The sequence below is a fragment of the Macrotis lagotis genome, chromosome 1, assembly GCF_037893015.1.
Source record: "Macrotis lagotis isolate mMagLag1 chromosome 1, bilby.v1.9.chrom.fasta, whole genome shotgun sequence".
In the NCBI taxonomy this organism is placed as follows: domain Eukaryota; kingdom Metazoa; phylum Chordata; class Mammalia; order Peramelemorphia; family Peramelidae; genus Macrotis; species Macrotis lagotis.
In genome coordinates this window covers 298,434,691-298,679,313 of record NC_133658.1, presented here as the reverse complement: position 1 = coordinate 298,679,313, position 244,623 = coordinate 298,434,691, and the positions used below count along the sequence as shown (strand labels likewise).

The 244,623-nt window shown below is 37.9% G+C and overlaps 3 protein-coding genes, 1 long non-coding RNA gene and 1 other non-coding gene across 10 annotated transcripts; 4 read left to right on the top strand and 1 right to left on the bottom strand.

The window, feature by feature from the left end:
* Positions 1–25,611: 25,611 nt before the first annotated feature.
* On the top strand, positions 25,612–112,636 carry CPNE2 (copine 2). Its single transcript, XM_074211260.1, has 16 exons — positions 25,612–25,705; positions 53,309–53,511; positions 57,268–57,447; positions 61,763–61,837; positions 70,360–70,431; positions 70,916–70,999; positions 75,325–75,414; positions 76,539–76,637; positions 77,373–77,459; positions 82,088–82,147; positions 85,286–85,419; positions 86,243–86,297; positions 90,728–90,779; positions 96,671–96,804; positions 108,400–108,636; positions 110,631–112,636. The coding sequence occupies exons 2-16, from the start codon at positions 53,341–53,343 to the stop codon at positions 110,736–110,738; spliced, it is 1,638 nt and encodes a 545-aa protein (XP_074067361.1). The 5' UTR covers positions 25,612–25,705; positions 53,309–53,340; the 3' UTR covers positions 110,739–112,636.
* A 2,614-nt stretch (positions 112,637–115,250) lies between these two features.
* Positions 115,251–144,266, bottom strand: PSME3IP1 (proteasome activator subunit 3 interacting protein 1). The gene is made up of 6 exons (XM_074211261.1): positions 144,130–144,266; positions 138,839–138,937; positions 138,295–138,416; positions 131,080–131,213; positions 122,977–123,041; positions 115,251–116,016 (listed from the first exon to the last, which is right to left on the bottom strand). The coding sequence occupies exons 1-6, from the start codon at positions 144,254–144,256 to the stop codon at positions 115,799–115,801; spliced, it is 765 nt and encodes a 254-aa protein (XP_074067362.1). The 5' UTR covers positions 144,257–144,266; the 3' UTR covers positions 115,251–115,798.
* On the top strand, positions 139,539–154,449 carry LOC141505429 (uncharacterized). 2 transcript variants are annotated; one of them, XR_012473600.1, is made up of 4 exons: positions 139,539–139,680; positions 150,690–150,754; positions 152,855–152,891; positions 154,299–154,449. It is a non-coding gene; the product is annotated as an uncharacterized LOC141505429 (long non-coding RNA). The 2 variants fall into 2 exon arrangements; XR_012473599.1 differs by lacking the exon at positions 152,855–152,891.
* A 2,753-nt stretch (positions 154,450–157,202) lies between these two features.
* Positions 157,203–225,982, top strand: RSPRY1 (ring finger and SPRY domain containing 1). Of its 5 annotated transcripts, none has more exons than XM_074211258.1 (16): positions 157,227–157,293; positions 174,787–174,920; positions 177,753–178,247; positions 183,582–183,634; positions 186,226–186,338; positions 187,603–187,729; positions 189,290–189,348; positions 190,652–190,718; positions 191,505–191,636; positions 193,006–193,121; positions 193,854–193,997; positions 206,701–206,812; positions 207,944–208,046; positions 210,395–210,547; positions 218,207–218,311; positions 219,306–225,982. In XM_074211258.1, exons 3-16 carry the CDS (start codon positions 177,901–177,903, stop codon positions 219,400–219,402), a joined length of 1,728 nt encoding a protein of 575 aa, XP_074067359.1. In that variant the 5' UTR covers positions 157,227–157,293; positions 174,787–174,920; positions 177,753–177,900; the 3' UTR covers positions 219,403–225,982. The 5 variants fall into 5 exon arrangements, with proteins under 5 accessions (XP_074067360.1, XP_074067359.1, XP_074067357.1 ...); XM_074211256.1 differs by lacking the exon at positions 157,227–157,293 and adding an exon at positions 157,326–157,472; XM_074211257.1 differs by lacking the exon at positions 157,227–157,293 and adding an exon at positions 157,326–157,472 and having other exon boundaries at positions 174,787–174,957.
* A 10,402-nt stretch (positions 225,983–236,384) lies between these two features.
* TRNAM-CAU (transfer RNA methionine (anticodon CAU)) lies at positions 236,385–236,457 on the top strand. Its single transcript has one exon. It is a non-coding gene; the product is annotated as a tRNA-Met (tRNA).
* The last annotated feature ends 8,166 nt before the right edge of the window (positions 236,458–244,623 follow it).

The window sequence follows — 244,623 nt, the reverse complement described above, 5'->3', positions numbered from 1 at the left end:
AGGCTTAGAAAGATAGGGTGGAGTAGGGTTATAAAAGGTTTTAAATGTTTGAGTTGGATGCTGGAAGCAATTGGGAGCTTCTTAAGCAGGTCATTGTCATGATCAGACTTGTGTAGTAGACCAAGTGAAGAATGGATTGAATAGGGGAAAGACAGGAGACAGGGAGGTCAATTAGGAAGCATTGTAATAATGATGAGAATCTAAGCTAGGATGGTGATTTTGCCTGTAGAAAGTAGGGATTAGACTCAAGAGATCTGAAGGCAGAAAGTGCAAGTCTTGGCACTGGATTGGAAATGGGAGTTAAAGAAAAAAGAGTCAAGAATGATTCATAGATTGAGAACCTGGGTGATTAAGCTAACGATCTCCTCAGTAAAAATAGGGAAGTTGGAAAAGAGAAATACTTAGGAGAAAAAACAATGAATTCTATTTTGGATATGTTAAGTTGGAGATATCTATGGATATCTAGTTCAAAGTATTCATTAGACAGTTGGTAATAGGAAAGTGAAACCTTGCTCTTCCATGGCCCCTTTAGATCTCGTTCATCCTAACAATAAGTCAGACTTTTATTACTTTAAAAAATAATTGTGTATCATGACTGGGCTTCTATAACAAGCTTATTTCAGATATTTGCTATCTTTAGCTTGAGGGAGGGTAAATAAAGGTGAGAAGAAGAAAATTTACAAAAATAAATGTTAAAAACTGTAAATGTAACTGGAAAAATAAATTTAAAATTGGAAAGATTTTTTAAAGAATGGAAAAAATTATCTTTTTAAAAATTCTTTTTGGTTTTATATCACACTCAAATTTAAATATATCCTTTCCACTCAAAGATTAAATGATATATAGTAAAAACTAACCAATACTTTAATTGTCTGACAATATATGCAACTTTCCACTCATGTAGTTTTCTACCTTTACAGTAAAGGGAGAGAAGTGCCTTTTCTCAACTCTTTTCCTAGGGCTAAACTTGGTCATTATAATTATGCATTCAGGGTTTTTTCTTTCTTTCTTCAGGGTTGTTTTCTTTCTGTTCACATTATTGTGCACATTAGTATTTATTGTTCTGGTTCTGCTTACTTCATTTTGTACATATATATGTCTTTATATTTCTCTAGATTCTTTTTTTGGCAAGACAATTGTGTTAAGTGACTTGCCCATGGTCATACAGCTAGGTAATTATTAAGTGTCTGAGGTCACATTTGAACTCAGGTCCTCCTGACTTAGAGGTCAGTACTCTAGCTACTGCACCATGTAGCTGTCCACTTCTCTAAATTCTTAATACTAGCCATTTCTTATAGCTATGATAAACAATGGGCACAAAGATAAGGAAAAAGAGAGACAACCCCTTGCCCTCAAGGAGTTAATGGAGGAAGCTATATATAAAAGGAAGAGTCAGGGTGGGAAACTAGCAGAAATGGTGTTCCATGTCAAAACCAAATAGAGCTCAGTGAATAGAGCACCAGCCCTGGAGTCAGGAGGACCTGAGTTTAAATTCAACCTCAGACACTTAATAATTACCTAGCTGTGTGGCCTTGGGCAAGTCACTTAACCCCAGTACCTTGCAAAAACCTAAAAAAAAAAAAAAACCAAATAGCTGCTACCGGAAAATGAAGAGATCCCTGGAAAGTTCTGAACCTTTTATTAAGGAAGGCTTCAGCCCTTCAATCAAAGGGGAGGGGCAAGAAAGGAATAGAGAAGGTGTTAAATTACAAAAACAGTCAATTGTCTTGGTTATGAGACTTCAGGTGGATTAGCAAGGCTAGGCTAGACTTCCTTGGAGTTAAAACCAAGCAGAACTGCTGATGGAAAATGGAGAGTTACCTATAATATGTAATGTATTATATATGTAATACATGCATATATTTTATATAACACATATGCATATGGCTATATATTCAACTGGATTCACATATCATAATTTGTTTAGCAATTTCCCAATCAATGAATACCTACTTTGTTTTACAGCTCTTTGCTACCACAAAAGGTACTGCTATTAATATTTTGGAATTTGTGAAGTTTCCAATTCTTGTTTTTATCTTCAAAAACATTCCCTTTTCTTTCCTTATACAATGACTTCCCCTAATTTAGGCTTTAATTGTGATGAGTGATTAGTTTTCATTCCTACATTAGTTATGGGAAACTGAGGAAAGTAGCCAATAGCTTACAGAGAAACAACTAGGGAAGAGGAAAGAAGCTTTAATGATAGAATCTGAGGAATGTTGACTTACAGGTGTAAATCAAGCTAATTTACATCTTACTGGGAGCTAAAGGAATCTCTATGGAGAGAAAAGGGATGGACTGGCACAGGAAGACAAGAGACCATAGAATTAGCAGGTTAGGTGAATTTGGTGAAGGAAGTAGCACCAGTAGTCAGGTTCATACATCAGTGTTATCCCTTTCAAAAATTATGGGGAAGGAAAATTTTGATAAGGAATCTGAGCCTATATGGGGTGAGAATTGTATACTTCAGAAAGGCCTTTGGCCTTGGCAATACCCAATTGAGGACAAGAGAGGGACTTGAGTTTCTAGACAGGAGATAAGAGGCCCTGATTTCGTGAGACATGTGTGCCCATTTCTATTATGGACACCCGTCATCAAAGATGTTTTAATAAAAGGATTCTCTTTGTTCCACTTATGATGGTTTTGAGTTCTTGGTAAGGTGCTTGTTTCTTACAGCTGGGGGCTCGATCTGGTTCCGGACATCCTGAGGAACATTGACAAAGGCAGGGAATCTCAAGCCATGATTTCCAAGGTTCATTATGTTGCCAGTGGGATTTCCCTGCTTGGGAACTGTTCAAAGATCCTAGGACCATATGGAGTATGGTTCACCATGAGTGAACCAAAGGAATAAGGGGAAAAGAAAAGGGGGGAAAAAGAAATTTTTGTGCACAGAAACCATGGTAAAAACAGTGGGCTGCCTAGTATTGCTTGGTTCCTTAAGAATTCAAGATAGGAAAGGCAAGGTGGACTGGCAAATACTATCTGAATTGATAAGAATCATGCAAGGTTTAGAAACTAATGGTGTGAGTGTCTCAAGGGAAGGTGTTGCAGTGGGTTTGATGTTTTCCGGTAAAGAATTACTATTAGACCCAAGAATGCAGGTGTAAAAAAGAAAATAGAGCAGTGGTAAGAAAGTGATAGAGAAGTTAAAGAGAGATTAAAGAAAACCATTAGTGGATTGCTAATTTAATCCTGACAGTCCAGAAGCAAGATAAAGCAGATGTCTGAAAGTAAAAAGAGGCAGAGCCTCTGCCAAAATCTCCTTAAATCCCCCTCAGGGTCCAAGGGAAGAGGTGGTGACTAGAGGAGTTGTCACATTGGAGAGTTTGCCTTTTGGGGAAGGATAGAGGGTCTCTGATTCTGGCCTAGATGGTTTCAAGATGATATTTCAGTTCTGCTTAGTCTAGCTTGCCTTACCAATGGCCAAGGTCAGACCGAAGTTCAAGATGGAGTGTTTAACAGAGTGATAGAGGAAGAGTGAAGATTTTTTTTTAACAATGCAAACCAAAGATTTACAAAATTTGTTTCCAATTCATTTCAATATTCCCTATGCCCAAGATTCTCTGTATCAAAAGGAACCAAAGGGAAGAGGCCAGGAATTTGGGGATAGTGCTAGATGCACTAAGAAAAAGGATAAAAGCTAAGAGGATACCGGGAGGGTGAAGGAATGACTGGGTTGAGTGTGTGTGTTTAAAATTAGTTTCTGCTCTTCACTAAGTTTAGCTTTCCTAGGTTTTCAGGATTCTAGGACTGGAGGACTATTGGTCCTGATCTTTGCATTCCTTTGTTGGGTAAATTGGTTTGAGCTTTAAATTCTCCTAAGGGAATCAGAGAGAGAGAGAGAGAGACTACTTTGGACCCTTGGGAAGAGAAAATAAGTAAGTTTTGTGCTTTCAGATAAACTGGGTGGGGGAGGGGATTGGGTGTGGGAAGAACTCCATTCCCTTCCACCCTTCTCTCTATTTCTCTCTCACAGCTGATCTGGAGCTGGGCTGCCAGAGATCAGCTTGGTCTCCCCTACCCTAGGACAGAATGTTGCATTTTGGCCTGGACAGCTCCCTGTTCAGGTGTGCTGGAGCTGAGGGGCTTGGGAGTCCCAGCTTCTCAAAGTTAGAATGACTTTTGACTAGGGAAAATGGGCAGTGAAGAATGAAATTCTTGCTATAAAATTTGATAGAATACTTTGAAGAAGTTTGGTTGCTGAGGTGTTAGTCTAAGAGGTTAAGAGGAAGTATTTATTGGTGGATGCTGATATCTTTTTTTTTTTAGGTTTTTGCAGGGCAATGGGGTTAAGTGGCTTGCCCAAGACCATACAGCTAGGTAATTATTAAGTGTCTGAGACCAGATCTGAACCCAGATATTACAGATTCCAAGGCCGGTGCTTTATCCACTATGCCACCTAGCTGCCCTGGTGCTGATATCTTTTTTTTTTTAGGTTTTTTTTTTTGCAAGGCAATGGGGTTAAGTGGCTTGCCCAAGGCCACACAGCTAGGTCATTATTAAGTGTCTGAGACCCGATTTGATCCCAGGTACTCCTGACTCCAGGGCCGGTGCTTTATCCACTGCGCCACCTAGCCGCCCCGTTGATATCTTTTAAAGGGATTATTTTAAGTGTAACAAACTAAGAGAAAGATGAGATGATGTAATTGTGAAAGTATGGGTTTAATATGTTTATTGGATCTAGTCAGAGAACAATATGTACTATAGTCAATAACTCTGAAATATGGTTAAGCAGTATAGTATAATATAAAAGGGAAAGTTGTAGAATAGATTTTAAGAAACTTGAGGAGAAAAAGAAATGCAAAGTGTGAAAAGTTTGGAGTTTTCTCTGAACCCTAAGAAAAACATATTTGGGAGAAAGAGGGTTAGTCTTGGGTATTTGAGGAAGGTATGAGAAAGTTTAAAAAATTATACAAGAAAAAGTTAAACTATATAATCTTTTGGGGATTATGAAATCCAAACTTGAACTGAATTAAAGTAAAATTAATTCTCTAGTAATGAATTATCTGAGAAACAATGAAAACCAGAACTACAGGCTACAGTGGGGAAAAACAGTTTTTGTTCAGTCTATAATCAGTTACGAATTATACTATTGAAGGTATTGCTAACTAGGAGGGATTTTTAAACTGTTCTTGGGAAGAATGGAGAAATAGATTTAAGGGGAGTTAAACATAGTATTTAGATCAAGAATGAAGCAGAGATTCAACTGAAAAGTTTCTCTTGGAAAGAAGTCAATTTTCTCTAGAGGCTTGGGGGGGCAGACAGAAACTTTGATAAGAGAAGGCATATGCAATTATGCAGAGACAATTACCTTATCAGGGATACCTAAGATTTGAGATTTGGGATTAAGGAAATTCATATACTACACAAAGAAAAATTGATTAGCTTTTTATTCTGTATGAAGGAAGCAAAGAGGACATCTGGTGTGTGAGGTGTTTGGTACGAAAGCAATTGAATCATCTCCTAGATTGGATGGCTCTATGTGAACTTGATCCCCTGTGTAATTTGAAAAACATTAGCTTGAGAAGGCTTCAAGTTCATAAAATGCATAGTTTTGATTATGATATAATATTAAGAGATATTGGTAAATATAACAGCTAGAATTAGTAATAAAGAGTAGATTCTCAATTAAACTAAATACTTGGGGATTTAAATTATGGTGTGAATCACAAAAGACTATATCCTGCCCTAAAGGATGATTCTTATTGAGTCTTTTCACAGATCAGTCTTAATTCACTGAAATTCAAAACATCTAGCTTCCCTAATTTGGCAGGAAACTCACTTGTGCATCTCTATAGTACAAGTCACTGCGTGTATCTTAGAAACCCCTCTGAGGAAGCAGGGGACTGGGAGAATTTTTGAAAAGAAAGGTCCTCAAATGTGTTAAATTGGAGAGTAATTTAGTAAAGAAAAAAAAACTGAGACTGACAGGTTTTCCTGCAGACTCACCTTGAGTTCAAGGGAAGTGATATTCAGGAATTTTTGTGGAAATTGAAATTTATTGCATGTGAAGAAACTTGGGAATCTATCTATGATATCGAAGAGTAATAATTATGTTAACAGGAATATTTGTTTATTTCTTTGGGGAAAGAGAAACACTGTCAGGAGTTGTGTAAAAATCATTTATGTGGTGGGCTCATCAGTTCACAAACTGATTTGTTTTAAGGTTAAACTAATCTTGATAATATATTTTCAACAATTTCATAAGGTCTTTTGTTAATGAAAAAAGTTTGTTATAATTTTGTTGTATCACATGTTTATGGAAGGGAATATATCAATTTGAAATTTTATCTAATATAAATGAACCATTGCTTAGCATTTATATCATAAAAAGAATTGCATTGGGGTTTTAAATGTATCATATATATATATATATATATATATATATATATATATATATGAGACTGTATACTTGGAAGATCTAGGTGAAAAAGCCTGGAAGACAAAAAGATGTAAAAGATATTGGGACATTCATTTTGCTTTTGTTCTAAGGGAGTGAGATGTTAGCATAAGAATTTTATGTTTAATGTAAATTAATAATTGTATGTTTAATTTTAAAGAAGTCAAAATTGTGGACTTCTCCCATGGTAACTTCAGACAGCTGAGGTGGAGGATGGCTGAACAATGAGCAATTGGTAAGGTAACTTACTGATGAGTAAGATGTTTATCAGATATGTGATATACTTTTGTAACTGCAGAGAGATTCTATTTACAATTATTTGGTCACCTGTTGTAATGTTAAAGCCTGGAATTAACATGTGATTGCTTTGAAGGGGTAATAAGGGAAATATTAAAAATTATGCCCCCTTCTGGGATCTCTGAAATTTTAAATTATGTAATGAATGGTATAGATCTGTAGGTTCATGTATAATGCAATGATGGAAGGATTGTTTTGTATGTCTAGTAATTCTTGTGGCATTCTTACTGTTGTTATTATGGAATTAATAACACATGTTGGAAAATTCAAAGTCATCTTGTTCTAATCATTTGAAAGAATGCTGAAAGTAATGATTTGTATGTTAAGAAAGGTTAGTAATTAAACAGGTTTATGTATAGAAATTTTCCAGTTATATACACAAATTGGGATTATTGTAGTTATAGATCCTCAAACTGTGGTTGTTTGCTTTGAAGTAAAACATCCATGTAATATGAGGAATATAAATACAAGAAAGATAAATTGAGATTTTTTTTTTAAAAAGAAAGATTTTATTTATTTTGAATTTTACAATTTTTCCCCCACTCCCCACAGAAGGCAGTCTGTTTAGTCTTTATATTGTTTCCATGGTAAACATTGATCTAAGCTGAATATATTTTTGGGTTTTTTTTCTAATAATTTATTTATTTATTTATTTTGAATTTTACATTTTTTCCCCTAATCTTGCTCCCCTCCCAGAAGGCAGTCTGTTAGTCATTGTTTCCATGCTCTACATTGATGTAAGTTGAATGTGATGAGAGAAATCATATCCTTAAGAAAGAAAAATAAAGTATAAGAGATAGCAGAATTACATAGTAAGATAATGTTTTTTTTTTAATTAAAGGCAATAGTCTTGGAGCAGTAGACAGAGCACTGGCCCTGGAGCCAGGAGGACCCAAGTTCAAATCCGACCCCAGACACCCAATAACTACCTATCTGTGTGGCCTTGGGCAAGCCACCCAACCCCATTGCCTTGCAAAAACCTAAAAACAAAAACAAACAACAAACTCCACAATTCTTTCTCTGGATACAGCTGGTATTCTCCATTGCAGATAGCCCCCAAATTGTCCCTGATTGTTGCACTGATGGAATGAGTGAGTCCATTAAGGTTGATCATAACCTCCATGTTGCTATTACAGTGTACAATATTCTTCTAGTTCTGCTCACTGCACTCAGCATCAGTTCATACAGATTTTTAAGTGTTTTTAGTGAGTGTTGTACTTTATCAAAAGTTTTTTTCCTGCATCTATTGAAATAATCATATATTTTTTTACTTTTATTATTGATAGAATCAATTATGATAATAGCTTTCCTTTCCCAGCATTTCTGGTATAAATCCTGCTTGGTCATAATGTACAATCTTTGTAATATGTCATTATAATCTTTTTAAGCCAAATGTATTGAGAGAGAAATATCCTTAAGGAAGAAAAATAAAATATAAGAGATAGCAAAATTACATAATAAGATAATGGGTTTTTTTTAATTAAAGGTAATAGTCTTTGGTCTTTGTTCAAACTCCACAATTCTTTCTCTGGATACAGATGGTATTCTCCATCACAGATACCCCAAAATTTTGCACTGTGGGATGAGTAAGTCCAATTGAGGTTGATCATCACCCCCATGTTGCTGTTAGGATGTACAATGTTCTTCTGGTTCTGCTCATCTTTCAGCATCAGTTCATGCAAATCTTCCCAGGCTTCTCTGAATTCCCATCCTTCCTGGTTTCTAATAGAACAGTGTTTCATCACATACACATACCACAATTTGTTAAGCCATTGCCCAATTGAAGGACATTCACTTAATTTCCAATTCTTTGCCAACACAAACAGGGCTGCTATGAATATTTTTGTACAAGTGATATTTTTACCCTTTTTCATCATCTCTTCAGGGTATAGACCCAGTAGTGGTATGGTTGGATCAAAGGGTATGCACCTTTTTGTTTCCCTTTGGGCATAATTCCAAACTGCTCTCCAGAAACATTGGATGAGTTCACAGCTCCACCAACAATCCATTAGTGTCCCAGATTTCCCACATCCCTTCCTACATTGATTATTGTCCTTTCTGGTCATATTGGCCAGTCTGAGAGGTGTGAGGTGGTACCTCAGAGATGCTTTAATTTGCATTTTTCTAATATAACTTGACATTTTTCTGTGACAATATTTAGTTGATTATTTATGTGAGAATTTAGGAGATGATAGACAATCTCCTAGCAAAAGGAGGTGTTTGTTGTTTAATACAACAGACTAGTCAAGGGGAATTATTTTTTTTAGTCAAGGGTAATTTTATATACCCTCTTTATATAGAGATAGAACAGATATGATTTCAGACAAAGGGAGATCAGAGGCCTCCAGTAAGAGGTAGGAGATGAGATACATAGGGCCAGTCATAGTTAGAATTCCTGGTTTTAGCAAGGACACAGGAAGGACACTCAGAGCTTTAGGTAGGGGATTCATTAATTGGAACTCCATCATGATTAAAATTGATATTTAGTCCTGTAAACTGGACTCACTTGAAGTTTTAATTAAGTAAAATTACTATTTTTAGATCATGAGACTTTTAATTGATTTTCTCTTCTTATGTTGGATACCAGGATGGTCAGCAAACAAAAGATTTACAAAGTTTGTCTCCAACTGATCTCAGGCCCAATTTTCTCTGCTTCATTACTGTGGTTGGCAGAAGCTAAGAGAAAGAAAGTTTAGTAACAACAGAAACAGCCAAAAAAGGATAAACTGTAATACAAGGTATAGGGGAATGAGAATTTATTTGGGGGATAATGCTCCCAAAATATGATTAGCTTCCAAAGGAAAACAAGCAATTCTATAGAGGAGTGAGTGAAGGGCAGGAAGATGAGATAATTAGGTATGCTTTGATGGGGCAGTAACTCAGAGAGCAAACATGAGATAATTAGGGATTTGTAAATGAGGGCTGGTAGCTCAAAGACTTACAGTGTTTGTCCTTCATTTTTGAAGACCACATCAGAAAGATGATGCCATGACAAGCACATGAATTGGATTTGAGTGGGGGGTGCTGTGCTAAGTCACCAGCCTCACTTGCTCCTCCAGAGTCATCTGGGTTCAGTGACCAGATATGAATCAGGGTGACTAGAGAGATGGCCCTGGATGCTAGGCAATCAGGGTTAAGTGACTTGTCCTAGGTCACATAGTTAGTAAGAGTCAAGGGTCTGAGATGGATCTATTGTTTTGTTGCTAGGGGCTTATCTTGTGTCTGAGGGCAGGGATTTATTGAAGTCCTTACCTGGGAAGGGCAAGGTACTTTACTGAAAGCTTATTGACTTGAACAATGGGATGGCAGGGGGAGGGAGTCAAAGTTAACAAGGTCACTGCAGAGGGTCAGATGAATTATAGAACATATTTCCCTTTACAGTTGTTCTATTTCAACAGGATAAACTGAAAGTCTTCTTGTAGAAGGAGAAATTTTGCCAATCTGAAGGAAGCCAGGGCAAAATAGGACTCCAAGATGAGGAGGAAAAGAATTCCAGGCACAGGGGACAGTCAAAGAACATGTAGAGTTGGGAAATGGAGTATCTTGTGAGAGGAACAGCAAAAAAGGTCAATGTGACTTTATATGGATGAGAGTATGGGCTAAGAAGCCTGGAAAGGCAGGAAGGAACTTTATAATTCATGTTGGAATAGGCTGCCACTGGAATTTTATTAAATTGGGGCACGGAGAGAGGTTGACAGTTGTACTTTAGGAAGATCAGTTTGACAGTTGAGTGGATAGTGACTTGGAATAGGGAGGAATGGGATAGGAAGACCAACCAGAATACTATTGTAGTAGTCTATATGTGAGAAGATGAAACCCTGACCCAGGATCATAGTGATGTCAGAGGACAGATGGGGGTGATTATAAGATGCTCTTAAGGTAGAATGGTCAGGTTCTGGCAACTTATTGGAAATGGGGTGAATGAGAAATCCAGGAAGATACAAAATTATAAACTTCAGTCACAGAAGAATGGTGGTGCTCTCCTCAATAATTGGGAAATTAGGAAGAGGACAGTTTGGAGGGAAAGATAATGAGTTCAGTTTAGGAACTAAGTTGAGTTTAAGATGTCTCTAGGATATCTAATTCAAAATGACTAATAGGCAAACATAGCCTAGGGTAGTCTGCTTAGCTTTTGTTAACTGCGTATGGTGATTAAGACTAAAGGGCTATTTGCCAGTCCTTATCAGGGAGAGACTTTAGCCATTATATCTTAGCTAACTGGAGCCTCAGAGATATGGACTGATGAGATAAACCCTAGGAAATTGTAGATTTGAGAAATGCAGACTCTGAGAGTAGAGATCAACAGAGTAACTTGCCTAGTGGAAACAATACATACAAAAGGACCCAATGGAGAACTGCTGAATAGCATAAATGAAGAATGTCACATTTCAGTTTTGTCAAATGCCTTAATTGCCAGTCAATATGAGTGCCCTAGATGGTTTTGTTCCCATTCTGTGACTCCATGAGTGTCCACTCTTTCTATTGATGGTACATGTTTTTGTTAGAGAATGACTTCAGATTGATGGGCAGCAGAAAGGGGGGAAACATGGTCATTTTAGACTTTTCATGCTAAGTTATTTAAATTATTTGATAAAAGGGAGGAAATTATATCAGTGGAGGCTCATGAGCTATGGTGTTTATTAAACATGTACCTTGAGCCTGGGGTAGTTATTCTAGGGAATATATAGAGGAAGATGTTCTAGGCTATACTCATAGATCTTCCTCTGGACATACTCTGGGTTCTTTAGGCAGGAAAACTTTGACCACATTGAAGGAAGGAGGTAGGAAGGAAACTTTACCCAGAATTGTGGCAACTATTCTCTTTAAGGTTCATATGAGAGAATGGCAGAGGCACTCACATTTTTCTTTTCCTTAATGTTTCTTTGCCTAGGGGTTTTTTTGGGTTTTTTTGCCTGGTATTTCATGATTTTTAGAACCTGGAGTGGTATTTTGAAAGCAATGAGGTATAGAGGAGAAATACTAGACAGGGTACCCTTCAGACCCTAGAGAATGCACTGCTCCTATGATGGAGTAACCTAGTTGAAGGGTCTCCAACAGATAAGTTACTCAGGAGAATAATCTCCATCCCACATCAACCCAGAATCACAGATGAATGAGAAAATTCATCCCCCACATTTATAAAAACACATATATCCAATTCCCCTAATCCAAAGAGGGAAAGTTACATGCTCATGGGCTCCCAGTTGATTTGTCTTTGTTTTTTTCTGGGATGTAGGTTCTAGGAAGGAAAGGCTGGGGGAAGAGGCCTTCAGCAGGTACACTAATAAGTTTCTGAATATGCCAACTTTGTGGGAGGCTTCTTGAGCAGCCAAGAAGGAAACAGGGACTACATCTCATCTTGGGTATCAGCCACAGGAGCTATGAGTATGTATCTCAATTTGGCTCTCAGAAACAGTGCCCTAGTGAAACCATTTCCCAAGGCATTCCCCAAACTTTTCAGGATTGGGTGGGGATGTTCATATGAATGAACAGCTTTATTGTCTTTGTGGATAAATATACTTAAATTGCCAGGCCCATCTTTCTGAAAGCATGTTTTAAATAATGACATATGAACCTGTGTATGTAAAAATAAACTTACACATAAAATGATGGCATATTCAAGAATAACTCTCTATTTGGAGAAACCTGGGTCTCTATAAATATATGGACACAAGAAAACACTCAGCTGCCTCGTGGTATCTCACTCTATTTCAGGATACAAAAATATTTCTCTGAAAATCCCAAAATAGTTTCCTATATACAATATATATATATATATATATATATATATATATATATATATATATATGTATGTATGTATACAGAAAAATCTCAATCAGAAGAAAATATATGTAAAGGACTTTATGTAAATATGAGCTATTATTTTAGAATCATGAATGAATGAGGACATCTGTTTTAGTTAAGGACAAAATAGCAAAGGGCAATAAATCAGGCTCAGTTGAAGGATTTACTCCCCCCACTCCCCCCACCAAAAGAAAACCACCTTCCAGGACTGCTTGTAAGGCCTTCCAGGTCTCCAACTTTCTATACCAGGGATTCCTAATCATAACTTCCTATGTCCTCTTTGGCAATCTGGTAAAGTCTATGGTATCAATCTTAAATAATGTTTTTTTGGTTTTGGAGGTAATTAGGGTTAAATGACTTGCCTAGGGTTACACAGCCACTAAGTATTGAGGCTAGAGTTGAACTCTAGTCTTCTTGATTTCACCAGGTTGGTATTCTATCCACTGCAAAATGTTTTTAAATGCATAAAATACAAAGATTTCAAAGGAAAACAACTGTTTTAAAATAATTATTTTAATATTAAATTTGCTATCCCCAGACTCTCCTCAGGAATCCCAGGGTGAGAAGTCCTACTCCACCAACCCTTTCTCTCAGGCCTACCAGACCCTTTAATGTTATACTGGTAAGGCCTTACTGTAGGGAAGAGAGGCACAAGACAAAGTCTTGTACCTCACTGAGATACAGTTTCTTTGTAAAAATGTCTATGCAGGAACATGGTAGCTAACAGTTCTAGCAATTAGGGATCAAGTGACAAATAAGGACTTATAGATAGGACAAAGTAGGAATGTATTAATGTGGTGTGTTGGGGAAAGCAATGGATTGGAGAGAGGTTCTGGGTTTGGGACTTTCAACCACTCTAGGTCTAATCTTGCTAAAATGTCCCTGACCCTTCAGTCAGTCAATAAATATTTATTTAAAAGCATCTACTTTGTTCAAAGCAAAAGGCAGTTCTTGACCTCAGGGGCTCACATTTCAGGAGAAGTAGGAGGATGGAGAAAATGTAAACAGCTATGTACAAACCAGGTATATACAAGATTAAAAAGGAGATACACAGAGGGAAAGCCCCAGAATGAAGGAGTTTAACTGGGATTTGAAAGAAGTCTGGAAAGTTAGGAGGCAGAGATGAGGAAGGAGAGCTTACAGGCATGGGGGGAAGTCAGTGAAAATGCCCCATCAGGAGATGAAATATCTCATTTGATGACTAGAAAACAGATTAGTGTCACTGGATTAGAGAATTAGAGAGAGAGAGAATTAGAAAGAGAAAGAATTTGAGAGAGAGAGAGAGAGAGAGAGAGAGAGAGAGACTGAGACTGGAAAGGGAAGGGACCTATGATGGGGAGCCACTTGAGTTTGAGTGTCTTAGTGTAGCCACTGGCTACATGAGTTCAGTTCTGCCTATTGAGGAATCATTATTCAGACTCAGGAAAGCAAGGGTGGAAATAAAACAAAAATTTATTATAAAGGTTCCAAGACATAGAAAAGGATAGGTAGAGAGAGAAATAAAAGAACAGCCAAGCATCATTGATTGGGCCATGGCCAGAAGACTGTGGTACTGAGCTAGAGTCCAACACAGGTTTTTAATGCCTTTGCTTCTCATCCAGAGGGCAAAAGATGAACTCCCTTTCTCTTACTGGACCAGGTAAAGCCTAAGGAAATCAGGATACAAATTTTACATTAAACTATGAATCAATGGTAATAGGGAATCTCTACCCAATGTGAGATTACAAATTGTTTGTTACAATCATAATTCTCTTATGTCTAAGCCAATTTATATCTCTACCCAATTTCTACATTCACAATTCTCTTCATCTTTCCCCTGCATCATTCCCCCCCTCAAAATTATTCTGGACCCAGATTCCTCTGGGTTTTTCAGAGTCCATTTGGAGATGAATGTATTACAGCAAGGGCTTCTTTGAGGCAGGGTCCAGAGAATGATTGGCTGGCACATCTGGTTGGCATCCTGCAGAGGCTGTCTTGTAGCTATACAGCTAAAAGAAACAAAACTCAAGGGAAAAAACTCAGCAAGGAAAAACTAGAGATATTGTAACAGAAGAGAAGGCTATTTAACAGAGATCCAATAATTAGGGAAAAACTAGAAGGTCCATAAGGAACAAGAATTATACTTTACAATCCTAAACCAGTATCAAATTATCTTTTTATAAGAACAGATTCCAATGCAACACAGAGTCATTGATGAATGCCACATAAGTTGTAAATAAAAGTTCAAAAATAGTATAAACAAATGTACTGGAAAAAAAAATTTAGAACTGCTCATGTCCAAAAGGTAATTTGCAACAAAATTTTCTATTTTAGCTTTGACCATGTTTAGAATGTACAAAAATTCCAGTTGAAGAATGGATCTCTTTTTAAAGTAGTTAAAAGGTATACCAATAGGCATCATCCTGATCCATTGCTCACTCTCATACTTAATGCACCTGGAATGATGGAATGATCATTTTTGCAATGAACCTATTTAGTTATTAACTATATTTAAAATAACTAAACATCTCCTTCTGGCTAGGAGGTCATCCATTATCTCCATACTTCTCATATAACAATTGCCTAGAGATTGCCACAGAGAAATCTCAAATCATCATTTTATTTTCCTCATGTTACACAGGTCCTTTTCCCTCAAAGCAAATATCCAACTTAGTCCCAGTTTACATATAGCTAGAAACTTCTATACATAAACTTTTAACTACTAGCTATCTTCAAAAATACAAATTATTACTTTCAGAATTCCTTAAAAAAAAACCATTATAACATCTTAGATAACCTTAAATTTCTGATGTTGATTCCAGTGCAATTAAACAATGGTAAAAACAACCAGGCATTCAAGTCAATTAACAACATATTATGTATGAATCCACAGATTTATTCTGAAGGGGTCATAATTTGTGATATTTCCCTTACCACCCCTTCAAAGCAATCATTTGTTAATTCCAGGCTTTAACATTACAGTATTCAAAATAGCTTGCACGTTCACAAGAGAACCAAACTCTGTTAATATAATTTCTTTGAAGTTACAAAAGAATCACATACCTGATAAATACATATATATATGACCTTGTGAGATTTCTGACAATCAATACTGATTTAACATCAAAACAAATCAGATTGGGGCAGCTAGGTGGTGTAGTGGATAAAGCACCGGCCTTGGAGTCAGGAGTACCTGGGTTCAAATCCAGTCTCAGACACCTAGCTGTGTGGCCTTGGGCAAGCCACTTAACCCCATTTGCCTTGCAAAAAAAAAAACCCTAAAAAAAAACCCAAATCAGATTACAAAATTTAGTATGATATTTCTCTTTCCCAAAAGAAATCAGTAAATATATGATTCAATATTCCCAAATTCCTTGACATACAATTTATGCCAATTATATTTTTCCTCTTAATACACACAAATTCTCAAGACTTATTACAGAACTTAGGTGACTAAATTACTCTCAATTAGCTCTCAGATAGTTCTGTGTATGTTTTTTTTTTAAACACAAGGTGGTAACCTCTTCCTATCAGGACCTTCCTGCCCTCTTTTCAAAGTCTCCTGAGGGTAGGAAGTCTACATTTACTAAACCTTAAAGTCTCATTAGCCTAAGTTGAATAGTCTTCAATCAATATTAGGTTAACAAAAGCTTAGCTCACAGCTGAAATAATTTCAAACTTTGCCACTTAACAAACTTTCAAATGGTATAAGCTGGGCAGGCTAGGTGTCGAAGTGGATAGAGCACTAGCCCTGGAGTCAGGAGTACCTGGCCCTGGAGTCAGGAGTACCTGAGTTCAAATCCGACCTCAGACACTTAATAATTACCTAGTTTAACTGTGTGACCTTGGGCAAGCCACTTAACCCCATTGCCTAGCAAAAACCAAACCAACGGCATAAGCAGATAGACTCAGATCCCAACTTCATTAATTCCTTAAAATTAGACCCTTTTAAGCAATTAAATTCAAATCCCAAACTAAAAGGAGTTACATTTAACTTGGGTAACTGTAACCATTTCAGATCTGAATTACACACACAGAGACACAGACAGACAGACAACTCTTTTGTACCGAATTTCCCAAGGTGAGATTGATACCGTGGTCATACCAGATCTCAGAATACAGAAACGTTTTCCCACCTCTTCACGCCAGTGGAGAGATGTGAAAATGTCCCATTGATGTTTAAAATATACACATACCTCTAAAATGAGATTAACACTTGTAGTTGGGGCCTGAACACAGTGGAAACTAGCAGAGAAATAGGCAAGAAACCTTGTTTGTCCATCTTCCTCCTAAGAAAAGAAGTCCCATTCCAAATTTTCTATACTGAAGTAATATTCAATTTTCCGCTTAATGTATTCTTTGAGCAACGTTTTACCCACAGAATACATCTGAACCCCTGTACCATCATCATAGTAATACATTGTGCTAGTGTTAAGTTCTTGTTGAAATGATCAGTTCTTTCACCATGTTCTCAATAACCACCTGAATATTCAAAATTTATTCCAGGGTTTCCTCTGCCTCTTCCTCCTCCTCCACCTCTAAAACAACCTATTTCCACCTTCACTTCTCACTGGAAACTTCATCCTGATCATCTCTCTTTTCTCTATCATGTCTCCAACTTTATGAGTCATTTTGTAGGTTGTGCTGACTTAGGCTTTGAAAGACAGTACAGAAGTGTAAATAGTGGACCAGAAGATGAGGAAAAAGGTGGAGCCAGAAAAATGGCTAATTCTGGTCCTCCTCCATGTACTGTGCCACAAACTGACTTCTCTAACTCATCAACTGTCCAGAGTTCATACCAGGCAAAGCCTTTGGCTCACATACTGAGTCTGCCCCAAGTTCTCCAAGAATGGGAAATTCATTGAGTCCAAAGAAAAATATTCAAACAAGTAACCTTCAATGTCTAGAGGGCTGTCTACCAGTTTGCCTGATCTGGACTTGGAATGTTGGATAGAAGTGAAAAAGGGGCATGATCCCTCCCCAGTTCAATTAAAGGACAGTAAAAAAAAGTGAGGAATTTCAAGAATTTAATAAATTTTGGCATATAAATAAGGATTTTACTTTATCACATTCTTGGAAGGTGAAGTCTGAAGAGATAGCTGAACAACAGTTATAGGAAAAAAAAAAGAGTCCTGAATAATAACTATAAAGAAAGACTTATTTACAAGTCTCTTGTGAGAGAGTTTTCAGGCTCATAAACCTAAGGATTTAGATTCACCTAGTTTTATGTAGAGTCCCACTTCCTGGACTCTCTCAATCTTCCCCAGGCAAGTGTTGGAGGGGTGGGAGCAAGGATGACAAAGGAGACAAATACTCCATCAAGATCTCCAATGCTCCATTTATTTACCAGAATAAAAGTGCTTAAATACCTTTCCATGCTCTAATTCACTCCCACCCCCGTGGTACTTCCCCCTTCTTGTTTTCGTTACAAAATTATTACATAATGAATGCTACACAAGTTGTAAATAAAAGTTCAAAAATAGTATACACAAATGTCAATTAAACAATAGTAAAACCAATATTCCCAAGTTCCTTGAAATACCTTTTATCCCCAACTTATAAACAGGTTTTGCCAACAAAAAAAACTTTCAAGGCAATCAAATTCAAAATTCAAACTAAAAGAAGTAACTTTTAACTCAGGTAACATTTAACTGTTTCAGATTTGAATTACACACACACACACACACACACACACACAGAGGATTTTAGACACTAACACAAACACAGAAACAACTCTCTTGTATCATATTTACCAAGCTGAGACTGATACTCTTGATACCATATCTCAGAATATAGAAACATTTTCCCACCTCTCCAGGCCAGTAGAGAGATGTAAAAATGCCTTATAGATATTCAAATACACACAAATACACATAACCAATCAAGACCTGTCAACAGAAATATAAACCATAGGCACAGACTTCATTTGAAAGACAAAATCCAAATTTCTCAATCCCAGAAAGTCTTCTTCCCCTTGAATGCTACACAAGAACCAAAAATTCAAAAAATAGTACAAATGTCAATTAAACAATAGTGAAACCAATATTTCCAAATTCCTTGAAATACATTTTATCCCCAACTTACAAAGATTACAAAAAAAACTTTCAAAGCAATCAAATTCAAAATTCAAACTAAAAGGAGTAACAGTTAACTTAACCTATTTCAGAGTTTAGACACTAACACACTCTCAACACAGAAAACAACTCTTGTATTTCAAACTTATCAAAGTGAGAGTTTTGGATACCCTGGATGCCACCAAAGACTCAGAATATAGAAACATTCTCTCACCTCTCCAGGCCAGTGGAGAGATGTAAAAACGTCTTATTGAGGATTACACATATACACACATAACCAATTAAGACCAGTCAACGGAAATATAAGTCATAGGCACAGACTTCAAAATCTATATTTCCCAGTCCCAGAAAAAAGTCTTCTTCCCCTTTTCTCTTAATTGAACCATACTTCCCAATCAATAATCTATTCAAAAATAGTCATTGCCCAATTCCCCACCTCCTCCCCAAAGCAGGAAGAAGGTGTGGGGGTCCCTTGATTTCTAAAATAAGTTTTTGGAGGAGTCTTGTCCTTGTAGCAAAGCCTGCATTCCATTTGAGACATAAGCTTGAGTTTTGAAGTTCCAACAAGGAAGATTCCCTTCTCCCTCCCTCTGCAGAGGGTGGGAAGGGCAGGGAATGAGAGAGCATTTAAAATTACTTGAGATGTTGACAGTACAATCTGAGTTATTGCATTTTGTAAACAGTAGACACCAAATTTCACTGGCAAGTAGGTTCTCCACATTGAGAACATGGCGCTGATAACAGACTTCTGCAGAGCAAGAAGCTTCATCCCCTGGGGCACTGCTTCAGAGACTCTTCCTGTTGACTCCTTAATGTAAACTACTTAATTTTCTCACTTTTGCTGGTTCCTCCATTTAAAATCAGCCCGCTAAGTAACAAATCAACCTGCTATTTCTCCAGAGTCCTCCACTCTGGGATGTCGCCTGGTTCTCTTGCTGTATCTGCTCTGACCTTGTTCTGGACTTTACTCAGATAACACACATATGTTTAGTCCCTGTTGGACACCAATACATAGAGTACCACTTCCTGGACTCTCTCAATATTCCCCAGGCAAGGGCAGGAGACAAGGATGACAAAGGAGACAAGTACTCCATCAAGATCTCCTAGTAAGGGGCGGCTAGGTGGCACAATGGATAGAGCACCGGCCCTGGAATCAGGAGTACCTGATTTCAAATCTGGCCTCAGACACTTAATTACCTAGCTGTGTGGCCTTGGGCAAGCCACTTAACCCCATTGCCTGAAAAAAAAATCTCCTAGTGCTCCATTTATTTACCGGGGAAAAAAAAGTGCTTCAATACCTTTCCAGTCTCTAATCCACTCCCCAGGTACTTAACCAAACTAGGTTCTGATGTTCAAAGATACCAGGTGAAGATAATATACAATGTTCCTACTGCATAAGGGTCCCAAATAGTTTTGACTTTTGGATTTTAACTTTTAATTATTGGGAAATGTTATGTTTTTTTTCCAAAAAAGATAGTTACTAAATGAAGGGACATATTACCAGTGCCCACTTTCAACCTGGGGAAATTAAAAATAAAAATATTTCTTGGTCTTGTCCTTAAAGCTTTTTTTTTTTTTAGGTTTTTTGCAAGGCAAATGGGACTAAGTGGCTTGCCCAAGACAACACAGCTAGGTAATTATTAAGTGTCTGAGACCAGATTTGAACCCAGGTACTCCTGACTCCAAGGCTGGTGCTTTATCCACTAAGCCACCTAGCTGCCCCCCCCTTAAAGCTTTTTAAATGACATTAGTAACAAAGAGAATGCTTATTAAATTTGTCAATGGAACATAAAGCAGGAGTTGAAAAAATTTGATAGAAAGTGGCCAAAGAAGTGGATAAAGCACTGGCCCTGGAGTCAAATCTGGTCTCAGACACTTAATAATTACCTAGCTGTGTGGCCTTGGGCAAGCCACTTAACCCCATTTGCCTTGCAAAAACCTAAAAAAAAAAAAAGTGCATGGAATACTGAATTGGAAATTTCAGTTGATGAAGTTCAAGAGTTGAGCAATAAATAATAATAAATAAAACACCACACATACACACATAATTATATTCTTTTTTTAATATACCAATCAAGACCAGTCCAAAAATAACTTTTAGAATCAATCCAAATTTCTTGAGGAACCTTAACTATATTAAGATTTGAAATAGCCAATCAATAGTTAAAATTGAGTGCATTCTTAAGTAACTTTATAGAGTTCAAATCCAGTTACTCTATTACAGAGATATTAGTTATTAGCACTGGCTTAATTAAAAGATGAAATCTAAATTTCCTGGTTCCAGAAAAAGTTATCTTCAGGTTTTTATTCTTAACTAATTGACCTCAAGGCTTTTCCATCTATCTGTCCATATCCCCATCCCCCTCCCAAGGAGGTGAGGTTTGTTCAGCCCAGCTAAATGGGGCTTGGAATTGATAAACACCCGTAGCCTAAGAAAAACTGTGGTCATTTTCCCTTCTTCCCAAACTAGGAAAACTAGGAAGAAGGCATGAGAGTCCCTATTTTAAACAATGGGGCCAAAACAAGTTTTGGGGGGATCTTTCCCTTCTAGCAGTGAAGCATGCATTCCCATCTGAGACTTAGGTTTCAGTTTCAAAGTTCTAAAAAGGAAGATATTCCCTCTCCCTCCCCCCTTCCCCCTACATAGGGTGGGGGTGTGAGAGAGGGCATTTCAAAGAGAAAAAGAGAGAATTCCACCCAAAGATAATTTCCAGGAGCTCAGGTGCTTTGCTTTTGTCAAATCTAATTCCTTCCAAGGAGCAAGCATACAACCCAAGACTTTTTGGTACCAAGTCCCCCCATATTTTAATTCTCCATCAATTTACAGGTAGGCAAACATGTCAATTGGACATACACAGAATGTCCTTCCTTAATGGCCCTTACTCCACAATGGTGTATAAACCAAAGACACCTAAGAACTGCCTTCTCCAGTTAGTCTGAACAACAGGGCAGGTCCACACCGGGACTACTGTGCAAAATGCCACATGAGATCAGCTTAGCTGACTCCCCACAAAACTCAACCTTTTTCCATTTCTGGAAAACTGGAAACAGAAGGAGAGCTAAAGGTCCAATAATTTTCCTACTTTTCGAAAAATCTAGGATCTAAAAAAAAGAATGTGCTTCTCATCTATAGAACTTGATCCAGTTTCCTAAGTCTGAGCAGAGAATTTTATCCTAGCTGGATCATCATTATGTAGCTGCTGGCTACTTGAGTTTGGTTTTCTGCCTATGGGGAATCATTATTCAGACTCGAAAATAAAAATGTATTAGAAAGGTTACAAGACTTAGGAAAGAAGAGAAGGAGAGGAGGAGAGGGGGAGAGAGAGAGAGAGAGAGAAGAACAGCCAAGCAGCATTGACTGAGCCATGGCCAGAAGAATGTGGCTCTGAGCTGTAGTCCAACCCAGGTTTTTACGTCTTGCCTCTCATCCAGAGGGCAAAAAGATGAACTCTCTTTCTCTTACTGGACCAGGAATTAGGTGGAGGGTAAAGCCTAGGGATATCAGAATGCAAATTTTACATTAAACAATGAATCAATGGTAATAAGGAATCTCTACCCAATTTGAGGAGATTACAAATTATTTGTTACAATCATAATTCTCTCACTTCTAAGTCAATTTAAATCTCAAGAGTAGGTGGTAGTCAATTTACATCTCCACCCAATTGCTACATTCACAGTTCTCTTCATCTTTTCCCTGCATCATTAAGGGGCAAACTTTAGATTTAAGAAAATCAACTTTATGATAATTTACTGAAGGCTAGACAGAAGAGCAGAGATACTTGTGGCCTGGAGACTGACAAAGTTTAGATGTGAAGAGATGGGGCCTGTAACCAAGGTGATGATAGAATTAGGAGAGAAGAGAGATATTACAAAATAGATTGGATATGCTCTAAAACTTTCAGTGGCACCCCACTCTCTAGGATAAAGTTAAAACTCCTCAGCTTGATATTTAAGGCCCTTCATAGTCTGACTTTAACATACCTTTCCACATTGTGACAATACTTCCTTTTATATATTACATTATAGCCAAACTGAATTTTCCTGCCGCCCTTCTTCCAATTTTGACACATTGTCTCCTTCTTGATTCACATGGGCCTTGCCCTCATACCCCTATTCCTCTCTACTGTACAGAATACTTCAAGGTTCAATTCAAGTGCTAACTCTTTGGAGTAGCTTTAGCTAATCTCCCCAACTGAAAATATTCTATCCCTCAAATTTCCAGAGCACTTGGTGTGGATCTTTTCTTTGCCCCTATCACTCCCTATCTTGCCTTGCACTTTATCTATGTGTTTACATATAAAGTGCTTTGCAGGATGGCTAGGTGGATAAAGCACAGGCCCTGGAATCAGGAGTACCTGGGTTCAAATCCGGTCTCAGACACTTAATAATTACTTAGTGGTGTGGCCTTGGGCAAGCCATTTAACTCCATTTGCCTTGCAAAAAAAAATAAACAACCAAACAATAAAGTGCTTTGCAAATCTTAAAGTGATATATAATCAGTTAGTTTTTAATTGTTTTAGTTGTTAATAGTGATAGTAGTAGTATTAGCAGAATTGTAGCAGTGTAGTAGAGAGATATTAGGCAGAAAATTAATCTGTTCCCTCACTGCTGACTATGCTAAATAATTAACCTATTTCTTTCAGTGCTTATCTTACATTAAAACTTATTCCCCTGGGTGGCTAAGTGGGGCAGTGGATAGAGCACCAGCCCTGGAGTCAGAAGTACCTGAGTTCAAACATGGCTTCAGACACTTAATAATTACCTAGCTGTGTGGCCTTGGGCAAGCTACTTAACCCCACTGCCTTGAAGAAACCTAAAAAAATAAAATAAAATAAAATAAAAAACTTATTCCCATCCCATTGTTCAAAGCTATTCTATAGAAACTACTTCCATTATTACAGAAACTATATGAAGTCCACCCATATCTCCTTCCTTTGTCTAACTTACAGGAACTATTTAAAGACATTACATTCTTAGTAGGACATTCTTGAATAGGACAGCTAAGTGGTACAGTGGATAGAGTACCAATCCTGGACTCAGGAAGATCTGAGTTCAAGTCTAGCTTCAGACACTTCACTCCTACTAGCTATGTGACCTTGGGGAAGTCACTTGACCCTGATTACTTTGAATCCAGAGCCAACTCCTGTCATCCTGATTCTTATCTGGCCACTTGACCCAGATGACCCCCATTGAACCCAGATGACTAGAGAAAAGAAAGTGAGGCTGGTGACTTAACTCAGCACCTCATTCCTCACCCAAATCATTTGCTTGTCATGCCATCACCTCCCTGAGGTCATGGTTTTCTACAAGAATGAAGGACAAACATCAGTCAACATGGCCCAATTCCTCCATTACCCTTTCCCAGCATGTATCTATATAACTCTTGGTCTTTTCCCCTACTAGTTATTGCTTATCTCCTCTCTTTATGCTGCCTTCTTGTTATGCTGCTTATTCTCTTCTGATCAGCTCAGTTGCAACAATCTTGCAATATAGCCTTTACTTACTCTCTTAGCTTTTACTAAATTTCCCTAAGAAACCCAGTCCATATTATTGTTATTGAATTTGATGACTTATTTTAATCAGAGTAATGCCTGAATAAACTCTTTTGTCCCTAAATATCTCTAGCACAAGAATCAATCTTTTATGTGAATTCATCACATCTTCAAAATGCTAGCCTGAACCACCTTAAAACATTTTTCTTGGCCATCAGCAGTAGCATCTTACTGAAGAAAGCCAACATTCATTAGAATGAAAGTTTCTTGGGATCAGGGATTAATTTAGAATTTCTTCAGCCTTTTAATCTCTAACACAATGTCGATTTAGGGATTAGAAATTATTCAGAAAAATCAAAGCATCCTCCCATTTCCAAAGGTCAATTGATGGAAGTTTGTCTGTATGGTAAGTAGTATCCTGCACATATTCATCCTGTGCATGAATGTAAAGACATGGCTACAAGCTTGTATGAAAGATTAAGTAGTTTTTAGTAGGGGTAGCTTTGTAGAAGATTTTGTTTCTTCTTTGAGGAGAAGGTGCTCTTCAGGAGAGGGACGCCTAGACTTGCTTTACTTAACTACCAAAGACAAAGCTAATTGCTGTGACACTAAGGAGGCCCCAGGCAGCAGTTCTGACCGGGTTTTACCCACCTTGAGGTTTTGGGCAGTACGCCACACGGGAAGAATCTGTGTCATCCTCCAAGCCTCTGGCAGCATGAAGATACTGAGATCCTTCCTAATACAAACAGCTACAATAATATGTCCCAAACAACGCCCCTGCCTTTCCTGTTTCTCTAGAGAGCTCAGCTGGGAGGCATTTCCTTAGGGTGCTGAGTGAAGTCAGTACCCAGCGCAAGACCGAATTGCACACAACAGACCAGATCTTGGCGGAGGGTAGCCTCCACCTCACCGTGGGGCAGGGGCGCTGCGTGAGCCGGGCCCAGCCCACTGCTCGGTTCCGCTGCGTCTGACCACGGACCGGCAGCAGGGGTCTTTGGAGATCGGCGGCGCCAGGGCAGGGAGAGCAACCTCGAGAGGACCCGCCGCTTGCCAGCGCCCAAGGAGGGCGCTTGGCTCTGGGTCCGCCAGAGCTGGAGTTGCCCCGACCTCGCGCTCCAGCGCGGAGGTGCCCGGAGCTCCGGCCGCGACCCTTCGGAAGTCGAGCAACCCTACCTCGAAGGTCCGGCGCGCCAGCCGCGGAGGCTTGGAGCCCCCGCCATGGGTCGGTTGCTGGCGCCCGGGTGGGACGGGGGCCCCGCTTCTGCTGGGCTTTGAGTCCCCCTGGCTCCTCCTGGAAGCGTTCCGCCTCGCCCTCCTCACTTCCCTCCTCTCCGACCCCCCCGCCCACAGCTGTGGGAGGAGCCCGAGCCGCCGCCCGGCCCAGGAGAGGAGGACCGGGACCCGGAGCCGGAGCAGGGCTGGGGCCAGAACCGCGAGGCTGAGCGGGCATGGGGGCCGCGGCGTGAGCCCCGTCCCGGGCCAGAGCTGTGTCCGGGAGTCCCGCGGGCTCCTTGGGCCCGGAGGGAGCCAGCCCTCGGGGATGCCCCAGAGGCAGCGGTCCGGGGTTGCGGCGATCGCTCGCTGAGGCGGCAGAGGCGCCCCGGACCCACGGCGTCTGCAGCGCCCGCGGGTGGCTGGGAACCCCGAGCCCAGGAGCGGTAAGTCTAGGCTGGCTCCCTCGGGATTAAGGCGAAGGGAGGACGGAATTGGACGGGACGGCACAGAACGGGGCTGGGTTGGACGGAGCGGCGCTGAGCTGGCTGGAAGTTGGGGCTCGCTATCCGCCCTCTCCAGCCTGAGGTCCGAACCCGAGGGGGCGATCTAGGGGAGTAGAAATTCCTAGTCTGGGTGGGGAGCATCCACAGGAAAAGAAAGAACTCGGGTCCTGGGTGACTTGGTTCCCACATTCACCCGAGAATATTTCCCCCCAGTGCCTGGTGACCCCGCTCCAGCCCGCCCACCGGAGGGCGCCCCACTTCCTCCCAAGCGGCGGCATTTGCGAGGAGACTAGGGAGGTGGCCTCTCTAGCGACTCCGCCGCTTCCGAAGCCCCATTCCTACGACTTACTTTGTTCTGAGCCTCAAGCGGAGTTTGAACATGGCACAGGACTGACCTGCGCAAGGGGGAATCTGGGGAGAGGGAAAAACTAGCACAAAAGAATGAAGCTTGCTTCACCCCGTTTGGTCGGGTTGCCAGAGCCTTGCACTTCTCTCCATCTTCCCACTCCCTCCATCCTTTATCCCCCCTTCCCCCCAGGAGTCCTCAGTAATATCGAAACCCTGGCATCCGAATTCCCAGGTCAGCTTAATTTCGCCCCCCACCCCGTGGTGGCGGGAATGGGTGGAGCCCATGTGGAAGGGACCTGAGTAAGAGAGCGAATTGGAGCTGGGTGTCTTCCCAGAAGTCAGTGTGTTTGCAAACTTGTCTCCCGCCCCCCCACCCCCCACAAAAACTGTCTGGCACCCATTTATTTTAGAAGGGGAAAGAGCAATAGAGGCCTCTTTTCCCTTACCTTCCTCTTCTCATATGATGCGTGTTCTGGAAACAGCTCAAAACATTTCCCCACCCTCTTCATTCCCTCCTCCCTTCTGATTATGGCTGGTAACTTCCCTGTGAAAAGGAAAGGAAGGAGAAGTTGTGATTGGAGATGCCTTCGAGGCTTGGATATTGAAGGGTCCCAGGAAGTCTGAGAAGTTAGAGGATAATAGTATTTAGAAGTGGAGGGATCAGTTTTTTAAATTGACCTAATTGTATGGTTGTAATGCCTTATGAGACTGGTTTGATCCATTTATATTATACTCATATTAAATTACAGATTAGAATGTTTAGAGAAGCCATAAGGTAGAGTAGGGGAAGAGGAGAGCTCTGACTAGGGGGATAGTATTAAAAATCAACAGGCCTTTATTTGCTCATGCTTCAGTTTGCATGGATGAAAGGGGCATCATAGGAGTAAAGAATGAGTTTTTGGCATTGGCCTGGAGACTGAGCTCTTAATGAGGTCTTCTGACCTTTGAGTTTCCATAAAGGTAATAAAGTCCCAACCATCAGTGATCCCCAAACCCTGTGATGCAGAGGAAAAAGCCCTGTGGTCTAAGTTGGGCTACTTGATAAATTACTTATCTGCCATTGGACAAATCACAACTTCTTTAGATCTGTTTCTTCTTCTTAAAAAGGGATAATAATCCTTGTCTTCTTTTCATCATGTAGTGATGTGAGGATGAAACTAAAATTGATATAAGAAAGTGTTTTTCAATACAAATATAAAGAATTATTATTATTATAGTAATTCTCCCTGTCTTGATGCTGGTGGGCCCTGTACTCTTGCTTTCTGTTGATAGACTGTGGGATTGGTACTGTGTCATAATTGGATGAAGGAGGCAAATAGGACACCTTATTGGAATCACTTTCTTAAGGACAGACAATGAAAGGGAGTGACATTTACACTCAAATTCCACTCTTGCATGTTTCTTAGGCTCTTATTCTTGTTGCCCACATTCTCCAGAAATAACTATGAGAGAATTATGGGTACCTGAGTTGTAGAATCCAAATAACTGTTTGGGGACAGAAACAAATGGACCAACCTTGCTGGTGTCAACCCATTTTCCCTTTCTTACTCCCTCCTTTTTAAGATCCTGTTTTATCAGACTGAGAGAAAATGATGATGGGCCTTGGCACCCATTCCATTTGGCAGGTTTGAGGACATGAGAATTCTAACATGGGTCCCAATGAGATTCTTCTACTCTAGGCTCAAAGATCAGTAATTGATGTGAATTTGCACTCATCCCTTTTACACAAATACATATATTCCTATCCCTTTTTACTGTCATTGGAAGTCACTGATAATATATGCAAACTACTTACGTCTACATTCACCTCTCCACTGCCCTTTAGGTAACCCACAATTTATTTTTAAGACACTATGGTATTCTGAGACTTGCAACTTCATGGCATCACCAGAATATTGTTGGTGTTAAAAAGATGGACCTTTGTTTTATGGAGAAATTTGGAATTATTGAAGGCACTGCACAATTTCCAAAATACTAAACAGCTTGCTTTATTTTGTTCAATTCTGGGTCCAGTTCATTGTCCATCTTTGGGATTCTTCCAAATCTGACAGACCAGCTTTGTAGGTTGTATGTCTAGCTGCATATTGTAATCTGGAAAAATAAGCATTTTTTATTCACTTGTTTTTTTTCCCTTCTATACTGCTGTTCTGCCAAATTCTTTTGAGTGATCTCATTTAGTAAACTCTGCCATATTCCAGGGCTTGCCTAATGCAATCAGCATAATGCCATCCTGATATGGAAGTATCAGGAGAACCACATCTTCTATGGGAAATATCTTCTATTTAAACTTTCAGGTAGAAATCTTCTATCACAATGCTATGTACATTTGCCAAACATATCTCCCTGTTTTACACCTCATTTGATGTTAATAATGAGAGGCTCAAACAAAATGATCCCTGTTATTAAAAGAATCTTTTCTTCCATAGTCCACTCAAATATTCAGATGAATCAGTGATCTCAACAATGTAGATACTCTCTCCAGTCATGCAGATTTCAACTCATCCGTGCCTGCAGTAATAGTATGACCTTTGGAAAATAATTTAACCTCTGTGGATTTCTTTTCATAATCTGCAAAATAGTGATCATTTGACAAGCTTGAAAGTGCTATATAAATGTATTATTGTTACTGTCCCAAGTACCTAGTGCAGTATTCTATCCCTTAACCTCATTATGAAACTGAAAGAACATTGAATACAGAGCCAGCTGAGTGTCCCTGTGAAACCAACCTAAGACGACTTTCTGGTAAATGGACCCTTTCTCAAGGCAGATTCCCCTTTCTTTGCCTCCTAAACTTTGAGAGAGGTGAAAACAAGCAAAGGAGGCTTCAGGGGACCATCATCAGGGGTATCATCATTATGGACTCATAAAATGTTAGCACACTGTTACTAATCAGGCTGCTCAGTCAACTGCCTATCCTCTGGTGGTATAAAGGATCCAGCTCCCAAATGATTGGGTGAAAGACACCCCCAAATGAAAGACTAGAATCCTTCAGGCTTTATGGGTTGAGACTGTGTGGCTTAGAGGAAGCAGCACTTGACCTAGGGACATGTGATATAGGTTCACATTCTGTTTCTGCCACTTATATACTTCCATTGTGACTTGGACAAGTTACTTAACCTCTCTGGGGCTCAGTTTCCTTCTCTGCAAAAGGAAGGGGTTTATATATCAAATACCAATCCTGTTCATGATGCCAATTGAAAAACAAATCAAATCGGTTGTGTCTAGTACAAGTCCAAGAGGTTTTTAACCTCAGACAAATCCTGCCAGGAACAACAATTGTAAGGGAGGAACTTGCCAGGTTTTTTCTACATCCATTATTCAGAGAGGAAGAGATTTATACCTTTTTAAAGTACAGCCTTGGTGGTGGAAGTCCACACACATATATTTCAATCTTTATAACTCAAGTTTACTTATCAGTTTCCCCAGTTGCTAGTCCTCTTCTCCTGCTGTCCACTCACAGTCCTGCCATTGTCCACTCCTCTGGGCAAGCTAGCTTCTGTCTGCTATCCTCTAGCAATGCAAGTCTGATAGCCTCACTGTACCACATAGGGGCATAGAACAAAGCCTGCATCGTGTCAGGTCTGAGACTTATATAAGTATCAACACCTATAAACAAGGTGTGTAACTTGTTCCTTACCCAAATAAGGACTGCACATCCAGCCTAATTACATAACCAAATCTATCCTTTACTGATCTCTCTTTCCCCTGACTCTGAGAGGGTCTCATAATACAGTCTTCTTGCAGCAGAGACTGTGATTAGGTTCCATATATCACTCTCTTATTTCCCTAGCTATCCTTTACTTCCTTTGCTCCAGCTTGCCACTTTTGCGTGATCAGCTTTAGGCTTAACTGGCTCCCTGGGAAGGGGAAATAACTTCTGGGAGTAAATGAACTATCTAGTAGTGAGGATTAGTTCCGAATGAGATCTCTATTGCTGATTCCTTTCCTTCTACTTGATTTTCATCCTGGAAATCACAGGTTCAGCTTCTTTTTTCTTAGTAGGGCAAGAGCACAGAATTTGGAGTTGAAGAGACCTGGGTTTGACCTCTGGCTCTAATATTTACTAGTGAGTTGGTTAGCCATGGGCAAGTTATTCAGCCTGTTTGAATTTTAGTTTTCATAGCTATAAAAAAAGAGATGACTCAGTATCTACCTTGGGGGGGAAATAGTTTTGAATGCTTTGTACTTTGTCTTCCTCGTTTTTATTTATTCCCTTTGGAAGACTTCCTCTTAGAGATAGGCTTTCAAGTCTGCAAGATGATAATGAGGATAATAATAATAATAATAATAGCTAGCATTTACATCTTGCTTTAAAGTTTGTAAAGCACTTTATGAATGAATATGATCATATTTTATTCTCTTAATAACTCTGGGAAGTAGGTACTATTATTATGATTGACAGTCATTAGATAAGTGGGTTATCTAGATAGCTAATAAGTATCTGAGATTGGATTTGAATTTAGATCTTAACTAAACTCTGAACTCCTGGTCTAGTATTCTAACCTCTCAGTCACCTAGTTGTAATTCCTTTAACAGAAATAAATGGAACATTAAGTGCCTACTATGTTCAGGGAGTTGAGCTAGACAGTAGGAAAACACAGAGCCTATGCAAGACTTGGTGCCTGACCTCATGGAATTTATACTCTAATAAGAAGTTAGGACAGTGGAGGATTATAATCTACATCATTAGTAACAGCCCCCTCCTCCTAGCCATGGGGGACTTCAGCCTTGCTGAAAGGAAAAAAAAAATCTGTTCTCACTGTAGGAGGTCCTGAGGCCTCTTGACTTAACTCTACTTGGCCTGGAGGGTAGAACTAGAAACACAGTGTGTTAAAGATAAGCAGGTTTGGATGGATATAATCACATTTTTTCTTCATAGTCAGGACTATTGAATAATTGGGATTGATCACCTGAGAAGATGCTGAGATCATTTTCACTAGAAGGCTTTGAACAAAGACTGAGTGACCACTTGATTCTGTATTTCTTTTTTTGTTTTATTTTTTACAAGGCAATGAGGTTAAATGACTTAACCAAAATCACACAGTTGAATTTGAACTCAGGTCTTCCTGACTCCAGGACTCTCTTCATTGTACTACCTAGCTGCCCCTGTCACTTGATTCTGTAGAAGGGATTCCTAGGCAAGAATAAGGTAGATGAAATCACCTCTGAGATTCCAGCCAAATCAGAATTCCTACAATTCTATCACTAAGGGTGAAAACATTTAAAAGGTTATATGGGAAAGCTGACCTTTCTCTCAGCAACCAGACGCAGAATCAAGGCTACCTGCACACAAAGAGAAAGTAGAGTTGGAAAAGTTGAGTCTTTGGAGACCCGGAGTGAGTGGTGGGAGGAAGAATCCCAGAGTGCCTGGTGTCAGACTTGCAGTCAAGAAGCCCCGAGTTAAAATCCTAGCTCATTTAGTAGTTGGACAAGCCATTTTATCTTTCTCAGACTTAACTGTAAAATGGGGAAAATTGCACCTACCTCACAGGGTTGGTGTGAAGACTGAATGAGATAAAATATGTAATAATAGCTAACATTTATCTAACACTTTAAGATTTGCCAAGCAACTTATTTATATTATCTCATTTGAGATTCACAACAATCCTATGAGGTAGGTTCTATTATTATCCTTACTTTACAGATGAGGAAACCGAGTCAAGGAGAGGCTAAATTTGTCCAGGGTAACAAGGCTACTAAGTCTCTAAGGGGAGGACCGAAACTCAGGCTTTTCTTGACTTCAGATAGTAATGACTGCTTCTGTTAATGTGCTAAATAAATGTAATCTATCATACACATCCATTTGGCTTAATATAACATGTTTAAAGACACATTTGCCAGTCTTAGCTCCTTAATCTGTATTCCTAGTTATTAAGGGATAGGGCTGGGTTTTTAACCAGTAGAAGGAAACTGAGCAGTTCTATTATTAAGGTTCATCATATATATAAATATAAATATATATATGTGTGTATATATATATATATATATGTATATATACACATACACACACACACACACACACACACACACACCCTTCTATGTCCTGAGGGATATACATCCTGAAAGTGAAGGCCCTTTGCAATCGGTATGGGTGAATGATGCTAAGGGGTGCCATTGACAACCTAGTCAGAAGGGAAGGGAATTGGAAACTGATCAGTAAATATCCTCCTTGTCTTAGACTAAACCTTTAGATTAAAACTGAACTAAATAGGTGTACCTATCCTTGGAATCTTTTTTTTTTAGGTTTTTGCAAGGGAAATGGGATTAAGTGGCTTGCCCAAGGCCACACAGCTAGGTAATTATTAAGTGTCTGAGACCTGATTTGAACCCAGGTACTCCTGACTCCAGGGCCGGTGCTTTATCCACTGCACTACCTGGCTGCCCCTATCCTTGGAATCTTGATTGCAGTTTTGTGCTTGAGCCAGGGAAAAGTAAGGAGAGTGTATGCATTTCAAGTCAGTGCCCCTTTATTAAACATATACATGGTTTCAGACACAATTGTTAAGTGCTGGGGATACAACGACAAAAACAAGATAGTTATTGTCCTGAAGGAGCTTCTATCCTACTAGGGAGATTAAGAAAGGCCTGTCCTGGGAGGTGGCTCTTGAATCTGAGTTTTGAATGAAAGTAGAACTTCTAGGAGGCAAAGGTGAAAAAGGAGAGTTTCAGATATAGTTCTCAGCCTATGAAGACATAGAATTATACATATATATATATATATATATACGCAGAACAGCATGTAGTTCAGTTTAATTGAAATGGAGTTTGAGATGGAGAATAATGAATAATTATTTTGTTTGGAAAGATAGGCTAGAACTATTTGTCTTTAAATGCCAAATAGAGGAGTTTGTGTTTTAATTTAGAGTAATAGAGATAGCTATGGAGGTTTAATGAGTCCAGGGGATTGATGGGGTCTGGACCTTAAGAAAATCAATATGGCAACTGTGTGGAGGATGGAAGCTTGTGAGAAAGATGGAGGAGAGAAAATGGAAGACTGGCTTGGGGGATACCACTATTAATGCACAGATTAATGTACTATTAATGCACTATTAATGTACAGATAGGAGATGATGAGAGTAGTTGTGGTATAATTGGAGAAAAGGGAGCAGGTACAAGAGATGCTGAGGAAGCAGAATAAGTGAGACTTGACACCTGATTGGGATATGAAGTGAGTGATATTGAAGGTCTGGGGATAACTTCTAGTTGATGAATGTAAGTGATTGGTAGAATGATGGGGCTATCAATGGTAATAGGGCAATTAGTAAAAAGGGGAAAATATGATGAGTTTCCTTTTGGATATGTTGAATTTGATTTGATTATGGGATATCCAGGAGATGAGATGAGAACAAAGATGGAGAGATGAACTGGAGATGAGAGAGATTTTTGAAGAGTCAATGACATCACAGGTATGTCTAGACTTGTGAGTGAATTGGATTTAAGTGAGGCAGAATCATCATGATTTCTAATCATCAAAATCCAGTAGTAGAACAAAAGTCTAGACAATGACCCAGGATACAGTGGTATAACCATTGCATCTTCAATGCCTGACCAAGCTCTAAGAACTCCATAGCACCTGCTTCAGCCACCTTCATGGCCATTAGAACAAAATGTTATCATCCACCCATCTTGTAAGGGGAAGCCTTCATTTGCCTGGGTAGATATCCCCTTAACTCAGGTTGAGACTTGAAATGAGAAAGTAGAATTCAGGGGAATGATGATTTGGGAAGCATAAACATAGTCTACATAGAAATAAAAGTAGTTGGTAGTGCAGTGGACAGAGCTCTGGGCCTAAAGTCAGGAAGACCTGGGATCAAATCTATCCTTAGACAGGAACTATGTAACCCCAGGCAAGTCACAACCTCTGTCTTCTCTTCCCACATAGATATCATCACTGAGATAGAAAGTATAGAAAGAGAAAAGAAGAGATTCCCTTGATTGATTTCTGGGCTATATATCCATGCAGAGAGAGAAGGATATAGATGACATATCCCACACAGCAAGTTGAGAATTGATCAAAGTGATAGAAAGAGAATCATTTCAGAACATTATCACAAAAACCCAGGAATGGTATAAAACCACCATGTCCAGAAAGATGGACCAACAGAAAGGAAGAGGACTCCTTGGGGTGGGGTGAAAGTTGGCTGAGTAAGGTAAGGACTTAAATTTTGAAAATTAGGACTGGGGCAGCTAGGTGGCACAGTGGATAAAGCACTGCCCTTGGAATCAGGAGTACCTGGGTTCAAATCCGGTCTCAGACACTTAATTACCTAGCCATGTGACCTTGGGCAAGCCACTTAACTCCATTTGCCCTGCAAAAACCTAAAAAAAAAATCAGGACTGGCATGGAGGTGGGTGGTCAGAGGGGGAATTTGGACATAATCATCACTAGAACTTTGGTATTCTCTTGAAACTTATAGCAGGCAGTTTTCTAGCAGGAAAAAAATAGACTTGCTTCACAAAGTAAGAAGTAAACTTAGCCGCTCTTTTCCTTAAGATAAGGGTGAGGAGCCTTTTTTTCTGCCAAGGGCCATTTGGATATTTATAATAGCATTTGCAGACTGAATAAAATCATCAACTTAAAAACTTCATTTAATTTACTCATTAAAGCTCTTTGCCTATAGTTGCTATGGCAGTGTCATTTGTGGGGCCATTGAGCCAGACATTTCCCACCCCTGCCCTAAGAGATGAATTTTTGGTCTGGAACCTTCCTTCATTGACAGATTGACAACTTCTCTGCAATTTATAGTCTCAGAGAGTTTCCTGGAGATACTGTGAGAGGTCAAGGGACTTAGTCATATGATCATATATAGTAGCTATCAGGAACAGCACTTGAACCTAGGACTTCCTGATTTCAAGGTCAGCCCTCCATACTGTGCTATGATAGCTATCAGGGAATATAGGCTAAAAACAAATCATAGGTCATAGGCATTTGGAGTCAAAGAGGACCTTAGATATCATCTAAGATAGTGTGACATAATACAAAGAGCCCTGGATTTAGAATGAGAGGATAGATAAGAGTTCAGATCTTGGTTCTACTATTTACTATATTTGTGCCCTTGTGTAAGTCACTCAGCTTCCCTTGACTTCCCTTCCTCATCTATGAAATGAGCAGATTGGGGTAGATGGTATTAAAGATTATCCCTTCCAGCTCTAAATTTGTGATTCCAGATTTAGTTCTTCATTTTATTTTTTCCATTTAAAAATATGCCTTTAAAAAATAAAAGCAACTACTCTCATTTCTTGATATTTTTCCATCTCTTTTGTAACAAGGAAAAACAGATAAACCTGACTCACCAACGAAATAACCAAGTCTAGCAATTTGTGCAATATCCTGCACCTATATGGTCCCTTACCACCCTAACAAATGAAAGATGTGTTTGTTTTGTCCTCAATTCTCCAAATCTAAAATTATTCATTGCAATTAATCTGAATTCAGCTACTTTTTAGTATGAAGAAGCCTGCCCTGAATAATTTGTTAAGGAAAAGGAAACAAGCATTTATTAACCAACTAGCACTGTACTTTGTGCTTTACAAATATTATCTCATTTGATTCTCACAACCGTGGGAGGTATTGGCCGTCATGATCCCCATTTTACAATTGAGGAAAGTGAGGCAGAAGTTAAGTGAATTTCTAGGGTCATGGAATCAGTAAGTTTCTGAGGCCAGATTTCATTGTAGGTCTTTCTCTGACTTCCATTATTGACTCCTTTGGGGGCACATGCCCAATAGCAATATCTATTGTAAATAGTTTAAAGACTTAAATAATTCCAGTTTATTTTCTTTAAATGGTTGTGGATCAATTCTTGCTCACCTAACAGTGCATTACTGTGCCTGTCTCTTATATTCCTTCCAAATATGAAATACTTCCATTTAAAGAATCATTTTTGGCAGTTTAATGACAACTGCTACAGAGGAAAAGACTGGGGGAAAAAAACTGAAAAGAGAGAGGCAGTGATATGGCCAAGATGACAGAGCTAGTTCATAGTAGAACTCGGACATTTTTGACTCCTTTATTGAGGGTAGTTCTGGCCATTAGCCTTTTGATTAATAGTTCAAAAAAGGTTGAAGTAAATAAATTCTAATAGGTTATTCATGGAAGTCTAAGATGTTTCAGTTGTTGCTATCAGGGAGGACCACTTTGGCTTCTGACTGCCAACTGCTCCTGGACCATCCACTTTCATTGTTTGGTTCCCTGGTCACCTGATTAACCCACCTTGGTTCCCTAAATTTAATAAATTAAAAGCCTGTGAAAAGCCAGTGAAGTAGCCAGGTTTAGGCTGATCCTGTGCTAATATGGAACTGACTCCTCCTCCTTCCCTCTGGTTGGACAGTTTTCTTGGCAGCAAAGCCTCTGAGGGCTGTAGTAGGAAACTGACTTGCACACAGTTTTTCCAAGGCGCTAGAGAAATGAACTCTTGTTCTCAGAAGGAGCCTCTTGGAATTTCTCCAAGATTCTCTTATTTTGACTCCATTCACTCAGCAAGCATTTATGTAGCATTCATTATGTGTCAAATCCTGGAATGGCCACAGGGGAAACAAAGAAAAAAAAGGGAACAGTTCCTACCCTCATGGAGATTATATTCTATTTGGAATAAGGCATTATCACCATCCACCTGTAATAATCTTCTTATGGCCTGCTAGGCAGCCCTGGTGGATAGAACTCTTGAGCCAGAACTCTTGAGCCTGGAACCAGGAAGATCTGAGTTCAAATCTGTCACACATACTTAACTAGCCATGTGACTGTGAACAAATCACTTAATCTGTTTGTATCTATTTCCTCAGTTGTAAAATGATGATAGTAATTGTACCTACCTCTTAGGGTTGTGGTGAAGATCAAGTGAGATGATATTTATAAAGCTCCTAACACAAGACTGGGCATATAGTGGTTATAAAATAACTGCTTTTTCCCTTTCCTTCCCTTTTCCTCCTTTTGCTTCCACTTTTACTGCCTTCAATTCAGCTTCCACATGTTTAAAAATCTTCAGTAACTCTCTACCTACCAAGTAAAGCTGAAACTCTTTCACCTCATATTCAAGATCCTTCTTTCTAGCATTATCTCATATTATTTCCTGGAAAATATTTTTAAGTTACAGCAAAATGACTTTTTTGTCTTCTCATCATTCTTGCTAGCATCTCCTTATTCCAAATCTTTGCTCACAACAGTTCTCTCATACCTAGAATTCCCTCCTTCCACATCTCATTGGTTGAACTCCTCTCCAACCTTTATTTAAAGCCCAAATAAAAGCTAGTTCCTTCAGGAAGTCTACCCCCAAAACCTCCAACTCTATTAATAAATTGATAAATTCCCCCCTTCCCTTAACTTTGCACCTCTCTAAAGTATATTTTTATTTTTAATGTATATTTTAAAAATTTCATCCCAATTACATTCAAAGACGATTTTAAGCAGTCATTTTAAAACTATTTGAGTTCCACATTTTCTCCGACCCTAAGACAGTAAGCAACTTGATTTAGTGTGTGTTTATATATGTATGTGTGAGTGTATGTATAGGTTTGCAATTGTGTAAAAAAACATAATTTATTTTAGTCATATTAGGAAAGAAGAAATAGACCAAAGGGAAAAAATCATCAAAAAATAGAGTGAAAATAGTGTGTTTTGATCTGCATTCAGATTCCTATCAGTTCTTTCTCTGGATATGGATAGCCTTTTCTGTCAAGTCCTTTGGAATTATCTTGGATTATTGTACATCTGAGAATAGCTAAATCTTTCACAGTTGATCATTATACAGTAATGCTTTTTTACTGTGCACAGTGTTCTGGTTCTTTTCACTTCATTTTGTATCAGTTCATAAAAGGTTTTCTAGGTTTTTCTGAAAACTGCTCATCATTTCTTATTGCACAATAGTATTTTATTACATCTATTTATACACCATAGTTTGTTCAGCTATTCCCTAATTGATGGTCATCCCCTCAATTTCCAAATTCTTGCCACCAGAAAAAGCTGCTATAAATATTTTTATACATGTGGATTCTTTTCTCTTTTTTTTTTAACTTCTCTTTGGAATACAGACCTAGTAATAGTATTGCTAGATCAAAGGATATGCACAATTTGATTTTTTTCTTTGGGCATAGTTCCAAATTGCTCTCCAGACTGATGAGATCAGTTCACAATTCCACTAACAATGCATTGTGTTCCAATTTTCCCAGAACCTCTCCAAATTCTAATGTATATTTTATGTATGGGATGGCATCATATGTTGGGAGACAGGGTCTCTAAGCTGTTTGACGCAGTCGCAGCAAGAAGACTCAAGGCAGTCACACTGCCTGATGGAACAACATTTCCTTCTTCAATATATATAGGGATTTCATGCATACCAATATTTATAGGTTTATTATTGATTGCAAAATTTACTCACCCTAATAGTAGAATGACTATAAAGTAAGGATTTCAGAAAATTCTTTGAATAAAACAGATTGTAAACTCTGTCCAAATTTAACAGGACTGCCTTTCCCTGAGGCATACAAAAGGCTTCGACATTATGAAATCTCTGGAAAACCCAACACTGGGAATTCTAAGGAGATGTCAGAATATATAGAGGGAAAACAGATACAAGATGGGTCAGATAGAATTCCAGGGAAATTAATAGTTTTGCCCCTCTTACCATACACAGGAATATATGAAAAAGATGGTGAGAAAATAGTACAGGTGACTGATATGTGAACTCCAGCAGCCTTAGTTTCATGAGAAAGAATAAAAAAGTCAAAGAAACTGTGGTTTTTACCAACAAGGCCTGAAAGAAAAATTGGTTATTGTAAGAGTTAAGGGATGGGTGGACAAACATAAAGACCCTCACTATAGATTGTTAAGGAAGTGTATCGGAAAACATTACTTACACAAAAAATATAAAAAACTTTCCATTAAAAGAATTACTTAATTAATAACTTTAAATGAATTAACAATTATACAATGTAGTAATAAATAAGGTAACAGGTTGAGGTCATCATGGTCTAAGTGGGGATAAGAAATCAATTAACTGTATGATTATTCATTAAACTTGTAATCACATGATTAAAACTTGTAACCACATGAATTATATGATTGATGATGAAAATTGTACACTTTTGTAACCAAGGAAATGATCTTAGCTTGCTTACTTGAAACATACATGATTCTGAGACTATAAAAATAAATCCAAGCAGCTGACAGTCAGTCAACCTGCTCCTGCCTTTACCCCTGTGTTGATTCAACTCATTTCACCGACTCTATCGCTCCTGTCAGGTTCCAAGGACCCCGTGGAGGTTGGACCCCCGTAGTCATACTCCTATGACTGAATTTCATGAGAGCAGGAACTGTTTCTTATCTAAGCATTGTCCCCTTTTTTTTGGTATAAAGCTCTGATCACACTCAGCTCTTTATAAATATTTGTTAGATATTAGATATTCTGTGTGCAATCAGACACTAAGAAACTAAAAGAGCTCATTTGGATGGACTGCCATTTGGGGACCAGACAAATGACTAATAAGCCAATAGGAATGGCCAGGAGCAGACATCTAGACCTGGACTCCCCACACTGGGCAGGTAAGAGAACTTGGTCATTCCCTACTTCATACTAACATTTCCATTGTAGGAGGGTCCCCTTTCCTGTTTACTTCAAGTTTCTATTCGGAGGCATCTCCTCCTGGAAGGTTTGAGTGATTAATAATAACTCACATTAACATAGTGCTTTAAGCTTTCAGAGCATTTCATTTGAGGATTAAGAAACTGAAAACTAAGACTCAGAAGGCAGCAAAATGTAGCCAAAAGATCTTGGGTTTGGAGTCAAGAGGAGTTGATTTGATGGATTAGAATTCCATCTCTACTACTTAATACCTGCTGGACAAGTTAGACAGGTTCCTTAACCTCTCTGGGTCTCAGTTTCCTCATCTGTAAAATGAAGAATGTTGGATAGATGAGCTTGAAGCTTACTGACCTTTAACTAACCCTGAATTTATGATCCAGTGAAATGACTTTGACATGATCAAGCAGTAATGTAAGTGCTTCAGGTGTAGCTGTGACTCCTGAGTTCAGTGCCTAGTTTTTTTCATTGTGGTCCTTAACTCTGTTATCTCATCCAGTTAACTTTCAGTGCTTTGAGAGATCTGATACAGAAAATTGTCAGTTCATCCTCACTTCAGTTCTATGTAACCACTTTCATGTCTAGTTGTATGAATTTTTACAATTTTGAGTTGTGCCTTAGGGCCCCAGGGTCAGGGACTACATTTCCTTCTGTCTCCCCAAAGTGCTTTTCTCTGAAAACCATGTACTTGATTGCGTACGGTACAACTTAGTGATTTTGTTAGGCACAACAGGAGAACTAAGTCTCATTTTCAACCCTGTACTTTCTCCTAAATCCAAATTTTCTTTCACCTACATGTCCTTGAAAGACCTGGGTCTTTCTGGGGCACCTAGGACATACTTTCTTTTTTTTTTTTAATTTAATTTAATTTTTTTTAGGTTTTTGCAAGGCAAATGGGGTTAAGTGGCTTGCCCAAGGCCACACAGCTAGTTTATTATTAAGTGTCTGAGGTTGGATTTGAACACAGGTATTCATGATTCCAGGGCCTGTGCTCCATCCATGACACCACCTAGCTGCCCCACCCAGGACATACTTTCAATCCCTCTGATGGAGGGATTGGAATAATTCCTCAGTGAACATCAAAATATGCTTTGAAATCCTCAGAGGTTAGCATTGTAAGGGAAGTAGCAGAATCCAAAGGATGAGGACTCTAGGGGAAAGGAGAAAGCTGGTATTTGCATATTAAGTGGAATTTTTTTTTCAGCTATTATGGAGGGTTCAGAATTCTTCTCATTCCAGCTGTGAGGGAGGGAGGGGCCTAAGAATGAGACTGGTGAGGGAAGAATGTAGTCTGAGCTAATTGTTAATTTTGAGGGAAAAAAATGAAAAAAGGAGGGATGGGAGGCTAGCAGCTATAGGGGAGCAATGGCCACTCACTGGACAGCTAAAGCAATTTGGAGGCCTTTGGCATCTGTCTTAGCTCCCTAACTTTCAGATTGTTTTGCATATGGATGAAGAGATGAGAAGGAGTTGTAAATGGTCCAGTCTCTGGGATTTCCTGAACAGTTGATTACAACATTATCTTCATTTTCCCCATAGAAAAGGTGCTCTGTTAGGTCCAGGTCACAGTAGTACTGTTCTTCCTTCTGGAACAGAGCCAACAGGGTAGAGTCCCCATAATATCCTTCCCATCGCACCCTAACCCCTTCTGCCTGTGCACCTTAAATGCTGTTTCATGTCATCCACACCTCTCCCAATTCCATTAGCATCGATCATTGAAACTGGGCAGCAGCAGTGACCTCTCACATTTCAGCTTGCTTTCCTCCAAAGCTTTTTCACATGCACTATCTCATTAGAGCTTAGCCATAGCTCTGGGAAGAAGTCAAGGAGGAAAGAGTCTGAGATTGGGAGAGGTGCAGTTCCTTGCCACACATACCATGATGAACAAATGTCCCAATCTGCAGTGGAATTCAGGTATTCTGACTGCTGTAGTGTGTTTCCCACTACCTTGTAGTGGCTCCCAGTATGTCCCTGAAAACTTGTTGTAACTAAGCCTTTTATGTGATGGTGGTCTTGTATTCTAAGGCTGGGCATTGACTTTTTCAATAATACCACTAATGAAGTTTTTATATCCAGAAAGTGAGGTTCTCCCCTGCACCAAGAAGAGCAAGTATGATATATGCCTGTCTGAATAGGTGGAGGAAAGATGGGACCCAGGGGGAGAACAGCTCCCCCTCCTCTCATCCACAGCCAAGAGCATTAAGTCTGAGTCTATATTTATCTCTGTAATGGCCTGACTGTAAAAGAGTGAGTGTGTTGGCTTGTGAGTGTAGCAACCAGCTATGGTAGTTAAGTGTTTTCTGCTCCCCTTGATTTTTTCCCTCCCCCTGGCTGCTGGTAGGTAGTACCTGCAAAGTATCTACCTCATTGCTAGAGGAGGAATGGGGGATTCAGCCTGGTTGGCTCACTGAGCCTAGAGAACATGAGTAGAGATCACCCATCCTCTCCCTTCAGGGAGTTGGGCAAGCCAGATGATTGATCCATCTAGAGAGTGGAGACCATGGGTGCCTGAAGGAATTGCCTACCACTATCTGAGCATTGGCAAGATGATGTCAGGAATTTGTTTACTGGGTAAGAGGTAGAATTTGATGACCTGAGGTTTATCCCAGCTTGGAGATTCTAAGACTCTTAACATTGTCTGATTCTTTTTTACTAAGTCTGTGATTCTAAAATTCAAATATTCTTTGATTCCCAATATTCTAATAGCTTTGTGGTTCCCTCCCCCCTCCATAAAAATTGTCTGTCTCTTCCCATCAGCCTTTCCATCCCCTTCTTTATTCTATTCCACATCCTTCACTTCCAATTCTGATTTGTAGAGGGAACTCTAAGGATCCCAGGAACCCCCTGTTCCCCTGAAAGATCAAGCTTCTATATCTAGCCTTTCTCTAGGACTTTGTGAAGCAGCCTACCTTTTCTTTGATCTTTCCCATTAGAAAAATGGGTCTCAATCACATGTTGGTATATTTGGAGACTTAGTTGGGGAGGGAACCCACTTCTGGTTATTTAGCATATTCTCAGACATGGCTAGTAATTAGAACATATATAGACAGCCAGTTGTCAAAGACTTAGAATACTGAAAAGTGTACTTTAGTGAAACTTAATTGAATATAATTTATGATGCTAGCTTTTTAAAATATGTCTTAATTTTTTATTCTAAGTACAAATAATTTTTTTTTAGATTTTTGCAAGGCAAATGGGGTTAAGTGACTTGCCTAAGGCCACACAGCTAGGTAATCATTAAGTGTCTGAGGCAGGGTTTGAACTCAGGTACTCCTGACTCCAGGGCTGGTGCTCTATCCACCGCACCACCTAGCTGCCCTAAATTTTTTATTCTAGAATATAGTTACTGCAAATATCACTTTTCCCATTTTGCAGAGAAGAAAAATTTAATTCTTGAAGAAGTTATGAGGTGTTCATGGATACATAGCTAGCAAGTTAGTGGCAGAACTAGGTCTGGGATGCCTACTTTATTTACTTTAGGTAGCTGCAGGGCACGAGGGTTGTATCTAGGGCTACATCTGGCTGAGTATACCACCAATAAAGTTTCTTATCCAGAAAGTGAGGTTTTTCTGTGTCTTTCATCCCATACTCAGTGATGGGAGAACAAGTACTTTGTGAATTTGACTGAATGAATGGAGGATAAAGAAAAGGGACTGAGGGAAGGGGAATCAAAAATATTTTGTGATCTTTGGTTATTATTAATTAAGATTTGTTAGTGGAATGCCAGATAACCAGGAGTTTGAAGGAGATTTCGACACCTTTGAGCCTTGCCTGCTTGAACTTCCCAAGGCAAATGACTTCCTCACTCAACTCCTTCCCACAATATTGTTAGCTTCTGTCAATGAGAAGAGCAAGTATCTTCCTTTAGTATGAGTGATGACCTAGGGGATGTTGGTGAGGCCCAGATGATCACTATCCTGTATATTGGTCTGAGCTTTATTTCTTTCTCTCTCTCTTTCCCTTCCCCTATTTCTCTCTCCTTATCTCTGTTTCTGTATCTGTCTTAATACTTAGGCATTTCCATTATATCCTGACAAATGGTTCTCAGTTGAATGGGACTTATCATTGTGATGGGTTTATCACATGAGTGAAACCAATTCCTCCCTTGGACGTGGTAGAAAGGTGGATGCCACATTGCACCCTTTGGCTCAGTCTTTGATGGATCCCATCTACTTGCTATAGGAAGCACTGGCAAAGCAGAGGTTGGCTCAATTTTATCTCCCTATAAGGGCTAGATAAGAGGACAGGGAGGGGTGAATATGGCTGTATAGGCTGTGCTTTTTAAATGTATGTTCTTTATCTCTTGAACTCTTTTATTTTCTACTTGTCTATGCACATATTGTATGATGCCAATAGACTATAAGCTTCTCTGAGGAAGGAACTATTTCATTTTGGCCTTTGTATTTTTGCCATGGTATTTTGTATACAGTAGGTATTTAATAGAGATTGTATTGAATTTAATTGAATTGGAATACTGTCTTCCCATACACAAATTTTCCTAACCATCAGTTCTCCCTACCCTGCAAGCTAGATGTTTATCCCATTTTCAGTAATACAGAAACTGAGGCCCAGAGAGATTAAATTTCTCATGTAAAGTTTTCTTGCAAAACTGTGAAAGGAACAAGAATATTATGAACACCTGACAATTCCCTGAGCTAAATTCTCCATTACTTCTTCTATGCAATAGATCACAATTATACAGCACTATTTTAATCTATACCTATTATTTCATTGGTACAGTGAAGTTGAGAGGAAGAAACATGTGTAAATCAGGGCCTTCTTTGTACTTTACAATATTGAAAGTTACTTGGAATGCTGAGAGGTTAAGGCACTTGACCAGGGTCAAGTTGTGTCAGAGACAAGACTTGAATCCAGGTATTTCTGACTCTGAGAACTATTCTTTATCCAGTTTCTTGTTATACATTTTATTATTAAAGTGCTTTCCTCATAACAACCCTCTAAGTTTGCCCTACTTTAATCTGAAGCTTAGAGAGAATTGTCACCTGCAGTCATACAACTAGTGGCAGAATCCGGACTCAGACCTTGGTCTTTTGAATTCAAGTCTAGTTCTTTGTTTACTCTGATCACTGGCTCCCCCCCGCCAAAGGGTAGAGATGAAAAATTGGCAGTTCTTAGAGGTTAATAAATGCAACAGGGAAGTGAAGTGAAGAAGTTGTCTAGGGTCACCCAGCTTACATATTTTGGGAGGCAATTGTTGTTAAATGACTTGTTCGGGGTCACACAGTAAGTGTCTGAGGTTCAATTTGAACTCAGGTCCTTCTGACTCCAGGACCAGTGTTCATCCATTATTCCACCTAGCTGTCCCCAAGTTACATTTCATTAGGTTCTAGGTACTTGCTACTAGAGTAGAGCTTGACACTTCTCTCTCTCTCTCTCTCTCTCTCTCTCTCTCTCTCTCACACACACACACACACACACACACACACACACACACAGGTGCGTATGCTCTCTCACTTTTACTCTCTTCTTCCTTTCTCCCTCTCCCCTCTTCTTTCTTTTCTGTTCTTCTCTTTGCTCCTTAGAAGTTCTCCTGTTCCCTGTCATCTGGAGAAGCATGCCCCCTTCCCTTTACCCAATCTGTCATAAATGGTCCCTGCTTATCCTGTCTCAGGTGTAAAGGTGCCATCCTCCTGACTGGATCAGTAAACCTAAGAAAAGATATATACTCTTTTTCCCGCCGAGGTTCTCCCTCCCCAAGCTGGGATTAGCCAAACCCCAAATTGCCTGCTGGGCTGTTACAGGAGGTGATTATGGGCTTGGGCTACATTAGGCAGAGTTTCCATCTGGGCCAGGAGGTTCTCTGCAAATGACATCTTGTCCAAGTAGGGTGGGAGTTGTTTTTTTTTTCCATTGCGTCAGGTCCTCTCTTCCCTGTGCACAGCCCGCCCTGTTGGCATTCACAGTGGAGGGGCCTCAGGGCCACAGTATATGCTTTGCCCAGCAGCCATCGCTCAGGTCCACCCAGGAGCCATGTGCTCCTTGTTCAGATTTCGGAGAGCAGCTCAGGTGGAGGGTGAGTTGTGGGGTTGGGAGGTATTCTCTAGGCTTTGCTCTTGATGGTGGTGGTGGGGGTGTTGGGGAGGATGGCAGTACTGCTCATTTCTCAAACTGCAGCTGCAGGGTCCTGGCCTTCAGATGGGTTCTCCCTTCTTCCTCCCCTCCCACCATAAGTACTACACTTTGGGGGCATAGGCATTGTGGGGTCTCAAGTCGGAGAGTGGTCATGGTTAGCTTCTTCAGCTATTTTTTTCCTTACTGTAGGTTAGGAGTTGCTGCCTCAGTGAGAGAAAGGTGATAGATTCCTACTTTCCACCCTGCTGGTGCCTACAGCCTATTTGATTACTCAGAAGAGATTCCCATCCCCCTCAGTTCAGAAAGAAATGCTACGCAGGGTAGTATTTAACAAGGAATTCTGAATTGGTTTCCACCTTTCTTTACTGCAAGTCCTCTGGTCTTATCCCTAGTTCTGGGATACCCTTTCTTCATTCCCATCACTGATGAAAGTCCTTCTACTCAGGCACTTTAACCATCATTATTCCGGTCACTTAGCCCAGAATATTTTTTTTAATTTTTAAGAAATTTTAAATGATATTTTTTGTTCTGACATTATCAAAATTCTCTCAGTATTCCTTCCCCTTCCACTCCATAAGAGGTGTCCCACATAACAAATCTTTTTAAAACAATAAAAAGAAGTAGAAAAAAATCAGCAAAAACAATCAGTATATCAAAATCTTTGAAAAACATATGCAATGCTCCATACCTACAGACCCCTCACCTCTAAAAAGGGAGTGGGATGAAAGTATCTGCTCATAACTCTTCCTTGGGACCATGTTGGTTCTTTGCATTTTGCAAAATTCACTTTTGATTATTGTTTTTCTTTTTTGTTTACCTTCTTGTAGTTACATTGTTTTCCTGGCTCTGCTTACTTCCCTCTGTATCAGTTTGTGAAAGTCTTTCCATGCTTCTCTGTATTCTTCATATTTGTTGTTTCATACAGCATAGTAATATCCCCATTACATTTGTAAACTACAATTAATTGAGCCATTTCCAGTTGGTACTGCCACATTTTCAAATCTACCAAATCAGCATTTAAAGCACTGCCTATTACCTTGCTCCTTAGCTATCAAGCTACACCTTTAATTAGGCATAGGTGAGAGGGATAAGATTTGGCAAAGGTCCTATGTATTAGTAGAAACTTAAAGAGAGAAAACAGGGCTCCCTCCAGAGGTTAACATATTAGGGGTTTGGGAGTGGGGGTGGAGATAAGCATTTATATGGTGCCAGGTACCATGCCCAAAACTTTTTACAAATATTTCATTAATAAAACAACCCTGAGATGTAGGTACTATTATCCCTATTTATTGTTGGGGAAATTGAGGCAAACAGAGGTTAAATGACTTGCTCAGGATCATGTAGTTGGATTTCAAGTTAAGCCTTCTTGACTCTAGCCTAGTACTTTATTCAATTGCACCACCTAGCTTTCTAACTGGAGGTAGGGGGGAGCATTGGAAACTGCCCCCCCCCCCAGTCCTTTCTCTTAGGGAATTACACAGTCGAGCCTTGAATTCCTTTTCCCTAGCCGATTTTTGAGGATATTCTTTTTTTTTTTAATCAGGATCATCTGTTCAACTGGGACTACAGGATTTAGAGCTAAAGGGGCAGGGGCTAGGAGACAAGAGTAGTCATATATCTAGAAGAATCGATATTCCTATCCTATTTCATTTCCTAACTTGAATGTTAAACATTCTCTCTCTCTCCCTCTCTCTCTCTCTCTCTCTCTCTCTCTCTCTCTCTCTCTCTCTCTCTCTTCCTCTCTTCCTCTTCTTTCCCCTTCTTTCCCTCTCCTCCTCTCTATCCCCCTCCCTATTTCTCATTCCCTTCTTCCTTGCTCTTTTCTTTTCTCCTCCCTCCCTTCTTTTCTCCTTCTAACTGTCTCCTCTCCCTCCTTTTCCCTCTCATCACCACACCCACCTTTTTTAATAGCATATATTTCGGACGTTTTCCCCTCATGACACTACACTGCTGTTTCATTTTCATCTAGCCAGCTATGATCCCTTAGTTTTTTGGGTGAACATTGTCTTAGCAGTTGTACTTAAATTTATAATCTTTTCTTGGGGGGGGGCAGGGAAAGCACTATTTCAAGACATGTTATACCCTTAAGGGAGAGACAAAACAACATCTCAGTTTGAAAATTGCTGAAGCAGGGTCTGTTTTGACTTTGTTGATTTCATTATCTAGACAGCCTTTATTTTCCTATGTGCAGGGCTCTGTGCTAGGTTCTGGTTAGAACCTGGTTTAGATAAAATGTGGTATCCCTACTTTCAGGGAAATTAGTCCAGTAGGGAAGGAGCTACAGTATACACATAGATGACTCTGATGTGCTTATCCTGTAATATCTATAAAAGAGATGCAAAGTCTGTGTGAAATCTGAGGGGGGGAGGGTGTTCATCAACCTGGAAAGGAACAGAGAAGGCTCCTAGAAAGAGAGACATTTAGATTTAAACTGCCTTTAAAAGGTAGGAAAAAGATGAGCAAGCTAAGCATAGGGAACAGTGTGAGCAAAGACCACACACAGGGGAAGAAGAGAACAGTGCAGCTTGTAGAGATTAATTTGTTGCTCCTGAGAACTGTGTTCTCTACCCAGATTTAGTACCTGGGGAAATCCTAAGAGAGTCCTGTTAATGGGAGGAAAAGATTTGGTAAGTGCCAAGGTGGAAGTAGGAAGGAGTGATTGGCTTTTTGATACATAACTTCTTGCTTTGCATTTTTAAAACAGCCTTGAAATTAAAGTCAAGATATGTATCAGGCCAGTAAAGTAATCTTACACTAGTCCCTTTTTGCAAGCAAAGTTAGTTTTGGGTACTGATGCTTTCTGGAGACTAATGCTGGGGCGGGGGGAGAGGGCTAGAATATTTGGACATCTTTCTGGTCTGAGAATATGTGTGTGTGTGTGTGTGTGTGTGTGTGTGTGTGTGTGGGTGCATGCGCACACACATACATTCACTTGAGATCAGAATAACTTTGTTTATCTTGGCATTGATGAGAAAATAATATTAATGTTGTCTGGCATGTAGAGAATGGAATGGACAGGAAGGGAAATTAAGAATTCCTGCTTTGCTTCTACCATCTGTATGCTTTGCTTTGTTTTTTTTTTTTGTTGTTTTTTTTTTGTTTTTCACAAAAGACAGCAGCATTAAGATTTGCCCAAGTCATATTCAGAACACTAACCATCACTCTGTTAAATCATCATCATCATCCTCATCCTCATCCCCATCATCTCCCACATTTGTACTTTCTAAAACCCTTTCATACTCTATCCCTCATTTGATCCTTGAAGCAGCCTTATGAAATAATCAGGGCAGGAATTATTCTGATGGATCACACAGCTAAATAGTTTTAGAGCCAGGCCTAAGAAGCAGGGCTCCTGGTCCTTTTCTACTGTTCTTTCTAATGTCCTATTCTCATGAGAGATGGAGTAGGTCCTTAATTCCACACAGGAGAGTATATATCCTAATCTTTGTAATCTCTGGAAAAGATCCTTGTTGCAGAAATCACAGACCCATTTTTCTCATCACCCACAGAAAGACTATTAGCTATTCCTGGGATGTTTGTATTTTAGAATGTAATGGTAAAAGGCAATATGGTAAGAAGAACCCACCTCCTACAAAGATCCATGGGTCTTGGCATATCAATTTCAGAATGGTTATCTGATTCTATTACTCATTTTCTTTTAATAAATTAAATTATTAGAAATCTAGCAGAGACTATTAATACAAACAACCAAATTTAGGAATTATTTATCTTCAAATGACTCAATCTCCTTATATAAAGTATCATGACACCTTTTTAATTTTCTCTAAATCCCCAGTTAGGATCCTTTGTCCATTTGTTCTCATTCATTTTTCTTTATATAATTATAGTGTTTCTCTGTTATTCTTCTGGTTCTTCTTTTTTTGTTACTTTAATTATTTCCCAAGAACCTGATTTCTTTGTATTCCTAATCATGCTTGCCTGTCTTAATTGCATTTTAGTATTCTATTGCATTAATGTACCACAATTGATCTAACCATTCTTCTAATGTTGGACATTTATATTGCTTCCTTCCCCCAATTTCATATAAAACTGCTATGAAAGCTCCAAAAGAATAACTTCTAAAGAAAATAACATTAGGGTGGGTTATATTGATTCTTTTCTTCCTTTTTTTTTTTAAGTTTTTGCAAGGCAGTGGGGTTAAGCAACTTACCCAAGGTCACACAGCTAGGTAATTATTAAGTATCTGATGAATTCAAATTTGAACTCAGGTCCTCCTGACTCCAGGGCCAGAGTTCTATCCACTGCACCACCTAGCCGTCCCCCTATTAATTCTTAAAAGGGAAAACCTAGGGATTCAAAGGAAGTGCTTTTTGCCATTATTTGCTCATGATTTTTATCTGTTCACTCTCTAAATTACCTCTGACAAAATGATGAATCCCAGATGAGTTTTGACCCCTAGCATACTTGGCTGATCCTCCAACATTATTATATCTGTTTGGGAAATATAGACTTGTTATGATATTTGCCTAAGTATATGAGAATAAAAAAGAGACGTTCACAAGAAAAATGCATCTGATACTTCCTAGAACTGAAGAACAATGAGATATTTTTTTTAAAAAGAAAAGTTCCTCACTGCCTTGTGTAATCCTTGTCACTACTTTTCTCTGTTAGCTCTTAAGCTTGATTATACTGTGCCTAAGGTGAGTTAACATAGATTTTCAAATCCTAGTATGGAAGTTGTCTTACATGACAGGATAAATCATGCCTGAAAATTGTGTAGTTCTAGAGTTGTGTACTATAAGCATAAAGTCAGAATTGAAATTCTGACTACACTTGGAAGGATAGGTTGGTTACAACTTAACTGAATAGTGCCTAGTATTGGTCTTTGAATAGGAGAAAAACTAGATTTTTGTTGTTCAAACATGTCCAACTATTCATGATCCATTTGTGGTTTTCCTGGCAAAGATACTGGAGTGGTTTGCTACTTTCTTCTCCAGCTCATAAATAAGGAAACTGGGGTAAACGGAATCAAGTGGCATGCCCAAGATTCAAGGTCACAGTGTCTGGGGCTAAATTTGAACTCATATCTTCCTAACTCCAGGCTGAACCCTCTAACCACTGTGCCACCACCCCAAAATTAGACTTTGCATAGAAGTTAGAATGCATTTACATTCTGCTCTTTAAATCATAGAGTGCCCACATTGATTCCTAACTTTCAATTATTGAATATATATACCTATTTTAAGAAATTAATTTCATTGATAACTTTTGTCTTTATATCATCTATAACTTCTCTTTGTATTCCTCCTTTCCTCAACTAGGAAGACACCCCTGTAACAGAGTAAAAGGTGGTTGAAGGGGAAAGGGGGAAGCAGGGAGGGAGGTGGCAGAGACAAGTTTGAAATTTATTAAAACATAAAGTTTGACAATATATGCAATATTCTATACTTGTAGATCTCTACTTCTGGAAAGGAGGTAGTTGGCTCTCATTGATTTTCCAGGGAGTCAAGTCTAATTATTTTCAAGCCTTCAGTTTTGATTATTTTATTATTGTTGTTGTTTTTATTTTACATTGTAGTCATTGAATATATTGTTTTCCTGCTTGTATACTTTGCATCAGCACATGTCTTTGCATGCTTTTCTGAATTCATCATTTTGTTTCTTACAATGTAGTAATATTCCATTTCATTCAGGTACCACAACTTATTTATCCATTTCTCAATTGATAGGTTTGCTAATACAAAAAATGTTGCTATAAATATTTTAGTGTATATGGAACTTTTCTTTTTATCATTGACCCCCTGGGGTTTATAAGTAGCAATGAAATCTCAAGATCAAAGAACACGGACATTTTATTCACTTTCTTACAATTGTTGCAAATTACTTTCCATAATGAACAGCCTATTTCACAACTCCACCAACAGTACATTAGTGTGCCTGCCTTTCCACAATCTCTCCACCATTGACTCTTCCCTTTTTTTTATCTCTGCCAGTTTTTACTGGGTGTAAAATAAAATGTTATTATTTTTTTCTTATTATTATTGATTTAGTGAATTTATAGAATAGTCTGCAATTTCTTTTGAATTCCTACCAATTTCCAACAATCTAACTCAAATGCCAGCTATTCTTATGTCTTATACTTTTGTACACCATTGTATCTCCAGTCCTTAGCAGTGTCTTGAACAATTAAGAGCTTACTAAATGCTTGCTGACTACAGGACCAACTAATTGTACTCCTTGAAGACTCCTTACTCAACTCTGCATCTTCCTATGACTTTTCTGCATATATTAAGGCTTAATAAATATTTGATGTATTTGACCTATTGTTGGTGGGACACGTTCTTTGAATTGTCTCTGGTCTGACCTGGGCTGGTCTGCTCTAAGCCATATTCTTTCACTCTCTGCTACTTGTAACTAGTAGCCTACATTTCTAAGCAATGGTGGGCCATAGTCCATGGCCATCAATAAGGCTAACTAATCCATATGGGAATTGAACCCATGGCCTCAGCCTCTCCTATTTGTTTCTTCAAGCCTCTAAAATCTCCTAACTACCCAATTTGATATTGGTCCATAATGATGATTAAAAGTTCTTGGTTTCAAAGACTGTAGCTAAAATATGCTATACTGGGAAAAGACATATGACTCCCTAGGTTAGCCCTACTATATCATCATCTTTTTCCTTCCCCTTTTCCATCCTCCATCTGTCTTTTAAAATTGAAATACTGGACGGTTCACAGTGCTGGTATGGCACCAGAAGACTTTCAGAGAACCAGCCCCTACTCTCTGTGAGTTTATTATCCTACTTAGATACATATATAGGACATATAGTTAACCAAATCCACATTAAACATAGATATGCATAGAACAACTCTGGGTTGGGGGCTTCTCTAGGCAGCTCCACCTTAACTAGACATTTGTGTTCTCAAAAAAGCACCATGCTATACAAAGTCTAGCAATAAAAGCTACCCAGCTAATGGAAATAATGGAATTAGGGGCACAATGCTCCAGACCTTCATCAGCCACACACACACAAATAAAAGCAGTATATATATTTTTATACATGGTAGATATTAAGATACATATAAATACTATATAAAGAAATCATAGTTGCCCATCCATGGCCTCAAGCTGCTGCTTGCCCTGTGTCTGGTAAGTCTGGGCCTCTGACCAGAGGCCTTGGTTGGTGGAAGGGGGCAGGTTAGTATAGTCCTGTCCTTCTCTGCTGTTAGCTGCTATCATACTAGAAGATAGACAACAAATATGAACATTTTACCTTGATGAAGATCTGAAGTTTGTGGAAATGAACATAGGAAGGCTTGCAACTTGTGAGTTGCTATGAAGCTCTACAGCATTCCTACTGTTTATTGAGGAAAAAATCTCTTAAAAACCTATGTGTAATTTAATTTCATTTGAACAAATTCTCATTTTCAAAGTGTTCTAGCAGAATTGTTTGTAATTGGGATGAGGATTAAGGGGTGATTTGGGGATCCAAGTTCTGGAGAAAGCCAAGGGCCCTGAAAAGGTGGAGTGGTTATTGTCTTTTCAAAGCTTCGCTTTTTCTTCCTAGATTGTCAGGAACCACTGCTGCCCCCAGCAGTCATGGCCTACACAATGGGTGCCAGCTCCCTCGCAGGGCCCATTGGGTCCCAGTACTGTGTGTGCAAGGTGGAACTCTCTATAAGTGGCCAAAACCTGTTGGACCGAGATGTCACCTCCAAGTCTGACCCCTTCTGTGTTTTATTCACTGAGAACAATGGCAAGTGGTATGAGGTGAGTCTCCCATCCTCCCCAGCCCAAGGACCAGTGGAGTCCCACTTGGGTGGGGATAACAAATCATAGCTCATTGGGTCAGGGAGTCCTGGATGGAGCCAATGAAAAAGTGGTGTGCTATAAATTGAAAGAACACTGGATTTGGAGCCAGATGACCTGGCTAATTACCTATTCAAATTTTGAATAAGCTACTTCACTCCCTGGGCCTATTTCCCTATCTGGATAAAGAAGAAATTGTACTAAATGATCACTTAAACTTTCTATTCCTAAATCATAGAATCTTCCAAAGAACCTGAAATGGCTGGTGACAAGAATTGCAAGGCTGGCGTCATTTCTATAAAGAACTGACTTTGTCAGAAGCTCACAGATCTAGCTCTGTCATAGCTTTAGGAAACAAGAAGCAGAATGACTTCACTCCCAACAGCTAAGGATTGCTTTTCTTTTCTGAGCACTGACCTATCTAATCTGCCTGCAATCATCCCCATACCCTTTCCAAGGAGTACAGAACAGGCAGGACAGAGCACTGTTCTCTTCAGAGAGGTTGAGGTGGCCTCCCCGAGTTCACTCAGTGAGAATATTCAGCCTAACAAGATTGGAAATATATAACCCCAAGACTCTGATACTCAGAAGCAGTGGGATACTAGAAGACAGAAGAGCAGGCTCAGCTGGATTAGTACATTGGTTCTGCCTGCCCCTTGCTAGCTACATGAGGAATTGCTTAAATTCATGGGGCCTTATTTTTTCATCTGAAAAATGGGAGTAATTATGTTTGCATCATGTGTGTACTTCACTGGGTTGTCCTGAGAATCATACACTTATAGATTTATAACCTGAAGGTATCTTAATGTCCATTGAATACAATATTCTTCTTAGAGGTGGGGAAACTGAAACAAAGAGGTAAAGATCCCAGGATCACTTCAGGTTTGATTTGAACCCATATCTCCTTGACTTTTAAGGCAGATGTTCCATTTTCTATGTCATTCTGCCTCCTGAGCATCATATATTCAAATACACACATATCAATTAATAAGCCTTGAATCTATAAATATGAATTATTGCCACTCAATTTCAAGTAGAACATTAGACCATTAGAACGTCAATTAATTTTTCTAATTATATGTAAATATAGTGAGTAATGTACTATAAGGTTATACATGTGCAATCCTGATACACATATTTCCATATAGTCACTCAATGAAAGAAGAATCAGAACTAAAGGAAGAAAATCACAAGAAAAAGAAAACAACAAAATTTAATAAGTGAGATTACTATGCTTTGATCTGCATTCAGACCCCAAAGTTCTTTTTTAGGTTTTTGCAAGGCAAATGGGGTTAAGTGGCTTGCCCAAGGCCACACAGCTAGGTGTCTGAGACTGGATTTGAACCCAGGTACTCCTGACTCCAGGGCCAGTGTTTTATCCACTGTGCCACCTAGACACCCCCCAAAGTTCTTTCTAAAGTGTACAGTGTTCTACTGGTTCTGCCCATTTCGCTCAGCATCAGTTCCTGCAAATCTTTCTAGGTTTTTCTGAAATCTGCTTGTTCATCATTTCTTATAGAACAATAATATTCTATTAAATTTATATACCACAACTTATTCAGCTATTTCACAACTAATGGGCACCCCTCAATTTCCAATTCTTTGCCACCACAGAAAGAGCTGCTATAATTATTTTCTATTTTTTTATGGGCCCTTTCTCCTTTTATAATGATTTCTTTGGAAATCAGACCTAAAAATGGTGTTGCTGGATCAAAGGCTATGCACAGTTTTATTGTCCTTTGGGCATAGTTCCAGGAAGAGACTTTGAAATATAGACTCTTTAAACATAAAATGTCAGAATTGAAAAGGATCTTAGAAACCATCCATTCTAGCCCTCATTTTCAAATGTGGAAATTGAGACCCTGAGAAGAGGGGTGCCTTGCTCAGCATTGTATGGTTTGGCTACATTGAGTGTAAGAACTAAAACAAGACCTGGGTGTGCTGACTGCCTATTCCAATGTTCTTTTCATTACATCACACGGCTGCTCAGAAGTCAGGGTTATGGCTGTCTGGGTGAACAAACCAAGTGGGTTTTTCCCATCTAGTTTCCAAGGCCTGGTCTCCCAGCTGGAGATTTTTAGCTTGGCCCTGGGTCTATATTTAGTCATGGTGCCAGTATTAGTGAAAGGAAATATTGTTGGGAAGGGGGAGCCTCTGAGGTCACAGGTGGACCAGTTCCCTGGAGTGAGCTGGGTGTGTTTAATGAGAGCTTTAATTCCTGGAGGCTAGGATTTGGGGAGGTCCTTCTGGAAAGGGCTCAGGTGCCTCGGCTGGCATTTTAGACCAACCTGGATTGGCCTATTCTAAATAGGAACTAGCTGGACCACACATGTGGATGCTGCTAGAGATGAGACAATGACACCTACATATATAGTGGCAAATCTTGGCCTCCAACAGACCCCTAGAGGTCAATATATCTCTGCCTCTGCCTTAAGGCAGAATGATGCCTCAATCATTTCTACCATACAACAACTCTTCATCTGAGACTATTAAATCTGCTTTTTCAAGGGCAAGGCAATCAACATTTTTTTTCTTTGTCATTGGAATAGAAGATAGAACTAGGAGTTATTTAAAATCCTTCTTCTTCCACTGACTTCCTGTGTGATCTTGAACAGACTCCTTGTCTATAAAATGAGGGGTGGTAATGGATTTAAATGGTTTATAATATTTGATTTTAAGAAACCAGGCATACCCAGACTGCCTGGCAGACTCTCATTGGCCATATGGCACCCAGCTTAGGATAGTTTTGTTGTGGTAGTTGTTTTTTTAAAGAGTTTTTTTTTTTTAACAAGAACTGGTTATGCTTTCTCTTTGCCCAGCATCTAGATTTCAGTTATTGAGGGGAATTGGAGGGGTGTGGTGAATGCTATTAGCAGCATTCCCTAGAGGATCACAAGCTCAGGTTACAGGGGCAGACCATGGAGCCAAGCAAAAACTAAACCTGCTGGTATCACACCATAATCTGCCAGGTCCTGGTACTTCTGTGGGCTGTGGTATGAGCAAGAGAGAGAACACTGTGGGAACAGAAGTCAAATGATAGCAGTGGGAATGAGGCACTGAGAGAGGAGAGAGAGAGAAGAAAGGGGAGACTCAGTCCCTATCCTCAGGGAGTTCCCTGGTTGATGAGGGAGATCTGAGACCTACGTGGGGAATAAATGTAAAAATATGGAGTGGCTTCCCATATCACCCGGAGCTGGTAGAGTGACTGTGTTTAACAAAGCAAAGTATCCTGTCATGTATTTCATGCCCCACTCAACTAACAAATTCTACCACCTGTTCCCTTCACCACTAGTGGAGCATAAGAAGGTGTGGATCTAGGGTCAGCTGATCCAAGTTGGGACTGGGTCCTTGTTTTTCTGGTGATGTCAGCATGCCTCTGGGACAAAAGGGACTGCAGTAGGTAGGTCCAGCTTCCTTGCCCTTACTGGGAACCACTGGGTAGAGAATAACATTGGTCAAGGACTCAACCAGGAATGTAGCTCCGCAATAGGATACAGCTGAGTCTGATGGTATGGTTTTTGATGTCTGTGACCAATGGAACTTTGATTTCTGAGGGAGATTTTAGGCTTTGGTTTCTTACGGCTGTTTTGCTTTTTGATTAGAATGATGCCTTTTGACTTTTGATTCCTGATATCTGGTTTGATTGTTCAATTTTTTTTTATGAACAACGTCCCCTTAAACATTCATGTTCCCTTTTCCACTGATGCATTTTTTCAGTTTGATAGGACAGAAACTGCTATCAACAATCTGAACCCGGCGTTTGCCAAGAAGTTTGTCATTGACTATCACTTTGAAGAAGTCCAGAAGCTCAAGTTTGCCCTGTTTGATCAGGACAAGTCAAGTCTGCAGTTGGATGAGCATGACTTCCTGGGCCAGTTCTCCTGTACTCTGGGCATGGTACGTCTGTCTCCATATACCATCACATAAGTCTGGTACAAAACCCACTTTGTACCAGGAAATATATCCAAGTTCTTAATGAAAAGAAATTGGTTTTTTTTTTAGGTTTTTGCAAGGCAAATGGGGTTAAGTGGCTTGCCCAAGGCCACACAGCTAGTTAATTATTAAGTGCCTGAGACCAGATTTGAACCCAGGTACTCCTGACTCCAGGGCTGGTGCTTTATCCACTATGCCACCTAGTCACCCCTAGAAATTGGTTCTTAAGATTTAAAGTTAGAAAGAAACACTCAAGATCATTGCATCTAATCCACTTCCTTATTAAAAGATGAGGAAACAGGGATCCAAGAGGTAAAAGGGTCTCAACTCAAAAGTCCCACAGGTAGTAAGGGCTAAAGCTGGAATTTGAACCTGGGTTCTCTGAGCCAAATACAAAACTTTTTCTGTTGCTGCCTCCCTCAGGTCTGACTAAAGCCAGAGCTCAAGCCACTATGCCATATCCTTGCTTCTTTCTCCCAAAACTCAGGACACTGAGTAACCTCAATATGAATTCTATAAAGTGTACTTCCTTGGCCCTTGAGTTTCAGGCCTCTCTGGATTATTGAGCTATTCAAAATTCCTATTCCTGTTTAGCTAAGAATGAAAATCCCTGTGGTAGAAATAATTTTTTCCCATATTGGGGATTCCAGAAAAAATTCTATCTTCACCTCCTTGTAACCTAGCCAGATCTTCCTCATTTTGCTCCTAGAAACATTTCCCAACTAATTCCTCAAGGGTCTTGGTTAATCACAAAAACCAATCCCTTCACTTTCAGTTCTGTGAAGGCTTCTTTTGCCTCCTTCATTGGAACCTACCAGGGTCAGAATGCCCTTGGGAGATGTGATTAGTAGTATGACTGACCCTTTGGGGGGGTCAGAGGAAGGTTGGGGAACATGTGATATTTTTAGGATTTGATAAATAGGACAGGATGTTATTCCAGATTCTCTCCTAAAAATCTCATTTCCAGTCAGTGAAGGAATAAGCATATATAAGTTCATTTAGTATGTTCCAGGTACTAGTTTAAGTGTTTGGGATACAAAGGAAAACAAAGTCCTTGCCCTCAAGGAACTTACACTCTAATAGGGGAGAAAACGTGCATATAAGTATGTATGTATCTGATAATTTGTATTTTATTTTTCCCCATTTACACGTAAAAAACAATTTTTAATGTTTGGGGTTTTTTTTTTTGTTTTTTTGCAATGCAGTGGAGTTAAGTGACTTGCCCAAGGTTGCACAGAGAGTAAGTATCAGGTATCTAGGCTGGATTTGAACTCAGGTCCTCTTGATTCTAAGGCTGGTACTCTATCCACTTCATCACCTAGCTTCCCCCTTAATGTTTGCTTTTAAAATTACAAATTCTTTTCCTTCCTGTCCCCCTTGTGACCCCCTCCCCATGGAGAAAGCATACAGTTTGATATAGGCTACGAATGTGTAGTCATACAAAACGTTTTCATAATAGTCATGTTGTGAGAGAAAACATAGGACCCTCCAACCCCCCCCCCCAAAAAAAAGGAACCTCAAGAAAAATAAAGTAAAAATGTGTGCTTTAGTCTGTATTCTGAAAACCACTGGCATTCTTCAGGACCTGATATCATTGGTAAAAATGTAAGGTAATCTCAGAGCAAGACCAGAAACTGCCTCATGTGCCACCTTATAGAAGGTAGAATTTTAGCTGAGTCTTGAAGATTATATAGGAAGCAAGAAGATTGAAGTGAGGAGGAAGAACATTGCAGGGATGGGGGACAACTAGTGCAAATGGATGCACAGATCCATTTGGGAGATAGAATGATGTGTGTGAGGACTGATGATGATGATTATGATGATGATGATGATGGCTAGCATTTCTATAGGGCTTTAAAGGTTTACAAAGCACTGACATAGGTTATCTCATTTGATCCTTAACACTAATCCTCTAACTTAAATGCTGTATTATTCTCATTTTACAGTTGAAGAAACAAGGTACAGAAAGGGTAAGGTTAAGTACTTGCCCCGAGTCACATAGTCAGAACCAGAATTTGAACTCAGGTCTTCCTGCCTTCAGGTTCAGCACACTCTTCACTGTTTCCCTCTAAGAAGACTGATATAACTAAACTTTAAAATATGTAAAGGGAGATATACATAGGACCCCATCAGGGATTCATTGTTTGCTCCAATCCAGATCTGGGTGAAGTGCAAGAAATCTAGAAAGGGGCAGAAGGTTCTGTTGGGGAATTCATTCAGTCAAGAGGGACAGGACCTGATGGGAGATGTGTTCCTGTCAGCAGGGATTTTATGCCTAGGGGTGGGGGGTGGGAGTGGGGTGGGGTCAAAGCAAGGAAGTCAGATTGAAAGCTAAGAAATATACTAACCTGCTAAGGAAGGCTTATTCCTTGATAGGATCTTTAGCTTCCCAGACTACAGATTGTGGTTTTTATAACTTTTCAGATCTGCTTATAACCCACAACCAATCGTCAGCATTCAGCCCAATTTAGGCTAGATTAGGAAAGTATTTCTCAGGCGAGAAGTAGAGAAAGGAAACAGTGGTTGGAGGCTTTCCACTATGAGGTCACCAAATAAATGAGAGCTATCCATATGTTATAAAATGATTGTGGTTTTTATTTCCATCCCTCCCCCCAGGCCAGGTTGTGAGGGGTACTAAATGCCAAATAGAGAGTTTTATATTTGATCATTTAAGGTAATAGGGAGCCTCAGGAGTTTAGTGAGTATCTTTATACCACAATCATTTCCCCATAAACCCCAGCTCTTCTATTAAATCCTTCCTAGTAACAATAATTATATATGTCTGTGTATACATGTGTGAAATCTTTAAATACTCTATATATGTGTATGCATTTGCAAAGTCTCTCCCACGCAATCTCTTTCTATATATGCACATAAACACATGTTCACACATATAACCCTGCCATTTCATAGCTTGTGTACATGTGCCATAGACATACAAATACACATATGACCATTTTGTGGGACATGTGTATATGGGGAGGGGGAGAGAGAGACTGAAGAGAACTGTCTTCTGCCAATTACAGTTTATGGGACCTTAAGCACTTTGGGTTTTATTTCCTTTCCATAAAATGAGTAAATTGAAGGTTCCTTTTCTTGTCCTAGTTTTTTTTTTTTTAGCTTTTTTGCAAGGCAATGGGGTTAAGTGGCTTGCCCAAGGCCACACAGCTAGGTAATTATTAAGTGCCTGAGGCCAGATTTGAATTCAGGTGTTCCTGACTCCAGGGCTGTGCTTTATCCACTGTGCCACCTAGCTGCCCTAAGGTTCCTTTTCAATATTAAACCCTATAATCTAAGCTTCTAAAGCTTTTTTTAAATTATTATATTCAATTAACAAGTATTATTTTCTCTCCCAATCAACTCCCTCACATCTCACCAAAAAACAAAACCCTTGTAAAAAATATGCTTAATATTATGGAGAACAATAAAATATGTGAGCAGATAAAAGGACCTTTTTTTGTCAAAGAATCTTCCAATTTTAGAGCTGGAAGGGCCTGAGCTGTTTGTACCAATCCAATTGGTGACTCAAAAAATCCTCATAACAATATATGCCATAAATGGTCAGCCAAAGTCGGCATAAAGACCTTTAGTAAAAAGGAACCCACCACTTGGGCAGGTGCAGAAATTTTTTCCTGATGTTAGCTATCACTGTTGCTTGAGGGATAGAGGAAGAAACTATACACAGACAAATAAAGCAAATACTTTTCATCATCCACACCTAAATATATAGACATCAGTCAGTATTTTGAATTAGTCCTTGGGGGCCAAGCTTCATTTTTGGTCCTCTAATATGGTAGGGTTTTTTTTTAATTGAATGATCTGGAGTTTAATCCTGAATTTACATTAATTCCTGCTGTGATCCTGCACAAGCTATTTCCCTTTTTGGGGCCTTATGTCCTGCTCATAACTGCCTTTCTCAAGATACAGGAACAATGTAAGAATAAAATGATACAATCAGTTCATGCAAACATTTTCCTCTCTCAAAAGACCTTAGTGACCTAACCCCTAAAATGAAGTTAGACTTAGATGGAGTCTTAAGATCCTTTCTTTTTGAAAATTCTGTGATTCTGAGAAGCTGAGGTCCCAGAATGAGCATTCTGTATTGTCAAAGAGAACAAGACAAGGACTTTGTCCTCAAGCAGCTGATAGTCTAATGTGAGAAGACTCAAAACAATACTTTCATGATTCAAAGTTCTAGCTAAATTTAAGGGAATGGGATTATTTTTGACAGTGTTTGAGACCCAAGACTTAAAGAACTTGTTTTTGTTCTTTCCCTCAGATCGTCTCCAGCAAGAAAATCACCCGGCCCCTGGTCTTGATGAATGAGAAGCCAGCAGGGAAGGGTCTGATTACGGTATGATTTCTGGGCTCAGTCCTTTGATTATCTATTCTACCAAAAGTGTCATTCTCCAGTTCTCCCTCCTCTGAGGGCCAGTCCAATATCAATGGTCTGCCTCCCCGGCACATATAATCACTGGCTTTGTTGATAGTAAAAAGGACAGATCTTACAACTTAGCAACAGGTCTCTTAGCAACAGGCACGAGCTCTCACAGATGATGGCATTACCACTGTTGGTATATTTTGCAGGTTTAAAAAAAAAACACCTCTCCAAAGGGATGCAGAGGGAGGAGGGAGCTACTGCTGGTCCCTTCCAGTTCCCCTTGTTAGCCACCATCAGTATCTAGAAGTCTCTCATCTAGGTGAATGCCCTTCTGTGATAACCCAGGCTGGGTACTGTACAAAGAGCTACCTCTAGCCTTTTGAAGCTCACAGTCTGATATTCTTCCTAGTTGAAGATATTACAGGTTGGCATTAGGAATGTTGTGGATCTTGGTTCTCTGAGTCAACTTGGGCTTGAAAGATCAAGGTGGGTGGGAATTGTGATAAAAGGGAAGAAATTTTATATCATTGATCAATAGATTTATTAAGAAGATTGTGAATGAATTTCAAGGGATCCCTGGGTGGTACATAGAAGGCATTTAATAAATGGTTGATGATGGATGGATTCAGAGGATCATTGTTTTCCTTTATGACTTCCTTTGCCATCCACTTCTCATTGCTTTTTGTTTGCTTGCTCAGGTATTTGTGTTAGCTGCAGTTTTGCTCCCTTCTGTTAGTGTAGACAGGTTTGGTTGTGTTTAGAATTGATATCTACTCTCAGTTATCTAGACATTATCAGTTATCTAGCATTATTAAAGGGGAATACTGGACAAAGTCTTAATAGCTAAGGAGAAACTGTCATCAAAGCAAGGGCTTCTCAGAAGCCCCTGTCCAGTAGAAAGGCCTAGAGAAGGCCAAGTTATGTTTCAACTAAAATGATTTGGTGGGCATGAGCTACTCTCTAACATGAGATCAGATGAGGAAAAAGGAGGGAAAATAGGGGTCCTTATAATTAATAAAGATCATCTATTAGAATGTAAGCTCTTTGAAAGTAAGCATTGCTCATTCTTTGTTTTTATATTTTAAGGACTTGGCATGCTTAATAAATGCTTGATGGTTGACCATAATACCATCCTTCCTTTTTTAGTATCATAGAACTCATAGACTGACCTTAGGATGCTAATCCAACTTCTTATTTTCCAAAGGAAATAAAAAGTGGCTTGCCCCAGGTCTTTCAATGAATTAATGACAGAGCTGGGACTAAAATGTCAGTTCTTGCCCTAACCATTTAGTGCTCTCATTAGAATGGCAGAGTATCTTTCCTGGGCAGTTAAAAGACCAAGAGGAGAAGAAGATGAAAGTGAGGGCCCTAATGAGGGCTGTGGTACACTGGGAGATTTTCATGATGCTTGCTTCCCAAGCTGCCTTCAAAATGGAAGGCTTGCTTTCTTCCCTGGAAAGCCAGGCCTTTGATTTTCAGATTGCTGAGCCAAGGAGAGGGGAGGGAGGAGGAAATGAGTGATTCTGTGGTTCTATGTTTCACTTCAGGGGCACTTTGATAAAACCAGCTCAATACTCAGACCTCATTTGAAGTTTTAATCCTCCCTTTGCAACTCCCTAATGCTCTCCAAAGCAACGAGCTGTGATGTCATAGAGACTGGATGATGAGTATTCTGGGAAGGAACTTGAAGAACAGAAAAGTCACAGAGACTGTTATGACCCCCCTTGGGGAGAAAAGAGGGGTTACAATCTTCTCATCAGTCCTGTCAACAAGATCATCTATGCTTTTTGCAGCTGATTGAAATGAACTATAAAACAACTTAGGAACAAAAGTTTATAGTATCCTAAACAGTGTTGTAAGGACTTTGGAGAGCATTTAGTTCAACTACCTTCATTTTACAGCTGAGGTACATAAGCAAATAACCAAAAACAAATTACTTGACCCTATTTCATGGAGAAGCAGAGTACACACACACACACACACACACACACACACACACACACACATACACACAGACAAGTGAGTAGGAAAACTAGAACCCTGACTTCTAGAGCAAGGTTCTATGTAAGAATGATGTGTATTTTATGAGAAGTGACTTAGAATCTTTAACCTTGAGTCCCTTACTTTCTGAGAAGCTGGTTGTTTAGAGGATTCTTTTGGAACTCCATCTGGATGAAACATAACAAGCTACTTCAGGGTGGGGCTATTTCTTTCCCTATCCAAGGACTAGACTCAAAATGCTTTAAAATTTGATATGTGGTGCATGGCGACCAATGGGTTCAGCAGGAGCCCCCTTAGCCCAGGCATGATTGCTTATATTGCATTCACTCCATTCCATAGGCTCTCCATTAGACAAAAGTCCAATCTTTGGAGACAATTACTCATTTTCCTTTAACCATACTCCCTTGCGATCCCCTTGGGAAATATCCAGTCCTTTTGAATTCATTGCCAAACATAGCCCCAGAGAGACAATAGGCAGGTAGCAGGCTCATGTCATGGACTAGGATCTCATGTCTGTCAATCATTTAAGAAGCATTTACTGGGGCAGCTAGGTGGCACAGTAGGTAGCACACTGGCCCTGGAGTAAAGAGGACCCGAGTTCAGATTTAGTCTCAGATACTTAATGATTACGTAGCTGTGTGGCCTTTGGTAAGTCACTTAACCCCATTTGCCTTGGAAAAAGAAAAGAAAAAACAAAGAAGCATTTATTAAGCCAGGCTCTCTGCTGAAAACTGAGGGTACAAAAACCCAGACCTTGTCTTCAAGAATCTCACATTCCAATATTGGAAAAAACATGCAAATAACCATGTCCATTGAAGATATATACAATATAAATAGAAAGTAATCTCAAAGGGAAGGTGCTAAGGGCAGAAAGGGGGGAAAGGAAAGGGCTCCCTGAAGAACACAGGATTAGAACTGAAACTCAAAAGAAGCCAAGAGGTAAGATGAGAAAATGGGACAGCTAGTAGAAAGGAAAAGAGCTGGGAAATTGAATGAGGTACAGCATGAAGTCTATCAACAAACATAAACATATTGTATCTTTACTTCTCATTGGTCATTTATGGTCCCTCATTGGCCTGTAAACAAATTGTTCTGACATAATTCTTTTATTTTATTTTTTCAATTATCTACAAAGTTAGTTTTCAACATTCATCTTTTTTATAAGCTTTTGAGTTCCACATTTTTCTACCAGCCTCTCTTCCCTCCCCTGTCCCTAAAACAGTAAATAATCTGATATAGGTTATGCATGTACAATCAAATTTCCATATTATTTTGTGAAAGAAGAATCAGAACCAAAGGGGAAAAAACCATGAGAAGTAAAGAAAAAACAATGTGCTTTGCTTTGCATTCAGATTCCATGGTTTTCTTTCTGGATATGGATGGTATTTTCTATCACAAGTCTTTAAGAATTGCCCTTGATCACTGAACTGCTGAGAGGAGCTAGTTGATCATCACAATTGACCATCTCACAGTGTTGCTGTTAATGTGTACAATGTTCTCCTGGTTCTGCTTACTTCATTCAGCATCAGTTCATGCAAGTGAGACATATTTTTTTAACCATTTGCTTCAAATGAAAGGTGCACTCTCCTCCCTACTCTTAGAACATCTCTTCCCCCCACATCCCAGGAAAACATATCTGGGCAGAAGGAATGAAGCTATTCCTGTCTTTTGGTTATTGTTTCTTCCCAGAGGTGAGAAGGAGAAAACCTATATTTCTGGCCCCAATAGATATTTGGATCTGTCCTGGAAAGCTTATATTATTCCCCAAGAGCAGAGAGTGATGAGACTAAATACAGCTCACCAAGTCCCTTAACCTGCTCCCTAGGCAGGATGGTAAATAAGTCACAGGCAGATGCTTTTGAAGTTTCATTTATCTTAGGAAGTAGAGGCTGAAAGCTCATTTTAGTAAATGGATATTAAATAGAGCTCTGTATTAAGGTCTAGGAATAGAGATGGCACCAAATAGAATGCCTTCCTCAAGGAGCTTATTGAGTGGAATATATCATATATGCAAAGGAATGAGATACAAAGTGGAATGCAACTGGGCAAAAACCTGTTGGTCTATTGAAAAAAGACTCTTGGAAAATTGAAGGTAGGAGAAAATACTATAGTACTGTGGAGATTATAAAGGAATCTGAAGAAAGAGAAAGATCTCAGTGGTTAGAGGTAGGTGGACTTCACAAATGCACAGAGTAGGAGAGAGTGGAACAAAGTCAAGGGAGAGCAAGTGTTCCAGTTTGCTTGGAACCCAGAGGCAGTCAGTTATTCAGAACGTATTCAGTGTCTACCATGTGCTAGATATTCTGGTAAGAACTAGAGATACAAAGAAGTTTTTGTTATTGTCCAAAGGAGAGGTGAGAAGAGTCTAAATCAGGGTGGTGGCTGTGCAAGTGGAGTAATGGGTGCATATAAGAGAGATGTAGAGAACAGACAAGATTTGGTAAAGAGAATAGATTTGTGGGGTGAGTCAGAGTGGGAACTCAGGAAGGACACTGGTCAGGAGGACTGTAATGCTCTTCAGAGTAATTAATGGGAAAATTGAGTAGGGGAGAGGTTTTGGGGGAAAGAAAATGAGTTCTATTTTGAACATATAGAATTTGACATGTCTAAAAAAGCAGTGAGTGATGTGGGACTAGAAGTCAGTAGAGATATTAAGACTGGATATATAGGTCTGAGAATCATCTTTTCTACTTAGAGATGAAAATTGAATCCATGGGAGCTGATAAGATCACCAAATGAGAGAAAGAAGGGAGCCTAGGACAGAGGCCTGAATATGTGATCGAATATTGTTGTTTGTCCTTCATTCTCCAAGAGCACCAATGACATCAGGAAGGTGATATCTTGTCTTGTAAGTGAATTGTATTTAAGTTAGGCAGACCTGTGCAAATGCCTCATTCTCTCCTCCAGAGCCATCTCCATGCCTTGGACATGCAGAGAGTCCCAGATGCAGTAGGAGACCTTGGCCTTTTTAAGCTAAGGACTTTCATAGGTCTGAGGCAATGCCCATTCAGTGACAAATGCTAAGTGATTGATGTTTGTCCTTGTTTTCAAAGATGACCCACATGAATTAGATTTGAGTGAGGGGGTGCTGTACTAAATCATCTGTCTCACTTTCTCCTCCAAAGCCATCTGGGTCCAGTGACCAGGTATGAATCAGGATGATTGGAGATAGGTGGCCCTGGATTCAAGGCTTATTAAGTGGGTTAACTGTATTGCCCAAGGTCACAGCCAGTAAGTGTATAAGGTTGGATTTGAACTCTGTACCATGCTAACTGCCCCAATTAAGGATAGGTAAGAAATGAGGCAAAAGACAGCATCTTTTATCTATTTAAAAATTATTTTAGGTTATTTGCAAAGAGCAGTTTCAGTTGAATGGTGTCACAAGTCAGACTGCAGAGGGTTATGAAGCAAGAGAAGTGGAGACACGTGGTGTGTGTAGATGGCTTTCTCCAATTTAGTTGAGAAATGGAGAAGAAACAAAAGATGATACCTTGAGGAAATGGTTGGATCAAGTGAGTGTTTGGTTTTTTTTTTAAGATCTAGGAGGTTGGGGAGCATTTATAGACTGCAGGAAGGAGTAACTAGGAGTAACTGGGATAACTTGAAGATTAAAGAATAGAGAGTGATCAGATCTTGAGGGGGAATTCCAGGAAAAGACCAGAGGAGAAGGGATCAAAGGTGCATATAGAGTGATTTGCCTTCAGAGGGAGAAGGGCCAAATCTTTATTCATGATGAGAATGAAAAGATTGTGGGGAAAATATCTGTTATGAGGGTAGAGGAAAAAGAAATTTTCTGAGAAATTTTTTTGGGGAAATATAAGTCTCAACTGAGAGAGTAGGGCAGGAGTTGCTGTGGGAAACAGAAGTAGAAAGGTTTTTGATGTAGACTACACAAAAGAAAGTGATAAGAAGACCTGAAAGGTTGCACCACCCCAGGTTGTGAAGGTTAAACTAAAAGAACCTGTATCTTTTCCTTAGGCAACTGAGAGTCACTAATTTGTTTCTGAACAAGGAAGTGACAGGATCAGAACTGTGCATTAGAATTTTTTTGTTGAAAATCTGCTTTAGAAAACATTCAGCTATTGAATTTCAGACTAACCCAAATCTTTCCCTTTCATTGCTGGTTAGTTAGAAGAAGAAAGTCACTGTTGACTTTGTGGCCTTAATGTTTGTGCTTTTTAAAGCACTCTCCTTACAACAATCCAGTGAGATCAAATACTTGCCTTCCTTCAAGGATTATCTCAAGACCCACTCTTTCATGAAACATCTTACTAACATTTTTCAAAAATTAGTTTTTCTTCCAATTATATTTAAAACAATTTTTAATATTTGGACTTTTAAAAAAAATTTTGCAAGGCAGTGGTGTTAAGTGACTTGCCTAAGGTCACATATCTCAGTATTAAATGTTTGAGGGCAGATTTGAATTTAGTTCTTCTGATTCCAGGGCTGGTGGTCTATCCACTGTATCACTTAGCTGCCCCTAACATCTGGATTTATTTATTTATTTATTTATTTATTTAGTTTGAGTTTTTTGCAGAGCAATGGGGTTAAGTGGCTTGCCCAAGACCACACAACTAGGTAATTATTAAGTGTCTGAGGTCAGATTTGAACTCAGGTACTCCTGACTCCAGGCCCAGTGTTCTATCTATCCACTGCACCCACCTAGCCACCCCACATTTGGATTTTTAAAAAAAAAAATTTTTTTTAGGTTTTTTTTTGCGAGGCAAATGGGGTAAATGGCTTGCCCAAGGCCACACAGCTAGGCAATTATTAAGTGTCTGAGACTGGATTTGAACCCAGGTACTTCTGACTCCAAGGCTGGTGCTTTATCCACTACGCCACCTAGCCACCCCCCAAAAAATTTTTGAATTCTAAATTCTCTTCTTCCTTCTTCACCTCCTCTCTCACTGAGAAGGCAAGCAATTTGATATCTCTACCTTTACTTTAGATCTTAGTTCTAAGTGGTCTTGGATAGTGATCTTTCTTCTGAAATCCTACCACCTTTACTCTCTGTACCCCTTTTTGCTTTGACACTTGACCTATACAACCTGATATTGCTAGTTATCTTTATGACAAACTAGATTAGAAATTCCTTGAAAGTAGGAAACATATCATAGTCTTCTTTGCATTCTTTTCAGGGACCAAGGCAAATAATTAAAAATAATAATGAAAATTGTCACTGTTTGTGGTTCTAGTGTTTAGAGGCTTACAAAATTAAGTGCTTACAAAACTTAGTCATTTAGGTATGTTGAAAGTATTATTTATCCATTTCATAGATGAGGAAATAGAGTTAGAGTGAGGAAATGATTTGCGAAGTCAAAATCCTAGTAAATGTCAGAGCTGAGAATTAAACTCAGAATTAAACCCTTGGAGTCTCCTGACTCCAAGCCTAGTCTTCTTATCATTAGAGCATGGTGCTTTCTCGTTATTTTTTCTTTAATTTCAACTTATTTTTATATCACCTTGATATATATATTCTACTCAGAAAATCATCCCATGTTAAAAATTTTTTTAAAAGGAGGAAAAAGCAGTTCTCCTAAACTAACCAATGTACCAACTCAGTCTTTTAGTATAGCATCGCAGTATGTCATTTTCCATAGTATCTCATCTTTCTAAAGAAGGAAAGGAGGTATTTTTTCCTCATCTATTTTTTAAGATGAAACTCACAATAATAAGATAACATTGTTTCTTTTTTTCCAATTACAGTGTTGTATTCATTACATATGTTGTTTTTACAGTTTATTTTGCATCAGTTTATGTCTTCTTGTGCTTTTCTAAATGTTATATTCATCATTTTTTATGCTGAAGTAATATTCCATAACATTCATGTAATATTTGTTTAACCATTGTCCAATTGACAGGTAGCTGCCTTTTTTTATTACCATAAAAAAAATAGACCTTCTCTACTGAGTATTCTTCAAATTCTACAAATTTGGATTTCTTCTCTATGGCTAGAGAGCAAAATTTTCCATTCTGTTTAAACAGGATAGATACCATAGGTGACTGATACCTGGTTTTTAAAATAACCAGGGGCTGTCAGACATGGGTGGTGCATGCCTCTTAATTCTTGCTACTGGGGAGGCTGAGGCTAATGGGTTATGAGCTATCTGAGTATGGTGTGGTGTCCACACTAAGAATATTTTTAATAAGAGTGAACTCTTGGGAGTAGAACTTGAGGCTACAAAAAGAGGAGTGTATTAGCCCAGTTGAAAAATGTTTAATGTCAATTATTTTCTATACAAATATGCTTCTGACTTTGAGTCCTTATTACTGGTACCTTCCCATCCCTCCTCTGTTCTAGTCTACTCTTTTCATTCTGGGTCCAGTTGGGTTTGCTTACCTTTTCTTTGTCTGGACACTGGGTTAGTGCCTTGTACTTTCTACCTGATATCTCAGTCTTTCCCCAAAGTTCCCCCTTGCATGGGTCTGGGATAGGAGAAGGTGATTAGGACTCAACCCTTATCATGCCTTTTTCCTTCTCACCTGCCCCACAGATCACTGCCCAGGAGCTATCAGACAACCGAGTCATCACGCTGAGCATGGCAGGCAGGAAACTGGACAAGAAGGTATGAGGGAGCAGTATGGGGAGGAGACTCTTGTGGGTTCTAGTGATGTACACCCTGTCCCAAATGCTGAAAATTAGAATTCCTTTCCCTAAGCAGTCTGTATTGTACCTATTGCCAGAAGTGTATTCTGAGGAAATGACCAGGAAGCAGGAAACTGGTTATATTTTCTTCCTGAGAAAAAGTCTCCACTTTCACCAAAAAAGAAAAATTTAACCATCTAACCCTAGCCCAAATTCTTGTCATTCTTTGTCTTCATGATCTTGACATCTCTTGGACAAAAAAAAAATCCAGCCACTTGTCACCCTGGTCATTGTTGCCTCATCTGTCCTAGATGCCTTTGGAGAGAGAGGAATTTCCAAGTAGAATTTCCTATTCCATAGTCAATGCCCTCTTGAGATTTACAGTTTGATTCCCTTTCTATCCCCATTTACCACAGAGAATTCAAATGCCTATGGCATAGGAACTGTATCTTTTTTCTCAACAGGACCTCTTTGGGAAATCAGACCCATTTCTAGAGTTTTATAAACCAGGAGATGATGGCAAATGGATGCTTGTTCACCGGACAGAGGTGAGTGACTCCTGCATGGAGTATGTGATTCCATCTACCACTAACTCATTAGGTGACTTCGAACAAGATATGTTTCCTGAGCAAAATATAAGCCCTCAGTTTCCACTTCTGTAAAATGAGGAAGTTGGACTAGATTATCTTCCAGGTCCCTGGCAGCTCTATCACATAAGTCAAAGACTTGAGTTATTAAACCAGGGAGAAAGGATGAATTCCCCCAAGCTCTGCCTGAGCAGGTTTAGGGACTTTGTTTTCACTGTCATTTTGGGACAGATCTAGTTACAGCATGTTTGAGTCCCAGAGTGTCAAATATTTACACCTTATAATTACATGGGAGTAAAAGGATCTGGAATCAGTAAGACCAGAGTTCAAATCTGGCCTTAGACATTGACTAGTCATGTGACCCTGAACAAGTCACTTAACCCCTATCTACCTCAGTTTCTTTATCCATAAAATAGTAATAGTAATAGTAATAATAATAATAATAATAATAATAATAATAATAGCACTTTACTCAGAAGGTTGTTGTGAGGATCAAATGCAATAATATTTGTAAAGCACTTTTTAAACATTAAAGGGTTATATAAATGCCAGCTATTATTTTCATCATCATCATCATCATCATCATCATTATTATTATCATTTAGGTAAATAGTGGGAATGAGTGAGCATTCTTTAAATGCCTGCTGTATACCAGACACACTGGGAATACAAATACAAACCATAAAAAACCCAAACAACTATGTTCATGCCTAACCTGATTCAGCACCCAAATTTTAGGACAACTTTCAATATTAATTTTTTTACATAAGATTTTGAGTTTCAAATTTTTTCTCCCTTCTTTCCTCCCATCCTCACTGAGTTTATAAATTCTAATGGAACCCCATACAAAGGAGCTGATAGGAAGAAGAGAGGAAATGAGAAAATTGTGCAGACTTGTTCTTTTTTTAAATTTAATATTTATTTATTCTCATTTTGTACAAATAATTTTTTATACATTAATAAAATATTCTTGTTTGAAAGAAAAAAATTAAAGTTAAAAAAATAATAGTAATAATTGTAGGTATGGCCAGGTGGCGCAGTGGACAGAGCACCAGCCCTGGAGCCAGGAGCACCTGAGCCCATATCTGGCCCCGTACACCCAACAATGCCCAGCTGTGTGACATGCAAGCCACCCCAACCCCACTGCCCTGAAAAAACCATGAAAAGAAAAGACCTAAAATAAAATAAAATAGTAATATTCCCCCATGGTCCATCCTCTCCTCTTTCATTCATATCCCCACTCCTTTCCCCTGTCCCCCCCCAACTCTTTCTTACTCCAGATGTCTGTACCCCATTGAGTATATATGCTGTTTCCTCTCCTAGCCACCTCTTCCCCCCTTCCATATCATTGCAATAGCTCATTGTAATAAAGAAAAATCTTATTATATGAAATATCTTGGCCTGTTCCCCCCTCTCCTTTTTCTTTCTCCCATTACATTTTCCTTTTATCTGTTGACTCCATTTTTACAACACAATATATCTTCAAATTCAGTTTTCTCCTGTGCTTCATCTATAAAAGCTCCTTCTACCTGCTCTGTTAATTGAGAAGGTTCATATGAGTATTATCAGTGTTATTTTTCTATACAGGAATATATGCAGTTCATCATCATTAAATCCCTCATATTTTCCCCTTTTCCTCCACTCTATGCTTCACCTGAGTCCTGTATTTGAAAATCAAACCTTCTGTTCAGCTTTGGCCATTCCAACAGGAACATTTGAAATTCTCCTGGTTCATTGAAAGTCCATCTTTTTCCCTGGAAGAGGACATTCAGTTTTGCTGGGTGGTTGATTCTCGTTTGCATTCTAAGCTCTTTTGCCTTCTGGTATATTATATTCCAAGCCCTATGAGCTTTTAATGTAGTTGCTGCTAAGTTCTGTGAGATCCTGATTGCAGCTCCACAGTATTTGAATTGTGTCCTTCTGGCTGCTTGTAATATTTTCTCTTTGACTTAGGAGTTCTGGAACTTGGCTATAATATTCCTGGGGGTTGGTTTTTTGGGAATCTCTTTCTCGGGGGCATCTATGGATTCTCCATTGCTGTTTTGCCCTCTGCTTCTAGGATATCAGGGCAATTTTCCTGTAGTAATTCTTTGAAAATGATGTCAAGGCTCTTTTCCTGATCATGACTTCCAGGTATTCCAATAATTTTAAAATTATCTTTCCTAAATCTGTTTTCCATATCAGTTGTTTTTTCAATGAGATATTTCACATTTTCTTCTAATTTTTCATTCTTTTGGTTTTGAAGTATTGAGTCCTGATTTCTCGTAAATTCAGCAATCTCCCCGAGTTCTGTTCTTTGTCTGAAGGATTTGTTTTCCTCAGAGAGCTTTCTTATATCTTTTTCCATCTGGCCAATTCTGCTTTTTAAAGCATTCTTCTCCTCAATAACTTTTTGAACTATTTTATCCATTGTTTCTAGCATGCTATTTTCTTCGGCATTTTTTTGGATCTCCTTGACTAAACTGCTGACTTCATTTTCATGTTTTTCCTGCATCTCTCTCCTTTCTTTTCCCAGTTTTTCTTCTAACTCCCTCATTTGATTTTCAAAGTCTTTTTTGAACTCTGTCATAGCCTGAGCCCAATTTCTATTTTTCTTGGAGTCTTTAGATGCAGGAGCTTGTGCTTCCTTATCTTCATACTGAGTGTTTTGATCCTTCTTTGACTCACAGGCAAAATATTTCTCAATGGTGTTCCTCTTGTTTCTCTGCTTGCTCATTTTCCCAGCCTTAGCCTGTTTTGGGGGTGCTTCCTGAGCTTTTGGGACAATCCCACAAGGGTCTCAGTGTGTGAGGCTCTGTCCTCCCTCCTGGTCTATGAATGACCATAAGTGCCCCCCTCTGCCCCGGGGCTGAGGTGGGGGGGGGCTGCTGTTCTGTGGGGGGGGCTTAGACTGCGATCAGGATCTGAGTGTGGTCAGAACCCCAGAGTCCCGCTCCAGGGGCAGAGGACAGAGTTCGGCAGTCTCTCTCTCTTCACTCCCCTCCCTAGGTTCAAAGGGCTCGTGCCCTGGGGGCTCCTGCTTACCGGTCCGCCTGCTTCTGTTTCCTGGATCTGGACTGCCTTGGCCATGCTGCTTGCTGTATACCCTGAGGGCTGGGTTTCACATGCTCTCTCTGGCAGAGGTCCCCTGCTGTTCCCCAAATTTGTGCCCGGTGCTTCCCAGGGCGTAGGTCAGGTAACTCCCCTGCTGCTGTAAGCTGTGGCTCCCAACGCCCTGGAACTGCCTCCAGGAGGCTGAAGTTCTTTCGCTCTGGTGGGTCACCCCTCCAACCCTGGGGAACAGAGCCTTTCTGCTCTTTTCCAGGTTACCTTGAGTAGGAGAACTGCCTCACTGGGTCCCTCTGTGGGTTCTGTCTCTCGAAAATTTAGTTGGAGTCCTTAGTTTAGAAGTTTTATGAGAGAGTGCCTAAGAGAGGAGATCCTCTCTTGTCTCCATCTTGGCTCCGCCCCCCAGACCTGTTCTTTTTGTGGTGGCAAAGAATTGGAAACTGAGGGGGTGCCCATCAATTGAGCCATATGAATATGACTAAGTGCTATTAGGCAAAAAGAAATGAGGAGCAGACAGATTTCAAAAAAACCTGGAAAGACATGCATGAACTGATACTGAGGGAAGTGGGCAGAACCAGAAGAATTTTGTTCACAGTAACTGTAACTTTGTGTGATCAAGTATGATTGACTTAGCTCTTCTCAACAATATAATGATCTTCAACAATTCCAAAAGACTCTTAATGAAAAAGACTAGCTACATCCAGAGAAAGAACTATAGAGTCTGAATGCTCTTAGAAACATACTGTTTTCATTTTTTTGGTAACTTCCCTTTTGAATATTTTTATCACAATATGACTAATGTGGAAATATATTTACATGATTATCCATGTGTTCCCTATATCAGATTGCTTGCCCTCTTGGGGAGGGGAGGAATGGGAAGAATGAAGGGAAAAAATTTGAAACTCAAAATCTTATTTAAAAAATTAATATTGAAAGTTGTCCTGAAATTTAGGTGCTGAATTGGGTTGGACATGAACATGACTGGCATGACATCTTCCTCAAATGGAAGTTCATTCCATGGAAGAATTCCCCTATTAGAGCTGAGGCCACAAGGTCACTGATAAACCATTAACTTTTTGAGAACAAAGATGGTCTCATTTCTGTGACCTCCTTCTCCAGATTCTAGGTCTGCACAAGTATTTGAATGATACATCTTTCTTCTTAAAGTCTTATGCCCACCTCAAGCTAGCTGGGGCAGAGTATCACAGGAACTTGATGCTTTTCCTTCCTTACTAAAGGTAATAAAATACACTCTGGATCCTGTGTGGAAACCATTTACTGTGCCTTTGGTATCACTGTGTGATGGAGACCTAGAGAAGCCTATTCAGGTAAGCTTAGCTATTTTTGTTTTGTTCTTGTCTTGTATCCTTCCCACAGCCTGTTCAGTTGTGACAATTGTCTTCTTGGGGGAGGGGAGAGGACTTCCTAGCTGGGTTCTCCCCTCCCCTCTGGGAGTCCTGAAGTTCATAGCCCATGATCAGCCTTTAAGCTTTTCTTAAAAACCCTCAATCATAGCAGAGCTAGAGGGCTATAGAATGTGTTGTAGGATTGTATCTTTCAATACATTCTCTACTGAAAACTAGCAGGAAATCTAAATTTTTCAACCAAAGTTGTCCCAGTTTTAGGATGAAAGGGATCTCAGATTCAGGAGGTGGGGACAAGATTCTGAGAGGTGGGGAGCAGGTCAAGGAGGAGGGAGGAGGCATCCTTTTAAAAAGTGGATTCATTTTAAGAAATAAAGACATTGAGTATTAACAATTGTGTGAACTGGTAAAAGAAAATGTTATCAATGAGGTGCTAGTTAGTGGACCAGTGGTTAGAAAACATTGTTATGAACAAAGACACCAGATCTGAGACCAGGAGAGCTGGGTTTGGGGCAACTAGGTGGCACAGTGGATAGAGCCATTGGATTCAGGAGGACCTGAGTTCAAATTTGGTCTCAGACACTTCATACTTACTAGCTATGTGACTTTGGGCAAGTCACTTAACCCCATTGCCCCACCAAAAAAAAGAGCTGAATTCTATCTGTTCACTCCACCTCTGTTTCTTCATCTAAAAATGAGGGTATTAAGGTTTTCCTTTTAATCAGTCTTGGAAGGCTTCCTAGAAGAGATAAAAGGGTTAGGAGCACTTAAATGATGCAAGGGAGGCAGGATGCAGAGGTAGGCTGAAGACAGGGGAAGACGTTAAAGCACTTGCTATGATTTTGGATTTCCCAGAAGTTCACAGAAAATACATACATACATACATATATATATATATATATATATATATATATACATATATATATATATATATATATATATATATATATAATATTTGTATATATGTTTACATATATATGAGTTTATGTTAACTACCCCAGAACTAGGATAGGAAACTGATAGTATTATCTTAGAGAGAAAGTCTAGAAGGGACTTCTGAGCCGACTTTTCCCACTCTGATCTCTCAGGTCATGTGCTATGACTATGATAATGATGGTGGCCATGATTTCATTGGTGAGTTCCAGACTTCAGTGGTGAAGATGTGTGAGGCCCGAGATGGTGTTCCGGTGAGATGGGGTAAAGGGACATGGGCATGTGAGACAACAGTTTTACATTATTAAGATGGGGAGGGAAGGCTCCCTCAGAAGGTAGTGGAACTTATTTCTCAAGAGGCAGGGAGAAGATGCTTTTATACTATCAGTATAGTCACCAACAAACTTATGGAGCCTATAGGAATAGGGCATTCTACCATTGTCCTGAAAAACAACTTTATCCTACCCCCAATCAGACACAACCTCAATGACCTGGTGTTTGGGGAAGAGCTCCAGTCAGTTCAGAGAAGGGAAATAATCAATATTTGAATAAACACCACTCCACACATGTACATGTACCATTCCCAGGGTTTTGCGATTAGATTCACAGGGAGAGACATCTGCATTTGCCAATGAACAAGGACACTTAAAAGTATCCTCATTATTGGACACTGCAGAATGAATTACCAGGACCAAAACCCTGAGTCCTGGAGACTTTTGTTTAATAATGTTTTAATATAATGCATTTTAAAGATGAGAGGGTTTTAGGTGGGGGGGGGAGAAAGGGAGAAGGCATTTGGGGTTACAGAAATGGCATGAGAGCAAAGACATGATCTGGGAAATAAATGTGATATGGGGACCATCTATTTTTAGAAGACTGGGTGATTTTTTTAGGAGCATCTTGTTAAAACTTCAGTTGGGCTTTTGGTGGGGAGAGAAGTCATGGACATCAGCATTCTATTTACCCTTTATCCTTTGCTTCATTCCCAGATAGAGCTAGAATGTATCAACCCTAAAAAACAAAAGAAGAAGAAAAATTATAAGAACTCAGGCATCATCATTATCCGCTCTTGTAAGGTAAGGGAATCAGTTCCTGGATATTTTAGAGCAGTGGAAAAGAACAGAATATTTTCGATCTGTTATGGGATCAGATAACCAAGGAATCTAGTTCTGTGGCTATATCTGGGACTTGTCTTTCTGGAAGATGGGAGAGTAGGATCATGGGTGGATCACCCATCTTTCTGGGGGACGGAAGGGTAAATGTGATCTAGTATGGAAACAGACTAGACTAAATGATCTGCCAGGTGGAGGATTTTGAGTCTTCAGGGATATGAGGTGGAGCCACTAACAAAGTATTTGCTTGACCAAAGAGGATAGTAGAGAATGCTGGCTGAGAATCCTGGCCATGCTAGAGATGATTCTTGAGAACTACAGCCTGCCTGCTCCCTCAATGAGGGGCAGTAATGCAATACAAGGAAGAAGCATCACTAACACTGCATTCATTGAGTACTTATTAATTTTCTAAAACATTGTCACATTTCATGGTTTTTTTGATCCTCAGACTGCAAGGAAAGTGAGAGAAGAATTATCAGCCATACTTTACAGATAGGGAAACAATCTCAGAGATGGAAAGAAATATATCCAGTTGTAAATCCTGGATTCAGGCCTCCCAATTTTGATGCTTCTAATATTTGCTTGCAATAAGTGAATCATTAGATGGGTCTTGATTTAGGTTGTCTTGGAACTTACTATAGTGAAATTTTATTTACATGGCCAATCACTATAGAGCACCTTATACTTCTTAACTAAGAGGGATGAGCATTGGGTTTGCTCATTCATTCTAACGTGCCCTCACTGGTAGGTCTGGGTTCTTAGAGAAGGACTGCCACCATTTGTATTTTTTTTATTAATTTTTTTTTTTAGGTTTTTGCAAAGCAAATGGGGTTAAGTGGCTTGCCCAAGGCCACACAGCTAGGTAATTATTAAGTGTCTGAGACCAGATTTGAACCCAGGTACTCCTGACTCCAGGGCTGGTGCTTTATCCACTATGCCATCTAGCTGCCCCTCACCATTTGGTTTTACTCAGACTTTCTCACAGTCTTAGGGGTAACACTCTTGAGGGAAATACACTCTCCACTCATCACTTTAGCTCTTGAGCTTACACAGATGTGATATTTTTAGTTCTTAAATATAGCCATCTCCTTCAAAATAAGGCAAAAATGCCAAAGGTATTCATATAAATAGCAAATAAATAAGAACAATACATAACAATTCACATAATCACTTTCCTACTAATGCACTCAGTATCTCTGAGGTAGAACAGAACTACACAGAATTCTGGCAAGAAATCATATAAATGAAAAACCTATTTTTTTCTAGATAAACTGTAAACATTAGAGCCCTTTTTCTATCTCAGAAACTGTCCATAAAACTTTCTTGTTGAATACAGGTTTTGTATAGAAGTGGTGTTTTCACTGCTAAGTGGAATTGATGCTGAGTGATTTCTTTGATTCTCTCCTTCCAAGTTCTCTGTTGAGCTAGATTTACTCCTCAGTAGAACAGAGTATTTATCACTCCAACTTCAAGAATAACTGATGTAGCTCCAAGATCTCTCTCTCTCTCTCTCTCTCTCTCTCTCTCTCTCCTCTTTTCCTCTTTTTTCCCTTTCTTTCTTTTTCTTCCCCTTGCATCCCTTCCCCTTCCTTTTCTTTCCTCTAGTTCCTCTGTTAATAACATCACATTTGTTTACAGTCAGTAAACAAACTCTCATCTTTCTAAACCCAGATAAATCACAATTGTCCTATAAAAATAAAACTGTTCTTATGTCCATATCATTCCAATGTACTACAGCTTGTCACAGTCAAAATTAGCAACTGTCTCAAAACTCTGAGGCATGATTTCTATTTCTCTTGGAACTCTAAGCAAACTTAGGGTACACTTTCCTATGAAAGGGCATGACTTTAAAGGGATAGAACTGGAAATCATCTTATTCTCCTAATGCCATTATTAGTTAATAGGTAAAGTAGGAATTGCTGTCCCCATCTTAGGGATGAGAAAGTTGAGATGGAGTGCTTTATTTATGACTGTATATCTATATATAACTGAACCGAGTGCTAGATTAAGGACCCCACACCCATTTAGCCAGTCAGTCAACAAACGGTTATTAGGCATTTAATATAAGCAGAGCATTGTACCAAGCACCCTAAGAATACAAATAAGGCAAAACATGGCCCTCTAGGAGGAGACAACATACAAGCAATCATGTACATACAGACTATATATTAATTATATTGTGTCTGACTCTTTGTGACCCCATTTGGGTTTTTTTTGGTAAATATACTTGAGTGATTTGCCATTCCTTCTCCAGCTCATTTTACGGATGAGCAACTGAGGCAAACAGGGATAAGTGACTTGCCCAGGGTCACAAAGCTAGTTTAGTGTCTGAGGCAAAATTTGAGTCTTCCTGACTTCCTAGCCACCCATAAAATATATATAGAGTGGATAGAAAGCGTTTGAGAGTGAAAAGCATTAGCAGTATATAGAGTGGTAGGACCTGAAAAGGTGAGGATTTGAGTTCAAAGATGGTCAAAAATCCATAGGTGGAGGTGAGGACAGTGAACATTCCAGCACAAGTTTGAGAGAGGAATGTGTGAAGAACCACAAGAAAACAGATGTTGATAGAGTTAAAATATGAGAGGGGGAGTTTTCTATATGCAAATAGAAGATTTTCTCTTTGATTCTGAAAGTTACAGGGAGTCACTTGGGTTTATTGAGAAAGGGACAGGGGAGACCTAATCAGATCAACGCTTTAGGAAAATCTCCCTGGCAGCTGAGTGAAGGATTAATTGGCATGGGAAGAGACTGAAAGCCTGGAGACCAACCAAAAGGCCAGTGTAGGAAACTAGCTGTGAGGTAATAAGGGCCTGCACCAGAAGAGTAACTGTCAGAGAAGAGGACATTTATTAGATACATTGTGAAGGGGGAATTGACTGGACTGGGCAATAGATTGGCTGTGGAGAGAATGAGGATTCAGGGATGAATCCTACTTATCCAGGGTGTTAGATTTGGTACATGGGAGGATGCTGGTCCTCTTAACAGTATTAGGGGAAAATGAAAGGGGCTAGGAGGTGGGGGAAAGATGATCAGTTCTGTTTTAGACATATTGAGTTTGAGGTGCTTATGAGGGATATTATAAAAGTTTATCAGGAGAGAAATTTAAGTTGGATAAATAGATCTGGGAATCATCTGCAAAGAGATGATAATTGAAGTCATGGAAGCTGATAAAATCACTAGCTAAAATAGCATGGGGGGGCGAATACCCAGGATAGTCTTTGATACCCATGATGAGTAGTTATGATTTGGTTGGAGACCCAGCAACAATACTGAAAAGGAGTAAAAATAAGGAGGAGAATCTGGAGAAAATAGTGTTGTGGAAACCTACATGACTAGTGATCATTAGCCTGTAGAGAGGTCAAGAAGGTTGAGGATTGAGAAACAGCCATTAGATTTAGCAATTAAGAGACCATTGGTGATTTCACAGAGCAAAGTTTCAGTCTAATGATGAGGCAAGAAGCCAGAATGCAGAAGATTTAAGAGAAAGAGAAGAAATAGAGTAGAGACACTTGAGTACAGACATCTTTCTCAAAGAGATTATCTGAGAAGAGGAGAGATATGGTATGATAGCTACCAGGAATGGTAGATTCAAATGAGGTTTTTAAGGTTGGAGCAGACAGGCATTTTTGTTGGTAGCAAGGAAGTAGCTAGTACATAGGGAAAGATAGAAGCTTAATGAAAAAGTGGGGATATAGATGGGACACTTTGCTGAAGAAGATGGAATGGGATAGTATCAAGTTTGCTGAGTTGAAAAGAAGAGTCAACTCTTTATGAAAGACAAAGGTAAAGGAGAAGGTGAAGTAAGATATGTAAGTGAATTGAAGAGGGAAGAAGAAGAGAGAATTCCCAGTGAATGACCTTTTTTCCCCCCAGTAAAACCTGAGGTGAGTTCCTCAGCTGAGAGGGTGGGTGTAGGGGGTGCCAGGAGACTTGAAGGGGGAAGAAAAGGTTTGCATGGCTGCTGTACTGTGTCAGAAAGTGTAAAATGATTGTCTTTCTGCAGTAAGAGTCCTGTTGAGCTTATGTAACAAGTTTATAGTGAACTCAGTCGTTATACTTTAATGGTTTTCTCCAATTCTTTTCAGCATCTTGTTAATAGGAGTGAAGGGAGCAGATTGTGTGAGTAATCCAGGACTGGGATTTGGCAAGGCTTCATCAGTGATGCTATTGGTGAAGGACAAGGGAGCAAGGCTTTGGAATTTAGAGGATAGTTTAGAGTCAAACTGATTCACCAAGGCATCAAAATAGGAAAAGGAAAAGAAAATACAGCCAGTTCAAGGGTGATATCCTAGGAAAGAAATGAGGAATAGAGAGATGGTAGGTCATTATAATACAAGAAAAGAACTGAAATTCTAAGACAGAGGAAAAGATAGGGTGATAAAAATTCATAATCAGATTAAAAAAACTTTTGGAGTTTGTGAATGTGGAACTCAAACTCTTATTATGGCAAGATTTAGGGTTTGCAAGATCATATCTGTGTAGCTGAGATGGAGTGAAAGAATGAATCATGGGAACTGAATAGACTGAAGAACTGGTAATTTAAGGTGCTTTGAGGTAGAAGTGTACTAAATCTTTGACTCTTCTTTTTTCAGATAACCCGGGACTATTCTTTCCTAGACTATATCCTTGGAGGATGCCAGCTTATGTTTACTGTAAGGATTTATGTTATTATTCCGCTCTTCCCAGGGCTAGTTAAGCTAGGTAACCCTTTCTTCTGAGAGCCTAAAGAGACTAAATGGACTGACTCCAAAGTGGTAGGAATTTGGAATAGACATTAGGAATACCTGCCTGACAGCAAGTGAAAGAGAGTCCAGGAAAATCTGGAATACTGTCAAGTAAAGAAAACCCAAAGTTTTTGTGGTTTGAGGTCCAAGGTTCTTCCTGGTTATGAAATGTAGAACAGAGATAGAGAGTTGGTTTCTAACAGACCTTAATTTATTTGGAGGAAGGAACTTATGCTGAGGGAAGCTTGAAGATAGAAATTGGATGATAGAGTTGTTCCTTTCACAGTTATCACTTCCAAGGCCCATGGTGGTGGTAGGAAAATTTGATCAAGACTGGACCCTGATTTGAGTATAGACTTTGTTAGGAGGGAAGGGAGTTGGGTCTGCCTTCCAACTCCCTTCCCTTCTAACAATGTCAAATCCTGATCAACTGCCTTACAAGTCTTCCATTGATCATCTTTAAAGGATTCACCTGGCTCAGGGCCCCTTCTGGAATTTTATTTTGCAGTCCCATTAGATCCTAAGAAAAGAGCATGCAGTAGAGTCCCCAAGTATCCTTAAGAAATTTTCCATCCAAGCACCCCCCCCCCTTTTTTTTAGGTTTTTTGCTAGGCAAACGGGGTTAAGTGGCTTGCCCAAGGCCACACAGCTAGGTAATTATTAAGTGTCTGAGACTGGATTTGAACCCAGGTACTCCTGACTCCAGGGCTGGTGCTTTATCCACTGCACCACCTAGCCGCCCCTTCAAGCACCCCCTTTTTAAATTTTTTTATTTATTTAAGGCAATGGAGTTAAGTGACTTGCCCAAGGTCATACAGCTCGGTAATTATTAAGTGTCTGAGCTCACATTTGAACTCAGGTCCTCCTGACCTCAGGGCCAATGCTCTATCCACTGCACCACCTAGCTGCCCCAAGCACCCTTTTAATGTTCCCAAATCACTCTTTCCCTTTCATTTTCTTTTAAAAAAATTTTTTTTAAAGTTTGATCATAAATCATTAACAACTAAAACTATTTCAGCATACAGGAGTAATATTGAAACTGAACTTTGTTATGTATAGTTAGTTGTGGTTTTTTTCTGCATTCAATTGAATATAGTAGTAAGAATACTGCCCTGTTTTATGCCCTCTTTAAACTTTTGTGTTTTTTCTTCATTTTTATTGATGCTATTTTCTCATTTTTTTTTTTTTGCCATTTCTCTCATTCTTCACTAACTTAAACACCAGTCAAATAGAAGCCATGGTTACAAATTAGTATTAGTAAAACCAAATACATCAAAGCATTGGTTGGGGCTGAAAATGTATGTCTTATTCTTTATCCTTTTAATATCCTCTAAAGCTCCATTTCCCTACCACCCTAGCACCAGGGGAGACAAGCTAGAGAAGGGAGGGTGGGGAGAGAAGAGGATACCAGAGCATTTCAGTCCCTATTTGTTGTCTTGTCATAAGGGAAAGGGAGAAAGGAAAAAAAAGGGAAGAGTTGCCATGGAAACTGAGTGGAGTGCAGGAGTCTTTTTTATTTTATTCTCTTTAAGTGCTGTATAAAGAGGCCTCAGGGTAGAGGGACTGGTTTGAGTAGAGGCCCCTGGGAAGGAGGGAGAATGGTAGATTAACTTGATGGTTTTTAGAGCTTTAACTGGACTTCTGGGAAGAAGGGAAGTCAGACAAACTCTTATTGTACCTTATAGATATATGTCCATCTTATCCCCCAGAACTAGATGATGAGTTCCTTCTAGGGAAGGGACTGTCTTATAAACCTTGTATTCCCCACCCCTCTGCAGTGTGGCGAAAGGGCTTGGTAATCAACAGATCTTTTTCTAAATGAATTAGAATTGGCTATCTCCACCCCTACCCAGTGCATTAGATAGCATTCTTAACAAGACTCTTTTGGACCTCTTCTCTGTCATCCTTTCCCTTTGGGAGATGACCCATTTTTACTTAGTGGAAAACAAAATTTATCCACCTTGAGTTTTCCAGTGACTTGGGCTCATGGCTTGAATTCAGGGTTGGAAGAGTCCATTAATATCATCACCTAATATCCATCCTGCAGGGTCCCTTCAGTTCTATGACTCTGTGATCCATGTCCTGGAAGTGGTCCCTGGATGAGATTTTTATGAGAAAAGTATAACCTATCAACCCCCAGATACTGGAAGGTCTAAGATAGAGGGGAGTCATTTACTTAATCCTCTCATTTTATGATGGAGAAATTGAGGCTCCATATTTGTCCATATTAACACAGCATATTCACTGGCAGAGTTAGGACTAGACTCTAGTTCTCCTGATCTTGGGCCAGTGTGCTACTGTGTTGGACATTAATGAGCCAAGCAGCTGGCAAGCTAAATCATGTACCTAGCATTATGCCAGATATTGGAAAGGATACCAAATGATATGAAATATAATCCTTGTCTTCAAAAGGGTTATAATTTAAGTTAAGAAAAACTTGAGGCAGGATGTGCCAAATGACCAATAAAGGGCATCAATTCTAAGGGATTTAGGAAAGAGTTCACAGGAGGGGATCATTGACATCGATAGATGGACAGGGAAGGCTCCCTTGAACATGTGGAATATGTACTGAGCCTTAGAAAATGAATAAGATATTTATATTTGTAGGGGGAGGGGGGGAAGGGCATTCCAGATAGAACTGTTCCTTGAAGCAAAAATTATGTACTGGGGGCATTAGTGAGGAGACAAATGTGGTCAGAATAGATATGAAGAGGGAAATGAGAGATAAGGCCAGAAGGCTTAGAAAGACCCAGGATCTGGAACACTAAAATGGAGGAAACTGAACTTTGTTCAGTAAAGGTTATAGGTTAGGAATAACCTGATCAGAACACTTTCAAGAGCTTTGCTAACATTCTAATAGGGGAAAGAAATGAGGTCTGTTCAAATCATAATAATGATAGATCTGAGGTGAGAGGTTTGTTTGGTACAGTATCTTTTCTTCTCTGGGACTGGAAGGTGTTGTCTGGACTGAGGGAAAGACTCAGAAACCCCCTAGGGATGGTGATAGAGGTGTCCTTGAGGGCATGTGTTTTATTGCCAACTATTTCTACTTACTTTTTTCTCCAGGTTGGGATAGACTTCACAGCCTCCAATGGAAACCCCCGTGATCCCTCCTCTTTGCACTACATCAATCCTGTGGGTACCAATGAGTACCTGTCAGCCATCTGGGCTGTTGGACAGATCATTCAGGATTATGATACGTAAGTTAGGGCCTTTCACTCTGCACCTACCTGACCCACAGGATCCTCTTAAAGCACCTCCTTCCACATTCACTCCCCTTCTTCATAGCTAAAGTACTGAGTATAAGGAATGGTACTCAGCAGAAATATTTACTGCTGCCATATTGAGATGAGCTTGGAAGTTAGGGGCCTGTGTTCAAGTTCTGGCTCCCCTAAGGATCACTATAACTGTAGGACTTCAGTCAAGTCACTTATCCTTCTTGCTATCAAGCCTTTTTCTTTATAAAATAAGGAAGGGATGGTTATGTAAACTGAGACCAAGGTTTCATCAACTTCCAATGGCTTTGGATTGTAAATGATAATACAGGTACAGTCAGTGTTTGTGATGTGTATTTTCCACTGAATTTTCCAATTGAAGAAGACCATCCATAAAGAAGCCAGGATCAGAGAAAACTGAAGGGCAGAAATTTGGGGTTAGGGCTAAGAGTGGCAATTTTTTCTTAACATTAAAGCAACAATGGGGCATTTAAGCAGTTCAACAGAGACCAGTTTTGTTTCTTCTGACTCAGACATTACCATGTTCCAGCATTAGCTGAAAACTAAATTTAGGGCTCGGCTCCCTCCATAATCTTGGATGGTACCATTCTGACAAAGCACAAGAGAGTCTCCTCATCTTGGGTGCCATTTCTGGCTTGGAATGCCTTCCAATGCTTTTGATCCCCAAGAGAAATCAGGCAGAGGCAGTGAACGATTAAGATTTCCAATGATTTCTTACTCCCTCCAGCTCTCCCTTCTTCCTTCCCCCTCCCATTTCACCTACATTGATTTCCTTTTTATTCTTTAGAGACAAAATGTTTCCAGCATTGGGATTTGGTGCTCAGTTACCCCCAGACTGGAAGGTAAGGACAAGTTGAGTGCATGTTTTTGGGGATTGGTGTGGTACTGTGGAAAGAGCTCTGACTTTGGAGTCAGTGATCTCCAATATTTACTATGTTTGATTTGGAGCAATTCACATAAACTCCCTGTGCTTCAGTTTCCTCCTCTGGAAAATGGGAGGGGGTGGATTGGATGGTCTCTAGGTCCCTTCCAACTATAGCTATATGGTTCTATGTTGTTGCTCTTGTTCATCTTCCTTCTCAAAGAGGACCATGATCATTTCCCTTGGATATCTCTTTGAATCTAGATTGAAAAAGCCCCCCAGGGCTGTGACCTCTCCATCTAGTCTCTTTTTTAAAAAATCAGTTAATCATAATTGATCTCAAGTGCTTATTAGGAAAGACAAGCAAAGAAATATGTCCCAACAAGTCAAATAAAGGATAAATAGGAAATGCCTGCCAGGGGGAAGGCACTAGAATTGTCTTTGGGAAAGGTCTCCTGTAGAACATAAGATTTCAGTTGGAACTTAAAGGAAGCCAAGGAAGTTAGAAGATGGAGTTGAGAAGGCAAAGCATTCTAGACATGGGAAATAGCTAGGGAAAATGTCTGGAGCTGAGAGATAGTGTCTTCTTCATGGACCAGCCAGGAGGCCACGTATTGGAGAAGAGGGTGTAAGAAGGCAGGAAGGGTTATGAAGGGGGATAGGTTAGGAAGGACTTTGTATTTGCATTTGATCTTGGAGAGGATAGGAAGTTACTGGAGTTTATTAAGTTGACTTATTCCACTTGGCTAAGACAGTCAGTTTTTTATGGATGTTTAATGTGGGTCCAGCCCTGTGTTAGATGCTGTGGGAGAACCTAAAGAAGGAGAGAGGTCCCTTGTCTCCAGGAGATTTCATTTTAGTTACAAATCACTGATTAACACCTGAGGGAGAAAAGACATAAAAGAGGAATATGGCTCCTATCTTTAAATAGTTGAAGACTTGTTGCTGAATTCTGGGAAGTAGCTCTGCCTGTAGTTCCTGAAGACTGAGGGCCCTATGTTGGGAAGGGAACTGGCAACATTGGCCTGGTCTCTTAAGTGGCAGTCCTGGAATGCACTGGCAGAGAGGAGCATTCGTTAATTGGCCCAGCTGGGAGGAGGCAAAGAGCCTTCCTTAGGCAGTTCACTACAACCATTACCCCTTGCTTCTGGCAATAGTAATTTTGAGCCCAGCTCCAACATGAAAGCTGGGAGCAAAACTTCTGGACTCCTCACAGGCTCCACCTGAGTCCCTAGGCTGAATATGTCAGGGTGACAGAGTCCTGCTCAGAGCAAACTTTCTGATTTACCTACTCCTGGGCTCTAGGCCTGGGTCAGTCTTCCCTCTTCTCTGCCCTCTAATTTCCAAGCTGCTTTCATACTGGAAATCTCCTTTCCCTAGCTTTGGGAAAAAGGTTTCCACATGTTACTTCAGGCACTAGGCATCACCTCTCCCTGAGCCCCAACTTCCTGTCTACCTGAGATGGGAGAGGGGTGGGGTGTAAGAGAGAGAGGTTAGTGACTATCAGCTTTAACTTAATGGTGCTGGGGTACAATTGCTTGATTAGTCAGGCCCCAATAACAAAAGCCAATCTGGGGTTATTGCTGAGCTCAGCCTACTATGATCTCTGAAGATAAAGAGCCACACAAATCATGCTGGCAACTCAGGATGTGCCGGTTGCTAGGCTACCACCCCATGCTTTCAAAGAACTGAGCTGAATAAGATGTTTTCTAGCACACAAAAGTCTCATTGGAAATGTCAGTGAACATCTTGCAAGGCCGCAGGGCCCCCAAAAGCCCTGGAAAAAGGAGAGCAGGTTGGGGTGGGGGGAACTACTCAGCAGAGTTCTTTGTCATTTGTTCCAATGACAAAACAATAAATCAACGTGTCTTTCCTGAACATTTGCTTGGTACCCTGCCCTGGGCTGTGATGTGGGGGAATACAAGAATGAGAAGACAGAGACCCTGCCCGTGAAGAATGTCTAGTTGAGGAGATAGAAAAACACAAAACATTGACAATATTGGGGTGTGGCAAAGCTGGGGAAATATGATCATCATCATTAGAGACAGGGCTGCCATGGAGAAGAGGGAATAGACTTGGTTTTTGTGATTCCAGGAATTGAGAGCCAATATTCACAGGCTCAGGATAAGAGAGAATTTCCTGTCCTTGGGCCATTTAAAAAATAGAATTGATATCTAGTGAGGTAGTGAGCTTAGGGGATATTCTCAAATGGAGCTTAGATAACTAAAGGTTGACATGGAAAAAAGTTTCAGATAAGATGAAGTTCAGATGACAGTTAAACTAAATGACCTTTGAGGTCCCTTCATTGGGACCTAGACCTTAAGGTAGCCTCAGGAGGCTAGTAGTCCAGGCCCCTAAATTTAAAAGGAACAGAAACAAAGACCCAAGGAGTAGAAGTGATTTGTCCAAGGTTACCCAGGCTTAAGTGACAGAGCTAGGATTAAGACCCAGGGCAATTCCCTCACTTGAACTACTTATAATTTCATCAGCATGGAAGCTCCCAATGGATCACAAAGCCTACCACACCTTGGAAGATTGATCTTCAGAGGCCATTAAGGCCAACCCCTTCTTTTCACAGATGTTGAGACTGATGGCGTTCAGGTGATTTATCCAAGGTCACAGAGACTGTAAGTGGCAGATCCAGACTTCAGTCCCAGATCTTCTACCTACAGAGTTCCCTAGGCCCTGAGTACTTAGAGGTAATGGGGAAGGAGAAAACAGCTAGGTCCTCAAAAGATCTGTCCTCCTTCTATTCTCCCTTCCCCTAATTCACTGAACAAACAAGGTGGCTATAAGGGGAACTGAGAAAGAAAAAAGACCCAGTGCTTCCTTTAAGAAACATTTGCTTCAATGAGAATAATTGGAATTGTCATAGAATGTTTGAAGAATTGGGTACTTATCTAGCTTCTGACCCTTAGGCAGTTAACTAAGAGCAGAGACTACAACTTGCATATGAATTATCCCCTTTGGGGGTATCTGTGGCAAAAGTTGTGCCTTAGCTGATATCTGATTGTTCTTTCCATTCCTCTAAGATGGACCTGGAAATTGAGTCACTTTAGCCTAAATTCAGACTAAATTAGAAAGAAAATATTGGCACAAAATGGATGGTCTTTGCCAGATAATTGTTTTGTCTATACGAGAACTAAACCTTAGCAAACCTGGAATGGTACCATCCTTCTGTGATTCATTCCTCACCCCTAAAAACATGATAAACCCAGGCAAGCCTGGGCTCACCCTCTTTACAACTCTTGACCAGCTCCCCTATAGCATTGCCCAGTGGATGGACAGACATCACTCTCTTTTCTATGAGCTTAGGAAAGTCAGAATTTATATAACTAACATACCAAGTAGCCCCTGGACCAATGTGGGGTGAATGGAGCCATTGATTGTCTAGAGTCAGCAGGAAGTAACCCTCAGACAAAGGCTTGTGGCTCCAATTCCCCATGGGACATAATCAGCTTGGCATGGAAACCAGAAAATTTGACAAGTTTGATCAAGTTTCCCAGGTGACCCACAAGCATACAAAGAAGCATCTGATTAGGTTTCTAAGCTTTGCACCTTCCTCTCCCCACCCCACCCTCCCAGCCAAGGAAAGGACTTTTCACACTAGAGGTTATGTGTGGATGGAGTTCCTAGTCTTAATAGGTGAAGAGATGGACAAAATTACTTCTCAAAGTCACATTCCTGTGTTTCCCTAGAAATTGGAGGGAAGGAGTCAAGGGAAAAAGAAGGTAATGGAAGAGTATTCCCCTGTCTTCCCCCCATACACCCCCCAAAACCCCTAGGAATTTGAATTCTTCCTTGTTCAAAGTCATATTTCCATTTGAATCAGACTTTTGATCCCCCCTAGTTTTCAGAAGCCATCATTCTCAGGAGAACATTATTGACCATTTCCCCTCTCCTTGTTTCCTCAATATCAGTATCATTCCTTGCCATGGTTGGGCTTCTAAAAGGCTTATGGGTTAACATAATAAAGGAAATGAAAAATTAAACTGACTCCCAACTCCCTGTCCAGACAGCCCGATTTTACAAAAGCATGAAGTAGGTGCTTGAGTCATCTGCAAAATGTCCATTCCTCAAGGAGCTAGTCTCTTGGGAGTTTGATAATGACCATGACTCCTTAGAAGGACTAGACTTTGAACTATATATATCCCTCCCCTCCAAAAGAAGTGGCTTGAGTTTGAATCATGAACCTCTGGGGGCAAAGAGTCTTTTAGAACTAGGTTCCATGGTACTGAGTAGGGAGGTACCATTGAAGGGAGAACTTTGAGGGTTAAATTCTGGTTATGCCCTTTCAGTCAGTTCTTGGAGAGCAAATCTCTATGTACTTTGCTGGGTCTCTATCCCAGTTGACCAGGGGATACAATGGGAGGGACTCATTATAATAACATTTTTTTTTCTGGGTTTCAGGTTTCTCATGAGTTTGCTATCAATTTCAACCCTACCAACCCTTTCTGCTCAGGTAAGTTGTAGGGACCGGAAAAATTGAATACAAATCCAGTTTCTTAATCTCCTATTGGGGGAGGGAGGGTTTCTGGTTCCTTCCCTTTATCCTCTTATGGGATCTTTTTTATGTCTCTTTTCTTATCTCCCTGTATTTCATCCATTAATAGAATCACTGAATACCCTTTTTATACACCAAATATTAAATGCTTACTGTGTGTTGGGATACAATGCCATCATGGAGTTTTCAGTCTAACCTGGATGAGATTTTAGAATAATAACAGCAAGTCATTGAAATGGCCCTTTAGAGGAAGGGTTACAAAATAGTTGACTACATGCATTTCCCCATATGATCATCATAGACACCTTGATAAATAGGTACTAGAGTAGTGACTTCATTTTACAGATGAAGAAACTAAAACTTAAGGAAGTTGTCTTTGCCAGGGTTCCAAAGGCTAGTGAGATTCAAACCCATGTCTCTCTTGACTCTAGGCCCAGTTTTTTCTACTACATGCTGCTGCCTCTACACCACCCCCCTTTCTAACATCTTGGAAATTATTTGTTTTCATTTTTATCCTGTAGAAGATGAAACTGAGGGACTAAGAGGAAGTGATTTGTTCAAGATTACATAATGAGTTAGATAAGGGATGGCTAGGTGGCGCAGCAGATAAAGCACCGGCCTTGGAGTCAGGAGTACCTGGGTTCAAATCCGGTCTCAAACACTTAATAATTACCTAGCTGTGTGGGCTTGGGCAAGCCACTTAACCCCATTTGCCTTGCAAAAAAAAAAACCTAAAAAAAAAATAATGAGTTAGATAAAGAGCTGACAGTAGAACCCAAATTCCTCATTCCGAGTTCAGCAGTTCTCACATTATACAATGAATCTTCATTCCTATCTGAACCCCCACTATGTGTATGGATAGCCTTGATTCTTCCCTTCTTCTTCCCCCCCTGCTCCCTTGTTTTCTAAGACCACAAACAGAGCAGTTTTGTCTGGCATGATCCAGGCAGAAATGACAATTGTGTCTGGGCTCTTGAAAGCTCTGAACACCTGCTGGGTGTCTCCTGTCACTAGGAGGTGAAGACTTTTGAAGAGCACAGACAGACAGCTGGAAAGATTGGTGCCAGCTAGGAATACATTCTGTCAACTGTCTCCAGAATCTTTTATCATCATCTTTGTTTTGTTCCTACTTCTTCCAGTCTACCTCCTTCTCCCCCCCCACCCCCACCAGATTCTAAGCTATCCAGTGTTCCAGTCTCCACAGGCCTCAAACAGCAGAAAATCTGGTCCAAGGGTCAGGGGAATAGCAAAGATAATCCTATTTTCAAGCTCATTTTAGCACTAAATGTAGTGCCAGGTACATGGTAGATAATAAATATTGAGTTCAATAAGTAACTGTCAAGTGCTTATTAAGAATGGCCAATCAAGTATTTATTTGTTCAGTGTTCATTTTGTATCATTAGGCATTGGGCACACAAATATAAAAGTGAGCCAGTCTCTGCCCTCAAGAAGCTTACATTTTTTTTTTGCAAGGCAATGGGGTTAAGTGGCTTGCCCAAGGTCACACAGCTAAATAATTAAGTGTCTGAGGCCAGATTTGAACTCAGTTACTCCTGACTCCAGGGCTGGTGTTCTATCCACTGCCCCAAGAAGCTTACTGCTGTTACTGGTGTTATCAGAAGATGTTAAGAAAAGACCAAAATGTAGCCAAAAATCCTTTCCACATGGACCGTAGAAGCTAGGTACCACTAAGAAAACTGTTTGCCTGCAAGGTTTAGCTCACATTTCCTCACTTAATGCTCACAAAACACCAAAGAGGCAGGTAGGGCAAGTATTATAAAACCCTGCATTTTGCAGATGAGGAAACAGAAGTTCAGATATGGTAAATAGTTTGCTATAAGGTCAAAGGCAGAAATAAAAGCCAGTCCTATCAATTTATGTGGCAGTGTTCTTTTTACAAGATAAAGCTATCCTTCTAAATCATACCCTTGACTTTTGACCAATCTAGCTAGGAGAACACAAACGAGTCAGTTCTCATTATCTCAGTTTCTCAACCTATTTTTTAAAAAAATGATTAAGAAGGCAGCATGGATAGGATGTGACCTTAGAAGTTGGAATTCTAGGACTTGCTTATGAATCTTGGACCTAATACTACCTATAAGATCTCAAGAAAGTCACTTTCCCTTCTGGATTTTAAGTAAAATAATGGAGTTGACCTAGATGACTCTTAAGATCCCTTTGAGTTTTCCATTTATGAGCCTATCTATTCCTAGATTATCTCAAAGCTCTTTTCCTGCCCTTAGTTTTTGTGATTTTTTTTTTTTTTGGCAAGGCAGTGGAGTTAAGTGGCTTGCCCAATGCCACACAGCTAGGTAATTAGTAAGTGTCTGAGGCTGGATTTGAACTCAGGTACTCCTGACTCCAGGGCCTGGTGCTCTATCCACTGTACCGCCTAGCCACCCAATTTTTGTGATTCTTAAAATTTGCCTCATCTCAAGACTCAGCACAGGTACTCTTGCTATTTCTTCTCTGAAGGACTTCCAGGGTTATACTTCAGAGATCATGAGAGGAAAAGGCAAGACAATGTAGAGTGGCAGGAAGGCCATGTGGGAGATTGAACCCTGGAACATCAGAAGATGGTGGGTTTCAAGCCAGAAGGGTGAGGGTTTGACTTTCTCATAATCACAGTTCTATCTCAGAGAACAATTAGTCATGACCAGAAACCATGGCCTAGAGGAAGGAGGACTGGACAGAATGGGAACCTATATAACTTCCTAGTTTATATAGGTGAGGAAAAAGGCTGACTTTGGGAGAGGGGTGGGAAAAGCACTATACAGTAGTTGAAGAGACTCTAGACTTAGAATCTGGAAGAATTGAATTAAAAACACTAGCCCTTTTTGACCTTGGGCAAATAAGATATAACATATGTAAAGTATTTTTGTAAATCTTGGAGCATTATATACTATTATTTGAGGCAATGAAATGGTTCTGGTCCTGGGATCAGGAAGAACTGAGTTCATATCTAGCCTTTTTTTTCCCTTAGGTTTTTGCAAGGCAAATGGAGTTAAGTGGCTTGCCCAAGGCCACACAGCTAGGTAATTATTAAGTGTCTGAGATTGGATTTAAACCCAGGTACTCCTGATTCCAGGGCCGGTGCTTTATCCACTGCACCACCTAGCCGCCCCATATCCAGCCTTGTTGAGGATGTTTGTCAGGGAGGTGATGCCATGATAAGCACATGAATTGGATTTGAATGGGGGGGGGGGGGTTGTGCTAAATCACCAGTTTCACTTTTTTCTTCAGAATCCATATGGATCCAGGATCCAGATATGAATCGGGATGGCCCTGGATATAAGGCATTCAGGATTAAGTGACTTGCCCAAGGTCACATAGCTTGTGTCAAGTGTCTGAGGCTGGATTTGAACTCCAAACTCCCTGACTCCCAAACCAGAGCTCTATTCACTGCACCACCTAGCTGTACCTATAGCCAGTCTAAGACACTTAATGGATGTGACCCTGGTCAAGGTACTTAAATACTCTCGGCCTCAGTTTGCTCATAGAGTTATGAGGATCAAATGATATTTGTAAAATGCTTTGCAAGTCTTAAAATGCTATGTGAATACTATTATTTTCAATTTATTATTACTTGTTTCCTCATCTGTAAAATGAGAGGGTTAGAATCAGAGGTCTCTAAGCTTTAAATTTATACTCCTGTAAAGTCTTTGGGAAAGAGGGAGAGGTAGGAGAGTGACTTCCTTAAGGTCCCATGAAAAGTAAGTCATAGAGTCAGAATTTAAAATCCAAGATTCCAATTCCAGTGCTCATTATGTTAGACCATGCTTCCTCTAAGAAATCAAGACCCTTATGTTAAATACAATTGTGCATGTACTTTTACCAGACTGTTCACTGCCATGGGGAGGGGTGTAGAAAAAATGTGGAACTCCATAAACTTGTGAATGGATGAATGTTGAAAACTACCTTTGTTTGTAGTTAGCAAAATAAAGTAAATCAAGACCCTTCCAACACAGAGAATTCAAGTGTTCCTGGGGTTGGGCTTAGTTCCCATAGGAGAGGGTGTTACTTCTCTGCAAGGCAGGTAGAAGACCTGTCAGACTGTTCATCGAGTGTACTTAAATAGTACACCCACATCAATGACTCCCTTGCTTTTCAAGCTGAGCAAAAGCACCACTAAGTATCCAGTCAGTTACATAAGCTCATGTGTATGTGTGTTTTTCCCAAATTGTCAATACCTCTCTATCATTTTCCTGCAGAAGTATGTTGTTAGGGGGCTTGGTTTGGCATGTAACTCAACTGCCTGCCTTCCTGAGAGACTACAGATTGAGACCATTCTGACTCTATTGTCTGCAACCATAATAGAAATACTTCCAAATGAATACTTGGGAATTGATCTGGCATGGAAACCTTTTGGGTCCCTCAATTACAGTCTCACATTTATGACTTGAGCCAATTTTGGGCACAAGGTATCAGGGCAGACAGTTTGCTTGAGCCTATTCTTGCCTTTAAAGTAGGAGAAAAGGACTAAGTAAGCTCAGAGCTAAAACAGATCATTGAGAATATCAAATTTCAAAGTCTCTATTTTGCAGGTGAGGAACTGAGGTCCAAAGAGATAAAATGACTTGCCTAGGGTCACAAAGGCAAATTGTGTTTACACTGAGTGTCAGCAGAGCCGTTAAATGCACTCTGTAATTTAAATAGAGGAGAATGATTTTGTCTGTTGTATGAAGGATGAATTGGAAGGAGCAGGGCCAGGTGGGAGGTAGTACAGAACATACTGAGCCTGGCAAGTAGCTCAGCACATAGCCATTTATCTGGGGTCCTGCATGTAGGTGTGAAATGACCAGTATTTGATCAGCTTTTAAAACCAAAAAAAGAGAATATTTCCATATATAAAGTAGAACAGAAAAAAAAATTATATGTGAACTTATTACATATAGCTGATTTTATAAAAGTTATGTAACAAATTCCAACATGTTCCTTTCAGAATTGTGCTACTTGTGTTGCATTTCTTGGAAGATGTTTCAATGATCCCCTTTGCTTTCTTTTCTTTTTTTGGAGGGGGGGAACACTAGAACTCTCTTCTCTTCTCTCCTCAAACAAAAATAGATATGGCTTTTGTAGCACATAAGCAGTTAAAAAATCCACACATTCACCCTGTCCAGAAATATATATTTCATTCTGTTCTTTCATTCCATGTCCTCTTCAGTGCTCTAGAGTCATGGTCGGCTATTGCATCAAGCAGAATTCATAAGTCTTTGAAAGTTGTTTGTCTTTATAAGATTACGTTATCAAGTACAACTGTCTAAAATGTTCTCTCTGGCTCTGCTCACTTCATTCTGTTTTAGTTTAAGACTTCTCAGATTTCTATAAGCAAGCAAACTTGGGGCTCAGTGGGAGGACTTTTAATGATGATGTCCTGATATACTACTAGTTTTTATTTTCATAACTTGGGAGTAAATGAGGCAGCATGGCATACTCATTCATTCAATTTACAAGTATCTATTACGGCACTGCACTGTACTAGACAGCAAAGATAGGGTAAAGAGACATACACAATCTTGTGTATGTGAATAGGAGAGAGGAAGGCCAGCCTCCGAGTCAGGAACACTGAATACAATCTTGCTTTTGACACTATTAGCTCCAAGGCCATGGGTAAATTGCTTAACTTCTCTGAACCCTAAGCATCTAAGAGACTACAAATGAATATCAGTGAGGGGATGGGCAGTTTTCACAATAGGAATAAACTGATAAAATTACATGTCTGGACACAAAAAAATACAGATAAAAAAATCCTGGGAATCCCTTATTTCATTCAGTTAACTCTCTGAATGGGGATGTTTTTCAAACCAAGACCCCAATGATGCTTAGATGTTTGTGTCTTCCTGTTTCAGGTGTGGATGGCATTGCCCAGGCATATTCAGCCTGCTTACCCCACATCCGCTTCTATGGACCTACCAACTTCTCCCCCATTGTCAACCACGTAGCACGTTTTGCTGCCCATGCTACAGAGCAACAGTCAGCCATGGTAAATAATCTATATACATTCTTGTGCTGAGTAAGATGGAGTGGGTTGGAAGGGAAATCTTGTGTCTCCATTTCCCCTCCCCACAGACTCAAAAGGACCCAGGTAAGAAGGCACAATCCAAACTTGCAGTATTGGTCTAGGTGCTGTTCAATGAAGGCTTTGGGCCTCACATGCTGTCTCAGAATGACTTGGTCTTCCTGACCTGATGGACCAGAGTAGTTGGATCTTTGTTGAGATCTCACTTCATTGTTAGGGTCGTCTGATAGTAGAAAAGGTTGGCAATAGAGACTCCCAAGTTCTATCTCAACTTCTCCTGTGAATGAGGCCATTGTAGGCCAGTGAGGCAGGTATGTACATCTTTTCAACCACCTGTCACTGATAAGTTTGTGACTTTGGGCAAGTCACTAAACTTTTCTAGGCCTCAGTTTCCTCATCCATAAAATAAAGAAGTTGGATTAAGTCACTTTTAAGTCACCAGTCAGAATACATTTATTAAATGCTGGCAATGTGCTATAAAAACTAAATCCCTACTTTCAATGAGATTTGATTCTCATGGAAGACAACATAAATATAAAGTGAATTTAAACATAGAAATATAAGAAGAGATGTCAACAAATAAAGGAAGCAGAGGATACTATGAAGTGGACATAAAAAAAAGGAGTTACTTCAGACCTGTGTTACAGCCAGTGAAAAGGCATGAGATGATGGATCATAGGTGAGGTATCTCTATCCAGTCTGGCTAAAGGTTGTAGGAGACAGAATATGAATCGAGAGAGAGAGAGAGAGAGAGAGAGAGAGAGAGAGAGAGAGAGAGTCAGGGACCATGTTATTAAGGTCTTTCTATGCCAGTTAAAACAGTTTATTTTTGATTCTAGAGGCAATAGGGAGTACTACAGTAAAGAGATGACATGGTCAGACCTGCACTTTAGTAAAATTACTTTGGTCACCAAGTGTAGAATGGATAGGAGTGAAAGATGCTTGAAAGAGTCCAATACCACAAAGCCATTACAATAAGAGGTAATGAGGCCCTGAACCAAGAGAAGGGCTAGATTCTGCAGAGGTAGTGATAGTAGAAACAGCAAGATTTGGCAGCTGATTACATATTGGGGGGGGGTGAGGAATAGTGAGGACTCCATTATCACAAACTTGGGAGAATTCATAGGGATGTTTTGAGGTGGAGGGGAGATTTGGAGGAGAAAATTGAGTTCAATTTTAGATGTCTTGAATTTATCTCCAGGTCAGTGGTCTGAAATGACTAGTAGTAGGCAAGTGGTAATATGACTAAAATTTATAGTCTTCTGCATAGTTAAAACCTGTTCAAACTGATGAAGTCACTTGAGTTTAGAGGGAACAGATGAGGGCCTAGAACAAAGCTTCCAGAATACTAACAGAAAATTATAATGAGCTAATGAAAGAGATTAAAAGGAATAGTCAGATGGAAGAGAAGGAAAAAGAGAGATTATCATCAAGAAAAAGTATCCAGGAGGAGAGGTTGATATCAAATGCAGTAGCTAAGTCAAGAGGGATGATGATTGAGAAAAGAACATTGAATTTGGCAATTCAGATATCATTGGTCACTTTGGATAAAGCGATTTCAATTGGACGATGTTGGAAATCAGACTGCAAAGGGTTAAGATTTGAGAAGGAAAAAGGAGGCTTAAAATAGATATTCTTTTTCAAGGAATTTGGTTAGGAAACAGAAGAGAGATAAAGAATAATGGGTTGTGTGTAGAGTTTAGTAAAGGTTATTTAAGGATGTCACATTTAGGCATACTTGAATTTATGAGGGGGAAAAAAAATGGCTAGGGAAAGGTTAATGGGAAAGGTAAAGTTCCAGTGAGATCTGTTCCACGGATGAGCTAGCTTTAGCCAGCTAGTCAGCAGGCCTGACTCCAACCTCACAAGCTTATTCCTTATCTTCAAATGCATGATGTGTTGATGTGTAGCAGTCAGTGCTGCAGAATCCAGTCTTGAAGTGAAACGCAATGAGATCAAAAGTGTTCAGATGGGTGGTTTGTGAACATAGTTCCCTTAGGGAAGAATGTTAACATTTTTGTTATTTTTTGTAAGTATCTTATTAAAGAGTAAGAAAAAGAAGTGGCAAAACAGATCAGTAGATAAGTCTAAATATATGCAATGTTCTACAGCTGTTGACCTCTGTTTTTGAAAAGAGGTGGAGGGAAGTGTCATCTCATATTCCTTCTTCTATGGAATGCTTATTCTTTGTAATTTTGCAAAAACTGACTTGTAAAGGTTCCTACTTGTTTTCTTCACTTTGCTTACTTCACTGTTTTTCATGTAAGTCTTTCCAGGCTTTTATTTTCAGCTCCAAATTTTTTCTCCTATTCTGCTCTCTTCCCTATTCATTACATAATCATCATTGCTTTTAACCCAATATTATATGCATATACCACAATTTATTTAATCATCACCCAATTTCTGGATCAAAAGATTATATTCACTTCCTCAAAAAAGCAGTCCAGCAAAATCAACTGATAACACTGATAGTTATGATGGCATACCTAGTATTCTATATACATAGTTTACACCTATAATGTTTAACATTTATTCTATAAATTTTTTTTCTATAAATACTGTAATCTCAACATATAAAATATCTTAATCCTTTTTTTAAATTTTATTTAAGGCAATGGGGGTTAAATGACTTGCCCAAAGTCACACAGCTAGGCAATTATTATCTGAAACTGGATTTGAACTCAGGTACTCCTGACTGCAGGGCCAGAGCTCTATTCACTGTGCCACCTAGCTGCCCCCAATATCTTAATTCTTTAATTCTCGATGTCGTTTCTTTGTCTATCCTTTCTCATTCACTTTTCCTTTTATGTGGTGTTGGTTAGTGTGTACTTTCCTCTTCTGGGTCTGCTTTTTAAATTTTTTAATTATTTCTTGTCTTTGCACATTTCTTTATATTCTGGCATTTCAATGTACCTGTTTGAGATCTGACTAATAAAAAAATTACAAAAGTAATGTTTTATTGATACTTTTTTAAAAATGGCACTTCTCCCTTATCTAGATTTCTCCCTTATTAAAGAGAAATATAGGCAAGCAAAACAGGTTATGCTTGTAACCATTCACCTTATTCCACATATATAATCTATACCTTTCATACAAGGTATAGATGCTTCATTAGACTACTTGACATTGAGATCAGCTGAGTTTTGATGTCATCCTTTTTATTATTTAGATCTAAAGTATTCTAGTTTTACTCACCTCATTCTTGCAACAGTTGTTTCAAAATTCTTTGAATTTATTTAATTCATACATCAATTACATTCCGGTTTGTTCAGCTATCCCCAGTTTTCCAGGCAATCACTGCTTTCACTCTTGTGGTACCTACTCCCAAAAAGTGCTAGTAGGAATATTTTGGTATATATTGTATAGGAACATAAATCTTGAACTTGCAAGGCACCTCAGAGCCCGGCTCCTTTATTTTGCAGATGAGGAAACTGGCCCAGGAAGATTATGTGATTAGGGACCAGAGGTAGGCTATGAAGCTAGCTCCTCTGACTGTAAGCTTTTTTTTTTTAACTTCCTTAGTGTGTATATATATATATATATATATATCTACTATAAGATATGCAGTTTAAAGTAACAATTTGGTGAATTTATTTTTCAGTATGGTTGGATCCGTTCCACAACCTTTCCTCCCACCTGCATCAGTTTTTGTTGTCTTCTTTGTTCATCTTATAGATATATGAAACCCCAGAGCTACCTCAAGTTGCATTTCTCTTACATTTAGTGTTTTCAGGTACTATGGTTGCTGACAGTTGCATTTCTTCTCATTGAATTTGAGTCATTTTCCCCCATACCTTTTTATTACCATTTCTCTATTTGTATTAATTTCTTGTATGGGGCTAGTGATCTTTCTACTATACCATGCTGACTCTCACTTTAGTTCATTCACATTTCCATGGGAAATTCAAAAGGGGCTCAGTGGGATTATGCCTATAAAAGCCTACAATCTTTACAGGTCAGAAGAGCATGTCTGATGTAGATGTGGTGCTGATATAATAAACTGAGAGAAACCCATACAGAACAGGAGCATTCTGTCCCCAGGAGCCCAAACCATTTGGGGATTAAGGGATGGAGTATGGGTGAACAAAGAAAGCTCTAGGAGTCAACAGGTTTAAAAGGCTGAGATGGTTAACCTCTAGGGACTCAGACCCAGGCAGGGAAGCCTCACAAATTGGCAACAACCTGTGACCATCTGTTAATGAGATGATTCAGCTTCATCTGTTCCTAGGGCCTCCGGCAAGATGACCTGGTAGAGCAGAGATGTTAGAAGGGGGTGAGATAGGAGTGTCTCCAGGCCCTTCATATCTTGTCCCAATTAATTTTCTTCCTGATCCCAGAAAGCTGTTTTTTAAAAATCCTTTTTCAAATGATAGTAGCCATATCAGAAGCTTTCAAACTAGCTATCCCTTTCTTTTAACATCCTGGGATCCAGCTCTGGTCTCAATACTAAGCATTATAAGTAAGATCTGGGGGCAGTTATGCTCTCTTCAGCAGCCATTTCCCAACTGGGGGAAGGAAAAGAAATCCTCCTATGAAATCAGAAGGGTTTGACTGTTATAAACAGTAGCTCAGACCGTAAGCTCACCCATTTCATCTCAGCTCAGGGAGTGGAATAAAGGGGGAAAAAAGGATGCACTTAATGAAAATGGTGTAAAGAACTAAGCTTCAGAAAGCTTCCAGTCCAGCTGCACCACTGACTGATCCATACCTAGATCACTGAATTTCAAAGATTATCTTTGAAAATTCAAGAGGCACTTTTGGAGATTTGCATGGTCTCACTCTTCATCATAATCATCAGTTCTCATTGTGCTGATAAAGCAAAGGATGCTAGCTAATAGTACTTAGAACTGTATTGGGAACATGTAGTAGCTGCTCCATTAACATCTGTTGATTGGATAAATGAGTGAATTATCAAATATATGAACTGATAATTGAGCAATTTAAAATGGATTATTTGAATTGACTGTAGTCCTAGTTAACAGAATGCTGGGAATTCTGTTAATTAATGTCTGCATCTCTGAGAATCTATGTGTATGTACAATGTACATATGTACATAAAGAACATTTGGTTGGCCTCTTGAAGAACATTTTGTAAAACTTAAAGTGAGTTAATGGGGTCATATTTGTTGCTCTTCTTATCCTAGGCTTTGCCTTTAAGCACTTAATGAACCAGGCTCATTGCTGAACATCCTGGCACCACAGCCCACCTAGCACCAGATACCTACAAACTGGAACTCTAAATACTTACTGAATTTAATTGGACAATATTGTCTTTTAAAGCAATTCAGCATATGGGAACAAGAGGGCATTGGTCTCCTTTCATTTAACTCTTAAACAATATAAGCAATTTGGTGCTTTTCCTTCAAGGAAGAGGTCTAAACTGACATCTTGGCTGCTTTGGTACTTTTTTGCATGACTTTAAGCAGGTCAGTCCTCTCAGGGTCTCAATTTTCTATCTTCAAAGTATGTGTATGTGTGGTGGGACAAGAACTCTTCCTCTAAGACTTTCAAAATTATAAGATGATCACTAAGACTCCAATTAAATCTGTAATCCTAGGATTCAGTTATGTGCTGCTAGAGAGGGCACTTTTGCTGCTTCTACTTAGGTCACAGACAAGCTAGTCAACAAGCATTAAGCACTTAGTATACAAAAAGGCAAAACATAAATAAAAATTTCATTCCAATCTCTCCTGGAGTTCATTTTCATAGTCCCATAGGGAAAACTAACCTTGCAGTATATCGATATTGATTTAGGTGCACTGGTCTAAATATATTTATATATCCAGTTGTCCACATCTATATATAGAGATAAATTTTTGCGTGTTTCTCCCCCCACCTGTCTTCAGTGTAAATAGGTCATCTCAGTGAGAAAGTGCTGGTGGGGGAGGATGGGAAAGGCCTCCTGCAGAAGGTGATATTTGAACAAAGTGTTGAAGGAAGCTAGGAGGTAAAGGTGAGAAAGGGCAACCAGCCAGTAGGGAGAATGGAGTGTCTTGAGGGAAGTTATCCGACTGAAAAGGAGGGAAAGGTCCAGGTAGTGAAGAGTTTTTAAAGTTTAAATTAAATGGGTGTTTATTGATGGGGTGTGGGGGAGAATGACATTAGGAAAATCATTAGTGGAGGCTGCTTTGAAGAAGGGACATTTGAAAGGCAGGGGAAACCAATTAGCAGTTCGGGTGAGGGGTGGTGAGGACTTCCATGGGAATGCTGACTATTTGAGTAGAGAAGACATAAAAATACAAGATTTGGCACAGATCTAAAATGTGAAGAGGGGAGTGGAGGGGAGAAGATAATAGAAACAGTCTTTTACACTACTTTGCAAAAGTAAAATTATGAATTCAAATTAGTCAACTTAAACCCGGGAAGGTTTGAGTTCTCTCAAATCAGTCTTCAACAGCTACAATCCATCCTCCTTCTGTTAGAGGCTTAAACAGCTGTGATTGGAGCCAGGCCAAACTCAACTCTGCAGCTGCCTAGGAGACACTATCCTCACTAGCTGCAGCTGCTAAGAGAAACATTCGTGCAGGGTGGTATGTATTCAGAGAAATTCAAATAGCTCTATGATAACTGAACTTAGACTCAATGAGATAGAATACCTAGAGGTATTCTGTTATTTCAGTTGTGTCTGGTTCTTTGTGACCTCATTTGGGGTTTTCTTGGCAAAGATACTACAGTGGTTTGCTATTTCCTTCACCAGTTCAATTTACAAATGAGGAAACTGAGGCAAACAGTTAAGTGGCTTGCCCTGGGGCCAGAACTGAATTCAAGAACAGGAGTTACTGGGATCTGTTGCACTACCTTGTTTGCTTTACTTAAAAGAGACTGAGAATCCCCTGCTTCTGGATATTGTGAATCTAAATGAGGAAGTTGTCCCCTTTTAAACAGTTGTTTTGCCCATTCCCTGCTCCTGCAAATACAAAGCATGTTGATGTTTCCATTTTAAAAGAAAAAGTGGGGGATCAGCAAAATCCTTTCTATGTCTCAGGTGCATACAAGACCCTGTCATCTAGATGGGAGAAAAGTCTTATCTCATCCAAACTCTCTTGACTAGTCAAATTGGCCTTGTTGCTTTACGAGTGCAAATCCAGCCTACCCTTCGTCTCACTTTTAGCAACCTTTGCCACCCCCCCCTTTTTTTTGCCAAGTAGAGCCTATCTCCCCCAGCTGTTAAGTGTCCTCCCCCTTTCCATTACCTTGAATTTATTTGCATATGCCTATTCATGTGCATGTTGTCACCAATGAAACATTTTGAAGGGAGAAATGATCTCATTTTTATGTCTTTATCTCTCTGGATCTTGCATAGTACCTGGCACATAATAAGCTCCTAAAATATCGTCATAACTCATTTGCAAAGCACTTTACATGTATTTTAAAAGTCTGATCCTCATAACAACCCTATGAAGTGATACAAACATTATCATCTCTATTTCATAAATGAAGAAACTGATGTTCAGAGAGGTTAATAATAATTTAGATGGCATCTTTAAAGTTTGCAAAATGCTTTATAAATATTATCTCATGATCCTCACAAAACTTGGCCATTATTATCTCTCAGACAGAGGTTGTGATTTGTTCAGAGGTACACAACTGGGAAGCTAGATTTGACTTCAAGCCCAATGCTCTATCTAGCCCTCTCTTAAAATGAAGTGACTTGTCCACAGCTAATCAATATGAGAGATGGAGGGTTCAAACCCAAGGAGGAGTGGATATTTATGTCAGATAGACTCTTCTTTCTGAGTTCAAAACTGACCTCTGACATTTACTAGCTGTGTGACCCTGTGGCAAATCATTTACATCATCTGAAAAATGAGCTGGAAATGACAAATGACTCCAAGCAAACCCAAACGGAGTCATGGAGTCAGACTGAAAATAACTGAATAACAACAAAGTATTAGCTTTGTTTTTAAGGAAATGGGTGCAGTGGAAAGACAACACTGTATTTGACACTAAATGACTATTTGAACTTAAGAAAGTCACTTAATGTATTTAATTTCCTCTTCTGAAAAATAAGAGGGGGAGGGTGGATGTGATAGGCTATTTACAAACTAAATGTCCACAAGTTTAAAAAATTGAGTTTGTTACAAAAAAAAATTCATAGCAGCACTGTTTGTGGTGGCAAAGAATTGGAAATTAAGTAAATGTCCTTCAATTGGGGAATGGCTTAGCAAACTGTAGTATATGTATGTCATAGAACACTATTGTTCTACTAGAAACCAGGAGGGACAGGAATTCAGGCCTGGAGGGATTTGCATGAATTAATGCTGAGTGAGATGAGCAGAACCAGAAAAACACTGTACACCCTAACAGCAACAAGGGGGTGATGATCAACCTTGATGGATTTGCTCATTCCATTAGTGCAACAATCAGGGACAATTTGGGGCTGTCTGCAGTGGAGAATACCACCTGTATCCAGAGAAAGAGCTGTGGAGTTTGAACAAAGTTCAAGGACTATTCCCTTTAATTTAGGAAAAAAAACCCCAAGATATCTTATTGTCTAATCTTGTTATCTCTTATACTTTTTGTTTCTTCCTTAAGGATATGATTTCTCTCATCACACTCAATTTGGATCAATGTACAACATGGAAACAAAGTAAAGACTGACAAATTGCTTTTCTGTGGGGGGTGGGGGAGGGAAGCAAGATTAGGGGAAAAATTGTAAAAAAAACTCAAAATTTTTAATAAAATTGAAAAAATGTGTTTGTGTATATGTAATATACATACACAAAAATGAATCTTTTTGGATTAACTACTGTTTTAAATTATCCACTATATTTTGGACTCTCCACTGTTTTGAAATTTCCACTCCCTTCTACTAGCATGGTAATTAAAGCTGATTACTTTTTTTTGCCCTGTGCTTTTGATTTTCTCCAACTCTCCTTTATGAAATTCTTTCACTTAAAATTGACATGACATTTCCCAACCCCTAGCAGATCTAGGTTCAAATCCTGGTTCTTTTTTTACTTTGGGTAAAGCACCCCACTTCTTAGATTCTCAGATTCCATGATCCTCCAGAAGTTCCTTCCCCCATTATGGGATAGGCATCACCCTGTCCTAGATTATGGCAGTAACCTGCTGTGGATCTGCTTTCCTTACATCTTACTTCAGTCCATTAGACACCTTGCCTCCTCCTACATACTGCTTGATCCAGTGACTCTAGCCTTCCCATGCCTACAACAAATCTCATCTTCTTATGCCTTTCCTCTATTGATTATTTCCTATTTATCCTGAGTAGTTTGTTTACAGGTTTATTTCCTTACCTCTTAGTACACAGTAGGTACATAAACAAATGTATTTTGACTGACTGATCTTTCTGTATTAAATAAATCACCAGTTCATACCTTGTCTCTGAACAGACAACATGCACACAGAAAAGGAAGCAGAAATCAGCAGTTTGATCGTGACCTCCATCATCCATGCTCTGGGCCCTGGCTGTACCCCTCCATTCTCAATCTTGAATCTGTAAATCCACTTCAGGAATCCTATTTGCTTACATGTCCTAAAGCTTCACATGCCCTGCCATATCCTAACCTTGGATTACCATCTATCTCCATTTCTTGCCATGCCATGGAACTGATGGAAGTTAAGCAACTGTGATCCATTATAAATTTATGTTAATCTTATCTCAACCCAATCCTCAACTAAATGATTCTCCATGCCACTCTCACTTCAATAATTCCTCAATCTCATTTCCTTTCATTCCATTCTATTGAAAAGGTGTGGGGGGGCAGCTAGGTGGTGCAGTAGATAAAGCACTGGCACTGGAGTCAGGAGTACCTGGGTTCAAATCTGGTCTCAGACACTTAATAATTACCTAAATGTGTGGCCTTGGGCAAGCCACTTAACCCCATTTGCCTTACAAAAACCTAAAAAATATTAAAAAAAAAAAAGGTGGTCAAGTCTTCCACACATAGCCCTCATCACATTCCTTCAACAATTATACTCCCTCCCCCTCAGTCTCTCCCTATTTATTGGCTTCTTCCCTATTACCTACCATCAGTCCCATAAAAAAGCCTATCACAGCCTATGGTCATCTTCTGTACTTCCAAACATTTCTTCTCAACTTTTTGTAGTCAGGCTTCATCACTGATCTGTGATTACCCTCTTCATAATGATCTTTCAGCCGCTTTTCTCAGTCTTTGTCCTTGTTTTCTCTGTAGCATTTAATGCTGACCACACAATCCTCTCTGTGACACTACTCCATTCTAATGCAGATAAAACAGATAATTCGATTATCTGTTTTCCTATTTCTTTTCAATAGCTCTTTATAGATCATCATTCTTATCACATCCCCAAGGCTCTCTCTAGGCAGGACCCTCTTTTCTCTCTCTACACACTCCTCCTCTCTCATGAACTCCTCAATTCCCATGAGTTCAAATATTCATCTGATTCTCAGATCTCCTACTAGTCAAGAATTGTTTATTGGATATTTCCTATTAGATTTGTCATAGACACCTCAAACCCAACATATATCCATAACATCTTTCCTCAAAACCTATCCTCTATTTTTGTTGAGGACATAATAAATCAGTTGCCAAATCTGATTACTTCCGACATCCCACACCCCATTCTTTTCTTTGTTCACTGGTCTCCCTCCCCATTCCAGGTTATCCTCCATACATTTGCTAAAAAGATTTTTCTAAAGCACAGGCTTGACCATCTCAGTACATGCCAATGATTCTCTCTCATCCTGTAAATTTCTCTGGCATGCAAAGCTCTTCAACAACTTCTTGCTGTCTGCACAGCCCAACCAACCAGACAGCTGCCTTTAATGCTTTCTTTAATCTCTTTCCTTTAATTTTCCCCTTAAAGATTTAGCTCAAGTTAATGTCACCACTGTCTTTCATCATCACTCAGTTGTCAGGACCTTTCCCTACCCCAAATTAATACCCATACACATATTTTCCCTTGAGGAAAATAAGCTCCTTGAGGGCAGGGAGAGGCTCATTTTTGCCTTTGTGTCCCCAGTCTGGCACATGGTTTATTTTTTTTTGCAAGGCAAAGTGGGTTAAGTGGCTTGCCCAAGGCCACACAGCTAGGTAATTATTAAGTGGCAGAGTCCAGATTTGAACTCAGGTACTCCTGACTCCAGGGTGGGTGCTCTATATACTGCGCCACCTAGCCGCCGCACATGGTATATGCTTGATAGGAAAATACTAACAACTGGAGGGATTAGAAAAGGTTTCATGAAAGAGAAAGCATTTGACATTTTAAAATGGACAAAAATTAGTATTAAACTATAGGTGCTATGGAAAGTAAGAAAACTAATTTAATTGTCAGCAAGTTTCACAAAGTGCATCTTAGATAATAGGTAACACTTAGCTCAGCCCAAGGGAAGAAAGGGCATTCCAAGTGGAATGATGGACAGTTATTCCACTTGGACTGAATAAAGACAAGAGGTGGAAATCGGTTTGGCTGTGCTAGGGATTGGGCCATATTCCCAAATAATTAAAAAAGCCATGAAAATATCAACTCCAGATTTTGAGTAGAAAGAAAAGTATCTGGAGGAGCAAACTGGAACAGTTATCTGTCACCTCATTCTTTGACCCATCTTCCTTGCAGCAATATTTCATCCTTCTCATCATCACTGATGGTGTTATCAGCGATATGGACGAGACCCGTCATGCAGTGGTACAGGCTTCTAAGTTGCCCATGTCCATCATTATTGTGGGTGTGGGCAATGCTGACTTTGCTGCCATGGAGTTCCTGGATGGTGATACTCGTGCTCTGCGTTCCCATACTGGCGAGGAGGCAGCTCGAGACATTGTGCAGTTTGTGCCCTTTCGGGAATTCCGCAATGTGAGTCTTGGGGAGGAATGATGAAGGAAATCTGGGAAGGAGGAAGGGGCACCAAGACAAAAAACATATGTATAGAAAAGAAGATTCAGACATCAGTGTTGGGACTGTCTATAAAACAGAGTAGTGGATATAAAGTCAGGAAGAACAGGGTTCCTTCTCAGATACATACTAAATATGTGACCCTAGGCAAGTCACTTAACTCCTCTCAGTTTGAGAATTGGTAACTCACAAGAGTATTATTGAAAAATCAAATGAGAAAATATATTTAAACTGATTTATAAACCTTAAAGTATATATAATTTAAACTATTATACTAGATTATGGTCCCTTCCTGCTCTAAAGTACTAGGGTGCTATTTGATTCAGTTACAAAATGTCACATCTGGAACATCCTATGACTTCATCTAAACTACCCATATCATATAGATGGGGAAACGAAGGCTCAGAGAAGTAGAGGGACTTAGCTCAAAATCATACAGGTGGTTAGAACCCAGAACTCTTTGACCTCTAGGCAAATAATGCTCTTCTTATTGTCTATTGGTCATAGAAGTAAAATGAAACTTTTAAAGACCATCTAGTCTGTAAACTGCCTAAGTTTTGCCCAAGTGTGCCAGATGGCCTTGGCTGATGAAAAGATAGCTTAAGAGTCTTAACTGCATAACCTTGGGAGACAATGAGATAACACATATTTTTTTTTAAGCACCTACTATGTTGCAGGCATTGTGCTATGCCCAGAGGATGCAAAATGACAAAGTCCTGTTCCTCAAGAAGTGAACATTATCCTAGAAAAGAATACAGAGGATATAGAGGAGGAGAGCACTAGAGTACAGTGGAAGTTAGAAAAAGGAAGATGGGTAGATAGAACAGGCTTGAAGGAAGGGAGAAAAGCAGGAGCTGTGTGGTCACAAGAGTGACCACTTTGCTGGAAATACTATGGCTTGATACTTGTATGTTGAAGTATCCTGATACTATCTTGAGAAAGACGACCTGGGAAAAAGGGAGAGTTGGGTTCAATGTATAGAAATATTTCATAGTCATCAAGGTCAGAAAGGTAATGACAGCTTTTTACTTTGTTCTAAAGAAGCAAAGGCCAGGGCCTCCTGCCCTCTTAAACTGACTTTTCAGTTGGTCCTCATATACATGACATTTGATAGTGGAAGATAACCATGGGATCCCACTGAGTTGGGATCTGTGTCTAAACACCCCTGCCATCCCTAGTGGCAAGGTCCTGCTTTTTGCAAGGCCAAAAGAGATCCAAGAAGGAAGCTCTACCCTCTTCCCTCAATCTCATATGAATCGAGTTTCCTAGTCAGTCAACAGGCTTGTTATTTTAGGTCACTGATATGTGTTTATAGATAACCTTGTGTGAGATACTAAGGAGTGAGTCAAGCTTCCCTTTCTCTTTTTTGGTAAAATTTCCTAGAAAATTTACTTGCCTTTCCCTTCCTTCCTCCCAGATCTTCTTGCTTTTTGTTATGCCCAGTGGCTGTGAATCCTCCTTAGGAGTTTTCCAACAAGATTACTCGAAATTACTAAAGATGGGAAGGAAAAGGATAGGAGGATAAGTAAATAGTAATATTCCTTTATTTTTACTGATATCTTTATTTTATATAACCTGTATTCTCTAGTATATCTTTCCCCATCTCCTCAGTATACAGAGAAGGGAAAAAACAATTCAGTAAAACTAATCCACATATATCAACCAAGTCTGACACTGCAGGTAGATTTCCTGGATTTGAACTCAAATCTTCCTGACTCCAGGGCTAGTAATTCTAGGTATCACCTTGTTGCCTCTGTCCCCCACTTCTTCTCTAACATTGTCTTATTTATTGTGCAGCATTTAGGCTTTTCTGTTAACCTGTTTACATTGTTAATAGTACATTGTTAATAGTACTTGTATATATATTGCATTATCATTTCATGACACTCCTGTGTGTGCTAAAATGACCTACCTGAGAAATCACTAATCTTGCTTTTTCTCTCCTACTGTTTTAGGCACCTAAAGAAACCCTGGCTAAAGCTGTACTGGCAGAGCTGCCCCAGCAAGTCGTGCAGTATTTCAAACATAAAAACTTGCCACCCAGCAACTGTGAACCTGCATAGCCCCCTGCAGCCTCCTTTTCCCTCTGACCAGCATCAGCATGTCAACCAAACACCATTGCAGTCCCCCAAGGAAAGTGCACGTGGCTTCCTCACTGGTGGTTTGTTTCCTTCTTTCTTTTTTTAATAACTGGACATTCTCCCTGCTCTCTCCCAAACACAGCTGGGTTTCCTTTGTCAAATTTACCAATCCTGACGATACTACCAGGCCACACAGGGCCATTCCTTTCTCTTCCCTTCGTTTTCAAGTATTGAATGTACTTTGTATAATTTTAGTGGAATAATTATAAAAGAAAATAAATTTTTACAATCAGAACTAGCTTTTTTCCAAGCAACTAACTACATGATTAAAAAAAAGTGTATCCATTATGTATTTATGTTAAACCTATAGTTTAAACCTATAGAAAATGCTCTTTTCATTTTTATACAGTGTACATGTTCTATTTGTTATACTCAGGTTAATAAAGAAACTCAGACATTCCCATGAAAGCTATTTTCCTTGGGCAAAGCCTGGGAGGTTAAATATCTGAGAAGCCAAAGTTTCAAAGTACCTTGTTCTACTGTATACAGGGCCCTGGCTTGAACGTCCTCATTCTGGTCTCTGTTATATGACAGGGTCCACCATAATTTCTGCTTGAGGAATACTCTCAAATGGCTCAGACTGGGCAAAGGACTATGCTCAGCTTCAGGACAATCATTTTGATGCTTACCTGTTAGAAATAGTAAAAAAACCACACAAGCTCCTACCTGCAAGTGCCTCAGTTATTCTGAGGCTGGTTCTGGGGGAGAAAGGGAATCTGGCATTCTGCTGATCAATCTGAGGAATACTGGATCCAACCTAGAGCATATAGCTTTCCATCCTACAAAACAAATCGTTTGCTTCCATAACTCTTTCTAGTACCCTGATGGTGTCTTATTTGAGCATTCAAAGAGGGTCCTTAGAAGAGACAACTATGACTAGTCCTGCTGAGAAGGTGGCCCTGCGCAGGGTGGAGCACAGAGTCACAATCACAGAGGTGAAACTCATCTCTAGTATTGGGTTATTTGTTCCACAGACTTCCTTTAAGATTGATAATGGAAATGCATGCATTATAGGTCATTTACCATTTACTGCTCTTTAGAAAAATGACCTGACTCAAAAAATAGATCGTAACTTTCTCATTGCAGATACTTCCTGCTTATGTCAACCTAAGCCTGGCAGAGCCCAGAGAGAAGCTCCAAATAATTCAGATGGTCAAACTACAGCCCTAAAATAAAGGCACCATCCAGACAGTTGGGAAGTCTGCATTCATAGCTGTTAGGCTGGAAGAGGTTCTGTATTTTAATTTGACAGCGTTTGGAGTTTTGGGGGAATAAGTTTCAAGGAAATCCTGCTTTCATGCTGCCATCTTGGCTCTGCCCCTCAAGGTTCTGTATTTTAAAAAACTAGAGGCAATACTTTTCAAATATGTATCAATGGCATAGTCTTCCTCATCAAAAAACACTTGTTCAACAGTTGGTGGATTTTCAAAAATATTTGACAATTATAGAGCCTCTTAAAACTTACCAAGTGATTGGCAGACATTCCCATTGACACATTTATTTCACAGTGACTGCTGTAAGTTAAATTGTACAGGTATGAGGCTGAGAGACATAAAGAGACTTGCCAGTGGTCACATAGACAAAACAGTAAAGATGCCCTGCCTGTCTTCACAACACTTGCCAGGCCCATCCCAAGCTGTGGATCTTTAGGCTTGTTGCTCTGGCTGAGTGCATGCCAGAGAAAGGATCATTCTTGTAAATATACTATTTGTACTGCAGTTGTACTTTCTGGAGTTGTGAGCTATATGTATTTTCTTCCATAAAATTTTATTATAAAAATAAAAGCCAGTGAAGGAAAAAATAAAAGAGCAGAATCTGAATCCAAGTGTCTCCTGACTCCTCTCCTGGCCTTCTCTCTACCAAAGCTCTCTTCTCTACAGGTGAATGCTGCAGACATATTTACATCAGTCAGGACTGAACCAGAGTTCAAAACTAAAGTTTATTACAATTCTGGAATTCTGTGATTCTTTAGTTATGGAAATTATTCAGGTTTAATTAAAAGGTCTGGGAGTTTAAGAGAAAATTTAGCTCTATATCTTTGTCAATACTCCTTTCAAACTGACAAGCAATTAATGGGGTGACTGTAATTTCAACAAGCTCAAGCTTTTTCCAAAATGCTGCTAAAAACAGGTAAGCAACAAAGTACCAGCCTTGACCAATATCACCACAGCATGAATGTGCTTTGTACCTTGTTGCACATAACCTATGACTGTAGACAAGAGGGCTAAATTTCCTACCTCCCCCACTAAACAGAGATCCAATTCCATGCTGCTCTCACAGCTAAGTGGGCTGGGTACATAAGGAAATCAAGAAATATCCAAGTCCAAATGATTGTGGAGCCAACAAGCTTTCATTTTTGTTTTTCCAGAGGGGTTTAAGGCAACAGCTGAGCCACATACCCACAGCTACAACACTGGAGCCAAAGAACTGTGTGTCCCAAGCCAATTAACATTTAGCTCAGAAGGCAAGGAAGTAGGATAAGCTGGTTGATTTTGCCCTTTGCCATTTTCTAACAGCACTGCTTTAATGTCTGGTGGGATCTAAAGCTGTGATGACTTTCTATTAGAAAAGATCCACAGACAGTATGATGGCTGATCTGAGAAGTTGTTCAATCTATGAATTAAGTATTTAATTTCCCCAGTTAAGCTCAGTTGAGGAACAGGGGGGGTGTTTGGTGGAACTCCCAGTTCTAGATTCCTTATTCCTTTGCAGTAGTGGGATTAGCAACCTCTCTGCACTACTTTTCCAAAAGGGTGTGAGCCTCTCTCTAAAGTTCTTTAGAAGACAAGTGAGACATACAGGTATTTTAAATTTATTAACTAGGCTTTTCATTTCTAATCAGCTGAATTGGTTTTAAACGTGAACTATATTTACTGATTATTTTATAAAGTTGTTCTTTATGATATAAAGTATAATTTTATATGATTTGTTCTTTCCCCCTGCCTCATTCACTTTTTTTTAGTTTTTTTAAATTTATTTAAAGCAATGGAATTAAGTGACTTGCCCAAAGTCACACAGCTAGACAATTAAGTGTTAGGAGACCAGATTTGAACTCAATGGCCTCCTGACTCCAAGGCCATTACTGTTCACTGTGATACCTAGCTGCCCCTGCTTTTTTTCTTTCTACAGTAGTTTCTTTCATCAATAAAGATAGTTAAATAGAGATTGTGTCCCTTTCAAATGCTTAATGAGCATACATTCATATTAACATAAATATATCTTGTTTTTGGTAACTGCATTCATTTCTAAGCTCCCTCTAATATCAAAAGCTGATTCTAAAGAGGGTAATTCATTTCCTAATGTGGCCTGTGACAGTTCTGAGGTTCGAAGGGTATACATGCTGTAATCAGGAAAGCACTACCATAAGAACAATGATACAAAGCAGAAGGTGCCTACATACCATCTTACCTAAACAGCTGTTTAAAACAGGGCAGCCACGCCTGTGCTGACAACCAAGGAACAATTAGCATACTGCAGCTCTGTAGAAGGAAAGAGAAGGAATTTACAAGAAGTCAACTTATCAATGAAGAGGAGTTGCCATCTGCCAATGGAAATCAAAGTGCCATTGTATGGAGAGGGGCAAACAAAAACTGAATGACTACGTTATATCTGTTAACACTAAAATGTCAGTATATCATGGAAATGTTACATATGTGTATGTCTCTAAGTCTGACAGAAAGGAAAAAATAATTGACACAGTAATACAATGGTTAAGATTTCTTAACACTATGCCTACCCCTCCATCCTCAGGGCTTCCATAACCAGAGTAGCAATCCACTGCAGCTCCTGAGATTTTCTGTTAGAGAAGGGAGTAAAGTATCAGTAGCTGATGTAGTCAGTGATACATTAGGCACCAATACAGGGAAAGGGTTAGGGTTGATCCTTTAGGAATATGCTCTAAAAATATCTTCAACAGTTGTAAGCCAACACTACATCTCACATCACGGGAACAGCTTCAATTGACTCATATACCATTTGTTCAGACACTAAGCATGTGTATCACTTGTGTTTAGTCTTTTAGGGTTTGTTGGATTCTATGAGCTCCTTCAACTAACCTACTTTTTCAACAGAACTATAGGCAACATTTATTAATGAGTACAACTGAAGAAGTTCTATCACTCAATCCCTAGTGCTTAGCACAGATAGTACTTTGCTTATAGTAGGTGCTTAATAAATGATTATTAGAAAAAATTAGTTCTATATTCCCACTAAATCCTTTCTATTATTGTCCTAGGCAGAAGGATTCAAGTGTGCCTTAACTGATTTATATCTTAACAACAGCCTTTATGCGATGTCACTGATCTCACTAGTTAATTGGGTGCTTTGTTTGGGGTATGGAAAGAAAGGTAAGAAGAGAGAAGGAATAGCCAAATATAAGGGAGAGGATGAGAATGAACAATATAAATGAGTGATAAGAACCACCCACTACAGATATGAATTCAGAATCTTTATTTAGTTACACAACAACAGGAATTGGTTAGTGTCAGGAGAGTGCTCAGTTTCATCACCTGGATCAGTTCTCTTCCTCCGCACACTCCAAAATTCAGTGTAACAAAATGATGCTGTAAAATTGGTTTTAACAGAATATTCAAACAATAGCTGTTCAATAACTGTCTTTGCCTTTGTTTTGCTGGAAAGGGAAAAACTAAGCAACCCGTCTGCAAACCAGCAGATGTCTTCTATTCAAGGAGATGCTTTCAGCAGGTTTCTCACTTGCCCTGCCCCTTACCCAGCTGAGTAGAGTGAAAAGACAGCACAACAGGTACAGTTTCCTGTACCAAGAGTGGGGAAAAAAAAAACAACATTTAGCTTCCTTAGCTAGGATTCTAGCATATTCTTAGACTAGGTTAAAGATGTAGCTGTGTGCACAGGAAGCAGGCAAAGGATGTTTTCAAGGAAGGTAATGCCCAAGGGCAAGATGAAGAGTCCAGACCACCCCATGGGGGAGGAGCCTCCTGCAATGGAATCATGGGCAAAAGAAATTATGGAGCCTCGAGGAAAGTGTTGGTTCGGAAAACCGACGACACAATCTTTCCAGTAGAGTTAATGGTGCCTTCACTGTCTGAACTGGACTCAGAGTCACTGCTTCCAGAGTAAGCCCCAAGGCCAGGAAGGATCCCAATACAGACAGCAGCAGAGGGGCAGTGAATGGTAGAACCACTCAAGGAACCGCTTCCAAGTGTCACACATGATGGAGTGTCTGTGGAAAAAAAGGCATTAGGTTCTATTACATTTGCTTTTTTTTAAATGATGATGCAGTGTTTTTGTAAAGAAACAAATTCACACCCTTCTCAGCCACCTTCATTCAATGCCTCTATTAGGCAGAAACAAGGATTATATTCTTTTTTGTCTCTATATCCCCAACCTATACCTTTGTACCTGACATAAAGATTAATCAAGTATAATAGAGTTTAAGAGATTTACTCAAATCTTATTTAAAAAAATTAATAGTGAAGCTGAGTTCAGATTAAGACTCAGCTTTTTTCTTATTGTGACTTTATCATTATCACAATTATAATTAATGATACACAACTCATATGTAACATAACACTTTAAGGTTTACAAAACAGTCACATCATCTTGGTGAGGGTAGTGGCATGAGTGTCACTAACACCATTCTACTTTAGAAGAAATGGGGGAGCTCATAGGTGAAGTGACTTTGAGTACAATTATAACAATTGCAAATCCTCAACATGTAAATCTGCCCAATAAATATTAATCAACCTATGTAAGTTATCATTTAAATAATCTCTTGGCCAAAGTCATTTAAAGTAATAGTCTTTATTTTTGTGGCATAACTAGAAGTGAGCATTTTTCTCATGTAGTCAGTGGAAGCAGTAGAGGAAAAAAATGCTCATTAATTGAAAAAATTAGTGGATGGACAAATGTTTTCATACATTTCACACAAATGTTCACTAACATTCTTTTACTAGGGATAATGAGGCAGAGATTAAACTTTTCAAAGAGAGATAGTATGTACAGACACATCTGCTAATCACTAAATCTTTTCTCAAACCTCATCCCTCTTGACTTCTCTGAATCTTAACACGATTTACTATTCTTTTTCTCTTTGATACTCTTTGCTGTAGTTTTTCATGACACTGCTGTCTCCTCATTCTCTTCCTACCTGATCTGAAAGTTCCATTTTAGTATCCTTTGCTGTATCTTCATCCAGACTACTTCCACTAATCTCTAAGAAAGATCATGATTAATGGGTCTATTTAACTAATTCTAACCTTTCTCTTCATCTCCAGACTCACGTATCCAACAGCTTACTGGACTCCTCAAAGTAGATGTCCAATAGACACCTCAAATCCAACTAATTATCTTTCCCCTAAACCCTCCTCTATTCCTTACTTCATTATCAATGTATAAAACAATACCATATTCATAACCTCATATATTATATAGTATACTGTATCAACTAAACTACTCACTCTCCCACCCTCATATTCAATCTGTTGCCAAGGCCTGTTGATTTCACTTTCATAACATCTGTTGAGTATGACCCCTTCTCTGCTCTATCTCTCGACACACTGGTAATGAGGTGCAGGTCTTCATCACTTCATACCCAGACTGCTGTATTAACCTTCTGGCTGGTCTCCTTGCCTCAGATCTCTCCCCACTCCAGCCTCCTATCAGCTGTCAAATTAATGTTTCTAAAATGTAGGTCTAAGTGGGTACAGCACTGGCTCTGGAGTCAGGAGGGACTGAGTTCAAACCTGACCTCAGACACTTAATAATTATCTAGCTGTGTGACCTTGGGCAAGTCATTTAACCCCACTGCCTTGAAAACAAACAAAAAAATAAAATGTAGGTCTATGTATCCTCCTCTTCAATAAACTCTAAATACAAAATCCTGTTTGGCTTTTAAAGGCCTTCTACAATCTGGCCATTTCCTACCTTTCCAGTTTGTTGTTGTTTTTCTGGCTGTTCCCATGCCTAGAATTCTCTCCTTGTTTATACACCTCTATCCTTAATGTTAGTGCCTTACCCCTGAGATTATTTCCAATTTATTTTGGATATGTAGTTGTTTGCATTATGTCTCTCCTGTTAAGATTGTGAGCTCCTTGAGAGTAGGAATCATTTTTGCCTTCTCTGAATCCCCAGAACTTAGCATAGTGTTTATAAATTCCTACTGACTTGACTTGATATAGACCAAACTAGAATTCATGGCATTTTTTTCTTTCCTCCCTCCAAGTCTCTTAGAAGTTACACTACCTGCTTCAAGAAAGGAAAGTCATCAACTACAATGAAAGTAGGTTCATTTTAACTTAAAGACCCAAACTCAAATTCTGGATTTGGATTCAGAAGACCTGGGTTCAAATCACGCTGTGCCACTTAATGCCTCTGTGACCTGGGCAAGTCAATTAACTTCTCTGGGTATAAATTCTTTATCAGTAAAATATGTGGTTTGTTGGACTCAGTGACCTCTGAGGTACCTTCTAGTTCTAAAATCTAAAACAAAGGAACAAATCCTTGATGGAGTCTGAGTATTTTGTAAACTAAGGACTGGCATATTTAAATGCCAATCAGAATATCATTTAACTCCTCAAACTTTTCAGTAACTATTATTATCTGGGGTAGAAGTCAGCAAACTCCTCCAGGCAAATCAAGGCTAAGTGTCAATTTTGGTTTTCACATTTCCAAATACAATGTAAAAACAGATTTATATAGATTCAAAAAAATATACTTCTTAGTTTATTTGGAAGTTATATAGCATATTATATATATATATATATATATATATATATATATATATATATATATATATATATATATATACACACACATATATATATATGTATACAGAGAGAGAGAGAGAGAGAGAGAGATTTGTGTACTTTTACTTCAGGCTCTCACTCAAGATAACCTAATAAGGTTTGGTTTTAGCCAATAGCTGATCAGAAGCAACAAGCTGGTTGGTGGACAGGAGGGATAAATACAGGACATCCAGAATTACACTCAATGATATGAGTAAGAAGTAACAGTTGAAAGTGAAAGAAACAGAAAAACTATTTAAAAATGGCCATAAGATTTCAAAAAGCACAGCAATCTGAGGCCATTCATATCAAAGCAAATAGTTCTCCATACCTCAGAGTGTCTCTGTCTCTCTCTCACTCTGTCTCCTCTCTCTCTCTCTCTCTCTCTCTCTCTCTCTCTCTCTCTCTCTCTCTCTCTCTCTCTCTCACACACACACAATTGATAAACTGATAAGTTAAATCATCTTCAGCAAGTTCAATTTATCAACAAGCATTCGTAAGTGCTTTACTGTGTTTCTGGCATTAGAGATACAAAGACAAAAATGTCATAATCCTTGTCCCCAAGGAGCTTCTAAGGCAGGACTGTATGAACAAATAAGAGATATATGCAAATACATATAAAATAGACAAAAACAGGGTGGGACAAGGTAGGTCTGGTAAGAGATAGAGTTGATGAACTGAGGGATTCTAAGAGGTTGAGGTGACTTGATATAGACAAAAAATGAAGTATATAACATTCTTCAGAAAGATCTCAGTCTAAAAAATAAAATGTTTTATAAAAGGGGAAGTGAGTGGAGCAGAAAGAATTTGACATTTAATTAGCTAAGCTTTAGGTATCTAGAATCACCCAGATGGAATATTTCCCCAACAAACACAGGTATATATGTTAATCTATCAACAAGATTCTGGACATATTGTCATCTAAATCACCTAATTTTGAGATTTCTTTTGTTAAAATAAAAAGAAAAAAATCATTGTTTCTTTTTCTTTCTTTTTTTTTAGGTTTTTGTAAGGCAAATGGGGTTAAGTGGCTTGCCCAAGGCCAAACAGCTAGGTAATTATTAAGTGTCTGAGACCAGATTTGAACCCAGGTACTCCTGACTCCAAGGCCGGTGCTTTATCCACTATGCCACCTAGCCGCCCCTAAAAATCATTGTTTTTTAAAGACAGGATAGTCTGAGCCAAATGAATCATGGCTAATCACAAAAACACAATAGTAACAAAGCCATGAATTGATATTCATCAATAGAACTTTTGAAAAAAGGAAATTAAGTTTCCAAAATTATCTAGAAGGTTGCCAGCAGGAAAAAAAAGAGGATAGCTAATTGCCCAAAAAGGAAAAAATTTGCCCTCGGATCTTTCCTATTTGTATGTGCTTCCTGTAAGCTCCCCTAATTTGCAGGAACTCATTGTTAAGCCAAATAAACACTCAAAATCTTTTTTTAAGGTTTTTTTTTTTGCAAGGCAAATGGGGTTAAGTGGCTTGCCCAAGGCCACACAGCTAAGTAATTATTAAGTGTCTGAGACCGAATTTGAACCCAGGTACTCCTGACTCCAGGGCCGGTGCTTTATCCACTGCGCCACCTAGCCACCCCAACACTCAAAATTTTTAGTAAGAGTGTGTTCTTGGGATTGAGACAGATGCGTGACTTGAGAGTAAATAAGAGTTAACTTTTGCATTTGCTTACTCTGCTAAAGAAGTAAGTGTAGGGAACCTTCAGATATAGGGCCCTGTCTTGCTCCTGCTGACAAGGTCTTGCTATGAGGATTTGTCTCCAGAAGACTCAAAATCCAAACATCAGTGATTAAAACTGAAGTCAGTTTTGAGATCTCTGAGCTGGTAAAGCACTCCAACAGAATATTTCTTTCCCAGACCCTGCTAGGAAGAGTTAAAGAGTGGGAAGAGGGATGTGGTTGGGACAAAACAACTGTAAAGTTGACTCAGTTATTAGATACAAATTTCCCTAGATCATTAAATCTGATAAGATAGTACCAATTAAATAAGCCTTCAACATTTCCTGTTACTGTTCTAGGTGCTAATAGATAAAAAGACAAAAAAGAAATGATCCTACTCTACAAAGAGTATCTTCCAGGGGAGTCAAACACACACACACACACACACACACACACACACCAGTATTTTCAATAATATACAAAATGAAATCAAAGAAACTATAGAGCTGGGTGGATTAAAAAAGACTTCAGGTAGAATATGACTCTGGAACAGAGCTTTGAGGGAGTTTTCAAAACTGAAAAGGAAAAGTCAGTTCAAAGGCCCAGAAACAATAACAAGGCCTTGTTTGGCTCTATCTTAAACTGTACTAAGTGAAGGAAGATATAAAAAGGTTGGAAATGAAGGTTAAACTGTGAAGGGCTTTAACAACAGGAGGCTATACTTGAATAACATGGTCAAAGATATGCTTCAGGAATCTGGAAGCCATATGTTAAATTTGAGAGAGGAGAGATTTGATACAAGGAAACTAATTAGAAAGCTATTGCAATAATACAAGGCAAGAGGCACCAATGGCCTAACCCAGGGTGGAAGCCAAGGGAGCAGGGAGAAAGAGGTCATCTAAACCAATTTTGAATTTTAAAGCTAAGGAAACTAAGAAAATTCAGAAGGTTAAGTATCTTGCCCAAGGTCACACTATAAGAAGTGAATCCTGATCCTCTGACTCTGGGATTTCATCCCAGATGTGTTTGCACAAAAGTTTAGAATTTTGTGCAGTGAATAAAGGCTACATGAGTCTAGCACAAGACTGGGCACAGATGACACTCACCAGTTGGATGATGGTGGGAAGGTTACTTGACCTCCCAGTGCCTTGGTTTATTTTTCTGTCAAATGAGAGTGATAATTGTGCCCTCTTATTCATAGAGTTGTTGTAAAGAAAGGAAACAGATTAGAATACTGTATGAGTTATTGGTTTTATTAGGGCATGATGTTTCTCCAGAATGTTATATAGGTTTCATTTCTATTTATACATGTGGCTGAACCTGAGATTTCATCAGTGCAGGGACCTCCCAGTATGGCCACTCACTCTGCAAATGCAGACTGCAACTTACAGAGTTGACAGAAGAGGCGAAGTGATACGTAGAATGTGTCAGAGGGAGGACTTGAACTCAGGTCTTCCTGACCCCAAGGTCAGTTCAGTGTTTTGTCCACTATGTTAGTGAGTTGTGAGCACCATCAATAAATGAATCATGTTTAATAGGCTGTATAATCAGATAAAATGATTAGGTAAGACAGCTATTTAAAAATACCATCAAACTTTGCAGTTGTACTGGTTCTCCTGAATCAGGTGATTCACTTGCCAAAACCCCCAACAGGATGTATGCAGACTGATACTTTATGGGATAGTCACATATACCAGATAAAAGTAAAACATTTCCCTTTTGGGCTAATAAGAGAACCATCTTTGGTGATTCATTATTTTTGAAATATTTTGTATCATTTTGGGGTTTAATAAGGGAAGAAAATAACTTAATAAATAAAAGAGCTTTCCAAAAGTAGCATAAGCTATAATCACTTAGAGAGCTTTAAGCAACAGATAATCACTTATTAAGTACATCATAAAAGGGATTATTGTTTAGATATAAGCTAAACCAAAGTCTCTAATGTTTTAAAGGTAGGACTTGTTTGAGTTTATAGATGTTTATAGATGACTACAATGATTTAAGCTCTGTGCTTCAGTCACATAGAAAATTGGGGTAGAGCCATAAACAGAGAATAAGATGACTTATTTCCAAATCCTGACAATCACCAGAGCACATAATCCACTTATGACACAAGTGACTTAAAAAAGATTTCATCAAATAAATGGTAGTGAAGTTATTTTTACCAAAGAAAATGACTGGGGACTATAAATTCAGACCAAGCCAAACATTCAGAGGCACTTGGATATTCGACTGCCAACAGAATATAATCCAAGAAGAAACTACAATTCTTAGCATTTTTATTAAAAAAGAAAAATACTTTGCAAATAAAACCAGCACAAAGGCTATGTAACCGTTAATAATAATGAAAGACCACAAATGATATCTCTCTGCTCTAACATTTCTTTGTGGAGCAATTACCAAAACACTTCAATAAATTATACAGGTCTATTTATAAACACATACTTTTTTTTTTTTAGGTTTTTGCAAGGCAAATGGGGTTAAGTGGCTTGCCCAAGGCCACACAGCTAGGTAATTATTAAATGTCTGAGACCGGATTTGAACCCAGGTACTCTGACTCCAGGGCTGGTGCTTTATCCACTGCACCACCTAGCCGCCCCAACACATACTATTTCTTAAAAACAGCATGTATAAGACAAACAACTATCAACAAGTTCATGCTATATATCCCAGTATATCACTCTGGTACAAAGTAAAAATAAGATCTTTATGCTACTACACACCTTGATTTTGATCATCTTGCTCAGGGTCAAGTTTCAGCCTTTTCACATTGTTGTTGCCCTCTGAACTGTAAAAAGAAAAATGGTGATTTGTGTTATGTTTGTACAAAGTGATCATCTGTTCTAAGAAAGCAGTGCTTCATTAACCATTTGGACAGACTGTAGGGAAGCTTCAAAGAACTGAGGTGGGGGAGGAGGGAAGGATCTTTTATTTGGATTACATAATTATTAATACAATGGTTCTTCAAAAAAGTAACGGGTAGGTAGGTGGAGGACTATTGCAATTTTATCCTATAATCCTTGTCCAAATTCCTAATTTTTTTTTTTTAGGTTTTTGCAAGGCAAATGGGGTTAAATGGCTTGCCCAAGATCACACAGCCAGGTGTTTAGTAAGTGTCTGAGACCGGATTTGAACCTAGGTACTCTTGAGTCCAGGGTCGGTGCTTTATCCACTGTGCCACCTAGCTGCCCCCAAATTCCTAATTCTTTAACTGATATCAATGAGAAAATTTTGATTATGCCCAAAGATAGGCTTTCAAGAGTATCTAGACCTACTGATAACTTCACAGAGGAAGGGTATCTAATAAATTCTACGAAAACCACTGACTGACCAGATGGTCACTTCAATGGAAAATGAAGCCCTCATCTACAATCTCCAATGAGAGGTCATTAGAACATGTGTGTGTGTGTGTGTGTGTGTATATAATGTATAAGCAGCTTTTTGAAAAAACAGAGGGCTACAAAGAAATGTTATCAGTTCTACTACTACCCCAAAGCACAGTGAAGAAAATGTTAAATACCATAACCTAATGCAAATACTAAAAATGAAAAAAACCTGGTCACTAGCCTAGTAACTCTAATGAATAAGTAAGGGAAGAGATCCCTCACTGTTCTTTGCAAAGATAAGGAACCAGGAATGTAAAAATACTGCAGATAGTAATAGATTTTTTTTTTGATGTGCTGGTTAAGTTTTGCCAAACTGTTCTCTTTCCTCATTTTATTCACTATTAAAAGGAATGGTTCTTTCAGAAAGAGAGATAAGAGGGATACATTGGCAAATGTAGGTTATATGAAAAAGATATCAATAATAATTCATCTTAAAAATAAACAACATAAGGGGCAGCTAGGTGGTACAGTGTGTAGAGCACTGGCCCTGGAGTCAGGAGTACATGAGTTCAAATCCAACCTCAGACACTTAATTACCCAGCTGTGTGACCTTGGACAAGACATTTAACCCCACTACCCTAAATAAGTAAAAATTTAAAAAAAACAAAGGCTATATAAAAAAAGGTATCAATAAAAATTCATCTTAAAAGACTCTCTGAAACTGAAAGGGATCAAATATAATTATTTTTTCTGGTGTAGCTTCAAGTACCAGTGAACACTTGATAAACATATTTCCCAGGATCACAAATTTAAATTTCCTTGGAAGTCATCTTGTTCAATGTACTCATTTTTTTTTTTAGGGTGGCTCATTCAAGGCCACATAGCTATGTAATTATTAAGTGTCTGAGGCCAGATTTGAACTCAAGGACTACTGACTCCAGGGCCAGTGCTCTATCCACTGTGCCACCTAGCCGCCTGCCAATGTATTCATTTCACAGATGAGGCTGAGAAAGCAACTTTTATTACACAGGACGTAAGTGATAAGAGGATTGAACTCAAATCCTTTAACTCCCAATTCAATGCCTTCTTCATTATACCATGCTAACTGCTCTGAGATCTAATAAAAATGACCAATCCACTCATAATGACTAAGAAATAAGAGTCAGACAATCCACTTCTGATTTCATAAGGAAAAGAGTTACTTTGTTGACTACAGGTGCTATAAGCACTATCAGCAATGAACTTTAACATATTCTAAACACATAAGTAGTCATGTTCAGCATGCCACAAGTTGGAAAAAATTGTTTAAATAAGCTCAATAAACCACAAAAAAAGTAAAAGACAAGGTAGTAAAACTCATATATGCAAAAACTTTACATTAATTATTCTTGCTATATTTCACAGAAAAAATTAGGCGAAGAACTTGGTAGAAACAGGTTTATCACTTGCGAGGAAAAAGTTAAGGTACATATTAACTCCTACTATAAATAGTCTGGAGGGGCGGAGCCAAGATGGCAGAGTAAAAGCAGGAATTCCTACAAACTCTCCCCAGAACACTCCAAATGTCTTTAAATAATGACTAACCAAATTCTAGAGTGACAGAACCCTCAAAAAGACTTGAATGAATCAATTTTTCAGCCCAAGACAACTTGGAAGATCCACAGGAAAGATCTGTTACACCTGGTTAGAAAGGAACTGGCTCCAGGCATCCAGGAATAGCCTGCAGGGCACCTGGGTCCCTGGGGGGCACCTGTGTCAGTGGAAATGGTGATGGTTTCCAAACCTCTCAGCTCAAGGATTGCCAAGGACAATTGGGAAGGGCAGCGGAAAACTGCCACACCAGAGTGAGAGCAGAATCCAGTCCAGTGCAGACCTCAGCCGCAGCCCCAGCTCCCGGGGACCAGAAGCAGGTTTAGGAAGCCACCCAGAAGCTGCTTCTGGAGCACTCAGTCTATGGATAGTTAAGGGGGTTAGGGGAGATTTCAGAGGTCTCTCTGCTATTCCTGAGGTAGGACTCTGTTGCTTTGCTCAAATTCAGATCCAGGTTGTGGTCTGGGGTCCCAGTCCCAAGAAAAGCCAGCTTTACTGTCATAGTAGAGAAAGGTCTCTCCCTCATTTTCCAGGGCAGAAAGGAGTTCCTGTGGCCATCCACAGACCAGAACTCAGGCTAGGAAAGCAGTCAGGGTCTCTCATAAGACCTTGAAGGAACTGAGGTACTGTGGGGGGAAGGGATCCCTGAAAATAGCTGCAAAAACCCTCAAAAGCTTGAGCCAGTGTGTCTTCCACTCTGGAAGCAGAGCCCCTCCTTAAAAAAAAGTGTTAAAATTAAGTCATAGGCTGGGGAAATGAGCAAACTACAGAAGAAAAAGAAATCTAACCACAGACAATTACTTTGGTCCTATGAAGGATCAAAATACAAACTCAGGAGATTAAAAAAAAAATCAATGTTTCTGTGTTCAAAGCCTCCAAGAAAAATGTGAACTGATCTCAGGCTATGGAAGAACTAAAAAAAGATTTCGAAAATAAGTTAAGGGAGGCAGAGGAAAAACTGGGAAGAGAAATTGGAGTGATATGGGAAAATCATGAAAACCAAGTCAGCAACTTGGTGAAGAAATTACAAAAAAATACTGAAGAAAAGAACATCTTAAAAACCAGTTTGGGTCAAATAGAAAAAGCAGTCCAAAAGGTCAATAAGGAAAAGAATGCTTAAGAAGCACAGACGAAAAAGGAGATACAGAAGTTCCTGAAGAAAATAATTCCTTCAAATGTAGAATGGAGCTAAGGGAAACTGATCCTTTGTGCCCTGATAACCTAGAAGCAGAGTGTAAAATAAAAATTGAAAGAACTCACTGATCACCTCCTGAAAGAAATCTAAAATGAAAATGCCAGGAATATTATAGCCAAATTTCAGAACTCCCACGTCAAGGAGAAAACATTACAAGTAGTCAAAAGAAACAATTCATTTATGTGGAGTTATGGTCAGGATAACACAAGATTTAGTACCTTCTACACTAAGGGCTCCCAAGGCTTGGAATATGATATTCCAGAAGGCAAAAGAGCTTGGATTACTACCAAGAATCAATCACCCAGCAAAACTAAACATACTCTTTCAGAGGAAAAGATGGACATTCAATGAAATAGAGGACTTTCAAACTTTCCTGATAAAATAATCAGAGCTGAACAGAAAGGGCAAATTTTGAGGGGCTTAATGAGGTGAACTGCTTGTTTTCCTGCATGGGAAGATGATACTGATAACTCATATGAACATTTTCACTTTTTAGGGCAGTTAGAAGAAGCATATATAGACAAGGCAGAGGAGGGAGACTGAATTTGAAGGTATAATGTTTTAAAAGGTTGGAGTTAATGAATGAGAAAGAAATGCACTGGGAGAAAGGGAAAAAAGAGATAGATTAGGATAAATTATTTCACATAAAAGAGGCAAGGAATAGCTTTTGCAATGGAGTGGAAGAAAGAAGGGGAAAGTTTGTTCACAAATTCAATTAGAATTCTTAAAATAATGAGTAAAGCATTTTAAAGGGTTTAAAATGTTAAATGAACTGAGAGCTCTGGAGAAGAAATTTGGAGAGAGAATTAGATTAGCACAAGGGGGTAAAAAACCTCACCCAACTAAAAGAATCTCTGAATAATAGAATGGACTAATAATAGCTTAATGACTCCATGATAAAAAGAAATATCGAAATATTGAAAAAATAAAAATATGTAAGGCATCTTATAACAAAAACAACAGACCTGGACCACGGAGAGAGAATTTAAGAATTACTGAACTACCTAAAAGCTAGAGTCAAAAAAAAAGGGGGGGGGGGGAGAACTTAAATATATGTCAAGAAATCATGAAAGAAAATTGTCCAGATCTCTTAGAAACATTAGGAAAATGAAAGTTGAATCCACTGAGTATCTCCTGAAACCCCAAAATGAAAACTCAAAGGAAGACCACAACCAAAATCCAGAGCTTCAAAGAAATAACACTAGCAGTCAGAAAGAAAGAGTTCAAGTATTAACGAATATCACAAGATTAAACAGCTACAATTTTAAAGGAACAAGATGATAGCCACCAAAGCAAAAAGATATAGACTTTAACCAAGAATCTAGCAAAACTGAGTAGAATGGAAAAAAAGTAAATCCTGTAATAAAAAAAGACTTTCACAAATTCCAGATAAAGAGAGCTGACCCGAAGAAAAACTTTTGAGAAGGAACTATGGGAGTTAAGAAAAACATGGAAAGGTGAGCAATCATAAAAGACATTATAGGGAGAAGGGATCACATCATCAACTTCTAAGGACCACAGTGCCACAGAAGTCAGAGTCAAATAAGATGGAGGGTCTGGGAATGATTTTATGTTTTATGATTTTAAAAGGAGGGAAGAAAAATAAAATATACACTAAAGAAGAATGGAAAAGGTTTCATTACCTTACAGAATTGGGGGTACACATATAATTTGTACTCACTTTCATCTGAATTGGTCAAAGCAAGGTAAAATACCTGAACACAAATACACATAATAAGTTTGATATATTGCATTCAACAGAATAACAGGAAGAGACAAAAGGAGAAAGGGGGAAATAAAAGGAAGGGTGGATCATGGGAAAGATTAAATATATGTAAAAAAAACCACAAGTTCAAAAAGTTTAAAAAGGAAAGAAAGGTGAAGTAAACCATTTTGGACATCTAAATGAAGGCAAGAAAAGAGAGGCAAAGAAAGCTGGTTGTATGAAGCAAATAGCATTAGTACAGAATACAAACCTGTTCTTCTCAGAGAGGAAAAATAAGAAAATGGATTAGAAGAAAATAAATAAAATTAAAAGTTTTTGCACAAATGAATTCAATGCAGTTAAGATTAGAAGGGAAAAAATTGGGTAAAAAATTTTCAGCAAGTTTCTCTAATAAAGGTCTCATTTCCAAAGGTACTGAATCATACATATAAGTATTATTTTCCCAATTGGTAAAGGATATGATCAGTTCAAAAGGGAAGAAAAGGTTTCTTTTTCTATATATTTTTTAAATATACCATATCATGAGTAATTACAGAAATGTAAATTAAAGCAACTTTGAGGAATCTTCTTTACATAATATTCTTTACATAAAAGGTGACAAAAAAATGATGATGACAATTGCTGGAGTGGCTATGGGAAAACAAGTGCAACAATGCCCTGATGCTTTAGCTGTGAATTGGTACAGTCATTCTGGGAAGCAATTTGGAACTATGCCTCAAAAGTTACTAAACTCTATCTTTGACCCAGCAACATCACTACTAGGCCTATATTCCCAAGAAAATCAAAGAAAGAAAAAAATATTATGTAAAAAGTATTTCCAGGAGTAATTTTTTTTTTTTTTTTAGGTTTTACCAAGGCAATGGGGTTAAGTGGCTTGCCCAAGGCCACACAGCTAGATAATTATTAAGTGCCTAAGGCCAGAGTTGAACTCAGGTACTCCTGACTCCAAGGCCTGTGCTCTATCTACTGTGCCACCTAGACGCCTCCCCAGGAGTAATTTCTGTGGAAGTAAAGGACTAGAAACTAAAGGGATACTAACAAATTATGATATATGAATAAAAATGCAATACTATTATGCTGAAAGAAGTGTAGAAAACATGATTTCAAAGAAACCTGGGAAAATGTGTATGAACTGAGGTAAAGTGAGCAGAACTGAAAAAACAATCTAGAATATCAATTGTGTAAAAAAGAACAATTTTGAAAGACTTAAAGAACTCTGATTAATACAATGCTCAATTATGACTCCAGAGGGCCAAAGAGTTTGAAAAAATAAGAGGTGCTTACCCTTCATGCTGAAAGAGATGCAGAGTTTGGATGTGGCTATAACAGGGAAATCTGTTTAGTTTGAATAACTTATTTCATAATACATTTTTTTTATTCTTCCCTTTTCCAGTAGAACAGGAGATGGTAGAGGGAAGAGGGAGAAAAGAGAAAAGCTTGATAATTTAAAAAATTAAAAAAGATTCCTTCCAGCCCTTGAAAAAAATGAATTCTACTGTTCATAGAAATTCTTATTATAAAAATCTATTTCTTCTGGCTAAGTATGTCCATAGTGCAACTGGAGAACAGTCATATGTTAAATATGCTGAAACATCATTTATAAAGCTATGAATATTTCTCTTGCCATTACAACTATCAACAATTCATGTATTGCTCACACAATGGATAGGTTTTCTCTATCCACTGTGAAGCCAAAGCATCCAAAAAGCTGTAACTTAGAAGCATCAAACACATGGCCCACAGAACAACATTCCAACAGTTCTAAGCACAGGCACAAAGCAGATAAATCAGAAAATTTTTAACAAAATAAATATAAATATAATAAAACTAGATATTACATTTTAAAACTAAATAAATGTGATCTGCAGGAATCCTTCCAACTACATTTTTTGTGTGACACTACTTCTATAAACAACCAGCTGACCAAGTCCTAGAACAAAAGTATCAATGTTGTAAGAAGTATCCTTGTTATGAAGGGCTCAACATGAAAAGAGCTCATTTCTTTGCCATATCACTGAGACATTTTCAATTTTGCATGAAACAAAGGGTAAAATGAGTCTTTCTGAAAAGTTTTCACAGGGTCGAAAATATGTGAAATAATTCAATGAAAGTCATTCCGCTTTTAAAGAGCTCATCTATGACAATGTAAACAAAGGGCCCAGATCAAAACTAGAAATTAATCCCATTACTGAAGGCAACAGAAAGTACTCTGTAAGACACAAAACAGTTTTGAATGAAGCTTACTGAAAAATGAATTCCCACCTAAATTAAAATTATGAACAAAGATTCAGCTAGTTTGCATATAGATTTAAATAATGAAATTGGTTGGGTGGTCAGTGTTTATAGATTAGTATAAAGAAAAAACCCAAGTCACAATAATGATGATATGTGTTTTCAGATGTGCTCTTTATGTTCACTGAATTAGATTCAAAATATCGGTAAAACATTTTTAAAGGTTGGAAATGCTATTAGGAGTATTAGATTTATTTTTCTTTCAGAGACTAAGGCAGCTTCAATACACTTCTTTCCAACATGTGGTCAAATGTCAAAATATATTAATTTATAAAACAGATAACATAAAACTTAGCATTATTATGTACGCTTCATCAACATTTTGACTTGTAAGATTGACATAACTTGAGACTCTGTTATCTCAGTGCCATCACTCAATTTTTGAAAGGGAGGTGTAATATAATGGTATTTACTTTGCCTTACTCAGTGGATGGAAGGCAGTACTGTTTTTTAAGGATGCAACTCTGCTACCCTGCTCCCTATTAGATACAAAGGTTAGTTGTCTAATGGGACAATGATGTCAGAGGAATAAAGATCCAAACAACCCCAGAAGCTGTTGTTCTTCTAGGATCCAGCATAAAGCTTCCCTAATACAGAGGTTGGGGAGTAGACAAGAGACCCAGGGAAGAATGACACAAGAAACTAACTTCTATCTGTTAAGTAAAGGGCTAATTTGTAAAATTGTGTGAGCCCCCACCTTTTATGCTTTACAGCTCCTGCCAGCAACTTCGCCTGAGAAAACTTGTTCTTGGTTTCTAATGGCTTCACAGACAATTTCTTCTCCCCTTCCTTTTTGGTATCTGAAGATACTCCAACTTTGGCAAGAGTGCTGTGAGTTCAAGGTTAAGGATCAAACAAAAAGCAAATCAAAACCAAAAACCCAATTGGCTTTTTCAGAACACTGACCCCAATTTAAGAAAAGGGTACCCAAAGGAGCCAAAGACAGAAAAACAGATCGTCCCATTTGACATTCAAAGGCTTTGATACCATATAACTGGTTAGATAAATCAAGAAAGAAAAAATCCTTCCCTCTTTTTATTCTAAACCATTCTCGTTTCACCATTCCAAGTGGTCTAAAATAAAAGAACCAGGGGGGAAATTTTATAAAATCTAAACCCCCACCTCAAATTTTCAGTAAATTACCCTATAATGCCCAGGGACACTTAGTCCTGTCCTTGCACAGAGCATGACACTTAGAACTGTGGAAGAGGTACAGGTTTTTTTCTTGCTGAGTCAGAAAAACAAACGGTTTTTCCTAAGAGCCTTCATAGACAAAAGGTAGAATTTAAGTAAAAATAGATGTGTTGAATCTGTCTTATAAAAACTAACATACTGTCCAGAAGACTGAATGGAGACATATCCAATATATCACAAAGATTACATATATGATGACCAAGGTGGGATTTATACTAGAAATGCAGGGATGGTTTAACATAACTGATAACCCCAATAACAAAAATTATATGATTATATCAATCGATGCAGACAAAGTTTTTAACAAAATATAATACTCATTCATTCCTATTAGAAACGCTTGGAGGGGCGGCTAGGTGGCGTAGTGGATAAAGCACCAGCCTTGGAGTCAAGGAGTACCTGGTTTCAAATCCGGTCTCAGACAATAATTACCTAGCCGTGTGGCCTTGGGCAAGCCACTTAACCCCACTGCCTTGCAAATACTAATAAAAAAAAAAGCTTGAAAAGCAGAGATGTAAATGAACTTCTCCTCAAAATTATGTATTTACCTAAAATCACCAGGAAGTTTTATTTGTAAGGGAACAAGCCCTTCCCAATAAAATCAGAAGTAAAACAAATATACCCATTTTCAGCAATATTATTCAATATTGTAAAGAAACTGTAGGAATCAGAAAGAGCAATGAGGTAATAAAACTATCTTTTTACAGATGATATGATGATATACTTAGAAAATCCTAGAGATTAATCTAAAAAATTAATTAAAACAATTTTAACAAAGTAGCCCACATAAATCATCATCATTTTTATATATTACCAACAAATCCTGCAAAAAGAGAAATTAAGCTATATCCCCATTTAAAATAACTACAGATTGCATAAAATAATTATGAGTATACCTGCCAAGACAAACCCAGGAACTATATTGAATATAATTATAAAACTTTTTATACAAATGAAGTCAGATTAAATAACTGGAGAAAGGGTAATTATTAATGGGGAGGGGGGCAGAATCAATATAATAAAAATGACAATTCTACCTAAACTTATTCAAGGTCAATGACACAATAGATAGAGCACTGGTCTTGGAGTCAGGAGGAAAGGAATTCGAATCCAGCCTCAGACACTTACTAGCTGTGTGTGTGCAAGTCACTTAACCCTGACTACCTCGCATCCAGGGTCATCTCCAGTTGTCCTACTTCATATCTGGCCACTGCACCAGATAACACTGAGGAGAAAAAATGAGGTCGGTGACTTAGCCTGCACCCCCTCTCAAATCCAATTCATATGCTTATCATGACATTACCTCCCTCGATGTCATGGTCTTCCTTGAGAACAAAGGACAAATATCATCAATTAATTACAAAAAAAATTATTTATTTTGCTAGAAAAAAAGGAAAAATTCATTTGAAAGAAACAAAAAAGGAATATCAAAGGAATTAATTTAAAAAGTAAAGGGAAGTTAGCAGTATTATATAAGAACTATATTTTAAGGTAGTAATTATCAAAATTCTAAGAAACAGAAAGGTAGATCAATGTAATAGTAGACATAAAATATAACATAGAATATGGTTACAGTAATCTTGTGTTAGAAAATATGAAGACTTAAGCTTTTGGGATAAGAATACATTTGGTAAAAATTATTGGAAAATCTGGAGAGCAATCTAGCAGAAATTTGTGTATAAATCAGTATCTTACACCATTTACTAAGATATGGTAAAAATGGATATATGACTTAGATATAAAGGAAAAAGAAGAAAATTAGAAGAACACAAGAGTATACTGCCTATCAGTTTTATGGATAGGATAATTTATGCCCACAGTAATTTTTTTTTTATGTTTTGCAAGACAAATGGGGTTAAGTGGCTTGCCCAAGGCCACACGGCTAGGTAATTATTAAGTGTCTGAGACCGGATTTGAAGCCAGATACTCCTGACTCCAGGGCCAGTGCTTTATCCACTATGCCACCTAGCTGCCTTGGATAGGATAATTTATGAATGAACAAGAAAAAGATCATTGTGAGACATAAAATGGATAAATTAAAAATGGTTTTGCATAAATAAAATCAAGATTAATAGGACAGCAGAAAATTGGGAAACAATTTTACAGATTCTCATATCACAAGATTTCAGCATCACAAATTATGCAGAAAGTTTTATCAGACTTATAAGAGCATAAGCCATTACCCAACTGATAAATGGTCAAAGGATATGAAACAGTAGTTTTTCAATGAAGAAATCAAAATTATATCTAGTCAAATTGCTCTAAATCATTATTGATTAGAAATATCACCTCTCACCTATCAGATTGACTAAAATGATAAAAGAAAGAAAATGACAAAATGTTGGACAGGATGTGGGGAAAATTGGGACATTAATACACTGGTGGTGGAACTGTGAATTGATTCAACCATCTTGGAGAACAATCTAGAAATATATGCAAAGTATTATTAAAATGTGTACCTTTTTGACCCAGCAATACCATTATTAGCTCTGTTTCCCAAGGAGAACAGGAAAAAAATAAAAAGAACTTTTCTGTACTAAAAGATTTATATTTAGCTCTTTTTGTTATGGCAAAGAACTAATTGAAGGGATATTCATCAACTGGGGAAAGACTAAACAAGTTATGATATGTAATTGTGATGGAATACTATATGTTCTAAGAAATGATGAGCTGGCTGATTAGAAAAATATGGAAAACGATGAATGACATAATGAAAAATGAAAGGAGCAGAACCAAAAGAATGCTAAATAAACTAAACAACAATATCATTTGAAGATTAACCAAGTTATTCTGAAGACTCTGAAAACTCAAATCAACTATTAAAGAATCTAAGAGAAAAGATGCCATCCACTTCAGAAAAAGAACTAATAAAAAGAAGTCTGTACAGTATGGTTTTTAAAATTTTTATTTAAAGTAATGGAGTTAAGTGACTTGTCCAAGGTCACACAGCTAGGCAATTATTAAGTGTCAGGTCATTTTTGAACCTGACTCCAGAGCTGGTGTTGAATCTACTGCACCACCTAGCTGCCCCACAGTATAATTTTACATATATTTATAAATCTGTGTCAAAATAATGGCATTCTCTAGTGTGAGAAAGGATGGAGGGAGATCATCAGCACTTAAAATGGGAACAATAATGAAAACATTAGTTTGTAAAACCTCATTAAGTCTAGCCAAACTGCAAATTCATAATAGTTTATAATCTATATAGATCTTTTTTTGCCATTAGATAACAAATGATTCGATTGTAAGTTAGGAATTTTCAACATTAGATACTTGGCAACTGAATGGATATTTTCCCAAAGAACACAAATAGTTTTCTTTCTGCTTTCTCCCAGAAGTCATTTAGCTAATCAATGATATTTAGTATAGAACAAGAGTGACATCTAGTGCTCAACATGTCACAAATACATTCATCACTGGAGTTATTTGCTTAGGTTCATTCACAATTAAGTTTCTTTACTGAAAACAATATAATAATGTTTATCCTTCATTCTTTTTTTTTAAGGTTTTTGCAAGGCAAATGGGATTAAGTGGCTTGCTCAAGGCCACACAGCTAGGTAATTTTTAAGTGTCTGAGGCCGGATCTGAACTCAGGGACTCCTGACTCCAGGGCTGGAGCTCTATCCAATGCGCCACCTAGCCACCCCCATCCATGATATTAGGGAGGTGATACCATGACAAGCATGTGAATTGGATTTGAGTGAGGGGGTTTTATGCAAAGTCACTTACTTTCTCCTCCAGAGTCATCTGGATCCAGTGGCCAGATATGAATCAGGACAACTGGAGATGGTCCTGGATGCAAGATAATCAGGGCTAAGTAACTTGCCCAAGGTCACACAGCTAGTTAGTATCAAGTATCTGAGACCAGATTGGAACTCCTGTTCTCCTGACTCCAAGGCCAGTGCTCTATCCACTGTGCCACCTATCTCTCCCTGAGAACTATATATTAACTCATAGCAATACATCAGCTCTGTTGCCAGGAATAAAGAAGAGATATAAATATGGTCTGATCATATTAGGAACACAAAGTCTTAAGTTACTCTATTCCCTGGGGCAAAGTTTTGTGTTAAATTTCATATTTATTCTGAACTTAATAAGTACCAAATAATATGAGCATATTGAAAAAGAAACACAAAAAAGGAGATTATGAATCTCTACTACTTAGTTTGCTTTTTTATATATAAAATAAATTCAACATGTAAATATAACTTTAAATGCTGTTCTTTCCTTTTGGCCTTCTTTCTGTTGTCTTCCATGCCTTTTTTTTTTTTAAGGTTTTTGTAAGGCAAATGGGATTAAGTGGCTTGCCCAAGGCCACACACCTAGGTAATTATTAAGTGTCTGAGACCAGATTTGAACCCAGGTAATCCTGACTCCAGGGCTGGTGCTTTATCCACTACACCACCTAGCCGCCCTTCCACTACACCACCTAGCTGCCCTTAATATCAAATAGTCTTTATTTTTTAGGTTTTTTGCAAGGCAATGGGGTTAAATGGTTTGCCTAAGGCCACACAGCTAGGTAATTATTAAGTATCTGAGACCAGATTTGAACTTAGGTACTCCTGATTCCAGGGCCGGTGCTCTATCCACTGCACCATCTAGCCACCCCTCTTCCATGCCTTTTTAAAAAAATTGCTTGAATGACCCTCTTCTTCCTTTTCTTTTTATTCTTTCTTTTGGAGAGAGGGCACCATCCTATTCTAATCCTCTCACCCCCAATTGGGGGGGGGGGACCCTGGTAATAAATATGCACAGTTAATCAAAAACAAATTCTCACATTGGTCATGTCTGAAAATGTATGTTGAATTCTGCAACTTAAGTCCTTCTCTCAGTAAGCCTGCTTTGCCATGAGTCTTAAATCAGAGTTCTTACAATATTCAAAGGGTTTTTTTAAACTACAATACAAATGATTTTATTCATTTTATTTTACAGCAGTTTATATATCAAGCTGTTCTGAGGCTTCTCTAAAACTGTCCCTGTCATAGTTTCTTAAAGCACAATAATATTCCATTATATTCATAATATGCTTAATCATATAATTAGACAAATCTAATTTCCAAGCCCAGTCACCCTTTAGATGAGGGAATGCTTAAAACAAATTATGATATGGTGGCAATGCCTCAGTGCCTTGCTTATATGGGAGGGACCCACATCCTTAAGACCAAGGACTCTTACCAGACCATCACCAAAAGCCTATTTCCTACTAGATCAGGTCACAGGGTGATGAGGATTCTGGAAAAGGCAGTTTTGCACACCATTCTCCTTATAATAATAAATTTGCAAGTCATGTCATCATTCATTTGATGTCATGGTCTTCCTCAATTACAAAATTCAACAACAAAATAAATGATGAACATGAAGAATTCAGAGAAGTAGAGGAATATGATTGATTGAGCATTTCATACACACACACACACACACACACACACACACACAAATAGAGTATATTTTTGGAAATGGAAAGAAAAAAAGAAAATGAACAATATAAACAAGCATGGTCCCAGAGACAGATGTGCTGGCTGATATTGATGGATTGTTTTCCTTCTTTTTGGAAAGAATATAAAGTAAAAACAAGATATCAATTAATTTTTAAAATAAAAACAATCAGTCAAATAGCAATATTATGTAGTTTTTTTTCCTCCTAAGCTAAACAAATTCAAGCTAAAAGAAATTATTTATATTTTGGAGTATTGTGAAGAGTAACCTGTTATAACAACTTTCATGCAAAGCCAAAAAAGACTCAACTCTTAACTTAGAGCTTCAATAAACAAATGTCTAATCCTTCAATTTCTATATCAACATCTATTTAGGCACTTTTATGTTTTATTATTAGTGTTATATCCATAAGCTGGTTGAGAGGCCTGTTTTTCATCTCTTTCCTAAACAATCACAATTATCTAAAATATTACATCCAAAGTGTGTTTCCACACAATGTCACAGAACTAGATATCATTTCTTTTGTATCTTGTTCATTAAGGTCTGCATTGTATTATATTATTTGTTGGAGATTTTATCTTTGTCATTTAAATGTTAAGTTGACAGTTTGTCAAATACAATGCTACCATCTGGAATGTCACCCTAAAAAAAGGTCTTAAATGATTCACTAAGTATGTAAAATATATGTCACACCTACGTGTAGACACATTGAGGTCTGAGACTTTTGCCTGCTCTTCCACAATACTATAATGAAATATCAAGAAATCTCTAAATAACAATGTCATGCTAGAAATAAACCTTATATCCACTAATCCAAATGTCTCCTGGGGAAACTGACCCTAGATATACAGAACTGATCTTTTGACTTTCCTAACTTCTGAGTTGTCCAGTAGGGACTAGAAATTCAGGTCTCCAGATTTCCAGACTAGTGTTGTCTTTTTCCACTACTAATTGCCCAAAAGCTTTCATGGTCAAGTAATACAGGTAGTACAGCATTTATTCCTGGACTGCCTTATATGTAAGTACAAAACAAGGATGTTTTGCACTAATTTGCGGATTTGTCAATCTGGTTAATTCTAAACAAAGTGAAATTTCTGCATATCGTAAGAGTTCAAAAAAAAAATCACAGAATTCTAAAATATCAGATCTGGAAGGGCTTTTTGAGATCATCTAATCAAATCCTTTCACTTTCCTGACAGAGAAACTGAGACTCAGAGACATTTACTTCCAGATTCCCTGAGATGCTGCCCAACATTTCAACATACAGTACAAAGGATATTCTGTATTCCTTCAGTTCTTTCAGTTCTTCTTCCCTCCGCTGTTTTTCTATTAGCTCTTGCTGCCGAGAAACCTCATCAAGAAAATTTGTCTCATCTTCATTTAAGCCTCTTACCATGTTTTCTGAGGAAATAATTAGAATGAGGCACATTTAGTAGACTAAAGGGAAAATATTATCAACTAAAGTCTTTTCTTTAATAAACAGCCAATCCTCTAGGGGAGAGGAAGAAGGAATCAATAAATGACAGTGCTCTTTGAATAAACAAAATGACATAAAAATATTCTATTGTCCCCTTTACCAAATGTGAGTCCACAGATGTGATGGAATACAGAGATTAATCTGGGCTTCTTGAGTTTGAGACAAAAATGCTTAATACTATATGAATGGCAAAAGGCCACAATTTCAATTACTTCTAAATGAGAATTTGAAAGCTGTAAACCAGTCATACAATATTATGGACTCTCTGGGGCAAAACATCATGTGAGACAAATAAGCATAAGACAATGACCAAAGTTCATGAATTACATAACTCACTCAGACTTACTGAATTTGAACTGTTCTTCATATTCCTGCTGCTTCTTGTCTTTTTGTTCCTGGAGTCTTTCATATAGGGATCGAGGATCATATACCTCCTCAGGACATTCTGAAAAGTGTGGAGGAAAAATCCAAATGTACTTTACAACTTTTTTTAAGATCAATTTTGGTGCCACAGGAGGTTCTTATATGAAATGGAAGTAACCTTAATCTCTCAAAGACTATGCTAGAGAAAGTTCTGACGTGTCCCAAAAAACTGGAAAAACTGTATAGACCCAGAAAGAGACTCGCTATTTGCCATTTAAGGACTAGCCTGTCAGAGAAACTTGCTACAAAAGGGCTAGAAAATAACAAAAAAGTGTGCTAAATGCTCTTCATCCCTCTTCATTTCCCTATCATGGTGATGATGGACTAGTGGCAAAAAAGGAGAAGAATGACACAAATCATGCTTTTGGGGAAAATCTATAAATGTTAATATAACTTCATATTTTTCAACCTTCAATCTATTACTAAAATTAATGAACATTCTGTGTCTTCTGGAATGTGCACTGGATTTTGGGTCAAAGGACTTGAGTTTGAAAACCTACTCAGCTTCACTCATTAACTTTTGTGATCTTGGGAAATGAAATAACTTTCTAGGGGGATGACTTCCAGTTCTAGAACTGGACTAAATGATATCTAAGGTTCCTTTGGCTTTATGATGCTATAATAATAACATTCTTGCTCTGAATGAACAAAGTTTTTTTTAAATAACTAAATGGAAAAATGACTTGTGGGGGGTTCTCCTTGAAAAAAGTGCACCCTGAAACTGGGAGAGACAGCTTACTCATTATGGAAAGCAACAAGACAAAAGTGAGTTTTGGTCATTTCACCTGACAATGCTCAAGATGAACAAAAGCATACAAATGACTATTGAGATTGTTCTGAAACTTATTAGAGGTTAACATTTTTAAAATAAAAAAGCAGAGAAAGTTCTGTGAAGAACCTGGCAAGATTTCCCAAACTCTAAAGAGGTTTAGGAAAACAGAAAAATACAGTGGAAACAAGAGCTTGTTACATATGTGACCTTAGATAAGTCACACTGACTTTCTCTGTGCTTTAGTTTCATCATCTGCAAAATAAGAGGGTTGAACTAGAGAATATGTAAGACCCCATCCCACTCTAGATCCATGAGCTCTGGATCTATATCATGAACAAGCATGACCAAGACAACAATTACATTAGAAAGTGGGATTTATGAAAAAATTGTTTAAATAATCTCAAACTAATAATAACTATCAATCAAAGTATTCATTAAGACTCTACCATGTACCTGGTACTATGGGTACCTGTAGGGGGCTAGAATGAATAAAAAAAATGCTCCAAATCACTATAATTAAAAGAAATAAAAACTAAAAACAACTTAAAGTTACATCTCATACCCTCAAAGAAATTAAATGATAAAAGGTAGAAATAGTTTTAAGAGGGCTATGGAAATAACAAGCACTTTGACCTGTTAGTGGCAGAACTGGAAACTGGTTCAGCTATTTTTGAAAACAAGTATTTTCAATTGTGTGAAAAAAGTTATTACATTGTTTGATCTAGCAATATCACTACTGGGCTTGAACTCTAAAGAGATAAAAAAGGGTTAATTCCTATGTATACTAGAATATTCAAAACAGCATTTTAGTGATAGCAAAATATGGAAAAAAAAATTCATTAACTGGGGAATGGCTGAGTAAATTTAAAGGAATGTAATAAAAACATTATTGTACCATAAAAAGATTATAAGGAATTCAAAAAAACAGAAGGATTTTTATGAACTGGTTACAGAAGGAAAGCAAAACTTGTATGGTATACATACACAGATTATAAGTATACATGTAATATATAACTATAATCATACAAATTAAAAACACTAAAAAGGTGAATTTAGATTACATATTGCAATAACTGATATTAATTCCAGTAGAGAAATGTAGCACTCAATAGTGATGAATAATGCATAACTCAATAAGTGTGGTTGAATTAGAAGTTTGTCCTCAACTATTTTCCTTTGTGAAAAATGGTATGGATAGGTGGGGAAAAGATCAGAAATGTCTGTGGTATAAAAAACAAAAGGCAAAAATAAAACACTTTTTTACATTTCTTTTTTAAGTTTTTGCAAGCGATGTTGGATTAAGTGGCTTGCCCAAGGCCACACAGCTAGGTGATTAAGTGTCTGAGGCCGGATTTGAACTCAGGTACTCCTGACTCCAGGGCCAGTGCTCTATCCACTGCGCCACCTAGCCACCTCCCACTGCACCACCTAGCCACCCCAAAACTTTTTTTAAAAATAGGACTCAGCGGGGTGGCTAGATGGCGCAGTGGATAGAGCATGGGCCCTAGAGTCAGGAGTACCTGAGTTCAAATCCGGCCTCAGGAACTTAATAATCACCTAGCTGTGTGGCCTTGGGCAAGCCACTTAACCCCATTTGCCTTGCAAAAACATAAAAAACAAAACAAAAAAAAAAAACCCAAGAACTGAGAGAGACCATAGGCATCAGGAGCCTGTTTATATCATGAATAATTTCTTACAAAAGAAAGTCAGGTTTAGTGACAGCATAACAAGGCTCTATCCATTATTCCACTCTTTCTCACAGAAATGGAACATTATTACATCTGAAAGGGCAACAAACATGAAGAATTAAGAAATACAGGAAGGCTTGTTTGAGGTAGCACAGAATGAAGAAAGCAGAAATAAAGAGTGTGTGTGTGTGTGTGTGTGTGTGTGTGTGTGTGTGTGTGTGTGTGTAATGACTTGCTTTGATATATTTCTGATCTCCCTAGTGTTGTTACTCCTTCCACTGGAACAGAATGAAAAACCTCCAGATCTTTTCACAACTCCTGTCCATGTCTCTCTTTCTATAATGAGGTCTATTTATGTGCTAGAAATTATGCACTAGAAATCTCCTAGATGTCTTTGCATAGTAAGGCAGAAGATATGATAACAGAATGAATAAAGTGCCAGACCAGTAAAATAAGGAAGAATAGGAATAAGTTTCCATATCAGAAAACCATCAACTGTGTGACACCAGGAAATATAATAGGACTGTAAGTTGCAGAAAAGATGAAGTTGTGTATACCCCATTATTCACTATATTTTGGTTCAACCCCAAACAAAGCTTCATTTCACTCCCTGGAAATCTCACAGGCTCTGGAGTCAGAGAACCTGTGTTCAAATTCTGCCTGATACTTTATATTTCTGTAAGCTTGGATAAGTTCACTCACCTCTCCAATTCTCAGTTTTCTAATTTATAAAATAAAAGGACAAGGCTGGACTCTGAAGCACCTGGATCTATAATCTCTCCAAACTAGTGCCTTCATCTATAAAAGTAATAGCCCCTATTTCATAGAGATGTTGAGGATCTCTGAGATAAAATATATGTAAAAACATATAAAAATATCAATGATTAGCTATTAGTTGAGTGGAGGGGTGAATTCCTCCAGATATTCCTATTTGTGAAAGACTAACCTTGCTGCATCATGCCCCAGAACTCTCAAGATTCTTCTGGAACAGACTGCTCAAAAAGTTTAGCCTGATCATCCATAAAGGAAAGACCAAGTGGATGAAGAATGTTCATGGCACTATGACAACCTAAATATAGATAGCTTGTCCACCAGAAAGCTTATCTAGAACAGACAGTACAAATGGCGGAGCTAGACCCACAATTAAATAGGAAGACGATAGTAATCTGGATTGCCTTCAAGAGATTGCAAAACTAAATAAAATACAATTTATGAAAGTATTCTTAGTTTTTTGTTGTTGTTAATATCTTCATCAAGGAAGTCCTTGATATATGTGTAGATTATTCTCAAAGACTTCTAAAAAGAGAAATATGAGTATATGAGTTTGGTAATTATGAATTTTTGATTGTCTTTTTTCAATAATATAAATTTACTCCAAATCTAATGATAATGAAGGATAAATGCTGTGAGTGGTACCAATAAATTATTTTAGCCTGTAAAGTTTCCTTAACATGTGCAAATCCAAGTCAATTTAAAATTTTATCAACCTAATAGTTTTATAAATCATAAATCTTCTTATCTATATCACAGAATTACAGAACCCAAGAATTGGAACGAATCTTTAGTCCAACTAAAAACTGAAAAAAAAAAATCCCTTCTTCAGAAACTCCCCAAAATAGTTAACCAGCTTCCACTTGGAAGACTTACAGGGAGGGTGAACCTGTGGCTCTTGAGGTAGCCCATGGTTTTTTTAAGATAGCTGTAATTATCAATTTTTCTTTTTCTTTACATCAATCCTCAATCTACCTCTTTGCAACTTCTGGGATCAAGAACAACCAACTATCTAATCCCTCCTTCTGTGTAAGGGCCTTTCAAATACTTAAAAGATTATCGTGTTCTCCCCTAAGTCTACTCTTCTGCAGACAAAAATCCTCAAGTTTCTTCAACTGATTCTTACATGATATATTCTCCAGTTTTCTCTATCCTGGTCACTCTATTCTGGAGTATTTGCAGAATAGCGTGTGTTCTGGACACATTCCAGCTTTTTTTTTTTTTCTAAAATGTGGTACCCAGACCAGAATGATATGCCAGGTGTAATCTGGCCAGGGCAGGATAGTGGGATTATTTTTCATGTTCTGGATGTGCTCTGCTTTTTTCAAGGAAGCCTAAAAGAAGACTATTAATTGGATTTTTATTTCATACTACAAACTTATTGAGTTTCCAAATATACCTTTTTTTTAAATAGGAAATGCTTTTAAGCCACAATTCCTTTATTTTGTATATGTAGTTGATTTTTTCAATTCCTGTAGGACTTTACAGTTGCCATTACTAAATCTCATCTAATTAGCCTGCTATTCTCAACTTGATTTTTTGGAATCCTGTTTGTCATCCAACATATTTAGCTCTCTCCTGTTAGCTTTAAGTCATCTGCAAAAAAGCAGACCTTTGATGACTTCATCCAAGTCAATGATAAAAATATACCAAGGACACATTGCTGAAACATTCCATTAGGGGCTTTCCTTCACATGGAATTATGCTCTGCTTTTGGTTATTCTACAATTCTGAATTTTGCAGTCTCCACATCTTTTTCAAAAGGATGAGGTTGCCAAATGCTTTACTAAATCTAAATATGCTACAAACTACAAATAGAATTAGAAAGGATTTTAGCAACAATTAAGACCAAATCATCATTTCACAGATAAGGTAAATCTGACTCTCCAAAGGAACTAGATTTTTGATAAACAATAACTCTCAATGAGTTAGTAGATAGGTTATTGGGTTCCCATTCAGATATCAAACTATATATCTCTGTACCTTCTGGATCCTCTGGTTTTCGAACTTTTTCCCATTCTTCTTGTCTCTTTTTACGCCGTTCATCTAATTCTGTTTCAGACACAAATCTCTTTTTGATAATAAGATTACCATCATCTCCTCCATCCATAATGGAACAGCCTGTCCAAAAACAAGAATGAAAACTAGTATTGAAATTCAAAAGACAAACATGGTTATTAAGCTGCATCATATCTAGAAACTATACAAGGTATTCCAAAAATCTTAATGAAATTTTAAGCTAAAACTTTGGAATACTCTATATACCTAAAAATTTCCTAGAGTTTATAAGAGAAAAAAATGAACATGATTTATTTAAAATGCAAGCCCTCTCAAAAAAAATTCACTACAATGCTGGGTTTGTCTGTTTCATAATGAAACAGATATTTTTACTCTCAAGGAAATCATTCCAAATACCAGCACCAGAAGAAATGAATTTTAACAATGAAACCTTGATTTAGAGTCAAAACACTTGGGTTCAAAACCTAGATCTACTTATCACTTGGATATTTGGGCAAGTAGCTTAAATTGTTTGTGTTGTGGGTTCCTATCCATAAAATAAGGGATCTGTACTAGATCTAAGATCTCCCTCCCAGTTCTATACAACTATGATTCTACTTCTAATTAGTGGACTATATAGTTTTATCATCATTTCTTTGCTTCATTGGTTTCATCAAGTTGACCTAATTACAAAATGCATTGGTCTTCCAAAGTTCTTATTTTTTTTCCTTGATTTCTCTATAACATATACCAATATTCCCCAATTACGGATTACAGAACTTATGAGTTAATAATCATTACTCTGCAACCTAGTCAAACAGTCCAATTCAGCAATAGAGTTGCTTATTTTCTGTAACCATGCTAGGAATTTTGAAAATTCTAAACAGTGTCCTCTCAATGAAATGAAAGCTAACATCTTTTGTTTTCCAAGAAAGATTTTATTTATTTTGAGTTTTACAATTTTTCCCCTATTCCTGCTTCCTTCCCCCCACCCCCCAGGCAGTCTGTTAGTCTTTACATTGTTTCCATGGTATACATTGATCTAAGTTGAATGTAATGAGAGAGAAATCCTATTCTTAAGGAAGAAAAATAAAATATAAGAGAGCAAAATTACGTAAGTTTTTTCCCCCCGAAATTGAAGATAATAGTCTTTAGTCTTTGTTCAAACTCCACAATTCTTTCTCTGGATACAGATGGTATTCTCTATTGCAGGCACCCCAAAATTGCCCGATTGTTGCACTGATGGAACAAACAAGTCCATCAAGGTAGATCATCACCCCCATGTTGCTGTTAGGGTATACAATGTTTGTCTGGTACTGCTCATCTCACTCAGCACCAGTTCATGGAAATCCTTCCAGGCTTCCCTGAATTCCCATCTCTCCTGGTTTCTAATAGAACAATAGTGTTCCATAATATACATATACCACAGTTTGCTAAGTCATTCCTGAATTGAAGGACATTCACTTAATTTCCAATTCTTTGCCACCACAGGGTTGCTATGAATATTTTTGTACAAGTGATGTTTTTACCCTTTTTCATAATCTCTTCAGGGTATAGAACCAGTAGTGGTATTGCTGGATCAAAGGGTATGCACATTTTTGTTGCTCTTTGGGCATAATTCCAAATTGCTCTCCAAAAATGTTGATGAGTTCACAGCTCCACAATTATTAGTGTCTCGGATTTCCCACATTCCTTCCAACATTGATCATTGTCCTTTCTGGTCATACTGGCCAGTCTGAGAGGTGTGAGTGATGGTACCTCAGAGATGCTTTAATTTGCATTTCTCTAAAAAGTAATGATTTAGAGCAATTTTTCATATGACTATGGATTGCTTTGATCTCCTCATCTGTAAATTATCTTTGCATATCCTTTGACCATTTGTCAATTGGGGAATGGCTTGTTTTTTTGAAAATTTGACTCAGTTCTCTATTTTAGAAACGAGTCCTTTGTCAAAAATACTAGTTGTAAAAATTATTTCCCAATTTATTACATTTCTTTTGATTTTGGTTACAGTGGTTTTGTCTGCTCAAAAGCTTTTTAATTTAATACAATCAAAATTATCTAGTTTGTTCTTCATCTCTTCCTTGGTCATAAACTGCTTTCTTTTCCATAAATCTGACCGGCATACTACGTCATGATCTTCTAGTTTGCTTATAATATTGTTTTTTATGTCTAAATCCTGTATCCATTTTGATCTTATCTTTAGGGTGTGAGGTGTTGGTCTAATCCAAGTTTCTGCCATACTAACTTCCAATTTTCCCAACACTTTTTTATTAGAGTTTTTATCCCAAATAGCTGGATTCTCTGGGTTTATCAAACAGCAGTTTACTATAATCATTTGCTGCTATTGCACCTAGTCTATTCCCACTAATCCACCATTCTATTTCTTACTCAATACCAGACAGTTTTGATGACTGATGCTTTATAATTTTAGATCTGATAAGGCTAAATCACCTTCTTTTGCATCTTTTTTATTGAATCCCTGGAAATTCTTGAATTTTTATTTCTCCATATGAATTTACTTACAATTTTTTCTAACGAAGTAATTTTGGGGGATTTTGATAGGGCACTAAACAGGTACTTCAGTTTTGGTAGAATTGTCATTTTTATTATATTAGCTTGACCTATCCTTGAGCAGTTGATGTTCGTCCAGTTATTTAAATCTGATTTTATTTGTGTAAGAAGTGTTTTGTAATTGTTTTCAAAAAAGTTTTTGAGCCTGCCTTGGCAGGTAGACTCTCAAGTATTTTATATTAAAGCTAACATCTTTTAGGAAAGCATCATTTCACAAAAGAAAGATGTATTAGATGAAGAGATGAACTGAAGTAATCTGAGATTTACTTTCCCCACTTCTAGATGTAAGCTAAAAGTATTGTTTTCGTAGGAAGGTAGGAAGAAAGGATGTATTCACATTTGATTTTTCTTAAAATTTTATTTATTTAAGGTAATGAGGTTAAGTGAACTTTGCCCAATTATTGCCAATTAAGACAATTATTAGGTATCTGGTACCAGATTTGAACTCAGGTCCTCCTGATTCCCAGGTCTGATGCTCTATCCACTGTGCCACCTAGCTGCCCTTCACATTTGATTTTTAATCCTAAAAAATAATGGTGCTAAAATTCTATCAAAAGGAGGCAAAGCCAAGATGGAAACAAGAAGCCAGTAATTTTAAGCTCTCCTAGGTTTCCTTCAGAAATAATATTAAGCCTCTAAACAGATTTTGGAACAACAGAACCCATAAAAGAGTGGAGCATCTTCCAGCAAGGTCTGTCTTGAGTGGAGCTTGAGTGTGCCCAGGGCAAGGAACAGAAAACCAGGGCATAGACTAAGTGACAAGGCAGAGACCAGTGGAGGTTTTCAGGTGTAAGAGATCTCTCCAGTGGAGGCCTTCGGGAATCTGGGTTCAGCAGGTCAGCTGGAAGGACTCCAACCCCTGCCCCCAACATTTTCAACTGGAAGACCTAACCCAGTGAGCAAGCTATAGGTGTTCCAGCCCAGATAACAAGTTCTGACTGTTCCCACCATTCCCAACAGAAAGGGCCCAGGAGCAGGCGCAGTGAGCAATCAGTCCCTCAATGGGATAGCCCCAGACTAATGAGCAGGCCTCTAGGGTCCTCAACACTGAAAAGCTGTGAACCCCTACCTCAATGCAAAAACCTTGGGATAGAGCCCAGTAATAAAACTCAAAATGTGAGAGAAAAGCAGGGTCTATGGAAAATTAACCAGGAGATAAGGATGGACAATACACCATCTTAAAAGAAGATGGCACAGGGCAGCTAGGTGGTGCAGTGGATAGAATACCGACCTTGGATTCAGGAGTACCTGGGTTCAAATCCGACCTCAGACACTTAATAATTACTTAGCTGTGTGGCTTTGGGCAAGCCACTTAACCCCATTGCCTTGAAAAAAAATTAAAAAATAAAAAATAAAAAAGATGGCAGAAAAAACACTACATGTGAAGGCAGAGATGAATCTGAATTGGTCTCCAGCCCAAAAAGACTTCTTGGAATAGAGTTCAAAAATGATTTTTAAAATCAAATAGAAAAATCGGGAAAAGAAATGCAAGAGAAACTTAATTATCTGGCAAAAGGGAAGCACAAATTGATGGAAGAAATTCTGTTAAAAGTACTTTCTCAAATCATGTAAATCAGAAATACTTCAGGAGAGTGACTTTAATTACTGAGGAATACAAATATGGGAAGATTCTTCCCATTAAGTGGAATATTCCCAATAAAACCCTCACAGGGTTATTCCTAGTGAAGTCCTCTTAGGGTTAAGAAATATTAAGAAAAACAAATTATTATTATATTATTATTGTACTATTCTTAAAGGCTTTTTTTAATTTATATTTTTGCAAGGCAATGGGGTTAAGTGACGTGCCCAAGATCACACAGCTTTGTGTCTGAGGCCGGATTTCAACTCAGGTCCTCCTGACTCCAGGGCCAGTGCTCTATCCAGTGAGCCAACTAGCTGCCCCTTATTGTGCTATTCCTACAAAGACCTTGCATTCCTAAAGAGAAGCTCATGAGCCACTTGCTTTATGCAAACTGGGAGGACATAGACATACTTCATTAAGATAGAGAGGAAGGTCCTAAGTTATCTCACCATCTGATGGGAAAAATATTTCATGCTTTTCTTTGGGTCTGTTGCTGGGGTAGATTTTCCTTGAATAAAAATGTACCTTCAGTGACCTAGCCAATGGGTTAAAGGAGAAGGTGGTTGGGAGGGTTAAGGGGAGACCTGTGTTAGGACCTGTATAATCTTGCTAGATTGTCCTTTGGGTGCAGCCCTTTGATCCTTGCCATCTTTGGTGAGAGATTTGCGATTTCCCTTTTCTCGAAAAAAAAGCAAATAAAATTTCTTTTGCTCAGTAAGTTCCTGAAGATTTTGTTTAGTGTTATTTTTATCCCATATACAATAATATCAGAAGATTTAGAGCTAGAAGTATCTTAGAGATTTTTACAGATAAGAAACTAAAGATCACACAGGTGAATTAGTGGGCATAAAATGATCTGAATATTCTTCAGGCCTCTGTGGTCCAGCCCCATCCCAAAAAAGGACTCTGGAGTCACACAGTTCAAGTTCAATCCTGCAGCAGTGGGGAGAGGAAAAGAGGGTCAATTTTTTTCTCTTTACTGTTCATTATCCCCACTTAAGAATGAAACTAGGAAAAATCTTCAATAAAAGCAGCTAGGTGGCACAGAGGGTAAAGTACTGGCCCTGGGACTCAGGAGCCCCTGAGTTCAAATGTGACCTCATACACTTCATTACCTAGCTGTGTGACCTTGGGCAAGTCACTTAACACCACTGCCTTGCAAAAACTACAAAAGCAAAACAAAAGAATAGTTCTTATCTAAGTTTCCCTAAACATAAGTAGCTTACTCCTTCAATAATTCACTCTCCTCCTTCCTTTATTTACTGGTTCTTTCTCTTCTGTTTCAAAATCAAACTCTTAGGAAAAGAAGTTTATACTTGTTTCCATTTTCTGATTCACATTTACTTTTTAACCTTGCATCCGATTTTTGGTTTATTACTCCACTGAAACTGCTCTTTCCACGATTACCAATGACTGTCATCAACATGCCAAATGATTATTATCAACACGCCAAATCCAATGGCCTTTTCTCTGTCCTTTTCTACTATTCTCAGCTAGATAACCTTTTAACTCAGGGTTTTTATAACATTGCTTTTTTTATTTCTAGTCAAACTGTTCAGTCCTTCTTAGTCTCCTTTCCTATTTCTGAGTGTTGAACCCCAAGAGCTCTATCCTTGGTCCTCTTTCTATACTCTATCAGGGATCTCATTTTCACCCAGAGGCACAAATTACTACTATGCAGAAGATTCCAATCATTCTCCTGAATTCTAGACTAGCCTCATCATCTACTGGACACCTTCAACCATATACTTTATTGTCTAGCCTATAAATATTTATTGAGGCCTATAATGTTCAAGACACTATGCTAAGTATTGAGGATACAAAGAAAAACAAAAGTCAAACAATCCCTGCCCCTTTACTGGCACCTCAAATTCAACATGTCAAAAATAGAATTCATCTTTCACCCAAAATCTTCCCCTCTTCCTAATTTATTTTTGAAAAGGCCACTATCATCCTTGACTGTTTCTTTCCTTTCCCTCACATTCAATCTGCTGCCAAGTCTTACTGATTCTATTTCTCCCCTCCCCCAAAACATAGCTCCCATCCATTCGCTTCTCTTTACTCACAGTCATCACCCCAGTTAAGATCCTCATCACTCCTTGAAAGCCAACCTACTGCATTAGCCTCCCAATTCATCTTTATTTCTAGTTTCTTTTCCAAATCCATCTTCCACATAGCTGCTAAACAATACTCCTAAAGTATTCCCAGTATATCTGACCATGTCACCTCCATTTTGCCTAAGAAGCTTCATGTAGTTCTCTCTTTGCCTATAAGATCAAATACAAATTTCTTTTTTTTTTACTTTTAAAGACTTTTATAATGTGACTACCTACAGCTTACCTTTCTAGTCTTATTTACATATAACTCTCTTATTCATTCTAAATTCCAGCTAAACTGGTCTACTGGTTCTCCACATATAACATCCCACCTCCCATCTCCAAATATCTGTACAAGGTATGTACTACTCTCCTTCTACTTCATAGACTCCCATTTTCTTCAAAGGTCAGCTTATCCTTCTCACTAGTTTCTGCTAGTGCTCTTCTCCTGGATATTATTCTGTATTTAATTTTCTATGTACATTTTGTTTCCCTAGCAAAAGTAAGGTCTTTCAGCAATGTCAGGCACATAGTAGGCTTGTTGAATTGATCTGTTCTACTACATCCTATCTTTTTTAACATCCTCCTTTTAACAATTTTAAGCCCTGTTTCTTTATTAGTAGTAATGAAAGAACAACTCAACAGAAATATCTATCTTCTACCTCAAAATGAAAAAAGTTGAATCATTTATTTTATATCATTTATGGCTTATTGAGCATTTAGAAAGAAATAATTTTGCACTAACATCTAAGAGAAAACTGAGAAAAGAAACTTCTAACAATTCCCAGGGAAACCATATAAACAACTTTATAAACTAAAATGCCCCCAAAATAAGAATACTAATCTTTCCAACACCTGTAGGCAAAAAAGTAATTTTTATAAGACATCAAGAAATCTTCCTCCAATTTTTTTCTAGGAATTGTGAAAATTCAACTTTTACTCCATAAATAATCTAAATGAAATTACACATTAAGTTTAATTGTAACAATATTATCTCAAACAGAGGGGCTGAAATTTAGGAAAATTAACAGAATTACATAAAAAAGAAACATAAGGAACTGACTTCTGAGTCTGGACAGATACTTCCCTCACTCTTTTGTGGTAGTCTTTTGGAAGTGGACACCCATACAAAACTAAAGGATGCATATACAAAGTGTTCATTTTAAGACAGTGTCAGAAGGTTGTAATTCCCAGGATCCAAATGAACAAACTAGATAGCTTTTATATGATTAAAGAATCTCTGAGAATTATAAGATGACTAAGTCCTGAAAGTCAACTTCTTTCATATTCTTCATTTTAATTTTCTTTCTTCCTCTACCTCCTATCAGTTGATTAAAAGCAGTAGTAAGACTACAAAAATTAATACTCCATGGTCACACTCTTAAAATTCATTTTCATATTCTCAGCACTCCATCTTCCTCATGAGTGTACTTTATTCTTTTTTTCTTTTTTAAGGTTTTTGCAAGGCAATGGGGTTAAGTGGCTTGCCCAAGGCCACACAGCTAGGTAATTATTAAGTATCTTGAGGCTGGATTTGAATTCAGGTACTCCTGACTCCAGGGCCAGTGCTCTTTCCACTGTACCAGCTAGGCATCTGATACTTGATACTTAATACTTAGCTAGCTGTGTGACCATGGGCAAGTCACTTAATGCCATTGTCTTGAAAAAAAAAAAACCCAAAAAACAAAACAAAAAAATGCTACCTTCTATATTAAAATGAACAATCAGTATACATGAAACATTTAAACAAAAAATGCTAATATATAATTACCAGAGGAGGCACTGAAATAGATGTTTAAATTCCTCTCCTTGTTCCATTTAAAATTTCAGGAGAGTACCCTCATAAATCACTTTCCAATCCTGCTAAGAGATTTATCCAATGTTATGAGATTGTTGGCATGGGCCTTCTACACACACAGGACAACTTACGTAGCATTTATAAGTAATATAAGTAACACACAGGTATGGTGTGATGGGATTTTTTTTTCTGGAAAGAAAAAGTAAATAATATTGTTCACTCTATTTCCTTTTCTTCTTTTTTTTTCAGGAACAGGATATTCCATTCCCCCCCACACACAAAAAAAGAATAATTTAATTGACAAACTAAACAATCATTAAAAGTCAAGTAAGAGAAAACCAAGAATTCCAGTCATTCCAAATTCATTCTTCTGGCAAAGAATAGGGCTGTCAAAAACAGAAAAAAGGGTTCAATTTAAGTCAATTACCTATACTTTAAGATTTAAAGCAACTAAAAAATATTGTCCAATCATTATACAAATGTGGTTGAATCAGAATACAGGATTTTATTTCTGAATTTCTGCCAACAGACCTAATTCAGGATTTTATGTAGACTGTTCTTTAAATTACAAAGATATTTAGCTATTAACCTTACTATAATGCTAGTTACAGTAAAGTTAGGCTAAATCTTTGCTAATTAGTGATTTTCTTTCTTTCTTAGTCTAGGTCTCCCCATCTTGTCCACTCTGGCAGTACAAGTGAGTCACTAACAACCCAATCCTACTATACTAATCAGTCCAGAAATTTTGAACATTTCCAACCTGAGCCAGTTTAGTCCTTAGGCAACCTTGGTGTCCTATCCTTCTTTCTCATCACTCCCAGCCCCAGTTCCTGAGGGTTGACTCTATTAATGCAATATAGATACATGATCAAAATAGACCACTGTGGCTCAAAATTCCTAGCTCAATAGATCCACCAGCTTCAGCCTCCTCAGTAGCTGGGATTACACACATGATTTAAAAAAAAATCATTTCATGAAACCATTTCCATGATGTTTTACAAGAGTATAACATGTCCATTGTTCCTATCAATAGGTATGACCCTATTCTTAGAAATGGCTTTCTAAAATTAGACTATATGCGGAAAATATTTGGAAAGGGGATTAAGAACTCAGAGCTGCTCTCAGACTCAATTCTGGTAGTAAGTCAGACATGTCAAACTACTTCATTTTTTGAAAATATACTAATATTTTTCTCTTTCCCAATGTTCTTTGGCCCTAGTCACTTATAGCTTTAAAATGCAGGATAACTGAGCAAACAAAATTTTATCCCAAATAAAGTTTGATTCTGCTTGGAAGATATTTCTATTGAGTTATAATTATTTTACAGATAACTGTCTCTTCAATTGCCACTTTTCTACTTTTGTTAATATTTAACACAAGACAAAGTAATCACACAATCCTACTAGGTATGTAGTATATGCCAAAGGAAGTATTAGGCAGAGGCCTTAAGTTAGTTTTAAGTGCAAGGCTACATCTAGAAAATGAACTTTGACTTGATAATTTTAACAAATGGCTTTTTAAAACATGAGTAAGATACCTGTGGTATAGGACTCAAGCAATACTTACAGAATTCAGAATAACTAGATTTGGCAGTAAGAACAAGGCAAGTAAGGTTAACTGTTATGATGGTTTATAGTAAAGGGATGATAGCTGTATACATGCTATTATATAAATAACTTTTAAGTCAAGTTGATGTTTTGCAATGAATATCACTAACTTTTTATCAGAAATAACATTAAGGGTTTTCCAAAGGGTAATCCAAGATAGGTTACATTGATGCAGCTGAGTAAGAGGTTACCAAAGGCATGAATATGGGAAAAACTAGGCCTAAATAACATATAAGAATGTTCTGTACTAAATTACTAGCCAAAGCTAATTTAAACTTTGATTTCTTCAAAGCAGCACAATCTTAAAATATGATTCCTGGAAGAAAAAAAATCAATGATTGAAATTTTAAAACCTCCCTGATTGCTTGCTATCTTTGAAATTCTTCATATTTACTACACTTACCTTCCTCTCAAACTAGTAAAGGGAAGATCATAGGCTTTTTTTAAAACTCTTATAAAAGTCTGTTCTGCAGGTTCTTTGCAAATCTCTTCTGCAGGTTCTTTGCAAATCTCTAACGGGCTGGTTTGGAAAGTCTACAAAAGTTGCCTTCATCTGAACTCAATGTCCTGTGTCCAAGACAATTCAATCTTCATTTACACTGGTCCCCTTTCCTTTCAAGATTTTAAAAGGCTTAATAAAAATTTTAAGCAAGCTCTTTCTGTACCTACTTTATTGCATTATCTTTTTACTCTAGTGAACAAAATTCAAGACCACAAAAAACTTCATTTAAGTCTGTATCAGATATGCAAATATAAATTATGACTTCTAACCATCAGATTTAAAATTTATGGAGTCTCTATTAGCAGGATGCATTTTATCTTCCATGCTTAACTACAAAAGATAGGTGGATCAGCAGACTATTCTGAAGTCTAAAGAATGTATCCTGGCCTTTGTCAGACCTACTTCTAAACCTGCCCATTTAAGCATAGGAAAGTCATAATCTCTAAACCTCAGTTCTCATCTGTAAAATGAACATGTCATTATAATCTACATTACAGAATTGTTATAAGGTAGAGCTTATCTATAGTTATCTACAGGAGTGTAGATAACTGCAAATAAGAAAATTCCTTTTATCAATAACTGTTCTGCAATTTAAAAACCTTGGTTAGTTGTCTGGAATTTGGAAAAGTTAAAATTATTTGCCCGGGATGAAATTAAGTGGGTCAGAGGCAGACCTTAAACCCAGTTCTTCCCAATTTTGAAGCATATCCACTCCCCAATCCAGGCAAATAGTTTTAAAATCATCTTTTCCACTTCACCCTTCTACTTAATATACACTCTAAGGTCAATAAGGCCAGGGTCACTTGACAGATATCAGTAAACTTATTTTACAGATTTTACCATTCTGTAGTTTTACAATTGTTTTCTTTATATGTCTATGAGATTTAACCTCATTTTACAGGTGTGTAAAAAGTAACTTGCTCTGAAAGTCCTCAAATGAAGAAATCTAAGCTTTTAAGTCATGAAAACCACTCCAAATCATTAATGATGAGAGAAATGAAAATTAAAGCAATTCTTCAGACTGAACCTCACTCCCATCAGATTGACAAAGTGGACAAAAATGAAAATGGAAATATTTTAAGGGTTATGGGAAAAGACACATTGAGACACTGTTGGTGAAGTTGCAAATTGATATTCTGGAAAAATAATTTGGAACCATTCCCCCCAAATTGCTAAAGCAATACCACTTCTAAGATTTCCATGGAAATCAAAGAAAGAGGAAAGAATAATCCTCTATGTACAAAAATATTCTGAGCATGTCTTTTTATGGTGTCAAAGAACTGGAAACTAAGGGGGTATATCACTTAATTACGGGATGGGTGAATAAATTATGGTATATGAATGTAATGAATGTTGTAGAAATAAGAGAAACCTAGGATGCTATATGTGGACTAAGAGGCAAAGAACAATATACTATGAAAACCATTACTATAAAAAGAAGCAATTTTGAAAAACTTAAGAACCCTGACCAATGCAATGATCAATCACGATTCCAAAGACTAATGATAAGAAGTGCTATCCATCTCCTGATAAGAGATGTGATGGATGAAATATGAAGAGTAAGTCATTTTTGGACCTGACTGCTATGGCAATCTGTTTTTCTCCATAATGCTTCTATTACAAGGGCTTTGTTTTTCCTTTTCCCTTAGGATGGTGGTGGTATTAACGGTGGTGTTGGTGGTAGCAGTGGTTCATAACTGAAAAAATAACATTTATTATCAATTGAGGAAGGGGCGGGGAGAAATTTGCCCTGGCATTTACTTACTATTCTAAATCCAGTCATTCAAGGTATTCCAAAGTCTGAATCCCGTCTACCTTTATTTCGCCTTTCTTCGCTTTACTGTGGGTTCCACCACCCTATGCTTCTGTCCCAGAACTGAATTTCTCTCTCCATCCTTTCTCCCCTATTTCCAGTTTTCTCTGCAAACACCTGTTTGTCCCCGGCCGTTGGCTTCTGGAGCAGGGCCGTCATGGGCTCTCCTTTGTGCCTGCAGCACGGTGCCCGGCGGGGTCCTCCGGGGCTTGCTGGCGGGCATCCCGCTCCCATCGGACGAAGGCTTTTCCCTCCCAGGTGGGGCTCAGGCGCCGCCGCGCCCACGGCTCCCGGCTGCCCGGCGCCTCTGCTGTGCTTGTGCCCCGGGCCTGCCGGGGGGCTGCGGCCAGGCCTCTGCACCAGCTCCTGCTCCTGCTCCTCTCCCCGGGCCCCTGCCTCTGTACGTGCCCGGGCGGGCCGGGCTCAGGGGCCCCGCCAGGGCCGCGGGACCGAGCCGGGGGGCGGGCCGGGCTCACGGGCCCCGCCAGGGCCGCGGGACCGAGCCGGGGGGCGGGCCGGGCTCACGGGCCCCGCCAGGGCCGCGGGCCCGAGTCACTCCGAGCCCTTCGGCCGCCCCGGCCCCCTCCTCGCTCGGGCGGCCACCCCGCTTGGGGCCCGATGAAGCGGCGGGTGGCGCTGGAAGCGGCAGGCCGGGGGGTCGGGAGCCCCCGGTCCCGGCTCTCCCCAGGTCCCCGGCCTCAGTAAGGCTAACGCCGCCCCTTCCCGCGGGTGTGCGGGCGCTGAGAGGCGGCCTGGAGCGCAGGCCTTCCCGCCCGGGCGCGTTTACCTACCTGCACGCCTCAGCCGAGACCCCCTCAGCGGCGACCGCCCTCCTCAACCGCCACCGAGGCCTCACTTTGCCCCTCCGGCTTTGCTTTTTGAACGCTTTTGACCCTCCGGGGCTTCCGCTCCCTCCAGTCCGCCGTAGGATCCGCCTTCCCTGAGGCGGACCGGCCAATCTTCTTCGCTCATCCTCCCCGACCGCCTCGGACTGAGCAATGGGAGCCGGCTTCTTCGGTACGACGACCCGGAGCCCGGGCGATCTGATTGGACCTTCTTCGCTTCAGCGTGAGCATTGGCTGGCTAAACCGAGGGCGGGGCAAAGCGAGAGGAGGGTCACCTGATCCTGCCACCGGATACCGATTGGTTGAGTCCGGGAAAGGCCAACGGGAGCGAGGTGGGTGTTTCCTAGGGGACGGGAGGGAAGGCAGACCGGGGCGTTACGGAGCGGGGGAGGGCTCAACGCGGAATGGCCGTGCCGGGGCTGCGCGTCCATCTTTATCGCCCATCCGGAGCTGTCACAAAGGAGTCGCCGCGCCGCAGACCGTGCCTGCGTCCCCCCGGAGACCACGAAAAGTCAGTCACGGGGCCCCGGCCGCCCGCTTGGCGGGGGTCCCCGAGGGGAAAAGGAGGGCTGGAGGGGCGCCCGGCCGAGAGGGGAGCGGCCCGAGCCGGCCCGGGGGAGGGGCCGCCGGGGAAGCCGAGGGAGGGAGCCCGGAGGGCGGGGTGGGGCTTGCAGGAAGGGGAGGAGGTGCCGGGGCTCCCGCCGGTGGGGAGACTGAGCCGGGAAGAGGGGGCGCCCAGAAGCGGGGTCTGGAAGGCAAGGCTGTGAGGCCAGTCGACTTCGGACCCGGGCTCCAACTTCCTTTTTTTACTGTCTCTGACCTTGGTCCAGCCCCTTCCCTTCTTTGGGCCTTTTTTTTTTTCCTTTTCTGTAAAATGAGGGAGTGGCTGGACTAGATGGTCTCTTAAGACCCTTCCCCTTCTGCGTTCTGTGATCCATCCAATCCGGGTTCCTTACTGATTCTACCACTGGGAAAACTGAGGCCCTGAGAAGTCTGGGGGGTATTGTCCGAAGCCGCTGCAGATTGATGGGGCTGCCCACTCATCTCCTTCCCTGGCCAGGCTTCTTCAACCAAATTTAGAGCTGGAATTGATCTTGGAAATAAAAGTGATGACTATTTATTTATAAAGCACTCTAAGATCTGAGGAGCACTTAATTCACAATAGCCCTGTGGACTAGCTAGTGCAGCTGTTCATCCCTATGATGATGGAAGCTAAGGCCCAAGGAGATGAAGCTTCTTTTGTCCAGCTCGGACCACTAGGCCATGTGTTCCCTCATATACTTCATCCAAACTCCTTATTTTCATATAAAAAAAAAATGAGACGCAGAAAAGTCTTCCTGTAGGTCACAAATCTTTCTAGTCCATGTTAAAATAGTGGTAAAAATCATTTGTCTTTAGCTTCATTGAGTGTATGGTGAGAATAATGAAATTCTCTAGTAAAACTTGTACTTTGAACCCTTTAGAAGTAAAAGTTCATTAATTGGCCTGAATATGCAGCATTTTGATCTATTATATGCTGGGAGTTTTGTGATAACTAAAGAACTTGTTTCCTTGTCATCAATGATATTTAGTATTGATACTGTAGAAAAAACTAAACAGATTCCTTTAAAATGTGGTGTTTTATTTTTTGCCAGGAAAATGGAAATATATGTAAGTCTTGAAGGATTTTATAGTCCTCTTTTTTCTTGTCTGTAGATCATTTTCTTGCTTCCCTTTTTACTTGTGATTTTTGCCAAGTGATCTCAATATTTATTGAAAAAATAATCTTTTCCGGGCGACTAGGTGGATCAGTGGATAGAGCACCGGCCCTAGAGTCAGCAGTACCTGAGTTCAAATCCGGCCTCTGACTCTTACTAATTACCTAGCTTGTGTGGCCCTGGGCAAGCCACTTAACTCCATTTGCCTTGCAAAAAACCTAAAAAAAAAAAAAAAAAAAAAAACCGAAAAATAATCTTTTCATACTAACATTATATACTATTTAGTACATGGTAGGTCTTATGATAAATGCTTTAGTTACCTCAATTTGATCTTCTTAACAATTGTTAAGCTCTTATTAACCCCTTCCAGGGTTCTGTAGTTATTAAGTGTCCAGAGGCAGGTTTTGACCTCAGATCTTCTGACCAGTGCTCAATTCACTGGCCCATCTCCTGCCCTTTTATGTATCAGGCACTATGCTAATCCTTGAGGATACAAAGAAATACAAAGGACTACTCCTGTTCTCACTATGTAATGGGGAGGCAATGAAAACAACTAGGTACAAAGAAGATAATATGCAGGATAAATTGGAAAAATTGATACAGAAAAGCTCTCATAGATAGGAATTTAGCTGGGACTTGAAGAAAGTCAGGAGAGAAAGATAAAGAAGAACATTCCATGCCAGAGGAACAGCCATTGAAAATGCCTGGATTCAGCTGTGTGGCCTTGGGCAAGCCACTTAACGCCATTTGCCTTGCAAAAACCTAAAAAATAAAAAATGCCTGGATTTGGGAGATGGAGTGTTTTGAAAGAAACAGCAAGAAGGCCAATGTCACTAGATTGCAGAATACATGGGAGAAAGATCAGTATAGGAAGACTGGAAAAGCAGGAGGCTGCCAGATTCTGGAGAGTTTTAAAAACCAAATAGCAGGGGCTGCTAGGTGACATAGTGGATAAAGCACTGGCCCTGGAGTCAGGAGTACCTGGGTTCAAATCCAGTCTCAGACACTTAATAATTACCTAACTGTGTGGCCTTGGGCAAGCCACTTAACCCCAGTTGTTGCAAAAACCTAAAAAAAACCAAAAACCAAGTAGCAGATTTTACATTTGAACACTGAAAGTAATATGGGAACTCCAGGAGTTTATGGCATGGTGGTTAGTGACATAGTCAGACTTGTATTTAGAAAGGTTTATTTGACAACTGAATGAAGGATTGGATTGTAGTGGTGACAGACTTTTGGCAGGGAATCAAACCAGAAGGCTATTTTCAGTAATTAAGATGTGAAAGTGATAAGGACCTGGATCTGGGTGGTGCCAGAATCAGAGGTGAGGAAGGAAAAGTTTTATTCTAGAGATGTTACCAAGGTGTAATCAACAGGCCTTAGCAATAGATTGGATATGGAGGATAAGAGTGAGGAGTCAAGGCTGAGACCTTGCCTACAAGTTGGATGACAGGAGAGGATGATGATTTCTTCATCAGTAAGTAGGAAATTTTGGATGGGAGTAAGGAGCTAAAGAATTCAGTTTTGGACATATTTATGGGACATTTAGTTTAAGATGTCTAATTGACAGATGGAGATTCAAACCTGAACATTTGAAGAGAGAGAGAGAGAGAGAGGTTAGGGCTGGATAAATAGATATAAGAATCATCACCATGGAGATAATAATTAAAGTTTAAGGAACTGATAAGATCACCAAGTGAAAAAGTTTAGAGGAGAAGAGTACCCAAAGCAGAGTTCTAGTTGATTGAATGGGGGTGACCTGGCCCAAAATACTAAGAAAGAGCTGTTGGTTGGAGTAGTGGCATGGAACCTAAAGAAAAGAGGGGTATCAAGGAAAATGAAGATTTTATGAAGTATATGGTATTTGTAAATACATCATACCTTTCAAATTCCTTATTGATTTTCCTGCCCATTCACTTCTGAATCTCAAAAATTCTACCAACTACTATATCTTGGTATTGTTTTTTTCTGTGTGATGAAACATTGCATTTTCATGAACCAAATTTTTTTTAATTTTTTTTATTTTTAGGCAATGGGGTTAAGTGACTTGCCCAAGGCCACATAGCTAGGCAATTATTAAGTGTCTGAGGTTAGATTTGAACTCAGGTACTCCTGACTCCAGGGCCAGTGCTCTATCCACTGTGTTACCTAGCCACCCCCATGAACCAAATTTTTGTAGCATCTCACAGTGTGAGATCCTGATTTAGTCATTTTCTGAATGTATAACATTCCTATTTTGCAATCAACAGCTATGGTTTTAGTGTTATATAATTATTTGTTTTGTAATGTTCAAGATCTTTCTTTTTTTTGAAAATCTGATATTTGTTAGCTATTTCTATAGAAGTACCTTAAAAAAAATCAGCACTGTGATAGTCATTTGTTAGTTTTCTGATTTCTCAGCATAGATATTATCTAGACCTATTGATTAATGTGCTCTAATTCCTTCTTTTTTGCCACATTCACAGTCTTTGTTATTTCTGGATCCCATAATTATTTTAAAATTATGATAGATTGTATTTCCACATTTTAATGAATTTGATCTTTCCTCCCTGTCAACAAATCAAACGTTCCTTCAGTAGCTAATATTTAATTTATATAAAGAATTACCTTCCTAGCATTCTTTACATTAAGTCAGTTTTGAATGGGAAAAATTGAAAGTTTTATATATATATATATAGATATAGATATAGATATAGATATAGATATGTATGTATGTATATACACACACACATATCTGTTGCCATGATAAATTAATCTAAATAATGCTGTATAGTCATTTATCTGTGTATTTGCAGCTGCCTCTGTTGTAATTGTATGAGCAATGTAAGTCTGTCAGTGACTACCTATATATCTTCTATTTAATAAAATTAAATTAGATTATAAAGAAGTGAGACAATACTTTGCCATCTTTAAATTATGATTATCTTGAAATTATTTTGAATATGTTCTTAACCTTATTTTAAGCATTACATTTCAAACAGTAATGCCCAGGATCATATGTTGTGTTTGGGTGATTTACAATCATCTTGAAGACACTTTTTTTCCCTCAGAAGCCAAATCTTTTGATTTTTTCCACTGTAATTTCTTTTTTTTAAGAAAGATGTTATTTATTTTGAATTTTACAATTTTCCCCTAATTTTGCTTCCCCACCCACCCACCCCCAGGCAGTCTGTTAGTCTTTACATTGTTTCCATGGTATATATTGATCTAAGTTGAATGTGATTAGAGAGAAATCATTCATATCCTTAAGGAAGAAAAATAAAGTGTATAAGAGCAAAATTACATAATAAGATAACATTTTGTTTTTTAAAATTAAAGGTAATAGTTTTCTGTCTTTGTTCAAACTCCACAATTCTTTCTCTGGATACAGATGATACTCTCCATTGCAGATACCTCAAAATTGTGCCTGATTGTTGCACTGATGGAATGAACAAGTCCATTAAGGTTGATTATCACCCCATGGTGCTGTTAGGGTGTACAGTGTTCTCCTGGTTCTGCTCATCTTGCTCAGCATCAGTTCATGCAAATACTTCCAGGCTTCCCTAATTCACATCCCTTCTGGTTTCTAATAGCACAGTAGTGTTCCATCACATACATACATATACCACAGTTTGTTAAGCCATTCCCCAATTGAACGATATTCACTTAATTTCCAATTCTTTGTCATCACAAACAGGGCTGCTATGAATATTTTTGAACAAATGATGTTTTTACCCTTTTTCATAATCTCTTCAGGGTATAGACTCAGTAATGGTATTGCTGATTCAAAGGGTATGCACATTTTTATTGCCTTTAGGCATAATTCCAAATTGCTCTCCTGAAAGGTTGGATGAGTTCACAACTCTGCCAACAATGTGTTAGTGTCCCAGATTTCCCACATCCCTTCCAACATTGATTATTGTCCTTTCTGGTCATATTGGCCAATCTGAGAATGTGAGGTGGTACCTTAATTTGCATTTCTCTAATAAATAGTGATTTTAGAGCAGTTTTTCTTATGACTATGAATCACTTTGATTTCTTTATCTGTAAATTGCCTTTGCATATCCTTTGACCATTTGTCAATTGGGGAATGGCTTGTTTTTTTAAAAAATTTGACTCAGTTCTCTGTATATTTTAGAAATGAATCCTTTGTCAGAAATACTGGTTGTAAAAATTGCTTACCAATTTACATTTCTTTTGATCTTGGTTACAGTAGTTTTGTCTGTGCCAAAGCTTAAAAATTATTTAGTAAATACTAGGAAATTTATTTGGTTGTGGTGATCCTATTGATTTAGCTTTAGTTCATCTAGTTTTCCTGGGCCAACTTTATTAATCAATTAGAATGGTTATTAAGACTAGAACTTGACTTCTGAAACTTGGACCTAAATGTATTTAAGAAAAAGAATCTTTTACTTTTACCACTAAGCAGAAAGCAACATAAATAGTATCTTTCTGGTTTTGCCGTTGTCAGTCAGCATCTTGTAGCCTATATGTTTGCCAGATGAATAGACAAGTGCGCATCTGTATTTTACTGTAAATATGCCTCCATAAGGAAGTGCACAGTATTTTTTTGGTTGTCTTTACTTAGGTTTCATAGGTAAAGCAATCTTTGCCAATTGAGAATAATCTTATAGAAAGAATCACTTTTACAAGTTATTTTGTATTGTATGAAAACTGAGAACAGGGTAAAGACAGAAAAGAGTTGATCTCATAGGATTAACTGAGTAATAGAACATTTCACTCTACAAGCGCAGGATCATATTGCATTTGACAGTCTTCACTTTCTGCTTGCTCCTATGCTATTTCTTGCATTTTGTATACCTCAAATATAAAGTTACAAAATTATTTTTGTTTTTGTTCACCATAACTTCATTGCTTTGTGGCTCATCATTCACATTTTAAAAATAGATTTTCCTTTATTAGTGGAAGATATTTTTGAAATAGTTTAAATGTTAAAATTTAGAATATATTCATTAAACAAGTTTTTGAATTTCTATTATATTCAGTAACTGCAAGCTTTCTCTATTCTCTATTCCCAGGTCTGATTTATTGCACATCACTTTCTGGCATATTCAATTGAGTAATTTCAGATTTCATTTTAAGTGGATCTCATTATGTTCAGAATGGGGTTACATTATTCATGCAGTCCACTCAATTTGTTTCCTTTTCTCATTAACAAGAGAATTTTTGGATTTTCACTCCATGCATGTTTTAAGAATTATCTTAAATTGTCTTTTCGTTATCATTTGTGGTGTGATGAAATGACCTTTTCTTCCAGCATGAAATCATTGCATTTTTCCTTTGTTAGAAACTTTGTGTTCAAGGACAAATTTCTCAATTTTTGAGACTTCAAAAATTAATATTTACTAATGATACTGTTCCTTTCTGAATCATTTTTTTTTAATTAAGTCTGGTGTTCCTGTCTCAAAGATTGTTTCCCCTGGACTCAAAGGATCTAGGTTAAAATCCTACCTCACACAATGCATATATGAACTTGGGCAAGTTATTTAACCTCCTTAAGTCTTAGTTTCCTTTCTATAAAATGATGGAGTTGAAGTCTATAATCATGGGCATCAGTTTTGGTTTGGATGTTTTTTATTTTGGATTTTTATATTTAAGGCTTAAAAAAGAAAGATTATCTCTTTCCCTGTGATCATGTTATGTTGAAAAAAATACACATTTGGGGCAGCCTGGCCTCAAGACCCTTAATAATTATTTAGCTGCATAACCTTGGGCAAGTCACTTAACCCCATTGCCTTGCAAAAAATAAAGGAAAAAAGCATGCTTTCTGCAAGCTTGATTTGTTATTCAGTTGTTTTAGGTTTATTTATAAAGGAGTTAGGAAGAAACTAGGATAAATTGCAGCTATAATTGATCCCTGGTGAAATTTGTATTTTGACCCAAATTTGGCAGAAAATACTCAGCACTAGGATGAAAGGGAAAAAAAATTCCAGCACTTTTAAAAAATTGTTCAAAGGTCAAAGTGAATGATCCAGTCACTTTTTTCTATTATTCTCTCTTGTCAGGATCAAAAATATTGTCATAATCTTTCATCTACGGTCAGGATCAAAAATATTGTCATAATCTTTCATCTACTCATATTATTATTATCATCTAAATATTGTTTCAGTTTTTAAAATTCACTAATCCTTAGCTCCAAAGTTAGTCAACAAGCATTTATTATTGATTTATTATGTATCAGTTATGAAGATACAGAAAAAGACAAAAACAGTTCCAGCTCATAAAGAGTTAACATCCTAATATAGAAGATGGCATGCAAAAAACTTGATGCAGAGAAGTTCCATACAGAATAAGTGGAAGACAGTCTGAAGGGGGAAGACTAGCCTACAAAATGTAGGATTTGAGTTGAATGTCAAAAGAAACCATGGAAATGAAGAGATTGGAGGTCAGCAGGCAGAATACTCCTGCCACTTGTAAGGGACAGCCAATTTATAAGCTTGGAAACTGGCTTGTCATGTTAGAAGAACTACCTGTGTTGCTGGCTCAGAACATGTATGAAGGTATGTGAAATAAAAGTAGAAATGGGAAAGGGCAAGGTTATGAAGAGCTTTAATGTCAACATAAGCTTTTATTTAGCTTCAATCCTGGAGATATTAGGGAGCTACTCATAGAGGAAAGAGGGAAGGGAGTGTTACATGTTTAGCCCTTCACTTCAGAAGAGTCACTTACTAGCTGAGTGGAAAATGGTAAAAGGAAGATGAGTCAGGGAGACTGATTAGAAGACTATTGCAATAGTCCAGGTGAGAGGTGCTAGGGGCTCAAACTAGGGTTATGGTTGTTGAGTGAAGGGGACATTTAGGAGAAATGGACATAATTTGGCAACAGATCGGACATGAAGATAAAAGTTAGGAGTCAAGGATGACACTAAATTTATGAGTCTGGGTGACTGAGAATATGGTGGTGCCCTTTACAATAATAGGAAAGTTGGAGGAGGGGAGGATTTGGGGAAATGATCATGAACTTTGTTATGAACATATATGAAGTTTTAAATACTTATAGGACATTCAGTTTGAGATGTCCAAAAGACAGGTAGCCCTGGCTAGAGGCTACACTTTATATGTGGATCCAGGAATTATTTGCATAGAGAGGATAATTGAATCCATAGAAGTTGGTAAGATACTATAGGGTAAAAAGAGAAGAGGACGTAGATTGAAACCTTGGGTTATGTTCTTGGTTAGTAGGCATGACATGAATTAAGAATCAGCAAAGTAAACTGAGAAGGAGTAGTTGGACAGATAGGAGAACAGGAAAGTTTAGAGAGTAGAAGGTTGTGAGGTGCTTTTTAAAGCAGAGGTGTCAAACACATGGCCATGTGACCCACAACACTCCAGAATGCAAACAGAGCCAGAGTAAAATGCAATGAATAAAACCACAGTGAACATAGTTTACATTTTTAAAATAAAATCAATAAATGACCCACAGGAATCTTTATATTTAGGGACCCCCATTTCTGTTTGTTTGACATCACTATTGTAAAGCATTCTTTAGAAAAAAATGTCATCTAAGACCATAGTCTCTAAAATGTGGGTTGTGTACCTTCCAGGAGTCCATGGAATGAACCCAGGGACTATGTGATCAGCCAGTCAGAGGGAGTGAAGATGTTTCCTCTTCACACTGTAATCATCAAAGGCTTGTCTCCAGCATAATTACACTACACCCCTTCACCAATTATTACTGAACACTTCTTTTCTCTCCTAACCTTCTCAGGGTTGAATTCCTGTGGTGGCACCTGGGTTATAACCTAAATGTGATCTACACAGCAGTTGTGTAGGCAAATTACCCTCCCTCCCCTCCCCCTCCCCAAAATATAGCCACACTCTCCTTATGATCTCATAACTGCAGCAAATACAAGGTTTTGCATTCTGGAATAGTGGCCAATAAGAAGTCAACATCCTTCTCTCTTCCATTTTTGTGGAGAGAGTGAAACACATACCAGTAGCATGATAGACATATCACTGTTCTTTTTTTCTCTAAAACCCAACCCTCCTCTGTCAGAGCACTTGTAACATCTTTCCAGTCACCCAGAATTATAACCTTAGCATCATTTTTTACTCCTCACTTTGCCTAACTCTACTTCTCCAATCATTTGCTGAATTGTTTCTGCTTTGACAAGAGCTAATAATCTGACACAGCCACAACTCTAGTTCAGGTCATCATTACCTTTTGGCTGAATTACTAGAAATGTCTCCTAATTGATCTCCCTTCAATTCTTTCCCCTCTCCAGGCCATTCTCCACATAGCTGCCAAAGTGTTTTTTTTAAAACATAGGTTTGATGTCATATTTTTATATCATTCTTTTAAATTTTTTATTTTTATATAAGTTTTGTGAGGAATATCATTAGTTCAGTAGTGTCTATAAATCATTTATATAAACATAGGTAATTATACACATATTGGGTATTCATGCTCAAAATTTCTTTACTGATGTGGGGCATGCAATCCCCCCCCCCCAAAAATGTGGAGATCAAGAGATAATATTCTCATCTCAAAACAAAAAGACATGAATCTGATTAAAAGGCCTAATCATTTGAACGCTTCTCAATTGTGACATATCAATATCAACACCATTGGAATATTGTGTAGCACTTATTTTTTTACTCCCAAGAAAGTTAAATTCTAATAAAATGTTTTGTATTTTCTCCCCCTCCCATTTCTCAGAATCCCATATATTCAGGTTCTTCATTTGAAATATCCAAAAAGTTTGTTTCAACTTCCAAATATACTTTTGATGTGAAGACTAGTGTGGTTTTTTTTTCAATTTGCTGCAGCAGCAGTCTGGAGTGACATTCATCTAATGATATCAAAGTTTCGAGCTGACTGGTCCAGCCTTATTGCAGCTTCTTTATTTTAGAGATGAGGAAGCTGAGGCCCAGATAGGTTTAATGACATCCCAAAATCACAACAGATAATAGTAGTGAACAGAGATTTGAATCTAGCTCCTCTAGCACAAAATTAATGCTCTTTCACTTCACCACATTCTACCTAGGTAGAAATTTATTTTCTTAATTGTGATGGTCTACAAAGCAAGTCACTGTATATTATTGCTATTTTGCTCTCTGAAATGGGACTTAAATGCACACACATTGCAGTGTCTTTGAGTAATGAATGAGAGCTGAAAGTAAAGATGGTTTACTGCCTGAAGTCTTTTTTCCTTATGATCATTCATTTACCAGTTTCTCCTTTCTTGGCATTATGATACCAGATTTGAAAGGGAAAAGAAACTTTTGCTGTTACCAAGCAGACTGGCCATGAGCAAATATTTGAGACAGTGAATCATTGATTCCTGGATCATTTGTTTGAAGGAGCTAGTACTTTTCTTGGTGAAGTGTTACAGTGATAATCTGTTTTTGATGGAAAAGTCTATGGTTTGTACTAATAGCAAAATAAAAAGACCTTACTAACATGTCTAAGGGCAGGCTTTAAATTTTTCTCCACTGAAAACTATTACATATTTTTTCAGTAAATTAAAATCTCCAATATAGAAGTAAATTTAGTATTTACTTTATTTTTTTAGGGTTTTTTTTTTGCAAGGCAAATGGGGTTAAGTGGCTTGCCCAAGGCCACACAGCTAGGTAATTATTAAGTGTCTGAGACCGAATTTGAACCCAGGTACTCCTGACTCCAGAGCTGGTGCTTTATCCACTACGCCACCTAGCTGCCCCTAGTATTTACTTTTAAAAAATTAAAACAGTAATGTGGTTTGAGGAAATAAATTTTTAAAAAATCTTTTACTGTAATTGTGCTTATAAAATGTTCCTTTCCTACATAACAAACTCTAAAGATCAAATATAGCAGTCTTTCATATCCTCAGCCCCCATGACCCATACCTTTCCAATCTTCTTATACTGTATGTCCTGTCATGCAATGCACACATAATTCTAGGATCAGGTGACACAGTCTTCTTGCTTTTTGCTGAACCAGACTCTTCATCTCCCAACTTCAGGAATTTTCAGTGGCTGTCCCTCACACTTAGTAATGCCCTCCTTCTTCATCTCTACCTTCTGACTTCCCCTCAAATCTCAAATAAAATCCCACCTTCCAGAGGAAGTCTTTCCTAGGTTCTCTTAATTCTAGTGCCTTTTCTCTCTTTTTTCTGAATGCAGCTTATTTGTACATAATTGTTCTTGTGATGTTCCCCCATTAGATTGTGAAGCACCTCAAGGTCAAAAACTGTCTTGAAACTTTCTTTATAACCTAGCATAGTGCTGGCCCATAGACTATTTATAGACATTGTTTTCTCATTTTTTTTTTTGTTGTTGTTGTTTGTCCTTTGTTCTTGAAGGGGGCCATGACATCAGGAAGGTGATGCCATAATTTTTGAGTGAATTGGATTTAAGTGAGATAGAGCTATGCAAAGTCATCTCACTCTCTCCTGAGGAACCATCTGGTCCACTGACAAGATATAGATCAGGATGACTGAAGATGGCTCCATTTGTAGTGGCAGATTTTGACCTTTTTAACTTTAACCTTTTCTGTGTCATGAATCCCTTTGGTAGAACCCATAGACCTCTTCTCAGGATGTTTTCCCATAGAATAAAATATAAAGATCACAAAAGAAACCAATTTTATTGAAACCATTATCAAAATGATTTATTTTAGTTCATAGATGTCACCTAAAAGATTTTTTCTTTGATGAAACTAGAAAAGAACATTATTTTTCCTTTTATTCTCTCTTGTGCCTTTCTTATCCTCACCACTCTCCTCAGCCTAGTTCAGGTCCTCATCACTAAGGTCATAGTACTAATCTCATTGATTTCCTTGGTTTTAGTCTCTCAGAAATCCAAGTTACCCCAGGTCACACTCTGTGTAATAGTTTTTAGTAGCTCTCCATTAGCTGTATGATAAAATACAAACTTTCTAACCTAGAATTTATGGTTTCTCGCAAGCTAGTGTCTTTTTTTTTTAAGATTTTTCAAGGCAATGGGGTTAAGTGGCTTGTCCAAGGCCACACAGCTAGGTAATTATTAAATGTCTTGAAGTCGGATTTGAACCCAGGTACTCCTGATTCCAAGAACGGTGCTCTATTCACTGTGCCATCTAGCTACCCGCTAGTGTCTTTTTTTCTCCTTTTTTCTTTAAAAAAATTAAATTTCTTATTTATACACTTTTAAATACAATAACCATTTTCCAATAAATTTCCCTTCTTTATGTCATTCTTTGCAGCAAACAAAACTATCCAGTAAAGCAACTGGGACTGACAGTAATGTAAGATTCTACAACTGTAGCCTACTACCACTCTGTAGAGGAAAGAAATATGTTTCAGTATCATTCATTCACCTTTCCAGGTTTATTTCATTTATATTCTTTCATACAGTCAGGTTTCAAGCCAGACTATAAAACTTTCCTCCATTGTTGTCTTGCTCACTTCCTTTCTGTATTCATATATAATTCTGTAAATCTGAAATACAATTCAGTCCATTTCTCTACCTATTGCAGTGCTTTCCCTACCTTTAAAACATAACTTGGGTGCCTCCTCCTTGACTTCTCTGAAGCTGAAATTGATCTTTCATCAAATTTTTTAAATAGAATCCATTTTTTAAAATATTTTCCACTTTTTTCATTTTTAAAAATTAAATTTTATTTTTAAATAAGAAAATCTGCTTTCTTTTTCTTCTAGCTCCAACCCTTTATTAAGAAAGAAAGGAAAGGAGCAGCTGGATGTTACAGTGGATAGAACATCAGCCCTGGAGTCAGGAGTACCTGAATTCAAATCCAACCTCAGATATCTAATAATTACCTAGCTGTATGACTTTAGGCAAGTCACTTAACCCCATTACCTTGCTAAAGCCTCCCCCCCAAAAGAGAGAAACAAAGCATGTGTTGTCAAAAAAAATCCCACAATAATGTCCAAAAAAAATTTTCTTTTTGGTCTGAATATTGTAAATCCATTATTACTCTATCTGGAAATGGGTAGCTTGGAGTCCTCTGGAATTATGTGTTTAGTCATCACATTGGTCAAAGTTCTGAAGTCTTTCAGAGTTATATATCTTTACAATATTGTTTTTATTGTATAAATTGTTCACTTAGTTCTGCTCACTACACTCTAAACAACCTTTTCTCTGAAACCATCCCATTCGTCATATCTTAGCACAATAGTATTCCATTTTGTTTGTCTACTTGTTCAACCATTTCTCAACCCATGGATTTTAGATTCTTTGCCACCTACAAATATTTCTGTACTCCCATAGTTTATTTTGCTTAGAACTAATCCTTCTCAGTCTTCTTTTCTTATTCCCCTTTTTCTCCTCTGTTTCCCTGTCAAGTGAAATATATTTGTGTGCCCATCTGTAAATGTATTTCTTCCTATTATTCAGATGATGAGTTCAAGTATCATCCACTCTACCCCTTTCCTGCATGTTTGTATAGAGTCCTATTTGTATCCTGAATGTTAATTAGATAATTTTCCTTCCTCAGAGGCCTTTCTTCTCAGTGTATTTCCTCTTACCCTTCCCTACCCATTTTTCCTTTTTTTAAAAAATTCATCTTAATTCCATTTTTTTAAAGATCATCACAAATACAACAGAACCATTCCCAGGCTCTTTTTGTAACTAAGCTCCCTCTTTATCTCCTGATGTTGATAGGATTCTGAAAAGGATACAAGTATCATCTCCTTTTATTAGTCCCTTTGTTCATGGAGTTTATGTTTCTCTTAACCTCTATGTTTGTCCTTCAAAGTTTCTTTTCAATCTGTTTTTTTCATCAGGAATGCTTAGAAGTCCTCTATTTCATTAAATTTTCGTTTCTTGGGGGATTAGACTCACTTTTGCCTTCTGAAAGATCACATTCTAGGCTTTCTACTCATAAATAATGGCAGCTGCTGTAACAGATATGGTCCTGACTGTGACTTGTAGGTACTCAAATTCTCTTTCTTTCTGATTGCTTATAGTGTTTTTCTTTGACTTGGAAGCTCTGGATTTTTATTGTAATGTTCCTTGGAACTTAGATTTGGGGGCTTTCTTTTTAGAAGTAATCAGTGAATTCTTTCAATTTCTACTTTTCCTTCTGGTTCTCAGTTATGGATGTGGTTTTGGTTTTTTTTTGGGTGGGGGACAATTATGTCTAAGCTCTTTTGGGGGGCATGGATTTTAAGTAGCCCAATAATTCTTAGATTTTTCTCATTTAGATCTACTTTTCAGGTTAGTTGTTTTAGCTCTGAAATACTTCAATTTTTTCAGTCTTTTTACTTTTAATATTTTTATTGTCTCTCAGAGTCATTAGCTAATATTTGATCCTTTCAGATTTTCAGAGAGTTTTGTTAACTTGAATAGGCCATTCTCTTCCTGTTTCCCTTTCCTTGTGTCACACCTTTAATTCCCTTTCCAATTCTTTTTTCCATAGCTCTCATTTCTTTTACAGTTTTTCTTCTGGTACTCTGAATTTATAAAAAAAATTTCAAACTCTTACAATCTTGCTTTAGCTCTTCCATTGTGTAGATGTTTTGGAAGTCATTCTGTTCTTCTTGAGCAATCATGTCATCATAATAGTTAATTATGTGGATTTTTGTTTGTTTGCTTATTCTTCTACCCACTTCCAAACTTTAGACTTTCTGGCAGAGCCAGGCTGTGCATCCTTTTAGAAGGAATATCAAGATTGAACTTGGGTACTTCTCTACGTTCCTTCTATGTTCCTCTCCAAACCTGTGACAAAGTGAGTCTATGAACACCTATTCCTGCATCCTTTAGTTTATACCTTCTGTACTGACTCTGGGGCCCCTTTTAGGCCTACTTCACGGCTTCTCCCTATGTGGAATTCTCTTTTTGGTTGTTCCTGCCTCAGTACCTTTCAGATCATTCGTACAGTATCTGGCTATGCCAGCCTGGTCAGGAAAAATGACTCACTTTGATTTTTTTTATTGAATTTCCCAATCAGAAGGACTTAGGTTAATGTGCTTTCAAGATCTGTAAGAAAGGATTGTGAAGGAAAACTCAGTTGAACCATTTCCTGCTCCTCTGCCATTTGTTAATATATTTCCTTTTCTTTTTGCTTTTTTGCAAAGCAGTGGGGTTAAGTGACTTGCCCAAAGTCACACAGCTAGGTAATTAAGTGTCTGAGGTCAAATTTGAACTCAGGTCCTCCTGACTTTTAAGGGTCAGTGTTCTATCCACTGTGCCACCTAGCTGCCCCTGTTAATGTATTTTCATATAGCTTTCATTTCCCACTGATTTGAACTATAGGCAAGGCTACTAGCAGCCTTTGCCAAGTCAGTCAATACATGTTGGTTAAACACTTACTATTTGCCAGGCAATAAGCCCTTGTTCCAAAAAACCCCCTCTTCTATCTCTTTCTTTTCTTTTTTTTTTTTTTTAGGTTTTTGCAAGGCAAATGGGGTTAAGTGGCTTGCCCAAGGCCACACAGCTAGGTAATTATTAAGTGTCCGAGGCTGGATTTGAACTCAGGTACTCCTGACTCCAGGGCTGGTGCTTTATCTACTATGCCACCTAGCCGCCCCCTCTTCTATCTCTTTCAAAATATTATAGCTTAGTGAAACAAGTCAGTATATAGAACATGTTTTTTAAAAAGTATGCCACCCTTTGATGCACCTCAGTGCAAGTCCAACCTCAACCTGTAACTAACTATATAACCTTAGTTGTCACTGAGTTGACTGTGACCTCCCTGAGGGTAGGAACTATCTTTTGTTTTCTAATTTTTAGAGCTTTATTGCTTAGCTCAGTATTTAGCGCAAAGTAGTCACTTAAAGTTTACTATTGACTTAAACCTCTGTCTGCCTCAATTTCCTCTTCTGTAAAATGGAGATAATTTAGTACCCTCTTCCTAGGAGTGTTTTGAGACTCACATGAGATACTAATAGTAAAGTGCTTTGCATGATGCCTGGTACATAGTAGGTGCTTACTATAATCTTGTCTCTTTTCTTCATCAGAGATGTTTGCTGTGAAGATCCCCCCCCAACACCCCCCCCAGCATTAGCTTCTTTTTTTTAGTATTTTTCATTGAATATACTGATATGCTTGTCTCATTCTCATCTTGTTGTAACCTCTTAAAGAGCAAGGGTCTGTCTTTCATCTTTTTATACCACTGCCTGAGGGAGGGAAATAGTCCTCTGAAGACTGGCTTGATCACTTGTTACACAGAATGTGGGTATAGTTGGTGTTTGTTGAATTGCTTTGAATTAATGTGGTACTTCTTTTCATACAACCCTAAAGAACATTGTTTATTGACTTATTTCAAAAAGAAAGCTAAGATCTCTTCCAACTCTAAAGCTTGGAAACTGATTTTCAAATGAAGTAATTCTTAAGGCCTTTTTTTTATTATTTGATGATATACCTATTTGGACTATTGTATATTCCTTTATTGGTTTAACTTTTGTTCATATTATCAATAAAACTCTTATCTTTGATAATTAAAAATTTACTTTTAAACTCAACTTCTTAGTTTGATAGTTAAGACATTTTCTGAGTTATTAAAAGATGAATCTGTGGCATGAAAATAACTATTTAGCTCAGTACTTCAGTCTTGATTTATAGTAGAATTTTTTCACCATTCCCCCTAGAAATTAATCATTTAAAAAAACTTATATACATTATGATATGTGGCAACTTGGGCCTGTAATCCTATAAGCAGCAATATGATAAGTCCTCTGGCACTCGGGCTTCCTAAAATGGGATAAACTAGCCCAGATCAGAGATTAGCTATACTTCTGGGCCAGGCAGAGAGATTCAGTCTCAAAAGAATTTTTTAATTAAAAATTAAGTATACATATAGGTTGACTTTCATACACCATACAACTCAAACAAACTTAATTGTTATTTCTTTGATCTACTGAACATCTTCAACTCAGAAACTTTTTCTTTGCTAGGATAGCTTTGGAAATTGAAAGCAAACCAACTTTTTAAAAATCAAATTCTAGTCTCTGCCTCCTTTACAAAAAAAAAATCACTGCATTTTTTACTTGGGCTCAGCCATTAGCAGTTTAGTTAATTTTTATAAAAATTGTTCTAAGTGCTGGAGTTAAAAACTAAATTGTAACTTTATAACCTCCCTGTTCTCTCCGCATTCAAGGCTTGCCACTTTCTAGCCCCAATCTTACTTTGAAATTCATGAATATTTGCCTAATATTTTGGCTTTTGTTTTCCATTCTTTCAATTGCCTTCCATTCTTCCTTCTTGATAGGTAGATTGAATTCCTACAATCAACTTGTGATTATGTATCTGTCATTATCCCAGTTGATGATGATAATGATTTGGGGAACAGTACTGCAGCCCTGGAGCATTTGGGGATTACAATAGTGAATGCTGGGAAGAACTGTAAGAAACATATCTCAACCTGCTATATAGTGGTCATGTATGTGTTACTGTTGTTAATCACCCTAGTAGAATGCTACACCACATTTTAAATAATACGTAATACTTGATTGTCCTGACAGTTAAGAGATAGGAATAGGAAATTTTACCCCATGCAATAAGGATTCCATGTTGTATAAGCCAGCAAAGTCTGGGCTGCTTTCCTGTTGTAACCAAAAAAAGACTCCACAGAGTATCAATAAACCTTTTTTATTTTTCATTTATTTATTTATTTTTAGGTTTTTGCAAGGCAATGGGATTAAGTGGCTTGCCCCAAGGCCACACAGCTAGGAAATTATTAAGTGTCTGAGGTCAGATTTGAACTCAGGTACTCCTGACTCCAGGGCCGGTGCTTTATCCATTGTGCCACCTAGCTGCCCGCTCAATAAACTTTTGAGAAACTTGAAACAAATCTACCTGGTATATGTTTCTTCTCCTCAGGTAAAGAACTTCTAAAGTTAAAGGAACAGGAAAAATGATTTTTTAAAACACTCCACTGGCATATTGGTTTAATTTACTAATCAGTTACAAAAATCAAAAAATCTTGGATTTTGTGCCTTTTTATGTTTGATGCATCCCATCTTGTCCATGAGCCGGCCACCTGACCTGATCTGTGGGAAAAGGTAGAAAGGTTTGCTTTAAGTGTTTATCTTTCCTAGGAATCAACCTAATCAATGAAATCAATAGAAAAACCGGTAACAGGAACTCCAGAACACAACTACTTTCAGTTTATGTCTCACCTGGTCCTTAAGTCTCTTGGTATTCTTTCTTGTAAGAATAATGCCTTGGTCAGATATAACATATTTTCCTTTTTACCTCTTGCAAGGGGCTGGGATTGGATGGCTTGTCCAGGACCATAGGGCCAGGTGGATGCTGGGCCTAAGGGGTGGTAGGGGGGCTCAGGGCCTCTTGGCCCCAGGACCAGGGATCTGTCTGCTGCACCACTCAGATACCCTACAGCAGAGTCAGAATGAAAGGAGAGAGAAAATACAGTACATGGTAGTGGAGAAATAAGAAAGGAAGGAGTTGTGATCAGCAATGGCAACAGTGGAAAAATATGGAAGTAACTTTTGTGATGGCCTTACCATAAAGAATGTGATCCACCCACAAAAAAAAAAAAGAATAATGCCGTGTCCTTTCTAAGGAAGAGAGAAGGTAGGAATGGCAATGCCTAAACTGGGTCCTTCAGTTTGTATACCTCATGCCTTCTCCCCAAGACTCCTCTGTTTTAAAAGTACAAATGAACATTGACCAATGATTATGAAATCATAAGGTGCTACCTTGTGGAGCTTATCTCTAATTCCTTTTGTCTCTGAAAACAGAAGTGCATCTTTTTTTGTTTGAGTGTGATCCATCATTTAATCCAGCACACACACTTATTTAATGTCTACTGTCTTCTGTCTAATATCTACAAAGACAGAAAGAAAAATAGTACCTATTCATTATGATGCAAAACTAAATTTTTTACTGTTGTTCTCTCTCCACACTAATAAAAATATTTCTCCCCGTCATCTTGTACAAGTACTTAAACTTTTTTTTGTTTTTTTTTGCAAGGCAGTGGGTTAAGTGACTTGCCCAAGGTCACACAACTAGGTAATTATTAAGTGTCTGAGGTCAGATTTGAACTCAGGTTTTCCTGACTCCAGAGCCACCTAGCTGCCCCAGTATTTAAACTTTTGAGTGCTTACTACCTGCCATGAAATATTCCATGTTTATCCTGGTCTCTTAAGTGGCCAGATTATCTCCTTTTTCTTTTTAGTGCCTCTCTAAAACAGAACTAAAGAGTTCTTAACCTAGATCATTGAACTTCTTTAAAAAATACGTGTGTGTGTGTGTTTATATAAACTTATAGTTTAATATAATTGATTTCCTTTTAATCCTGTATTTTATTTTATGTATTTTGAAACATTATTCTAAGAGGTCCATAGATTTCACCAGACTTCCAGAGATACATGACACAGAAAAAAATTATGAACCCTTTCTTTCTCTAGGACCTCATTGATTTTTATCAGTTGTATAAAATCTTTGCTTGTATCATAAAACTAATGAACTACTTGCCTTAAAATTGCCAGCAAGGAAGTTGGTACATCATTTTCTGCAAGGATGCAATTTCAACAAAAACATCCTCGTATTATGTAAATGTCATTCATTGTCATAAAACAGAAAATTATGTTTCTAAAACCCAATTTTTGGTTACCTGACCAAGAAACTTTCTTTTCAATAATACTTATTGTAAATTGCAGATAAAGCCTGCAAGTTGGGTTGTCTAAGCAGTTTAGCTAGTTTAGTCTGGGTTCACATCCCCTATAATCCTTTTAAGAATTTTAGTTTTGCCCCTTGATCCAGGAACAATAGACAATCTTAAGAAAATCTTGTATAACCCTCTCCAAAAAAAAAAGAGAGAGAGAGAAATAACCTAATTATAAGAGGTTTTCCATTTTTAATAAATAAGCAATCCTTTAGATAATTGCTTGTTTTTCTAATGTATTTCTATAGAAAGGAAGGTAGAACTCGTAAGTATGAAGCTAACATAAGTTTTTTTAAGCCTCACTGAACTAGGTTATGGGTTACTGATCAACTTGTTGTAATGGAAATAAGTAAAGAGTTACTGTTTCACAGTTGGTTACTTTCCTATTATCCAAATTTTGTGCTAGTACACTTTGGGGAAAATTGCGCCAAATTGAACTAAGTTTACTTCTGAAACCTCTAAAATCAGAGTTAGGAGAAATTTCAAGTAAATTGGTGGCTAAAAATCCTCAACTCCTTTAACTGGTTTTTTTTTGTTTGTTTTTTTAGACCTGCCTTTGGATGATCAGGATTTATTTTAGGTGATAATGTTGGATATCGAATCTGCAACTTCCTTTGGATTCCAATTATTGATAAAAAATAGGATGCAAATACCTCAATTCAATATTATGAAAACAGTACTTGGAAAACTTTCTCAATGATTGTCTTTGCTTGGGTTGTGTTTTATGCTAGCAGAAGCCTTGTACAAGGTTTGCTGCTGACTCTAGAGCAGCATATATCAAGTTTTCTGGGAACTTTAGGAGCCACCGACATGGGCAACTCTTGTATTTGCCGAGATGATAGTGGCACCGAAGATAATGCAGAGTCCCAGCATCAGCAGTCTGAGAACAGTATATTACCAACAGCTGAAAACCGAAGCCATCCAAGGGACCCTGTGAGACCACCTAGGAGGGGCCGAGGACCACATGAGCCAAGAAGAAAAAAACAAAATGTAGATGGCTTGGTGTTGGACACATTGGCAGTGATTCGGACACTTGTAGATAAGTAAGTACCCACCTTCCAGTGACTACAGCTTTAAAGAAATTTTTTCTGCTAGGAACTTCTCTAACAGTTGACTTCATCTTATTTTTACATTACTGCATCAGGATATAAAACAGTGAGCTTTGGATTTTTAGGGAGAGGAGGAGGATATTTTTGTTGGTATTTCTAATGGCAGTGTATGTAAATTATATGGTTTGTGTTTTCACTTGCCAGCACTGACTTCAACCTGAATTTGTCTAAACATTATTATAGGAAGAAAATACTAATTAAGGCTCTGCTCTCCATTAGTGAAAAAGTAGAAAACAAACAAGTTTATTACTAGTGATAATGGGAAATAGTTTTAAAAAAGATTCATTGTTGTTAGTACTAGAGATTCAAGTTGTCTCTCCTATCAGAGAGCATATATGTAATTATTAAGTATAAAGAGTATATCTTTAAATTCCTGAAACAAGAGACTAAGACTTTTCATTTTTTCCCCATATTCTCCATCTACATCCTTTTTAAATATTTTTGTTCTGCTTGTGAATGAATGCAGCAAGTGAAAACTACTACATACATAACTCCATTTTAAGAAAACAAAATCAGCCTAGAATGGTGGAAGGAGTATTAAATTTGATTTAGATCACCTTGGACTGAAGTCCAGCAAAGTCACTCACTTTTCTATTTCCACAGGAGGTAGCATGGTGCAGTATAATCTAAAGACTTGGCTTCATATGCTACCTCTAATGTTTTCTCCTTGTGTGACCTAGGCCCTAGGCTTCACTTTCATGCTGTAAAAATAAAGGGGATTGATTGGTTGGTTAAATGACTTCTGATACCTCTTCCAGCTCTAAGTCTGTGATTCTGTGAAAATTATGGGATTGGATTACATGCATTGTTGGTAAGGTCCCTTTTAAGCTTTGATCTACAATCCCCTAAAAATTAAAATCTCCAAAAATCTAAATATGTAAAACAGAAATATAAGTTATAAGTGTCACATAGCACATGAAGTCAATATTTTACAGTTTGAATTATTTTAGCATTCCTTCAAATAGTTTTTTTTAGTGAATTTAAAATGCTTTTATTTATAAAAATTCATTTTGTGAGACAGCTAGGTGGCACAGTTGATAGAGCACCAGCCCTGAAGCCAGGAAGACCTAGGCTCAGACACTTAATAATTACCTAGCTGTGTGACTTTGGGCAAGTCACTTAACCCCATTGCCTAGCAAAAAGGAAAAAAGAAAGTTCATTTTATACATATTTTGTACATTCAGAAATACATTTAATGTAACACTGAAATGACATTATTTTCTGTTTTTAATGTATTGATACACAGTAAGTTTGATGTCATTACTACTCCAGGGAAATAGATGAGAGAGAGAAAGAGAATATTTGTGCGTGTGTGATTGAATTGGTTTCCAAGAGTAGCTATCAGGATTTTATTAGAGGAAAGAAAAAATAGCTTTAGAACTAACTATTGGAGGAGCAATGAGTTCAAAATGCTGAAGAGGTAGCTTTTAACCACTCTGTGTCACTACTATGCCACAATTGAATACAAGGGGATGAGAGCTTGCCCTGTTTTATATATTAAAAAAAGCCCTCTATATAGAATAAAAATTACTGATAGTATATGGGACTTTTGTTTAGAGAATTCCAACAAAATATTGTGCTTTAGGGGAGGCTAGGTGGCTTAATGGATAAAGCTCCGGCCTTGGAGTCATGAGTACCTAGGTTCAAATCCAGTCTCAGACACTTAATAATTACCTAGCTGTGTGGCCTTGGGCAAGCCACTTAACCTCATTTGCCTTGCAAAACACCTAAAAAAAAAATTGAACTTTGAAATCATCCAGGATGCAATAACTGATTTCTTTTAAGCACCATTTACAATACTATGAATGGTTGTGCTAAAGAAATAAGGAAGTAAATAGCAAGTCAAGTTAATTTCAACCCATTGAAAAAGCAGGTGCAAAGCAGCTTTTTGCTAGTTTTCAAAAGAATGATTAATGGAATGGCAGTGGGACTGCAGACTCTTCGCGAGTCTCCAGAAGGAATCCCCAGTAATGAATATACTTTAAGACAAGAGGAAATATATTTTGAAAGCTCATTACATTAAACAAAAGCAGTGGGATCATAGAAATAAGTCTTCTATGACCGGAAAAGCAAAAGCAGATATGGAAGAAAGTAATACAGAATACTGTGAAAAAATTCAGTTTAACACTTTAAATAGTTTTATAGATCTGGAAGAACTTTTTTATTCTACAGTACTTTGAAAAGGAAGTTTGACCTTAGGAAGTTTATTGGGGCCCTTGAAACAAAACTTAAAGAAAAAAGATAATAGTTCAAGAACCTGTTAAGAAGAGTTTTCTAAAATTAATTCCTTTCTATACTGCTAAAACAATTTGTACTTCATCCTTTCTCTAACATCTTTATTTAGGAAAAGAGTACCTTTGATTTGTCTAGAGAAGAACACAATTTTTAATATTACATATAGTAAGAACAAACTTGGTAAAACCAAATGGTGCTTTTTTTTGGTCATAATTTTTTTCTCATTTTCTTTTCCCCACCTTCACTCTGAAACAGCTAACCATTGTTAGCATGTGGCTCTATCTTTAGCTAAATTTTTCTTAAAATAACATTTTTTGCTTTATGTAAAAATATTAAAATAAATTTCCTTTTTGTAGGGACCACCCATGCAACTTTGAAGTTTGGGGTTTTTAGTCAATAGTTTTAGTCAATAGTGAAAACTATTTAAGTTTTTGGTCAAAATTTAAAATTATTTCCACTTTAACTGTGAAAACAACCACTCAAAGCTGCCTTTTTTAGAATTGATTAATTGCTCATGTGCTTGAACTTGACAGAGCTATAGGTTGATAGATTTAGAGTATTAATAAGACTACTTTAAACTATTTTACTGTAAAGTGCTTGGGAGAAAGGATCATTCTGCTTGCCTACCCATTTTATCCATCTGAGACTTTAGGTACTTGTATAATAACTACTGAGACTTCTAATAGTCAGGTCATTATCTATCTCCTGATTTGAACTTCTGTCCTACTTATTGACCTCTTACCATCTCTGATTTGGCTAGTTGTCTTTATTGTAGAATTAGGCAGAAAATGTTTCTAAGAAACTTAACAATAAATAGATATCTATAAAGGATTTCAGTGAGTTATCAGTTGTGACAGGAGCATCAAACCAAAAATTAATAAACCTGGTTCTAGTCTCTACTATGCCACTAATCACCTCTTTGATCTTGAGCAAGTACCCTCTGCAAGCCAGTTTTCATATTTGTCAAATAGGAAGCTTAATCTAAATTCTAAAATTCGAAGAAACTGTCTAGCTCTAAAATTGTCTAATTCACTTTCTTTCATGGGATCTCATTTTCCCATATTTGTCACACTTAACCATTTCAAATCACTTTTATGTGTCTCTGAAGAGAGGCTGGTTCTTTCTAGTCATCTTTTCTTTAATCTCTATAGTTTGATTCCATATAGTTTTAAGATTTCTTGACTTGGACTAGGTGAACTTTGAGGCCCTTTCCATCTCTAAATCCTTTGTCTTTAGAATTTTTTCAAAATCACAAAATCTCTAGAGTTGTATAGGACTCAGAATATCTGGTCTACATGAACAGAAATCTCAGTAACATCACTGAAAAATAGCCATCTAACATTCATTTGATGACCTTCAGCACTACTACTACCACAACCTGAGATTCCCCATTCTACTTTTGGACAGTTATAATTATTAAGAGATTTTTCCTCATATCAAACCTAGATCATTCTTCCAGTGATGTCTACTCACCGTTCCTGGTTTTAACCTTTCAAGTCAAACAAAGCAAATCTGATCTTTCTTCTGTACTTGAACATAGCTATCATGTTGCTCCCCAAGTCTTTTCTCTAGAGTAAACACCCCCAGTTCCTTTAACCAATCCTGTTGTGGCATAGTCACCAGTCCCCTCACCATCCTGTTTGCCTTTCTCTGAATACTATATTATTAGGTAGGTAAACTATTGGGACCTACAATATACCCAAATATTTATCACATACATTGCTTGTGACATTCAAATATAGAAAATATCAATTAGGCATTTATCCCATCTACCAAGTCTCTACTTGATTCACCAGGGACTACCACTTTAAGTTCAGATAGCTGACTATGTCCCTAATAAGGATGTTCTACAAGGCTGTTTATAAGTTTATTCTGTAGGTTGAACTGGGTAAATCAAAATGATGAGAAGAACCAATTGGGTGTTTCCATCACCTCCAAGAGAAGCATAAAAACTCAGCTGGACAATGACCTGATAGCACTATTCAGAGATCACTGACCTTTGTGATGTATGGTCTTGAATCATGATCACTTTGAAAATGACTGCATTTCCAGAGATAGGTGAATTGGAAAGTAAGACTGAGGTGCTGAAATTCCCCAGCTTAGAGTCATCTGTGAAAGATATTGTCAGATCTACCAGGAGAACAATCACTTTATAAGCCAAGTGACATCTTTTCTACTCTCTATGGGTTTTATACTTGTCCCACTTTGACCCATCCTCGTCTTGGTTCTCAATACTTAAATGGGTTGTATACTCACTGTTTGGTATAGTCCATCTTTGTAGTTCTAATAGCTATATGAGCACTACATTATACTTTTAGTGCCCTATTTCCATGTATACGCATGCTTAAACTATTTGGGTCCCTAATCAATTCTTCTTGAATTCACAGATGAATCTATTCATTTGTTTCTGTATTATAGCCCTAAATATGAACTAATGAAACAAGGCAGACATATTCTATCAGTGTTAAATGAGTGGCATCTAGAACTGAACACAATTCTCACCTTTTTATGGATAGCCTCTTTCTACCAATTCGTGTCTTTTCAAACAGAATATTTCTCTTAAATCTTAGAAATTTCAATCGTCACTTTCAGTATTTTCTATAAAATAAAACAAACAGTAACAATTATGAATTTGTGTTGAACCTTAATTCTTCCCCTAGTAATTCATTTAGGTTTCCTTTTTTGTCTTTATGGAATTTTTACAAGCATATCATGAAGGTAACATTTACCTTCCTGAGGTCCAGAAGGGTTAAATGCTTTGGCAATGTTCCTTCCATCTAATAAGATTTCATTTTATAAATGTTCATTTCTTCTTATTTTGTTTAATTACCATCATGGGGAGATGGACATTACAAAATGGACACTTTATATAAGCATTAGCCCTTATAAGTTTGTAGCTCATGGTTTCTTGCCTTCCTTCCTCTATATTTATTCATTCATAGTCTCCTCTTTCTCCTTCCCACAACTGAATTTTAAGTTAAAACTTTCATTTATAATTTCCCAAGCTTGACATTTTAATTGTCTATTTTTCAGTGACCAGGAACCTCCTTATTCAATGATCACATTGCACGAAATGGCAGAAACAGGTATCATAACACTTTTTTTCCAGAAAGAATTATTAGCATAAAGAAATGCTCTGTTGATTTTTTTCCAGAAAAAATAAAGTTATTCATGTAAAATAGAGTTCCTATTTGAGAAGTTTGAAATGGTAACATTAAGTTTTGATGTACTAATAAATGTATGTGTTTTAAATGCAGAGGAAACTGAACAAGGACCATATGCAGTTTTTTCCCCTAAACATATTGTTCTCACCTGCTTTAAATATATTATCTCATCATCAAATGAGAACTATGGCTATAATATTTGAATGTCTGTTAGTTACACTAATCATTTCCATAGCTATTCTTAGTTTTTTTATTGTATGGATGTTTTTGTTTTGTTTTAGTTTTTATTTGCTATCATTGTTTTATATTGCCTATATTTCCCAATATGTCCATTCCCCCTGTGCCTCCTAGACAAGCTTTTCCTTAAAACAAAGATTAAAAATGGGGGGGGGGGGGCACCATTCAACAAAACTACCAAATCAGTCAACCTAGTCTGTTATTTTCTGCAGTGGGCCAAGAGATTTGGTCTCCTGTGATAGGGGCCCTAGTCTTTTTCTGACCTTAGTGACTCTAGACCCTGGCACGAATGAGTTCAGGGTTAGCAGAACTTGTGGTGGCAAAATCTCCAAGGCTGTTTTTCTCCTTAACACTGATCTGATCTAGCTCCTCGCGCGTAGCCATTCTCCAGAAGTCTTTCCCTGTTCTTTAGTTTAGAAACCAGAAGCCCCTGCCCCTGCCCCTGTTCCTGTGATGAAATACCCAAGATAGCATTTTGTAGAGAAATCTTATTTAACTTAACACCTTGGGTATTTCCCAAAAATTCATTTGAACCTAAGTCATGCTTTCCATATAAGGATAAGTGAAAAAAAGAGAAAGTAAGGCCTAGAAGGAAATTTATTAACAAGCCATACTTCTATGAAACTTTATAGTTTATAACCCCTCTTATTACCAGTCAAAAAAGCTATTAGGGGGAAAAAACTCCAAAGTGCTAAATGCTTCAGAAACTGGGAAAAGAAACTAGAATACTTCATTTTCTTCCATAGCAGAGCAGGGAGGAAAGAAAGAAGCAATAAATGGAAATGGAAATGGAAAAAGAAGTAGGCTAGAACCAAGAGTAAAAAGAAAGGGAATGTTTGTGTAGCCAGTTCAAGATCAGGTTCCCTAATATTTCCTGATCCCCTAACCTACCTTCATCGTGTGACCTGACCCAGACGGCAGAGCCTACTGCCCAGGTCTTATTCCCATTGCTTGGTGAGATAGAAAAAGAAAAGTCTCTATTCCAATTCTTTTTGCTCTCCCAGGTTAAAGTTTATTACATTTTCCCAAAGAAAAAACTTAACTGTGTGGTGGTTGGGTTCTATGGTGATACTCATTTGCTTTAGAAAGAGTCTATGATTTTTGTCATGTAAATATTCCCTGCAGACCTTTTACTTGATTCTGTTTTCATCCATGATGTTCTAAAAATCCTCCATAGATATATCAATATGCTGATGAGTATACTGGATGATTCCTTTACTATTTTGAGGATGCCAGCATTAGTACTCAAACTATCTATTTGTAATATTACATTCTTACAATGTGACCAGTCCATTCCTATGTGTCATTTTTCACATCACTTATTTTGTACAAAACAACAGTCATTAACATGAGTTAGATATATCTTTGTACTCATCTAAGAACCTAATCACCTTATGTGATATAATACATACCACCATAATATATACATTTTCTTTTATAAGCAAAACATTTTCCCCAAAATTTAAATAACCCATTTATGATCTCCTGTTCACAAGTTGATAACAAACATATTTAAATATTTTTGTTTCTCATTTACATGAAGAGACCTGAATTTTTTTTTTATTTTTTGTAGGAGAAAGCTAGTTGTTCATGTTTTATTCATGGCAAATAATTTTTCATTTTGTCTTTCACCTTCTAAATAATTATGCCAGTCTTTCATTCATCTTGACCAACAGGTTTCAAAGCCAATTTTCTATGTAATAGAGAACAAAATTTTCCCTACCTCCATTTCCTGCTCAAGCTCCCTAAACATACCACAAATTGGAATAATTCACAAAGTTTCCCACATATGATTTGTTTCATTTGGAAGTAGAAAATGAGGTTTAACTCTTCTAAACTGACAGACAAAAGAACAGCCTTTGCATATAATTATTTGGAACTGAGGAAAAATGTCTATTAATAATCTTTCTATTTTTAAACTAATTTCTTAAGCATTACTATGATGCTATACCATACTGATTTATGTTTTTAAACTTTGTCCTTAGTTCTCAAAGAGAAATCATTTTAAAATACATTTAAGAGAGAATTTTTAAATGTAGCTTAAAGGCCATGGCACAAAATGTGTAACTTTTTAGAATTATGAGATTTACCAATTAAAATTCTTTGATTGTGGCCATCATAAGTTGTTTTAAAAGCTTCTTGGTAAAGGCCACAAAGGTTTTCCCATTTCAGTGTGAGATCATCTTATTTTACTTTTATTATGACTTGTCTGCCTATTCTTGAGTTTTAAAAAATAGTAACTCCACCCTCTGATAATCTCCTTGATTTGGTCGCAGATGAAGGATGGTTGGAAGTTGTGCAGTCTTTGATTAGAGTTATTCCATTGGAAGATCCATTGGGACCAGCTGTTATAACATTATTACTAGATGAGTGTCCATTGCCAACTAAAGTAAGTTAATGCATGTGTAACTTCTACAACTGCCACTGACACAAATGCCCAAAGATGAATAAGAGTTTGATGTGAACTATTTCCTTTTTATGCATTAGGGCCAAAATGTTGTTTATTATTAACATCTTCCTCCTTTGTTGTCCCTCCATTGGTGGAGGGCCTGCAGAAGGGTGTCATTCCAGGAGGTTTTTTTTGAAAACTTCTTTTTTTTTCAAACTTAGAATGAAAGCTACTCAATAGGAGCATTTTTTAATCTTAAAGAATTTGATTTTTCTAAAGTTCCTTTGTGATCATAATATGAAAAAGTATCCATAAGTTAGAAATAATGACTTGGCCAACCCTGACCATTCAGATCATAAATTATTTTGTTTGCTGCATATGAGGGTAGTAAAGGCACTGTAAATTTCTGGAGTAAAGAAGAAAGTGGGAAGGAGGGGGTAGCAAGTGAAAACTGGTTAGATTTCTTTTCTGTAGGGTTGAAATATGTGAACTATAGGTTAGAAAGGGAAATAGAAATGTCTGATTTGTCATCCAAAATTCTGTTTTATCTTTCGATTCTGTGTCAGCACTTTTGCTCAGCACATTAACAAATGTCCAGTATACCTTTGTTACATTTAAAATGACAGTGTAAGTCAGTCATATATTGATGTAATCCTAACTTGCTCTCTTTCGTGTTACTGATTTATTTTACATATGCCATTGACTCCTTTTTAAAAAGATAATTGAGTTGATCACTGGCTTCCTTTCTTGTACCTTATATGAGTTTCAGGTGCTCAAATTCAGTATGGCAGACCCTTGTGACAGAAAAGAAAAATTATTTTAATAAGTTATTAAAGAGCTGACCCTAAATTAGGCCTCTGAGATTTTTTGTTTCAGTTTTGGTCAGTGCTGTATTTTTTTTTTTTTTTAAGAAGAAAGGCACTACTGAAATAGTGAAATTTCTTCACCCCTGGATATACTTAGTTCCCATTGCCTCCTGTTGGATTTGCATCTGCCTCTACTTGGTCTTTTAAAATCAGTGGCATAAAATGGTGCATCTTATATATTTAACACAGCAAGTGTATTTTGAATGATGTGTAAGGCCAGTCACTGTTGTTGAAATGAACAACTTTGAAGTTGCATGATTTAATGTGAGTACATTATGTCCTTATCACCTGATAATGATTTCCATTTCATTGGTTCTTAATTGTTCTTTTCAGACTCAGGTACACCAAAGAAATCAAGATGTAAATAAATTAACTCCACTTTGTACTTTTTCTTTTAGGATGCACTTCAAAAGTTGACTGAAATTCTAAATTTAAATGGAGCTGTTGCTTGCCAGGATGCTAGTCACCCTGCCAAACATCGAAACACAACAGCAGTACTAGGCTGCTTGGCTGAGAAACTCGCAGGTAATTATGAGAAATTTCATATTTTAAAATTGTAATCAAACATTATATTATGGTTGAGAAATGAGTTTTGGTTTGGTTTGGTTTGGTTTTTGGAAAAGGAAAAGGTAGAAAATGAGGTCCACATCAGTAAAAAGTAATTTAATCTAAATGGCTAATTTTTAAAGAATATGATAAAATACTTCATTTAGCTTTTAAAATTGAGAAGAGGGCTTATGAAACCATATTCAAATACTACAACCCACAATCACTACAACAAAAATAAAACAACTTTTAAAGTATGTCTAATTACTAGAAAAAGAAGAACCTAATATGGGAAAAAGAGAAAAACCTAATCCACTTATTGATACTGCCTAAGATTTGGTGTGAAAAGCAGAAACAAATCCTTAGATTGGGAATTGGGTGAAAAGATTGGAAAACATTGCCACAATTTATTTTTGACACTATCTTAATCCCTGCTTAAAATTTGAACTCACCATCATTCTTGAAATTCTGTTTTCCCTAACTTTTAGTAAGTAAAATCTTCTTTTTTTTTTTTAACCTGAAAAGTAGAACTTACACCACACATACCTATTTTCATATCTATTTGGAATCTTTTAGGATAGTCTAAGGAATTGTTAAAGTCTTGTGTTTATTCAGTTAAAGACATAAATGAGATCACATCCTGGAAATTAATTTAAGTACTAAATCTGTCCTGTAGACCAGAAGTATACCACCTTGGTAAGCACTATGTTATCAGAATTCTTAGTTTTCTTTCAGTTGGCATTTTAAAGGGAACATAAAAGTTCTTGTTTTTCCACACCTTTTTAAACAAAAGGTTTGGATTTAATAGGTGTTTTTTACCTTACCATGGCTTATGTAATTGCTTTGGTGTTTGAAAGCCTATAGCTAAAGGTTTTCTAGAGCTTTCATTTCTTTAGAATGAAATCATTATATAGATTTACTAAAATTTAATAATGACAAGGAAATGATAGATTCAGATTTTTATTTCAATTATTATAATTTGTAACTTTATATACTGCCATGTTTCTTTTGATGTAATCTTAAAACCTTGTACAAAAGAGATTTTTTTGATAAAATAATTGATCCTGCCCCCCCCAGATCAGGCCACAGAAGGTTCATAAATCTTCAACTGTAGGACCTAAGAGGTAATCTAGTCCAGATCCCTCATTTTACTTGTGGAAAAATTGAGAGGAGAAATTACTTTCCCAGGCTCAACACAATTAACAAAGCTGGAATTCAGACTCAGGGCTTCTGGCTTCAAATGTTTTTTAACCAAACCAAACGATATTTTAACCATACAATTATAGACTACTGTCTTTTTGGTACAACTTAAAACTGTATCTAAAAAGTTTCAAAATTGATCTACCTGAATATATGTATTCATACAGGAAACTTGAAAGTTAATTTCAAAGTGCATTTGGTTATCTTACAAATAAACTAGGTAACGTATATAAACCATGTAGTTGACATATCAGTGCTTGTTAGTATGAAAATGTAATACACTAGTTTTAGAGATGTGCCATTGTAATGACATATAACATATTTATTGTTGCCTTATAGGTCCTGCAAGCATAAGCTTACTTAGCCCGGGAATATTAGAATATTTGTTACAGAGCCTGGTAAGTGATGTTTCAAAGACAGTTGATGTTGACAGTCATCTAACTAATGTATGTTTTGTTGTTAAAAAAAAAAAAAAAGACAGCTAGGTGGCACAGTGGCTATGGCACCTGCGCTGGACTCAGAAGGATCTAAGTTCAGTTAAGGCCTCAGACACTTAATAATTACCTATCTGTAGGACCTTGGGCAAGCCACTTAACTCTTATTATCTTGAAAAAGAAAAATCCTCTAGATTGGGAGAGGAGGGAAATTGGAAAGAATTGCCAGAATTTATTTCTTAAAATGCCTTAAACTCAAAGTTTGAAATCACAGTCATTCTCAAAAATTCTCTCATTTCCCTGATTTTTAATAAGTTAAAAACTCTTTATCTTCTAATCTAAAAAATAGAACATATTTCATTTTAGGGAGGATAAGGTTTTCTATTTTCATGTCTATTTGGAGCCTCTTAGGATTTGGCTACAGAATTGTTGAACTCCTATATTAAGTATTTCCTCCAGAGATACAGTACAGATTGACATAGAAAATGAAAGCAATCATTAATTTTAGATGTTTCCCATAGTTGTCTTTATTTCAAATTATGTTAAAATTTGGTCGTAAAAATAGAGGGGAGTATTTTGCTGAAGTTAAATATTTTTTAGATTATTGTAGCAAATATTTACATTTTGCCTTAAGATTTGTAAAACAATTACATATATTATCATATTGATCCTCATAGCAGCAGAGATAGGGGCAATTTTTAATCCTCATTTCACAGATGAGGAAAACAAGGTTTCAGAGGCACTAAGCAATTTGCCTGGATCATAAGATTGTCTAAGGTAAAACCCAAGCTTTTTTTATCTTTTATTCCAGATCTAGCATTCTCTCTAGTATGCTGCTCTGACTTTAAACTTTAATATCATAAAATTGCTTCTAAAACTGATTTATAACTTCCTCATGTTCTTCCAGGCTTCTTTGCCCTTAACTCAACCTGGACCTTGGACAAGATTTTTATATAATCCATCCCGTGGAGGGTACAGTGACATTGAATAACGGTGTCACCAAATCCCCAAAATTTCTAATTTTCTCATTAACATTTTGAATTTAACTCTTTACTGATAACTATAGCCAATATGGAAAAACTTTAGGGAAAAAAAACTAGCATCATTCTTGATGACACATAGTGTCAAAAATGTTCTAGTTCCTGTGGAGTTTCAATGTTTATGATATTCAAAAAAGAAAGTAAAATCAAGAAAGTGAAATTACATATGTAACTATTTGGGACCAGAGAGAGATTGGAATTGAATATGATAATTTTTTTTCTTTCAGAATTTCCAGTCCCATCCTACAGTCATGCTTTTTGCACTAATTGCACTGGAAAAGTTTGCACAGACCAGTATGTATACAGTAATCTCTTGTAGTAAAGTGCTACATTCAGAAATTCTGATTTGCTTGTTTAGTGGATCAGGCAATGCTGTTAATTCTAACATGTACACCTATTCTGTTGCAAAAATACACATTGATATTACTGGGCTATTAGCAACTCAATTAATTTTAAATGTTGCATAAAAAAATTATTTTTAAAAGTATACAGGATGAATTTAGGGCCTTTGGATGTGCCACAAATGTAATATATACTTAAGTTACACATGCATAACCTCTATCAAATTGCTTACCTTCTGGGGGTGAGGCAGGGTAGGAAGAGAATTTGAACTCAGTTTTAAAAATGTATGTTGAAAATTGTTTTTAATACTTAATTGGGGAAAAATAAATATAAAAGAGAAAAAATAATATATATTTGATCATTTTAAGTCAAAATACCTTAGTTTATTTGCAAAGTAAAACTACAAAAGAAGTTCTGTTTACAATCCCTCTTCCCTCCCTCTTCTTCCCTCCACAGGGTTTACTGAGGTTTTTTTTTAACCTTATATGATGGCATATAGCATCTCTCTCAAGCACTACTTTTTTGTTGAGATGCTTGTCCTGACATCCTCTTGTTCTTAGCCTGTAGGTATTTTGGCTAATTTCAGGAAAAATATTGACCATTATTTGACATTTAATTCATATAAGCCAGACAGAAAGTAAACTCTAACTTCTTTTCTTCCAGGCTACAATTTAGAATTATTGCTTTTTTCCCCCCACTAGTTACTAGCTAATTCAAGTCTTGATTCTTTCCTGCTAGGTGAAAATAAAATGACTATCTCTAAATCCTGTATTAGTGACCGTCTTGTCATGTTGGAGAGTTGGACAGAAAATTCTGACTATCTGAAACGTCAAGTTGGTTTCTGTGCTCAGTGGAGTTTAGACAATCTCTGTAAGTTATTACATTATTAAAATGATTTCCATCTCCACTCAAAGTTATTTCCATTTACTAACTTATTATTTTTCTACTAATGATTCATTCATTCAACAAGTATTTATTAAGTGCCTACTGGGAGCAAGGCAATAGTAAGATAAGATAAGGACACAGAAATACAGTGGAATACAAAGTATTACTGTAGGTGAAATCAAGTGGAAGTTGAATATGAGAAGACTGAATTTGTCCCTGAAAGATCTGAGAGTAGGATTACTAGCAGAAAGGTATCTCTAAGAGTCATCCAGACAAGTTGTGTAGGTTGCCATAATTCCAGCATTCCCCTGCTCATAAATCTTAACTCAAAATTATTTCCTGTCACGTTAGTTCCATAACCCTCTACCCTCCCTTTTTTTAAGGTCCTCCTTAACCTGACTGTACCCTAACATCTCAAACTGTTTACCACACACACACACACACTCTGACATAACTAAAGCAATATTCTTACTGTTCCATGAACATTCTGTACCTATTCCAGTCTTCTGATTTGATTCTCCTCTTCCCCTCCTTTGTTATATTAAAATCCTACCTATTCTTCAGTTCAAATTCTACTTCCTTTATAAATGTTATCTTAACTATTCCAACCTCCCCCCTCCTCTGAACAGAAATCAAGCATGTGGAGTCTGAACCATGAAATTAGGTACAAGTATTTCACCATCTTATATTTGACCTTTTTGATACTGTCTTATGCATTTCACATCATTTGTTACTTTGTCTCACCCTGACTCTACCTGTCTGTCCAAACAGATTGAGACATGTTGATAAACTTCTGGGGGGGGGAGAGAGAGAGAGATTCATGTGTCTCGAACATGTTGGTCATGTACTTAATGCTTAATGGATACTTATTTGAGTTTGAAAGGAAATCTTCCATGGTGACTGGAGAAGATTGATTAACTTATCTGTCCGTCAATCAACAAGCATTTGTGAAGCATCTTCTAAGAACCATCTAATTTGCTGAGTGCTAGAGATAATAAAGACACAAAATAAAATAATTCCTTTCCAAGCATTGTCAAACCAGATCATAATCCCCAGTCTACAAGAATTCAGCATATTATTTCACATAAAATAAAGAAAATTGTGTAATGTGTGTATTTCTGTGATATGGGAATTGAGATTGTAAGTATAAGAAACATAATGTTGAAAATTCTTAGCACTTTCCTTGACTTCTAGCCAGGCATACTCACTTACATGGATGTATAAACAGAACCACCATTTGGCATGACCAACTTGACTTGATCTTCAAATCACAATTACAGCTATTAAACTGCTGATTTCATTCCTTAACAGAGAAATGTGATTTCTAGCAGCATGGTTTATTTTTCTTTTGCAGTTTTGAAAGAAGGCAGACAGTTTACTTACGAAAAAGTGAATCTGACCAACATTAGGGCTATGCTGAATAGCAATGATGTTAGTGAGTATCTGAAGATCTCACCACATGGATTGGAGGTAAAAAGCAATAATTTACAGTTTTGAAAAGCTTAACATTTTATTCATCTATGATTTAGTGCCAAAGCCTATACTCTCAAAAATTATTTTCGTTTTGACTTCTATTCCCATTCAGGGTTTCACTTAGGAACATCAGAATTTGTCAGGGTTTTTATACACACACACACACACACACACACACACCATCAGCTATCAAAAAAGTTTAATTTAACACAAAAAAAAAATACAAAGAACCTTTACCTTATCCCATAAACACTAAGGCAGTTCCCCTTCCCTCTCTGGAGTTCCTCTGTCTTCCCCAAGGACCTATACCATCCTCCAGACTTATAGTATTACCCTAAGTAGAGCCCTTAAATGAAAAGAAATAATTTGAAGTTGCTTAGAAATTGGCATTACTCCCTTGCCCCACCATGCCTCCTGTTCCTTCCAAAAACTTGTACTGTACTCTAGATGTAGAGTCACTTTATTGTAGGAAACATCTCAGATTTTTAGAACAGCTCTCCCCTCTGATAGGTCTCACCTTCCTTTAACGTCTACAGAACTCTCATGAGTCTCCTCTAATTTTGGGTAATATGTGTATTGTGTTCTGTACATGGCAAGGAAAACAGAGTCTCAGTTTTTAATAAGAAGAACATTAAATGTGCCAGGCAGTAATTACAAGCACACTAAACTTTAACAAGCTTATTGTCATCTTTCAAGTAATTGTTAACTATCATACCATTTGATTGTCAGGCTCGATGTGATGCCTCCTCCTTTGAAAGTGTGCGTTGCACATTCTGTGTTGACTCTGGGGTATGGTATTATGAAGTTACAGTGATCACTTCTGGAGTCATGCAGATAGGCTGGGCCACCAAAGACAGCAAATTTCTCAATCATGTAAGTATGTGAATGAAATGACCCTTAAAGCACAGTTACTTTAATTTTTCTCCATGTTTAACAGAGAAAAATGGTTTCTTGGGGGGCGGCTAGGTGGCGCAGTGGATAGAGTACCAGCCCTGGAGTCAGGAGTACCTGAGTTCAAATCTGGCCTCAGACACTTAATAAGTGGCCTTGGGCAAGCCACTTAACCCCATTGCCTTGCAAAAAGAAAAAAGAAAAGAAATTATAAAAAAAAGAAAAATTGTTTCTTGATTGATATTGAATTTCATATTGTTTGGATATTGAATCTGAATCTCCCAAGGTTAATCAACAAGCATTTTATTACGTATCCACAATTTATTAGGCACGAATTTATGAATAGGAGAAAGCCAAGAAATTTCTCCTGGCTTCATTTTCTTAAGTCCTAAAGGTTTAATTCTTTATTAGAAGATAAGGGGGCAGCTAGGTAGGCAGGGAATAGAGCACCAACCCTAGAGTCAGGGGGACCTGAGTTCAAATCCAGCCTCAGACGCCTAATAATTGCCTAGCTGAGTGACCTTGGGCAAATAACCCCAGAGCCTTAAACAAACAAATAAATAAATAAGTTTTTAAAAAAATAATCATGCTTATATGGTGTTATCTGTTACCCTTACAACTCTATTTCTAGCTCCATCCTAGCTTTGACCTTCGATGATTTGTGTTGTGACTTAGCCAACAGTTTATTTCTTCCTGTTGTACAGTTTTTAGAGGCTTTAATTGTTGCCCTCCTTCTGAAATATTACCAGTTTGTTGACTTAGCTGTAGTTTTCACTTGCAATTTATCAACAATAAATAGCACCAATATTTTAAAAATATTTTGTTTCCAAAGGCAGTAGGATGAAATTTTGGAAGAGCAGAGGAATTATATAGTTACAGTAATTACACTGACTGGGAACACTTAAGTGTTTAGTGCAGTTTTTCTCTCTGCCTTTTTCCCCAACAGATGAATGACTTTGGTGTTAGTTTGTCAGTCTCATCACCCTTTTTCTGATAATCGGGCTATAAGCCAGTTGTGGCAATCAGAATTCAATCAGAAATATGATTTAGAAAATCATTTTCCATTTTCTTTGTTGAAAGGCCTGCATTTTTGAAAATTGACCTTGGTTGGAGAGGGTTATTCGAAATCCCCATCCCACATTGGGATCAACCTTGAAAATGACATAGCTCCAGATTAAACATTTCTCTCATGACTACGGTGTTTTTTATGAAACACCAAGAATTCATTGAGATACCCAAGACTCTTGGCTAAAGGAACAATTCTGGGGAAAAGGACTAATAGGACAAGTTGAGTAGAGCTAACACTAAGGATAGGAAGGATTTAGTTTTGGGGGGGGAATAATCTAGGATATTCTGTAATATGTTTTAATTGATGCATATTTTTTAAAAGTATTTTATTTTTTGTTTTTTTTTCAACTACATGTAATAATAGTTTTTACCAATTTTTTTAACAAAGTTTTGAGTTTTACAATTTTTCTCCCTCCATTCCCCTTGACAGAAAGCAATCTGATATAGACTTTATATTTATAAACCATATTAAACATAGATCAATATTGAACATGTTGTGAGAGAAGTGTCAGATCCAAATGGAAGAAAGCAAAGATGAGAGTGAAAAAAAGAGATAATATATGAGACAACTTTTAAAAATTGAAGATAAGCTTTAGTCTTCATTCAAACTAAACAGTTCCTTCTCTGAAACTGTGTAGTCTTTTAAAATTGTCTTTGATTATTGTGCTGCTGAAATGAGCAAGTCCATCATGATTGATCATGACCTGATGTTAATGTGTATAATGTTCTTCTAGTTCTGATCATTTCACTCAGCATATTGATGCTTATTATTAATAATACCCCAAAGTAATAATAATAGCATTTACTTGATACTTTAAGATTTGCAACACACTTTACAAATATTATTTCTTTGATTGTCACAACAGCAGGTTTTACTATTATTATCGTCACAGACTTTAAGTGATTTAGCTAGTTATATAGGTAGTGAGTGTCAGAGCTGAGATTTGAACTCAGGTTTTCTTTATTCCAAATACATCTAGGTGGTACAGTGCTGGACTGGGATCAGAATGACTCATCAGTTTGGGTTTCAATCTGGCCTCAGACACTAGTGCCCTGGACTAGTCACTTAATGCTGTTTGCCTCACTTTTCTCATATATAAAATGAACTGAAGAAGAAGGTACAAACCACTCTGGTATCTTTGCCTAAGATAATCCCAAATGGGATCAGAAAGTTGGACATAAGTGAACAACAGTAATTCTCTGGTTCCAAGCTAGTATTCTATCCACTATACTACCTAGCTGCCTCTTCTTGGCTTGTAATATATATATATAATATTTAAAAATTCATAAAATAATTTTTCCAAGCAGGAGAGGGAAGTTGGGCCATTGCCTGGTGTGCACAATGGTCTTCTAAAGGACCAAGTAAAATCAGTCAGGATCAAGTTCCCAATGAACTTCTGCTTTGGTCAAAAACCTCTTCTGTAGCTCTGTTCTATAATGCATTGTCCGAATAACCTCAGTTCCATGATGGCTCAAGTTTAATGTGATCATTAATTCAGAGTAGTTCCCCTGGGCAGTGAAAGCCAAATTGTATGAATGACCAATAAAGAATGATTTTCAAAGAGATCAACATTATCATCATCGTCACTATCACAATCCATATTTGTGTTTTTTAGTAATTAGTTTTCAGAGTCCTTTCACATCCATCCTTAGAATATACTCCTGTTGAGGGCAGGGATGATTATCCCCATTATATAATTAAGGAAGCCAAAGCTTATAGAAGTGGACTTAACTAATGCTACACTGCATTAATAATATCTAGAGCTAGAACCCAGCTTTCATTAAACCATGGGAGTTATTCTTTTTATTCAAACATGGGGAGAAGTTAAGAGATAAAAATTATCCTGTCTCCTTGTGTGTCAGCAAAATTCAATTCAGGCCTGGAGGAAACTTAATATGTCTGTAGCTGAGTATTACAAATTGTTTTTAAAAACTTAACCAGTGAGACTAGAGTGCCAGATAAGTACATGGTAGATGATGCTAGTTTATAATATATAATAGCAGATGGTTGGTTCCTAAATTGAAGAGGCTTAAAAAAGAATTGGGGATGCGGGGTGGGGGAGGAGGAGCCAAGAGCAGTCTATCTTTTAAACGCAGTAGGACATAAAAATAAAATAAAAATGAAAGCAGTAGGAAAAACCTTGGATTTCTATCTATATGTTTTTCTTACCTAAATACTTAGTTCCCTGTTAGAAGTTGATAAAGTCTAAGTTTTTTTTCCACAAAGTTTTCACAAATGCTAACATTTGTCACATATAAAATTCTGCTTCAGATGGGCATTGTTGTTATTGTTTTTAGAGGTTAAAAATGTTATAGTCATACAGATGCAGTGCATACTTTTACAGGATAAGTAATTCTTGTTATACACCCAAGTCTCTATGGATTAGCATTTCTTATAAAATAAGACTCTTTAAATTCCTCAATGTGGACTTTTAGTTTAGAAAGAATAACCATATTCCAAAGACTCTTTTAATAATGTTATTAGTCATATTAAGAAAGAGGAATGTGCATTATCTTTTTGTGGTCATGCACTAGATGAGAAGTGCATTAGCACACATAATTCAAAGGTGTTATCTAATCCATAACTAATGGACTAGTTATCTAATCCATAACTGATGAGAAGGAACAGGAAATACTGGATGGCATTTGGAAAGTTGCTATATATTTTCAGTGATTTTAAGTTGCTTGCTTTCTGAAAAAGTTTAAAATTTATCATCAAATCAGGTATGTTATTTATATTAGCATTCAGTCCCTCTGAGAACAAAGGACAAACAACAATGAGAGATAATAGATAAACCCCTGCTTGTTTCATTGATATCAGCAGTAGTTGTTTTTTGGTATCATTGTTATGTCTTTGTCTTCCTTTCCGGAAGAAGACCAAGAACATTAGGAAGGTGATGTCTTGACTTGCAAGTGAATTAGATTTAAGTGAGGCAGGGCTATGCAAAGTCACAAGCCTCACTCTTCCAGAACCATCTGGGTCCAGTAGGAAGACAGAGATCAGGATGACTGAAGGTGGCCCAGGATGCAGTAAGAGATCTTGACCTTTTTAAGCTAAGGTCTTTCCCAGGGCTCAGATTGTTGGAAACTCCCATTTCATTTTTTAGGCTATGTAAGAAATGAGGAGGCCCCCCTCCAAAAAAAAAGAAAATGTTTAAAAATATCAGTCTGGCAGGTGAAGATCCTCAGGAAACAATTATTAATCACTCTGAGCTATCAAAATCCAAATGATGACCAAATGAGGATTGTAGCCACATTTTTAACATGAGCCTTGGGGTTCTTAGGTAATTTCTTCTTGTTGTCAATTCCAGAGTAAATTCTTTGGGGATTTATAATTATGCTTCTATGTTTACTATCAATATATTTGCATGCGGAAGGTTTGATATAGATGAAAATGAGGACTGACAGCAAAACATATTTAATCTGCTTTGGCAGAAAGGGGGTGGCCTATAGGCATGTAATGAGCCAGACTTGCCCAACGTGTTGGCTTATTTTGTTTAACAATATTTCTCTTTCAAGAGAGGGTTGTATTCAAGGGGATCAGATTGGAAAATAACAGCATTGGGGTGTAGGGGTTTTTTCCTAAGCATCAATAAAATGTTTCTTTACAAAGTAATTAATAATAGCTCTATTGAATAATAGAGATAAGGCATTCAAAACATATCTTTAATGAACCCTAACCAAAATTTTAATTTGTTTGTAATTCTTTTAGCAATAATACCTAATACCAACAGACTTCTTGGGGGTGTGTGTGTGTGTGTGTAGAAAAAAGGTGTCTGGGAAAAGTAGAAACATCTCCAAAGTTATATAACTAACTGCCTTATTTCCCATTTATCCACCTTAAACTAATCTTGCTGTGATTTTTTCATTCATTACTTAAAATATCCATACCTGATTTTTAAATCACTGAACTCAAAAGGATTTTTAGAAAAAATGTTTTCACATAGCTACTTTACTTAGTCCTAAGTAAGGAGAGCTAAGGGTTAACATCACAACTAACCCTAAAAAACAAGAATACATAAGACTAAATTTCTTAGTAGATAGAGCTTTGTTTTAGAATTTACTGGGAAAAATAGCTTGCATCTTGAAGTATATAAAATAGACCTGGATTTTATTTTGTTTTATTCCACTTCCAGGATTTTATTTTTATTTTGAAAGACCATTAGTCAATAAGTCATAGAATAATAGAAATTAAAGATAGAAATATTTGCCTTTGTCCCTCAAAAGCTGTCTTGGGGGCTGATTTTGAAAAAGAAATTAGGCTTGTCTAGTAAATGGCAAGGAAGACTGTTATTATTTTTGATATGTTATGAATTAGTTTCAGCTGGTGTCAGCTATTGAAGGGATATAAGAATCTAGAGGTTCACAAAATTGTTGAATTGGTGACCTAGTGGAACCTTGATCCCATGTATCTGATGCCTGCTAGTACATCTGTCTTTGACATTATGGAGCCTTTTTAGTGATCCTAAACTTTGGACACAAATCCAAAGTTTTTTAACATGATATGCTATACTACTTCAAATCATGAAGTTCCACAATCTCTAAGGAATAAAAATTACAAATTACCTAAAAGACAATGAAAAGATGTTACCCATGAAAATTGCATATTAAAGATAATGCAAAATATATCATCAGAGGCTGAAAAAAAAGGTCTCTTTTTTTAGTAGAAAGTTATGAAGGAGGGGCAACTATGTGACACAGTGGCTAGAGCCCTAGTCCTGGAATTAGGAGGACCTGAGTTCAAATGTGACCTCAAAACACTTAATAATTACTTAGCTATGTGACCTTGGGCAAGACATTTAATCCCATTGCCTTGCAAAAACAACAAAAAAAAACTAAAAGTATGAAGGAACAGTTAGCTTGCATGCTGTATTGGTACTTATTTAATATAAAGAGATCTTGGGGAAATGACCCTCCTGTAGACAATTTATTGGAGATTATGGAGGAGATTCATGAGAAAGTATGGATGGATTGTAATTTGCATTATTGGAAGGAGTACTCACAGCAGTGGAATGACAGTGCCATCAAGTATTGACATATTCAGTAAATTCCTTCTTTATTATCTGTGCTACTGAATGAGAAGTAAATATAACCTGGATACTTGATACTTCAGGAATCTGTGATTTCATCAGTGTTGGTTCTCCTTTCCCCAGTGCAGATCATAAAACCCTCTGTCCCTTAGAAAATTCTACACAACCCCCCAAAAAAATTTTGTTTAAGCCCCTTCCTTTATTTGTATAAAATTATGGGAAAAAATTATGCAAAGGTACCAGAGGATGCAGAAAAACCAAAATGAAACAATCTGTCTCAAAAATTACATCATATAAGAGAAGACAGTATGAGGAAGGGAAAATACTGACTTAAAAAGATTTCACATTAGGATTTCAAATCTGAGCCCCCTCAAAAAAACAAAAAGTTGACAAGCATTTTTTAACTTCTACGTTCCAAGCACTCTACTGAGTTCTGGAGATAGTTTTTTAAAAGGCTAAAAATATCACCTGCTCACAAAGAGCTCAAATTGTGTAATAGAGGCTTATTATACTAATAATGTTATAATAACAACTTATAAATAAATAACTAGATATATACAAAGTATATGGAAAGTTGATCAGAGAAAATGACACAGCTGGGAGGATTGATCTGGAGAGATCTTCTGCAGAAGGTGGGATTTAGTCTTGGAGAAAAATTGGAAAACTAAGAGATGAGATGAGAGGAGACAGAACATTCCAGGAATGGGGGACAAAAAAATTGGATAGGAGATAATTATGATTGAAGAGTTGTAATTGAGCTAATGCAACTGAATTATAGAATGTGTGGAAGAAAGTAAGAAATAAGATGATAAAAGAAGACTGTACCAGTGAGCCATGGAAGTCAACAGAGCAGTAGAATGATGGTCTGCCCTAGAACACCATTCTCCAAAGGCATGAGCTATTGAAGGGGGATGCAGGAATCTAGACGTTCACAAAAATGTTGAATTGGTGACCCAGTGGAACCACTGTACTCTTAAGCCAGTGGTTTTCAATTTTTTGACCTCAGATCCCCTTTACATTCTTAAAAATTATTGAAGAGCTTACATTTATGTAAATTTTATCTATCTGTATTTACCATGTTAGAATTAAAACGTTTTAGTATTGTTATGAAAGTACTTTTGACCTTGTGGACACCTGAAAAGGTTATCAGAGATCTTCAGGGGTCCCTAGACCAGACTTTGAGAACCACTGGTTTAAGCTTTGAAGTACTAAGACCATCTGTGAACTTGGCAGAGTTCATAACAAAGATGCTGTCATATGGTTTCTTTAGGCAGTTAGCATTTCATTTTAAGAATATTAAAAAAGTTTTCTGATACTCCAGCATGGGATGTTGATCTAAAGAAAATCAAAAGGTGAAAAATATGACTTCCAGTGTGCCTGATTTGCTGTTGTGTTAACTTGGAAATGAATGGTCAACTGGGGTTCTGCTCTTTGTGTGGTTGAATATTTTCTGAATTAGTTCTGAAAGAAGTAAAAGCAAAAGTTTATCATACCTATCATACCTTCAAGAAGATAAAGACATGTTTAATAATTTTAAAAAGGATGTGGGAATGCTTTTTAAAAAGCAGTGGAAGGGGACAGCTAGGTGGCACAGTGGCTAGAGCGCTGGCTCTGGAGTCAGGAGGACCTGAGCTCAGATCTGGCCTCAGACACTTAATAATAACCTGGCCATGTGATATTAGGCAAGTCACTTAGCCACATTTTCCTGCAAAAAAAAAAATTTAAAACAAAAAGCAATGGAAGATAACTCACATTGAATTGGGGGGAAAAAAATTAAAGAAACTCAAGACAACAGAATCTGTTTCCAGCCATTTACCACTGAAGAATCTCCAGCACTATCAAAGATTAAGAATGGAAAATATGAAGAAACAAAGAAAAAAAGTGGAAGAATGGAACTTTTTCAGAAAAGTTACTAAGTCTTCATCTGGAACCTTCAAGAGATCTATAGCCAATAGTGAAGAATTGGAGTACTATACAGCTATTTTTCCAACAGGCAAGTTCCACCAAATGCTTTAAAGAGGAGTCTTCTAAGTTACACTGACATATTGTTTCTAAATTACCATTCTGTAGGATTTCAGCTTTTCCTTAAGGAAGAATAGTTTTTACATAAACTTTTCATTGCAATTTGACATTATCTAATTTGGTGTATTTCAAAAAGTGTTTATAAAATACCTTTCCTTGTATTAAGTAAAGTGATCATAGTTATTCAAGTATCAGGAAGATATCACATGCTCAAGTAATTGAGGAATTCATCATTTCTTAGAGTAAATCTTTGATGAAAACAAATTTAGATTTCTCCTTTACTTTAGATTTTTTAAATTATTTTAACTAAAAATCTAAAAACAACCTTTATCATTTTAAACAAATTCCAGGTGCAATTTAAGTTAAAATGAAGCATATACTAATAATAGAGGCGGGGGGGTCTAAGAAACACTGGAAAGGTAGGAAGGATCACCTTATGAAAAGTTTTAGATTCCAAATAGGGGGGGTTATATTTAAACCTGGAGTAATAGGAAATCAATGAAGCTCATTGAGCAGGGTGTGAACTTTAGAAAAAATTGTTTTGTCAGCTGAATAGAGTTTGGATTGGAATGGTGAAAGAATTGAGGCAGGGAACCATTTGGAAGGCTATTACAAGAATATAGGCAAAAGGATGAGGAATTGGAAGAGGTAGAGTTGAGGTGGGAAGTTTCTTAAACAATCAGCCCAGGAACTATTAACAGTTATCCTTTAAAATGAGGGTAATGTCAGGGGCAGTTCCTAATAGATCTTCTGATATAAAAACAATTATAAAGGCCAGAAGTAGTAGAAGGAATATCAAATCTGTAGCATAGATGGTGATACATGGATGTTATTACTTAATCCCCATTACAAAGCTATCTGTATCAAGGTAGGGTAAGAACATCATGGGCCTATTGCCTATATTCTGTCCCCAAGGTCTGAGTTGATAACAGTGACAATCCTATGCTGCTACCCATCCAGTGTTCTCTGAATCACTAGTCCACATTTCTCTCGCCATATCCCCATCATAACCATGGTACAAAATTTTTGCTCTGAACATCCTTCTATGAGATCTTCACTCAAAAATTCAAAACTAAGTATGGCAGCTAAAGGATCCCATTTTCTTCCAAATGTATTCCAGTTCTCCTTTCATTGTAAATGTCACCTGTCCTTTATCTCTGAAAAGCAAAGTTTCTTTCGATCCCTCAAAGATTTTCTAGGAAAGAATTGTCCAGCCATCCTGAGGAAAGAAAACCTGCCAATTTTGAGGAATGAGAATTCTTTCCCTAGATTGCATAGAACCTTCTTAGGGGGCAGAAAACTCAAGAACCAGATAAACCTCACACATAGGACAGAATAAAGAAGAACTAGAGAGGATTAAATACAAGTATTCAGAAGCAAGTCCATCCTCATAGTAAACTAGCTACCTTCATTAGAGGTACATAATGGAAGGGTAGGTTCTGTAAGGACTTGATTATGGCTGCTTGATTAGCAGACCAAATGGATACTACAGTACCCTACCCTGAATAGGTAGGAAAAGCCAGTAATCAATTTGACAATCAGGCAGATCAAGAACAACTTAGGATCATGCCATATTGATCCAGTAAGAGTACAGTAGACCTGTGGGTTTTCTTTTCAGCTTATGGGAGAATGAGGGCCAATAGCTTATTAACGACTACATCTGAAATTGTATACATTCCTTCCATTCAGTGTTTTCCCCAAAACTTAGTGGACTTTATTAAAGTTGATCTCCTACCTCTTCTCCCATATGAGCCACCATGCAACATACAGTCTATTCCACTATGGTCTCATTGCCTTATACTAGTAGTTGTTATTTTCCTTAGAAGGTGGGGGCTCTTTCAGATCTCTGCCCACTGAAATATGACAATATGAAAGAGAATTTAAATAACCCTGAGCAAGAAGGGTACATGAACTTCTTCCTGATGAAAACAACCTTTCAATGGGAAGCAGTTTCTCAGAAAAAATCTGAGCCAGCAGGGCAGCTAGGTGGTTCAGTGGATAGATCACTGGCCCTAGAGTCAAGGGGTCCTGAGTTCAAATGTGACCTCATATACTTAATTATTACTTAGTTGTTTGACCTTGGGCAAATCATTTTACCCCATTGCCTTGCCAAAAAAAAAAAATTGTGAAAAAAAAATCTTATCCAGGAAATTGGAGAAAAAGTCATGGTGACAAAGTCAAATATGACCACAGCAATTGGCATAACAATATTATTCGGCTCCCAATAATCCATTGTTAGTCAAATAACCAGTTGTCTTCAACCACACAGGGTCATTATAAATATAGAGCTTGTTTAATTAGGTCTCCAGTTTTCTTCACCTTCATTTATAGGAAGGAAATATCTTTGACTTTCCTGCAATTACTTTTCATTTCAAATAACATGAAATGGTTCAGAACTTCAAAGAGCTTTCATTTAGCCCTAATTAAAATAAGACCCATATCTACAATAAGGTCCTTCCCACAATCAATCACTGATTGAAAGCCAAACAGAAGATCTGTCATCCACCTTCACTTAAATAAGGATGCTCCTTAAAGATCTTCCTACCCCAATAGAAATTGAGATGTCTCTAAGGATTTCATTGAGGGTCCCATGGTTATTATCGTAATTTGACTGCTAATATACAGCATCCCCTACATATTTGATACCCTATTCCCAGTTACTGCAATTAAAATAGCCTGAACCTGGGGAGAATCTCGTCCCTCATCATAATGCGGGGGGGAGGGTTTCTGTAAGTCCATGAATCAATTTCAGAAAGGTCATAATTGATGTTACCAAAGCATGGGTCTGATCATATTATTCCCTCACACAAGAACTTTTAACCACTTCCTATTGCTTCTAATATAATATATAGAATACTCTGTTCTGCCTTCTGGTCCTAGCCTGTCTTTTTTTTTTCAATTGAAATTTTATTTGTTTTTTTCCAGTTACATACAACAGTAATTTTCAACATTCATCCATTTGCAAATTTATGAGTCCCATATTTTTCTACCACCCTCCTTTCCCTCCCCCTCTGCCCATGGTGGTGAACACTATGTATGTGTTTATGTACGTTTACAATCATATTTAACATATTTCCATATTAGTCATGTTGTAAAAAAAAGAATTTGAATCAAGGGCAAAGAAAAATCAATGAGAAAGGAAGGAAAAACATGTTTTTAAAAAGCAATCATAGTATGTTTTGCTCTGCATTTAGACTCCATAGTCTTTTTCCCCCCCTCTGGATATGGATGGAATTGTCCACAAGTGGTCTCTTAGGATTGTCTTGATCTGCTAAAAGAAGCTGCAACTGACCTGGTTGATCATCTCATAGTGTTGTTACTGTTCTTTTGGTTCTGCTCACTTCACTCAGAATCAGTTCATGCAAGTCTTTCCATACTTCTTAAAGTCTGACCACTTATATTTTTTTTAATAGAAAATTTTTTGCAAAACTCCATAACATGGGGAGGCTAGGTGACGCAGTAGATAGAGCACCGGCCCTGGAGTCAGGAGTACCTGAGTTCAAATCCGGCCTCAGACACTTAATAATTGCCTTGCTATGTGGCCTTGGGCAAGCCACTTAACCCCATTGCCTTGCAAAAAGAAAACAAAAACAAAAAAAACTCCTTAACATTCATATACCAGAACTTGTTAAACCATTCCCCATTTTATGGGCATTCCCTCAATTTCCAGGTCTTTTGCCTCTATGAAAAGAGCTTTTCTCTTTCTTTCTTTCTTTCTTAGCTCCATTTCCTATCATTCCCACTCACACTCACTATATTCCAGTCTGGTATACTCATTATTCTTTACATGTGATATGCCTCCTCTTGTCTCTTTGTCATAACATAGATTATCCCTAATTCCTGAAATGTTGTCTCTCTTCAACTCTGCCTCTTGAAGTTAAGTCTGGTCTCAGATACTTCCTAGCTGTATGTCATTTAAAACTGCTTCAATTTCCTCAAATATAAAGCAAGAGTAATAGCACCTATCTCACTGAGTTGTTTTGAAGATCAAATGAGATAATATTTGTAAAAAACGGTTCCTGGCACATATTAGGTGCTATGTAATATTTATTCTCTTCTCTTTCATTGCAAGTGGAAAATTGATATCCACAAATACTGGAAGAAACCTTCCACTTTGAAAAGTGACAGAACTTTTCAAAAATCTCATAGAGAACTCCAAAAAAAGTTCTCATTCTAGAAATTTTGTCATAGGCCATGTCAAATCAAATCAGTAGTATGGGATGTGAATTAGTGTTTTTAATTGACATTTTTGTGGTGGTATTTGTAACAATAGGGTTTCATGTATCTTTTGAATCTCTTCTACAAAAACTTTACTCTAGTGGTCCTAAAGAATACTGTCATTGTCTGAATTGAATGAATATCATTTCTTTTCCCCTGTCAATACTCTTATAAAAGCAATGAATTGTTTAAAGACAAGTTAGGAAATAAGAAGAGATGTTATGGACATGTATGTATTTAATTACAAAACTAGTTAATTCCTTAAGAGAAATGAATATTGAATTCAAAGAGTAACTAACAACTTTAACCCAAGCATATGAAGTCTTGCTATTTTGACTTCTCTACAGGAAGGCTATGGTATTGGAGATGATGAGTATTCTTGTGCATATGATGGCTGCCGGCAGCTGATTTGGTATAATGCCAGAAGTAAACCACATTCACACCCCTGTTGGAAAGAAGGTATTCACTTAACTTGGGACTAAATCTCTAATATTGTGATTTGGGGTGGGGTTTTTTTAAGTCATGAAAAAATAATAGGGTATTCCAATCTCACATATTACAACAAACTGTTTTATCTGATCTGGTAAATCTTAGATTTTTAAGAATTTTCCTTCTCATAAAAATCACATTTTCTCTTAAATTTTCTTAAATTCCAGGTGTGATGAATATATTATTTAATTAAATTATACTGATATTTCAACTGATCCTGAATTTTGAATTCCTCTGTAATCATATTTTGAAAAACAGCAATTGTGTGTGAGCTTGACCATTGTGAATACTAAATCAGTTTGCATGAAGTTAAAATGATCAAGGTTCCTTACTTAATATCATTCTTGACACAGAATAAAGGAACCTTGCAGTAGATAGATAGAAAAGTTTTCAGCTTAGAAATGATTGTTATGATTGCTGAGGACTCCACCAGTTAATATGTAATATAGCCCAATAGCTGTTGGGAATTCATAGGCCATTAGTGTATCAGGACTTCATTTATTTATAAGAAATACTACATCTTGGTCCTATTTGTTTTTTCTCAGGCCTTTGATTAAAGGACCTAGGCTGGGATGTACCAGCATGTAATACATTTGGAAATAAAAGCATTTAAATTAGACCCCCCCATTATTGAAATAACAGTGATAGTAGATTAATAATGATATTGTGAAGCTCCTTTAGAGCAGGGATTGTTTGTTTTTTGCTTTGGGTATCCCTAGCATCTAGCTTGAGAAATTCTTCATAAATGTCTCCTTATCAGTAGATTAGACTGATTAAACACAGATACTAGATTCTTTCTCACTAGTGGGGAGCTCATGAGATGGTAGAGAAACTCTACTAAACCTCATATAGAGTCCCCTTCCATGTTGGCAAAATCAACTGACCTGGCAAGAGCAAAGGATTTATGTTGAAAGGCAATGGAAAACAAGTTGAGATAGATGAGTTAGGGATTGATTGCAGAGGAACTTGAATGATAGATTGAAAAGCCAGTCTTCAACTCAACTACAACTGGAAACTTTCTTATTCTGGGTTCTGATATGCTCAGATATTAAACACTAGAATTTAAAATCTTAAAATTAATGTTTTTGTCTTATCTTCTAGGAGATACAGTAGGATTTCTTCTAGACTTGCAAGAAAAACAAATGATCTTCTGTTTAAATGGCAACCAGCTTCCTTCTGAAAAGCAAGTCTTTACCTCTGCTGTGTAAGTATCTTTTCCCATTTGGAATTGCAGGTCTAAACTAAGCAAGGTCCATGTCCTTCCAGAAAATCTGAATCTGTCAACACATTTCTATGTTGACAAGTTAGAAAATCTTCGGTACACATCAGTTAATGCTTGTACTGAAATTTTCCATTAGATTGAAATAAGAAATCTATGACAAGATATTATGATTGAATAAAAAAGAAAGTAATAGATTAGAAAAAATATTTAAGGCACATATTAAAACTTGACATCTAAAATATAAAGGGGTTATTAAAAAAAATCAGCCTGGATTACAGGCTATAATGAATAAAATAATCAGTATATGAATAGATAGTTTTTAAAAGAAGAAACACAAATTATTAATAATCTCCTTAAAATGATCAACTTCAATGTCACTAATAATCAGAGAGATGCAAATTAAAAGAAATTTTTAAGACCACCTCAAAGAAAAAAGAAAAAGTCCTTGTAACAAATATTATGCGTAGTCAAGCAAAACAAATTATCACATTGGTTGTAAATGAAAAAGGAAAGAATGGACAAAATTCAGCTTTTTTGATTCCGTTACCTCTCTCTCAGGGCAGGTGAGAGTACAAAAGGAAACGTGTTTTGTCATCACTCTTCTAAAATTGTGATTGGTCATTGCTTTGATCAGAGCTCTTAAGGCTTTCAAGAGTTGCGTTTCCATATAAATATTTATTAAATTGGCAGGGAAAAAACCCAAAAGCAATGAAATTCAGTCCAGATATTGATAGAGTTTTGCAGGTCTCATTAACAACTTGTAAAATCTTTTTAGGAAGCAACCCTGCCAAACACAGTAAAATTTTTTAAGTATGATCATATTCTTTGACCCCAATAATTCCATTGTTGGGATATATACTCTGAAAGTGTTGATTTTACTTAAAGAAGCTATTCAAATATAGGGGAGGAAATCGAAGCTATCAAAATAAAATGATAAACTATAATGCAATTATGACTGACAAGTATGAGGACTACAAAAAAATTCTTTTTATGAAAGAATGCAAAGTGGGAGGAAAAGAAGATCCAGAAGTGAATGAGTGAACAAAGAATATTGATGAGGATAGAGGAATTCCTAACTTATAGTCCATGAACTTGTTTTATTTATATTTTGATAATGATAACAATTATAATTGATTTCCTTTGTAATTTTGTGTATTTTATTTTATATATTTTAAAACCTCATTTTGATAAGGAGTCCCTGTTATCCCTGTTATTGTTCAGTCATTTTTTCAATTGTGTCCAATTCTTTATGACCCCATTTGGTGTTTTCTTGGCAAAGATACATAGGTAGTTTGCTTTTTCCTTCTCCAGCTCATTTTACAGGTGAGAAAACTGAGGCAAACAGGATTAAGTGATTTGCCCAAAGTAACACAACTACTATGTGTCTGAGACCTGATTTGAACTCAGGAAGATGAGTCCTCCTGATGCCAGACCCAGCACTCTTAAACACTGCACCACCTATCTGCCCAAAGGGGCCCAAGGCCTGCATTGAACCTACAAAGGAAGGTTAAGAAGCCTAACAGAGGGAGTGACTGAAAAATTATTATGGATAAGGAAGTGTAGATCCAAAGATGAAAAATGATGGGAACTTATACAGGGAATTGGTGGAAAGTAATATGTATGCATATAAGCATGGTGTCATAGGAGAAAAAGATATGCAAAGTGATCAAGGAACACTTAAGGGTGAAGAGATCACTTCATCTAGGTAATCAGAAAAGGTGTAATGGAATAGGATAGCAACTATGTTCACCCTTCAAGGAAGAGAAGAATTTCAACAAGTAGAAAATGAGGTGTTACATTCCAGAATGGAATGAGGGGATGGTCTATGGAAATGCAGTGGAAGAAAATAGGGTAAGATCAGAGAAAGCTGGTAATGCTGTTTAACTGAATTGTAGAGTGTATTACTGGAAAAATAGTCTGGGGCTAGGTTATCAAGGACCTTAAAAGGTCAATTTGTGTTTTGTCCACTAGGCAGTGGAGAATTCCTTCAGGGTGTGGAACAAGAAAGTGCCAGGTCAAATCTTTGCATATGAATGTTTTTATTGGTGGCTTTGTGAAAGATGGAAAGGAAGAGGCCAGAGACAGGGAAACCATTCATAAGGCTATTATGGCAACCTTGAAGGCCTGTGGAAGGCCTGTAAGGGAATGCAAAGGTACAGTGACAGTGTGAGAGAACAGTCAACTTCATGGTCAAATTTAGTAGGCAAAACCATCGCAAGCTTCCCTGCCAGAGCAGAAGATGTCCTGGGCTGCTAGGAATAACTTTGTGAAACTTAAAATTTGCCATAGCATCCAAGTTTTTTAACTTTGCATATATTTTTAATTTGCAGATCAGGTTTTTTTGCTGCAGCAAGTTTCATGTCATATCAACAGTGTGATTTCAACTTTGGAGCAAAACCATTCAAATACCCCCCTCCTATCAAATTTAGCACTTTTAATGACTATGCCTCCTTGTCAGCAGAAGAAAAAATCATTTTGCCAAGGTAAGGGATATGTCCTATATTTCCCAGAGTAGATATTCTATGTGTGTTATGTCTATGTTATATGTATATTTGACCTTCTACAAATTTGCAGACACAGAATCACAGAATTTGGGTATTGGAAAGAATCTCGATAATCAAATCCATGCCATACACAAAGGAACCCCCACCACATCACACCCAACAAGCTTATAGGACATCAACTTAAACATTTCAAGTCATCCCATTATACTTTTGGATAGCTCTCTGTTAGGAAATTTTTCTGAAATCTTTTCACATGACTTTTTCTACTTTTCCCCCTATAGAACCAAACAGAAAAAATATATTCCTTCCTTCAGATTAAGATAGCTATCATATCTCCTCCAACTCTTCTCTTCAGGCTAAGCATGCCCAGTTCACTCTTCATATGACATGAACTTAGGGTCTTCATCTAGTCCTTTTCTGGACATTGCATTCTATCACTACTCTTCTTAAAATATGACACCTAATTTACAGAAAGATGACTGCATTAACACACTGTTAGTTCAGCCATGAGTTTGTCTGACCATTCTGGAAAGTCATTTGGTCTCATTCTGAAAAACACCCTTCAAACAAAGATCTCACTCTCAGATATATATTTCCCAATGAGATCAGTGACAAAAAGAAACTCCAAATCAAAAATATTTGTAATAGTATTTCTCATAGGAACAAAAAACTGGAGTCAAAGTTGCTTATCAATTGTGGAATGGTTGAAGAAATGATGTTACATGGATGTAATAGAAGATTATTGTACTATAAGAAGATATAGAGAAGCCTAGGAAGATTTTTAGTAGATTGATGCAAAGTGAAGAAAGTCAGAATCATGAAAACAATATACACAATGACTACAACAATACAAAGGAAAAATACAATAGCAAAACAGTTGAACCTGAATACTATAAAATTATAATGACTACATTTGTTCCTTTGAAGAGATAAAAGACAATAGCCCCCTCCCCCTTTCTTTGCAGAGGTGGAGCAGTAGGAGTGAGGAAGATTACAGATAATAATCAACTTTTTTGATTAGTTGGTTAGTTTTGCTAAATTGTTTTTTTCCTTCTCTTCTTTATTATAATGACTAACTTTCTGGCAGGACACACTCCAAATGGAAGGAAGGAGGGAGAGATACATTGGGAAAATTAAGTGATATAGAAAAAAATGTATACAAATACAATACAATTTATTTTGTACTAAGGAAAAACTCCCATCAATGCAATGAAAAACTCAATGCACCTCCATCAATGTGGGAGAGCCTTTAGACTGAATTCACATATAATTCTCCATTAGACAACTTATTCCCAAAAGAAATACCAGATTCCTCCATTGGATAGAGCCCAGTGTTAATGGGATCAATTATTTCTATTAATTCCTTGTGCTGCAGCCACAATCTGAACTCAGATTAGCCATTTCACAATTGTCTACCTTTGTTCACAACTGAAAATTAACAAGAAATTATATACAGCTCCAGACAACCCATATATTGACTACAAAGAGACAACACATTGCTTTCCACTTGTATGTTGATTTGTGATTGCATTTCAGTTCTTTTCACATCAAAAGCATGGAGCCTAAGTTAGATTTAAACCACAGAGTCTAGGGTGCTCAATCATCTCCAATTTTAAAAATAAAATTTGAACATCTTTAAAAAAAAAAGGGACAGCTAGGTAGCACAGTGGATAGAGCTCCAGCCCTGGAGTCAGGAGTACCTGAGTTCAAATCCAGCCTCAGACACTTAGTAATTATCTAGCTATGTGACCTTGGGCAGGTCATTTAACCCCATTGCTTTGCCAAAAAAAATTATACTTACAGGGGCAATTATAAAAGATAAATTAGATAGTTTTGATTATATGAAACTGAAAAGTTTTTGCACATTGGATAAGAAGGGAAACAGTCAAATGAAGAAAAAAATCTTTGTAGCAAATCTCTCTGATAAGGATTTTGTATCTGAGTTATATAAAAAATAAATATACCCAAGATCAATAAGCCATTCCACAATAAATGAGTGGTCAAAGAACATAAACTAACAATTTTCAGAAGAACTGCAAACTATTCACAATCACATGAAAGAATGATCCAAAATTCAATAAGAAAAATGCAAATCTAAATAGTCTTGAGGTTTCACCTCATAACCTGCAAAGTAGGTAAAAATGACAAAAAATGAGAAAAGTCAGTGTTGGAAGGATTGAAGAATAATAGACACATTTTAATGTATTGTTGGTGGAACTGTTAAATGGTATACACCCATTTGTAATTCCTCAAATAAAGTAATTAAAATCTCTATACCCTTTGAACCAGAGACTCAATTACTGGACTTATACCCCAAGAAAGCTATTGAAAACAAAGTCCCTATATACATCTAAATATTTATAGCAGCATTTTTCATTATGGCAAAGAATTGGAAACAAAGTAGATAGATCCTCACCAACTGGGTAATATACAAATTGCAGGACATGAAAATATATTATGATGACTACAGAGAAAAATGAAAAGTTCTTTATGATATGATGCAAAGCGATATAATCAGAGCCAAGAAAACAATATACACAATAACCACATTCATATAAATAGAACCACAAAAAAAAAACCCAAAAGTGTATGTAGCAAAATTACAAAGGTCAAGCAGGACTCAAATGAAAAGATAATGAGAAAGAGACTTCAGTCCACCCCACCCCCCTTATGGCGATGGGATGTCTACAGGTATACATTGCGTGGGTTTTTAGACTTTTTCAATATATTAACTAGTTAGCTCATTTTTTTTCCTCTCTATAAAATACAGTTTGTTAGATGACTATGGATAAGGAAGGAGCCAGGGGAAGAGACACTTGAGAAATGTAATGTAAGAAACAGAAATCATCAATAAAAACTTACTTTAAAAAAATTAAATCCTGTTAATTTATAATAACCAAGCTTGGCCCCAAAGAAAAGGTATAAGAATGCACCTCCTGAGGGGCAGAGCCAGGATGGTGACAGGAGAAGATCCTCTCTTAGGTGCTCTCTTTTTATAATATTTCAAAACTTATAAAATAAGGACTCTAACTAAATTTTTGAGAGACAGAACCCACAGAAAGATCCGTTGAGGCAATTCTCCAACCCAAGGTAACCTGGAAAGTAGTGGAAAGGCTCTGTTCCACAGGGTTAGAGGGACAGTCCCACCAGAGTGAAGCAACTTCAGCCTCCCAGAGGCAGCCCCAAGGCGCTGGGAGCTGCAGCTTGTGGCAGCAGGGGGCAGTTTCCTGACCTACACCCCAGGGGGCACTGGGTAACTTGGAAGATCAGCTGGGGGGGACCTCTGCCAGAGTGAGCTATGAAGCCAGCCCCCAGGGCACTCAGCAAGCTGCGATGGAGGCAGCCCAGATCCAGGAACTGGAAGCCGGCAGTAAACAGGAGCCCCCAGGCAACTCAGCCTAGGTAGAGGAGTGGAGAGAGACTTCCAAGGTCTGTCCTCTGTACCTGGAACAGGACTCTGGGGCTCTGACCACATTCAGATCCTGATCACAGTCTAGGGCCCGCCCATCTCAGCCCCATGGCAGAGGGGTGCACTTGTGCTCATTCACAGACTAGGAGGGAAGACAGCTTCACACACAGAGATCCTTGGGAGGGGTCCCAATAATACTCAAAAACTCAGGAAGCACCCCAAAACCAGGCACAGGCTGGGGTAACGAGTAACCAGAGAAAAAAAGAGGAACACCATTGAGAAATATTTTGTCTATGATCTCAAGAAGGATCAAAATACTCAATCTGAAGATGAGGAAGTACAAGGTCCTGCATCTAAAGACTGCAAGAAAAATGGAAATTGGGCCCAGGCTATGACAGAGCTCAAAAAAGATTTTGAAAATCAAGTGGGGAGGTAGAAGAAAAATTGGGAAAAGAAATGAGGGGATGCAGGAAAAACATGAAAAAAGAAGTCAGCAGCTTAGGGAGATCCAAAAAAATGCTGAAGAAAATAACATGTTAAAAACCAGCTTAGGCCAAATAGAGGAGAAGAATGTTTTAAAAAGCAGAATTGGCCAGATGGAAAAAGAAATAAAAAAGCTCTCTGAGGAAAACAAATCCTTCAGATGTAGAATGGAACTGAGGGAAACTGCTGACTTTACGAGAAATCAACACACAATACTTCAAAACCAGAAGAATGAAAAATTAGAAGAAAATATGATACATCTCATTGAAAAAAATAACTGATCTGGAAAACAGATTCAGGAAAGATAATTTTAAAATTATTGGCATACCTGAAAGTCATGATCAGAAAAAGAGCCTTGATGTCATTTTTAAAGAATTCCTACAGGAAAATTGCCCAGATATACTAGAAACAGAGGGCAAAATAGAAATTGAGAGAATCCACTGATCTCCCCCAGAAAGAGATCCAAAAAAAAACCCCAGGAATATTTATAGCCAAGTTTCCAGAACTCCCAAGTCAAAGAGAAAATATTATAAGCAGCCAAAAGGACACAATTCAAATATCATGGAGCTGCAGTCAGGATCACACAGGACTTAGCAACAACTACATTAAAGGCTTAGAATATATTCCAGAAGGCAAAAGAGCTCGGAATGCAACCAAAAATCAACTACCCAGAAAAACTGAATGCCCCCTTCCAGGGAAAAAGATGGACTTTTAATGAACCAGGGGGGAATTTCAAATGTTCCTGTTGAAATGGCCAGAGCTGAACAGAAAGTTTGATCTTCAAATATAGGACTCAGGTGAAGCATAGAGAGTGGAGGAAAAGGGTAAAATATGAGGGACTTGATGATGATAACTACATGTATTCCTGCATGGAAAAATGATATTGATAATACTCATGAACCTTCTCATTTAATAGAGCAGGTAGAAGGAGCTTGTATAGATGAAGCACAGTAGAGAGCTGAATTTGAAGATATATTGTAAAAATGGAGTCAATGGGTGAAAGGGAAATGTAATGGGAGTAAGAGAAAGGAGAGGTAGAATAGGCTAAGATATTTCATATAAGATTTTTTTTATTACAATGAGCTATTGCAATGAGATGGAAGGGGAGGAAGGCAAGGGGGAATGAGGGAACCTTCACTGTCATCAGAGGTGACTAGGAGAGGAAACAGCATATATATATATATATATATATATATATATATATATATATATATATATATACACACACACACACACATATGTATTCAATGGGGTATAGACATCTAGAGTAAGAAGGAGAGAAGGGGGACAGGGGGAAGGGGGGGATGTGAGTGATGGAGGAGAGGGTAGATCATAGGGGGAGAGTAGTAAGATATAACAAGTTTTCTTTTTTACTTCTTGCAAGGGGCTGGGATTGGATGGTCTGTCCGGGACCATAGAGCTGGGTGGATGCTGGGCCTAAGGGGTGGTATGTGGACTCGGGGCCTCTTGGCCCCAGGGCCAGGGATCTGTCTGCTGTGCCACTCAGCTACCCTACAGCACATTTAAGAAAAGGGACAGAGTGAAAGGAGAGAGAAAATATAGTATGGTAGTGAGAAAGTACGAATGGAGGGAGTTGTGATCAGCAATGGCAACAGTGGGAAAATGTGAAAGTAGCTTTTGTGATGGATTTATCCTAAAGAATGTGATCCACCTGCAACAGAGCTGAAGGTGTTGGAGCACAGCCTTTATTGTTGTTGTTGTTGTTTTGGGGGGGTGCAGGGCAAATGGGGTTGGGTGGCTTGCCCGGGACTGCACAGCTGGGTGATTGTTGGGTGTTTGAGGCTAGATTTGGACCGGAGTACTCCTCACTCCAGGGCTGGTGCTCTGTCTGCCACCTGGCCACTCCTACTACTACTACTACTACTACTACTACTACTACTACTACTATTATCATTATTATTATTATTATTATTATTATTATTATTATTTTATTTTTATTTTGGCTTTTGCAGGGCAATGGGTTTGGGGTGGCTTGCCCAGGGTCACACAGCTGGGTGAGTGTTGGGTGTCTGGGGCCGGATATGGGCTCAGGTACTCCTGGTTCCAGGGCCAGTGCTCCATCCACTGTGCCACCTGGCTACCCCTATTATTTTTTTAATTTTAATTTTTTTCTCTTTATTGCTCATGTGGGTCTGTATTTTTGGGGGGGAGGGAGTATTATGTTTACTCTTAAACAAGAATATTTTAGTAATGTATAAAAATCATTTGTACAAAAATAAGAATAAATAAATAAAAATTCTAGTATGTTCATAGACATGGATCTGGATTAAAATATCAAACTTAAAAACAAAAAAAAAGAATGCACCTTCTGTTCTTTGAAAAGTTGGACAACTGTATGAGTATGGAATACTATATATATAATATTGAACTTGGTTGATGTGTTGGTTAGTTTTACTAACTTTTTTTCCTGATAGTAATAAGTTAGCTATTATATGGCACTTTAAGATTTGTATAGCTCTTCATATTCTGTGTTAAAGAGGGATGACCCTCTGTGAGGAAAGAAGTGAGAAATTCATTGAGAAATGTAGGTGATTTAAAATGAATCCTATCAGTTAAAAATTGTTGATTTTGAAAACTAATTCTAAGATGCTCCAAACAAAAAGAAAATTTTTCACAGAAAGCTTGTAGGTTTTTTCTTAGGAATACTTTTTAATCCTTTGTAAATTAGGTTCTGTGTATAAAGAACAAAGACCTAGAACATGAACTTCATTTAGGTGAAACTCGGGAATGAAGCATACCTCCTGCCTTAAGAACTGTTCTTCACTAACCATAATATAATTAATTTCTCATTGTTTCCCTTCCCTTCTTTCTCTTTATTCAAGTTTTAGTTGGCCTCCCATAAAGTAGTCTTTGTTGTTCTTCCTTCCATACGATTTCATTAAATTTCATCAGCTTCCGTTTGCTGCATCAGCATTTTAGTTTTAATCCATTTTAGTATTGATTTGTCTATAACTCTGGAAGGGATTAACATCTAATTTCTAAGAGGCTCACTTTATATAAACACACATGTGCCTATAAGGCTGTATGGTTGTCAGAACTTAACACCACATCCGCCTAGGCTGTCTTTAGTATATGAGAACCAGCACTGGAGTCCACCCAGAATTTTTTCTGATAGGAGCACCAAGGGCCAAATTATAGGTGACTTAATTACTCTTAACTAATATCATCTTTATGGTTAGGAATATATTCTGAACAATTTTAATTTTCCTCAAAAACCTTATATGAGTAAATCTACCATCCATATTTTTTTTAAGTTTTTTGCAGGACAAATAGGTTTAACTGGCTTGCCCAAGGCCACACAGCTAGGTAATTATTAAAGTGTCTGAGGACGGATTTGAACTCAGGTACTCCTGACTCAAGGGCCAGTGCTCTATCCACTGTGCCACCTAGCTGCCCCCATCCATATTTTTTTAAGCTATATTTTTATCTGGATCCTTATCTAGATTCAATGTATTCCAAAATACAGGTGACCTCCTCAATCACCTTTTATTTACCTAAATTTCCTTCTTCCCACCTTCAAGTTAGTGGCAAAAAAGATGAAGAGATATATTTCTAGTATCCCCAGAATATTCTTTTGTCCACCTTGGCCAGTTTTTCTTCAGGGTTATATATTCACCCAATCAACTTTTCTATTCATTGACTTTATTGGATGTTTTGTGTGCTGCTATTGCACATAAATTGTGTTTTTTATTTAATTTCAAGTGGCTTCTTTGTTTCACTTTCAGACATAGGCGTCTTGCTTTGTTGAAGCAAGTTAGTATCAGAGAAAATTGCTGTTCGCTTTGTTGTGATGAAGTAGCAGACACAGAACTCAAGCCATGCGGACACAGGTATGACTAATTGTCAGAAGTCTACTTATCTGAATTTGGAAAACAAGTTTCACTCCATTTCTTTTATGACTGTTTGAAGAACAGTATTCCCATTACCATTTTCTAGCTGCTCTAATACTGATAAAGAAAATGAAGGACTAATAATATAGGGAGATAGTACAGTATATTCAATAACTTCTCTGAATCTCGGCTTCTTCATCTGTAAAATGAGGATAGTGGAATTCAGACTATTATTCAGTATGACTTCAAGAAATGGACTTTATAGACTTTAAAGTACTCTGTAGATGTGATTTGTAAATATGGTGGTCCCAAATAGACCCTTGGCATTTTCCTGGATCCCTGAAATTATATCTAAAAACAGGTGGTTCATCCTAATTAATAGAAATTCCAGTTTTGCAAGATAAAAAGGAAAGATAAAGATTTGATTGAAGTTCTCAAAGAACTTTCCAGTATACCACACTGCTCTGTCAAATGCAGCCTAGAACTCAAGTGCCAAAGGCCTTAGAAAGAACCATAGGTACAAATACTCCTGGGGAAAAGAAACAGCCAAAGGAAGCTATTTACACGGGAAGAAACAATGTCTATTTCCTCATCTGTAAAACATGGGAACAGTAATCATTTTCATCACTCACCTTGCAGAGAAATGATGAATAAAATTTCAGCACTATAAATATGAGCTTGTGATATCATTAAAAGACAAGAGAACTGAGGTAGCTGGAGGATTTTCCTTAAAGGTTTGTAATAGAGATTGACTGAGTCCCCTGTTAGAGATTTTAGCTACTTCACAAAAGTGGAGACATCACTAAAGGAATGGCTGCTGTCCATTGTGATCTCTGTAGAACTAAATTCAGTTCTCCAGTATGTCTAGTCACACTATTTGTCCATATGAAGAATAAACCCTAAATGAGTTTAGAGAATATGATCTACCCCTACCTAATGCTTTTAATGCAATAATATGAACATGGTCTTAACTGGTATTTCTTTCTTTCTTCAGTGACCTGTGCATGGATTGTGCCTTGCAACTGGAGACTTGCCCATTGTGTCGACAAGAAATAGTGTCTAGGGTCAGACAGATTTCTCACATTTCATGACACAGGTGGAGAAGCAACACGGACTTATTTTTAATCAATTCCAGCCAATGTCTGAAAAGGAAAAACATCTCTAACCAGTTGTGCACACATTGAAACTATAGCCATGGCCAGATTTTATGCTAAGCAGTAGTTTGTCTAAGACAAAATCCTTTAGAACCTAACCCAGGATGCCAGCACTGGGAAATTCCTTTTACAAACAAGGAGAGCTGAATGCTGTGGCTGAGTTTTGGGTCCCTCTGAGAAAGACACCAGGAGACACTGCCCACTTGAGCGTCAAAATTTAATTTGCACTGGATGTGCAGCTACATGTTCAGTACATACGGTTGTTTAAAACAGGATGTTTTGTCTCATACTCGAAAGTCTTTATTTTTGACTTAAGTGATTATGGAGAAATAGTCTGCCAGTGTTTCTTGGTTAAGTATAACTTCCTGCTGGTCAGAGACTGTGTTAACATTGAACTGCAAGACTTGAATCCCTAAAATTAAAAATAAACCCGTCTTACTACAAGCTACATGAAGGACCCGAAAGAAGGTGCATAGACTGTAAAAAAAAAAAAATCCAAATTTTTGATATCTCAGTGATTCCAAAGAACATTCTAATTTTTTTTAAACACAGAAAATTGGTGGTATTTTCACATTCATAGTGTTTCTATCCAATTTCAGTACCCGCATTTTGTGAAAGAAATAATATGTTTTACCAGTGCAGGAGAAATTCTTACATTAATTACAGTACTAGACTGGAGAAAATTTACTAATTAGGGTATTTTTAAGGTACCATCAATCAGGTTTTTTTGTTTTTTGTTTTTTTAAATCAGTATTGTTTTTGAAAGTAATGTACATTTGAAACTTTTGAACTAATAGTCTCAAAAGATCTGGAGGAAATTCTGAAATACGTATTAATATTGTTTTTAAATAAATACATGTTATTTGAATAGTAAATTCAATCATGGATTGTTGACTATGTCTTCATCAAAAGTACAAGTCCCTCTCTGGGTCTCTGGTGAAGATCTTCAAGAGTTTGTTTTGTTTTTCTCCCAGAAAATTGGAAGGTAGAATTGTAAATTCACAGTACTTATTTTATAAGGGTGTACCTCAGCAGTTGCCTTTTAATTTATGCCAACTACTTACTGAGTTTATACTTGAACAGTAAAGGTGTCTTCTGAGCTTTACAATGTCTTAAATTAGACTCATATTCTTTTTTTTCTCTCATTGCCACCCTTTCTAGATTATAAAGTGACAGTAACCTGAAGCCTGTACTATTACAGAGCTCATTTCTTCCTGTAAATTGGGATGATGGGTTTTCCCATGCTTTCAGTCTTCCATAAACTCTAAAAGTTCATGTTCTTCCCTTAGCTTGTGGTGAATATGATCATTTGTATTAAATAAATAAAGTATTTGTTGCATTTTGTTTTTTGCAGGCAAAAGGTCTAAAAGCTTTCACTGGTACATACTAAGATTTAAAATGTGAAGTTCTCATCCTTTTTTTTTTTTGAAGGAGTGGGTTGGTCAAGGGAAGGGAGGTACTAACAATGACTTTTCTAAGACCTTAAAAATCTTTTCAAAGAGATAGGGAGTGAGCAGGTATGATGCAAAAGATGATGAGCAGCTAGGGGTGGCTAGGTGGCACAGTGGATAGAGCACTGGCCTTGGAGTTAGGAGAACGTGAGTTCAAATCTGGCCTCAGACATTTAATAATTACCTAGCTGTGTGGCCTTGGGCAAGCCTCTTAACCCCATTGCCTTGCAAAAACTTAAAAAAAAAAAAAAAAAAAAAAAGATGATGAGCAGCTGAGTTGAAGTTAGTTAAAGAAACTGGCAATATACTCTTTGGGAAATCCACTCTTGAACTTTACTCTTAATAGAACTACTTTTCCTAAAAGTAGCTCAACTCTTAGACCAAGAAGCATTACAGGTAGGGTTGGGGGTAAGTATTGTAGCTCAGAGGAAGTGGCAGTATTGAATACATTTCAGGGTTCACATTTTAGGTGGGGTATGAGAGAAGCAGCTCAAATCTGCCCCTGAGAATCAGTGTTTCGATTTATTTCAGTGTGAGCAGTCATTCTTCAGAACTTCAGAAACTGACAAAGGCTCCAAATGTGTCCACAAAGGACATGATGCAAAGTGTGCCATACTTATTTTACCCCCAAAGAGCCAGCTGTTAAATATTTACCAGCATACTCTGGATTTTAGACATCTCTTCTTTTTGCCAGAGAAGAAGGCAAAGAGGAAAATTGAAGGAGAAAATGGGGAGCATTAGGCCTTTTAAGGTAGAAACATAAATCATGACATTTTAAGCCATGAGAACTTAACTGTGCCATTACCTAAATTTTACCCCTTAAATATCCACTTGCTCCCTTCCTCCAATATTTCATAAGTGAATAGAGAAGAGGGGAAGACCTGGATTCCAGTCCTGTCTCTTCCACATAGCTAGGTGACCCCAAACAGGTCATCTAGGCCCAAGCTGCTCCATTGAATTTTTATTTTTTCTTATTAAAAGTAGTTTTCAACATTCATCCACTTGGAAGCTTATGAGTTCCATATTTTTCTACCATGTTCCCTTCCTATCTCCCACCCTCCATTTTGGTGAAAAAGCTGGTAAAAATTGTGTATATATAGTCATGTTGTAACATTTTCATATTAGTGCTTTTGTCTTAAAGTTTTTCAAAAAAGGTGTCCATGTGCCTTGGTAGAGGACATCTGTAATAGCTCCCTACATTCATAATGCAAAGAAAGAAGTATGTATACATACACACACACACACACAGCGCCTTTAACCAATAGGCCTGGTATGACTACAGTGATGTGGCAGTGAGAGAACACTGGTCCTGGAATCAGGAAGACCCAAGTTTAAATCCAGTCTCAGACATCTGTCTTGTAATCCTAGGCAAGTTACTTCACTTCCATCTGCCTCAGTTTCTTCATCTGATCAGCTCCCTTGAAGAATTGTTGGGAGAATCAGATGCAGTGTTTGTAAACACAGAATTTGGCATGGAGCTTGCTCCCTTCCTTCCCTCCCCCACAACTGGAAGTCATAGAAGGGTATCAGCTTTTCAACAATGAAGAGAGTAGTGTGTTTGAAAATAAAAAGCCTGGACTTAAAAAACCTACCAGCACCCAAAGGAAGCTTCATCAAAAACATCAAGAACTAATGCAGAAGGGGGCAGCTAGGCAGCAGTGAATACAGCACCTGCCCTGGAGTCAGGAGTACCTGAGTTCAAATCTGGCCTCAGACAATTACCTAGCTGTGTGGCCTTGGGCAAGTCACTTAACCCCATTGCCTTGCAAAAACCTAAAAGAAAAAAAAACTAATGCACAAAACATTAATGAAAAAATTGGTGAGGGAACTGGCTCATTCTGAGATGTCCTAAGCCTAAGGTGGTGGCACCTGGAACCCCTCTGCATATCTCTAGTTGTACAGATGATGTGTAGATATGACATGATACAAATCAGCTGCTCACTGTGAGGAATCCTCATGTACAATGAGTTTAGAATCACTGGTTATTTTTCACTATTCATTTTTTAAATTTTTTTTTTTTTGGCAAGGCAAATGGGGTTAAGTGGTTTGCCCAAGGCCACACAGCTAGGTAATTAAGTATCTGAGACGGGATTTGAACCCAGGTACTCCTGACTCCAAGGCCGGTGCTTTATCCACTGAGCCACCTAGCCGCCCCTCACTATTCATTTCAATCAGTGCCCTCAGGTCTTTGACCTCTGTCTATTCAGTACATTAGGGGTGGGGGCAAAGTAATCCAGTTTGATTAAATAGAGGAAAGGTTTTCTGAATAACTGAGTTGACTCTTAACATCAAAGCATTTTTCAGTTTTAACTTTTTTGTTGAAAATTCAGTTATATTCCATTCTTAAACTGAGGGTATTGTATATACAACTTCTTGATGACCAATCACCTTTAAAGAATGCCAATTACTGTTCAGTGTTGTAATGTCTTAATGCAATTATGTTCTCAGGTATATACATAGGGCTATTTTCCCCTTACATTAGGTTCTCCCAGACCACATTATGCTTTATAAAATCCTCTCTTGTTTTACCTTTTTTTCTTTCCTAATCTTGCACATGTAGCTACTTGTCAGTGAGTCTGCTGTAGAGCTTTCTAATCTGCTTTGGACTTTGAAAGCAAATTCCCCAGACTTAATAGAATTGTATATAAAGGAAAACAATGTAGGCTCTATATGAGGATTCTATGAACCTTAGCCTTAATGGCTGGACTCTTGTAGAGTTCTTGTGCTTTTGTTTTTCTTGCCTATGTTGCATATGGGTAAAATAGCTGAATTCCTTCCAGGTAGTAGGCATAACTACATTTATTAAGCTATGAATTTACCTCCCCAAGGGCAGTTTGAATCTTTAGGGACTCTAACCACTTCCTACAGAAATCAGTTTACAATTCTGAGAAAGTGCCTGCACCTCCAGATGTGGTTTGAATGGACATGTCTCAAAAGTTGCACAAGAGAAATGTGACCATGGATTAGTTGGGATAGGTGTGCTTGCCATGGAGTGGAATGCTTCAAATTGTGGGAAAGCTTTTTTCTGTAGAATGATACAATCTGACTAAAAGTACTGTTGGGGCAGCTAGGTGGCGCAGTGGATAGAGCATCAGCCCTGGAGTCAGGAGGACCTGAGTTCAAATTTGGTCTCAGACACTTAATCATTACCTAGCTGTGTGGCCTTGGGCAAGCCACTTAACCCCATTTGCCTTGCAAAAAAAAAAAAAAAGTACTGTTGGATGGACATTCACAAAAGTTAGGGATTGAGGAAGATAGGATATCAGAAGGATAATGATACAAAATGGATCCATACTTTTTCCCCCCTAGGAATTTGATAAAAATTAGAATCTTCCATTTCTAAATTGCTTTTAAGCATTCAAATACATAGAAAATTATATAGTGCTTTCAGGATTGCAAAGCACTTTATAGAGATCTCATTTTATCCTTACAAATAGAGACTACTATTCTACCCACTTTACAGATGAGGAAACTCAGGCAGGCTTAAGAAGTTTGTATGACTTAAGGTCACACAGCTAAGTAAGTTGCTGCAGCTTAGGTTCTCCTGACTCCAGGCCTTCATAAGGGAAAATTTTTCTTCTGGAAATTACTCTCCTTGATCTCTGCTCTGCTCTCATAACCTGGGCCCCCTCTTTCTCCCAATGGGTTTCATCTCTTTTTTCCTGTATTTCCCTTTACTTTCTACCATTTTTTCAAATGAATCCTAGCCATATCTTGTCAGCCAACTGGCCCTTCCCCAATTCCCAGTGTGTGTAGATAGAACATTTGTCATATCCAACCTTCCTAGAACTAAGATGGATAGATCATATCCTCTTGGTTTTGAAGAAGGGTTATCTTTGGGAGCCTAGGAAACAGAACTAGATCTCATCTCTTTTTTTTTTTTTTTTGGTAAAGCAACGGGATTAAGTGATTTGCTCAAGGTCACACAGCTAAGCTAGTAGTATGTGTCTGAGGCTACATTTGAACTCAGGTCCTTCTGACTCCAAGGCTGGTGCTCTATCCACTGTACCATCTAGCTGCCTCCCCATCTTTCTTCAATAAAAAATATCCAACTAGAGTTATCTCTGTCCCCTCACTGGCTGTCTAGAGTGTGCTAGAACTAGCTCATACTGGCTCATTAAAGTTGTTAAATTTTCATTGTGAGCATTTACACCACAGGAATGTGCAAATGCTAAAATCAAGGCTTGGTAATTGTCTAGACTTGTGATGGAGAAAATGTTAACACAGAATGAAGTGGGTCAGTGCAATTTTGGAGAGCCAGGTGTTAAACATTGATCATTATACTATTGGATGGTTCAGAAGAAAAACTGCTTCTGTGATTACTCCCTTTTTAAGTTTAAGGCACTGGGTTGTGACTTGCCCAAGGTCACACAACTGGGCAATTATTAAGAGGTCTAAGGTTGAATTTGAACTCAGATCCTCCTGACTCCAGGACTGGTGCTCTATCCACTGCAACACCTAGTTGCCGCCTCCCTGGTTACTCTTTAGGAACAGAAGGTATTCTTTGGCTTATGTTCACCAACTTCTCTCAACCAAACACACTGGTTACACACAAATAGCAAACATCAAGTAAATCAGCAGAGAGAAATCAGAGAAGTTATGAAAATTAGAAATATACTGGAAAATATACAAGATTGAAGAAAATATGCAAGAATGAAGCTTTTGAGCTGGGAACAACATGAAATTTCCATTCAAACCAAGAGAAAGGGCCTCATTTTATCTGGGGAAGTCCAATTCTATCAATCTCTCGGGAGATAGGAAATCTGAGACATGTTGAGCTGGTTTCTTCTACTCTTCCAAAGGACCCTATGGCCAGAATTGCCCAAAAAGTCAAGCTCCTTTTCTGTCTCTGTGTTTGTCTCTGTTTCTCCACCATCCTAGTTCCTCCCCTTTCCCTCTTTTTCACCCCTCCTGTGACTGTAGAGGCTTGTTTCAGAAAAACCTGGGAAGACCAGTATGAACTGGTATCTACATAGAGTAATATTGTAAAGACAATTAACTGAAAAGAATTTTTTTAAAAATTTGGAATTATGTAAATAAAATGATTAAATCTCCATATTGTTTGAACCAAATACGCTTCTACTGAGTTTATAACCCAAGGAAGCTACTGATAGGAAAATTCTCACATATACCATATTTACTCATACACTTTTTTTGTGATTGCAAAGAAATGGAAACAAAGTAAAATGCCTATCAGTTGTGGAATGGCTAACAAATTGTGATGTATGACTGTAATAGAATACCACTGCACTCTAAAAGATGTGTGAAGAATACAGAGAAACACTGAACTAAATGAAGTAAGAAGAGCCAAGAAAACTATATACATAATGACCATGACAATGGAAATGGAAAGAAAAACCACACCAAAAAAATCAAAAATGCAGCAAAATTATAAATTATAAATACCAAGCAAGATTGGAATAAAGGGATTGGAGCAGACATCTCCATTCTATTTACCCCAATATACATATTGTCTATAACAAGAAAAATAAAGGAAGTTGAACCATTGAGATATAGAAAAAATTAGGGATGTTTTTGTTTTGTATATTTGTGTATCTTGCTATCTTTATTTGCCACAAGGGAAGGTTCAATGTGGAAATGGAGTAACTAATATAATGGCAAAAGACAAAACTTTTTTTAAAAAAGAATTCCAATGAAAAGGGGTTGAGAATGACCTGAAAATGAATTATCTCCCCTCAAATAGTAATAAAAAGTTCATAGTGCAAGCTTCTCCAAAGGAGAATCTTCTCCAATGTGTCTTGATGCTCCTACAGAAATTCCCAGTGAGTATTGTTTTCCCAAATGATCACACCCCCATAGGCAGAAGATATGGGGAACCCTCAAACAATTATTGAAGTAAATTCCTTCCCCTCACTAAGGGGATCTGACTATCATATATGTCCATCTTCCTTCTCCATCTAGCCCTCATCTCAGAAGCAGAATTTTTCTACCAATTGACTCACCTGAGGAGCCTCCATGTCATTTTCCAGAGGTCATGGTATTTTCTTCAAATATACCTGCTATGCAAAGTGAAGAGAGAACTAAATATTGTGCTTTTATTAACTTTTAATGGTTATATAAAGTAAAAAACTCCATTTATATAGTGTCCACTTTCTTCTGGGAAGCAAGTAAAAAAGTTTGAGTAAACAGAAAAGAAACATGATCAGCTCAGAGAAAAAGACAAATCATAGGCACCTCCTATCCCACAGGGGATGAAGCAAAAGAATGGACTCAGTACTTTCCCTTTTCATCTGCCCTCCATGCAATGTCAATAAAATGTTTTTACACCTGTTTATTCCAAATGTACTGCAGTCCAATTGTTACTGTGCAGACTCTGATCTTCCATCAGTCATCATTTATGAGATACTGTTATCAGACACTACGCTAAGCCATAGGGCAACAGAAAGACAAAACACTATCCCTGCCATCAAGGAGCTTACAATCTAATGGGAAATACAACATGCAAACAAGCTATACAAAGCAAGCTATATACATGATAAATAGGAAATATGTAAAGAAGGGAAAGCAGGGGAATTATAAGGGAAGACTTTCTGTAGCAGATGAGGCTACAGTTGGGATTTAAAGAAAGAAAGGTCAGTAGTTGGAGGGGAGGAGGAATATTGTTCCAAGCATGGGGGAAAAGTCAGAGAAAATACATGGAGAAGAGAGAGATGGAGTATCTTGTTCGTGGAACAGCAAGGTGGTCAGTGTCACAAAACTGAAGACTAGGAGTTTGCAAAGTGCAGGAAACCAGGAAAGGCAGAAGGAGGCAAGGTTATGAAGTGCTCTGTATTTGCTCCTGAAAGCAATAGGATCCCCTGGAGTTTAGTGAATCTTCCTGTTACCTCCCTGTATAACCCCTTTTTCCCTAGACTGAGAGATCTGGCATCAAAGATCACCTATGAAAGGGCTGAGGAGAGATAATAGAGGATCTGCCCCCTACCTCCTCCACAATTCTCTCCTCCAGAAAGGAAAGACAGGAAATCTTCCCCAGTTAATTTTATCAGATAAGAATAAAAATATGATTTTCCCTCCCTCATTCTCAAGAAGTCACATTACTCCTATTTCCTTATCTCTATCTCCCCCATGAGGAACATCTGGACATCACATAGCAGACTTTTGTTTACAATTCCAGTCGCTTCCAGACATCTCGGTCCCAGACTGAGTTGACGGGGAGGGTTCCTCTGTACAAGTCCCAGGGCAGATCTGTAACTAGGTTGGGGTCCCTCCAGGGCACTGCAGAATGCAAACAAGTGAGTTCAGAACCTGGTTACTAAGAATAATTAGTTAAACAGGAAGCTACCAAAAGTGTGTCCCCTCCCTGGGGCCCCAAACAAGTGCCTCTTCTGCCCTGTGATTTGTGTGTTGGAGGTGCTCTCTTTCACTTCCTAACCATCAAGAAATATCCTTTCCCCACCCTGATCTTGGGGCCTTCTGTCCTGTGCTCTTTTTAACTATCACCCCCTCCCAATTGAATCCATCTTTAAAGTTTTATTTGAGGGTTCATACTGCTTGCCCAAGGGTTCTGAAATTGTAGACAGAGGTCTGCCATAGGAAGAGTTTGAAAGAGTGGGTATTGAAAGAGTTCTCCCCACTGGTCAAGGGAATATATTTATACACATTACTGTCATTATCACTGACATTTTAGGAGCATTAGAAAATTTTATCAGTTGTCTTCTTTTTTTTTTGGTTTTTGCAAGGCAAATGGGGTTAAGTGGCTTGCCCAAGGCCACACAGCTAGGTAATTATTAAGTGTCTGAGGATGGATTTGAACTCAGGTACTCCTGACTCCAGGACCGGTTCTCTATCCACTGCGCCACCTAGCTGCCCCCTCAGTTGTCAATATAAAATAGAATTTTTTTCTGTAACCCCTTTGAGTAGAAATGTATCAATTCAACAAAGGAAATTTTTCTACATACCTCACTTAAAGCTGCTGAAGGAGCCCAAATGCAAATTGACATTCTCTTTATTGAATCAAAAATAAAAGAAGAGATAAGAAGTGCAGTTAACTCTATAAATATAACTGATTTTCCTAAGTGATTCTTTTACTATGAGCACAGATCCCAGGAGTAGATGATCATAAATAACTTACAGTGACTAGGGCTTTGCCTAAGAGTTCCAAAATGACAAGTGTTTCTTCCTAATAGTGATCCTTTGGACCTGTTGTCATTATCCTTCCCAGTCTTCTTTGCCTTCTCCTAGAGTCTTCAATTATATTAATCAATAAATATTTATTAAACACTTGCTATATGCCAGGCATTGTTCTAAGTGTTGGGAATACAAAAAGAGGGAAAAAACAGTTCCTGGTCACAAGGAGCTTATAGTCTAATGGGACAGACAACTTGCCAACTTGCAAACAAATATGTACAAAGCAGCTATTAAGATATATCTTGGAGTTTGTGCTGGACTCTGTGAAACCAAAAATTGATTCCCCTATTTTTTTTATCTATAAATTACTGAGAATTGTATCTAATCACTGAAGTCAGTACTTATGGATTAGGGTTACATTTGAATTTGACTTTAGTGGTAGAGTTTATAAGAATTTATCTTCTTGGGTGGCTAGGTGGCACAGTGGATAGAGCACCGGCCCTGGAGTCCAGAATACCTGAGTTCAAATTTGACCTCAGACACTTAATAATTACCTATCTATGTGGCCTTAGGCAAGCCATTTAACCCCATTGCCTTGCCAAAAATAAAAGAATTTATCTTCCCTATTTCTCTAGGCTACAGTTTGGACTCTAACTTACTCCAGAAGGGTAGAGGGAAGAAAAAGAGGATGAGTTGAATTTTTATTAAAGGTTCTACTTGGTCATGAGTGTATTATTCCCTCTTAGGAGTTAATATTCCTAGTGAAGTCCTCTCAAGGTTAAAAATCATTAAAACAAAGACAATTACTCTTAGACTATTCTTAGAAGAGGGAGAGAGGCCTTGCATTCCCAGTCAGACACCCTCCTGATTCTGTTAGGGAGGGGAAACAGTGGACTATTTCCAGAAAAACCTTGCATTGATTCTGTTAGGGAGGGAAATAGTGGAATACTTCCAGAGAGGAGAACTTGCATTCTTAGTTAGCCGCCTATTTGATGATAGACTGAAAGAACAGTAGACTGCCTTCTCTTGTTTGATGATTAGTACTAAGACCACCTTGCATACTCAGACATTAATTCATTTAGATAGACAACAAAAAGTCATTAGAAATCTTCTTCTGATACCCTCACTCTCTGGATGGTGTGGTAATATTTTATGAAAACATTCTATTCTTCTGTTACCAGGCAGATTTTTTTTTTAATAAAGATTGTAACTCTGAAAACCTTAACCAATCAGGTTGGAAGAGAGGGGCTAAGGAGGGAGGAATGGCACTAGGCCATATAATCTTGCTTGACTGTCACCTCAGGGAGGCTTCTTGATCTTCACTACCTTTGTAAGACTTGGAGTGTACCCTTATTTCAAGAAAAGCCAAAATAAACTTTTTTGTTTAGAAGAATATATTTTTTAAGTGGATTTTTATCCCACACAGTCATAAGCACCCTAGTGTAGGGGATTACTGACATGGGACTTTGAAGACTTTCCAAGCGATGATGACTAACTGCATTTTCCCTTTACCATAGACTTTGGAAACCCCCATTTGCAAGAAAGTCTGCATGATTAGATAAGTGTACCCTACATAACATATGTAACTAACCCTCTGCTCTGCTGCATCCTTGATTACTGAGGGCTCTTGGATCCCTTTTTATGGCAATTACTAGCAGTTTCATTTGTAGCAGCTCTTGAGGAATAAGCTTTACACTTGCCCTGGTAGACAACTAGGGGCAGTATCCTGTTATACCTTCACAATTGAAACTAATGATGTCAGGAATACTATATTACTGAAGTCACAATGCAACAAGAGCCAGAGCAGAAGAAAAACTCATTGCCATTCTTTAAAATGACTTGTATAAAATGTAAAAGTACTATATATAAAATACAAGCTCCTTGAGGCCAGGAACTATTTCATTTTTTCCTTTGTATTCTCAGCAGCTAGTCATGTAAATACTTTTTTTTTCCCGTTTTTGCAAGGCCATGGGGTTAAGTAACTTGCTCAAGGTCACAAAGCTGGGTAATTAAGTGACTCCAGGTCCCATGCTCTATCCACTGCACCACCTAGCTGCCCCAATATAGATGCTTAATAAGACTTGCTGATTGATTGATTGATTATTATCCTAGGGTTTTCCTTCTATGCCTTTTTTTTTAAAGCAGTGGGAAGAGAGTGTACATTAGAGGAGTCAAATACTTTAGGCCACTTTGTAACCCACAACACTCCCCAGTATGGTCCAATCAGATTAAAATGAAATTCAGAAATATTTAACAAGATGAATAAAAATACAATAGAACACAGATAGTGTTAATATGAGATTTTCTAAGTCAAAGTGTCATCTGCAGGGATCCTCATGTGACCCTGTTTCTCTTTGAGTTTGGCATCACTGGGATTCATTATGGGGAAAATTTTCCTTTCAGATTTTTGACAGGAGTTCCCTGAGGGTAGAATCCCTTGAGGTTAATTAGCACTTCAGAGATTAGAGGTAAATCTGTGAGTCTTGCATTCATGTGTGTGTATACATATATATATATATATATATATATATATATATATATATATATATATATATATATATATATATGTATTGTGAACTATAGGTTTTGCCCTCTTTATAGATTACAGATAGATTTGTTATTTTGTGCCTCTAAAAACAGAAGTGGTTGGGAAGTCATCTTTCACACAAAACTTTCTTTTAATCAGATCAAATTAGCAATTGTTAAAAGGTGATCTTTGTCTTTAAACTAACCAGCCTCTCTAAATCCCATCAAGATAGATATTCAGATTGGAAGTAGGAGAACCCACATGCTTTGTGAAGGTCTTTAGCATAACTGTTAAAGCCCCAGCCCAATATCCAGAGTGATAATGGCTGCTTTCCTGAATTAATAAAATTAGTAACAAATCCTTCCACCTTAATGGAATGATTTAAAATATATCAGGGAACTCCTCTGATGGACAAGTACCAAAAATCCCTCCACCTTCTGGATGTGGTAATTATGCTACCCCCTGAAAGTCTCTTTAAGCCCTGTTTCACTGTGTGTGTGTGTGTGTGTGTGTGTGTGTGTGTGTGTGTGTGTGTGAGTGCATGTATACATATGTATGTGTGTATACATATATGTATACACATATACATATACATACACAATGTAGTTACATAGATAGATAATGTAGATATAGATATATAAATATAGCTCATAACATCCCAGGAATACACTTCTCAACAGTTAGCTCTTAATAAAATCATTCACTAAAATAGCATAGTAAGAACTATAGCTAAAAACATTAGATCACATAAAACCTGGCTCTACTGTCACACACATGCTTGAAACCTCCTCATTGGGAAGAGTGGGCACCTAAACAATGGACAAGGGTTACGAGGCACTGTGAGGGAATGTATAGGGAGCAAAAATGATCAAGATCATTAATAATCCCTGGCACTACAAGGTGTCTATATCTTTTTTTTCTCTTTGTAGGGTCCTTGGGAGGCTTCTATTAGGTGTTAGCTTAGTTTCTTCTCATCTATGTCTTCAGGATCTGATCCTATATACACTGTTCTCTCTGTCCCAAGGATCTCATTCCTCAAAACTGCTTCCTCCTTCCAGTAGGAGTGTGTGTCTCTAATTCCTGAGTTTTGTCTGCAGCTCCCTTGGACCTACAAACTCTCAAACTCAAAGATGTCCTATCTTCATCTTGGCAAAGTTACTACTTAAGACCATAGACCATTTGGAAAAAGGAGAGAGAAAAATCCCTCTTCTCTTCACCTTACACCCTTGCAGGGGCCTCCTCTATGAACCTATAAAGTTTTCAAATCCCCAGATAGCTATTTAAAGCTCACAGAGTAGTCTAATTAATTTTTCACTTAACCAATCACAGTTGCTTCCTTTCTAGCAGAATCAGAAATAGTAATCCTTAAAGGTATCACCAGTGGCCAAGTTTTTTCTCTAATTAGTTTTAACACTTCTTTAATACCTAGTGATTATAGGACTGAGTGACAGATGTTGGTTAAAGACCAAGTACTCTACTTAAAAAATCAGTCATTTGTCTGTTCTCTGACCTGTCTCCCAATACCCACAAAAACATAAAAGGTTTCTTTCTGTGAAGTGGGTTCACTTTAAATGATACTAGTGACATCTTGCATATGAATTACTTTTCAAAGCATTTTCATATGCATTATGCTAAATATTCTTTGCAATTCTCATGGCAGAGTTGAATATACTTTTCAAAATTTCACATGAAATGTGGCTAATGTTATTTAGTTATGCATTCCATTATATTGAAGATGGAGGCTTGCAGTGAAGCTAGTTTCCAGGTAATCTGTCAAATACTAGATCATTAAAAAAGTGAGATAAGATTTTGTCTTATGTCTATATCACAGAATCACTCCTTTAGAGATTTTCAAGGATTTAGTAGATTAAATCTAAAAAAGGAGTAGAGATCATTTAATACAGTTCCCTTCACTTTTCGAGAAGTAGAAAATACTTTTGTATTTTCTTTAGGCAAAAAATGCCTACAGACATAAGGTTATACTCCTGGCTTTTGAGGCAAAGGATTTAACATATCATCTTTTTAGAATTTGAAAGTTAGAAGGGACATAATAAGACAACTAGCATTACGATCCAATTTACACACACCAATCTTCAATAAAAATAAAAAGGGGGAGGAGAGAAGTGATCAATTTTTTTCTGATTAACTAATCTGAGAAAAAAGCCTCAGCTACAAATGCTAAGAAGACCTGAGAATCTAGATTCAATTCAATTAAACAAATCAACCAGTCAACACATATTTTTTTTTTTTTAGGTTTTTGCTAGGCAATGGGGTTAAGTGGCTTGCCCAAAGCCACACAGCTAGGTAATTATTAAGCATCTGAGACCAGATTTGAACCCAGGTACTCCTGACTCCAGGGCCAGTGCTTTATCCACTTCACCACCTAGCCACCCCAGTCAATATGTATTTATTAAAATTTAAAGTATGTGCTGTTAAAGATATTGGTTAAAAACGAATTAACAAAAAGTTTTATCCATGAAGTTTTATTCTCTAGGATCTTAAGGAACCCATAGGTGGATATCATTAAAGCTACCTACCCTGATAAAAAGTTTTGGAGTCATTTTTATGCAGAAAGGACAAAGAATCATAAAAACAAGTTAGGCAACCAATGAGATTTCATATAGATGACATAGTTCTACCTATGATCTCATAAGTTATGATATTTCAAATTCCTATTGATAAGAATTCCACTTAGTTGGAGAGGGAATGTTTACAAACAAATATAGGATTCTTCTCTTCACATCCAAAATCCCTTATCTCCTGTTTTGTTGACCCAGGTAAAGGAATTTATTGATGCTATTACAAAGCTGACCAGGTAATATTGACACAGGCCAATTCAATATTCACATGGAGGAGAACGGAACTTGACATGGCAAGTTGACATTTATACATACACAGACAACATTCAGATTTATGATTGGTTCTTGTCCTTTGTTATCAAGAAAACCAAAATGACATCACTATGTTTGAGACAAATTACAGTGTGTCCTACTGTGGCTGATCAGACCAGTATAAGCTTAGAATGATCCACCACAGGTAGGGCACAAATAGTCCATGTGAACACCTGGGGTGGGTACTCTAAACTTAAGGATGTCACATTTACTTAGAGCTGAATGAGATGAGCCCATTCAGATTTATAACTCTTAGATGGAGGCTAAGAAACCAATTTTTTATTAGAAATATAGAATAAGACAGTGAATAGTGGAATATAAACACCAGGACCCAGTAGGATGTAAACAAAGGAAAACCCCTTTCCTAAATAAATAGTCCCTGTCCTCAAGGAGTTTACATTCTATCCAGAGAGGATTGGAGATACCATTAATAGCATAAAGATGCACCTGGAATTTCATTGGTGAATGGGAAATTTGGAAATGAGGAAATTATATCCTACTCCTGCTTTCAGCAACTTCTCTACAATATACAGTCTTAGAGAATAGTCTAAGGGTATGTAGATGAAGTGGTCAGGGTCACACAGTACTGGTTGACTGACTATATTTATACTGACAAGATAATTCAATGTGATTTGAATGATAGTAGGGAATCTAAGAGGGGGCCATGGATAGAGTGCCCAGTCAGAAGTCTGGAAGAGCTGAATTCAAATTTCACCTCAGACATGTACTGGCTGTGACATTTGGCAGGTCATTTAATTCTGTTTGCACCAGTTTTTTCATCTGTAAAATGAGTTGGAGATGGAAATGACAAACCACTCCAGTATCTGTCAAGAAATTCCCAAATGGGGTCATATAGAATCAGACACAACTGAAACGACTGAACAATTCCTAGACACTAGATCAAGGAATTGAGTTCAACAACTTATTTGGATGAGAAATGGTACTTAAAATATATTGGGGAGGAGGGGGTTGACTGGGGCTAGTGTCTGCCAATTTAATCGTGTTTATTTCATTAGCCTGACTGGGGGGAGAAAAGTTCGATCTTACCTATTTTTTTTAAACGATTAGAACATTGAACTCCACTGAAAAAAAATATATATACTGGGGGAAAATATATAGAGCTTATCTCTGAAGACTCTAGAAAGGACAGAGCAGAGAAATACACCAAGGGAGGCTGCAGTATTTAAATTCTTCTCTATCTCTGCAGACTATCAGATTTTGATCCAGTTTGTAGCCACCTCCTTCCCTCTAGTAGTTTGCCTCCCGTTGGGTTCTGTTAAGGCTTGAATGAAATACTTAGGGCAAAGAGAGTTCGGGGTGGGGGAAATGAGTAGGTAATAGGATTGAAAGGAGGGGGTCTCTAGGATAAACCTTCTTCCTTCCAGACCACAGTCGTGTCCCTTCACCAGGCCGGAATCTGAATTTGATGGAGGGATACCACTTCTTTTTCCCCCAGTCCAGGACCCCGACAGATCCTTATGGAAAAAAAAAGTGAAAAGTGAAAAATAAAACTACAATCCTAAGAAAACTAGGAAAGGGCGGGAGGGGGGGAGAAAGAAGAGAGAAGAGGAGAGGATTGTGGAAGAAAGAGGAGGGGGGTGGGCGCCTTGAAGTTGGGTTCAGAGTTTATGAAGAAGTTGGGGAGAAGATGTGATAAGTAAATGGACTGAGATTCTTGAGGAGTGAGAAGGCTTTAGAGAGTGAGGAATGGGGTGGGGCAGGTCCTATGAGGGTGTTCTAACTACGAGCAGGGAGAGGATGGAGGAGGTTTGGGGCCTTTGTGAGAGTTCCGACAGGTGCGCTGGTTACGCGCCATAGATGGGAGGTTGGTGAGTTGGTGGAGAGCATAACTTGGGAATAAAGGACACAATTAAGAGTTACTGAAAAAAGAGGGAAGAGAGGACGCGACAGTCCCGAGAGATGAGCAGTCTCACTGAACCTTGGGGAAGGGCAGTGGCAGGAGCCTCGTTAGCGCAGTAGGTAGCGCGTCAGTCTCATAATCTGAAGGTCGTGAGTTCGATCCTCACACGGGGCATCCGCCACAGCTTTTGTGGGAGCGAGCTTCACCGAGCCGCGGGGCCAAAGGGCTGCGGGATGTCCTGGGATGTCCGAGACAGAGCCGGGCCCCGGCGCGCGGCGTGCGGCCAGCCCAGTAGAGAAGGCGTGAGGGGACCAGTGCAAGGTGAAAAGGAAGGAGGCCACGTATCCCGACGGCTACCACACTTAACACGCTTTTTCCTACAGAAAAAAAAGTCATTCATTTATGAGAAAACCCCTCAGAAGACGCCTGGCCCCCTCAGCCGTTCTTCAAGGAAGCGTAGCCCCGGGAAGGACCCTCAGGTCCAGGGGGAAGGACTTTGGAGCGCGAACAATCCCCATGGCTTTCCCCCACTGCTAGTTAAGGCTACAACTACCAGTGTTTCTTTGCTCAGAGGAAATGCATTTCTGCTAGGCTTCTTCTGGCTGGGTCTACCAGAAAGAAACTGCCTTAAAGAAGGGGGTCTCAGAAGTTACTTCTAAGAGTGGGCTGCAGTCCAGTTCTCTCAGCCTGGAGATTGGTTCTCAGGTATTGTGTGAAAGTAGCTTTTAAAGTTTGCTCCAAGTTACTAACCATTTGTGAGGGAGGTTAATCCTTTCTGACCCCTTACGGCTTCCGCGTCTTTTCTTTCTCCGAAATCTCCTTTCCACCAAAATCTGACCCCTGAATTCTTCTCTGATCCTACACTTTACTTGATGTCTACATCATTGACTTCTATTAGTAGACTATAAGCTCCTGCTGTTTGGACTCCAAAAGCCTGCCGGAGTGGATTCAGTAATTGATTAGTTATAGAGCTCAGTTATTCAGGACCGTCCTTGGAGGTAATCTTTTTAAAGCTGCTTTTCTACATAAAAACTGGGTCACAACTGCATCATGAATGAAGGGTTGCAACTCATTCTAGAAGAGACTTGCATGAGCCTTTTCCTGTCAGGGAATTGAATTTTGTTTTAGAAGCATTGAATTAAATTTATTCAACATTTAAGGAACACCTACAATGTTCATGTGCTGTTTGATAGAAATTTAAAAATTGATAAAGACCCAGTCACTAGCTTCCAGAAGCCTACAATCTAAAAGACCCTCAGAATTGACCAATATATACATTTTAAAAGAAGTACAGAGGAGAGATCAAACATAGGTGCAAGAGAGATATAAGAAAGAAATTATTCAATAAGCATTTGTCATGCTACTACTATTCTCAGCCTTTGTTTCTCCTTCCTTCTAGAACTAAACTTCTAGAAAAAGTTGTCAAAGGTGTCAAACTTGGGACCAGCTGGCTACAATCCACCTGCCAAATTGAGGTACAGTTGAATTAGATTAAAATTCAATTGAGAAATGCTTAACACAATTTTAAAAAATACCACACAATATAGATAATATAAATATATATGTCTAAATCAATATTTGACCTTGGGGATCTGTTTCTATTTGATTTTGACACCACTGATCTATACCCATAATCCCACTTCCTCTTTTACTGACTTCCCAACTCTTTTCAGTTTCGCTTCCTACCTCATCACCCATGTAAAATTGCTTTCTTCAAAGTTTCCATTAACTGTCATCTCTGATGACTTCTAAATTTTTATCCTTCTATATCTTTCTTCTGGGTTTTAATGACACCTTTTTCTTGAATTTTCTCCTCCTTGTCTGACTACTCCTCAGTCTCCCTTGCTAGTTCATCAATAAGCCAGGCACTGGGGGGGGGGGGGGGGGAAGAAAGACAAGAAAAAGGAAGGAAGGAAGGAAGGAAGGAAGGAAGGAAGGAAGGAAGGAAGGAAGGAAGGAAGAAAAGAAAGAAAGAAAGAAAGAAAGAAAGAAAGAAAGAAAGAAAGAAAGAAAGAAAGAAAGAAAGAAAGAAAGAAGGAAGGAAGGAAAGAAGGAAGGAAAGAAAGAAAAGGAAGGAACAGAGAAAGGGAGAAAGAAAGAAAGAAAGAAAGAAAGAAAGAAAGAAAGGAAGGAAGGAAGGAAGGAAGGAAGGAAGGAAGGAAGGAAGGAAGGAAGGGAGAAAAGGAAGAAAAGGAAGAAAAGAAGGGAGAAGAGGAAGGAAAGGAAAGAAAAAAGAAAGAAAAAAGGTAAAAGTATCATGACCCTCAACAATGGGGTCAGGACCTTAACTCTATTTCTCTTCTCTCTTCACCTCATTTGTTTATTATAACATCTTACATGGACTTAATTACCATTTTTTTTGCTGACTACTTCCAGATCTATCTTCTTTCCTAGTACCTTCTTTGCTAGTTCTCCTCCTGAGATAATTTTGAATCTACAATTGCCTACTGCACATTTCAAACTGGATAGCTCATAGATATCTCAGGCTTAACATATTCAAAACAGAACTCATTATATTATCTATCCTTTTTTCCCTAAATTTCCATCTTTCTAAATATGACCATCTTACCAGTCACCTAATTTTCAACATTTCTTTCACTTCTGATTCTTCCTTAGTCTACTTCTGATTCTTCCTTAGTCTATATCTAATCAGTTGCTAAATCCTGATACCTTCACTACCACAGCTGAAGTCAGACCTCAAAAATTTCTAACATTATCCATTTCTCATTATTCATAAATATGTCAGGCTAGTTCAGGCCCCCATTACCTTTCTCCCAGATTATGATAATAGCCTTTACAAATATTTAAATTAAAAAGAACATTTTGAGCTATCAGACACCAAGTAAAATGAGCATTTCCATCTACACAGTAGAACAGAATTATACATATCAGACATTATTATTACTTTGCAATTTGTTTTTCATAAATTAAACATATAATTTTTAAAGTTGTCTTACTTGTCTGTGATTCTGTCTCTTCTGTTCTCTTCTGTGCATTTAAAAATGCATCAATGATCTTTTCATTCTTTTTGGGGGGGGCAACTCTATTCCTAACTCTTAGATGCTGAGGGGAGCTGGAAAGTTTTGTGTAAAAAGTATCACTTGAGGAGAATTTTGAAGGAAACAAGATGCAAAGTATAAAGTTTCAGGAACAGAAAATGTGTAATGTATGAAGAACAGCAAGAAGATGAATTTGGCTGGGTCATAAAGTAGGAAAGAGGAATATTTATAATAAGGTTGAATAAAAATGTTGGAGGTAGGGTATAATGGTACAAGTCTATGAGCTCTGTTACTGGGGAGCTACAGCAGGCTAAGTAGCTCACCTAAATGGTGAGGCCCTGGTAGCAAGAAGCCAGCTCAAACTGACCCAGGATGGAAATACAAAGGTCAAAATTTCATTACTGATTAGCAGTGGGATCAACTTCAAGCTTGGGCAAGATAGGGAGACCTAGTCTTTAAAAGAATTTTTTTTTTAATTTAAGGCAATGGGGTTAAGAGTGACTTACCCAAGGTCACACTGCTAGGCAATTATAAAGTGTCTGAGGACAGATTTGAACTCAGGTATTCCTGACTCCAGGGTCAGTGCTCTATCTACTGTGCCACCTAGCTACCCCCAAGACCTAATCTTTAAATAAAAATATAAATGGGGAGGCAATGGTGAATCTCTAAAGTTTTTTGAGTAGGGAAATGACATGATCAAACAAGATCTTTATGAAAATTGCTTTGCAACTGAATAGATTGGAGAAGGGAAAGACTTAAATAAGGAAAATCAATTAGATTCTTGGAATTTTCTGGTAGAGATAGGATGACAGATTGTCAAGATAGAGTGACTTGGTCTTTTTATGAAAACTAAATATCTGAAGTGTACATCACTGTATATAATGGTTCATTTAGTAAATGAAGCTAGCCTCCAATTTTTTTTTTTAGGTTTTTGCAAGGCAAACAGGGTTAAGCAGCTTGCCCAAGGCCACACAGCTAGGTAATTATTAAGTGACTGAGACTGGATTTGAACCCAGGTACTCCTGACTCCAGGGCCAGTGCTTTATCCACTACGCCACCTAGATGCCCCTAGCCCCCAATTTTCAAAATTAGGAAAGAATGAAATTCTGTCCACAAAACAACCCCTTATTTGCTCATGACATTTGATTGATTAAACTTGATAGCCCTCTTTGTACCATTCACACTGTGCGCTTTCTGTCTCACACAGCACTTCTCTCCAGCTTGATTTCTAATCTCTGGGATAGAAGAAAGGCACCTTCCACTCAATGAACATTTTCACAACTGCCCATACCCTACACATGTCAATAATTTTGAACCTTCATCATGTTTCACTCCCCATTTCCCATCAAATTGGTTGCCAAGACCTTTATCCAAACCAAGATGATCAACCAAAGTACATCTCCCATCCCCTACCACTTGATTTTTTTTATTCCTTCAATCCACAACACTATCCAATCATTCAATTGTGCCCTTTGGAATGCCCATTCTATAGGCACCAAGCTTCTCTTCATCCTAAATATTCCTTTCCCACTCCTCTGATCATCTAGCTGTCACTAAAACTTGGATCTCTCTCTCCCTGTCTACCCCCTAAATCCACCATGACAAAAAATCCTGATCTCCCTTTCCAGCATCTTCACTCATTCTCCTGGAATCTAAATTTTAGATTTTAACTCATGTCTTCCTGATTCCAGGTTCAACACTCTATTCATTGTACCACTTATAAGACTCCATCTTTCTGTCACATGCCTTTGTACTAGTTAATGCCATGGCTAAAATGCAATCCCTCTTCACCTATGCCTCTTAGAATATATCCTACATTTCTTCAAAACTCAACTTAAACAGCTTCAAGAGTGCTTTCCTGATTCTCCCAATTGCTATGGTCCCTTCCCGTTCCATTACTTTATTATTTGGCATATATTGCACAAACACACAAAGAAGTATATTTATGTTATTAAATATTATATAAAAATGTGTAATATATATGAACACATTGAGTTTCTGATTGAGTGATTGTCCTTTCAAGAAAGGGACTATAAAATTTGTTTTTTGTATAATACCTAGAAAAGTTCTTGGTACAGTAAGTGACATTTAATAAATTGATTATTTTCCACTTCAGATCACTTGATATATCTTTTCAAATTTCATCTTGTCTTTTCATATTTCCAGTGTTGAGACAGGCTCATATGTTGTAGGTGCTTAATAAATGCTTGTTAACTTGAATGTAGAAACCTACACTTTTTAACCCAGTCTCCTTGTAGTGTAACTCTTCATCCAGAAGAGGGAGGAATTGTCTTTCAAATAACATATATTGAGCTGGCTCAAAGGGTTTCTAGCTACTCTGTAATATCTACATTGCCTATATTGATGTAGCCTTTGTTCATTAGTTAGGTACCAAGGACCAAAAATGAGCTGAACTCAAGTCTGTAATGAATTTTATTTGAAACTGAATATGAGGTTTAAGCATTGTTATATATTCCTGGTCACCTTTTGGGTGACAGGGGAGACCTGAAGAGAGATTTTCCAGTCCCATCTGGTTCTAGTCATTTTGTTGAACCCCACTTTTCTCCTTTTTCCTCATTTTTCTTCTGGTATCTTTCCCCCTTTACTTTTAGCTTGGGAAATAAACTGAAGCAAATACAAGACTATGAGATATTTAATATAGATTAGCAGTTCTGTTAAGGAATAGCAGGCTAACTAGATAATGCATTTATGAAATCTTCTCTATACATTGGCTCAAGCCTTGTCTGTGCTTAGAAATCATTTTGAAAATTTTACAAAAGTTTTAAAGGAGAATTTTCTTCTCCTTCTTTACCTCTCTTCTCTGCCTTCTCTTCTCTCAGCCTCCACTTTTCTCTGATTCTTATTATGGGGCATCCCTGGGATCAGATAAAACCTATACTTGAATCCTAGTTCTGACAGAGTGGCCTTAAATTAAGCAAGTGACTTTTAACCTGATACTCCCTGGGTAAAAGGAGAATGTAACACTTGTACTACCTACTCCATCAATTGTAAAGAAAGCACTAAAGATATGTGGCTTATCACTTCACTTTCTATCCCTTCCTTTACATCTTTCATGTCACTATCAGAATCTTTCTTATCTTACGTCTATGCATGTCTGCTTATGTCTCTCTTTTTCCAAGGCATCAAAGGATCTAGAGCTGAAAGGAATCATCAATGCCTTCTTTTTATAAGAAATTAAGGTCTAGAGAGGGAAATTCAGTCAAATTGGCAATCATTAAGGATTTCTTAAGTTTCTCTTAAGTGCCAGGCACCATAGTGAGCACTGGAGATACAAAGCAAGGCACAAAACAGTCCCTGCTCTCAAGGAACTCAGTCTAATGGGGGAGACATGAAAACATTTATGTACAAACAAGATAATATATTCAAGCTAAACTGAGAACAAATCAATAGAAAGAAGGCACTAGTATAAGAGGGATCAAGAATTTGTCCAAGCTCACAGTCTTCCGAGTAATATTTGAACCTAAGTGTTGAAGTTTGGTTTGGATGAGGAAAGTTATAAATTCAGACTCAATAACCCAGAGTTATGGGAGATAGATAAGCATATTACATGTCCCCAAGCCCACCAAGTGGGCTGAGTTCTAAGAAAAAAAACTAGCAACATGTGGGGGGGGGATAAGTAGAACTTTTAAAGGAAAGAGGCACAAGGGAGGAGGTGAAGGAGGTTATTAAGGAGGGAGGGTTGAGCTGTGAAGTATTGGGGAGGGCTTAGAGAAGGATGCTTTTTGCACAAGTGTGATTTAAGGAATCATGTCAGAAATAGGATAGTTTGCTCATTATTTGGATAGCATTCTTTTCTCAACATTCTTTGTGTACGTCAGTGGACCATATGGTTCCAAATCTGGGGCATGATAACTCTGACATCATATATAGAAAATTTTATAGGATACAGAGTACATGATATGGGAAATTCTGATCAGATACAAAGTATGTGAAATAGTTTTAAGTTCAAGGAGAGTTGTAAGTTTTCTCAGAGATGTTACAAAAACATGGCATAGCTTTTGTAGGCAGAAAGTCAGCATAGAAACAAGTACAAGTTAACTATTTGCTTTCTGTTCAGTATTTCCTCCTCATCCTAAATCATCTCCAAATCCAGGGCTCTTTCCATCAGCAATTAATAAAAATTTTTTGAGTACTTTATCTACTTTATGCCTGACACTACAAGGTGCTGAAAAGGAAATCACTAGAAACAGGATATCTAGGCCTGAAGTCTCCCATTCTGAAATCTCCAGAGGGTCATTCTGTTAAAAAGTCAAAGCAAAACAAAACAAAAAACTTAAGGACTCCCTATAGCCTATCAATTAAAATCTTATTTCTTTACTATCACATTAAATGCCCTAAAAAAGCTGATGCCACTTTATTTCTATTCATTTTTTCCCTACAACTACACTCCAGATGAAATGGACTACATTGTCAACAAGTTTTGTTCACAAAACTCAAGGTTTTATGCCCCTCCCCAGACTATTGTCAAAAAATGGAATGCATTCTTTCCCCCTTTTCTGCTTAATTTCTATCCATCACTTAAAGCTCAACTCAAATATTTTTTTCCCTGCTCTTTCCCCAGGGAGTTTATGTTCAATTGTGTCTGACACTATCTAGGGTTTTCATGGTAGAAACAGTGGTTTGCCATCTCCTCCAACTCATTTTACAGATGAAGAAACTGAGGCAAATAGATGTGACTTGTCCAGGGTTACCCAACTAGTCAATGTCTGAGGTTACATTAGAACTCAGGTCTTGCTTAGGACTTTACAGCAATTCATAGTTACACACCAACTAATGGATGATTAAACTTAATGTGGGCAGGAACCTTCAATTTACTCACTTCCGTCTCACTTAAATATATAGGCTTAATTTCTAACCATTGCCACTCTTTTATCTCTCTTCCCTTCCACTTTGGCTTGGCTTTGGTGGGAAAAAAGTAAATAACCTTGGGGGATCAGAAGACCCAAGGATTCAAGGCCAAATTTAGACACTTTACTAAGGATGTGATCTGGAACCTGGGTTCTTAATTCCTTTTTGTGTCCTACTGGTGTAGCCTATGAACCTCTTCTCGAATAGCGGTTTTAGATGTATAAAATAAAATACATGGGGTCCAAGGGAATCCAATTATATTGAACTTGTGATTTAACAGTTTTTTTAAAGTTCAAATCCGACCTCAGACACTTAATAATTGCCTAGCCGTGTGGCCTTGAGCAAGCCCTTAACCCCACTGTCTTGAAAAATCTAAAAAAAAAATAAAGTTCATGTTCCCCAGCGACGGCCTTGTAGGATCTGTGTCTTCATTTATGCGAAGTGGGAGTCTGCAAGACTCTCCTTTGTAGTT

Bases quoted from the DNA above. Each gene is read 5' to 3' on its own strand.
- CPNE2 (XM_074211260.1), top strand. From the start codon at position 53,341: ATGGCCTACACAATGGGTGCCAGCTCCCTCGCAGGGCCCATTGGGTCC. The intron at 71,000-75,324 runs GTGAGTGACTCC...TCCTTACTAAAG, and splicing joins TGCTTGTTCACCGGACAGAG to GTAATAAAATACACTCTGGA. The intron at 76,638-77,372 runs GTGAGATGGGGT...CTTCATTCCCAG, and splicing joins AGGCCCGAGATGGTGTTCCG to ATAGAGCTAGAATGTATCAA.
- PSME3IP1 (XM_074211261.1), bottom strand. From the start codon at position 144,256: ATGGATGGAGGAGATGATGGTAATCTTATTATCAAAAAGAGATTTGTG. The intron at 138,938-144,129 runs GTACAGAGATAT...CACACTTTTCAG, and splicing joins AAAACCAGAGGATCCAGAAG to AATGTCCTGAGGAGGTATAT. The intron at 116,017-122,976 runs GTGTGTAGTAGC...TTTTTTCCACAG, and splicing joins GCAAGATGATCAAAATCAAG to ACACTCCATCATGTGTGACA.
- RSPRY1 (XM_074211259.1), top strand. From the start codon at position 177,901: ATGATTGTCTTTGCTTGGGTTGTGTTTTATGCTAGCAGAAGCCTTGTA. The intron at 210,548-218,206 runs GTAAGGGATATG...TTTCACTTTCAG, and splicing joins GAAAAAATCATTTTGCCAAG to ACATAGGCGTCTTGCTTTGT. The intron at 218,312-219,305 runs GTATGACTAATT...TTCTTTCTTCAG, and splicing joins CTCAAGCCATGCGGACACAG to TGACCTGTGCATGGATTGTG.